The 288358-nt window shown below is 43.5% G+C and overlaps 1 protein-coding gene across 2 annotated transcripts; it reads left to right on the plus strand.

Moving 5' to 3' along the window:
* Positions 1 to 57725: 57725 nt before the first annotated feature.
* Positions 57726 to 195161, plus strand: LOC137333785 (rifampicin phosphotransferase-like). 2 transcript variants are annotated; one of them, XM_067998124.1, is made up of 37 exons: positions 57726 to 58200; positions 70396 to 70530; positions 80084 to 80208; positions 82972 to 83040; positions 86364 to 86477; positions 92450 to 92565; positions 96767 to 96822; positions 100533 to 100585; positions 101046 to 101173; positions 102310 to 102466; positions 102554 to 102740; positions 106143 to 106249; positions 106454 to 106492; positions 107885 to 108080; positions 112164 to 112299; positions 114229 to 114305; positions 125827 to 125892; positions 126623 to 126740; positions 126921 to 127021; positions 127287 to 127358; positions 130344 to 130450; positions 134031 to 134103; positions 134829 to 134924; positions 147771 to 147845; positions 153137 to 153229; positions 163688 to 163816; positions 164036 to 164120; positions 164633 to 164721; positions 172654 to 172716; positions 176471 to 176566; positions 178848 to 179005; positions 179247 to 179382; positions 182798 to 182889; positions 183073 to 183200; positions 185948 to 186127; positions 189265 to 189339; positions 193639 to 195161. In XM_067998124.1, the coding sequence occupies exons 1-37, from the start codon at positions 57859 to 57861 to the stop codon at positions 193695 to 193697; spliced, it is 4128 nt and encodes a 1375-aa protein (XP_067854225.1). In that variant the 5' UTR covers positions 57726 to 57858; the 3' UTR covers positions 193698 to 195161. The 2 variants fall into 2 exon arrangements, with proteins under 2 accessions (XP_067854225.1, XP_067854226.1); XM_067998125.1 differs by lacking the exon at positions 125827 to 125892.
* The last annotated feature ends 93197 nt before the right edge of the window (positions 195162 to 288358 follow it).

The following is a 288358-nucleotide window of genomic DNA, read 5'->3' on the forward strand; positions in this document are numbered from 1 at the left end:
ACCTGAAGTCCATATTCAATAGCACCTACAAAAGTGCTCAGGCTTAGAGCTTGCGGCAACATTTGATAAGAACATAAGATAAGAAATAGGAGCAGGAGTAGGCCATACGGCCCCTCGAGCCTGCTCCGCCATTCAATACGAACATGGCTGATCTTCAACCTCAACTCCAATTTCCTGCCTGATCCCCATATTCTTCGATTCCCTTAGAGTCCAAAAATCTATCGATCTCAATCTTTTTATTGCAACATCTAAAACGTTCACACACTACTCTGAAATTTTTCTTCTGTTAAACATCAGAACTGTATTTTACACTTTTAAAGCATTTATTTTCTAGGTGCAGCTGTTATATATTTCAACCTCAATATAACAATATACAATATTATCAATAATTGATCTTTTGTGGTGTTGCTTTTGGGCAGTATAGGCCTGGATGCACAGTTACAGGCCCTGAAAATCCACAGGCCTGCAGTCTGTCCCACTAACCCAGCCAAAGTGTGTAGGCTCAGGTGGAGGGGCCACGAGTAATGGGCCTTTGGCCATTTGAGGACGCATGTAGAGTGCCAGCACCCCCCTCCGCTGAAGAGGCCAGAAACTTTGGCTGAAGCATGCCAGACTTGAGGGGAATGTAAAATCTCCCATGGAAAAGGGAACTGGCTGTCCCCATTAGCTCTTTGTGTCAGGGAACCATTTGTGATACATATATATATTATATTTAAAAAGAAGTTCAACCCCACCTTGGGGGAACCTAAGCCCTGGTCCCAGCCTGGACTCCCAAGCAGACCTATATTGACCCAATGCTGCGTCCCAGCTGAAGGCTGGGACATGGGACCTCCCGACGTATCGCGTTCTTGGCCTTTCCTCTTGACACGTCGATGACCTGGTAAAGGCATGCGGAAACTCCACCCCCACAAGGCCATCCTAGAAACTTTCACTCCGCAGCTGAGACTTGGCATCTCCAGGCACCCGTCAAATGTTCAGCCGTTTGAGTGGACTCCCACCGATGTTATGGCAGGAGTCCACTTCCTGAGAACCTTGCTGGTCAGTAGCTGAACCACACTGTCACAAAGACGGCATCAGGTAACTGAAACAAAGTTCAATAATACGCAGAAACAATAGCCAGCGATTCCTGTTAATTTATTTCTGATTCCAATTCGTATTTGTATTTTAAAGCAGATATCTACAATAGCTACAGTGGCTGAATATCTAGACTGGGATTTTCCACTTTGATATTGAGTCTGCAGATTAACACAACAGCCATTAATTAACATGAATTAAACAATGGCGAATGGTTTAGTGAACAAACAATAAAATGAAAAACAGGTACATACTTCACATTGGAGGCAGTCATCCATGTGGAGTCTGTGGTCAAAGCAGAATCAAACTCATGCATCAGCTCAAACTCGAACTCAATGTCAAGAGTTGTCACTGGCTTGGCCTGATTAAAAAAATAATAATATGACGAGAGATTTTAGTGACTATAATAATCACTCCACAAAAGCAACCTCCTCTTATATTCAAGCATTAAAAACATTGTTATTGTCAACAGATTTCATAGATTGGTGATTAATGTTGCAATAATTGGGAAAGAATTTCCATGTCAGAGGGAACCGTGTGCTTGTGTGTTGGTAATTGTTTGGGAGGTAGGAGACAGAGAATAGGGATAAGGGGAATATTCTCTGATTAGCAGGATGTGACAAGTGATGTTTCTCAGGTATTTGAGAAAGACAAAGTGGAATATTTTCTTAATGGTGAGAGATTAGGAGCTGTGGAGAGGCAAACGGATTTAGGTGTCTATGTTCACAAATCACTAAAAACTAGTGCACAGATACAAAAAGTAATCAAGACTAACGGAGTGATAGCTTTTGTGAGAGATGAATTTGGTACTTTTATCCAGCATGCTTTGGGAAATAGGCTCACTGAGGGCAGCAAAGACTCATGTGTGTGTTTACAACTTAAAGCTGCAAGAACAGCTTTTGAAAAACTCCAAGCTTTTAATTTCCGAGGAAAGGGATATGTTATCAGCTTTAAGCTTCAAGGTCTGCTAAAAGGCAGCCTTGTGTGTGTTGTGAATATCCATTGTCTGTGGAATGAGATCGTATCTCCAGACCCAGTACATATCCAAAATAAGAACTCAACATCCCTATACTAAGAATGATGGTGTCGTGCAGGCGCACCAAATAGGATGAAGGTGGGGGGGAGGGGATTTGTAAGACATTCACACAAACCCAATACAAGAATAGCCAAAGATCCCAGTTAGTTAGAATTCTCGAGACGATCCGTGACGTCGGTGCTGACCGGGGGAAGACTGGACAACTTCTCCTGGCACAGCTGTAAAAGTAAGTTGTATGTTTAGGCAAACTAATGTATGTCTTATATCATTGCTTATAATTGGTAGTATATTTATGTTTAAGTAGTTGAGCAAAACTATCTCTTTTGAGTTCAGTGGCCTGGACTATTTTATTTAATCAATACCGAGTGGACAAGTAAGAATAACAGCCTTTATCTCAAGGGGGTTAGAATTCAAAAGTGAGGAAGTGATGCTTCAGTGGTTCAGCTTGAGCTGAGCTTTGGTCAGATCCCATCTGGAATATTGTGTTCAGTTTTGGGCATTGAACCTTGTCTGTGCTCAAACTTAAAATATTTGAGCCTGAGGAATTGCTGCAGGCTTCATGGAATGTGCGTTCCAAGAAGTGGTCACCACGGAGACAGAGCACGCTAGTGAGGAAGGGAAATGCATGACCATCCATCAGGGTATGATTTTTTAAGTTTAGCCTTATCTCTTTGCTTTTGTACGCAGCACCCCTATTTATAAAAACTATTGCCTCATGTGCATATTTTATAGCTTGATCAACTTGTCCTTCCACTTTCAAAGATGTGTTAATCTGAATCCTTATGTCTCTCTGCTCCTTTACTCCCTCTAATGTTTTATCATTTAGTGCATATATCCTCTCTTATTTTTCCTCAAAAAGTGTATCAGTTCACATTGCTTCACATTGAATTTCATCTGACATCTACCTCTCCAATCTATTAATCTGTTAATATTTTCCTGGCGTCACGTATAGTCCACTTCACCTTTAGTCACACTCTCTATTTTTCTGTCATTTGCAAATTGATTACCATATTCTTGTGTGTAAACTGAGGCAAAGTACTCATTTAGTATTTTTTTAAAGGAACCTTGGATGACTCGGGAGATTGAGGCCCTAGTCAAAAAGAAGAAGGAGGCATATGACATGCATAGGCAGCTGGGATCAAGTGGATCCCTTGAAGAGTATAGAGATTGCCGGAGTAGAGTTAAGAGAGAAATCAGGAGGGCAAAAAGGGGACATGAGATTGCTTTGGCAGATAAGGCAAAGGAGAATCCAAAGAGCTTCTACAAATATATAAAGGGCAAAAGAGTAACTAGGGAGAGAGTAGGGCCTCTTAAGGATCAACAAGGTCATCTATGTGCGGAACCACAAGAGATGGGTGAGATCCTGAATGAATATTTCACATCGGTATTTACGGTTGAGAAAGGCATGGATGTTAGGGAACTTGGGGAAATAAATAGTGATGTCTTGAGGAGTGTACATATTACAGAGAGGGAGGTGCTGGAAGTCTTAACGCGCATCAAGGTAGATAAATCTCCGGGACCTGATGAAATGTATCCCAGGACGTTATGGGAAGTTAGGGAGGAAATTGCGGGTCCCCGAGCAGAAATATTTGAATCATCCACCGCTACAGGTGAGGTGCCTGAAGATTGGAGGGTAGCAAATGTTGTGCCTTTGTTTAAGAAGGGAGGCAGGGAAAAGCCTGGGAACTACAGACCAGTGAGCCTGACATCTGTAGTGGGTAAGTTGTTAGAGGGTATTCTGAGGGACAGGATCTACAGGCATTTGGAGAGGCAGGGACTAATTAGGAACAGTCAGCATGCTTTTGTGAGAGGAAAATCATGTCTCACGAATTTGATTGAGTTTTTTGAAGGGGTAACCAAGAAGATAGATGAGGGCTGTGCAGTAGACGTGGTCTACATGGACTTCAGCAAAGCCTTTGACAAGGTACCGCATGGTAGGTTGTTACATAAGGTTAAATCTCATGGGATCCAAGGTGAGGTAGCCAATTGGATACAAAATTGGCTTGACGACAGAAGACAGAGGGTGATTGTAGAGGGTTGTTTTTCAAACTGGATGCCTGTGTCCAGCGGTGTGCCTCAGGGATCGGTGCTGGGTCCGTTGTTATTTGTTATTTATATTAATGATTTGGATGAGAATTTAGGAGGCATGGTTAGTAAGTTTGCAGATGACACCAAGATTGGTGGCATTGTGGACAGTGAAGAAGGTTATCTAGGATTGCAACGGGATTTTGATAAATTGGGCCAGTGGGCCGATGAATGGCAGATGGAGTTTAATTTAGATAAATGTGAGGTGATGCATTTTGGTAGATCGAATCGGGCCAGGACCTACTCCGTTAATGGTAGGGCATTGGGGAGAGTTATAGAACAAAGAGATCTAGGAGTACAGGTTCATAGCTCCTTGAAAGTGGAGTCACAGGTGGATAGGGTGGTGAAGAAGGCATTCGGCATGCTTGGTTTCATTGGTCAGAACATTGAATGCAGGAGTTGGGATGTCTTGTTGAAGTTGTACAGGGCATTGGTGAGACCACACTTGGAGTACTGTGTACAGTTCTGGTCACCCTATTATAGAAAGGATATTATTAAACTAGAAAGAGTGCAAAAAAGATTTACTAGGATGCTACCGGGACTTGATGGTTTGACTTATAGGGAGAGGTTAGACAGACTGGGACTTTTTTCCCTGGAGAGTAGGAGGTTAAGGGGTGATCTTATAGAAGTCTATAAAATAATGAGGGGCATAGATAAGGTAGATCGTCAAAATCTTTTCCCAAAGGTAGGGGAGTCTATAACGAGGGGACATAGATTTAAGGTGAGAGGGGAGAGATACAAAAGGGTCCAGAGGGGCAATTTTTTCACTCAAAGGGTGGTGAGTGTCTGGAACGAGCTGCCAGAGGCAGTAGTAGAGGCGGGTACAATTTTGTCTTTTAAAAAGCATTTGGACAGTTACATGGGTAAGATGGGTATAGAGGGATATAGGCCAAGTGCAGGAAATTGGGACTAGCTTAGTGGTATAAACTGGGTGACATGGACATGTTGGGCCGAAGGGCCTGTTTCCATGTTGTAACTTCTATGATTCTATGATTCTATCTGTTTTGAACCAACGTAATTCCAGGAAATTCTTTAGCATGGGGGTGGAACTATTATAATGGGCCGAGATGCGTGCAGGTGCAACGATTGATAGGCTGGTGTAGAAGATCAAGGAAATTTGAGCATAGCACCTGCGCCCAAGTTTTCTCGATCTTTTCCGCTGGGTATTTGCTTTATGCCTCGATTACACTGTGTCTCTGAGTGCAAATACTCAGAAAATTCTACCCTGCTGATCTTTGCCATTCATGTTACTTTTGCTCCAGCCTATCTTTGGATAATAACACTTTGCATTATTATGGCCCTGTTGTCCCTGCATTTTTATGTAATTTGTCTACATATCTCTTCTATCTCCTTTTCACAGTTTGGCAGTGTACAGTATACTTCCATCATTGTAACAGTTCCTTTGTTATTCCTTGACTATTCCGCTTTTGCACCATTGCCAGTGTCATCCTTATTTTCCGGTGCTGTAATGGAATCTGGGATTAACACTGCCACCCCTCCTCCCCTTTTCCCTACTTAATCTTTCCTGAATATTTTCTAACCAGGAATATTCAGCTCCCAGTCCTGCCACATCTCTGCTAATGCTATTTTCTCATACCTTGATGGATGGTCATGTATTTCCCTTCCTCACTTACGTGCTCTGTCTGTGAGGTGAGCACTCCTTGGAACACACATTCCATGAAGCCTGCAGCTATTCCTCAGACTCAAATACCTTAAGTTTGAGCACAGACTATTGGAGACACTCCTTGTATGGTCATCGCAGGCACGTGAATCATCCTGGACCTTCTACACTGACAGATATTTCACATTGCAATCTTCGCCATTAGTACTTGCACTTCTAAGAACTTTGTGTTTGTATTGTTATAAGAACTTTATATTTATATTGTTTCATGATATTCTAATTATAATTAGAGTGTGAATTATCTGAATATTTATCTTTTTCTGTAAGATCATAAAAAAGAATTGTTTTGGAATCTAAATGGAACAAAATACAAATCTGAAGAGCCACTTGTCCTAATCTCAGAATAACAGCCTCACTGATACAGCACTGTGCAGCTTGTGATGTTAAAATATCTTGATACACAACTCCATCTTCAACTGAAAGTAAAGCAAATTAATCCCGTCAATTTTCACAACAAATTTAAATGGCACAGATTTTATACTTCACATATTGAAAGCAACACTACAAAGATACAATCAACGTTTGTCTCAACAGGGTTCAGATTCGCAGCTCTTGAAAGTCATCAATTGGTGCTCTAATTCTACTACCCACCTGCTTGCACTATCTGCTGCTTCTTTGTTCCCATTTCTTTCCTGATGATCTGGCACTGCTCTTTAGGACTGTGAGAGAGGGTGATGGTGTCTGGCATTACGTTGCCACTTACCACAGACTGGAATAGGATAAGGAAAAGACAATCAAAATTTAACTGGAAAGATCACTCTTCAACTCACGGTTGCTTAAGATAAATACACTTGTAACTTCTTTTGCTCCCCCTCCAGCTAAAAGGACTAATAGTCAAACAGAGATGTTTATGTGGTGAGGTGGTAGGACAATGTTGAAGTGTGATCTGAGGTAGGACTGTCATCAAAGCACCATTCTCTGCTCCTATCTGAACCTGGCAATATAGCCAGAATTAGTAATTCACCATCTGGGGTAAACCTGTGTGGAAATTTCAGGTGAGCTGGGATTCTAAAACGGGTCCTCCAGGCACAGTAGGGTGTATTGCAACATGCTATTCTTGGGGCAATCTAAGGTGGCTCTTCGTTCAAGCATAATCCCTGGACTGAACTGTTCAGATCAAGAGATTACTTTCTACTCACCATACGGTATATGAATAGCACATTTGGATTACAATCTGACAGCTTTCAGAGGCCTCTCCCAATTTACCAAATTCTTTCTGATACACATCCCTTCTGATATCAAATGATTTAGCAAAACAGTAATCTTCTTGAAATGGTTTTAAGTTTCAGGAATGTTCCGTTGAATTATGAAGGTTTCGGATGAGTGCTTATCATTGCCACGGAAGTGGACCATGAACTTCTGGATTACAGCCTGCAGTCCAGTAAGTTGTAAAAATGTAGCTAAGTTATTCGTTCAGGAGTGAATCACTGAAGGTAAATTGATACTTTGTAGACTTTAATTACGCAAACTTGTGGCATTATTAACCGTTGCAGGCAGTTTTGGCTATGCAAAAAAATTCAGACTAGCTCCAAGATCTGGCTATAGTAAGGTTCTCATTAAATGTTGAATCTGACTATCTGCATATTCATGTGGTACATGCACCTTCCATAGAAGGGACTGACTGCTCAATCCTGATGAATGCATCTGATGATAACATTCGTTAATTTATATTTACCATACGAAATTATTTTTAAAGATGAAACAAAGTATTAAATTACTTAAGGAACTCTGCAATTTAGTTAAATTTGAAGTTGCGTCAGGAGTATCTTTAATCCTTTCAGTACTCAGCTCGCAAGGGATTATGTTTCAGTGCTAAGATTCAGCTAATGTGGCAGGTTGGCTCAGTTGGCAACTCTCACCTCGAGATCGAAAGGTTGTGGTTCAAAGCCCCAGTCCAGAGCATGTAATCTAAGCTTATATTTCAGAACAGTACGAAGATTTCCTGGAAGAGAAGGGAGTTCTCTTGGTTTCTTGGCAAGTATTCTTCCCACCAAAAGCAGACTAAAATCATTTATCTCATTACTGTTGGTGCACCTCAAAGTAATTCATTGTATGTGAATGCTTCAATTAATTAACGCGGCGTGACATCGGCCGTCTCAATTTCTCTACTCCCCTCACTCACTCTAACCTACCTCCTCTGAACTTGCAGCACTCCATTCTCTCAGATCCAACCCTGACATTGTCATTAAACCTGCTGACAAGGTCGGCGCTGTTGTTATGTGGCGGACAGACCTCTTCCTACCTCCCCCTGGACCATGACCCCACCGCTGAACATCAAGCTATAGTTTCCCAGACTGTCACTGACCTCACCTCTTTTGGAGATCTTCCCCCCCGCCATGGCCTCCAGCTTCATAGACCCCTAACCCCGCTTCTACCTCCTTCCCAAGATCCACAAACAGGACTGCACTGGGAGACCCATCTTTTCAGCTTGTTCTTGCCCCACGGAATTTATTTCCTCCTATCTCAACTCTATTTTTTCTCCCCTTGTCCAGTCTCTTCCAACCTACATCCGCGACTCTTCTGACCCCTCCGCCACTTTAACACTTTCCAGTTCCACGGCCCTAACCGTCTCCTTTTCACCATGGTCGTCCAGTCCCTCTACACCTCCATCCCCTACAAGGTCCACATGCAGGCCCTCTGCTTTTTCCTTGAACGGACGCCCAACCAGTCCCTATCCACCACCACCCTCCTCCGCCTGGCTGAACTTGTTCTAACATTGAACAACTTCTCCTTTGACTCCACTCACTTCCTCCAAATAAAAGATGTCGCAATGGGAACCCGTATGGGTCCCAGCTATGCCTGCCTTTTTGTGGAATATGTGGAACATTCCTTGTTCCAGTCCTACTCACGTCTCCACCCTCACCTCTTTTTCCGGTACATTGTTGACTATATCGGTGCCGTTTCCGACACTCGCCCCGAACTGGAAAATTTCATCAACTTTACTTCCAATTTCCACCCTTCTCTTGCCTTCACATGGTCCATCTCCGACTCTTCCCTTCCTCGACTTCTCTATCTTCATTTCTGGGGATAGGCTGTCAATGAATATCTATTAAAAACCTACCAAATGAATTCTAAACCATCATTAAGGCCTATTTATTATTCATTTGCACAAAGATGTGGTATATAGGGCCTACTGGTAATTTGCACTACTCTCTGTGACTAATCTTTCTTTTATTCATTCATGGGATGTGGGCGTCGCTGGCAAGGCCAGCATTTATTGCCCATCCCTAATTGCCCTAATCTGACCCGTTTGTGCAATTTAGATAACCAGATGATTATCTTTTTGGCTTTGATCTAACTTTTACAGGACAAGTCCTGGGAATACCTGACTGCTGCTCCCTAGCCTATATTGGGAATGTAAGGAATCTTACAACACCAGGTTATAGTCCAACAGTTTTATTTGAAAATCACAAACTTTCGGAGGCTTTCTCCTTCGTCAGGTGAAGTGTGGGATTCCTTGAACGTTACAGCATTTATAGTCAGAGAACAATGCCTGGTGATTACAGATAATCTTTCCAACTGCCTGTTGTCAAGGCAATCAAAGTGTTCAGACAGAGCGACATTACATACAGGACCACCGAATATACAAACGGCCAGAACAAAAGACAGAGAGAGAGAGAGAGAGAGAGAGAAACATCTGAAAGGAAGAGAAAGAGAGAGAATGACCCGTTGTATTAAAAACAGATAACTTTTTTTCGCTGGTGGGGTTACGTGTTACATGAGGCCGTCCTCATGGGTGCGGAACTTAGCTATCAATTTCTGCTCGACAATTTTGCGTTGTCGTGTGTCTCGAAGGCCGCCTTGGAGAACGCTTACCCGAGGATCGGTGGCTGAATGTCCTTGACTGCTGAAGTGTTCCCCGACTGGGAGGGAACCCTACTGTCTGGCGATTGTTGCGCGGTGTCCGTTCATCCGTTGTCGCAGTGTCTGCATGGTCTCGCCAATGTACCATGCTCCGGGGCATCCTTTCCTGCAACGTATGAGGTAGACAATGTTGGCCGAGTCACAGGAGTATGAACCATGTACCAGGTGGGTGGTGTCCTCTCGTGTGATGGTGATATCTGTGTCGATGATCTGGCATGTCTCGCAGAGGTTGCAAGATATACGCTCTACATGACCCTTAGGGAGCCCCTGCTCCGCTACTCACTTCCCAGTTCCGATAGTTTTGAGTCGACCCCAATTGGTTACGGTGGCACGTTCTTTATTACGAAGAACAGTTTAATACACTCAGTATTCAAGCAGCAGTTTACAGAATGGAAACTGGAGATATATTCCCCGCTTCCACTGTGGGTAGAGCTCGCACCTTGGCCTCTCGCCTCTCGTGGTCCTCATGGCCCCCACCCTCTAGGATCCCGCGGATCCTACCTTCTGCAGACTTCTTTCCTTCTTCCGACCCGGGCGTGGGCTCCTGCCAGCACATCTGCCTTAACAAGTCTAGTCTGCTGCTCCTGAGGGATCCTCTCTGGTAAACTTTTGTTTGAGCTGTGTCTTTATATACTGTTTAGCAGGAAATCTTGTGGTAAGCTAACTAACCATCCTCAGCATAGATGGTGATGCCAGTCGTGGCCCATCAGCTTGACAAAATGGATCCCGGCTGGGCGACACCTGACCTGACATCATCGACTTGCTGAGTCAATGGCAAGACATTTAACCTCATCAAGAGGAGATGAGCTAACGATGCTACCTTGCTCAAGACAACGGCAAGGCACTTAATCTCTCTGGGAGAAGGCGGCCCGCCCGTTCCCAGTCGTCTCAAACAAAGAACGAGCTGTGTCTTTAGAATACACATCTCCCCTGCTGACCACCTTAACATACTGAGTGTCTGTGGCTACCTCCAGTAAAAGTCCCTGATACAGACTTATAATTTGTACAAGATGTGTGGTTACATATTCATTTTTTTAAATATTCGTTCATGGGATGTGGGCGTCGCTGGCGAGGTCGGCATTTATTGCCCATCCCTAATTGCCCTTGAGAAGGTGGTGGTGAGCCGCCTTCTTGAACCGCTGCAGTCCGTGTGGTGAAGGTTCTCACACAGTGCTGTTAGGAAGGGAGTTCCAGGATTTTGACCCAGCGACGATGAAGAAACGGCGATATATTTCCAAGTCGGGATGGTGTGTGACTTGGAGGGGAATGTGCAGGTGGTGTTGTTCCCATGTGCCTGCTGCTTTTGACCTTCTAGGTGGTAGAGGTCGCAGGTCTGGGAGGTGCTGGGAAAGAAGCCTTGGCGAGTTGCTGCAGTGCATTCTGTGGATGGTACACACCGTAGCCACTGTGCGCCGGTGGTGAAGGGAGTGAATGTTTAGAAAGGTATGATTCTGTGAGTATGGCTATGTCAGGCTGTTGCTTGACTAGTCTGTGGGACAACTATCCCAATTTTGGCACAAGTCCCCAGTTGTTAGTGAGGAGGACTTTGCAGGGTCGACTGGGCTTGGTTTGCCTTTGTCGTGTCCGGTGCCTAGTGGTCCGATGCCGGGTGGTCCGTCCGGTTTTATTCTTATGACTTTTTTTAGCGAGATTGTACAACTGAGTGGCTTGCTAGGCCATTTCAGAGGGCAATTAAGAATCAACCACATTGCTGTGGGTCTGGAGTCACATATAGGCCAGACCGGGTAAGGACAGCAGGTTTCCTTCCCTAAAGGACATTAGTGAACCAGATGGGTTTTTACAACAATCCGGTAGTTTCATGGCCACCATTACTGATACTAATATTTTAATTCCAGATTTTGATAGGAGAGGCACAGCAAATTTACTGACGTTCCATTCTGCGGAGTAAAAAAGGACGGATTTTTTTACTGTTGAGATTCCTAGGTGAAGGACTACAGACCATAGTGCAGGACACCATGAGGGTTACAAAGAACAGGTGAGAAGACAAGACAAATCAAAGAGCAGTAGTTAAGCGATGCCAAAGCAGGGTTTTATAAGTGTGTCGGAGAAAAGGGAGACAGAGAGGCCCACAGTTTTGAAAAGAATATTAAACATTTGGAATTAAGTACTGTGATAGTAAAGGTAAAATTTCATATGTGCTTCAAAAACTGGGCTTTTTTTGGTAGTGTTTGGGTCTTGGATTTAAGTTGTGAGAAGATTAGCGTAATGCATTCATATGCATCTCCTTTGTCCAATATTTAAATGTAGATATTAACCTGTTTATTTTAAACAGTTAAACATCTTTATTAAAGACAAATGGATTGTATATGAATATGTTAAGTAAGGTAATCTCCACACAGCTTAACTTCAAAAGCTTAATGTTGAGTTTAATACTTCAATATATCAATTTATAACATGTAGAAAAACGATCTTAAGTGCTTCGCAGAGGCATAATCAGGCAAAAATGGACGCCATGCCAAAGAAGGAGGTATTTGGAAAGTTGACCTAAAGATTGGTCAAAGAGATGAGTTTTAAGGAGGCTCTTATAAAGAGCAGACAGAGGTAGAGAGGTAGAAGGGTTTTGGAAGGAATTCCAAAGCATAGGGCCTAGGTGACTGAAGGCACATCCGCCAATGGTGCAGCGAAGGGAGAGAGGAATGCACAAAGTCAGCAAGAGAGGAGAATGGGATAGTTGGTGTTGCTGCTTGTAATGAGGCAGCAACAAGTGCCTTGATGGGCCCTTTGAAGAATTCTAAGAGAAGCTTATCCAAGAGGGAATTCAAGCCTAAGATGCTGGCAGTAGAATATGAAGGCAGAGGAGTAGTGATGGGTTGGACTAGGGATTGGGGGCACAAAGTACTTAAGAGGGGACAAATGGAAAGTTGTATGACTGGGTGACAAGAAGGGACAGGAGCGAAGGGCCTGAAAGGGGCCAGGAGACAGTTGTGGAGAGGGAGTGAATCTAGGAGCTGTTCAAGGAGCAGAGTATCAGAGGACGGGTTGCTGGAGGTTGTCAAGTGGAAACAAAGCCGAGGAGGAGTGGAGAATTGCCCGTGAGCCAGCAGAGCTTGATCCAAGGGTCCAGCGGAGGCGTGTAGTAGCCTCAGGTATTAGCAGTGCACACCAGTGGATCCAGTGTATTAGTGGAGGAGTGAGGAGGCAGGGAGGGTGAAAGGTAAATCCATGGCATCAGTGAAGGTGAGTGAGCTGATCAGAGCAACAGCTGTAGAGGGGTGAGAAGCACACAAGATTGGGAGCAGCTGTAGGAGCCTGAGAAGCCAGTCTAACCAGTTAGTGAAAGGTGACAGAGGGTTTCTCAACGATGAATGGAGCCAGCAACCATCAGAAGCAAGCGAAAAGCAGCATAGCAGAGAACACACAAATTCTGACACACACTACCTTGCAACTTCAGCTAAACGGTATGAGATCCTGTGGTTAACCGAGATGTGAAAACTGTTCATATTTCCCATGCCTGTCACCTAAGTCTATAGTAGGTAGGCAAAGTAACTGAATTAGTTTCTTCAACGTAGGAGCAGAGTTAATTTTTAAATGAAGCCAAGGTTATTACTGCTACATTATCATTTTGTTCCTGTTAATAATTATGGGTTAATTATATCATTAATGTCGCTATGCTGCATTAATCTCATGAGATTAGTTTCACTGCTTAAGTGAGAATGATGGTTTTGGGCAGGTTTAACACTGCAATTCCTAGCAGGAATAATAATCTCAGAGAAATCCAGAGTAAGCACTGTAATTTTAATATAGTTGTTAACCTGCTTACTTAAAATGAGTCAATGACTATGTTTACATTGTGCAGACAAGAGTTTAACATGAATGTGTTGAGCAGTGCACTAATAATATTAATAGGGAATTAAACCCCTCACAGTCATTCCACAAGAGCAGAAATCAAACTCAACATGGAGATGAGAACCAGCAATCTAAATGATCTCTATAAGCCATTAGAAAATTATGATCTCCTACTCAAAGTACACAATAAATGCAGCATAGCAACAGATATCAGCCCAATTGCAGATACCTAAGAGGTACTGAAAACAATTTTGATTTAAAGTGTAAAAATGTTGAAACAGAAAGCATTTTCTCAGGTCTATATGAGAAAATCAGAATATCTAGACATAGCTTCCAGACCAAATTTTGGCCCGATATAACTGATCCAAATGCAATATTTGTGTGATAATAGAAAATATGTTCAGTGAAGGTTTGTAAATTTCTAAAGAAAACATTTATTTGAAGTGATTTGCCAATAAAATTGCAGAAAAATCTGATGTAATTCAGCAGATTGTAATCAATCGGTGGTATCTATTAAAATGTAGAAGCTCAAGCTATAATTCAGATAAGTTAACATTTTATTTTTGTTACCAGAAGAATAGCTCCTCAATCCCCTCAGCAGAAGCTCCTTCTTCTTATATCCCTCAATTTATAGTTCCCCCACAAACTGATCCCACTGTTCGTAATTTGCAGCACCTAAAAGCACAGGAAGTTACACATAATCATAGAATTTACAACACTGCCATTTAGTCTATCACACCAGTGTTGGTGCTGGCTTTTCAACCCTTCCAATCCCATTTCCTGGCCCCTTCTCCAAGTCCTTGCATCATACAAAACTTGAGAGATCATTACAAGTGCATGTGGCTAAAAAATGTGAAATCTGGTTTAGAAATGACTGGGTGGCTTTAGAAGTCTGATTGGAGAGGAAAGAAATAAACAGGATACTGTAATTCCCCCTTATCATTGAGCAAGGGAAAAAACACCCCTAGATGCTTCACACAGGCATAAGGAAAATGAATGCCAAGCACTGGACAAATTAGGAGGGGTGACTTTGGTTAAAGAGATGGATATGAAGGAGCATCTTAAAGGAGAAGTGGGAAGTGGAGAAGTGGAGGGGTTTAGGGATGGAATTTCAAAGAGTAGAAGCTAGGCATGGCTGCCAATTGTGGGGCAAAGGGAAGGGGGGATGCATAAGAAGTCCAAGTTAATGAAACAAATTATGGAAGACTGAGGGATTTGTAGAGTTGGAGGATGTTTCAGAACTGGGGAGGGATAAAGCCATGGAGGGGTTTATACACAAGGATGAATATTCTAAAGTTGAAGCTTTGGGGGACGGGGAGCCAATATAATTCAGTGAAGACAGATGCAATGAATGAGCATGACTTAATGTGGAATAAGATGCAAGCATCAAAATTTTGGATGGGCTGAAGTTTATGGAGGATGAGCATTAGAATAATTGAATCTGGAAGTGACAAAGACATGAATAAGGGCTAGGGTGGCAACTGTGCTGAGGCAGGGACGGAAGCGCACATTGTTAAGGAGTGGAATTGTAATGGAAAGGATGCAAGATTGGAAGCTTAGCTTGTGGCCACATAGGACACCAAGGTTACAGTTTGGTTCAGCCTGAGACAGTGAGAAGGGAGGAGGATGGAGTCAGTGATGATATTACAGAGTTTATACTGAGGTGTGAAGACAATGGCTTTGGTCAAGAAGGATGAGGAGGGATAATGCATCATGGGAACAGTCAATGTAGCAAAATATAGTGCAGTACAGTACATTACTGTAAAAACATAAAAGGAGTTTAAAAAGTCCTTGTTACATAAAATGGTATCCATTATGCTTAAGTGTCCAATACCCTGAGGCTGCGCTATATTTTATAGAGATTTCATAAAAGTTCCCAATAGATTTTGCTTATACAGTCATATTTTGGTACAGATTTCCCCTGACCATGATAATGAGACCAACATACAGAGGAAATTGTCCCACACAGACCAGGTTCTAGGCTTTTAAGTCTTTCAGCCTTATAACTTCTGTTTATAAAAGCAGAAATTGCTGAAAATACACAGCATGTCCATCAGCATCTGAAAAGAGATGATAGGTGAGCACATCAGGTGTAGACCATTTGTCATTTCAAAGCCTAAACCTGACACCTGAATTTGTTTTTTCTGTTTTCAGATGCTGACATACCTGCTGAATACTTCCAGTATTTTCCATTTTTATGGATTTTACCTTTGAAAATTGAATCTAAATATTGTGTATTGTGAGCTAAAATAACTAACATCTAATCTGGCACAGCAGACAAACTTTAGGTAACGTTGCACATTCAGGGATTTCATCAACCAACAAAGCTCTTTGTTATAAAATCCCACTAGAGTTTAGAAGAATGAGAGAGGATCTCATTGAAACGTATAAAATTCTGACTGGGCTAGACAGACTGGATGCAGGGAGGATGTTTCCCCTGGCTGGAGGGTCCAGAACGAGGGGTCACAGTCTCAGGATACAGGGTAGGACATTTAGGACTGAGATGAGGAGAAATTTCTTCACTCAGAGGGTGGTGAACCTGTGGAATTCTCTACCACAGAAGGCTGTGGAGGCCAAGTCACTGAATATATTTAAGAAGGAGCTAGATAGATTTCTAGACACAGAAGGCATCAAAGGGTATGGGGAGAGAGCGGGAATATGGTATTGAGATAGAGGATCAGCCATGATCATAGTGAATGGCGGAGCAGGCTCGAATGGCCGAAAGGCCAATTCTTGCTCCTATTTTCTATGTTTCTATGTGACAGAAAGATGAACTTTCAAATTGAACACACTATTTCACCAACTAAAATTCTGTGATAACACTCATTTACTAAGTACTGGTGAGTGCAGCACTGAAAGATTAATCACAAGACATCTGCAAATCATAGATAAAATTAGAATGTGAAAATAGCAATTGACGTATATAGAGAGCTTGTCACACTTCATGCTTGCCAGACTGACAATGTCTGTTGAATTCTGAACAATTTTACAACACCAAGTTATAGTCCAACAATTTTATTTTAAAATTCACAAGCTTTCGGAGGCTTCCTCCTTCCTCAGGTGAATGTCAAGAAATCCTCGAACCTCTCGCATTTATAAATCACAGAACAATACCTGCTGATTACAGATAGTCTTTTCAACTGCCCGTTGCCAAGGCAACCAAAGTGTTCAGACAGATAGGTGTTACCTACAGGGCCACCGAATATACAAACGGCCAGAACAAAATAAACAGAGAGAGAGAGGCAGAAACATAGAAACATCCGGAAGGAAAAGACAGCAATTGACCCGTTATATTAAAAACAGTTAACTTTTGTTCGCTGGTGGGGTTACGTGTAGCGTGACATGAACCCAAGATCCCGGTTGAGGCCGTCCTCATGGGTGCGGAACTTGGCTATCAATTTCTGCTCGACGATTTTGCGTTGTCGTGTGTTTTCACCTGAGGAAGGAGGAAGCCTCCGAAAGCTTGTGAATTTTAAAATAAAATTGTTGGACTATAACTTGGTGTTGTAAAATTGTTTACAATTGTCAACCCCAGTCCATCACCGGCATCTCCACATCATGTTGAATTCTGAGGAGAGAGGATTGCTGGGATCACTATGTGTAGTAATGTTGTAAATGCTTTTGAAAGGAATGTGCTTACAATGTTACATGGCATGACCAGAGAAACTCTTTCCCTTAGTTTATGTTTAACACAAAGCACTGAAGTCACAGTCATCCAAAGCTACCTTCAGAGACCCTACAATGTATGTGATATTTGGCAACAACCTGCAGAAACCTGATGCAGATAATTCATTTCCTCTTTAACGACACAGCATTGTCCCTTATCTGTGGCTACTCACAAAGTTGAATTATTATCAGCAAGATAATGATAATACTCGAACTGTTTTCAAATGTAAGAATGAACTGCTTTCACTTGTAGGAATTAACTCATTCGCAGGGGTAACCTCCAAACAATTAAACCATTCTCTCTTTCCAATAGTCACAAGATTCACTGTTTTAGCAGCACTACACAAATGAGGTATCCATTCATTTTCAGTCTGTGGGTACTTCCATACCTTTAACATATTAACACCTATAAGTTCAAGCCAGCCACTCCTAATTAGGACAGCAGAGAGATAATCTTACGCACTTGTGAGAAGTGAAATGAATGGAACGGCCCATGAAATAACTAAATAGTTTCCAGTTGGGTTCTGCAGGGCTCACTACGAGGTCTGTTGCTTTTTGTGATATATATTAATGATTTGGACTTAAATGTAGGGGGCATGATTAAGAAGTTTGCAGATGATACAAAAATTGGCAGTGTGATTGATAGCAAGAAGGAAAGCTGTAGACTGCAGGAAGATATCAATGGACTGATCAGGTGGGCAGAAAAGTGGCAAATGGAATTCAATCCGGAGAAGTGTGAGGTAATGCATTTGAGAAGGGCAAACAAGGCAAGAGGGTACACAATAAATGGGAGGATACCGAGGAAACATTTTTTCACCCAGCGAGGGTGAACCCAGGTAGGGGTCTGGAACTGACTGCCTGAAAGGGTGGTAGAGACAGAAATCCTCAACTCATTTAAAAAGTATCTGGATGTGCACCTGAAGTGCCATGACCTACAAGGCTATGGACCAAGTGCTGGAAAGTGGGATTAGGTTGGGTGGCTCATTTTTGGCCGGCGCGGACACCATGGGCCAAATGGCCTCCTGCTGTGGTGTAAATTTTCTATGATTCTATGAGGACTATGAAAAGTGAACAGCTATAATTTTTACATAACATTAATTGTTATAATGTCTTTCTCCTGTATATTGTGGAAGCATGTAATGGCAATATTTGCCCAATCGTTTGACTTCTCCAAACAGCCACTGATTTTTCTGGTTGAACAGCTTGTTTAGCTGCTTGAAAAAGTGTGAAACAAAGGCCCCGATATTTACGGGGAGGCGGGGAGGGAGCGGGGGCACCTGTCAGCGACCGGAAATACCGGGAAGGCGGAAGTCCTGCCGAATTTAACTCATTAGAATTTTTTTTACTTCGCTTCCGGCCAGGCAGACAGCTAGATTGTGAGGCTGGCTGACTGTGGGCGGAAAAGCCTGCAGTAAACACAGCAGCTGCGAACTGTTGCGGATAGTCCCCGGCAATCGAGAAGATCGGGGGTTGTGGTGGAGGGGGGGCTTGGAGCACGACAGAGGGGAGGGAGAGAGAGATCGCGGAGGGGGGCACGAGAGATCGCAGAGGGGGGCGCGAGAGATCGCAGAGGGGGGCGCGAGAGATTACTGCCTCATTTACACCTAAAAACGGGGAAGTAGCCGGACCAAAATCACAAGGGGGTTAACTCGCCAACTTACTGTGGGAGGTCTGCCTGTTCCGATTTTCGGGTGGAACTCGATTTAGGCGGCGAGAACACCCTCTGGAAACAGGCAAGGGCCTCATTAATACCTGCAACAAGAGACAACTACTGTGCGACATCACAGGGACTTATCTCCTGGACCGAAGATAAATAAGAAGCAAAAAGTGATCCAAGTGGGACGTCACCAAGGAAGAGGTAAGTGATTGGCTGGTGAGTATTTTCCTGCTGAATTTGTCTAAGGTTTGAGTTTGTGGATTCTCTGGTCTCTGTTGTGTAGTGGGGGACTGCTGTTCAGCAAGGGCCCTTGAGTATACCTTTTTAATTGAAGTGAAATTGGTGGGATTCATTTAATTTGAGGGAGCGTCCGATAAAAGGCGGGATTTCAGAGCGCTGAGAACAGCTGAGAGGAGCCGAGCTGCGACCGAGTTCGAAGTGACGTCAGGAATCAGATCGGGACGCGACACAGGGGAGGCACCTGATTGGTGAGTAGGTTCAGGTGAGTATTTCTACTTATCGACAGTAACTGAAGTAAAAGGAAAGGGAAGGTCTGCTGGTCTTATAGGAAGTAGCGTTTATTTTTTAGTGAATCAAGGTCCCTAGTGTAGTTAACATTCTCTAAATTGAGAACAATTTAAAGGAGTAAACTCCTTAAAGGGAGTGGTAAGTCGTTTTTCTTTCCTTTTTTTTCTCTTGACATTGCAGTTGTTGTTAAGCTAACTTAAGGGTTAAGTCATGGCAGGAGATCCCAGGGCCGTGTCATGTTCCTCTTGTGAGATGTGGGAATTCAGGGCTCCTTCCTGTATCCCTGATTCCTTCACCTGCGGGAAGTGTGTCCAGCTGCAGCTATTGTTTGACCGCTTGACGGCTCTGGAGCTGCGGATGGACTCACTTTGGAGCATCCGCGATGCTGAGAAAGTCGTGGATAGCACGTTCAGTGAGTTGGTCACACCGCAGATAAAAATTACTGAGGGAGATAGTGAATGGGTGACCAACAGACAGAGGAAGAGTAGGAAGGCAGTGCAGGGGTCCCCTGCGGTCATCTCCCTCCAAAACAGGTATACCGTTTTGGATACTGTTGGGGGAGATGGCTCACCAGGGGAAGGTGGCAGTGGCCAGGTTCATGGCACCGTGGCTGGCTCTGCTGCACAGGAGGGCAGGAAAAAGAGTGGCAGAGCTATAGTGATAGGGGACTCGATTGTAAGGGGAATAGACAAGCGTTTCTGCGGACGCAACCGAGACTCCAGGATGGTATGTTGCCTCCCTGGTGCAAGGGTCAAGGATGTCTCGGAGCGGCTGCAGGACATTCTGGAGGGGGAGGGTGAACAGCCAGTTGTCGTGGTGCATATAGGCACCAACGATATAGGTAAAAAACAGGATGAGGTCCTACAAGCTGAATTTAGGGAGTTAGGAGTTAAACTAAAGAGTAGGACCTCAAAGGTAGTAATCTCAGGATTGCTACCAGTGCCACGGGCAAGTCAGAGTAGGAATGACAGGATAGCTAAGATGAATACGTGGCTTGAGAGATGGTGCAAGAGGGAGGGATTCAAATTCCTGGGCCATTGGAACCGGTTCTGGGACCAGTACAAATTGGACGGTCTGCATCTGGGCAGGACTGGAACCAATGTCCTAGGGGGAGTGTTTGCCAGTGCTGTTGGGGAGGGTTTAAACTAATGTGGCAGGGGGATGGGAACCGATGCAGGAAGTCAGTGGGAAATAAAATGGTGACAGAAACAAAAGGCAGTAAGGGAGAGTGTACAGAACATGACCGGACAGATGGTCTGAGAAAGCAGGGCAAAGACCAAGGGAAGTCTAGATTAAACTGCATTTATTTCAATGCAAGAAGTCTGATGGGCAAGGCAGATGAACTCAGGGCATGGATGGGTACATGGGACTGGGATGTTATAGCTATTACTGAAACATGGATAAGGGAGGGGCAGGACTGGCAGCTCAATGTTCCAGGGTACAGATGCTATAGGAAAGATAGAGCAGGAGGTAAGAGAGGAGGGGGAGTTGCGTTCTTGATTAGGGAGAACATCACGGCAGTAGTGAGAGGGGATATATCCGAGGGTTCGTCCACTGAGTCTATATGGGTAGAACTGAAAAATAAGAAGGGAGAGATCACTTTGATAGGATTGTACTACAGACCCCCAAATAGTCAACGGGAAATTGAGGAGCAAATATGTAAGGAGATTACAGACAGCTGCAAGAAAAATAGGGTGGTAATAGTAGGGGACTTTAACTTTCCCAACATTGACTGGGACAGCCATAGCATTAGGGGCTTGGATGGAGAGAAATTTGTTGAGTGTATTCAGGAGGAATTTCTCATTCAGTATGTGGATGGCCCGACTAGAGAGGGGGCAAAACTTGACCTCCTCTTGGGAAATAAGGAAGGGCAGGTGACAGAAGTGTTGGTGAGGGATCACTTTGGGACAAGTGATCATAATTCCATTAGTTTTAAGATAGCTATGGAGAAGGATAGGTCTGGCCCAAAAGTTAAAATTCTAAATTGGGGAAAGGCCAATTTTGATGGTATTAGACAGGAACTTTCAGAAGTTGATTGGGAGAGTCTGTTGGCAGGCAAAGGGACGTCTGGTAAGTGGGAGGCTTTCAAAAGTGTGTTAACCAGGGTTCAGGATAAGCACATTCCTTATAAAGTGAAGGGCAAGGCTGGTAGAAGTAGGGAACCTTGGATGACTCGGGAGATTGAGGCCCTAGTCAAAAAGAAGAAGGAGGCATATGACATGCATAGGCAGCTGGGATCAAGTGGATCCCTTGAAGAGTATAGAGATTGCCGGAGTAGAGTTAAGAGAGAAATCAGGAGGGCAAAAAGGGGATATGAGATTGCTTTGGCAGATCAGGCAAAGGTGAATCCAAAGAGATTCTACAAATACATAAAGGGCAAAAGGGTAACTAGGGAGAGAGTAGGGCCTCTTAAGGATCAACAAGGTCATCTATGTGCGGAACCACAAGAGATGGGTGAGATCCTGAATGAATATTTCACATCGGTATTTACGGTTGAGAAAGGCATGGATGTTAGGGAACTTGGGGAAATAAATAGTGATGTCTTGAGGAGTGTACATATTACAGAGAGGGAGGTGCTGGAAGTCTTAACGCGCATCAAGGTAGATAAATCTCCGGGACCTGATGAAATGTATCCCAGGACGTTATGGGACGTTAGGGAGGAAATTGCGGGTCCCCTAGCAGAGATATTTGAATCATCGACAGCTACAGGTGAGGTGCCTGAAGATTGGAGGGTAGCAAATGTTGTGCCTTTGTTTAAGAAGGGCGGCAGGGAAAAGCCTGGGAACTACAGACCAGTGAGCCTGACATCTGTAGTGGGTAAGTTGTTAGAGGGTATTCTGAGAGACAGGATCTACAGGCATTTGGAGAGGCAGGGACTGATTAGGAACAGTCAGCATGGTTTTGTGAGAGGAAAATCATGTCTCACGAATTTGATTGAGTTTTTTGAAGGGGTAACCAAGAAGATAGATGAGGGCTGTGCAGTAGACGTGGTCTACATGGACTTCAGCAAAGCATTTGACAAGGTACCGCATGGTAGGTTGTTACATAAGGTTAAATCTCATGGGATCCAAGGTGAGGTAGCCAATTGGATACAAAATTGGCTTGACGACAGAAGACAGAGGGTGGTTGTAGAGGGTTGTTTTTCAAACTGGATGCCTGTGTCCAGCGGTGTGCCTCAGGGATCGGTGCTGGGTCCGCTGATATTTGTTATTTATATTAATGATTTGGATGAGAATTTAGGAGGCATGGTTAGTAAGTTTGCAGATGACACCAAGATTGGTGGCATTGTGGACAGTGAAGAAGGTTATCTGGGATTGCAACGGGATCTTGATCAATTGGGCCAGTGGGCCGATGAATGGCAGATGGAGTTTAATTTAGATAAATGTGAGGTGATGCATTTTGGTAGATCGAATCGGGCCAGGACCTACTCCGTTAATGGTAGGGCATTGGGGAGAGTTATAGAACAAAGAGATCTAGGAGTACAGGTTCATAGCTCCTTGAAAGTGGAGTCACAGGTGGATAGGGTGGTGAAGAAGGCATTCGGCATGCTTGGTTTCATTGGTCAGAACAGTGAATGCAGGAGTTGGGATGTCTTGTTGAAGTTGTACAGGGCATTGGTGAGGCCACACTTGGAGTACTGTGTACAGTTCTGGTCACCCTATTATAGAAAGGATATTATTAAACTAGAAAGAGTGCAGAAAAGATTTACTAGGATGCTACCGGGACTTGATGGTTTGACTTACAGGGAGAGGTTAGACAGACTGGGACTTTTTTCCCTGGAGAGTAGGAGGTTAAGGGGTGATCTTATAGAAGTCTATAAAATAATGAGGGGCATAGATAAGGTCGATAGTCAAAATCTTTTCCCAAAGGTAGGGGAGTCTATAACGAGGGGGCATAGATTTAAGGTGAGAGGGGAGAGATACAAAAGGGTCCAGAGGGGCAATTTTTTCACTCAAAGGGTGGTGAGTGTCTGGAACGAGCTGCCAGAGGCAGTAGTAGAGGCGGGTACAATTTTGTCTTTTAAAAAGCATTTGGACAGTTACATGGGTAAGATGGGTATAGAGGGATATGGGCCAAGTGCAGGCAATTGGGACTAGCTTCGTGGTATAAACTGGGCGACATGGACATGTTGGGCCGAAGGGCCTGTTTCCATGTTGTAACTTCTATGATTCTATGATTCTATGAAAATCAAATGGCATTGTCAAGGCCCGGACACCATTTTCTTCTCTACCCGTGTTGGTATTGCCAGTTCCTCAACCCGCCCACAAACCACGGGTGGTACAAGTCGGGAGGCAGTCATTTCTAGCAGTATTTAAAGGGATACTCAGCTGATTTCTGCGAACATATTGCAAAGTTTTGGGAGTCATCTTGCCTCTATTACATTGGGCCGGATTTTGCTGTAAAAATAACGGTGAGGCTAACTGCGCAGTTAAACCTGGAAATTTAGAAGTTGCTGTACAAGATGCAGTCCTTCTCCGTAAGTTCCACAAAAACAGCATCTCGCCGGCTGGCTCCCCATTCAAATGAATGGAACAACGTGGAGTTCCTACACTGTCATCGTGCTGTTTAGAGGAAGTTGCCATGTAAAAGCTCATAGACAGTCTATTGGCAAGTGCAAATCTAACAAGCAGTACCGTTCATTCATCATTCACAGCTGAATCCGTCCCAATGTGTTTATTTGCTACTTTGACTATTTCAAAGTGTTTGTAGGGGTTGTACAATGGTCTGAACACTTAAGGGGCTTCTAGCAATATATGTATTTCTTCATGGGGGTCCTTCTGGCAATTCCACTCTGGCTAAGGAATGGGGAGGAGGGGCAGCAGCTACAGGAAGAAGGAGCACAGACAGCTGCAGCTGCAGAGAGAGCAAATAGAAGGAGGCGTGCTCGGTAGAATCCTTACCCTCCAAACAGAGTATGTAGGCCCAAGAAAACGTACCAGTGGTTCTCTGAGGAGCAGTGCATAAGGAGGCTGTCACAGAGTTATTGCTCCTCCTGCAACAAGACCTGAAACCAACCACCGCACCTAGCACAGCATTGCCTGTTACAGTCAAGGTCAATGCAGCCCTCAACTTCTTTACCTCCGGCTGCTTCAAGGCGACCACAGGGGAACTCAGCAACATCAGTAAGTCTGCAGTTTATGCTTGCAGTAAGGAGGTGACTGATGCCATGGTTGTTCCCAATTCTTCTCTCCTTTTAATATTTTTTTCAGTATGAAATTCTTCACCTTTGCAAGCCTACACCATTTTCTACTCTCCAGATCAGTTAAGGTATAATGAACAGCTCCTTATCTCGACTCAATCCTCCTAAAGGAAATCTGAATCGCTGAAATGATACTGCGTGATTATTACATGCAATAGAGTAATAATCTACAGTAAAACCAGAGATAAAAACAATTGTAAGCCCGACTCTTGTTGGTAGTCTTATTTTGACATTTCATATCGTGAGGAATACATTTAATAACTCCATTCACACAGCAATCATTCTACTAACATCCCTGGGTAAAAGGGAAGTTTTACTATGCAATCAGTGCACAAGAATGTACACGTCTTACGAATGAATGCAAACCATTTGAGTGTATCAGTAATTGCTTTGTGAGGAGGGCTAATAAATTTTACATATTTTTGAAGGAACTCCAACCAAAACCAGCAGAAGTTGAAAAGCATATCATGGTTTCCTCTGCCTGGGCTCTGGAGTTAAAGTATACCTCATATAACACTAGTCTCAGCATGATTAATACTGCAATAAACCACTTCCAACATCATAAATACAAGACTTCCTTCCTTCCTATAAGAACACAAGAAGATCCTAACAAAATTCAAAGTGGGAAAAGGCCATGCAGCCTATTAAGCATGTTCCATCCAGACTTCATGTCTGATTATTCTATCACCTATCTCCCTATCACATCACCTCTTGAGTCCCTATTTTAAGGAACACTAATTTCCTTCCCGACCTCACATAGTCCTGTAAATAATTTCTATAACCCTCAATTCCACTTCTCAACATTCTTCTCAAAAAGGACATCTTGTATCATATTGGTTGAGGTGTTCTACAATTCATGCACTATAAATCATTGATTGAAACTTTTATCAGGTAAATCTGTTTAGTTTGTGGCTGCCATATGCTAATTAGGGCCAATGGTTGTTCACAAATATGCCAACTAAATGTATAAGAACAAAAGAAGAAATAGGAGCAGGAGTAGGCCATACGGCCCCTCGAGCCTGCTCTGCCATTCAATCAGATCATGGCTGATCATCGACCTCAACTCCACTTTCCCACCCGCTCCGCATATCCCTTGATTTCCCTAGAGTCCAAAAATTTATCTATCTCAGCCTTGAATATATTCAATGACTCAGCATCCATAGCCCTCTGGGGTAGAGAATTCCAAAGATTCATAACTGTCTGCATGAAGAAATTCCTCCTTATCTCAGTCTTTAATGGTCAACCCCTTATCCTGCGACAATGCCCCCTAGTTCTAGGCTCTCTAGCCAGGGGAAACAATCTCTTTACCCCAAAAAGCTGAGGAGGCTGAGTCATTGAATACATTCAAGGCTGAGTTAGACAAATTTTTGATCAGCAAGGGAGTCAAAGGATATGGGGAAAAGGCGGGAAAGTGGAGTTGAGGTAAAAATCAGATCAGCCATGGTCTCATTGAATGGCGGAGCAGGCTCGAGGGGCTGAATGGCCTACTCCTGCTCCTATCTCTTATGGTCTTATGGTCTCAGCATCTACCCTGTCAAGCACCCTCATAATCTTATATATTTCAATGAGATCACCTCTCATTCTTCTAAACACCAGAGAAAATAGGCCCATTCTACTCAACCTCTCTTCATAGGACAACCCTCTCATCCCAGCACTTAATCGAGAGAACCTTCGTTGCACAGCCTCCAAGGCAAGCACATCTTTCCTTAGATAAGGAGATCAAAACTGTACGTAGTACTCCAGGTGAGGTCTCACTAAAGCCCTATAAAACTGTAGCAAGACCTTAGTCTTGTACTCCAACCCCCTTGCAATAAAGGCCAACATTCCATTTGCTTTCCTAACTTTTTGTGTTTCTTGTACGAGACACCCAAGTCTCTCTGAACACCAACATTTAATAGTTTCTCATCATTTAAAAAATATTCTGGTTTTCTATTCTTCCTACCAAAGTGACTATCTCACATTTCCCACATTATACTCTTGCCCACTCACTTAACCTGTCTATATCCCTTTGCAGACTCTTTGGCCCCGATTTTCAAATGGCGGCGGGATGGCAGCAGGGGCGGGGTTCAATGGGCGCAAGGGAAATCCGGATAATAAAATCTTACCGTTCCCCACGCGATCGCGAGTTAACTGGTGGCCCTTAATGTGGCTTCCGGGTTTGCCACCCAAAAGCTGTGCAGTGGGCGGACTACGCTCCTGCATGACAGGCTGTCAGCTGGAGCATGTCTATTTAAAGGGCCATTGCTTCAATGGCTTTTGCTAGAGCAAAGACCAAAACAACACAATGGAGCAGCAGAGGGGCAAGGCTGCTCCAAGATTTAATGATGCCTCACTTCAGGTGCTACTGGCCGTGGTGAGGAGGAGGAGGGAACTGTTATACCTGGCTGATAGGAGGAAGTGCCCTCCTCTGCTACCAAGAAGGCCTGGCTCGAGGTAGCAGAGGAGGTCAACAGCAGGAGCAACATCTGCCGCACTTGGGTCCAGTGCAGGAAACATTTCAATGACCTAAGTAGGTCAGCAAAAGTGAGTACACTTACTGATTCTCCTGTGTTCGGTGTTCCACATCACCGCACCCCTCCCCTCACCCAACTCATTCTGCATTGCCAAGACTACTCCATCACATCACTCCTCACACCCATTTAAGGCTCATCCTCAACTTACTTCACTTCCTGAGCACTTCCTCACCTCCCCATTTGTGACCCCACAATTACCACTCAACCCAATCCTCATCCAATGTGATATCTCTGTCTCATACTCACCATCTGATGCACCTCTTTCATGATCAGCCTCACCCAAACCAATGCATTCATCGGTTGGCCACATGTCCTCCAAACTGCTGTCCATCAGGGTGGCAGGAGTGATGTGGGCCTGGCCCAGGAGAGGGATGATGGTGAAAGGGGACATGGAAGTGGGGACGCCACTCAAATGCTCCCATGTCTCACCCGTTGCCCCCCTCTCAACCAGTACCCGCAATGATGCCTCCTCTCCAGGTGGCCGAGTCAGCCCCTGCACAGGTGCAGGTGCAGCAGTCTTTGGAGGAGCCCTCATGGGCTCCAAAACCCAGAGGGCGTAGGCCGAAAGCATCTAAGCAGTCAAGGCATGAACATAAGCAACCTGCCACTACCTCTGCTGCAGCTATGGGGGTGCACCACGTAGCAGTTGACGGAAGAGAAAGGCTAAGTTTTTGTGATCACGAAGGGTATGCGCAAGGATGTCTGACAGACTGTCATATTTTTCATTTATATTTGATTATTGTTAAAGTCACATTAAATATTATCATTCTCATCATTACTGCCACGTCTTGCCCATTCTTGACTGGCTTTTGTGATAGCGCCCTTTCATGTGCTTCACCATGAATGGCTACACTTGATGCCACCCAATGGGTCACTTTACAATGGGTGTATGTGTAGTTGCAGGACTGTTTTGTTCAGGGAGTGGGGGGGGGGGGGGGCTGTTGTTGGCGCTGGTCTTTCCAGGCAATGTGAGGACTGGACTCTTCTCACTTTCTGATCTTATGAGAACCGTTCACAAATGAGTGACTCCCTGGACTCACGAGCAGCCAGGGGAGCCGTTGCTCTGCCCATGGGTTCCGCCTCCTCCTTCTCCTCCTCCTCTTCAATGGGTACCCCTGTCTGTAGCGCCATGTTGTGCAGGACACAACTTACTACTATAATGCGACCCACTCTTAATCCCCCAGAACGATTGAGGCACCTAAATCGCATCTTGAGCAGCCCTATTGCATGTTCAACTATAGACCTGGTGGCGATGTGGCTGTCCTTGTATCGACGCTGTTGCTCGCTGATGGGGTTCCTTAGAGGTATCAAGAGCCACGTGTGCAGGGGTATCCCTTATCCCCGAGGAGCCAGCCCTTAAGGGTGTTTGGAGCGTGGAAGAGGCCCGGGATGTTGGATTCCCTCAGAATGAAGAATTGTGGCAACTGCCAGGGAATCTGGCGCACATGTGAAGGAATCTTTTGCGATGGTCACAAATGAGTTGACTGTTGATGAAGTGATACCCCTTTCCATTGATGAACAGTCCTGGCTCATGTGACGGTGCTCAAATTGCTATATGGGTGCAATCAATTGCACCCTACACCCGCTCTCAGCTACAGAGGGGAATCCCACTGCCCTCTCCGTCTGGCTGAGAGCGCCCATGGGGAAGTTGACGTATTGCGAGGCTCTGCGAAACAAGCTGTCGGTGACCTGCCTTATGCACTTGTGGGAAGACGACTGAGAGAACCCACGATGTGACCGGAGGCAAAGAAGTTGAGGGCAGTGGTGACTTTAATAGCAACGGTAACGAGAAGCAGCTCGGCATGAAGGAGGCTGCAGATGTCTGCGACCACCTGGCAACTCACTCTCAGCCTCTGTGTGCACTGTTCCTCAGAGAGGTCCAGGAAGCTGAGCCTCTGATGAGGCTAGTGCCTCCTGCGACATCGCTCCCTCTGTGCTCTTGTGCAGGTCTCTGTGGTGCAGCACTGTGTTGTGGAGCTCCAAGTGGCAGAAGTGCATGCCGTGCCTGGCAAGGCTGGTGATGTTGCTCGTCCTCGGATGTACTAGTGAATGCAGCCATCGCGCCCCCCATTCTGATGGTGTCAGTTTGAGGGGGCCCGAAAAGTTGGTAAATATACATAAACAGAAGAATTCTGAGAGGAAACCAAGAATTTTCAGTCTAGACACAAAGATCTCCCAGCCAAAAGTTTGTCTGAGAGAACTGAGTGCCCTGCTGCAATAACTCAACTTTTATCCCCGTCTGTCAAACAGGCATTTAAATGTCCAAATGGCTGCCGGCTGAAACACGTCTCCTACAACATGGAGTGTTTCCCACAGTACGGGAAACATGCTGAGGCTGAATGAAAATCATTCCCCTGCCTCAATCAACATGAAATTAACAACTTCAATAAGTTCAATGATATTAATAAGTGCTTTAAATATTAGCCCGCTGGCTTTAATTGCTGGCGGGACTTCGGCATTCCAGAAGCGCGCCCACACAGATGTGTCTGTATGAGACGCGGAAGTCGGCGGGTTGGAGCCGGCTTCCTTACCCGCTCGGGATGTTCCCGATTTTCCCAGTCACCCCCGCCCCCAACACACCCACACTTTGATTTGAAAATTGAGCCGTTTGTGTCCTCCTCACGGCTTACTTTCCCACCTAGCTTTGTATCGTCAGCAAACTTGGATACATTACACTTGGTCCCTTCATCTAAGTCATTAATATAAATTGTAAATAGCTGAGGCCCAAGCACTGATCCTTGCGGCACCCCACTAGTTATAGTCTGCCAACCTGAAAATGACCCGTATATTCCTACTCTCTGTTTTCTGTCCTTTAACCAATCCTCTATCCATGCTAATATATTACCCCCAACCCATGAGCCCTTACCTTGTGTAACAACCTTTTATGTGGCACCTCATCGAATGCCTTTTGAAAATCCAAATATACTACATCCACTGGTCCCCCATTACCTACCCTATCATCTCTAGAGAAGAAGCTATAATAATTTTAGACTATGAGTATCTTTTTAGTTTGTTGTTGGCAAGGTTATTTTTATAGTTGTTATACATCATAAACTATTGTGAAGATAACTTCATGCAAGGTATGATATTCAATCTAACAAAAGCACTCTGGTCACCGTGAAGATTCCTAATCTCATTGGGCTACTTTGGTTAAATGGATATAAATATCTATTATACATTAAAAATAACGAGTGGTTCACAACAGTGTGATGGTATTGTACTTGGAGGTTGCGCTGTGAGCTGAACCAAAGGAAAACGTTGGCTTTCGGCCTTCAGCCGCCATCTTAGTAAAGGCATTTGCGCATACGCAGGTAACGAACGCTGGCATTAGTTAAGTAAGGAGAATACGCGTTAGATCAGTGTGCAACGCTGATTTCAAGGGATAGACACCATTTTGGCACTCAACGCTCTAGCCAACGAACTTTCTTAACCACGAACAGCTGAACATGTCTTAGACAGCCTGGGGGACTCCCCCACCAGCGCTATTTAAAGGGGTCATGCAGGTGTTGCAGGTTAGTGGTTGGATTACTGCTTCTGGCTGCTGGTGCAATTGTACGTGTTTGTTGATACTTCCTATACTTGGATAGAGTTGCTATAGTCTATAAAGAATGATTTAGCAGGTCCTGCATTACTTTTGGTGTCATTTACAACAGTGTGCTGAACAAGATTCTTGACAACCATGGCTGGCCTGCTAGGGAACCCGCTGGGCATAGAACACGAGTGGGGGCATGCAGAGAGGTCACGCAGCGAGGGTTACACTGCGAGGAGAGGGGGGAGGAGGAGGAGGTGGTGCAGGGTACTGAGCAGGAGGCCTTATACCATGAGGGCCTTCAGGGACCAATTCTCTTATTTGAACATGAGTGAAGATCAGTGCATCCGATGGCTGCGGTTCACCAAAGAGGTTGTGACAGAGATACGTCATCTGCTGCAGCCACAACTGCAGCCTCAAAGTAGGGCAAGGACAGCATTGCCTGTGGCTGTCAAAGTAACCATGGCGCTGAACTTTTACGGCTCTGGATCCTTTCAGGCCTCTGCTAGTGATAGGTGCAACATCTCGCAGTTTGCAATGCACTGCTGCTTAAAGAAGGTCATAGAGACACTATACGAGCTGCGCAACAGGTTCGTCGTGTTCCCTCTTGACAGAGAGAAGCAGAACGAGCGAGCACGAGGGTTTGATCGCATTGCAGGCATCTCCATAGTGCAGGGTGCCATTGGCTGCACGCGTAAAGCCATCTCAACTTGGCCATCTTTATGAACAGAAAGGAGTTCCGCTCCCTCAATGTGCAACTGATGTGCGACCACATGCAGCGCATCATGGAGGTCAATGCCCGCTTCCCTGGCACTAGTTACGTGCCTTCATTATGTGGCAGTCCAATGTCCCAACTATCTTTGCACTGGCTCAGCAAGTCAAAGGCTGGCTACTGGGTGACAAGGGTTATCCCCTCATGAGGTGGCTCATGACTCCGGTCAGACATGCACGCACAGGAGCAGAGCAGGCCTACAACGAGAGCCATGCAGCCACATGGAATGCCATCAAGCACACCAAAGGCCTCCTAAGGCAACGCTTCTGCTGCCTGGACCGTTCTGGAAGAGCACCGCAGTATTCCACTGAGCGGGTGTCAAGATTCGTCATTGTAGGCTGCGTACACAATGTCGCCCTTATGAGGGAACAGCCCTTGCCACCGCCTATCCAGCAAGACCCTGAGCCAAAAGCAGAGGAAGAGGAGGAAGAGGATGAGGAGAAAGAGGCTAAGGAGGAGGGGGAGGAGACAGAGGAGGAAGTGATGGAAGACACAAGGAGACAACAAGGTGCACAGGCCCTGTCTGCCAGAGCTGTGCATACTCACCTAATTCATGGCCAATATCACTAACCTCAACGACATTTCCCAAGTCAACAACAGTCCCACATGACCATCAAATCACCCTCCAGATGATTACACATTGCTTCCTCCAGCACACCATTGCATAAATAAGAACCACCACCAACTGCGACTTCAAATACAAATTTATAACGTACCACATGTACTCAAGTATTGAACATTAGACTATTCACCGTTGTGCATTCCCTCAGTGGCTGTCGTTCATGTGCCTTTACCTTTCCTAGTGCTCCTACAAGGTGCATCCCCAATGGCTGTAGCATGGGTGGTGGAAGGCTGCTGGCCTTCAATTGAGGAGCATGCAGATGGCCTTGGAGGTTGACCTAGAGCAGCTCTAGGCTGGGAGGTCCCGGCTTCAGACAGCACCATCTCGGTATGGGCTGCAGCAGTCTGGCCTGGCTGGCTGACAGGCAACAGCAAGGGCACTGGAGGAGTAGCAGGGGTGGGAGCAGGAATGCTGTCGTCCGGAGAAAGGACAGCAGGTCTGACTGCCATGGCGCCACTGCCACTCACATGGGACGGCGCCTCAACACTCCTGGTGATCATCTGGAGAACGGATTGCTGGAGCGCTGTGATGCCCTGGAAGCCCCGTTACACAGTGGTACCCGGAGCCATGATAGCAGCAGTCTGCACTTCCAAACCAGCTGTCTGAGCTTCAACTGTGGCATGCAGACCTTTGATGACATCTGTCTGTGCTGCAATGGAAGCAGCGACATCGGCCATCAGACCCTGCATCATGATGGGATCCACGGGTGTGCTAATGGAGGTGACCACAAATTCCATGTGGGTACGGATGGGCTCCAAGCTTTGCGCAAAGCCCTGTGCCATATTGGAGCTGGACTCCTCCATGCCTCTTGACAATGTGCGCAGGCTTTCCAGTGCCTCGAGCATTTGGTGGTATATGCCCATCAGCATTCTTCTGCAGCCTGGCCCCATCGAGGTCATCATCTGACCCCTTGGCAGCAGAACCATTGTGCAACCTTGACCTCCGGCGAGCTGGTACCTGCGGTATCCATTCCCCCTGCCCCGGCTCCTGTGCACTTGTGCCGGGTGTCTCACCATGTGCAGATCCCTCCTCTAACCTAGCCTCTACACTATGTGTAGTGTCAGTCTCTGAGCTGGTGGATGCGAGTGTCAGATCAAGTGACAGTGTAGCTTCGTTAACGGTGTCCTCCACCTCCTCCACCACCTCGGACAGTACCAGCTCCAGTTCATGGATATCTGCAACGACAAAGGGAAACAGGTTGAGTTGTGGAGCGGGGATAGGAGCGAGTAGGACGTGCATGCTGCAACCATCTGCAACACGTGCGTCAAAAAAGATTGCGGGATGAGGGAGATGTGGGAAATGAGAAGGAGGATTAGGTATGCAGATACCCTCTTCGTCTGGACCTCCAGTGGCCACGGCCACAATGATGACCCGCCCAATGATCCCCAGCACAGTATTCTCCAGGTGGGGTGAGGACGTGTGGGAGTGCCTGTCCTCCTCGGTATTTCAGTCTGCCGGCTGTTATGCGCCACCGTTACATACAAGACTGGGGGAAGTGTGTCAGTGCGTGTCCTGCAATGTGTTTGGGTAATGTGCCTCTCATGGTTGAATAGCTGCCAATGTGTGTGACCTGTGAGTGGTAGGTGTGTGGATTGCAAGTGTGCTACTATGTGAGGGTGAGATGCAGCATCTGAAGTGAAGCATTGCGTACGGATGGGCAGTGTTTGTTGGTGGGTGATGAGGGGGATGCAGTGCATGGAGAAGTGCTGTGATTGGTAGGATGTGCCACACGACCCTTTCATTCACTCACCTTGACCACTCGAGTCAAATCATTGAACTTTTTGAGGCACTATATCCATGTGCATGGTACTACACTCCCACCATTCACCTCCATGGCCCCTGCCTCCACAGTTGGTGTCTGGAGGGTCTCCTGCCACCCTGCGGGTACACGATGGCTCTCCGTTGCTGCACTCCCTCCACTATGCCCTTCAGTGCGCTGTTGGAGAACCTCGGGGCACATTCCCTTGCCGCTCCAGCCATTCTGCCTGCCATCCTGCACTGCTTCCATTGATAGTGCACCTCCCCTTTAAGAGGTGCAGGCTGCCTTTACCTAGTGCAGGCCACGCCCCATATCAGGCCTCCCGCTGGTGTGTTCAGCCACTCAACAGCGGGTAGTGGCTGCACATGGAAATCATGGAGATGAGGTTGCAGCACGAATCTCTCGTGCTGCCTGCATCAGTAACACCGGGCATGGGTTAACCGTACATCGTGACCCCCGCACCTGGTGTCGGGCCTTAACCAATTTAACCACTATTGTCTTCAATGGGGCAGGGCAGAAAAAGAAAATTGAAAAAAAAAATGGTTGTGAAGGCGGGGGAGAAATGGTTGTTAATCAACATTCAGTAGTTAGAACTGGAAGCTCCATAATGAGGCTGGGCTGGATGGGCTTCACTGCACTCAGATTTAGTTGCCAACTTGTTGCATTTTCACAATCTTATAAGATTGATGAAATCCTATATGACAATTTTTCAGCGTTAAAGGAAAGTTTCTCCTTTGCTTTTTTGCTTCACTTTCTTCCCAACGCTTCTGAAGCTCATCAGAGAGATACAGATGAGGGAGGCCATTTTCCTCCATCTTAGCTCTTCCATCCAGAATAAAAGAAAATTTGCATCCCTCCATCATGTGTGTCTCTTGAATGGATTGAAGGGTTTACCTCCACTAACCCATCCTGAAGACCACTAAAAATGTTGATCAGTCTTCTTGTGAAGAACATCTTTCGAACTAGTCAACAATTATCTCTCAACCAACACCACCAAAATAGATTAATTGGCCATTTATCTCATTTGCTGTCTGTGGGACTGTGCTCTGCACAATTTGGCTGCAGTGTTTGCCTACAGAACAACAGTGAGTACACTTCTTAAAGTAATTCGCTAGCTATGAAGCACTTTGGGATATCCTGAAGACATGAAAGGCATTTACACAAATATAAGCTCTTTCTTTCTTGACACGGTGTTGATTCATGTCTGGGTTATTTTCTCATGGATACGTGCAGCCCTACAAAGCCTCACTCAAGTTCAATCACTAAACTCATACATAACTTAAATAAGTTCATTGTGCTGCAAGTTTTGGCTTGCCACATCCATCAATTGTTACTGAGTCGATTAATAACACAGCAACTGTATTTGAATTTCTTCCTGCGTTTGCGAAATGCTGAATCATAGGTGAGTACATTAATAGTGAAACTGAAAATAGCAAAAAAGTTTATTATTTAAGAAGGGAGGAAGAGTGAAAACAAGCAACTATAGACCTGATAGCCTAACGTCAGTTGTGGGAAAGTTACTGGAATATATCAGGGACTGAGTGACTGACCTTTGGTCAAGTATGAGCTGATCAAAGTCAGCATGGATTTGTGATGGGTAAATCATGTCTGACTAAACTAGTTGAAATTTTTGAGGAAGTTACTAACATGTTGGATAAGGGTGTGTCTATGATTGTTATTTAAATGGACTTCCAGAAGGCATTTAGAAACATAGAAAATTTATGGCACAGAAGGGGGCCATTCAGCCCATCATGTCCGTGCCAGTTGAAATAGAGCTACCCAGCCTAATCCCACTTTCCAGCACTTGGTCCATAGCCTTGTAGGTTATGGCACTTCAAGAGCATATCCAAGTACTTTTTAAATGCGATGAGGGTTTCTGCCTCTACCACCCTTTCAGGTAGTGAGTTCCAGACCACTACCACCCTCTGGGTAAAATTTTTTTTCCTCAGCTCTCCTCTAATCCTTCTACCAATTACTTTAAATCTATGCCCTCTGGTTATTGACCTTTCTGCTAAGGGAAATAGGCCCTTCCTGTCCATTCTATCTAGGCCCTTCATAATTTTATACACCTCAATTAAATCACCCCTCAGCCTCTTCTGTTCCAAAGAAAACAACCCCAGCCTATCCAATCTTTCCTCATAGCTAAAATTCTCCACTCCTGGCAACATCCCCGTAAATCTCCTCTGCACCCTCTCTAGTGCAATCACATCTTTCCTGTAATGTGGTGACCAGAACTACACGCAGTACTCAAGCTGTGGCCTAACTAATGTTTTATTCAGTTCTAGGATAACCTCCCTGCTCTTATATTCTATGCCTCGGCTAATAAAGGAAAGTATCCCGTATGCCTTCTTAACCACCTTATCCACCTGTTCTGCTACCTTCAAGAATCTGTGAACATGCATGCCAAAGTCCCTCTCTTCCTCTGCACCTCTCAGTATCATCCCATTTATTGTGTATCCCCTCCCCAAATGTGGAATTCCCTTCACCAGGTGGACCAGATAGTCCCACTCTGAAGGCAAACGTCTTCCCTCAATTCAGACACTCCCGCTCCCTCTGATTTGACCTCTCCAAATGTATTGCCTCACACTTCTCAGGAATGAATTCTATTTGCCACTTTTCTGCCCACCTGACCAGTCCATTGATATCTTCCTGCAGTCTACAGCTTTCCTCCTCACGAAAAAACCACACGACCATTTTTTGTATCATCTGCAAACTTCTTAATCAAGCCCCCTACATTTAAATCTAAATCATTAATATACCACAATAAACCACAACAAGCAAGGGACTTGTACTGAACCCTATGGAGCCCCACTGGAAACAGCCTGCCAGTAACAAAAACACCCCTTGACCATTACCCTTTGCTTCCTGCCACTGAGCCAATTTTGCATCCAATTTGCCACTTTCCCTTGGATCCCATGGGCTTTTACTTTTTTGACCAGTCTGCCATGTGGAACCTTGTCAAAAGCATTGCTAAAATCCATGTAGACTACATCAAACGCATGACCCTCATCGACCCTACTTGTTACCTCCTCTAAAAATTCAATCAAGTTAGTCAGATAAGACCTTCCCTTGACAAATCCATGTTGACTGTCCTTGATTAATCCGTGACTTTCTAAATGACGGTTTATACTGTCCCTCAGAATTGATTCCAATAATTTGCCCTCACCGAGTATAGACTGACTAGCCTGTAATTACTAGGTCTATCCTTATCTCCCTTTTTAAACAATGGTACAACGTTAGCAATCTTCCAATTCTCTGGCACCACGCCTGTAGCCAGGGAGGATAGGAAAATGATGGGCAGAGCCTCCGCTATTTCCTCCCTTGCTTCTTTTAACAGCCTGGGATATATTTCATCCGGGCCTGGCGATTTATCTCCTTTCAAAGATGCTAAACCCCTTAATACTTCCTCTCTCACTAGGTTTATCCCATCCAATATTTCACACTCCTCCTCCTTAACTACAATCTACATTTGATAAGGTTCTGCACAAGAGATTATTAGCAAAAATGAGAGCGCATGGAATTGGAGGCAAACTTGCAACATGGGTTGGAAATTGGTTGGGAGACAGAGTAGGGATAAAGTACTCTAATTGGTGATATATCACAAGTGGTGCTCTCCAGTGATTTGTACTAAGGCCTTGACTTTTCACCATATTTATCAATGACTTGGGTGAAGGAATAGTGAGTTGTATATCCAAATTTGTAGATGACACTAAGTTGGGAGGTACAGTAAATTGTGCAGATGAGGGCATGAAGTTACTAAGGGACATAGACAGATTAAGTGAGTGGGCAAAAGCGTGCAAATGGAATTTAACGTGGGGGAAGTGTGAGGTCATCCACTTTGGATCCAAGCAAGACAAATGAGAATATTGTCTTAATGGCGAGAAACTCGGAATGGTGGAGAAGAAAGAGATTTGGGTGTCCATGTATACAGATCATTAAAGGCCAATGGACAGGTACAAAAAGTAATCAAAAGGCTAATGGAATGTTGGCTTTTATCTCAAGGGGGCTGGAATACAAAGGGGAAGAAGTTATGCTTCAATTGTATAGAGCCTTCGTTAAACCTCATCTGGAGTCTGCATTCAGTTCTGGGCACCGCACCATATTGGCCGCAGATTCAGTAGAATGGTTCAGGGGCTTAAAGGGTTAATTTATGAACCCAGATTGCATAAACTTGGCTTGTATTCCCTTGAGTATAGAAGGTTGAGGGGAGATCTAATCGAGATGTTCAAAATGATAAAAGGATTTAATATAGTAGATACATAGGGCTTAATATTAGCAGGGCGGCGGGTTCGCGGCGGGGGGTCGATTGGGCGCGTGGGTAACGCGCCCGGTGAAATCAGTCTGCCCCGCGCGCGATCGCAGCCTAATTGGATCCACTTACCTGGTCTTCCGGGTTCCCCGCTGCAGAGTAAGGTCTGTCAGCTGGAGGAGCTCTATTTAAAGGGGCAGTCCTCCACTGACTGATGCTGCAAGAAATAGGAAAAATTACAGCATGGAGCAGCCCAGGGGGAAGGCTGCTCCCAGGTTTAATGATGCCTCACTCCGGGTATCATTGGATGGGGTGAGGAGGAGGGGGAGGACAGAGATCTTCCCCCCGGCGGGCGGGAGGAAGCGGCCTGCCTCTGCCAACAAGAAGGCCTGGCTCGAGGTGGCAGAGGAGGTCACCTGCACCACCAACATATCGCCCACCTGCATTCAGTGCAGGACGTGCTGCAATGACCTAAGTAGGTCAGCCAAAGTGAGTACACTTACTCATTCCCCTACACTCCGTCTGCCACATCACCGCCCCCACCCCACATCTCCTTCTGCACTGCCAACACTACTCTGTCACATCACCCCTCACACCCACTCAAACCTGAAGGGATTCGCAAAATTTCACGTGTTCCCCCCACCCCGAAGATTTATTGGAGTTATTAAAGAAACCCTGGTGTGACTGTTTTAAAAAATCCAAGGTCTCTCAAAATGGCTGCAGTCAGACACATGGCCAAGGACCGGCAGATTTGAAATTGCATTTTTCAACAACTTGGCAGGTTTCGTGTCTAGACAGGTTTCTTTAAACAATGCAGCTGCTTTCTAGCCCTGAGGCAAGCTATCAACATGGCCGGTCAACACATCAAAATTCGAGCAGGAAGTGATCGCAGGACAAAAGGTGAACCATCAAGGTACATTCGGAACAATGGTAAAGCAGTTAGCATACAGATCGATACAGGAAACGGCCATAATGTAAATGGGCCAGAGATGGGGGTCCTTTGTCTTACGTTTCGTGCTTAAATCAAACAATGAAGCAAGCTGATAAGGTATGAAAAAACCTGTTACCAGGAGGGTATAACTGAAGCTGCCCAGTATATTTCTGGCTGGTAGGAGTAGCTGCTCTCTTCGCCTCTTGGCCCTGTCCTGTCTGTCTGCTAGCAACTAAGAAGGAAGCCATCCAGTAAACCTCGCAACCACATGTCGACGGCAGCAGCAGGCACAGGGGCCAGGCCTTTTCATCTGTTTTCACCGGTGAGCATTAATTTTCTGGCTGCCACAAGACAACCTAGCATAAGTGTAAGGTTGGGGGTTAAAGGGGATATTGCTAAACTTGTGATTTTAGAATTTTCCCTCGATGTGTCTGTTTCTTTCAACCCGATAAGTGTAAGACTGTATTACATCCATAGCGATTTCTTTATCTTCTGTATTATACTGTTTACCTTGTAGTTTTAGTTTTCTTATTAATAAACATTGGTTTTCCTTGTACCAATCCACTGGTCTGTTTGTCTGTCTTTGTTACCACTCGATAAGTCCTCAGCTCAGAATCAGGAAGGGGTAAGCGATTCGCAACCGCACTGCGGGCAGGGCAGCTCAGGAAAAACATAACTGGCTGACCTATTATAAGCCCGAGAAACAGTAAAAAAAGAAGCCCCTTACAGAAATGGCGAGTCAGGCAGGAGCTGAGGCGAAAGTGTGTAACAAGACAGACAGTGGTGCGGAGGAGGAATCCGCAATGGAGATAAGGTTGTCTGCCTATGTGTGCGGCAAGGTAAATATCGCGAAAAAGTGGGTCGAGGCCTTCCCCTGTAGAAAAGCCACAGCATTAGGGACTGCAAAGATCTTGGTACGGGAGGTGTTCTCGCGGTGGGGACTACCCCAGTTTGTGGAGTCCGACCAGGGAAGCCACTTCACCGGCCAGGTCATGCAGAACACACTTATGCTGCTCGGTATTCAGGGGAAGTGGCACGTAGCCCACAATCCACAGTCCTCAGGGATTGTGGAACGCATGAACCGCACCGTCAAAGAAAGGCTGAGGAAGGAGACAGCGGACTCACCCCGAAAATGGGCAGAGGTCCTGCCTCTAGTCCTCATGGGGATCCGGGCCAGTCAGTCAAAGAGTACGGGGTATTCCCCGCACGAGCTCATGACCGGTAGGGTCATGAGAACCCCCACCCATGTCCTAGCCCCAGTTCTTACTGAAGGGCAGCTTCGGGAGGTAAACCGGGATAAATTCGCCCGAACACTCCTCGAGCGCCTGAAGCAGATTTACGAACAGGCAGCAGGTAGTCTGGGGAAGCAGCATCGGAATAACCGATTGCTTCTCGAGCCTAACAAAAGTCATCAGTGGGAGATAGGGGACCAGGTAATGGTGAGGAACTACGCCCGAGTGGGGAGTTTGGAGCCACTGTACATGGGACCCTATAGCATAGTAGATAAAGCCAGCCCCATGGTTTACGCTGTAAAATTGCCCCGGCGGACGAAATGGTTTCATATAAACCAATGTAAGCTGTTTAGATCGGAGGCGAAAAAGCAGGCAGCTGGGATCCAACCCGAGGTTAGAAATCCCCAGCTCCCAGCAGGTCACAGCTCACAGGCAGTACCTGCAGGGGCAGTCGCATGTATCAGGGGAGGAGTCACCCAGACCCCTGTCCAAACCAATCCCCCTCTCTTCTGGGACTCAGGTGGGGAGGAGGAGGAGCTCGAGGCAGGTAGTCCCGCCCCCGACCCAGGTTTTGAACCTGGAGAGGAAGACTCTCAGCCACTGGCAGCAGGCAGCGAGGGGTTGCCTGTCCCCAGCTCAGACTTGGGAAGGGAGGAGCCACAGGGGAAAAGTCCCCAGCCAGCGAGGGCTGTGAACCACAGCAAGGGTCCGTTCTCCAGGGTAGCCCCACCAACAGCACTTCCTAGGAGGTCCCCTCGGACACCCCAGCCTAGGAAGGCATGGTCGCCGGCTCCCCAGTTTAAAAGGGCTACCTCCCGTGCTAAAGTTAAGTCGAAAGACAAAGGTCCTCAGCCAGCAGTCGCGGGCTGTGAGGGACCGGAAGTAAAGCTCAGTACAGCCACGCCGCAGGAAGCAGCCTGCAGCAGTCCTGACAGAATTTGAGCTGGCCGCTCGGAGACGGGCGGCGGATGTATATAACTTTAGCAGTTAAGTTTGTAGTTTTAAGTTAAGATGTATAGGTTTATTATAAGGTGTGGAACCGTAATGTAATTTTAAGATGGAACCGTTCCAGTGTTGTCTACGTGAGCCGAGGTCCAGGGACCCGCTCACACTTCACCCAAGCCAGGCAGCCTATAGGGAGCCCGGCTAGATGTTCTTTATCTTTTACAGGGAATGTTCGGAGGAGTGATCCTGCTCGCCCTGTCTGGGCTGAGCCTCGCGAGAAGGGGCGATACCGAGGACCACCACATCTTCGGATGCTCCGGAAAAACGGCACCCCTCGCCCACGATGGGAGTGGCCTACGCGAGGCGGATGAAATCGCCTTGTACACTCACGAGGGGAGCTGGCCCGGATGGCTGGGGTCAAATTCGACCCAGTACTCGAGCCAGGCCGGTTTTTCATACAGGGAGACCTCCCTCCAGTGCCCGAGGATACGAATTGTCACCCCAAGGATTAGCGTCACCGTGGGAAAAGGAATATGTTTGTCATGTAAAGGCAATGTTCCCCTGGATAGGTGGTGGTGGCTTAGGAAATTAAGTAAGGATATGGGGAACCCCAGGGTAGAGTGGGAAAGGTTAGGGAATAACACCCACAGGACCATCACAGGGACCCAGGGAGGGTTAAGTGTGTGCTGGGACAAATGGTGGGAACCGGATCAGGGGATCTATGTCTGTATGTGGGGTTCAGATAAAGTCTGCCCCACAGGCATTTCCATCATTTTCCACAGCCAGTGGCAAGATAACGGGAGGGGGATTGACTGGAAATCGCGCCTGAGCGCATGCGTGATCCCATACTCCCCAATCTCGGTTAATGCCACTGAATTAGTAACCCGCCCCCGACAGCCCTTGCCCACGACTGTGACGTCACGTATGATAGTAGAGGGATGCCCCGCCACCACCAAGGGACCAGGGAACGGCTTGGTGCTAGTACCTACAGACCAGGCACTGTATCAAGGGGTGCACTACGCGGTAGCCTCCGTGATTTTGAACCTCACCGAGGTACACCTACCCGCGTGGTGCCCCACACAGACCGCACAGTTGTATCAAGCCCTCTTAAAAGAGATGTTCCGTAAATTTTATCAGTTTGATTTTTCAAACGTTGACAGAACCAGACTATACACCCACGAGCTTTTGGACGGGATTGGGAGACAAAGAAGGGGTGTTTTTAACGATGTCTTAACTGGTTTTAACACGGGGTCTCCTGTCATCAACAGCTTAGATGACATCGAGCTGCAGACCCAGATTAATGGTTTAAAAATGCAATTTAAGCCGGTGTACAGGGTGGAGAACATTGGTGTCATTCAGGGGGGTGCACACGTTCGTTTCACAGCGGTCCCGCCCTACGTCATAAAGTGGGAGCATGGTATGACGGGTACTGACCTCTCGGGGTGCCAGAGCCGGGGATCACACATAATCCTGTGTCCCCAGCACTTGAACGCCTATTCAAAACCGCAGTGCAGGTTCAGAGCTGCTGACGCGAAGCCTATAAACTGCACCATGGAAGCCATGGCACAAGACCATGTTCCCCCACAAGTGGCGTATATAGGAGGTGGGACATATTGCATCACCACAGCAGCGTCTCACTACCAGCATGGTCAGCACAGCTGGTGCGCGGTGAGTGACAGCAGTTTCTGCTTTAAACCCCAGGCAGAAGTTCAAGTGGCACAGACACGAATTGTCCCCATCCCTGAACCATCCACTGTTCACCTCACTGTGAAAGAGAATTTCACCAACCTCCAAAAGTATGTAGCCCACTTTGGCTACCAGATCCCCCCTCTCCCAGAACACCTCGTTAAATTATTAAAAGCAGTAGGGGTGTCCCAAAAACACTTTTACACGCTGGAACAGAAGACTGTCCAGATAGGGGCCGATATTCTGAGTATTACGACCCCACCCTGGTGGGACATCTTTGAGAATATAGAGGTCCCCTCCTGGATTCGTCTGGCATCACACGTGCTAGTAATCTGTCAGCTCGGGATCGTCCTCTACCTGGTTTGCGTCCAGTGTAGGAATAGGGGTCTCGAGGTAGTAGTTAGAACACAAAGGGTATGGAAGGACCAGTATGCTCGGGTAGACGAAACACCCGTGTGAGTTCGGGGACGCATCCCTTGCGAGTGATGGCAGCCTGTTTCATTATTTTAATAAAGATGGTCCCTTCCGTTTATTGTTTTCAATAAAGTAATGTTTACGTTTTGATGTTATTTTGAATAAAGATTGTTCATTGTTGTGTTGTATAGTATGCGAAATACTGTTTCATCCCAAGTGGTGCAGGGGTATTTGGACCCCTCCGTGCTGGGATTGTTGTAATTCAACCTTGTTTTCTATCCGAATGCCTGCCATACACTGGGGTTCTCTCCAAGTAAGGGAATGTATGTGTCGAGGGATTAGGGATAGGTAAATAAAGGGGAAGGTTGTTTGCGACAGTCAGAAATCTTTGCTCACCTTGCATGGACACTTCAAGCAAGTTTAAGTATCCACAGGGGGGAGTGAAGGGATTCGCAAAATTTCACGTGTTCCCCCCACCCCGAAGATCTATTGGAGTTATTAAAGAAACCCTGGTGTGACTGTTTTAAAAAATCCAAGGTCTCTCAAAATGGCTGCAGTCAGACACATGGCCAAGGACCGGCAGATTTGAAATTGCATTTTTCAACAACTCGGCAGGTTTCGTGTCTAGACAGGTTTCTTTAAACAATGCAGCTGCTTTCTAGCCCTGAGGCAAGCTATCAACATGGCCGGTCAACACATCAAAATTCGAGCAGGAAGTGATCGCAGGACAAAAGGTGAACCATCAAGGTACATTCGGAACAATGGTAAAGCAGTTAGCATACAGATCGATACAGGAAACGGCCATAATGTAAATGGGCCAGAGATGGGGGTCCTTTGTCTTACGTTTCGTGCTTAAATCAAACAATGAAGCAAGCTGATAAGGTATGAAAAAACCTGTTACCAGGAGGGTATAACTGAAGCTGCCCAGTATATTTCTGGCTGGTAGGAGTAGCTGCTCTCTTCGCCTCTTGGCCCTGTCCTGTCTGTCTGCTAGCAACTAAGAAGGAAGCCATCCAGTAAACCTCGCAACCACATGTCGACGGCAGCAGCAGGCACAGGGGCCAGGCCTTTTCATCTGTTTTCACCGGTGAGCATTAATTTTCTGGCTGCCACAAGACAACCTAGCATAAGTGTAAGGTTGGGGGTTAAAGGGGATATTGCTAAACTTGTGATTTTAGAATTTTCCCTCGATGTGTCTGTTTCTTCCAACCCGTTAAGCGTAAGACTGTATTACATCCATAGCGATTTCTTTATCTTCTGTATTATACTGTTTACCTTGTAGTTTTAGTTTTCTTATTAATAAACATTGGTTTTCCTTGTACCAATCCACTGGTCTGTTTGTCTGTCTTTGTTACCACTCGATAAGTCCTCAGCTCAGAATCAGGAAGGGGTAAGCGATTCGCAACCGCACTGCGGGCAGGGCAGCTCAGGAAAAACATAACTGGCTGACCTATTATAAGCCCGAGAAACAGTAAAAAAAGAAACCCCTTACAAACCTCATCCTCATCTTACCTGCAATTACTCACCTCGCCAGTACTCATCCCGCCACTACCACTCAACCCAATCCTCATACAATCTCATGGCTCTATCTCATACTCACCCTCTCATGCATCTCTTTCACGGTCAGCCTCATTCAACCTGCCACTACCTGTGCTGCAGCCACAGGGCATGCATCACATATGTGCAGTAGGCAGCGTAAGGCAAACGTGTTGTGAGCATGAAGGGGATGCACAAGGGTGTTTGAGGGTTTGTCAAGGTTTTTACTTATATTTGATTTCTGATCAACTCACATCACATATTATATTGGCACCACTACTGCCACGTCATTGCGAATTTTGTCTGGTTTGTGCAAATAATGCCCTTTCCTGAGGATCACAATGAAGACCCACACCTGATGCCACCCATTGTGTCACTGCAGAGTTGGGGTAGGTGTTTTTGCAGGGCTCTTTTGTGAAGACGACTGAGAGACGTCAGCGATGTCCCTGGTGGCACCCTGGAAGGATGCGGAGGAGAAGTTGATGAGGGCAGTGGTGACTTTGACAGCGACAGGTAAGAAGATGGTGCTCGGGCCAGCCGGGAGCAACTTGGCATGAAGGAGGCTGCAGATGTTCACGACTACATGTCGGGTGACTCTGAGCCTCCGTGCGCACTGCTGCTCAGAGAGGTGCAGGAAGCTGAGCCTCGGTTTGTGGACCCTGTGGCGAGGGTAATGCCCTCTGCGACGCATCTCTCTCTGCCTTTGCCCTCCCTCCTGCTGTGCAGGTGGATGTGTCACAGCACTCTGTTGTGGAGCTCCACGAGTCAGAGGTGGACGGCATGGCCGGCAAGGCTGGTGATGCTGTTCGCCCTCCGAGGAGGTCATGACTGCAGCTACGGTGGCCCCCATCCGGAACATGTCCATCTGAGGGGGTCCGCAAGGTAGGTACATGTCTCTGGACCCCGGGGTAAGTGTGCAAGTTGGTGAATTTGATTGTTAGGAGGAGGGTGGTGGAGGCCAAACTTTGTCCAAAGTGACAGAGTGGCCTCCTGCAATGAGTGAGGGTCTCCCCCCACCACCTGTCAAATGGACCTTTGCAGCTGCCACAGGCTGATAGCTGCAACACGTCCATTTCAACTGGGAGTGTTTCCCCCAGTACGGGAAACAGTCCCAGTTGTTTGTAAAATCCCACCCCTCCTGAAATATTCCCTTAATCAGGTCTGTTAACGACCTGAAATACCACAATAAATACTGTTAAGTGGCACCCCGCCGGCTTTAATTGCCTGCGGGAGTCCCACATGCGGGGGCTGCGCGCGCACGTCAGCGCGTCTGTGGGGAACCCGGAAGTGGGCGGGTTGAAGCCGGGCTCCCCACCCTCTCCAGGATTCCCCGATTTTCGGAGCCCCCCCCGTCAGGAACGCACCCGATAGCGGGTGCTAATATCGAGCCCATAGAAACTATTTCCTCTGGTGGGGGAATCCAGACAAAGAAAGACTTGAATTTGTATAGCGCCTTTCACAACCTCAGGTCGTCCCAAAGTGGTTTACAGTCAATTAAGTGCTTTTGAAGTGTAGTCACTGTTGTAATGTAGGAAACGCGGTAGTAAATTTACACAGCTCCTACAAACAGCATTGAAATAAATTGTTGAGGGATAAATGTTGGCCTGGACACCGGGGAGAACCCCCTTGCTCTTTTTTGAATAGTGCTGTGGGATTTTTTATGTTCACCTGAGAGGACAGATGGGGCCTCAGTTTAACGCCTCACCCAAAAGACATGTGGGGTTCAAAACCCCTTTAACAAAAGATATTTGAAGGAAAGGGTTAACTGTGCCCCTTTTAAATAAAGACATTTGACAACCTGCAAACACAGTAATGTGGTAAACTGTATTTTCACAAATCCTGTTTTTGCCTCAGTGACGCTGATGGCATTGGAGAAGTATGGGGTTTGGGATCGAGGACATTGTACTATGGATAGATATCTAGATTATTAAATAAGTAAGCTAGATGGATCATATTGAGCTTTAAGTGTTGTCAGGCTTTCAAAACGCATAGGCTTTTGGAAATACAAGCTTTTCAACACAGCGGGGGTAATGTAAGAAAAGGCATACATCAAAGGCTTTGAATCGTGAAAGCAATGATAGGTGTGAAAAGGAATTGGCCCTTTCATTCCTATCTGGTAATGTGTTCAAGGAACTGGGATTTGTAAAATATCAAATAGTATTGCAACCAGCATATGATCAAATGGTATAAAGAATGGATTTGAAGCCACTGAAGCAATCAAAATTGGAGATGTCAGGAAATTAAGAATGTTTGTGCCAAGAAATGAAAGGGGCTATCTCTAAATGGACGGCCATAAACAGGGATAGTAAAGGGGCCTTTTACAATCCATGGTTCGAGCAATGGTCTTTTCGACATCAAAAGGGTCTCCAGTCACATAATCAAAGCCTAAACTGTCAATCATTGAGGTTAAAGATTGAGGCATAACAACAGGGAGCAATTGGACAAAAAGAATGACCCTCCCCAATCCTATGTCCTATTGGTAAAAAAATAATCAAAAAAAGACTTTGAGAGAACAGCATCTTCACGAGCTGGCAGTCACAAGGAACACACACTGTAGTTGAACATCACGCAAGAAGACGACCTTGAGGACTGAAGAGCTGATCAACCTTCAGGCCCGATGAGCAAAAGCCTTGGTTTAAAGGTTGTATATATATTAATGATTTGCCTGATGTCCGTATGAATTGTTAAGTCATTACATAATAATGTTGCAACATTATTAAGTATAAAATGGGGTTTTATAGAGGAAAATCATATGTATGGTTTGATTTTGCTTCATGAATGCTTGTATGAATGATAGCATCATTAAATAATTACTTTTGATTAACAAAACTATTGTGAGTGAGGGTGACTTTCTTTGCTATTCATCCAGTGTCCAAGAACCATGGGAAATAAGGAATATCCTACAGACGGCATCTCAGACAGTTCAGCATTCCCTCAGTACTGCACTGAAGTGTCAGCCTAAATTATGTGATCAAGCCTCTGGAGTACCTCCACACTATTCCCACTAGTTAGTCCCGTTGTAGACCAAAGGTCAGATTGTGGGAAAGCTATATTCCATACATGGCTTATGGGTTTCCAAATGTTTACATCAAATAATTGTTAACATTTTGCAGTCTACTCCTCTTGATTCAAAATCGCTTTTCAAATTACGTGATAATTCAAACTCTTTAGCAATAAATTTCTATTTAGCTGTTATGTGTTGCTTAATTCAAATTATTGGATAATTCAATTTTTTAATAGTACTAATAAAGATTGAATTACCAGGCTATATCGGGAGTGTTTTGATTAAAGTTACTCTGAATTGCCTAATTCTGTCACTTGTTGGCTACCGTTTTGATTTCAAGAATTAATTTGTTAAGAACAAAATGATATAATGGAAATGGATGATTAATTCAAAAACTGCAATCCAGAATTTGTTATGATTTAGAAATAAAGTTCCTTACTTGGTGAACAAATTCTCAGAAGTAAACATCCAATTATTCCTACAGTTTTGACAAATCCTCGGAACTAGTCACTAAACTCAATGACACATTTTGGTTGCAGCAACCATTGGTTGTGGGGATTTCTTGCTTCCTGTAATTGCTGGATCTCGGGACATGACAGAATTTATTAATAACTTTTGTATTAGCTCAGTAGGTTATTTCTACATCTCTTTTGACTATTTTATCAACCAATTCAACCCAGAAATCAATCTCATATAAGTAACTCAATTGAGAGAGGATGATAACTTCTGACTGCTCACAGGCTTTGAAGTCACTATTTCTTTATCATTCAGTTTTAATGTGTATATATATGTTGCTTTACCAAAGGCAAAGGTAATACTCTAGGTTTCTTCAATTTTGGCCTCTTATGCATTCCCCCTTCACTTCTGCCCACCATTGGCTGCCGTGCCATCAGCCACCTAAGCTCTAAACTCTTGAGTTGCCTTCCTGAATCCCTGTGCTTCTCCACCACCCTCTCCTCTTTTAAGACCATCCTTAAATCCCACCTCCATGACCGTCACCGCAGTTAATACCGCCTTCTTTGTCTCGACGTCCACTTGTCTGATTATGCCTCTAGGAAGTTTTTCTCCGTTAAAGGCAGTATATAAATGCAAGTTGTTGTTGTTGAACAAGAATGTTGGAAATCCTGATGTTGGAAGTCCCCACTATAAGAATATTGGAAATAGGGAAAAATTGGCATCTTTTTCTTAATGCTACTAACCATCAAGCTCTGTAGGCTGTGCTGCGTATTTTGCTGAATTGTAAACTGTTAAACTTTGACCAGTGACTGAACCTTGCCACCCTCCTTGCTAGACAAGGCAGCTACTTGATAAAAGAGGAACAATGACCCAAAAAGCGAAACAATAATCCAAAGATAGCCATAAGACCAGGAGCTTGACCAGATAGCTAGACAATGCTGTCAAACAAACTGGCGACCTTGAAAAGGGTCTTGTGATTAAATGAGTAATGTTAAAACAAGCTGACCATTTGAATTCTTTGAAAAACAATTTCCTTAACCTATAAGGGTCTTATGAGTGTTGTTCCATATATGGGGTGTGTTTCCTGCCGGGGGTGGGGGTCATAAAAAAACAATGTCTTTTGAGCTCAGGGCAGAGGAATCAGCAAAGACCATCCAACTGTTGAAAGAACACCTAACTGTCTGAAGAACACCTGTCAGAAGACTACCTCACTGTCAGAAAACTTGAAAGGACCATGTCGCCAACTTAATTACGACCTTTGCCCAGAGATCCAAAGGGATAATATTGTTTTGATCTTTGTTGTCTAGATATGATACCTTTACATGTTTCATTTGACTATTAATAAATGTTACTCCACCCAGGCCCTCATCCTGTCTCATGCCACTGGCCTACCACATTCCTGTGCCTGAGCAATGCAGATATCCTGGATTGCCCAAGAATAAATGGCACATGGCCATTCCCTGGATAGCATGTATTGACATGCATAATGAAGTAGCCAGCATCACTTACTATCTGGGCATGAAGTTGATGGGGCTTTCAAACAGGGGCTTTATAGCCACATGGGTGGCATCAACGGCGCCGTGCATTTGTGGGAATCCAGACATTTTGAAGATGGTTCTTTCTCTCTCTGCTCTCCTGGGTCCGTGTGGAACTGAATGAACTCAGAGCTTCCCTGAACAAGGCAGCGATGGACTGCTGACTGATGTGACTAATGCTATCAAAGGTTACCTCGAAACATGAAGACTGCATAAAAGTTAAGCGCACAGTCACAGACAAGGTAGTGTCCATGGTGGAAAGAAACTGCAGGTCATATTCCAACAACTGGTATATCCCCATCAGGGAAATAAAACAGCCTTTTCGACTGAAATCATTCTCACTTTTCTTAACTCTACTCACTTCCTCCAGAGTAAAAGATGTCGCAATGGAAACCCATATGGCTCCCAGCTATGCTGTCTTTTTGTAGGGTATGTTAAACACTTTTTTGTTACAGCCCCACTCAGGCCCCCTCCCAGACCTCCCCTTCTACCACACTGATGACTGTGTGGGTGCTGCTTCTTGCTCTCGCTTTGATCTTGAAAATGTTTTAAATTATGTTTCCAACTATCCCTCACCTTCACATGGACCATCTGATTCCTTCCTCTCCTTTCTAGGCTTCTCTATTTCCGCTGACTGCATTCCAATGACATCTACTACAAGCCCACTGACTTCCTCCAGTATGCTTCTTCCCACCCACATCCTGTAAAGACTCCATTCCTTTAATTTCTCTACCTTTGTGGAATCTGCTCCGACGACTCTGACTTTTGCACCAGAGTTTCTGAAATGGTCTCTTTTTTCCCCCCTTAGTCGAGGATGCCTTTCTGCAGTGGTCAACAGGGCCTTTGACTGGGTCTGTCCCAATTCTCCTGCTTCTGCCCTGACCCCCCTTCCTCCTCCTCCCACAATTGTGGATTGTTAAGATTCACGCAAGATCTTATTACCAAGTATTGCACTTAACAAATGCAATTTTCTTTTACAACACCAAGCCTTCTGCACCTGTCTCTATTTTAGTGACAAAGGCAACTGGCTTTTGATGTAGAAAACTAATCTTGTAGTTAGTGCACATTCATATCATTGGCAATGATGGCTCTTTCTTTGGACAAAATGGACGTTCTTCCATACTGCGTTTGTAGGTCAGAAAAGCCTTCATTGTGTGGTACAAGGAACTCCAAATACTGATTCCTGTACTCAATATGGTTCTTAGAATCATAGAAAGTTATGGCACAGGAGGAGGCCATTTGGCCCAGCGTGTCCGTGCCAGCCGAAAAAGAGCTATACAGTTTAATTCCACTTTCCAGCACTTGGTCAATAACCTTGTAGGTTACGGCACTTCAAATGCACATCCAAGTACTTTTTAAATGAGTTGAAGGGTTTCTGTCTCTACCACCCTTTCAGGCAGTGAGTTCCAGACCCCCACCACCTTCTGAGTGAAAAAAATTCTCCTCAGCTCCCCTCTAATCCTTCTACTAATTACTTTAAATCTATGCCCCCTGGTCACCGACCCCTCTGCTAAGGGAAATAGGTCCTCCCTATCCACTCCATCTAGTCCTGTCATAATTTTATATACCTCAATTAAATCTCCCTTCAGCGTCCTTTGTTCCAAAGAAAACAACCCCAGCCGATCCAATCTTTTCTCTTAGCTAAAATTCTCCAGCCCTGGCAACATCCTCATAAATCTTCTCTGTACCCTCTCTAGTGCAATCACATCTATCCTGTAATGTGGTGACCAGAATTGTACACAGTACTCAAGTTGTGGCCTAACCAGTGTGATTTATACAATTCTAGCATAACCTCCCTGCTCTTATATTCTATGCCTCGGCTAATATTTTTTTTTATTCGTTCATGGGATGTGGGCGTCGCAGGCGAGGCCAGCATTTATTGCCCATCCCTAATTCCCTTGAGAAGGTGGTGGTGAGCCGCCTTCTTGAACCGCTGCAGTCCGTGTGGTGAAGATTCTCCCACAGTGCTGTTAGGTAGGGAGTTCCAGGATTTTGACCCAGTGACGATGAAGGAACAGCGATATATTTCCAAATCGGGATGGTGTGTGACTTGGGGGGGGGGGAACGTGCAGGTGGTGTTGTTCCCATGTGCCTGCTGCCCTTGTCCTTCTAGGTGGTACAGGTCGCGGGTTTGGGAGGTGCTGTCGAAGAAGCCTTGGCGAGTTGATGCAGTGCATTCTGTGGATGGTACACACTGCAGCCACAGTGCACCGGTGTTGAAGGGAGTGAATGTTTAGGGTGGTGGATGGGGTGCCAATCAAGCAGGCTGCTTTGTCCTGGATGCTGTCGAGCTTCTTGAGTGTTGTTGGAGCTGCACTCATCCAGGCAAGTGGAGAGTATTCCATCACAGTCCTGTGATGCTGTATGCCTTTTTAATCACCTTATCTACCTGTCCTGCTACCTTCAGGGACCTGTGGATATGCACTCCAAAGTTCCTTTATTCCTTTACACCTCTCAGTATCCTCCCATTTATTGTGTACCCCCTTGCCTTGTTTGCCCTCCAAAATGCATTACTTTACACTTCTCTGGATTGAATTCCATTTGCCACTTTTCTGCCCACCTGACCAGTACTTTGATATCTTCCTGCAGTCTGCAGCTTTCCTCCTCACTATCAGCCACACCGCCAATTTTTATATCATCTGCAAACTTCTTGATCAAGCCCCCCACATTCAAGTCCAAATCATTACTATACACCACAACAATCAAGGGACCTAGTACTGAGCCTTAACAAACCCCACTGGAAACCGCCTTCCAGTCGCAAAAACACCCGTCAACCATTACCCTTTGCTTCCTGCCACTGAGCCAATTTTGGATCCAACTAGCCACTTTCCCTTGGATCCCATGGGCTTTACTTTTTTGACCAGTCTGCCAGTGGGACATTGTCTTAAGCGTGAACGGCTGAAAATATCTTGGCTGCACGTTTATAATTCAACTAATTTGAGTACATCATCATCAGAAATTTACTTGGGTCTTCTCCTGCTCCGCTGCCATAACTTTGGCGTAAATGGGAGTTTTTGCTGAACTTCTGACTATGTCACTGCGGCAATGGGAGAAACCCCAAGGGAATTCCTGGCGCAATATGCCAGGTGTACTTTATTTAAAATTGCGAATACAAAAATACAGAAAAACAAAGTACGATAACCATTATGGACAGAATATTTTTCAGGATTAACAATTACCTTTTCCTGAGATATTTTTCAATGAAAGTCACATGGGTTGCCCACATAAACTCATCTTCTGTCAAATAGGTGAAAAATATACCACGCTGTCAGACCAAAAGGCTGAAACGACAAGTCAAATTAATTACAAGCATTAACTATGCACAGAAGCAAAAGACTCCACTGGTTCGAATAAAAGTAACAAGGATTTCAAAAATAACAAAGATTTTTGCAGGGCCAGTGCTGGCATAAGTTTGCCAGGAGTACAGTTTAGCCTGAGGGAAATTGGTCAGGACCTGGAGGACCCACAGGAATTTAAAAGCGTCTTCTCCAGAACTGTGTTTCTTGCACAGTCCACATGCAAGACTTCCAGATGAGGCGTTTGTATCTGGCCTTCATTACATTCTGGCTTAGCCACAACCATAACTGCTGAAGTGGATAACAGACTATAGACTAGATCCCAGTCTGAGAGGCCTCTTGAGCAGAGAGAGGTCAGTCAAGCTGGACCAAAGTAGACCATTCATGGTTGGCATGCTTCGTTAAAGAAGCCCTCAGGGCAATTTCTCAACAAGCTTGTTAATTAATCTAAATAAGGAAATTATGAAAGTATGAGGTGTGAGTTGGCTAGGATAGATTGGGGAACTTTACTAAAAGGGATGACGGTGGATAGGCAATGGCTAATATTTAAAGAATGTGTGCAGGAATTACAACAATTATTCATTCCTGTCTGGCACAAAAATAAAACAGGAAAGGTGGCTCAACCGTGGCTTACAAAATAAATTAGGGATAGTATTAGATCCAAAGAGGAGACATATAAAATTGCCAGAAAAAACAGCAAGCCTGAGGATTGGGAGCAGTTTAGAAGTCAGCAAAGGGGCACAAAGAGATTGACTAAGAGGGGAACAATGGAGTATGAGAGTAAACTAGCAGGGAACATAAAAACTGACTGTAAAAGCTTCTATAAATATGTCAAGAGAAAAAGATTAGTGAAGACAAATGTAGGTCCCTTACAGTCAGAAATGGGGGAAATTATAATGGGGAACAAAGAAATGGCAGAACAATTAAACACATACTTTGGTTCTGTCTTCACAAAGGAGGACACAAATAACCTCCCGGAAACGTTAGGGAACTAAGGGTCTAGTGAGAGGGAGGAACTGAAGGAAATCAGTATTAGTAAAAAAAAAATAGTGCTAGGGAAATTAATGGGGCTAAAGGCTGACAAATCCCCAGGGCCTGATAATCTACATCCCAGAGTACTAAAGGAAGTGGCCCTGGAAATAGTGGATACATTGGTGATCATCTTCCAAAATTCTATAGACTCTGGAACAGTTCCTACAGATTGGAGGGTGGCAAATGTAACCCCGCTATTTAAAAAAGGAGGGAGAGAAAAAACAGGGAATTACAGACCAGTTAGCCTAACATCAGTAGTGGGGAAAATGCTAGAGTCTATTATAAAGGATGTGATAACAGAACACTTGGAGGGCTTTAATGGGATTGGACAAAGTCAGCATGGGTTTATGAAAGGAAAATCATGCTTAACAAATCTACTGGAGTTTTTTGAGGATGTACCTAGTAGAATAGACAGGGGAGAACCAGTGGATGTGGTTTTGATAAGGTCCCACACAAGAGGTTAGTGTGCAAAATTAAAGCACGTGGGATTGGGGGGAATATATTGGCGTGGATTGAGAATTGGTTGACAGACAGGAAACAGAGAGCAGGAATAAATGGGTCTTTTTCCGGGTGGCAGGCAGAAACTAGTGGGTATCGCAGGGATCAGTGCTTGGGCCCCAGCTATTCACAATATATATCAATGATTTGGATGAGGGAACTAAATGTAACATTTCCAAGTTTGCAGACGACACAAAGCTGGGGTGGAATGTGAGCTGTGAGGAGGAAGCAAAGAGGCTCCAATGTGATTTAGACAAGTTGGGTGAGTGGGCAAGAACATGGCAGATGCAGTATAACGTGGATAAATGTGAGGTTATCCACTTTGGTTGTAAAAACAGAAAGGCAGATTATTATCTGAATGGTGATAGATTGGGAAAAGGGGAGGTGCAACGAGACCTGGGTGTCCTTGCACACCAGTCGCTGAAAGTGAGCACAGGTACAGCAAGCAGTTAGGAAGGCGAATGTTATGTTGGCCTTCATTGCAAGAGGATTTGAGTACAGGAACAGGGATGTCTTGGTGAGACCACATTTGGAGTATTGTATGCAGTTTTGGTCTCCTTTTCTGAGGAAGGATGTCCTTGCCATGGAGGAAGTGCAACGAAGGTTTACCAGATTGATTCCTGGGAAGGCAGGACTTACTAGGGTCGACTAGGCCTATATTCACTAGAGTTTAGAAGAATGTGAGGTGATCTCATCAAAACACATAAAATTCTAACAGGACTAGACAGACTAGATGCAGGGAGGATGTTCCCGATGGATGGGGAATCCATAACCGGGGGTCACAGTCTCAGGATACGGGGTATGCCATTTAGAACAGAGATGAGGAGAAATTTCTTCACTCAGAGGGCGGTGAACCTGTGGAATTCTCTACCACAGAAGGCAGTGGAGGCCAAGTCATTAAATATATTCAATAGGGGGATAGATATATTTCTTAATGCTAAAGGGATCAAGGGATATGGGGAAAAAGCAGGAACAGGGTACTGAGTTAGACGATCAGCCATGATCATTTTGAACGGCGGAGCAGGCCCGAAGGGCCGACTGGCCTGCTCTTGCTCCTATTTTCTATGATTCTATAATTATTACATCGCCAAAATGGATGAGAAGGACACGAGCGACTGCATCGACTGAAGAGATGTTTAAGTCAGAGTGAATAAAAGCCTTTTGGAATATTAACAATATTCTACTAGGTACATCCTCAAAAAACTCCAGTAGATTTGTTAATATTCCAAAAGTCATTTCTTTTATTGTTTCATGCAATTAACCACATCTATCTTATGTCTAAATGCCCAACAACAAACTTATGCACACTACCGTTTCAACAATCTGCTGTGTTAGTCAAAAAAGCTTGACCTGATTCAGTTCTGCTTACAGAAATTGAAACTAATTACTAACTCCAGACAGTGTCAATGTTGCTTAATCTCAGTCCCTCAAGTCTAAAGAGTTCCTTTCATGATTGAGGAAGAGTTCCATTTAAATTCGCAATAATAGACCTACCTAAAAAAATTAAAATAAAAAAAGGGCCCCAAAGTTTTGCAGGGCTAGTCATAGTATCGTAGTAGGTACAGCACAAGAGGAGGCCATTTGGCCCATCATGCCTATGCCGGCTCTTTGAAAGAGCTATCCAATTATTCCCATTCCTCTGCTCTTTCCCTATAGCCCTGTAAATGTTTTCGCTTCAAGCATTTATCCAATTCCCTTTTGAAAGTTACTATTGAATCTGCTTCCACCACCGTTTCAGGCGGTGCATTTCAGATCATTACAACTCGCTGCGTAAAAAGGTTTCCTCATGTCGCCTGACTCTTTTGCCGAGCACTTTAAATCTGTATCCTCTGGTTACCGACCCTTCTGCGAGTGGAAAAAGTTTCTCCTTATTTACTGTCAAAACCGTTCATGATTTTGAACATCTCTAACAAATCTCCCCTTAACCTTCTCTGTTCTGAGAACAACCCCAGCTTCTCCTGTCTCTCCACATAACTGAAGTCCCGTAACCTTGGTACCATTCGAGTAAATCTCTTCTGCACCCTCTCTAAGGCCTTGACATCTTTGCTAAAGTGTGGTGTCCAAAACTGAACACAATACTCCAGCTGCGGCCTAACCAGTGTAGCATAAGTTTGCTAGGAGAGGGAAATTGGTCAGGGCTCAAGATTCACCCAGGCGGCATGTTTTTCAGGTCCTGCTCGGGGTGGCTATTGTGGATGAAACTGGATGTTGGGAATTCCCACTCTGGGGATTTCTTTGGTTTTGGCATCCCCAACACCAAGCGACCTGGCCACTAGCGTACAGGTCTGCTCAGTGGTGTAAATGTGCGGCTGCAGGCCAGGGCCCAAGCCTGGACCCCACCATCAAAATGTGACCTCCGTTATTCTTTTCAACCCCTTGTAAAAGGGGACAATTGGGCTACAATCAAAATAAAATGTCCTGGCACCAGCTTCTGAGGGAGTGGCTGGCCGGCACCACGTTTTCTGCCCATCTTCCTCTGGCAAACGTTCACAATGTACCCAAATTGATATCGGTGCCTGCTGCTGGCATGCTAATTAAGTGACCTCCCTGAACCCTGGAAACTCTGGCAGTATTAGCCTCCTCCATTTCTGCTGTCGGCATGGAGCTGAGAATTTTCAGCCCCATAATATAGTATTTTACATTTTGAAGTGAGATGAGCTTCCCTGACATAACAGCTGAATCATCAGTTTTCACCTAGAATTTAACCTCATCAGAAAAAAGTAACATATTATTTATGGTCTAAGGGCTGGTTCAGCTATCAGAAAGTTTATGTTCCCAAAGTGAGTGAAAAATACAACAAATTAAAAGGTTTGTTTCGTACCATTCCTCACATTGTAAATAAGTAAAACCATAGCAGCAGTTATTTTTCAAGTTCCAGCCCAGATCTTGTTCCCATCTAAAAAAAAATCAAGCATAAACTCCAACTGGCAAATGCTGACAATTATAAACCAAGAAAAAGCGGAATTAGAAAAAGACTCAAATGATTAACATGCGTCATATACATTACGCACACACACAGACACTATTTTACATATAGATGTTTACACACAGTTGATTTTCTTCCCTATGGTTTTTTTTAAAAAGGGGTGGGACACTTGCTACGATTCTGTTGTTCATTGGGAATAGCCTAGTATCTAAATGAAACTCCTCCAACGCAGTGCACCAAAACCACATTGTTGTTTGTGTCGCTGCTAATATTGTACTTAGTGTCAGCTTTCTTAGAGAGAAAGAGCAGTGAGAAACTCGCCGATATGATCTATGTGGTATCGATCATTGTAGCTTTCCTTTGCATTTATATTGTGAAAAATCTGCTGCAAGCGGACCCCGAGCCACTGAATGGGAGGTATTCCGTTCCAGGTAAATTTTACCCACTGAAAAAGTTACTGGTTGTTTACTTTTATCGATTCTACAGAGCGAAGAATAAATGGAGCAGCAAGAGTGAGCGAGAGAGGCAGAAGATGGGGTTGGGTCGCAGAAAAGAAGACCTTCAGACTGAACGCGGTGACATTGAAGGTGGAGGAGGACTGGATAAAAGCTCACAGTCTTCTGTGGAAGAAATGGAATGTGTACAAAAGTTAATAAACCACCCGCATGTAAGTTACTGATTTTCATTCTGGAAAATTTTGCCGGTATGTTACACGCTGTTTAAGCGAAATTACTTACTCCTCCTGTTTCATAATTCTGTCTTCTAATCTGTATATATATATCTCTGTCTGCCTATCCCTCTCAACCTCTGGACTGTGCTGCCTCTCTCGCCTATCTGTCCGCCCACGCCTGTCAGAATCTCTGGCATGAATGTGCGTCTGCCTCCCCCTCTGTCTGGTGTAATCTGTCTGGCTCTTTCCTCGGTGTGTGTGTCCTCTCTTCGCCATGATGTGGAGATGCCGGTGATGGACTGGGGTTGACAATTGTAAACAATTTTACAACACCAAGTTATAGTCCAACAATTTTATTTTAAAATCCACAAGCTTTCGGAGGCTTCCTCCTTCCTCAGGTGAATGTGGAACTCTCTTCGCGCCTGCCTTCCTTTCCTGTGTGCGTGTGTTCCTTCTGTCTATCAATCTTTGGAATTTAAAAAACATATACGCAACATTAATATTTCAAATTTAAAAAAATACCATGTGGGATAGGAGGGAACAGACAATGTGTAGGTGGCATAATGTAAAAAAAACTGTATTGATGGTTACAAGCACAATTTTAACAGCCAACTTTTTTTTAAAGCAATGATTAAGAAATCTAGATATTGAGGCCAGTAAATGAAGCAGCCAGCTCTCTAATCTGGCTCATGGAAGCACTCACTATTTTAAAAATGCAGAGCAGTGAACTATATGGGGCAGAAGAGCCAGGGTATGATGGCAAGCACTAACTTTCAGAGAGCCCTGGGGAGCAACTGATCCCTCAGTGGTAATTTTGTCCCCAATCTGAGGTCTATCAGCAGGTTGTAGACCTGTCCTCTGGTTGTCTTGGATTTGTTGCTGGCTGCCTAGGGTGCTTCGCAGTCCAGTCTCTCCGGTCTCCAGGTTGGTACAGTGGAGTTCTCAAAGTGGAAGTTCAGGAGCAAAGTGCCTTGTTTGCATACAGTTGCCTGGGGCCAGGGCTGCAAGGCATTTTTAGCTGGCACGTGACAGCTGCCATGCTGAAATGGCTGGGTGACAAGTGGGTAGGTCAAGTGAGAGTCAGGGCAGCAGTATCTCTACACACCTGTGCCTAGGCATTGGCTGGTGGGTTAGGGGTAGGGGTGAAGGGAAAAACTAGGAATCACCTGCTTTGTTTCCAAATTTGGAGCTCCTCCTTCACTGATGGACCCTTTGGCACTAGTGCTAGGTGGAAAGGTATCTCACCACAAGCTTAGCTTGGTGGACAGCAGAATGACTAAATTCCCATCATACCCAAAAGGCCATAAAATGGTCACATATTGTGCAATAAGAGCCCAAAAAAATCTAAACAAATTACAATACGGAAACAGCTCATTCGGCCCAACCAGTCCATGTTGATCCACCAAACAAGTAGTAGCCCTAATCCCATATGTCTGTTCTGTTCCCAAATTCTTTCCCTCCCACTTTCTTCAATCTCCTCTCTAACCTATTGGCATGGCCTCTGCTTCAATCATGAACTCCAGTAGTGCATTCCACAACCCTCTGTGCAAGTAAAAACGTAAGTTTCTCCTGCTCTCTGACCTAAATCTCAAATTTATTCTTGTATTGATGTCCTGTCATTGTAGACTTCTCAACCACTGGAAACAGTCTGTTTCTATCTTCTCTGCACAATCCATTCATAATTTTAAACACTATCAAATCCACCCTTAATCTCAGAAAATGCTGGATGCACTCAGCAGGTCAGGTACCTTTAATCACCTCTGTTCTAATTAAAACAGTCCCATGTTTTTCTTCATTTGTTTTTCCTCATACCAGTAAATCTGCACTATATCCTCAATATCATTCCTGTAACATGGAGCCAAAAACTGCACACAGTAGTCCAACTGTAGTCTTACTGAGGTTTTATATTGATTCACAATTACATCTCGATTTTTATATTTTATACCCCTTATCATCAAACCCAGTATTCCTCTTGCTATAAAACCCATTATCTCATTAGTATATTTTTTAGGGCCTTATCCAATTGAGGTACTGCTGTATTTTTTTTTTAAAAAAACAAAAATGTACCATCTCACGTTTACAGACATAGAATTCTATCTGCCACCACCTTATCAAAATCCCCTTGCATCTTCCTTTGGTAATCAGAATTATTTACTGTACCTTCTATTTTAGTATTGTCTGCAAATTTGGACAACACTCCCTCTAGCCTTATATCCAAATCATTGATGTACACTATGAACAAGTGGTCCCAGAATAGAACTCTATGGGACACCACTACCTTCTCCCAACCTCTGAGGAACTGCTCTTAACCTCTACTGTTTGTAGCCATCTAACCAGTTTTTAAATCCAATTTGCCATCTCCTCCTACTTCCATATCCCTTAATCTTCTCCCATAGTCCCTTATGTGGTACCTTGTCAACAGTTTTCTGAAAGTTTTCATAGAACTCCAGCAGATTTGTCAAGCATGACCCTCCTTTCTGAAATCTGAGTTGGCTGCTTCTAATTATTTTCTCTTCATTTAGATATTTAGTAATTTCATCTTTAAAGATTCCAAAATTTTCCTTACCATTGATGTTAAGCTAACTGGTCTGCAATTACCCAGGTTAGCTTTGTCTATGGGTATTACATTGGCTATTCACCAATCTTTTGGCACACTGCCATTCAATAGAACACTGAAATTCCACTCCTATATTTCAGGGGCGGTTCCTCAATCTCCCACAATAACTTCGGCAGAAACCCAGGAGAAACAACGTAAGTGATGGTTTACATCATTTCTCCGTGTTTCTGCTGATCTATTGCTGAAGTTCCTTTCCTTATTTTCTTGTACTCTGTCCTTTTTTAAAAAAATTATTCCTATAGGTCCCATATATTCCCTCTTCAAATTATATTTGTTTCTAACTTCTTTATTTATCCACAGCATCCTGAAACTTGGTATATATATTTATTATGCAACTTTGCTATCTTTTTAAAAAATATCCTATTATTGATCTACAATTTTGTGCACCAATTTCCCATTTCACCCCGCCTCCGCTAACTCCCTCATCATTCTAAAATCTGCTCGATGCCAATCTGGTGTCCTTATTTTGTGCCCTTTTCACTTTCTATTTGGACCTTAAAACTTATCATGTGATCATTACTCACAAGATGCTCACTTACATTTTACTTATCTATTTCATTACACATAGATCTAGCGATGCCTTGCCCCTTGTAGGTATGTAAACATACTGCTGGACTTAGGTGGCCTCCACACATTTAGGAATTCTACTTTTTTTCTGTTGCAAGCAATGAATTGGTAATTAAAATCCCCTAGAACAATAATTTTGTTAGTACTGCTCATCTCCCTGGTCGGTCTACAGCTATCCTCTTCTATTTCCCCCTGTCAACTAATAAAATCCCACTAATGTAACATTCCTTTTTTAATCTATGATCAATCAAACTGGTTCTCTCTGAAAAACATTCTTAGCTCTTCTGCCCCACCAAAAAATATTATTGCCTGATATGTTTACATTCTACTCCTGTCTGCAGCTAAGTTTCTATTAGTGTTATTAAAACTATGTCTTCCTGTGACATAATTGCATCTAATTTCCCCCAGTTTATATCCTACACTGAGCTTTAAAATACATGCACTTGACTTTTTTCATTTGTATTTAAATGTTAATCCTTTATCCTCCCATTTTTTGTTTCAAGCTAACATCTCAGTCTTTTCTTATAAATAGTTGATTTGATTTTCCTCCTCCACTCCCTTTAATTCTTCTTTGATAAATCCTTCATCGATTTCCTCTTTTTGATTGTTGATTTTCTCACCCTCCTCTTCCTTCTGAGTTTAAATGACTCTTCACTGTTTATCTGCATTGCCAGTTTATTAGCTTGCTTCCTGTTCAGATACAGCTCATCTTTACAGAATAACTCCCATCCTCCCCATAGAAAAAAGCCTTGTCCTGATACTGCCCCTTTAACCACGTATTGAACTCCCTAATTTTATCATCCTTCCTTTTGTAACACATGGCTGAAGTAGTAATCTGGAGCTAACCACCCTTGAAGGCCAGCTCCTAAACCTGCTCCCTAAACTCCTTTGCAAGATTTTAGCTCTTATACCATTGAGTCCCACATGGTCCATGATAACTAGCTGCTCACCCTCCCCTACCATAATATTTTCCAGTCTTTCCAAAATCTCCTAGCACCTGGGAGGCAACAAAGCATCTGTGACTCTCAGTCTGGACTGCAAAAGATAGTGTCTACCCCTCTAACTATCAAGCCTCTTATTTTAATGCATTGCTAACTGAATCACTAATCTACACCCCCAAGAGGCATTGCATGTTTTTTGGTGCCACTATAATTCATTTAATGTTTCTACCTACAGTTCTCATCCTCATCAAAGGAAACCAGTGCTTCAAACTTGTTGGATAGGGTCATTTGTTCTGGGCATTCCTGCTCTAGCCTGACCCTTCATGCTGTTCTGACCTGTGGATAGTCACCACTTCTTCCTCTCCCACTGCTAGAACCTCTAAAACTCTTGCTCCAGAAACCTCTCTCCCTCCCCAATGCATTGGGCAGTCTCAAACTCCACATCAAGTTCTGAGGTCTTGAGCTCAAACTATTTCCCGCAGGCGTTTGTTCAAGTTCACATCTGCTACACAGAACATACACTGCAGGAACCAACCCTTCATCTGCTGGCATTCTTGCTATAAATCATAACATTATAGTTAAGTTTATATTCTTTATCAACTTGAATTTAAGTTAAACTACTCTGCTCATCTTTCCCCCCTCTGCTCCAAATTCCCATGCCAGCTAAATTCCTGTTTTGAAAGTTTTGCTTTTACTCTGTTCCTCTCTCACTTCATTACCAGATCACACCATGGCTTGCTTTCTGCTCAAACTGGTGTGTTCTCACTAATACCTCTCTTTACACTGTGCTCCCATTTCAGCTGCTCCAAGAGTCCATTTACACGGTAGACTAAGTAACCCCTAACCAATGATCACCTGCTACCTGTTAACTGCCAATTGCTATCTTTTGTATAAATTCAAATTTAAAGTTCAGATCAGTTAAAGAGGGGATAAACACAAGCAGCTTGAACCTACTTACCCCCACTCACTACTGAATGCCCACTCTTTCCAAATTTCTGTTTGGAAGTGGCAGCATTTGTGTAGAGAAGAAGATATGGTTAACGAAAAGATATCGATATGGAAACGTTAACCCGACCTTCCTCTCTCCACAGATGTCTTTTTTCAAACAATCCATTAGTATGACACTACGTTACCTCAGTTTCATCAGCAGAAAAAAAAATTACACATGCCCCTTTTAAGGGGCATAACTAATAAAGGAACTCAAATATAAAATGTACTTTCAACAAAAGGAACATTATAAAATTAAATCACAATTTTAATGTTTGTTTCGATAAGACACTCCATTCCTCGCGGTGCCCACTGGTCGCGGAAGGCCTCAAGTGTCCCTCCACAGATGCTGCGTGAACTGCTGAGTGTTTCCAACATTTCCTGTTTTTATTTCAGATTTCCAGTATCTTCAGTATTTTGCTTCCTATTTGAAAGTACTATTTTTACTCCTTTCCTGCCTCATCCTATTACCACCTCACTTCATGGTATGCTCTCCGCTCGAACGTTTGATGCTGTAAAGGAAAGAAAATTTGTTCAAATCATAGGAAGAGTTAATTTGTATCAGGCCTTTATATCACAGGATGCAGCAGGACAAATCCAACCCAGCCAATCACTGCCCCATCAGCCTTCTCCCAACCACCAGCAAAGTGATGGAAGAAGTTGTCGACAGTGCAATCAAGCAGCACTTACTTAACAATAACTTGCTCACCGATGCTCAGTTTAGGTTCTGCCAGGACCACTTGGCTCCAGACCTCATTACAGCCTTGGTTCAAACATGGACACAGGACCTGAATTCCAGAGGTGAGGTGAGAGTCACTGCTCTTGGCATCAAAGCAGTCCGAGTAAAACTGGCACCAAGGAGCCCGAGCAAAATGGAAGTCAGTTGGGATCGGGGGAAAATTCTCCAGTGGCTGAGGTCACACCTGGCACAAAGGAAGATGGTAGCGGTTGTTGGAGGCTAATCATCTCAGCCCCAGGACATTGCTGCAGGAGTTCCTCAGGGCAGTGTTTTAGACCCAACCATCTTCAGCTGCTTCGTCAATGACCTTCCCACCATCACAAGGTCAGAAGTGGGGCTGTTCGCTGATGACTGCACAGTGTTCAGCTCCATTCACAATTCCTAAGATAATGAAGTAGCCCATGCCCGCATACAGCATGACCTGGACAACATCCAGGCTTGGGCTGACAATGCCAAGTAACATTCACGCCACACAAGTGCCAGGCAATGACTATCTCCATCAAGAGAGAACCTAACCACCTCCCTATGATATTCAATGGCATTACCATTGCCGAGTTTTCTACCATCAACATCCTGGGGGTCACCAGTGACCAGAAACTCAACTGGATCAGCCACAAATATGCTGTGGCTACTAGGAGCTTGGTATTCTGCAGTGAGTGGCTCACCTCTTGACTCCCCAAACCCTCTCCACCAACTACAAGGCACAGGTCAAGAGTGTGATGAAATACTTTCCACTTGGCTGGATGGATGTAGCTGCAACAATACTCAAGAAGCTCGACACCATGCAGAGCAAAGCAGCACCTTGATTGGCACCTAATCCACTAGCCTAAACATCCACCCCCTACATCACTGGCGTACTGTGGCTGCAGTGTGTACTATCTACAGATGTACTGCAGCAAGATGCCAAATCTTCTCCGACAGTACCTTCTAAACCCATAACTCCACCATCTAGAAGGAGAAGGGCACCAAGTTCCCGGGACACCATGGCCTCCAAGTTCCCCTCCAAGTCACACACCATCCTGATGAACTTAAGGCCTTATCTTCATTGTTGCTGGGTCAAAATCCTGGAACTCCCTACCTAACATCATCACACGGACTGCTGTGGTTCAAGAAGAAGGCCCACCGCTACCTTCTCAAGAGCAATTAGGGATGGGCAGTAAATATCAGCCTTGCCAGTTACGCTCACATCCTGAGAAAGAATGGAAAAAAAATTAGCTGAGAGAGATCCCATGAGGGTGCCAATGCGGGGCGGTGGACCCTAGCTTTGAGGTGATTATGGATACTGCTTTGAATATGTTACACAGAGGGAAAAAGGATTAACTTACTGCTCGCTCAGACTGTCCAGAAAATTGAACACTTATTAACTTGCTGTTGGCAGCATCTGGTCTGACAGCATCACATGACCGCTCCCTTCTAATATTGTAGGCAAGACAGTACCTTTGGGACCAACTATCACCAGGTATCTGAGGAGGACGGGATAAACAGCGATGAGGTCTATTGCAGTAAGGATTTTCAAAGCAGCGAACAATAGAAAAATGTGTGTACAACAGTCAAATGATTCCTTCAAAAAGAATCAGTTGATCAATGCATTTGATATTGTCTCATCATCTAGTGCAGGGTCAACCCTTTGTAGCTCAACAGCCTGGAAAACCAACTGTATCCGAAAAAATACCACAGATGTTCAAGCCCTTTTTCGCTAAAGCTCAGGTCTGGAGCAAGTGATGCCAAAAGTGGGCGTTTGCTGCGTCACACACTTGGGAGTTGAATTCTATAGAGGAGGAGCTTCAGCTCAGTGCCCACATTTTTAAAATTGTGACGTGGCACACATGTGGCCTTGGACTCCATTAAAGGAGAGACTTCAGTTCTGTGTTAACATTTTAAAAGCTGTCAAGTAATACCTGCTGTTTGATTCCACTCTAATTATCTTCCCTCACCCCCACTCTAAGAACATCATTGGGTGTCTTGTCTACTGGGTGTGCATGTCAGGAAATGGCTGGCAGTGTCCTGATAAGCAAGGCCAATGGGCGAGGCTCCCTTCTGGCTGTATGTACTTGGAAAATGTGGCCTCATATATCAACAGAAAGATAGCAGTCCATGCTGTGCAAAAATTTACATTTTTTTAAAATTAAAAAAATATTATTGCACAGGTAACAATCCCCTCCCTCAAACTCCAAATAGAATCCAGTTAAAAAGCAGAAACTTCAGCAGTTAGGGTTATTGAATGAAAAATTATATATGTATTTTGGGAATATAAATGACTAGAAGTTTCCATATAACAATTCTTGCTGGTACTTCAGTTCTCCCCACCCCATGAGCTTTCTTTATTGCACAACTGTTTCTATAGGCAGCTGATGTTCCTCATCTATTCATCCTGTCCTGTCTGAAATAAAAACAGAAAATGCTGGAGAAGCTCAGCAAGTCAGGCAGCATCTGTGGAGAAAGAAACAGAGTTAACGTTTCGGGTCGAAGACCTTTTGTCAGACCTGGTCCCTGTCTGGGGTAAAATCCTTTGACTATCGCACAGAATCGCTATCTCATGCCTTGTTCATGGACATAAAATGTTGTGCATATTTTTAATATCTCACCTTTTCAAAGTCATTTAATCAGGCTCCAATTTGGCTCATAAAGGTATCATAAAGGAAGATACAGTTGAGATACTGGATGGGTGGAAAATTGATAAAGAAGAGGTATTAGAAAGGCTAGCTATACTTAAAATAGATAAGTCATCTGGTCCGGATGGGATGCATCCTCGGTTGTTGAGGGAAGTAAGGGTGGAAATTACGGATGTACTGGCCATAATCTTCCAAACGTCCTTAGATACGGGGGTGGTGCCAGAGGACTGGAGAATTGCAAATGTTACACCCTTGTTCAAAAAAGGGTGTCAGGATAAACCCAGCAACTATAGGCCAGTCAGCTTAACCTCATTGGTGGGGGAACTTTTAGAAACGATAATCCAGGACAGAATTAACAGTCACTTGGACAAGTGTGGATTGATTAGGGAAAGCCAGCATGGATTTGTTAAAGGCAAATCATGTTTAACAAACGTGATAGAGTTTTTTGATGAGGTAACAGAAAGGGTAGATGAGGGCAATGCAGTTGATATGGTGTATATGGACTTTCAAAAGGCATTTGATAAAGTACCGCATGGTAGGTTTGCCATCTAGATTGCGGCCCATGGAATAAAGGGGGCAGTAGCAAAATGGATACAGAATTGGCTACGTGACAGGAAAAAGAGAGTAGTGGTGAACAGTTGTTTTTCGGACTGGAGGGAGGTGTGCAGTGGTGTTCCCCAGGGGTCGGTGCTGGGACCACTGCTTTTCTTGATATATATCAATGACTTGGACTTGGGTGTACAGGCACAATTTCAACATTTGCAGATGACACGAAACTTGGAAGGGTAGTGAACAGTGAGGAGGATAGTGATAGACTTCAAGAGCATATGGACAGGCTGGTGGCATGGGTGGACACGTGACAGATGAAATTTAATGCAGAAAAATGCGAAGTGATATATTTTGGTAGGAAGAACGAGGAGAGGCAATATAAACTAGAGGGCACAGCTCTAAAAGTGGTACAGGACAGAGAGATCTGGGGGTATATGTGCACAAATGGCTGAAGGTGGCAGGGCAGGTTGAGAAAGTGGTTAAAAAAACATACGGGATCCTGGGCTTCATAAATAGAGGCATAGAGTACAAAAGTATGGAAGTCATGATGAACCTTTATAAAACACTGGTTTGCCACAACTGGAGTATTGTGTCCACTTCTGGGCACCGCACTTTAGGAAAGATGTGACCGCCTTAGAGAGGGTGCAGAAGAGATTTACTAGAATGATTCCAGGAATGAAGGACTTTAGTTACGTGGATAGACTGGAGAAGCTGGGGTTGTTCTCCTTTGACAGAGATGGTTGCGAGGAGATTTGATAGAGATATTCAAAATCATGAGGGGTTTAGGCAGAGTAGATAGAGAGAAACTGTTCCCATTAGCAGAAGGGTCAAAAAACAGAGGGCATAGATTTAAGGTGATTGGCAAAAGAACCAAAGATGACATGAGGAAAAACTTTTTTACATAGCGAGTGGTTAGGATCTGGAATGCACTGCCTGAGGGGGTGGTGGGGGCAGATTCAATCATGACCCTCAAAAAGGAGCTGGATAAGTACTTGAAAGAAAAAAAATTGTGGGGATAGGGCGGGGGTGTGGGACTAGTTGGATTGCTCTTCCATAGAGCAGGCGCGGACTCGATAGGCCGAATGGCCTCCTTCCGTGCTATGACCTTTCTATGATTCTGTCACCTTATTTAGATACATTTGTAAATGACTGTACGTGGTTTAACTTTCTATTAGCTGGGCTTTTTGATAAATGCTATGGGCCAGTTTATACATGCTGAGCTCCTGGAATCCAAATTGAAAGATCAAAATGAAAGCAGCTATTGACAAATGTTCCCAGCCAGCCTTCAAGTATGAGCATCACAACTTGAACATTCATTTAGCATACGCTGCAACACGTTACATAATTATCCCACTTATGTCCACTTACGCATGGCTCACACCACTCTGCAAACATGTACTTTACTGTTTAACTGTTATCTAAATACAACAGGAGACATTTCGAGCCGCGTATCCAAAAATTTGTCGGAAAATTTACCGTGCACTACAATAACTTAAAATATTCAGTTGCATTTATTTAGACTTGGCATAACATTATTTCATATACTGGTAAAAATCTTAATTGCATATGTTTATATTTTTTTTTATTCGTTCACGGGATGTGGGCGTCGCTGGTGAGGACAGCATTTATTGCCCATCCCTAATTGCCCTCGAGAAGGTGGTGGTGAGCCGCCTTCTTGAACCGCTGCAGTCCGTGTGGTGACGGTTCTCCCACAGTGCTGTTAGGAAGGGAGTTCCAGGATTTTGACCCAGCGACGATGAAGGAACGGCGATATATTTCCAAGTCGGGATGGTGTGTGACTCGGAGGGGAACGTGCAGGTGGTGTTGTTCCCATGTGCCTGCTGCTCTTGTCCTTCTAGGCGGTAGAGGTCGCGGGTTTGGGAGGTGCTGTCGAAGAAGCCTTGGCGAGTTGCTGCAGTGCATTCTGTGGATGGTACACACTGCAGCCACAGTGCGCCGGTGGTGAAGGGAGTGAATGTTTAGGGTGATGGATGGGGTGCCAATCAAGCGGGCTGCTTTATCTTGGATGGTGTCGAGCTTCTTGAGTGTTGTTGGAGCTGCACTCATCCAGGCAAGTGGAGAGTATTCCATCACACTCCTGACTTGTGCCTTGTAGATGGTGGAAAGGCTTTGGGGAGTCAGGAGGTGAGTCACTCGCCGCAGAACACCCAGCCTCTGACCTGCTCTCGTAGCCACAGTATTTATATGGCTGGTCCAGTTCAGTTTCTGGTCAATGGTGACCCCCAGGATGTTGATGGTGGGGGATTCGGCGATGGTAATGCCGTTGAATGTCAAGGGGAGGTGGTTAGACTTTCTCTTGTTGGAGATGGTCATTGCCTGGCACTTATCTGGCGCGAATGTTACTTGCCACTTATGAGCCCAAGCCTGGATGTTGTCCAGGTCTTGCTGCATGCGGGCTCGGACTGCTTCATTATCTGAGGGGTTGTGAATGGAACTGAACACTGTGCAGTCATCAGCGAACATCCCCATTTCTGACCTTATGATGGAGGGAAGGTCATTGATGAAGCAGCTGAAGATGGTTGGGCCTAGGACACTGCAGTCATCATTTTCTGTGGTTTGAAACTCGGAATGTGGGCCTAATGTAAAGCTGTCAACAGCAATTGAGAGTTGTTGAGTGTTGGCTGAGGAGCTCTCCCTTTTGTCTTTTAATCTCCTGAATACAATGTTACAATATTTGGAGAATATACTGCAATGCAATATAAACAAGACAGTATGGCTCCCAGCTTACAAGATGATCTAACTCATTTGCCTTTTGGAGGTGAAGTACCATCAGCAGCAAATGAGAAGGGTGCAATTCATTGGGGGTAGCATTTATGTTCTACCTGCAACTTTACCTCAACATCAGGGATGATCTGCAGCCAGAAGCATATAGGTTTGTTTCAGTGTCTCCCATTCTGCCTGCAACGTAAACCAAAGAATTTCAGACCACACCATGTTATTGATGACACTTTACTGAAGGTCCAATTTGAACACCATTTTTTTGAAACATTGCATATCTTACAATATTAAAATTTACAACATTGTATCTAAACCATTACACATAAGCATATGATAGCATTTCACTGTATGTGGGCTCCACTATGTTTTGATAAAGTTCTCAATTTTTACAGTATTAACAGGATCATTGATTAAACCTTATCTGCTTCTACATTTATGCAGGCTATCGACTCCGTTTATTTTATGGGATTCACGGAGACAGATAAAACCTTCTTTGCTCTTCGTGTTTGCCGGAAGTCAAATGGCTTGTGTGAAATGTGGGTGTTGCTTCGAGTTGAAGGAGTTGGAAATTTTGAGGTAAGTCGTGATGATTCTAGGACATGCACAACTGTTGAGAACTATCGTTTGTTATTTTTCTAGAACTTTGTTCATCCTTCCCTTCCCCAATAACGATTATGAAGAGTGGACTCTACACAAAAGCAGTTAAAGTTGTGCTGATTTTTTTTAACAAAGAGTTAAATAAATATCGCATGAAGAACAGGGCTGCAGAAACTGCCCTGATGGCTCAGTTGTTAAAGGCAGCATGCAGCAGAGTTGTATGAATCCACTGGGTCTTAAGATCAATTCCAACCTGTGTTGAGTTAGCTGATCTCAGCCAGAGTGATTGTGAGGGCTTCAGTACTTGTGAGGAAGGGATGGGGGAGAAAAAAATCAGCCTGGATTCCCTCTGCGGATTGCCGACCAGTAATTCCTGCTAAGAAAACATGCATTCAATTTGGAAAGGATAAATTCAGGGTCAGACAAACCCAAACAATTTAAAAATAAAACTCACTACCTAATGCACACATTGAAGAGTTTGCGAAAATATCTAAAAATAATGTGGCAGACAATGAAATAAATATAAATGGAGAAAGAGAGGGAGGCAGAGGAAATACAAAGGGGCTTACCGAAACTATGGTTTAATTCTACATTTTACTGAACTCTAGGAATTTAGTTTTACTTGAGAAGATGAAAAGAAACAGTTAATTGGTCACAATGACTTTTTCAATTATAGAAAGTTTAAAAGCTGGAGTTGGTATTTTAAATTTCTGAACAGCAACCCATCAGCAGATCTTTGGCACATGTAGTATTTAAATCTGTAATTAATTGCAGTGCAACTGAAAGCCAGGTGTGGGAGGATGGTCATCCAGCCTTTAAATGGGCTATAACTTTGGAAAAATTTAAGCAAGGAATTTTGAATCATACCAAAGTTTAGGATTAAAAGTGTAATGGTTTTAAACATGATCGGATTCTATGCAGGAATTTGTAATGGCTGGTCCTTCCACAGTGTTAATACACCATTTAATTCCAGGCTGAATCTGGAAAATGTTTAAGCCAGAAACTGCAGCAACAATTAAACAAGTACTACCATGTTGAAACCAAATAATTATGAAAAGATGGGATCGACCATTTCCCTTTTAATCTTGATTCTAAAAATTAAAAAGCATCCGAATCATGACAGGTTCTCAAAAGATTTTCTCAACCAAGCATCCCACTAAATATGCTGGTATGATCATCTGAGACAATGAGCTGACGGAATGTGAGCTGTTCGGAGTAGGCTGAGCCAGGGAGCTGCTTCTCTGCACAAAGCTACTGAGGCTTCAGAATATTACTTTAATATTACTGTATCCAACGCTGACACAGATTATCAGGTTCACTACATTTGAGCTATACTATCAACGAGATTGACTGCAACTTGTGAAAACGTGTGCTTCAGATATCTTCCAGCAGGAGGCATTGCGTCCAATTTATGACTTGACCCACCTTGTTGCTATGTTTGTCACTGAGGTGTTAAAAAAATTACACACACTATACTGTTTGGATTCTAACTCAGGTGGTTCCTGGTGACTTACGTTGAAAGCCCTTGTTCTCTATTCTGTTCCTTTACTTCTGAAATGAAGGGCTCACTGGCTTAGTCAGCTAGAAAGTGTGCAGTCAGAGCCTCAAAAAATCACAACAGCGTCGTGTATTGCTCAAACTTGCTCTCCTTAGCTTCTCTTAGATTAATTCTGTGGTCTTACTACTTATATTTTAAAATAAATATACATAAATGCACAGTTCACACTGGGTTTTAAATTGCAATTTCTCTGGGGTATTTGCATTCAGAAAGCTTGCAATTTGATTTTTTTTTGTAATGTGACAGGAAAGGAAAGGTCAGTGAAACATGAGAAACTTGCTGGAAATGGGATAACTCTAAGTTATGGAAACATCAATCAGAATACTTCATGGACGGTTGAGAATTCTCAGGCTCATATGTAAATTGATTTTACTCCCCACCCCCCCCCCCTTTTTCTCACCGTTTGCTGTCCCCCACCTCATCAGATCGGCTAGCCTCACAGGTTGAGAACCACTGGTCTAGAATTCTGCAGCTTGCTTGTTGCAGAAAATGAGGAGACTCACATAACATTTTTTTTAACAAGCGCAATCTGTCTAAATATACAAAGATGAAGGATACCAGGAACTCATTGCACGGTCCTGTGTGTTTTCCATGTGTGTGCAGAGATTTAGCTAAATAAACAACTGACAGAGAGAAAAATACAAAGGCTGTGGAGTCTTCAAAGAGACATCAGGCTGTTATCAGATGGAAAAATATAACTGAAATAATTGCAATTCATGCTACATATATTAAAATATATTTGGACAACATAAGGGTACATTGTATAAAGGTTTTGTCCTGGAAACACCTGTTTCCTAATTCACTCATGTAGGTCATTATGGGTCATTCCTGTCAACTCTAATAAATGTGTTCATTGTTTACACACCATAACTGAGGGTCAACTATTTAAGATAAAAACAGAAAATGCTGGAAAGGCTCAGCAAGTGAGGCAGCATCTGTGGAGAAAGAAACAGAGTTAACGTTTCAGGTTGAAGACCTTTCACTATCTAAGGGTAGGGAAGGTGGAAGCCTTGGTGCTGGCAGTGGACAAGAGGAGGGAAATCCTTTTCTCCCAAGGGGCAGGAAACCCTTCAGGCATCTGATGAGGAGACAGTGGGAGGAGATTGCTCACAATATCAACGTCAGGAGTACTGCTCTAAAAACATAGAATTATAGAATCATAGAAATAGTGTCTGTGCTGACCGAAAAAGAGTTATTGAGCCGAGTCCCACTTTCCAGCTCTTGGTCCATAGCCTTGTAGGTTACAGACCTTTGAGTGCATATCCAAGTACTTTTTAAATGCGATGAGGGCTTCTGCCTCTACCACCCTTTAGGCAGTGAGTTCCAAACCCCACCACCCTCTGGGTGAAAAAAATTCTCCTCAGCTCCCCTCTAATTCTTCTACCAATTACTTTAAATCTATGCCCCCTGTGTAGACTGCAGGAAGATATCAATGGACTGGTCAGGTGGGCAGAAAAGTGGCAAATGGAATTCAATCTGGAGAAGTGTGATGTAATGCATTTGGGAAGGGCAAACAAGGCAAGGGAGTACACACTAAATGGTAGGATACTGAGAAGTGTAGAGGAACAGGGGGACCTTGGAGTGCATGTCCCCAGATCCCTGAAGGTAGCAGGACCTCTGCTAAGAGGTCAAAAAACACTCTATCTAGGCCCCTCATAATTTTATACACCTCAATTAAATCACCCCTCAGCCTTCTCTGTTCCAAGGAAAACAACCTCAGCCGATCAAATCTTTCCTCATAGCTAAAATTCTCCAGTCTTGGCAATATCCTCATAAATCTTCTCTATACCCTCACTAGTGCAATCTTTCCTGTGGTGTAGTGACCAGAACTGTACGCAGTACTCTAGCTGTGGCCTAACTAGTGTTTTATACAGTTCTCGGATAATCTCCCTGCTCTTATTTTCTATGCCTCAGTTAATAAAGGAAAGTATCCCATATGCCTTCTTAACCATCTTATTTACCTGTCCTGCTACCTTCAGGGATCTGGGGACATGCACTCCAAGGTCCCCCTGTTCCTCTACACTTCTCAGTATCCTACCATTTAGTGTGTACTCCCTTGCCTTGTTTGCCCTTCCCAAATGCATTACATCACACTTCTCCAGATTGAATTCCATTTGCCATTTTTCTGCCCACCTGACCAGTCCATTGATATCTTCCTGCAGTCTACAGCTTTCCTCCTCACTATCAATCACACGGCCAATTTTTGTATCATCTGCAAACTTCTTAATCATGTCCCCTACATTTAAGTCTAAATCGTTGATATATACCACAAAAAGTAAGGTACTTAGTACTGAGTCCATTGGAAACAGCCTTCCAGCCTCAAAAACACCCGTCGACCATTACCCTTTGCTTCCTGCCACTGAGCCAACTTTGGATCCAACTTGCCACTTTCCCTTGGATCCCATGGGCTTTTATTTTTCTGACCAGTCTGCCATATGGGGCCTTGTCAAAAGCCTTACTAAAATCCATGTAGACTACATCAAAAGCGCTGCCCACATCGACCCTTCTTGTTACCTCCTCAAAAAATTCAATCAAGTTAGTCAGAAACGACTTTCCCTTAACAAATCTTTGCTGACTGTTCTTGATTAATCAGTGCCTTTCTAAATGACGATTGATACTGTCCCTCAGAATTGTTTCCAATAATTTGCCCCACCACCGAGGTTATGCTGACTGGCCTGTAATTACTCGGTCTATCTCTTTCTCACTTTTTAAACAATGGTACAACGTTAGCAGTCCTCCAGTCCTCCGACACCATGCCTGTAGCCAGGCAAGGATTGGAAAATGATGGTCAGAGCCTCTGCTATTTCCTCCCTTGCTTCTCTTAACAGCCTGGGATACATTTCATCTGGGTCTGCAATTTATCTACTTTCAAAGATACTAATCCCCTTAGTATTTCCTCTCTCACTATGTTTATCCCATCCAATATTTCACACTCCACCACCTTAACTACAATGTCTGCATCATCCCCCTCTTTAGTGAAGATAGACGCAAAATATTCATTATGGACCATACTTATGTCTTCTGCCTCCACACACAGGTAACCTTTTTGGTCTCTAATAGGCCCTACTCTTTCCTTAGTTATGCTATTGCTCTTTATGTATTTCTTAAACATTTTAGTGTTTTCCTTGATTTTACTTGCCAATATTTTTTCATGCCCTCTCTTTGCTTTCCTAATTTCCTTTTTAATTTCATCCCTGCACTTTCTATACTCCTCTAGGCTTTCTGCAGTATTGAGCTCTTGGTATCTGACATTAGTTTCCCTTTTTTGCCTTATCCTACCCTGTATGCTCCTTGACATCCAGGGGGCTCTAGATTTGGGAGCCCACCCTTTTTCTTTGTGGGAACATATTTTCTCTGAACTCTCACTATCTCCTTCTTGAATGCTTTCATTGCTCTGACACTGATTTACCTTCAAGTAGCTGATTCCAGTCCACTTTTGCTAAATCACATCTCAGCATTGGCCTTTCCCCAACTGAGAACGTTAACTCCTGGTCTATCTTTGTCCTTTTCCATATCTACCCTAAATCTAACTGAATTATGATCACTACCACCAAAATGCTCTCCCACTGATACTCCTTCCACCTGCCCAGCTTCATTCCCTAAAACTAAGTCCAGAACTGCCCCCTCTCTTGTTGGGTTTGCCACGTACTGACTAAAAAAGTTCAACTGAATGCATTTTAAGAATTCTGTGCCCTCTCTACCTTTTGCACTGATTCTATCCCATTTAATATTAGGGTAGTTGAAATCCCCTGCTATCACTGCCCCATTGTTTTTGCACTTCTCAGAAATTTGCCTATATATTTGCTGTTCTATCTCCCTCTGACTCTTTGGGGGTCTATAGTACACTACCAGCAGTGTGATTGCCCCTTTTTTGTTCTTCAGTTCAATCCAAATAGTCTCATTTGATGATCGATCTAACATATCAAACCTCCTCACGGCTGTAATTGTTTCTTTAACCAATATTGTGACCCCCCCACACCCCCGTCTCCTTCTTTATTCCCCTCTCTATCTCATCTGAAAACCCTGTAACCAGAAATGTTGAGCTGCCATTCCTGCCCTTTAGGCCATGTTTCAGTAATAGCTATGATATCATACTTCCACGTGTCTACCTGTGCCCTCATCTCATTTGCCTTATTCACTATACTCCTTGCATTGAGGTATATACCATTAAGCACCGCCACACTCCTTTGTTGTCTATTTTCTAGTTTTTGTTTCCTCTGCCTTCCAAACTCGCTTACTAATTTCCAGCCTTCCATTTCCAGCTCTGCCTCTCTCCCTTCTGAATCTACGCTCACATTCCCATCCCCCCTGTTAAGCTCATTCATACCCTCCCTAATAACACTAGTAATCCTCCCCGCGATGATATTGGTCCCGGCCCTGTTGAGGTGCAACCCGTCCGGTTTGTACAGGTCCCACCTCCCCCAGAACTGGTCCCAATGCCTCAGGAATCTAAAGCCCTCCCTCCTCTACCATCTCTCCAGCCACTCATTCATCTGCACTATCCTCCGATTTCTGTATTGACTAGCGCATGGCACTGGGAGTAATCCGGAGATTACTACCTTTGAGGACCTGCTTATTAATCCCTTTCCTAGCTCCCTAAGTTTTGCCTGCAAGACTTCATCCCTCCTTTTACTTATGTCATTGGTACTGATATGGACCACGACCTCTCCCCCCTCAGAATGTTATGCAGCCGCTCAGTGACATCCTTGACCCTGGCACCAGAGAGGCAACATATGCCGCAGAAACTTCCGTCTGTTCCCCAACTATTGAATCCCCTTTCATTATTTCTTTCCTGCCTTTTCTCCTCCCTCCTTGTACAGCTGAGTCACTCATGGTGCCTTGGACTTGGCTCTGGCTGTACTCCCCAGAGGAACAACTGCCCTCACCAGTTCCGGTTAGAGAGCGAGATGCACTCAGGGGACTCCTACACTACCTGCTTGGTCCTCCTTGTCTGTCTGGCGGTCACCCATTCCCGCTCTGCCTGCACACTCTTAAGCTGCGGGGTGACCACCCCCTGAAACGTGCTATCCACGTAGCTCTTAGCTTCGCGTCTGCACTAGAGTGATGCCAGCCACAGCTCCAGCTCCGAAATCTGGAGCTTGAGCTCCTCCAGCTGATGACACGTCCTGCACATGTGGTTGTCCAGGACACGGAAAGCGTCCTGGACTTCTGTAGGGTGCTTTGAGGGTGTTCTCACCCTATTGATCGGTGCCGATATCGGGTCCCCGGTCTAGTCCAGGAACACCTATACCTCACGGATCGGGGTCCGGGAAAAACGGGACTTATGCTAATGCACCCGATGATGGATCACGTAGCCGAATAGCACAGAGAACACACAAACTCGGTGTTTGATTTTTGAATTGGAAGGTTGGTTTTATTGTACCGCCCATGCGAAGAAAATGACGATTAAAATGGTTCTACGCGGTACATTGGGTTACACACACACTAGAGTACACTACCCCACTAAACTAAGAGGTTGGTGGGGACCCTGGAGACACCTATCGCACACACACACACACACATGGTCGAGGCTTGCGCACTTGCAGGTCTGGCTGACCTGTTCTCTCACGTAGGGTTCGTTGGTTTCCCTGGAAACCGCTCTCCTCTCTGGAGAGCTCGGGTGGCGGAGGAATCAGCCCAAAAGACAGGGCTGAGTTGCATGAGTGAGGAATCCGAGAGATAAAAGAGCAAAAAAAGGGGGTTTCGGGCTTTCACTTTTACACCCCTCCCTTACAATAGTTTTTAACGTTAACAAGGTTGATTCAATGTTCGTTTAAAAGTTCTTTCAAAGCCTCTTAAAAGTCCTTGATGGGTTTCGATGGCCCCTCGTCTTGCTGCAGTTGCCTCTCTCGATGGGCTATTGTTCTTCGAATTAATGCTGATTGTTGATCACCTGCTATACAGGGCTCCTTTTGTATCCAACATCCTATGTGTTGATCAGTTTTGCTTTAAAACAAAGACATGGCCCCACCACATCTGGAGATGTGATTCACTGGGTGGTGGCTGTTTAATTCAACCTTGTTTTTTTTCCCACATTCCACTGTGTTTAGTTGATTCGTTTGGTGACCTTTTAACTGCACCTACCATCTTAGAATTTTGGTCAATGGCCAAATTTTACAGACTCAGGGAAAAGGTGAAATTCACTGAATTCTACACTTCCCACATGACACAAGATGTACATTCGAAGGGTCTGAGGTGTCCTGCCACTATTAGATTACTAACTAAACTTACCAGAAATAAACTTAAGACTTCTCCCTGATCTGGACAAAATAAAATAAAACACTCAGCAGCTACTCACCAAGCAGCTCCTTCCCTTGTGCTGACATCACTTAAGGTGTGTTTTTACCTCTCTCTCTGCTGCTCTCACCTCTGGTCCTGCTCTCGCCTCTGGTCTCGGGCCTCTGGCCCCGCTCTCGCCTCTGGTCTCGGGCCTCTGGCCCCGCTCTCGCCTCTGGTCTCGGGCCTCTGGTCCTGCTCTCGCCACTGGTCACAGGCCTCTGGTCCTGCTCTCGCCTCTGGTCTCGGGCCTTTGGTCCTGCTCTCGCCACTGGTCACAGGCCTCTGGTCCCACTCTCGCCTCTGGTCACAGGCCTCTGGTCCCGCTCTCGCCTCTGGTCACAGGCCTCTGGTCCTGCTCTCGCCTCTGGTCTCGGGCCTCAGGTCCCGCTCTTGCCACTGGTCACAGGCCTCTGGTCCTGCTCTCGCCTCTGGTCACAGGCCTCTGGTCCTGCTCTCGCCTCTGGTCACAGGCCTCTGGTCCTGCTCTCACCTCTGGTCACAGGCCTCTGGTCCTGCTCTCGCCTCTGGTCACAGGCCTCTGGTCCTGCTCTCGCCTCTGGTCTCGGGCCTCTGGTCCTGCACTCGCCTCTGGTCACAGGCCTCTGGTCCTGCTCTCACCTCTGGTCACAGGCCTCTGGTCCCGCTCTCGCCTCTGGTCTTGGGCCTCTGGCCCTGCTCTCGCCACTGGTCACAGGCCTCTGGTCCTGCTCTTGCCTCTGGTCACAGGCCTCTGGTCCTGCTCTCGCCTCTGGTCACAGGCCTCTGGCCCTGCTCTCGCCACTGGTCACAGGCCTCTGGCCCTGCTCTCGCCACTGGTCACAGGCCTCTGGCCCTGCTCTCGCCACTGGTCACAGGCCTCTGGTCCTGCTCTCGCCACTGGTCACAGGCCTCTGGTCCTGCTCTCGCCTCTGGTCACAGGCCTCTGGTCCTGCTCTCGCCTCTGGTCCCGCTCTCACCGTTGGTCTTGGGCCTCGGTTCGCTGCTCCTTTTATCCTTTTATATTTGTTCATGGGATGTGGGCGTCGCTGGCGAGGCCAGCATTTATTGCCCATCCCTAATTGCCCTTGAGAAGGTGGTGGTGAGCCGCCTTCTTGAACCGCTGCAGTCCATGTGGTGAAGATTCTCTCACAATGCTGTTAGGGAGGGAGTTCCAGGATTTTGACCCAGCGACGATGAAGGAACGGCGATATATTTCCAAGTCGGGATGATGTGTGACTTGGAGGGGAACGTGCAGGTGGTGTTGTTCCCATGTACCTGCTGCCCTTCTCCTCCTAGGCTTTCGCCTCTGATCCCGCTCTCGCCACTGGATACAATGCAGGAAAAAATTCAATGATTTGACTAGAGTTGGCCAGGTAAGAATATGATTGAAATACCTTCTCATCACAGCTGCACCACTCATTAATTGCAACACTCACAACACTCCCCCTACCACATTGCACTGTGCAGGGTCCAATATATAAGGATAGTGGAGTTAATAGAAGGGTTGTTATTCACTCACCTAGCATCTCGTGAATATCTTCTACACAAATGGTATCTAAATAGCATAATGCACCCATGCGTTTTATATTTTTTGGTGTCACCTTTTATAAAGTGTGGACTACCACCTGTCGGGAAGGTAAGTGAACCTTGTTCCTATATTTAAACCAGTTTGCTTAAGCAACCTTGTCAACATCATGGCAAAACTGCTTCTTTCAGCATCCAATCCATCCTGATACAATCACTTCCGTGGACAGTAAGAACTCCTGGAGTGGAGGTGGTCTAAAACTGGAATGTCTCGAACCACATCAGCGATGGCGAATTTTCTTTAATGGACTTCTGAGGTCAGTAATAAAGATGTCACTGATGGACTTGACATTTCACATTGGTGTGTGATATTGCTTATATTATGAAAGCAATTGCTCCTTGCTTCAATGGCATTAAACAATACCCCTTAACATATAGTTCATTGCAATATTGTATAGTGAAACATAGTTATCATACATGAGAAAGATGCATACCCTGCATACTTAATTGAATACACTATTATTAAGTAGTTCTCCTGTTACAGAGCTTTGCATGAGGAGAGTGCATGTCAAGAATTAGGGCACAGATATCAGCATACCCATGTGATTTTCTGTCCATTTAAACATTTTGCTGGATGTGCTAACTTGTAAAATCTACCCATAAGAATTTTTAGGAAATGGAAACAACTGTTAGGCCCAACACACCCTTCTCTTTGATTTCAGTGCCAAAAACACATTTAATTGCCTCTTAAATCCAACTTTTCTCATTAATAGCCTTTCCTGGCTTAGTTTACAAGACCGCCTACTTCCACCTCCGTAACATCGCTGTCTCCGCTCCTGCCTCAGCTCATCTGCTGCTGAAACCCTCACCCATGTCTTTATTATCTCTAGATTCGAATATTCCAATGCTCTCCTGTCCGGCCTCCCACCTTTCGCCCTCCATAAACTTGAGCTCATCCAAAACTCTGCTGCCCGTATCCTAACTCTGCCAATTTTGTTCACCCATCACCCCTGTGCTCCCTGACCTACATTGACCCCCGGTCCGGCAACGCTTTGATTTTAAAATTCTCATCCTTGTTTTCAAATCCCTCCATGACCTTGCAACTCCCTATCTCTGTGACCTCCTCCAGCCCTACAACCTTCCGAGATCTCTGCACTCCTCCAATTTGGCCTCTTGCACATCCCCGAATTTCATCGCTCCACCATTGGTGGTCGTGCCTTCAGCTGCCTATGCCCTAAGCTCTAGAATTCTTTCCATAAACCTCTATAACTGTCTACCTCTCTCTCCTCCTTTAAGACACTCCCTAAAACCTACCTCATCACCTGTCCTAATATCTCCTTATGTGGCTTGGTGTCAAATTTTGTTTGATAACGCTCCTGTGAAGCGCCTTGGGATGTTTTACTACGTTAAAGGTGCTATATAAATGTAAGTTGTTATTATTATAATTTGTGTAAAATAGTTTGTGTGATTTGCCTTCTTACTGTTAAATCCTTCATTTTAATTTGCGTGTCAATATTTAAACCATTCACTAGAGTTGGCAATTCACCTGCATTGTGTCAATCTGTTTCACAAACAATTAGAAGCAAAATACTGCGGATGCTGGAAATCTGAAATAAAAACAGAAAATGCTGGAAAAGCTCCGCAAGTCAGGCAGCATCTGTGGAGAAAGAAACAGAGTTAACGTTTCAGGTCGAAGATCTTTCGTCAGAACTGGAAGACATTAAAGAGTTCAAGTTTACCCTATCACAGACCTTCCCTTTTGTTCTTTCCTCCCTTTCCCTTTCCCTGTCTCTGTACTTGCTTAAAAACTTTAACTCTTTAACATCCTCCAGTTCTGAAGAAAGGTCTGCGACCTGAAACGTTAACTCTGTTTCTATCTCCACAGATGCTGCCTCACTTGCTGAGCCTTTCCAGTTTTGATTTCACAAACAATTAGGTCACCTTAAAGTCTCCTATCTTTTCAAAGAAAACAACCTCAACTTCCTTAATATTTCCTATACTTTAAGATTCCTGATACCCAGAATCATCTGGATTACTCGGCATGCTATCCTCTCAAATAATGTGGTGTGCTTCTTATGATTAGGACCGCATATGGTATCCATGATTGTGCTGTACTATTACATAATGCAGTCAGTCTTTCTAATATCACAATAACAAGATTATGGACATTGGAAAAAATAAATGTGTTCTCCAAAAGGAATGTTGGTTTCATTTGGGTGTGATTGAACAGTCTTCAAATCACAAACGCCTATATGACTCATTATCTAAATCGGAAAAAATGTTTCCTTCAGGTTGTGAAATGCTGTGCTTTTAGGATTAACTTTAAAAAATAATCCTGTCAGGTTAAATCTTGCTTGAAATGATTGTTCTTAAAGCAAGCAAAGACTTCCTATGGAAGTGGAGCCAACTACCATTCACATAGCTAATTTCCCAAGCTATTCTCACAGTCTAATAACCAGTGTCAACCAATGTTAACAGTAATAACATGTCCGCACCCCCTCACCCCAGCCTTATTAATTCACAGTGTAGTTCTCGGGGAAATAAACACTATTTTGATTTAGGTCATTGGTGTAATGAGTCGTTGGATTTGGAAACTTTCTCAAAAACGAGAAATTCCTCTGAAAGCTCAATGTAATCAACATCTATTTCCAATGATTAAGCTATCTATATACTACATGTACAACCCTGGAATTTAAAACATGGCGCGTAGTTCATGCACTTTCTCTGTGTAATCGGTGTATCTTTTTCCAAATAAAGCCTTGCGCTGTTTTCTCAATTCCCAGCCTATAAATACCCCTAGCAGATTTGTTGGAAGAATGGAAATCCATTGTGTGTGTGTGTGTGTGTGTGTGTGTGTGTGAGAGAGAGAGAGAGAGAGAGAATATGAAGGAGCAGACTTGAATGGTTTGCAATGAAGGGTCTCTGACATTGCAACTTTTTTTCTCCTTCGTAATTTTCATTAGTCCCTTACCGAAAGTAGGTCACATTGTAACCTCTCCACCAGTTACGCTTGTGAAACAATTATAAATCACAAGTAATTTATAATTCTACTTGCTTTATTTTGTATTTTTGTTCTATAGAAAGGGACCATACAGAGATAAATGGACTGAAGAGGAAGGGGAGCTTCTGCATGTCAAGCTTACTTTTATGTGAGTAGAGTAATTTAAAAGCAGCTTTAAAAGAACATGTTTGATTTTTGTGGAACAACTTACAAATGTGCAACACCTTCAATGCATAGGGCCTGAACCCTATGAAAATTTTGCAAAGGGTTTCCCCCAGTCGCTCAGTTAGTTTATGCAGTGAGTAGCTGAGGAATCCTGATCCAGAAGGCTCCACATTTGATTCTTGGTGTGTGCTGAGTTAACTAAATCACATCCAGGCCAGTGGTGAAAATGCTACAATTGCTTTGGACTAGGGAGGGAAAAGTCCAGGGTCCTGCTCCTGATGGCTAGCCAAAGATTCTGAACGGAAATGCTTGCATGAGGACTTTTGAGTAAGAGCAGCTGTGATGCCCCACCACCCTGCCAGCATTCACCAGTAAGGTTCACCTATGCGCAATCCCTAATTAGGAGGGCAGACTGTTGCCTATAAAACCATTCCCCAGCAATGAGTCAGTGCCTTTTGGAGAGGAGGGGACAAGAGCTGGTAGAAAATGTTGACAAGGAAGAAAAACAAGGTTTTATTTACTTTCCAGATTTTTGAGAGTCGCATCTTTTTTTATTGAGAGAATGGAAACAACAAAGCATATTCTGTATGGACCACAGTAAACTGCTGCAGATTGTGGATCTCATTCAAACCAAATAATGAAAACAGCTGTTGCTCACCAGCTGCCAATTTATTACAGCACAAGAGGCACTCTGTCAGCCCATCAGGGATCCTGGAACAATGCAATTTCTCTGGAACTCTGCAAATTTGGAGAAACTTCCTGAATATTCCATTCCAAGTGATTAGAAACAGAAACTGATCCAAGCAGCTAGGGAAAGGGATAGCACACTTCCTCCTCTTCTTTGGAATCTTTGGAATTCTCAACTCCAGAGGGCTGTGGATGTTCAGTATATACAAGACTGAGATCAATGGATATTTGGACACTAAGGAAATGAAACGATATGGGGATAGGGCGGGAAAGTGGAATTGAGGTAGAAGGTCAGCCATGGTCTTACTGAATGGCAGAGCAGGCTCGAGGGGCCGTATGGCCTACTCCTGCTCCTATTTCTTACGTTCTTATGTAGGGTGTTTTGGGGTTGTTCTCACCCTATTGATCAGTGCAGATATCTGGTCCCTGGTCTAGCCAAGGAACACTTATACCTCACAGATCGGGCGTTCAGGAAAACGGGACTTATGCTAATGCGTCCGGTGATGGATCACATTGCCGAATAGCACAGAGAACACACAAACTCTGTGTTTGAATTGAATTGGAATGTTGGTTTTATTATACCGTCAACACGAAGAAAATAACGATAAAAACGGTCCTACACAGTACATTGAGTAACACACACCCGCTACAGTATTGTATCCCGCTAAACTAAGAGGTTGGTGGGGATCCTGGAGACACCTGTCACACACACACACACGTATGGTCGAGGCTCACCAATCCTTTGCACTTGCAGGTCTGGCTGACCGGTTCTCTCACGTAGGGTTCATTGGTTTCGCTGGAAGCTGCTCTCCTCCCTGGAGAGCTCGGGTGAAAAAAAAAGAAAGAAGGGCAGGAACTAAGAGGAAGAGAGAGAAAGAGAGAGAGAGAGAGCTGGAAAAGAGATAAGAGCTAAGAGCAAGAACCAAAGACAGCAAACAAGAGCAAGAGAGCAAAACAAGAGAGAGGGGGGTTTCGAGCTTTCACTTATATACCCCTCTCTTACAATGATCTTCGTCGTTAAATGAGGCACTTCTTCTCTGTTTAAACAGTTCTTACAAAGTCCTTAATAATCTTTGATGGCTTTTGATGGTCTCTCATCATGTTGCAATTACTTCTCTCGATGGGCCATTGTTCCATGAATTCATTCCGATTGTTGAACACTTGCTACACAAGGCGTCCTCTTCATCCTACGTCCTAGGTGTCGATTGGTTTTGCATCAGACCCGAGGCATGGCCCTGCCATGTCTGGAGCAGTTGCCTCTCTCAATGGCCGACTGCCTCTCGAATTAGTGCTGATTGTTGACCACCTGCTGTAGTTTTTGCATTAAAACACAGACATGTCTGAAGCAGTAATTCTCCCACATTCCACTGTGTGATGTTGATTCGTCTGGTGACCTCTCACCTATCCTTCCATCTTAGGATTTTGGTCAATGGCCAAAGTTTTACATATTCAGGGAAAAGGTGGAATTCCCAGAATTCTTACACTTATGAACTGGGAAATGTTCTTATGAACTGGGAAATGGTTGCATGACAACTACTATCTCAAAGATTTAAAAAAAACATCACATTTTAAATCTCATACATCAGAATTCATTTCAAAGTATTGGCCATAGGTTTCACATTAATCTTGATTCCAATTACTGCCTTTGGAGGCTACCCTTGAAGATCTCCCTGGGTTTTTGCATATGGAAAAGCTGCCAATTGAAATTTTCATATAGTTTTGACTGGTGACTCGGCCCTTCCTGAACACAATGGTGTAATAAAGTTCAACAAACCTCAGTGTTATTTGTGAGAAATGCCCTCTAATGATCTCATAATATCTTGTAAAATCCTCTGACTGGAATTAAGGCTCATTATCATCAAATATTTCATGTCCAATTTTCTCCCTGTTAAATTCTGTTGAAAGACAGATGTACATTTATCACATCTTTTAGAAATGGCACAACGAGTGACCTTTTCTGGAGCGCAGTGACAGTTACACAGGCATATGTGCCAGCCATTTTGTATCTAGTAAGATCCCACGAGAGGAATAATGGGTTAATCTAGTTTTTGGGGGCGTTGACTGGGGGAGTAATGTTCTTCGAGTGATGCCAGGTGATCTTTCATGTCCACGTGAACCAGTGGAACAGGCAGGTGGTGTTAATTGTACGCTATGTATCAATTGGGGTTAATTCTACTTAAGTGGTGAGTATCGATTGGGGACTCTCTTGGATACTTTTTATAGGAGAGCTTAGCTAGAGTGTGGGGTGTGCAAGAGGAAACTGTGAATAAAGGCTTGGAAGCAACTAAAGACCAGGCTCTAGTGTTCATTCCTTCACCACATGGCTATCCAGTTTTAACAGGTGGGACCTTGGTTTAAGGCCTGATCTGAATGACGGACATCTCCAAGTATACATCATTCCCTCAGTACCAGACTGGAGTGTCAGCATAGACTATGCTCAAGTCCTGGAGTGGGCCTTGAGCCCAAAGCTTGTGACTCAGGGGTAATAACTCAAACAAGCTATTGAAAGATGTAGATATAATTATTTTTATAACCTTGCAGCAGTCCATGAACTCATGAAACCAAACACTCTTATGTAATTGACCAAATTATTCTTTCCTTGTTCTTTTCCCCCTTTAGCTGGACAGCCTTTTCCACTGTGTTTGACTTTGACACTGACATTCACCCCAGTGCTATGGCTCAGGGCATTGCCAAGGAGAAGTGGAGTAAAAAGTTCTTTGAAAACCTGAAAAAGTGAGTAGAGCTGGTTTCACGTTTAGGAAGATCTTTACATGCATAAATCAGCGCAGCTCTTTGCAAAGTATACAAGAACCTGCGATATGGTAAATAGCAAAATGCTAACCTCATTTTCCAGAATTTCCGCCACTATTCCAAAGTGTACAGTTAGATCTAGGAAAAGATTTTAACTATCCAGTGGATGGTTGAGAAAGCGAGCTTCACAAAGTACATCTGCTACCCATCACCCAGTGCTTTTTAATGTATAATCAGTGTTTTGAGACCGATTGAACGCTGCCATTTTAAAGCAATCGCTGCCAGGCATCCTGAAACTGAGTGGGGGGGGGGGGTGCAGTTTTAACCCACCAGGATGGACGGGAGAGGGCTGGGTTAAAATTTCAAAATTCTGAAATCCACCTCCAACGCGCCCACTTCTGGTTTTAATGGAGGAGGGTTGGCGGACGGGCGGCTAACCTTCTTTCTAGAGGTGGGTCCCTCATTTAAATATTTTAATGAGGCTGCTTTCCTCAAATATTAGCACAGTTTTAAATGTAATGGCTGCGGGCCTGGTTTCCCAGGGCTCAGGAAACCCGACAGCTGAAAGGAGGCGAGGGCTTCTGGATCCAGCAGGTAAGTGCTTTTCCAGCACTGCTTGCGGACCAGGAGGAGCAGGAGTGCTTCCCCCCCCCCACACACCCCAGGCCCACCAAGTAAACCTGCTCCACCGACAGCCCCCACCGCGATCGGTCGACAGCCCCCCCGCGACCGGCCGACCCGGCCCCGCAATGGGCCGACCCCCCCCCCCCCCACCGCAATGGGCCGCCCCCCCCGCCGTGATTGGCCGCCCCCCCCCCTGCCCCAGCAATCGACCAACCTCCCTCTCCCCACAATTGGCCGACCCCACCCCCCCCCCCCCCAGCAATTGGCCGCCCCACCCCCCCCCCACCCGCAATTGGCCGCCCCACGCCAATCTCCATCCCCCACCCCCCCCCCCCCAAACCAACTCGCAATCTCTCCCTCCTACCCTCCTCTCCACTCCCTGGCTGCGGCCTGGTGCCGCAGGCCTTCCCATACAGCAGCCAGCTCGCCAGTCTCTCAATCTGGCTGGCTGCCGGCTTGGAAACAGAAACAAAACTTTGAATGATGTTCTGCCATTACATTCGGCAGGATCGCTGGGTCACCCGTATTTCCAGGTTTCCCGTCCGCTACACCCTCTCCACCCACTTATTTGGTATGGGTGCCTAAATGGACTACTGGTTTCAAGAGCCCTAGATCTAAGAGTGCTTGGCAGCGATTGCTTGCAAAAGAGAACACTCAGTCAGTCTCTAAACATTCAAACTATATAGCACTGAGTTAAAAACAGAAAATGGTGGAAATGCACAGCCAATCAGTCAGCATCTGCATCGAGAAAGGACAATTTAATGGTCTGGTTGGAGACCTTTCATCAGGTGCTGGCTGGCCTGCTACGTATTTCCAGCATTTGCAGTTTTTTTTAAATGTATACAATGCTGAGTGACGGTGTAGTTTGTGAGGACCTCTTTGCCAGACATCAAGTGGAGTGCATCCATTGCAGTAAAATTATTGAACTCTGTGAAGGAGCACTTCAACTAATGACCATTCCTCAAAGGTAGGAGTTTCTTAAGAAAGTAAATGCTGGGTGATGTAAAACAGGATAAAGTACTTTAGATAGTACTTCCTCCCACAATACTGTAATAGTAGAAACAAGAGGTTCAATGACTGTGAAATATTACAAATGTTTTACCAGTTAGTATGGCTGATAATGCAAGTGGAGTTATTAGTTAAGATGCCTAAACATTACAGGTGATAAAAGTTGTTATATGGATTGTAGCTCCTGATTGTAATATTAAATGGCTCAATGATGTTTTCTGATTTCTATAGAAGTAACTATTGGACAATCCAGCTATTACAGAAACGTTCATGTTTACTCAACTGAGAAGGTTGGGTGAACGATTGAGTTGCAGGATACCACATAATTATAAAGAGAAAAAGATGAGACAAATGAGGTAGTAGAAGTGATTAGGTTTTAATGATAAGTTGTAAGAGGAAAGCATTTCCATAGCTTCGAGGTGCTGGGAATGAATGAGTTAAGAGTAGGAGACAGTACAACGCATCCTGATTTCAATACTGTGAGTATAGAGAGAGTAGGAAGAGTGTGTAGGATGGTTTATTTGTCGCTTGGGATAACAAGAGAGGAAAAAGGGAAGCTTATATCAGATACCAAGAGCTCAATACTGCAGGAAGCCTGGAGGAGATTAGAAAGTGCAGGGGTGAAATTAAAAAGGAAATTAGGAAAGCAAAGAGAGGGCATGAAAAAATATTGGCAAGTAAAATCAAGGAAAACCCTAGGATGTTTAATAAATGCATCGATTTGTTAAGGTAAGGTTGTGCCTGACTAACTTGATTGATTTTTAGGAGGTAACAAGGAGGGTTGTTGAGGGTAGCACATTTGATGTCGTCTACATGGATTTTAGCAAGACTTTTGACAAGGTCCTACATGGCAGACTGGTCAGAAAAATAAAAGCCCATGGGATCCAAGGGAAAGTGGCAAGTTGAATCCAAAATTGGCTCAGTGGCAGGATGCAAAGAGTAATGGTCGATAGGTGTTTTTGTGACTGGAAGACTGTTTCCGGTGGGGTTCTGCAGGGCTCAGCACTAGGTGCCTTGCTTTTTGTGGTATATATCGATGGTTTAGATTTAAATTCATTAATAACCATACCCACATCTTTCGCCTCCACACAAAGGTTAGCTTTTTGGTCTCCAATAGGTCCTACCCTTAGTTATCCTCCTGCTCTTCATGTATTTATTAAGCATCTTAGGGTTTTCCTTGTTTTTACTTTTGCTAAATCACATCTCATCTTAGTAAAATTGGCCTTTCCCCAACTGAGAACATTTACTCCTGGTCTATCTTTGTCCTTTTCCATATCTACCCTAAATCTAACTGATTTATGATCACTACCACCAAAATGCTCTCCCACTGATACTCCTACCACCTGCCCAGCTTCATTCCCTGAAACTAAGTCCAGATCTACCCCTTCTCTTGTTGGGCTTGCCAGTACTGGCTATAAAAGTTCTCCTGAATGCATTTTAGAAATCTGTGCCCTCTATACCTTGTACATTGATTCTATTCAAGTTAATATTAGAGTAGTTGAAATCCCCTACTATTACTGCCCCATTGTCTTTGCATTTCTGGGAAATTTGCCTATATTTGCTCTTCTATCTCCCTCTGACTCTTTGGGGGTCTATAGTACACTCCCAGAAGTGTGATTGCCCCTTTTTTGTTCTTCAGTTCAACCCATATGGCCTCATTTGATGATCCTTCTAACGTATAACCATAAGACCATAAGAGATAGGAGCAGGAGTAGGCCATTCGGCCCCTTGAGCTTGCTCTGCCATTCAATGAGATTGTGGCTGATATCATCCCTCCTCACGGCTGTAATTATTCCTTTAACCAATATTGCCACCCCCTCTCCTTTTTTATCCCCTTCTCTATCTCGTCTGAAATCCTTGTAACCAGGAATTTTGAGCTGCCATTCCTGCCCTTCTTTAAGCCATATTTCAGGAATAGCTATGATATCATACTTCCACATGTCTATCTGTGTCCTCAGCTCATCTGCCTTATTCACTAGACCCCTTGCTTAAGTATTTACCATTAAGCACTGTTAAACTCCTTTTGATGCCTATTTTCTACCCTTTGTTTCCTCTGCCTTCCAAACTTGCTTACTAATTTTCTGCCTTCCATTTCCAGCTCTGCTTCTCTCCCTTCTCAGGTTCCCATCCCCCTGCCAAGCTAGTTTAAACCCTCCCCAACAGCACTAGCAAACCTCCCCACGACGATATTGGTCCCGGCCCTGTTGAGAGGTGCAACCTGTCAGGCTTGTACAGGTTCCACCTCCCCCGGAACCAGTCCCAATGCCCCAGGAATCTAAAGCCCACCCACCTGCACCATCTCTCCAGCCACACATTCATCTGCTGTATCCTCCTATTTCTGTATTCACTAGCGCGTGGCACCTGGACTAATCCGGAGATTACTACCTTTGCGGACCTGTTTGTTAATCTCTTTCCTAGCTCCCTAAAATCTGCCTGCAAGACCTCATCCCACTTTCTGCCTATGTCATTGGTACTGATATGGACCACGACCTCTGGCTGTTCACCCTCCCCCCTCAGAATGTTCTGCAGCCACTCAGTGATACCCCTGACTCTGGCACCTGGGAGGCAATATACCATCCTGGAATCACATCTGCAGCCACAGAAACGCCTATCTGTCATCCTTGGTACCATTCTAGTAAATCTCTTCTGCACCCACCACGGCCTTGACATCCTTCCTAAAGTGTGGTGTCCAGAATTGAACACAATATTCCAGCTGCGGCCTAACTAGTGTTTTATAAAGGGAGCAGTATTCAAGTCATGGGCAGACATGAGTTTTATGAATAATTGAGAACATGCAGGATAAGAAGAATGTACTCAGTTCCCGTTTAAGATTTCTGTTGAGCTTTTTTCTTCTGTTTGCTCAGCACTGGGTCTGAAACAAATTTAACTTTGTTGTTGACAGTTGCAGACTGTAATTCATACTGTGCTTAACATTTATAATTCAGTAAATATGAATAAACAAAAGGCTCATACTTTCACTCTGGCCCTGAGTGTCAATGTAGCTTATATTGGCTGAAATAATATTTTTAAATCAGTTACTGCCAAATCAGTCCTTCACTGCAGTTTGCTTAATTTCTAAGATAGGTGACGACCTTGCAGATTGTGTTAACCATCTGATATCTGTTCAACAACTACTTACATTTATATATCACCTTTTAATATAACAAAACATCCCAAGGTTCACATTAGTGGTCAGACCAGTGGGCAAAGCATAGTTGAAGAGGTAGGTCCTTTTTGCATCATAGGACCCAGACTTTTCCATACTTCTGAAGTCCATGGGAGAGGGTTGGAGTTCGTGTTTAGGGAACAAAGTTTGTGGCAGGGACTGAAGACAATGGCTTCCCAATATTTAGTTGGAGGAAATTTTTGCTCATCCAGTACTGAATGTCAGACAAGCAGTGTGACAAATCAGGCAGTGAAGGGACCGAGAGAGAGATGGTGGTGAGGTCCTAGCCAACAAGTCCCTCAACCAACACCAATAATAAAGACTGGCTCTGAAATTCTGTGGGGTTACCCTTGGTGACGCATAGTAACTCCTCAGGAAACTGGCAGAAACCTCAAACAGTGGGGACGAAATTTGCCTTGGGCACAGCGCAAATTGGGCGATAGGGAATCGGCAGCCAATTTTACACTCCACCTGATTTTCTTTTCCATTGAAGTCAATGCTAAAACTTGTACGTATTTTGGCATACAAGTTCTTTCCTTCTTCAGATGTGACGAAAACTTTCTTGTCTGCATTTGTTGAAGCCAAACTACTTGCTTGCTTGATAATTCTGTCTGCAATTATTCCCTATTTTCAATAAATATGCCAATATCTAAACATAATGTAGCGATTTATTTTTCATGCCGGTGTCTGGAATTACATTTTTGGTTATATAATGGAAAGGCATCAAGAATATTAACAGCTGCTAATGGAACTAGTTTTTTTTCTCTCTCAGGCCAAATCATTCTGAGCTTCAGAGTCTTTCTCTTTGTCTATTTTTTCCCCCTTTCTCCTCTAACCTCACGCACATACACACGTACACATATACACTCTTTTTGCACACACACACACACACACACACAGTGTTACATACACATGTATCCTCCCTCTGCTACTGGAAACAGTTTATTTTACATTTCCAATATTCGTGGTTTTCCTTTCTATTTCTACCATATAATATTGCCTTTGGAAACAATAGTGGAGAAATTCAAGTGGAGTTTAGAAGAGTGTTAAAACTGAGGGAGAAGCCCTGCCAATGAGACCAAGATCTTCCCAAGCACCAAGATTACTTTTATTGCTGTATCTTTTACAATCCTCAGTTATTTGTTCTGTTTCTTAGGTCCAATCAACAACAGACACACTATGAGCAGTGGGGTCAGTATGTTGGGCAAATTGAAATTGAGGGATATGAAAGAAAGGAACTTCTTCTTCGTGGAGTAAGAGACCATTCATATGGTAACCAAAAATAGCATCTTTTTAACACTGTTGCTGAATATGTACATTTTGCCCACCTTTGTACAATTCCGATTTTGAATATACTTTCCCACTTTTGTGTCTAATTTTCAACAATTTTCAATGACTGTTTGCTGTCAGCCTGAAAAGCATGTGCACATTTCTCTCCTTTTTATTCTGGCGTTGCTGACTGCCTGACAGCACAAGTTAGATTTCTTTTGAGCTGGCAGACTATTGCCAGTAAGTGGATTCAACATGTGTGTGGTTGGAAGAAGTGGCCTGAACACATTGACAACTCCAATTGTCTCTGAGATTAAGGGCCCGATATTAGGAGGGAGGCGGGTTGGCAGCGGGGAGTCGACTGGGCGCGTGGGTAACGCGCCCAGCGAAATCGGTGGGTTTGGCACGCAATCGTAAATAAATCGAAGCCACTTATCTTGGCTTGTGGGTTTCGTGCTGGAAAGCTGTGCAGTGGGCGGACTGCGCACCTGTTTCATAGGCTGTCAGCTGGAGGAGCCCTATTTAAAGGGGCAGTCCTCCACTGACTGACGCTGCAGAAAACAGGCAAAATTACAGCATGGAGCAGCCCAGGGGGGAGGCTGCTCCTAGGTTTAATAATACCTCACTCCAGGTCTTACTGGATGGGGTGAGGAGGAGGAGGAGGAGGAGGAGGGAAATCTTCCACCTGACAGACGGGAGGAAGTGGCCTGCCTCTGCCACCACTAAGGCCTGGCTCGAGGTGGCAGAGGAGGTCACCAGCACCACCAACATATCACGCACCTGCATACAGTGCAGGAGGCGCTTCAATGACCTAACCAGATCAGCCGAAGTGAGTACTCTTACTCATTCCCCTACACTCCGTCTGCCACATCACCGCCCCCCACCCCACATCTCCTTCTGCACTGCCAACACCACTATCACATCACTCCTCACACCCACTGAACCCTCCTCCTCATCTTACCTGCACTTCCTCACCTCCCCATTACTCATCCCACCACTACCACTCAACCCAATCCTCATACAATCTCATGGCTCTGTCTCATACTCACCCTCTCATGCATCTCTTTCACGGTCAGCCTCACTCAACCTGCCACTACCTGTGCTGCAGCCACAGGGCATGCATCACATATGTGTAGTAGGAAGCATAAGGCAAACATGTCGTGAGCATGAAGGGGATGCACAAGGGTGTTTGAGGGTTTGTCATGGTTTTTACTTCTTTTTGATTTCTGATCAACTCACATTAAATATTATATTGTCACCACTTGAGGTTCTCCATGAACACCCTTGATGCCACCCATTGGGTCACCCTATGGTGGGTGTATGTGTAGTTGCACGACTACTTTGTGCAGGTGCCTGTTGCGCAGCACTGTGTTGTGTAACTCCACGTGGCAGAGATGGACGGCGTGCCTGGTGAGGCTGGTGATGTTGCTTGTCCTCCATTGGAGTGATGAATGCAGCTATGGACCCCCCCCCCAAAACCCATCCTGACGGTGTGAGTGTGAGGGGGTAAATGTGTTTGGACAGCAGAGTTTAGGGTATGATGTAATAATTTTGAGTGTGGAGACAACTGTGTGGCAGGCAAAACTTTGTCTGAGGTGACAGAGTGCCCTGCTGCAATGAATGAGGTATTCCCCCCAACTGTCAAGGAATCCTCTGCATCTCCCAATGACTGTTGACTGAAACATGTCTGCAACAACAGGGAGTGTTTCCCACAGCATGGGAAACACGCTGAGGAGAGTCCAAAATCACATCCCTGCTAAAATCTCTTCCCAATGAGGTCTGTCAACGACCTCAAGTACCTCCCTAACTATCTTAACTGTCATCCCGCCGGCTTTAATTGCGTCATTGGGGAACCCAGAAGTAGGCGGGTTGGAGCCGGGCTCTGGACCTGCTCCTGGATTCCCCAATTTTAGGAACCCCCCCCGCCACGAATGCACCCGCTCGGCCATCCTAAAATTGACCCCTAGATCTCTACTTTGCCTGTGCAGGCCATTACGCATGACACAAGATCAGCAGGCATACATGCCTGTGCATGGAGACTGAAACACCATTGTTTGCAGGGAGTTTTTTTTTATTCGTTCATGGGATGTGGGTGTCGCTGGCAAGGCCAGCATTTATTATCCGTCCCTAATTGCCCTTGAGAAAGTGGTGGTGAGCCGCCTTCTTGAACCGCTGCAGTACATGTGGTGAAGGTTCTCCTGGTAGGCTCCATGTACAATAGGGCCATACTGTCCAGATTGAAAGATAGATTAAATACATTTACATGTAAAGGCTCCCCAGTGCTGCAGACAGTTTACCGCAATAATGAGGGGAAAATGTTTCTTAAAGAAAACATACAAATATGATTCACCTGGTAAAGTTATAGTAAACTTAAATATGCATTAAATGTTTTAAGCAACTTCATGTTTTGCTGTTTCTAATGTGAGTGTCATCCACCCTTCTGCTCTGTGTCCTTTTCTAGACTACTAAAGGCAGAAATCTAATGAGGCAGTTTTACTGTGTATTTTGTGTCACTGTGAAGTGGTCCTAGCTTCAGAGTGATGCAAAGTGTACAGAGTAACAGTAGGCAAACAGGTGTGATCTGTACTTTTTCAGATGTGAAACAATCTCTAGGTGGTACAATCAATTTAAAGTTGTGTTTTGCTTGAAAAAAAATCAAATTATCCAGTGGTATGAATTAAGCAATTCTAATAGTAGAACAGGGGTCTCTTTTCACGATTTCAATTCTAATTAAAAGATAATTTAAAATTGCTTACTTTGAATTAAGAATAGATTGTAGTCTCCATTGCACTCTACAACTGAGAGCAGCCTTTAACAAATTTTAAAATCTAAAGTTGTGAAAGTTCCTCAATGGTATATGCAGGAGCGACTATATGGGGGTAATTTTGTGGGGCAGGTGGGGGGCGAGGGGGGTGGTGGCAGGTGGGGGGTTAAAAATAAAAAAGAAGGGGGCAACCCGATCCCAACCGGCCCACTTCTGGTTTTAATGGAGGCGGATTGGGGGCGGGCGACCGGCCCGCTCACTAAAATATTTTAAGGAGCTGCATACTTCCAAATTAACTTAACTTTTAGCTTTAACGCTGGCCAGCCGTGCTTCCCAGGGCTCGGGAAGCTGAAGGGAGGCGTGAAAGGCTCGATCCATTCGCAGATAAGTGCCTTTACAGCACTACATGCGGGACAGGAGGAGCAGGAGTGCTTCTCCCCCCAGCCCACCAAGCTTACCTCCACATGATCGGACCTCTGCGATCGGCCAACTCCAATTTGGGAAACCTGTTGGAAAAGCCGTTAAATTCGGCAGGATCTGCTGGAAATCCGCGCCCCCCCTTATTATCGGGGCCATATGTCTTTGACGTTATTAAAGGATCAGCAGGATAATTGCTCTCTTACGATATTCAGACCAGTTATGTTTGTAAGCACAGAGCTCTGCTTTTTCCTGGTAAAGAACAGTAGGAATGAGTCTTTATAATTCAGTGCTGCCCACTCACTCTGCTCTCAAATGTTATCTGTAATATAACTGCGGCGTAAATAATAAGACAAAATTGGAGCTGGTCCTTTCTTCATCCCAGTAATTTAACTGCTTAAGGTCTGACATGCTTTGCTTCACATTTTAATGAGCTAGTCAAAGTCTGGCCTGGATTTATTCCTGCACTGTAGTTCACTCTCCGTTTAACTAAATCTTCTATTGTTAACATGACCATCTGGCTGTGAGCATTTTCACAGCAAAAATGTAGAAGCATGCAGAATGACAGGCTGTAGTACAGGAAGGATTGAACTTTTTCCTAAGATTGAACACTTTTTTAAATTTCAGGAGTGGAAGAAACATTCTTTCTAACGTAAATAAGGAGAAAGCTTTGCTTGAGGCATCACAGATTTTTATAAACTTACAATTATTTGACTTTCTGCATTTGTGATACGAAGATATGAAGAAATGATGGACAGGGAAAGACTCACTGGTCCATCCAGTCTGTCCCATATAATTGTGATGTCTTACATATCACAATGCACACACACCCCACCCTACTCCAGTCATGTAATCTCCTGGGAGAGGTGAGAAAACAGATAAAAACCCAGGCACTATTGATATGCTCAGTAAAACATTTGTGGGATAGTTGATGGGGTATCATAATGCTTAAACATGATATTATGTAAACTGCAAGATTGTAAAATGAATTATAATCCTGATAAAGTTATTATCTATCCATAGGTATCAGGAATTGGGCTCATATATATCGCTATGTTTTGATTTTTGCACACTTTGAGGTAATTCATCACAATTTTTTAATGGGTGCTGATACAATTAGTTTAAAGTGTCAGTACTCATGTATTCTAATATAGCTCTTCAGATGCCGTAAGATTTGCATGCTAGTTTTCATCACCATGACTTGCTTAACTAGGAGACATTTCTTATAATGCACTTCTTCCATAACGTTTTCCAATGCAATGCTTCATTTCCATAGACGTCTACCATGTATTATGTAGATAATTAATAGAGCCTCCTAGTGCAAAGAAATGTTCCATATGTATTACCAATGTCATATGGATGTCTAAGTGAATCAGAGAATTCTTTCATGGAGTATAACATGTTAAATTATTTGATATTGTTTGATATTCTAAGCTAATTTTAAGCATATAAGATTCATTCCCGGTAAAGTGGTCCCAAAAATGTCAAATTATTATCTTCTAATGCTTGCCATTGTGATACAAAGATTGGTTCAGAAAGGAGAAACTAAACAGTCTATATCAAAGACTTAGGGCCTGATTTTACCAGGCCTGCGGGTTTCCGGCGGGTTGGGTTTCGGGTGCGTGGCCTCCGCGCCCGGTGAAATTAGTGGGTTGCCCGCGCGATCGTAGCAGGCAATGCACTAATTGGAATCGCTTACCTGCTCCTCCGGGCTCCGCGCTGCTGGTCTGCGCGTCGGGCGGGCTGCGCATGCGCAGTACGATCTGTCAGCTGGAGGCTCTCTACTTAAAGGGGCAGTCCTCCACTGACAGATGCTGCAACCAATGGAACAAATTACAGCATGGAGCAGCCCAGGGGGAAGGCTGCTCCCAGTTTAATGATGCCTCACCCCAGGTATCATCAGATGGGGTGAGGAGGAGGGGGAGGACAGAGATCTTCCACCCGGCGGGCGGGAGGAAGCGGCCTGCCTCTGCCACCAAGAAGGCCTGGCTCGAGGTGGCAGAGGGGGTCACCTGCACCACCAACATATCGCCCACCTGCATACAGTGCAGGAGGCGTTGCAATGACCGCAGTAGGTCAGCCACAATGAGAACACTTACTCTTTCCCCTACACTCCGTCTGCCACAACACTGCCCCCACCCCACATCTCCTTCAGCACCGCCAACACTACTCTGTCACATCACCCCTCATACCCACTCAAACCCCATCCTCATCTTACCTGCACCTACTCACCTCGCCAGTACTCACCCGCCACTAACACACAACCCAATCCTCATACAATCTCATGGCTCTATCCCATACTCACCCTCTCGTGCATCTCTCTCACGGCCAGCCTCACTCAACCTGCCACTACCTGTGCTGCAGCCATAGGGCATGCATCGCATATGTGCAGTAGGCAGCGTACGGCAAACGTGTCGTGAGCATGAAGGGGATGCACAAGGGTGTCTGAGGGTTTGCCATGGGTGTTACCTATATTGAATTTCAGAGCAACAAACATCACACATTATATTGGCACCACCACTGCCATGTCTCCGCGAATCCTGTCTGTTGTGTCCAATAATGCCCGCTCCTGGGTATCACTATGAGGACCCACCACTGATGCCACCCATTGTGTTACTGCAGAGTAGGTGCAGGTGTATTTGCAGGGCTCTTCCGCGCAGACGACTGAGAGACATCGGCGGTGTACCCGGCTGCACCCTGGAAGGATGCGGAGGAGAAGTTGTGGAGGGCAGTGGTGACTTTGGCAGCGACAGGTAAGCAGATGGTGCTGGAGCCAGCCAGGAGCAGCTCGGCATGAACGAGCCTGCAGATGTCCACGACTACATGTCGAGTGAATCTGCGCCTCCGTGTGCACTGCTGCTCAGAGAGGTCGGGGGAGCTGCGCCTCGGTCTGTGGACCCTGTGCGGAGGGTAGTGCCCTCTGCGACGCGTCTCTCTCTGCGGTAGCCCTCCCTCCTGCTGTACAGGTGGATGTGTCACAGCACTCTGTTGTGGAGCTCCACGTGTCAGAGGTGGACGGCGTGGACTGCGAGGCTGCTGGGGCTGGTCATGCTGTTCGTCCTCCGAGGATGTCAACGCACCACCCATCTGGCAGGTGTTGGTCTGAGGGGTTGTGCAGGGTAGGTAGGTGGTTCCTCGCACTGGGGCTGCGGTTTCACGTCGGTCTGTCCTCTGGCTTGGCGGGGGGTGGTGGAGGGCAGGGGTTGCCCTACGTGACGCGGTGGCCTCCTGCGTGGGTGAGGGCTCTCCCACCCGCTGTGGAGTGCACCTTGGCAGCTGCCAAAGGCTGCTGGCTGGAACACGACCGGTTGAAGGGAGACTGTTTCCCCCAGTGTGTGAAACTCACTGCCTTGAAGCTAAAATCCCACACTTCCTGTTTTGACAGCTGCTTCAGCTCATTTAATGACCTCAACAAGCAAAGTAAGTACACTCAAGTGGAACCCCGCTGGCTTTAATTGCCTGCGGGATTCCCACCAGCGGGGCCTGCGCACGCAGCCCCGCACGTCAGCGCGGCACCCGGAAGTGGCCGGGATCTCGGCGCGATCCGGTCACGTGACTGGATATCGGGATTTTCGGGGCCCCCCCCGCTGGAAACCCGCAGGAAACCCGACGCTAAAATCGAGCCCTTAGTATTAAAATATTGACTGACTCACTGCTTTTAAAAAGAAAATCAAGCGAAACACCAGAATACCTAGCTAATTTTGCATCCCACATAATTAATTCCTTACAATTTGCTTAGCTCGATTTGACTTTTCCAAATTGCAGCAGTTTGTTATCCAAATCGCTTTCATCATCACTATCTGGATGTATCCTTATAACCATCAGTCCCATGCCTAAACAAATAGTCATTAAAGCTGTCAATCGGTGCAGCATTAACAGCTTCAGCTGAAAGCCTTTTCCACATGCTGTCAAGAAGAATCCTCCTAATTTAAAGTCTTACTTGGGGCTTGTTAATTTTGGACTTGTATCCATGTGAACAGTCCGAGTTAAATGATCCGCTTCTATTTACAACAGCTATTTCTCTCACTTGGTTATATTTTCTGTAATGAAAACAAGTTCATTTCTGCAAATCACTCACTACTGTTTAATTCTTGGAAGCATCTTATGCAATGAATCGATTACCCTTTAGAAGGGAGGAATCCCAAAACTGCATACAGTGGGGATAAACCTTCATCTTTCGAACTCCCAGCACAGAGTGTCACGTGCCATGAGTGCATATCAGGAATTCAGATGTGTACCTGATTCGCAGGCTCAGAAATTTCTATTCATTATAATTAATCAATGGAAAGTGATGGATTCAAAAATTGGGCACATGTCCAAATTCTCAATATGCTCTCCTAACAGTCTGTGCTCTAAGCACTGAAGAGGAAAATTTACCACAATATTTCAAATGTGTCCTATATTTATACCAGATTAGGATATGTTGTTTTGATTTGCAATCAAATGCCCTTGAGATCTAGATCAGTACGTTATTAATCTTCTTGATAACAGCTGCATTTTGATTTGGATTTCTCAGCAAATGAATTCTCAAATTCATTTTCCGTATTGGAGATCACCTTATCATGCATACATTTCATACTTCCACATCCAAAGCACCTCCTTTAACAACATTAAAATCCATCTGCTTGTCCTTTAATTTTTAAAAATTCATTCTGGGGACATGGGCGTCGCTTGCAAGGCCGGCATTTATTTCCCAACCCTAGTTGTCCTCGAGAAGGTGGTGATGGGTTGTTTAATGCTGCTTGGGTTATAGGCCAATGGTTTACTGTCTTTTTTTAATTTCCCCTAGAATGGATTATCGGTGAATTTAATAACGCTGTCCATGTCTGCAACCATCACAAAGTAAGTAGTGTGTGCTGGCATGCTCTAGTGCGGTTGTATTGAAAACCTGTGTGGGTGCTTTCAAAGTTTTAGCTAGTTGTGTGAAGAGAGGAGAGACTATGTCCATTTAATCCAATGTGGATTATTAAAGTACTCTCCATGCTCATAATAATCCTCATAAAAATATTTTAAAAATTGAATTGTTGTAAACAAAATGTTATCCACTCCTGTTGGATAAAATGACTATACAATGGGAAAAGTGAAATATGCAGTTTATTCTGCAAAAATGGAAAATTTTGACAACTCATTGTGAGATATCAGTAATCAATGTGTTAATACAGTCATGAAATCCCTCTCTTTTTTAACTATGCAGAAATCTGTGTAAACAGCGACTTGCGTTTATATAATGCCTTTAATGTAGAAAAACATCAAAGGGGCTTAAAACTGTTCACTTCACAAATATCTAATAATGTTCTTCCAGCCTCAGTATAGGTTATGTGATGTTTCCGAATGGGAGGATGGTTGCGATTGACTGGTCAGATGTCTCTTTAGCAGACATTGCTGATGACGGGGTCATTGCTGACATGTACAGAGTCAGTTTTTCAGCAGGTGAGATGAAAGGAGCGAGAGAATATATCAGCTAGTGAATTCACTTGTGCTTTTAAATAATGGAATAATATGACTTTGAATGTAGTAACTGAATTTTGAAGAAAACCATTATCAGAATATCATTTTTTTCTCAAAGCACATTTTCATATCATACTTCCAGTTGATGCATTTTTATTGAATTACAATACTTTAAGGTTAATTTCAATTTTATAATTTACCATGCTAGGATTTGTACTCACAACCATCTGGGTTTCTAGTCCAGTACTATAAACACTGGACTACTATATGTATACACTACACAGCTAGCACAGTTGTACTAGGTTAATACTGCATTTGTACTGATTTACAAGGTTACAAGTGAATTCTGTGAAAGGACTCTTTGATGCTGAGAGGCTGTTTCCCCTGGCTGGAGAGTCTAGAACTAGGGGCCATAGTCTCAGGATAAGGGGTCAACCATTTAGGACTGAGATAAGGAGGAATTTCTTCACTCAGAGGGTTGTGAATCTTTGGAATTCTCTACTCCAGAGGGCTGTGGATGCTGAGTTGTTGAGTATGTTCAAGGCTGAGATTGATAGATTTTTGGACTCATGGGGAATCAAGGGATATGGGGATCGGGTGGGAAAGTGGAGTTGAGGTTGAAGATCAGCCATGATCTTATTGAATGGCGGAGCAGGCTCAAAGGACCATATGGCCTACTCCTGCTCCTATTTCTTATGTTCTTATGATTCTTTGTGAATCGAGGGATTAAAATATCAGACAGGTGTCTTAGTGAGAAGAGAGAACACTAGAGTGACCATGCATCATTTCTTCATTTGTGAAGTGGTCACACAGTGCAAATACACTTTTCTGAAGCAGTGACACACTTAGATCTGAATAGCATCTTTATATTGCCGTATTGGGCAGACACAGAGAAAAGGCTAGGCAAACACTTTTTTGTAAAATGATTGCTGTGTCAAATCTTGACTATAAGAAATGCAAACAACAGATGATGACTTATGTGGAATCAGTTTGATATCACCATATATAAATGTGTGTGTATGTGTATATATATATATATATATATATATATCGGGTATCATCTTATTTAAAAATTTTACTTTTTTTTTCAATAATATACCATTTTTTTCCTGCTATAGAGGGCCAGTTGTTTCACCTACAAGTGTCAATTGATAAAAATGCTTCCCCAGTGGTGTATGGGGGAATAACCTGGGAGAGTAGAATCCACGTGTGTGTGGCCAATTATCGTTTGGATTTAACAGTTCGCGGCTGGGGCATAACTGAATTTCACTACAGGTAAGTTATTTGTGTAAAGTTAATCAATGTAGTCACCAGACATTTTTAAAGCTGAGAAAATCATTGATTCTTTTTTTCTTTGGTTAGAAATGAAAGCGGGCGACAGGCCCCAGACATCATATCAGCTGACAAGTTCCAGGAACCTGTGGTGCCAGCATGCTCCAAGTTGGTGTTGGCATTCTCCGATGAGGCGTGCCAGTGTGTTGCTGTAGTGGGTGGTAAAGGGGCTCAGCTGGCTCAGCTAACGGAAATGCAGAAACGCTTTGGGAATCAGGTTGGCAAAAATCAAATATTTTGTGTTGCATCTTGAATAATGCAAGGAGTTTTTGTTGGAGGGGGGGAAAAATAACAGTTGAGCACAAATAGAAGAACAGTTTAAGCAGGTCTAAAAAAATCAGCAGCTGAGACTTTGCCCCTTGCCAAATGAGTTTTCTGGTAAATATTTTCTTGTGAACTTTTAAAGCTGTGATCCGAATCAAATCATTCAAAAATTGTGAGAGATTTCATGGGCTGTAATTGTGCTGATATTTTGAATGATCCGTTAGTGGACAGGGATTTTGACCCTCTTTAGCAGACATTGCTAATAATGACACACCTTTTAAGCATAACTTCTAATTGGATGTTAAAAGTGGAAGTTCTGCAAAATAATGGGTCAAATCTTGCTGGGAAAATAATAGCATGTTAACGACATACGCCATTATTAATGCACAAATCAGCCAGCAAGTTCAGGGGATTAAAAGATACACCTTGAGTTGCGAATTTCTAGAACTTGCTGGTCGATTTACACCGCTCCGCTGTTTGCTTCATACAAACTGCATCTCACCCTTAGCCTCCCTGTTATTTTTTTAAGAACTTGCTGGATTTGCACATTAGTTGCCCATTAAACTTGCCCAGAAAGTTAGGGCTGGAAATAAACAGCGAGGGTACCTTTTTAACAATGTGATAATTGTGAATACAATGTCAATCAACCTCTCTGGCCAGAAAGGGAACAATTCAAACTGTTCAATGTCATTCATGCATGTAGTAAATTGTTGTTAGGGATTTTCAAAATATCAAACTTTTAATTTTTTTCTTACTTTTCCTTTCTGTCTTTTTTTTCTCTCTCTTAATTCAGTCTTTCTTTCCCACTCTTTATTTCTCTTTCTGTACCTGATTTGACTCTAATTCACCCTCCTGCTCTGTCGTTCCTCTGTTTCTTTCTCAATCTTTAAATTTCCTTGATTAAGGAGATACACTATTAGTCCTGCCATACACCAAGGTCAATTTAAGGTCAGAAGGCAAACAAGGCAAGGAAATACACGATAAATGGGAGGATACTGAGAGGTGTAGAGGAAATGAGGGACCTGGAGTGCATGTCCACAGATCCCTGAAGATAGCAGGACAGGTAGATAAGGTGGTTAAGAAGGCATATGGAATACTTTCCTTTATTAGCCGATGCATAGAATATAAGATCAGGGAGGTTATGCTAGAACTGTATAAAACACTGGTTAGGCCACAGCTTGAATACTGTGTACAGTTCTGGTCACCACATTAGAGGAAGGATGTAATTGCACTAGACAGGGTACAGAGAAGATTTACGAGGATGCCGCCAGGACTGGAGAATTTTAGCTATGAGGAAAGATTGGATAGGCTGGGGTTGTTTTCTTTGGAACAGAGGAAGCTGAGGGGTGAATTAATTGAGGTGTACAAAATTATGAGGGGCCAAGATAGAGTGGAGAGGAAGGACCTACTTCCCTCAGCAGAGAGGTCAATAACCAGGGGGCATAGATTTAAAGTGATAGGTTGAAGGATTAGAGGGAAGCTGAGGAAAATTCTTTTCACCCAGAGGGTGGTGGGGGTCTGGAACTCACTGCCTGAACGGGTGGTAGAGGCAGGAACCCTCAACTCATTTAAAAAATACCTAGATATGCACCTGAAGTGCCATGACCTACAAGGCTATGGACCAAGTGCTGGGAAGTGGGATTAGGCTGGGTGGCTCATTTTCAGCCGGCGTGGACACGATGGGCCAAATGGCCTCCTCCTATGGTGTAAATTTTCTACGATTCTAAGATTCTAGGTCCCAGATACCCCGTTGCCCTCGCCACACTGTTATAAGCTCGCACTTCTAGCAAGTTACAGCGCAAAAGGATTTCGAGCTGAAGAGTGCAGGAAAAAGTCTAACTAACAGCATATGCTACAAGATGCCACAATCCAGCAAGGCCAATAATTTATACAGAAGATGTGGTCATTAATCAGTGTCCACATATTATCCAATATTATCTGTTACAGACATCCTGTCTGAAAAACTCAAAGGGCCAATTTTCTGAGATAGACTGCTCAAATCGGGAAATCACTGGCATACTGCCTATGGTTTTCCGCCCATTACTTTAAATAGATGGAAGATCCTGGCCAGAGGTACCTATGATTGCCCTGTGTGCTGGCTACCACACAAGGCTCCCTGTTGGCATCGGAAAATCGGCTCTCAAGTGTTGTCTTTCGTATAGGTAGGGAACAACACATATGCCACAAATATGATTTTCTTGATTTAATTTCCATTTGTGCTGTTCACTCTGGTCATCTGGAAGCCTAATACAGATTGCTGCAATTCATTTTATTTTCTGATCTTCAACAGCTACCAGATACAGTTGAGAACTTAATCAAATCTGTATTTTGGAATTAAAGCAGCACTCAGAAATGAAAGAAGTGTTCAAGCACATTGTTACCTATTTCTGTTACTCACTACTTAACTCCTGCATAGGGTTCCTAATAATAGGGTTCCTAATATTTTTACTGTTAACACTATTCTTATTCTTGTGTGTATTTATAGATTAGATCTATGGTACTTTCTGCCTGAAGCATTTTATCACCAGTGAGGGGATGATCTGGCTGATAAAAATCCAGTACCTTGATACTGGATCAGCATTTGCCTTATTTAACCTCATTATAAGTTCGGCAACTCTAAATACAAATGTAGTACTGATTAATGAAACAACTCTAGATGTCAACATTTTATAAAAACAAGGTGGAATAATATGGCTTAGTTTTTATACTAGTTAATCCAATTCTGAAACAATACATGAAAATGTGAAAATAATTATATAAATGACTTGTTCGGTCAAGCTATTATGTGGTGATAGTGGTAGTCCTTTGTAGTCGAAGATGACTGTTAGTTAGAGAGATAAGCAGTCTTGATGAAAACTACATGGAATAAATTGGAGTAAACATGGTTGGTGTTGAGCCATTTCCACCCTCTCATCTCTCGCTTTGTGCCCTAATGGCAAATTGAGGCAAGACAGTTGGTGAACTTTAGAAAATCTCTAGGCACTATTCACCTTGTGGTGCAGGACACTGCTGTAGTTAGGGTCCTTCAGATTGCTACTCCCACCACTCCAAATTAGAATCCCTATGTGGGTTAGGCAGACCTCTCCCAAACATGACTGCTGTTCAGCTTCTGCCATTTCGATCCACCTGGCATGATTAGATCTAGTATAGCTTTTCAGGTCTTGGAGGCTCTCCAGCTACTTCGCCTGCTTAGGCTGCAGACAAGAAATAAAAAACAAATATATTCTTGTACCTGTGAGCTAACAGTTGCAGGCCATTCACTAGACACTGTTCCTTAATGTTGTAATTGAGTTAAAGTGATAAATGATACTAGCTCAGTAAGAATAAAATTATATCTTATTTGTTTGTCTGCCAGTTTTCTGTACCCGAAGGCTTCTGTGTCACCATTGCAGCCCTGGAACACCAAATAGAAATGAACAGCAGTCTCCAGGAAGCTGTGGCAGAGCTGGACAATGTGGCCTGGTATTGTCATTCTCTTAATTTCGGCAATATAACCTGATCAAAACTTCTGACTTCAGCCTTAATGTCAGATTTATGCAATTTCAGTTACACTTTAGAATTGACACTGCACTGAATTGAAGTTCAAACAACATGTTAGAATTCTAGGTGTGTGTCAACTCTGATCACTTTCTCATTTTTAATGATGGTATTTCTGTATTTCAACAGCACACATAAAAATGGAAACCTTCAGGAACTGTGCAAAAGGTAAATTCAATCAAAAATAATTTTCTCTGACGGCATTTATTATAGACCAGCACATTTCCTGTGATGTTGCTCTTAGTGAGTTAAACATTTCCTAAGAACAGGGCTGTTGTGCCAAATAGTATTAAAAGTGACACTAATTTATCAGCATGGAGGCAATCCCAAGGCCCAAGAACACTGGGAAAGAGGCCAGGGTTCCGACAGTATTGAGAGGGTCTGAGTCAGAGGTTTGTAGGTTAGCGATTGGAAGAGGCCATAAAGATATTTAAAATGCAAGGATAAGAATTTTAAATTTGAGACGTTGGGGGACTGGGAGCCAATGTAGGTTATTACGCAGAGGCATGATGGGTGATTGGGATTTGGTGCAAGTTAGGGGCAGCAGAGTTTTGGATGAGCTGAAGTTTAATAAGGGTGGAGGATGGGAGGTCAGCCAGAAGAGCATTGGAATAATCGAGTCCAGAGGTGACAAAGCATGGATAAGGCTTTCAGCAATGGAAGAGGGGGTGGGAAATGTTACGGATGTGGAAGTAAGTGGTCCTTGTGATGGAGAGGATATGGAGTCGGAAGCTCAGCTCAGGGTCAAACAGGACGTGGAGGTTGCGTAGAGATTGGTTCAACCTGACCAATGGCTGGTGAAGGGGATGGAAACCATTCATTCTATCCTTAATTTCATATTTTCATTATAAGTTCCTACATCCACATTTATAATAGAAATTACCTATGTAAACTTTTCACACTGTAATTACACCTATCTGAAAGAGGTGACGTTGCAGTGCTTCTACTGGTAGGAGATGTAATTATAGCATGACAAGTTTACGTAGGCAGTTTCCGTTATAAATAAAGACATTCGTATTTATAATGGAGATAGTTGACAAATTGCATGCTCATGCAAGATTTTTTAATCTATCATTAGTTGATCGTCCATGGCGTTACACACAGGGATCAAGACCTGTAGACTTCAGATGAAGTAGGGTCAGAGGCTGGGAGATATTTGGCTCAGTTCACATTTAAAGTCCTACAATCTGCCCTTATTTTTATAAACTTCCATAATAAATTCCTATGTAAACTAGTCCAGTTGCAATGACACCCATTCGTCATGATGGCTCTGCAATGCCTCAAAATTACACGTGGTTATGTAGACCCAATCCACTGGTTTATTTTTAGTAAACCTCTTAAAAATGACCCACCCATCAGAGCAATTACGCAAAAAATAAAAATAAGTAGAGAATACAGAAAGGAAAACAAACTTGCAAAGTTATGCAAGGAAAAGTGATTATTGATAGGGGCCTCTTTTTATTAAAAAAAAATCTACCACCCTTTCCTTTAAATATCTGAACAACACATTGTAAATTGCTATTGGAATTGGCACATGAACTGGCTTTTAATGTTCCCCAGATGCGCTGAATTGTTCCGAAGCACCAAACTAGCTCCAGGGATAGAAAGTGCCATTCACGATCAACTTGCTGAGCTGAAGCTGTTGGGAGTAGAGGAACGATTGGCCGTCAGGTCCAGTGCAGTCAGGGAGGACGCAGAGGACACGTCAACTGCTGGGCAACTCAGCACGGAACTGGGATTGAAAGGCTTTGAACAGGTGAGATGAAAAGAACATGAAGAGTGAATCAATAACTATGTAATAGAGAGGGCGAGGCAGAAATAAAGGCGGAAAATTCTGTACGGTCTACTAATAATTCAAAGTTGCTTTGTTCAAAAAATATTGAATTAGACAATAATTTGAATTAAGCAAAGTAAGTGATGCAGTAAAGTGGGAATTTGGCGTAAAATTGATATCAGATAATTTGAATTCAGCAACTTTGAACTAAGGATTAGACTGTATGTGGATAAAACTAATTTTTAACAGGAATATGCTCTGATTAGATTGATTCTTATGGGGTAGCCTTAATTAGGAACATAGGACGCTAAATTGGGCCATGTAGCGCCCGTTGTTTCGGCGCTACACAGCCTCTCTGACATCCAAGATGGCGTTTTGGATGCGCACGCACGTTTCCTGCGTGACATGCGCAGACGCCATCTTGGAATAGGAGTTTGCGCAGGCGCAGATAATGAACGCTGGAATCATGTAAAGTAGGGAGAAAATGGCTTCAATCAGTGTGCAACGCTGATTTAAAGTGATAGACACCATTTTGGGACCTATCGCTCAACTTGAGCACAGTCTTAACCCCGACCATCTGAACGTGTCTTAGAGTGCTTGGAGGACCCCCCACCGGCGCTATTTAAAGAGACCATGCAGGATTTACAGGTTAGTGGCTGGATTATTGCTTCTGGCTGCCGAGACATTTGTAACTGTTTTTGGAGGTCACCCAGACTTCAATACTAGGACGTGGAGACATGGCCTAACATTTAGAAACGCTCTAACATTAGAAACGCTGTTCTGCAGACGGCAGTTGATGCTAGCTCAATTGTGAATGTTAAATCTGAGATTGATAGATTTCTCTGAACCAAGGGTATTAAGGGAGATGGGGCTAAGACGGATATATGGAGTTAGGTCACAGGTCCACCATGATCTCATTGAATGGTGAAACAGGCTCGAGGGGCTAAATGCCATGGCCACTTGCTGCCTCTTAATGTGCGCCACCTTCTCCTGCTAGAAAGCGGGACGTGTGCCTGGGTGATGTGCCTCAAATGGTTGAATAGCTGCCAGTGTGTGTGGCCTGTGAGTTGTGGGTGGGCGGCTTGCAACAGTGGTATTGTGTAAGGGTGAGAGGAAGCATCTGATTGGAAGAGTTGAGTACTGATGGGAAGAGTTTGTTGGTATGTGGGTGATGGGGGTGTAGTACGTGGTGCAGTTGGTAGGAGACGTCACTTGACAGTTGACCTCACTCACCTTGACCACTCATGTCAAAGCATTGAACTTCTTCCTGCACTGCATCCATGTTCATGATGCAGTGGGCCTGGCATTGACTTCGTCCCCCGCTGCCTCCCACTGCCTTTTGAGTATATGTCTGGAGGACCTCTCCCCTGGTGGATATAGGATGTCCCTCCTTCTGTCCACCCCTTGCACCCAAGGTCTTCAGTGCGTCAGCAGAAAACCCTGGTGCATGCACTCTCGCAGGTCCGGTACCATCTCACATATCTCATCAGTGTGTAAACATAGGGATGGGATCTGCATCTGTGTTTTACGTGTGCGATGTCTGATCTCTGTTCACACTCCATGCAGACGGTAGACTGTTATTTTCAGTAAAAGCAGGTACCAGCTACCTTTAAGAGATTTCTAAGAAACATCCTCCCTTTAAGAGATTGAGCTCCCTCTGGTGTTGGAAAGTGCAAATTGCATTGATTCCACATGCAGGGCCTGGAAAGGAACGCTGATTGCAGGTAAGTGCTCCCTTGGGTCCAAATTTACATCTTGCCTGCCCAGGATCTGTTGGGCGTGGGGTGTTAGTGCATTGTGTGACCACCACCAAAACGGACCCTTATCGAATTTTTCCCCCATAGGAACAGGAGAAGGCCATTCAGCCCCTCAAGTCTGTTCCTCCATTCAATTAGATCATGGCTGATCTGTATCTTAACTCCATCTACCTGCCTTGGTTCTGTAACCGTTAATATCCTTGCCAACAAAAATCTATCAATCTCAGTTTTGAAATTTTCAATTGACCTAGCCTCAACAACTTTTTAGGGAGTGTCCCAGATTTCCACTACCCTTTGTGTGAAGAAGTGCTTCCTGACGTCACCCTGAATGGCCTAGCTCTAATTTTAAGGTTATGCCCCCTTGTTCTGAACTCCCCCACCAGAGGAAATAGTTTCTCTCTATCTACTCTGAATTACAATGTTATCAAGTATATTGCTATCATTTGTTCTGTGTTTTAGTAATATAATTTGTTTATGCACCAAATTACTTTTAAAGTCTCAAGCATATGTGTCCTAGTCCATTAGCATCTCCATAACTGATCCGACATTGATTGACTGGCCAAAGTGCAATTCAAATAATACCGTCTGGCCAGTGATAATTTCCTGTTCCGGAGGTAAGACAAAACATTGCAGGGCAGGCTCCATATTGAGTGCCGAATATGAACTAGGAATCTAGACTGAGCCGCAGTCTTCTCGGATTAATTTGAGGAAAAATAATTTAGACCAACTTGAAGACTGGTGCCCCTTTGGAATAAAATGGTGGTGGATATGCCAGTTGGTAATGCTGATTCTTCTTATCCATTATGAGTAAAGACTATTACTGACTTGTTTTTTCTGGTTTGATCCCTTCTTCTTAAGGTTGTGAGGATAAGCAGTGTAAGGCTCAGCCTCTTAACCAGGTTCTTTAATGTAGGTAGAAAAGCTCAGTGAAATTGGTTGGCCTTATTCAAAGGTGCACACAGAACGCATGCCCAAGCGGCAGACATTTATTAACCACAATCTTGAGTACAAACGAAACAGCTTTACAGCAATTTCATCCACACTGAAGACCATGGTAAGAATTTCTGCAAACACAGTATGATTGTTAGTCCCCGGTGGGATAGCTAAAGCTCTTTTCCATGTGACCACAATATTCCAAATCTGACGTCTAATGCTACATTTATACTGCAGCTACCTGTCTCAGAATGAAAGCTGCATTATAGGTTCCAGCCAGCTAATACCCTATTTACACTACTTGGTTGGACTTCCAATTTTCCAGCCCAGGAGATAGCTCTTTGCATGTGTGGTTATATGCATGCAGAGTTCTTCTCTCAACACTTAAAACGTAAATATTTATAGAGGTATACTTTAAACATTCAAGTTAGTTTATAAACCATATAACACCACATGGCAGTTATATTCTCTGCGGTATCAAACCAATGGTGAGAGCAAGATTGTTTCCTCTAGCGAGCCTCACACTGCTTCTCTCTGCATTTAAATCAGATCTTTACTCCGGGTTTATATTGCAACTTTCGCTTGCTGCAAAGCAGAAACTACTTCACAACAATGTTAAAGCAGCAGGGTAAATACACCTAAATTTATCTGAATGTTAATTTGTAGTGTTCCATTTAGGGGCCTGATTGAGGACTGACTTATCCAACTTTGGAAGGCAGACCATCCTTTTCTACATCATTTTCGCAATCTATTTCATCCAAGTGTTAGCATGACCCAGTCGATAGCATTCTTGCCTCTGAGCCAGAAGGTTGTGGGTTCAAATCCCTGAGGACATAATCTAGGCTGACACTAGTGCAGTACTGGAGTGCTGCATTGTCAGAGGTAGTCATTAGGCTGAGACATTAAACTGAGGCTCTGTTTGCCTGTTCAGGTGAATGCAAGAGATTATGTGACACTACTTGAAGAAAAGTAGAGGGTTTTCCCAGCATCCTGGCCAACATTCCTTCCGCAACCATTATCACCAAAAATAGATTAGTCAATCATCTCACTTACTATGGGCGGGACCTTGCTAAATTAGCAGCAGTCTTTGCCAACATCAGTGACTGCATTTCAAAGTAATCCATTGGTTTTAAAGCACAGACTTTTTGAGGAAGGGTGAGGTGCTATATAAACCAAGTTCTTTCTATCCACAGGATTTTAAAACACTTCTCTCCTCTTTCCTACCTTATTGGTGACCCATGGTATGGGATCTTGGCTCTTCACTTAGATTTCTCAGTTTTAAAAGAGGTACCTTACATTTCAAAACAATGACAAAGGAGAGTATATATTTGTACTCATTTTTTATGATTTACACAATGAATTTTTATTTCCCCAGGTGTGTGTTGCTGTGCAGGAATGCTGGGCCTCTCTCTACTCATTCCAAGCAGTGCAATATTGCTGCCAAAGGGGGCAACCAGTGCCATATAGCATGGGTGTTGTTATCCAGAGGATGGTATCAGCCCAGGCAGCAGGTAAGGATTGTCATTTCTATTCAGGAAAATAAACTTCACACTAAGTTCACGCAAGGGCTAAAGCCATTTTATATCGTACCTTGCATTCATTAGATGCTATATAGCTAGGAAGAGAAAGAAACTTGCATTTATATAGCACCTTTTATAACCTCAGTGCATCCCAAACCACTTTACAGCCACTGAAGTAAAGTCAATGTTGTAATCTAGGGAAACAACAGCCAATTTGCACACAGCAAGGTTCCACAAACAGTAATAAGATAATTGATCAGACAAATGCTTTTTTCAAAAAGTGACGTTGGTTCAGGGATAAATGTTGGGCAGGACACTGGCAAAACTTTCTTGTTCTTCTTTTATACCCATAAGAGGGCAGATGGGACCTTAGTTTAACATCAGATCCAAAAGATGGCACCTGTGATAATATAGCGCTAGAGTTGCCAACCCTCCCGCATGACCTGGAAGTCACTCTGAATTAAAGATTAATCTGCTGAACACTTCTATGAGCAATCTGGGAGAAAAATCAAAGTTTCATTTAATTCTGAAATAATGTAATGTAAACTCAAGCATAATGCTAATTCGAGCCTAGAATTTATTTTAAACCAAATATTTTCCCATTCAATCCTATCACATGAAGATCTAAACATGAATGTTTCCCCAGGCACTGTATTCACGCTGTTTCAGCGCTTTGAGCAATGATTCTCAGTCCAATACAGCTCATTTTGCTGTTTACACAGCAACATCTCATACAAGATATTATTTTCTGTAATTAAGTATCTTACCATAGATACACAGTAATTAAATGTGCTGAACACTAAAGTAGAATTTTAAAGAAGATGTCAGTTTGTCTGACTCAGAACCCATGCTCTTCTGACTTAGACAAACTGATATCTTATATAAAATACTACTCAGAGTTCAGACCATTTAATCACTGAATCAGGACTGGACAATGTAATCTAAGCTGACACTCTAGTATAGCACTAGGGATTTCCTGCAATGTCAAAGGTGCTGTCTTCTGGATGAGAGATTAAACAGAATTCCCCTCTGCCTATTTAAGGGTATATAATACCTCCTATGGCACCATTTGAAAAAGAGCAGAGTTCTTTTGGGGTCCTGGCCAACATTCTTCCTTCATCCTGCACGACCAAAAAATATTAACTGGCCATTTATCTTACTCGCTGTTTGGAGGACTTTGTGCACAGGTTGGTTTTCGCAAACAGTGACGGCATTTTAAAAGTTTTAATAGGATGTCGTAAAGAATTTTATAACCAGAGAACATGAAAGAAACTAGGTACTATATTAATGCAAGATTTTTTAATAATTAACTATGGACATCTTGATACAAGCATAACATTTACCAGTGGGAGACTAGTGTTGTAGAAATCAAAAATCATCAGAAATAAAATGAAAACGGGTGAATTGCAAGCAACCATTTGATCACCTGAGAAAAAAAACATTTACCTAAAATATATTTTGATCCATTCTTCTTGATGTAAAATTTCATAGTAAAGTTTCAGTAATACAAATTAATGATAGCTATGGAAGGCGAGAGGTTCTCAGGACACTATTCATTAGTGATATTGTACACTTAATGGGAAGATTTCATCTACTCAGTGTTCTTTTGGAATGCTTTTTACCATTTCACTAGAAATAGCAAACAGGAAATCTTCTCACTGTTTGCAATGACACTAACAAAGCAACCAGTGAAAATCTTCCCTTATTGAGTATTCCATGTATTAAATGTAGAAATTAGCAAGTTTTGCTTTAGCTACAGAGGGGACTAAATTTGCACTTAGTTGGTCTTGTGGTTTATATTCCACAGAACACAGAGGTGTGAAGCTTTAAAATTGGCAAGGGAAGAACCTAAAAAGGCAGGACAGAGCTGAACAAGAGCAATATTTGGGTCTAATGGTGTATCTGTTAACAATGTTACAGGTGTATTGTTTACATGTGATCCTGTCACAGGACATTCGGGCAGAATGATTATCAATGCCAACTATGGTCTAGGAGAGGTGAGATTCTGCAACTTCTCCCCTGAAATGTGTATCTGGCTATTTATTATTCTCTGCTGGCCTGTTTTGTGCTCTATACCACTAATATGTCTTCCACAAACATGCTCAGGCATAAATATATATAAATACACACACACACACAGGCAATTTTGCACAAACATACATGCACTAATTCCTGTATATTCTTACACACATGCACAGACAACTATTTACACATGATTTTTCATAGAATTACAAATGATAACAGAAAAACAATCCATTTGGTCCAACCAGTCGGCGTGGGCATTTATCCTCCACGTGAGTAGTAGTTTTAATCCTATATGCCTGCCAAGCTCCCCCATCTATTCCCTTTTCCTTTATCCATCAATCTAACCTACTCTTAAATGTAGACATGAGCCCCAATATTTACGGGGAGGCAGAGAGGGAGCTTGTTTGCGGAGGGAAGACCCGGAAATGCCAGCAATGCACAGGTCCTGCCAAATTTAACGGCAGGCCCTCATTAGCATTAACAGGCTGGCCGTCTCGGGCGGGAAAGCCAGCATTAGAAGGCCGGGGACCGTTGGAGACAGTCCGCAGTAGCCAGGAAACATCCCGCGTTGGGGGGCGGTGGTGGGAGGCGGGGGGGGGTGAGTCGGACCGGCAATCGGGTACAGAAAGAGAAACAGAGAGGGAAAGAAAGATTGGATTAAGAAAGAGAGAAAAAAAGAGACAAAGAAAAAGTACGAAAATTTTTTTCAAAATCTCTACCTCTCTGACCCAGAACAACAATTTAAACTGTGGAGTCTCATTCCAGCAGGTTGTAAATTGTAGAGTGGCATTGCCAGAATATAAATCTCATCATTAAGAAGGTACTTACACTGTTATGTACTAGCCTTAATTTTCTGTAGAGAGTTTAATTGGCAATTAATGCGCATATGCAGCAATTTCATGAAACTCACAAGGAGGTTCAGAGCAATCTGCCGTGTTCATGATGCTAACATCGTAAATTGCTCAGGAATTTGTGGAAATTCACAATTCACGGGGTAGCTCTTCCTTGCCACAAGTTACTGGACGAATTTATACATCAGTAACAGCAAGACCATTAAACTAGTCATTATTTTGGCAGCAAAATCTGGACCATTATAACCCAATACATTTATTTTTCACTCTTGCCCAGTTTGCAACCAAGTTTCTGTTTGGAAGATATAGATTTAATTGCTTCTAATTCCCAGAGCTGAGTATTACAACACATTCCATTTACCTATTTTTTGTTTGTATTTAGCACAACTATTTTGACCCTTGACTACCAGCTTGGACAAAAACACTCAGTCTGTTTTCTGCTTAAACTCAAGTTGATTTTCCTCCTCTACTCTTTTTATTCCTTCTGCATGCTACCTTTTTTTCTTAATTTGTATATTTATCTCATTTTGACCTCCTCTACTTGCTCCACTTCCTTCCTAGTTTAAATGACTCTTCACTTTGTCAGACAGTCTCCAACGTAACCTCAAGTTCTGAGAACTTGTGCTCAAGTAATCTCAGTTGGAGACACTTCCCGCAGATGTGTTTGTTCAAGTTAACATCTGCTATTCAAAACACTCATGCTGCAGGAAGCACACATCAATTTTGTATGTTCGTTTAGCTGTCCCTTCTTGTGCTGGCATTCTTGCTATAAATGTAAATTGAATTTATATTCTTATCTACTTCAATTTAAATTAAACTACTACAGTTGTGCCTTCCTCCTCTGCTCCAAATACCCATTCCAGACAAATTCCTATTTTGGAAGTATTTTTCTCACTCAGCCCGCACCTCATTCCATTACCAGCGATGATTGCCGATCGACTTGACATCTCCATGAATTAATGATTATTTTCCTGGATGCTGCTGCAAGCAACTCAGGACTAAAATCATAGGGGCATTAAAAAAAGTTGTGTTTTTCTCATTGAACATTTTTGTTTATTAGTTATAGTGGAGATGGGGAATAAAAGCCTTTTGGCTGGGCGGGATGCTTGGAGGTCAGCGGGGGGGGCGGGGTGAGGTCATGTTATGAAACCTCCAGGAATATGTCGAACCAGAGCTGTCAATCCTATTACCAGCTCACTCCATGGTGTGCTCTCTGCTTTACCATACTCACACAAACACATGCAAACTCTGACACGTGAGCACACACACACACAAAACAACTTTTATTTATACAATATCTTCAAAGTTAAAGTCACAAGGCAATTCACAGATAGGCATAAGAAAAACAAACAAAGCTAGGAAAAGAGCGATTAGGTGTGATGGCCGATTGGTTAAAAGACATCTTTGCTCACTCAAACAAATGCACGTGCCCACACACCAGCTGGCTTGTTTCATGTGGTGAAGGTCTCTAAGGACAAGCATGCAGTCAGATTAATCAAAAAGAGAGTTGGTACCATGCCAAGAGAAAGAGAAGGGGCTTGATTTTGGAATCCAAGTGCGGGTGCGTTGGGGGCGGAGGGCTCCGAAAATCGGGGAATTCCCGAACGGGTAAGGAAGCTGGCTCCAACCCGCAGACTTCCAGGTTCCCCACTGACGCGTCTGGGTGCGCGTGCGCCGCCCGAATGCGGAAGTCCCACCAGCGATTAAAGCCAGCGGGATGATAGTTAAGACTGTTAGTTAGATAGTTGAAGTACTTAATTTTGTGCACATTGAGGCAGGGGTGCGATTTTGAAGCATCCTCAGCGTGTTTCCTGTGCTGTGAGAAACACTCCATGTTGCAGGTGACATGTTTCAGCCAGCAGCCAGCTGGACATTCACATGCTTGTTTAACAGAAGGGGATAAAAGGTGAGTTATTGCAGCAGGGCATTCAGTTCTTTCAGCAATCTTTCGGCTGGGAAATCTTTGTTTTCACTGAAAATTCTTACTTTCCACTCAGAATTCTTCTGTTGACACATATTTACCAACTTTTCGGACCCCCCTCAAACTGACATCATCAGGATGGGGGTGGGGGGCGCAATGGCTGCATTCACCACTACATCTGAGGACGAGCAATATCACCAGCCTCGCCAGGCACGGTATGCACTTCTACCACGTGGAGCTCCACAACACAGTGCTGCGCCACAGGCACCTGCACAAAAGCACAGAGAGCAACAACAGAGAGCGCGATGTCGCAGGAGACACTACCCTCGCCACAGGGTCTACAGACCAAGGCTCAGCTTCCTGGACCTCTCTGAGGAACAGTGCATACGGAAGCTGAGAGTGAGTCGCCAGGTGGTCGCAGACATCAGCAGCCTCCTTCATGCCGAGCTGCTCCCAGCTGGGCCGAGCGGCATCTAAATACCCGTCTCAGTTAAAGTCACCACTGCCCTCAACTTCTTCGCCTCCGGATCATTCTAGGGTGCCACCAGTGACATCACCGGGGTCTCTCAGTCATCTGCCCACAAGTGCATAAGGCAGGTCACCGACTGCTTGTTTCGCAGGGCCTTGTAATATGTCAACTTCCCCATGAACGACCTCAGCCAGACAGAGAGGGCAGTGAGATTCCATCCTATGGCTGGCTTCCCACGGGTGCAGGGTGCAATCGATTGCACCCATATAGCAATACGAGCACCTCCACATGAGCCAGGACTGTTCATCAACAGAAAAGGGTATCACTCCATCAACGCTCAGCTCATTTGTGACCACCGCAAAAGATTCCTTCACATGTGTACCAGATTCCCAGGCAACTGCCATGATTCCTTCATTCTGAGGGAATCCAATATCCCTCCCCTCTTCCACGCACTGAACACCCTTAAGGGCTGGCTCCTTGGGGACAAGGGATACCCCCTGCACACGTGGCTCATGACACCTCTGAGGAACCCCATCACCGAGCAACAGTGTCGATATAACGACAACCACATCGCCACCAGGTCTATAATTGAACATGCGATAGGGCTGCTCAAGATGCAATTTAGGTGCCTTGATCATTCTGGGGGAGAGCTTCAATACGCACCAGACAGAGTGGGACGCATTATAGTAGTGTGTTGTGTCCTGCACAACTTGGCGCAACAGAGAGGGGTGCCGCTTGAGGAGGCCCCATCCACATCTGCCATCCGCATTGAGAAGGAGGAGGAGGACGAGGCAGAGGAGGAGGAGGAGGAGGAATCCATGGGCAGAGCAGCGGCTCACCTGGCTGCTCGTGAGGCCAGGGAGTCACTGATATGTGAACGGTTCTCCTAACATCAGAAAGTGTGAAGAGTCCAGTTCTCGGACCACCTGGAAAGAGCAGCGCCAACACCATCCCCCAACCCCTGCACAAAATAGTCCTGCAACTACACATACACCCACTGTAAAGTGACCCACTGGGTGGCATCAAGTGTCGCCGTTCATGGTGAACCTCATGAAAGGGCCCTATCACAAAAGCCAGTCAAGAATGGACAAGATGTGGCAGTAGTGGTGATAATCATAACATTTAATATGAGTTTAACAAAAAAAAATATAAATGAAAAACATGACAGTCTGTCAAACACCCTTGTGTATACCCTTTGTGCTCACAAAACCTTTGCCTTTCTCTTCCTACTACTTCTACGTGGTGTATCCCCCGTGGCTGCAGCAGAGGTAGTGGCAGGTTGCTCATATTCATGCCCTGACCGATTAGATGCTTTGGGCCTACGCCCTCTGGGTTTTGGAGCCCGTGAGGGGCCCTCCAAAGACTGCTCCACCTGCACCTGTGCAGGGGCAGACTCGGCCACCTGGAGAGGAGGCAGCATTGTGGGTACAAGTTGAGAGGGGGGCAACAGGTGAGACGTGGGAGCGCTTTGAGTGGCGTCCCCACTTCCATGTCCCCTTTCACCATCATCCCTCCCCTGGGCCAGGCCCACATCACTCCTACCACCCTATTTGTTGTGGCCCCCCTCCAGTCCTCGCCCTCTCGTGTGTATTTTGCGCTCTCTTCTAGAAGGGGAGAAAGAACAGATGTGTGAGTGAGTGATGGTGAAGTGGCCAACCGATGAATGCGTTGGTTTGGGTGAGGCTGATCATGAAAGAGGTGCATCAGAGGGTGAGTATGAGACAGAGACATCACATTGTATGAGGATTGGGGTGAGTGGTAGTGGTGTGGTCACAAATTGGGAGGTGAGAAAATGCTGAGGAAGTGAAGGTAAGTTGTGGATGAGCCTTAAGCGGGTGCGAGGAGTGATGTGATGGAGTAGTCTTGGCAGTGCAGAATGAGTTGACGGGGGGGGGGCGTGGTGATGTGCAACACGAAATGCAGGAGAATCAGTAAGTGTACTTACTTTTGCTGACCTAGTTAGGTCATTGAAGCGCTTCCTGCACTGGATTCAGATGCGGGAGATGCTGCTGCTGTTGGTGACCTTGTCTGCTGCCTCGAGCCAGGCCTTCTTGGTGACAGAGGCAGGGCATTTCTCCCGTCTGCGGGGTAAAAGACTTCCCTCCACCTCACACTGTCCAGTAGCTTCTGCAGTGAGGCGTCACTGAACCTTGGAGCAGCCTTGCCCCTGTGCTGCTCCATTGCGATTTCTGGGTCTTTGCTCCAGCAAAAGCCTTTGGAGCAATGGCCTTTTAAATAGAGCTCCTCCAGCTGACAGCCTGTGATGCGGGTGCACAGTCTGTCCGCTGCGCAACTTTCCGACGGCAAACCCGGAAGCCATGTTAAGTGGCACCAATTCACTTGCGATCATGTGGGAAATGGACATATTTTATTGGTCAGGTTACCCACGCGCCCATTCACCCCCCGCTGCCATCCCATCTCCATTCTAAAATCGGGGCCAAGAGCTCTGCAATGTGCTGGCAGCAATGAGAAAGGCGGCTGTGGAGAAGGACTAAACAAAGTCGATTAGTAACTTGCCTGGCTCTGATAGCCATGAGGGAGCTATTCAGGTGGGTACTTAAGTACCTGGTACCTGAACCTCACCACCCTCAAGGCTGGCATGTTTTAATATGTGAGGAATGGAAAGTTTTGGTGATAAGTATTTACTAGGCAAGGGATTATTAAAAGGATGAATTGGTATAATACAGCATCATGATTGGACAGTTTGGACAGTTACATGGGTAAGATGGGTATAGAGGGATATGGGCCAAGTGCAGGCAATTGGGACTAGCTTTGTGGTATAAACTGGGCGACATGGACATGTTGGGCCGAAGGGCCTGTTTCTATGTTGTAAACTTCTATAATTCTATGGTTCTATTCTATGATTCTATGATAGCTATACTGCAGAGGAGCAGGAAACCAATGGGAGGAAGGGAGAGTAGAGGGAATGGATAGCAGGCAAAACCGAAGAGAAAAGGCAATAAACAGAACTGTGCACATTAGGAGAGAGTAGCTGAAATTGAACACAAAGCACACACTCAAAAGAACATTGCTAATTCAGAAATCCAAATGATTGAAAATAAGAGAAAGAGCACAATAGGATGAATGGGATAACATCTGGAAAAGGAGCAAAGTTAGAATGGACCTCTGAGGAGAGGAGGAAGATAGGGTGAAGATTGATGGGGCTAAATGATCAGTGGAACGGTGATGAATCCTAATCATGGGGGAATGAAGCAATAACTCGTGACTCAAGGCAGAAGTGTAAAGGAATTCAAAATAGTGGGCCTGACAAATGAAACAGTAGTTCATCAGAGAGGGAAAAAGAGGACAAGGTGAAGAATTGAGCAGAGCTGTCTTGGAAGATGGAAGCAGTGATTTGGAGTTAATTATAAAAGTAAACTAGAATACAGAAATAAGGGAGATCAGGAAGCACTTTCTCACACAAAGGTTAGTGGGAATCTGGAATTTCTGCAGATGTTGGGTCAATGGAAATTTTCCAAGACTGCGATTGATAGATTTATGTTAAGTAAGGATATCAAGGTGGGCAAATGGAGTTGAGGTATTGATCAGCCATGAAGTTATAGAATGGTGGAACAACCTTGAGGAGCTGAATGGCCTAATCCTGTTCCAATAGAGGTTATTTTAACCTAAACTGCCTGGTGGGAAACCGAAGGGATTGGGTGGAACGCTGGATTTACACCCCACCCGATATTACTCTCCACTGAGTTCAAGGGAGAGTAAAATCGGGTGGGGTGTAAACCCAGTGTTGCACTCAGTGTCATCTGCTTCCCGACTGGTGGGTTAGGTTAAAATTGCCCCCGTGTTCTTATGAGATGGGCAAAAAGGGGATTGAGGCCATAAGATAGTGAATGAGTGACGGATTACTTTGGTGAAGTGAATGGAAATAACTACTTACCGTTAAGAAACTAATTTACTAGGACACTAATGTGTTAACTGGTCCTGGTAGTGGTAGTTTAATTAATGTCTTTTCAGGAACCTATTAGCAAAATCAAATTTCCTTATTGAATCCCCATTAGTGATTGGAAATTATTTAACAAATTAATGATGTTGATTTATTGACTTGTATTTGGAGAGGGAAGTAACCTATGTACCTACCTATCTATTCAGTTCAGTGATGGGTGGTTAAACATTTATTGCATTGAACTGTGGAAAATAATTGAGGTAACTGGGTGTGATAGAGCTCATAAGAACATAGGAAATAGGAGCAGGAGTAGGCCATACAGCCCCTCGAGCCTGCTCCACCACTCAATAAGATCATGGCTGATCTTCAACCTCAACTCCACTTTCACGCCCGATCCTCATATCCCTCATATCCAAAAATCTAACGATCTCAGCCTTGAATATGCTCAATGACTGAGCTTCCACAGCCCTCTGGGATAGAGAATTTCAAAGATTCGCAACCCTCTGAGTGAAGAAATTTCTCCTCATCTCAGTCCTAAATGGCTGACCCCTTATCCGGGGACTATGCCCCCTAGTTCTAGATTCCCCAGCCAGGGAAAATATCCTCTCAGTATCTACCCTGTCAAGTCCTCTAAGAATCTTATATACTTCAATGAGATGACTTCTCATTCTTCTAAACGCTAGAGAATATAGGCCAATTCTACTCAATCTATCCTCATAGGACAACCCTCTCCTCCCAGGAATCAATCTAGTGAACATTTGTTGCACTGCCTCTAAGGCAAGTATATCCTTCCTTAAGTATGGAGACCAAAACTGTACACAATACTCCAGGTGAGGTCTCACCCCGAAGCCCTGTACAATTGCAGCAAGAATGGAGTACTCTTGTACTCCAATCCCTATGCAATAAAGGCCAACATACATTTCCCTTCCTAATTGCTTGCTGCACCTGCATGTTAACTTTCTGTGATTCGTGTAGAAGGACACCCAAATCTCTCTGGACACCAACATTTAAGTTTCTCACCATTTAAAAAATATTCTGTTTTTCTATTCTTCCTCCCAAAGTGAATAACCTCACATTTCCCCATATTATACTCCATCTGCCACCTTCATGCCCACTCACTTAATCTGTCTATATCCCTTTGCAGACTCTGTGTTCTCCTCACAGCTTACTTTCCCACCTAGCTTTACGTCATCAGCAAACTTGGATATATTACCCCCTGGTCCCTTCACCTAGGTCATTAATATAGGAGGTTAAATTCCATAACCCCCGAATCGGGGCGCAGGGATCACGCCCAGTCGTTGAGATGCAGGCAGCACATGAGATTCATGCCGCCTGGTCATTTACCTGATTCCGGCTAGCAGCCACTGTTGAGCGGCTGTTCACCAGCAGGGGTGGCCCGATATCGTGAGTGGCTTAATGGCAGCCTGCACCTCTTACATGCAAAATATAAGATTCGGGTCCGCATGGAGTCTGAATGGAGATCAGACATCGCCCATGTAAAACACAGATGCAGGTCCCGTCCCTATGTTTACAAACTGATGAGTTATGTTAAAACATTGAATAAAGGTTGCGCACTACTAAATCCCACATCCTCCAATCTACACACCAGACCTCACCAATCTGCCGATCTGAGACTGTACCAGGCCTGCGAGAGCACGTGCACCAGGGTTTTCTGATGATGCACTAGAGGCCTTGGTGCAAGAGGTGGACAGAAGGAGGGGCATCCTATCTCCACAGGCGGGCAAGAGGCCCTCCAGACATAGGCTCCCGAGGCAGTGGGAGGCAGTAGGGGATGAAGTCAATGCCAGGCGCATAGCACCACGAACATTGATGCAGTACAGGAAGAAGTTCAATGCTTTGGTATGAGTGGTCAAGGCGAGTGAGGTCAACTGTCAAGTGGTACCTCCTACCAACTGCACCACTAGCCTCATCCATTGCTCCATGCACTACACCCCCCATCACCCACATACCAACAAACTCTTTCAATCAGTACTCACCTCTTCCAATCAGATGCTTCCTATCACCCTCACACATTACCAGTATTGCAAGCCACACACCCACAACTCACAGGTCACACACACTGGCAACTATTCAACCATGACAGGCACATCACCCAAACATCTTGCAGGACACTCACAGATACATGTCCCACTTTCTTGCAGGAGAAGGTGGCACATGACAGGAGGCAGCAAGTGGCAGTGGCTCCATGGAACATAAACCTGCTGTCCTTTCTCAGGATGACAGCTTTCCTGTCCCATTCCTGCCACTCTGCCAGTGCCCTTGCTGTTGCCTGTCAGCTAGCCAGCCCACTCTCTGTAGAGTATTGAAACTTCATTATAGGAACATAAGAAGATAGGAACAGGAATAGGCCATTCAGCCCATCGAGTCTGTTCTGCCATTCAATGAGATCATGGCTGATCTGTGACTTAATTCCATATACCCATCTTAGTGTCATAACCCTTAATACCTTTGGTTAACCAAAAATTATCAATTTCAGATTTAAGATTAACAATTGAGCTAGCATCAACTACCATTTGCAGAAGAGCGTTCCAAACTTCTCCCACCCTTTGCCTGTAGAAGCATTTCCTAACTTCACTCCTGCAAGTCCTGGCTCTGAATTTTAGGCTATGTCCCCTAGTCCTGGTATTCAAGTATAGGAGACCTCCAAAAACAGTTACAAATGCATCAGCAGCCAGAAGCAATAATCCAGCAACTAACCTGTAAATCCTGCATGGCCCCCATAAATAGCGCTGGTGGGGGGTCCTCCAGGCCATCTACGACCTGTTCAGCTGTGCATGGTTAAGACAGTGCGTTGGCTGGAGTATTGAGTTCCAAAATCGTATCTATCCCTTTAAATCAGCGTTACACTCTGATTTAATGCATATTCTCCTTACATTACATACTGCCGCTGTTCGTTATTTGTGCGGATGCCTTTGCCAAGATGGCGTCCAGCACACGTCACATTAGAAGCGGGCGCGTGCATTCCAGACGCCATTTTGGGTCCTTAGGAGGCCGTATCGTGCCTACAAACAGGTGCTACGTGGCCCAATTTATAGCCCACAGATTGTAAATAGCTGAGGCCCAAGCACTGATCCTTGCAGCACCCCACTAGTTACAGCCTGCCAACCTGAAAATGACCCATTTATTCCTATTCTCTATTTTCTGTCTGTTAACCAATCCTCTATCCACGCTAATATATTACCCGCTACCCCATTATCTTATGTAACAATCTTATGTGGCACCTTATCGAATGCCTTTTGAAATCCAAATATACTACATCCACTGGTTCCCCTTTATCTACCCTGCTAATTACATCCTCAAAAAACTTTAATAAATTTGTCAAACACAATTTCCTTTTCATAAAACTAAGTTGACTCTGCCTAATCATATTATGATTATCTAAGTGTCCTGTTACCATGTCCTTATAATGGATTCCAGCATTTTCCCGATGACTGATGTCAGGCTTACTGGCCTGTAGTTCCATGTTTTCTGTCTTCCTCCTTTCTTGAATAGCGGGGTTACATTTGCTACCTTCCAATCCAATGAGACAGTTTTAGAATCTAGGGATTTTTGGAAGATCACAACCAATGCATCCACTATCTGTGTGGCCACCCCTTTTAGAACCCTAGGATGTAGGCCATCAGGTCCAGGGGATTTGTCGGCTTTTAGTCATATTAATTTCTCCAGTGCTTTTTCTTTACTAATATTAATAACTAAGTTCCTCACTCTCATTTGCCCTTGGTTCCCCATTATTTCTGGTATGTTTTTTGTGTTCTCTACTGTGAAGTCAGATACAAAATATTTGTGAAACATCTCTGCCATTTCCTTATTCCCCATTATAATTTCTCCTGTCTCAGCCTCTAAGGGACCCATGTTTACTTTCACTAATCTTTTCCTTTTTACATACATGTAGAAGCTTTTACAATCTTTTTATATTTCTTTCTAGTTTACTCATATTCAAATTTTCTCCCTCTTTATCAATTTTTTGGCCATCCTTTGCTGGTTTCTAAAACTCTCCCAATTTTCAGGCTAACTACTCTTCTTGGCAACATATTTGTTGAGAATTACAAAATATTTCTTTAAATGTTCACCATTGCTTATCTACTGTCATATCTTTTAAACTAATTTCCCAATCAACCTTAGCCAACTCGCCCCTCATACCTACATAACGTTTGTCTGCCCATCTTCTCAGCTAGAGTCCAGAACACATTGTGGGCATGATTTTAGCCCGGTAGCGGGGGTTTGGAATTTCTGACGGGAAACCCGGAAGAGTACGGGTTTCCCAGATGTCCTTACGATTTTGACGTAAGGATGTTTTTTTTGTCTTTGTTGCCGGTTTCCCACTTAACAGGCCGGCCTGATTGACAGGCTGGCTCTGAGTCAGACGGGAGAAGAGCCAGGAACAGGACGTGATCAGGTAAGTATTAAATTGGGGAGGGGGGGGCGCAGGGTGTCGGGGTCACGGGGGAGGCTGTCAGTCATCGTGGGGGGGGGGATCAGTCATTGGGGGGAGGTCAGGGTCGGGGTTCATCGTGAGGTGAGGGATCTTGGGGAGGTCAGAGATCGTGGGGGGATGGAAATTGTAGGGAGGGGTCGGAGATTGCATTCGTAGGGTCACTGCAGGTAGGCTTGTTGGGCCTGAGGGAAGCACTCCTGCTCCTCCAGGCCCACAAGCTGTACTATAAATGCACTTACCTGCAGTTTCAGGCCTTCTCACCTCCTCTCACGTGGGGTGAAGGAGAAGGCCCGGGAATCCCGACCCTCAGGGGCTAAAATCAAAAAAGCTTTGAAAATGGAGGTCCATAGCCTCCTTAAAAGCTTTTAATGCCCGACCCGTCTCCTGAGAGTGGGTTGGTCGCCCGCCCCTCGTCCCGCCTCTCTGAAAACCGGAAATGGGGCGGGTTGGGGGCGGGTTTTAGATGTTTGCAATTGTCACTTCCCCCTGCCCCCAACCCACTAATTTTTCCAGGGTAAAATCATGCCCCATGAGATTATGAAGGGGAAGAAAAGGAGCCACAGCTGTCTTAAAGCAATCACCTCTATTAAATACCACACTATGTCATGTCTCTTGAACAGCCAGCCTATTTAGATTGCAGGAAGGACTTTTACAGATAGATTTTTACAGTATTTTCCTTATTTTATTCCAGTCTGTGTTGAGTGGCCATGCAGAGCCTGACACTATCACCCTCTCGTGCGGTCTGAAAGAGCAATTTCAGATCATCAAGAAGGAAATTGGAGCAAAACACCAGAAGCTGCTACAAGCAGGTGGGTAGTGGAGACAGGCCGTCACCTATTGACTTTCAGAAGCTGTGAGTCTGAACCCAGTTTGAATGGGGAAAGCTCTAATTACGTCTCAGTCATTTTATTTCAGCTGTGGAAAGGTAAAATCAGCGCCAGTGAGCTTTTGTTCAGAAAATTTGCCAGAATCTTTCTTTTTAATTGCAGACGAAGGTGGAGTCGTGTTTGAAGTTACTTTAATTTCAGAAGCTGCAAAATGCTGCATCTCTGAGGACATAATTCTGAGATTAGGACAAGTGGCCTTTCAGGTTTGGGTTATTTTATTTATTTTATTTCATAAATAACTGGTTAGCTTGAGTGAATTTGATTTCTCCATATGCACCAACAGTAAAAACACGTCCTGTATATATTTTTATATTGTGTTTGCATGGGTAGGAATTTAACAATAGTAAACATGAAAGTAAGCAGATGACAAGATTTTATCATCAGCACTTGACTTCATATCAATAACAGTGATCGATCTGGTGAGAAATGCATGAATTCATTAATATTTTGTATGTTTCTGTACACCAGGTAGAAAAAGCTTACGGAAAGGCAAGAGATATTGAGTGGGCAGTACACGGCACAAAGATTTATTTACTGCAGGTGAGACTGTTTATTCTAAACTAAAACTGCAGAAAGTGCTCCATCTCTTATTGTTCAAACTGAAAGGGTTAAATCTTTCATGCTGTCGGTGCAGAGCTTCATGCACCAAGAGCGGAGATCAGGAATTTGGATGTGCCCCTAATTTGTGGGCCCATGACTTTCCGATAGTTTTCCCTGTGTGTTTTGCTGATTGACAATGAACAGCTTGTTTTTCTGCCAGGTAATTGAAACAATGTAACTCTACCTTGAAATTAAATCTCTGTTGAGTGACAGTGAACTCTGCAATCACCTCATGGAAATGATCATTAAATGTTTGTTATCTTTGATGGTATTCACTAAGAAAAATTGTTAACATAGCTTTGATCACTAGGCTCATTATTATTCAGTAGGAGACACAGATATAGGAATTCATTGCTTTACTGGGTGTTACACCAGACTCCCCATCACTGAGCTGCTTCTCAGTAGTTCAGTGTTGATCTAGAAATAGAACATGATGTGGAGATGCCGGTGATGGACTGGGGTGGACAAATGTAAGGAATCTTACAACACCAGGTTATAGTCCAACAGTTTTATTTTCAAATAAAACTGTTGGACTATAACCTGGTGTTGTAAGATTCCTTACATTAGAAATAGAACAGACTAGGAGAATACATTTTTAAATAAGTTTGACACCAAAAGCTAATTGTGGAAGGAGAAGATGTAGACCAGCCAATCTTAAGCCTAAATATTTCATTTGGCAGTAGATTAATACCAAATTTTGCAATTGCTTTATCTGATCTTTGCCAAGCTGTTTTGCATTAAGGGTTCAATACTGGTAGCTCTGGACGGAATAAATTGATTGGGTGCGGAAATTCCACCTGCTTCCAATTTTCCCCATTTCAAAAATTGCAGGGCAAGCCAGTACTTGCACAGGAATTACACAAAATGTTGCATACAGACCAAGAAGGACCCTGGTTCGATTCCTGGATGGTGCTGATGTAACTGATCACAACCATAATGGCACGAGTGGTGGTACAATTGGCCTCAGTGCCCATGGGTTATAGTGGGTAATCAGCCTGGATTACCACTCATGATCACTATCCAGTTATTCCAGCTGGATGATTGGGCAAGATACCAGAAGTGCATGGAACTGTATCCAAGCACGAGTCAATGTCTTCAGAAGAGGGGGGGGGGGAAATGATTGATTAGAAAATTGGCAAGAACTCTAAATGTCACCAAGAAATTGAGGAGAGAGGTTAGGAGAAACTTCTTTATGCACAGCTGTTAGAGCAGGAAATGCTTTGCCCCAGGGAGTAATTGACCGACAACTATTGCATCTTTTCAGGGACGAGGAAATAAACATTTGAAGAGCTTACTGGGCTATAGGAAGAGGGTAGGACAGGGGAATAGTTTGTGATTGCTTTAACAAAAGAATGACACAGACACAGTGAGCCGAATTGCCTCTTTCTCTACCATAAACGTCTATGGTTCTAAGGTTAATCACAGTAATGGGGTGGGAGGTGAATGAACACTTATTATCGGACGTTTTTTGGGGGGAAAGAAGCCATTGTTGACATGGCTACAATTGTTTCCTCAGCAAGGTGGGTTCTAGCCGGATGTGGTTGCAAAGCAATCAGGGATATTTTCTTTTACGTTACTTTGTTGGGTGAGATGTCACTTTCTACCCTATCTACATATTAAAATACGGATGACAAGAACGCTTTAGATTTAGAACAATGGTTTACCTATCTGAAGGCCAGAATAGCAGCTGTGGGTTGTAACTGTTTTCAATGAGTCAGTCCATATTGCCTGCAGAGAGCATAATCATGATGTCATACATTTTAGTTCTGACAAACGCTACCTTTTTTGGTCAAGCAATGTTGTTTTGTCATTCAGCAAATCACCATTTGTTTATATACTGGGATTTCTAGTACAAAAATTTCTAACTTTTTTTTTTACACAATATGTGAGTTAATATGAGCAGAGTACTGGAATAAAGGGTTAGATGCAAAAGTTTCCAATTGAGAGTAGCAACAGCCAGAATTTTTTTTTAACATTTGTGTATATATAAAACCTCATAAATCAAGATTCCACTATGGTAGCCAAACACTGGCACTGCAAGATAAAGTAGTTTTGTTCTGCAAGTTATGAATAAAACATGAAATGAAACATGTTTACTTAGTTACTCTAAACACAGAATTGATCATGGAAAAGTTGGAGCATGTTACAGAGCAGTAACACATTAAGGGGATCAGAGAGCTCATGTTTCTTTTTATTCATTCTCAGGCTGTGGGTGTCACTAGCAAGGCTGGCATTTATTGCCCATCCCCAGTTGCCCTGAGTTTGATACAATTGAATGGTTTGCTAGGTCACTTCAGAGGACACTGTCAACCATGTTGGTGTGGGACTGGAGTCACATATAGGTCAGACTGGGTAGGGTGGCAGGCTTCCTGCCCTAAAGGACATTAGTGAACCAGTTGGGTTTTTACAACAATCCAGTAGCTTCATTGTCACTTTTACAGGTAGCAGCCTTTTATTTCCAGATTCAAATTCTCAAACTGCCATGGTGAGATTTGAACTCACATTCTCTGGATTACTAGTTCAGTAACATAACCTCCAAACTACCCGTATATACTGCAAGAGTGAAACTTGAGCAATTTATCAATATCTCTGAAACTCAAGATATTTTATCCAAAAAAAAAACACAGTTCATTCTTTATTATTCTTTATAAACTAACTTGCAGAGCAATTTTATTCAGTTTATGATGGGAAGCTCCCACGATTAAACAGAAGAACTGCTTACCACACGATTTAAACTGCAGGGATATTGGATTTTGGAAGGCAATGTATAATGTTCAACTCATTCTTAGTAGGTACATTATAGTCTCGGAGTAGAGTTACATTAGATACAGGATGATATAATCAGGAAAAAAATCATTTTAGCACAATTCAAATAGCCAATTCCTTTAAGCAGTATATTCGTAATTATGATCTTTAATTTTTCAGGCCAGGCCAATAACGACATTTAACACTGTGTCTGAGTTTGAGCTGATGCACGAGTTTGACTCCGCCTTGTCCACAGATTACGAATGGATGACAACCTCAAACATTGGGTGTGTTATTTATTTCTTGTCTGCTTCCTGGTAAAGTTGCCAATGTGTTAAAATAGACCAATTATAAATTGCTTTAATTAACAAGTTTTGGCTGAAATATTATCATTCCAGCATTTGCAGAAGGGATATCATAACGTGCACAATTAGATCTAAATATTTAACATTCAAACTATTGAGCCTTCTCTTTTTAATTGTCATGCAAACCATGTTACAGGGATTTTATGCTTAAATATGCTCAAGGAATGGCACTGGTGCACAGAGACACTGGGGATAATTTTCCTGACTGTCACCTCTCCCAACCCCACCCAGCATAAGACTGTGTGCCTTTGAAATCCACCTGATTTAAATGTACTTGAACCCAGCTGAATTTATGGGTTCAGGTCATTTGCATGTGCTGGTCTTGACCTGGGTGGGAATACTGACTGAATGGGCTCGATGTTACCAGGGCTGCGGGTTCGCGGCAGGGGGGGCTATTGGGTGCGTGGGTAACGCGCCCGGTGAAATCAGTCTGCCCCCCGCGCGATCGCAGCCTATTTGGAGCCACTTACCTGGTCTTCCGGGTTCCCCACTGCTGATCTGCGCGTCGGGCGGGCTGCGCATGCGCAGTAAGGTCTGTCAGCTGGAGGAGCTCTATTTAAAGGGGCAGTCCTCCACTGACAGATGCTGCAACAAATAGAAAAAATTACAGCATGGAGCAGCCCAGGGGGAAGGCTGCTCCCAGTTTAATGATGCCTCACTCCAGGTATCATTAGATGGGGTGAGGAGGAGGGGGAGGACAGAGATCTTCCCCCCGGCGGGCAGGAGGAAGCGGCCTGCCTCTGCCACCAGTAAGGCCTGGCTCGAGGTGGCAGAGGAGGTCATCTGCACCACCAACATATCGCCCACCTGCATACAGTGCAGGAGGCGCTCCAATGACCTAAGTAGGTCAGCCAAAGTGAGTACACTTACTCATTCCCCTACACTCCGTCTGCCACATCACTGCCCCCACCCCACATCTCCTTCTGCACTGCCAACACTACTCTGTCACATCACCCCTCATACCCACTCAAAGCTCATCCTCATCTTACCTGCACTTATTCACCTCGCCAGTACTCATCCCGCCACTACCACTCAACCCAATCATCATACAATCTCATGGCTCTATCTCATACTCACCCTCTCGTGCATCTCTTTCACAGTCAGCCTCACTCAACCTGCCACTACCTGTGCTGCAGCCACAGGGCATGCATCACATGTGTGCAGTAGGCAGCGGTTGCCCTCTGCAGTTGCCCTCCCTCCTGCTGTGCAGGTGGATGTGTCACAGCACTGTGTTGTGGAGCTCCACGTGTCAGAGGTGGACGGCGAGGCTGGTGATGCTGTTCGCCCTCCGAGGAGGTCATGACTGCAGCTACAGCGGCCCCCACCCGGAAGATGTACATCTGAGGGGGTCCGCAAGGTAGGTACATGTCTCTGGACCCCGGGGTAAGTGTGCAAGTTGGTGAATTTTCTTGTCAGGAGGAGGGTGGTGGAGGCCAAACTTTGTCCCAAGTGACAGAGTGGCCTCCTGCAATGAGTGAGGGTCTCCCCCCCCACCTGTCAAATGGACCTTTGCAGCTGCCACAGGCTGACAGCTGCAACACATCCATTTCAACTGGGAGTGTTTCCCCCAGTATGGGAAATAGTCCCAGTTGTTTGTAAAATCCCACCCCTCCTGACATAATCCCTTAATCAGGTCTGTTAATGACCTGAAATACCTAGATAAATATTGTCAAGTGGCATCCCGCTGGCTTTAATTGCCTGCGGGATTCCCACCTGCGGGGGCTGCGCGCACATGCCTACACGTCTGTGGGGAACCCGGAAGTGGGCGGGTTGGAGCCGGGCTCCGGACCCGCTCCGAGATTCCCCGATTTTTGGAGCCCCCCCCCCGCCAGGAACGCACCCGATAGCGGGTGCTAAAATGAAGCCCTATGGGTGAGCTTCCCAAATTGGGGGAGGGAAGCTGTACACTGCTGGAAGCCCCAGAGGCCTGTCCCAGTGCACCTTCCTGTCAGGTTCTGGGCCTTTGGTTGGTGTCAAGAACTGCAGTCACATGGCCTCTGGCCCTTGTAGTCCTTCCTGCTAGCCTTTCTGGAGATCTGAAGAGGTCGCTGGTTATCCCTTGTCACATCCTCTGATCTGAAGGGGCCACTGGCAACCTCTAACACCTGCCTTCTCTAGGCAATTCTCTTCTTGGGTGTTGACCCAGCACAATCCTAGGAAATTTATGTGCAAAGGTATTTTGACATCACTTCCATGTCATTTACATAAAATTTAAATATCCTCACCTGTTTCAGGAGAGAGCTTCCTGCTAACATCAGGAATGCCTCTGGAAATGTGTGCTATGAGTAAATGGGGCAAGAAATCTGACAAAAATAGTCTCCACTACAATTTCCTCTGCCTAATGCTCCAGAACCAGGGACACAAAGGGCAGTAAGTAGAGGAAAACCAGCCTCATTGTGTGACCAGTTCAGTACAGTAGAATTTCTAATGGTTTTTAATTTCTAAAAAGATTTGACAAAATGGATACAATTATTAAAGGAATGTTGTTGCTGTGGTAATATGTCTTACACAATATTATATTGTCATTATTTACATAGTTGTACATCATGATAAGATAATTAATGTGTTAATGCTATTGTATTACTGACTGCATCTAGAAGTTGAAATGTTTATATTATATTGTTTGAATAAAAACTATGGTTAAACATCCAAAAAATAGCATGACAAAACTTTTCACTACTGCAAATAATGTGTCAGCTGTAGTCACAGTGTTCTCCAGCTACCAGCTTGACAGAGTTTTGATGGGGTTTTCAGAGTAGGATACCTATTCCTAGGATAGTAGCTGGCCAAATATTCCCCACTATGGCATTATAGTAATATCTTTTAAAAAGAAAAACACTGAATAGTTTGAACTGAAGTAGATATTCTGTTTGAGCCCAATTCATTTCCAGCTGTAGGAAACTAATGTCTCATTCCTGGATTCAGTTCAGTCTAAAAAGATCACAGAATATGATGAGGATAGTCTACTCCATGCCACAGTCTAATCTCTCAGATGAAAACAGTTTTACCCGGGCTGTCATTTCCCTGCTTTATTATAATAGGAGCAACAGAGTTCCTAACACTTAAATTAGACCTCAATATTTATGTCACAAACAGAAAAACTGCTGCAGCTGTATCTCAGTTTTCAGCATCAGTCCAACAATCCACACTGTCACTGCACTTTCATGTGTGTGGAATTCTTTCCCAAACATTTTTGTGGCTTGGAATTCTGTCCTTGTATGGCAGTTCAAATGCAGATTATATCATTATGATTATTATCATTTTGAACCAAATATGCTAACTTATATATATCTGGAAGTCTTTCTGTGTGTGGACTGCGGCCACTGTGCTCGTACTTGTGAGATATGTTACCTCCGTTTAAGCTGTCTCCAGTTGTTCCCTGTTATTATGCTATCTTACACAGGAAGACATATCTCCCATTGTCAAACTCAGCAACTCCAGTGAAGCTATTATAGACTGTTGCTTTTAAAGCACATATTGAGTTATATATTGGATGTTGCAGTGAAATGATGCCTGGAGCTGTTACACCTCTAACATCAAGCGTCTTTGTGAGAGCCGTTGAATATGCATTACAGGTGAGTTAGAGTGATATGGTTGCATTCGGTGAGGGATTTCATTTCACTGTTACAATATTACACTCCCACCACAGTGTTCTAGAAGGTATATTAGTACTGACTCAGGAACTGACTTGACCATCACTTTTACAAGCATAGCATCATTATGAGGAGTGAGAGGGCCTCTTAATAACATACAGTATTCATTGCCCTGAAGTCACCAATGCCCTGATGGCATTTTCAAGTATCCCCTCTAGAACTTTTTGCAATCATAACTTTTGAGATTAGTTTTGATCACATCCCAGTCGTTAGAGTTCTTAAATTCCTTAGTAAGCAGCAGGGATATGACTCTGGATGACTTTGTGTCTTAGAGGACTCAGTAGTTCAGAACTACCTCTTTTCTTCGTTACCACTTCCTCCGAAGTTGAATGCTGCTGGATGTCCTGGTTCAGCAGTAGCCCTCTTAGCATGTCTCATGGCTTCTCCAACAAGAATATCCAAATTATCTTCTCCTTTGTTGCAGGACCATATCAGGTTAATATGTGCAGCTGTTCAGCCACAGGTGACCAAACAAGATGTTTCCTGATTAAGCACAAATTCCAGCCCTTTACGCCCTAATAATTTCTTCCTTCTCCAAAATAGAGATTTGGGAATGTTTTTATTTTGCTCATGCAGATATTTAAATGCCATACTTTTTATTTGTAATTGAATAATGTTTACATATTTCATCAATGTCATTTAACTAGGAATTGTCCATGAAAGCTGGAGGAAATCCCTGCTTTTTACCCTATAACTACAAGTACCTGGGCATCTGCTGTTCTCATTTGTTCATGAATCTAATGGTAATTTTTAAATATTTTTTTTAAGGTAAAAGTCTTTGCTGTATATTATTACTATATGTAAATTTGCTGTGACAGAGTTAACAATCCTATGGAGTATGAATGCATGTATTTTGACTCAAAGTCCCTGAAATTGCTTGATGGAGGGAGTGCAGTTTCACGGCGAACTTACAGCGGAGAGGGCCAAAATTTGGGTTAGACCCTGGATTCACCATGGTTCTGCTCCTTTTTGACCCTGTCAAAATTTCCAGCACTCTCAGGGACAGCTTCGTAATGTAGCTTATAAATGGTGTCAGCCTTGACTCAGTGGTAGCACACTCGCCTCTGAGTCTGAAGGTCCATAGATTCAAGCCCCACACTAGAGACTTAAGCACATAATCTTGGTTGACACTTCAGTGCAGTGAGTATATCATTGTCAGAGGTGGTGTCTTTCTGATGAGTTGTTAAACTGAGGCTCTATCTGCCCTCTCAGGTGAACATAATAGCTCCTATGGCACTATTCAATGAAGAGAAGTGGGGTCCATCAACTAACACCACTAAAACAGATTATCTGGAACAAAGAAATTAAAGATAGTATTAAATCAAAGGAAGAGGCATATAAAGTTGCCAGAAGAAGCAGTAAGCCTGAGGATTGGGAGCGTTTTAGAATTCAGCAAAGGAGGACCAAGAAATTGATAAAGAAAGGGAAAATAGAATATGAGAGTAAACTAGCAAGGAACATAAAAACGGATTGTAAAAGCTTCTATAGGTATGTAAAAAGGAAAAGACTGGCGAAGGCAAATGTGGATCTCTTAGAGACAGAGACGGGAGAATTTATAATGGGGAATAAGGAAATAGCAGAGAAATTAAACAAATACTTTGTGTCTGTCTTCACGGAAGAAGACATAAAATCCTCCCAGAAATACTAGAGAACCAAGGGGCTGGTGAGAATAAGGAACTAAAAGAAATTAGTATTAGTAAAAAAATAGTACTAGAGAAATTAATGGGACTGAAAGTGAATAAATCCCAAGGACCTGATGATCTACATCCCAGGGTTTTAAAATGGCTATAGAGATGGTAGATGCATTGGTTGTCATCTTCCAAAATTCTATAGATTCTGGAATGTTTCCTGCAGATTGGAGGGTAGCAAATGTAACCCCACTATTTAAGATAGGAGGGAGAGAGAAAACAGGGAATTACAGACCTGTTAGCCTAACATCAGTAATAGAGAAAGTGCTAGAATCTATTATAAAGGATGTGATAACAGGACACTTAGAAAATCATAATAGGATTTGGCAGAGTCAACATGGACTTATGAAGGGGAAATCATGTTTGACAAACCTATTGGAGTTCTTTGAGGATGTAACTCGTAGAATAGATAAGGGAGAACCAGTGGATGTGGTGTATTTGGATTTTCAGAAGGCTTTCGATAAGGTCCCAAACAGGAGGTTGGTGAACAAAGTTAGAGCACATGGAATTGGGGGTAATATACTGGCATGGATTGAGAATTGGTTAACAGACAGAAAACAGAGAGTAGGAATAAACTGGTCTTTTTCAGGTTGGCAGACTGTGACTTGTGACTAGATTGAGTAGACTAGGCCTGTATTTTCTAGAGTTTAGAAGAATGAGAGGTGATCTCATTGAAACATACAAAATTCTTACAGGGCTTAACAGGGTACAGGATCTTTCCCCTGGCTGGGGTGTCTAGAACCAGGGGTCACAGTCTCAGAATAAGGGGTAGGCCATTTAGGACTGAGATAAGGAGAAATTTCTTCACTCAGAGGGTGGTGAATCTTCGGAATTCTCTACCCCAGAGGGCTGTGGAGGCTCATTCATTGAGTACATTCAAAACAGAGATCGATAGATTTCTAGACATTAAAGGCATCAAGGGATATGGGGATAGAGCAGGAAAATGACATTGAGGTAGAAGATCAGCCATGATCTTGTTGAATGGCGGGGCAGGCTCGAGAGGCCGGATGGCCTACTCCTGCTTCTATTTCTTATGTTCTTTTGTAGCCAATTACTGTTTGTGGCTGTTTGCTGTATGCAAATTGGCTACTGCATTTGCATACATTACAATAGTGACTACACTACAAAAGCACTTCATTGGCTGTAAAGCTCTTTCGGACATCCTGAAGTCATGAAAGGCTCTATAAAATTCCAAGTTCTTTCTTTTTCTATAAAGTAATGTGCTACCATAGCAACGCTTGACATGAGGGATAAAGATTTTTAACATTCTTGCTGTGTCTCCCTGAATCCCACGTGCTCGCTAGCGCTGCAGCAAAGCACTCTGTGAAATTCACCCCCCCCCCCCCCCATCAAAAGCTTGGACAGAGACAGGTGCCGCAGTTGTACCAAGATAGGGTGGGTGATAATATTTAAAATAGCCTGACGCCAGGACGTTAGTGAACGGGGAAAAGTTCTGTTCCATCCCAGATCCACTCCCTCCCTCCCTCGGCCTCCCAGGAACTTCAAGCCCAAAATACTTAAAACTGAGAAAGATCATTTATTTTTTAAAATGCTATCACAACAAGAACAGCACCAATTATAATTTCTACCCTTGTGTCCCAGATACTGTGCTTCATTGTTCAGACTTTGACAGAACATATGTTAGAAATAAAAGGTCAGAAGAGAGAGAGGCCCCTTCTCAGTTTGGTGGAATATTAAAAGGATGCAAAAGTATTGTAATCAAAATCTGTAATGGATCGGCCTCGATTTCATGGAGTGGATGGCAGTGATTCAAATAGTGTGACACGATCTGACTGCTCGAACTGCAGTACAAGATCTTCTACTGCAGAAAGATGTATGAAGGACAGCTTTTGGAGTAAACAGATAAGCATGAAAAGAAGATTTGAAATAGCAATTTTTGTCAAAGGAATTCAGGAATATGCAAACACTATAAAATATAATTTCTCTTAATTCTACTATTTTAATTGTCAAATATACAAAGCCACAAATGTAATGTTCAAACTAAATTGACTTACTGTACTAATAAATTGACATGAAATGCCACTCCATTACTAGCTAGGTATGAAAGGTCTTATTACTTAGGCATACTTCACACAACCATACCAGTTTAGCCGAGGTTGATTGGTTCTGGGATAACCATTTACTAAGCATTCCCAATTATTTTTGTCATGCTGGGCAGAGTGACACATGGCAGTAGATTTTCAGCTCGCCACTTAGGCATAAAACTGGCATCGCTGATTGGCTGCCTTTTATAGAAACTGCACGATTTTTATTTCCATTGATTTCAATGGAAACAAAAATCTGGCGGATTCTATAATGGGGGATGGATCTGCAATGTCAGTCTTACGTCCGGCTGGTAAGTTGAAAACCTGCCTCATCATCTCTTACTCCAACATGATTTGAAACCCCAGTATTTATGGAAGAGTACCAGTTCAGTTTCTTTAGTAGGTTCTGCCATCACATTTTCCCAATTTCTACAACAAAGCCCTGCAGCTTCCATTTGCATTTTAGGAAGGATAAATATGCCTTTATTGTATTTTATTTGTTTTCATTTCAGCCACTGGGCTCCTCACATGGAATTTGGCATGGGCTGAACTGAATTAGCCAAAAGCTAGATAAGACCCAACAACCTTTATTAAGGGAAAAGCAGCACAGAACGGGCAACATTTTGTACAAATTGGGGAAGTGCTCAGTGCTCTAGCAGACATCAAGTAAATAAAACATTTTGGAGTGCCAAAAATATCCGAAATACTCAGGCAAAAAAAAATTCCCTCCAAAATAAAAATATTGGTGGGTGACCCGCAAAATGAAACAGAGTCTGGCCCCTCAGCAGAGACCTTGGACCCTGACTCAAAATAAAGTGGACCATGTTAGCTTGACTGTGTCCAGCAAAGACAGTACATGCATATCTAGAATTCAGTCACTATCTGGGTGTGGTCTCTGGTATATCCAGGCAGGTTCAGGCCCATCAAATAGAACAATAAGTATATAACCTACAGAGAGGGAGACCTATTCCAGGCACCCAGCCACCTCTGCTTGGCCAGTGGATCTATAAAAGCATTCCAGTCACCCAGCATCCGCGGTTAGCTGGCGGGTGTCAAAAGAAATTCACTGGGACTGATCACCGGAATTAGACTAAGTGGCTTATCTGGAGAAAAATACATGCACAAACTTGATGAGCTGATTACGTTCTATCATTTCCTGTAAACCCATGGTGATCCAAGCACAGTGCATAGATCTATAAGTAAGGAACTTACAGAAAATGGGCTTGTCTATCTGCTATCAAAAGCTTTAAATATATAGTAAAAGTACAATTGTCTATCCTTTATTGTAAAAATGCATGAAAATTGCTCAAATTATGTTTTTCTAATGCATGGTCCAGCTATTTGGCAATTGAAATTACAGGAAAATCCCTCCCCACATTCCCCACTAATTTGCCTTGGGCGTCCAAGTGAAAGAAGGCAGTTTAAACTTAAAAAAACAGCCAACATAAATCAAAACAGAACCTCCAAAAAGCAGCCTCCAAAACCTAAGAAAACCAGAGCTCTACTGACCATGATGCACTTAACCTCTTCAAAAGGAGATGAGGCAAGGACATAGGGCCCGATTTTAGCACCCGCTATCGGGTGCGTGCTCTGCGGGGGGGCCTTGAAAATTGCGAAATCCAGGATCCCGACCGGATCCCGCCTCGATCCCGCCCACTTCCGGGTTACCCGCTGACGCGCCGGTGTGCGCGCGCAGCCCCCGCTGGTGGGAATCCCGCAGGCAATTAAAGCCAGCGGGATGCCACTTGACAGTATTTATTTCGCTTGTTCAGGTCATTAACTGACCTGATTAAGGGACTGTGTGTGATTTTGGATCAACATGGGACTGTTTCACACACTGGGGGAAACACTCCCAGATCGAATGGACGTGTTGCAGCTGTCAGCCTGTGGCAGCTGCAAAGGTCCATTTGACAGGGGTTGGGGGAGACCCTCACCCATTGCAGGAGGCCACTCTGTCACTTGGGACAAAGTTTGGCTTCCACCACCCTCCTCCTGACGGTCAAAGTCACCAACCTGCACACTCACCCCGGGGTCCGGAGACATGTACCTACCTTGCGGACCCCCTCAGAAGTACATCTTGCGGATGGGAGCCGCCGTAGCTGCAGTCATGACCTCCTCGGAGGGCGAACAGCATCACCAGCCTCGCCATCCACGCCGTCCACCTCTGACACATGGAGCTCCACAACAGAGTGCTGTGACACATCCACCTGTACAGCAGGAGGGAGGGCTACCGCAGCGAGAGATGCATCACAGAGGGCACTACCCTCACCACAGGGTCCACACACCAAGACTCAGCTTCCTGGACCTCTCTGAGCAGCAGTGCACACGGAGGCTCAGAGTCACTCGACATGTAGCCGTGGACATCTGCAGCCTCTTTCATGCCGAACTGCTCCTGGCTGGCCCCAGCACCATCTTCCTACTTGTCGCTGTCAAAGTCACCACTGCCCTCCCTAACTTCTCCTCCACAGCCTTCCAGGGTGCAACCGGGGACATCGCCGATGTCTCTCAGTCGTCTGCGCAGAAGAGCCCTGCAAATACACCTACACCCACTCTGCAGTGACACAATGGGTGGCATCAGTGGTGGGTCCTCATAGTGATACCCAGGAACGGGCATTATTGCACAAAACAGACAGGATTCGCGGAGACATGGCAGTAGTGGTGCCAATATAATGTGTGATGTGAATTGTTCTGAAATTCAATAGAAGTAACAACCATGACAAACCCTCAAACACCCTTGCGCATCCCCTTCATGCTCACGACACGTTTGCCTTACGCTGCCTACTGCACATATGTGATGCATGCCCTGTGGCTGCAGCACAGGTGGTGGCAGGTTGAGTGAGGCTGGCCGTGCGAGAGATGCACAAGAGGGTGAGTATGGGATAGAGCCATGAGATTGTATGAGGATTGGGTTGTGTGGTAGTGGCGGGGTGAGTACTGGCGAGGTGAGTAGGTGCAGGTAAGATGAGGATGGGGTTTGAGTGGTTATGAGGGGTGATGTGACAGAGTAGTGTTGGCAGTGCAGAAGGAGATGTGATGTGGCAGACGGAATGTAGGGGAAAGACTACGTGTACTCACTTTGGCTGACCTACTGAGGTCATTGGACCGCCTCCTGCACTGTGTGCAGGTGGGCGATATGTTGATGGCGCAGGTGACCCCCTCTGCCACCTCGAGCCAGGCCTTCCTGGTGGCGGAGGCGGGCCGCTTCCTCCCGCCCGCCGGGTGGAAGATCTCTGTCCTCCCCCTCCTTCTCACCCCATGTATTGATACCTGGGGTGAGGCATCATAAAACTGGGAGCAGCCTTCCCCCTGGGCTGCTCCATGCTGTAATGTGTTCTATTGGTTGCAGCATCTGTCAGTGGAGGACTGCCCCTTTAAATAGAGCGCCTCCAGCTGACAGATCGTACTGCGCATGCGCAGCCCGCCCGACGTGCAGATCAGCAGCGGGGAACCCGGAGGAGCAGGTAAGTGGATCCAATTAGTGGGTTGCCTGCTGCGATTGCACGGGAAACCCACTAATTTCACCAGGCGCGTTACCAACGCGCCCGCTAGCCCATCCGCCGGGAACCCGCACCCCTGGTAAAATCGGGCCCATAGTCATAGCTATCAATTCAGAACGTGAAGAGTGCTGCAGACCTATTCCTATAACTACCTACAAGGTTTGTAGAAGACATGGGGCTCGATTTTACCGTCGGGTTTCCTGTGCCTTTCCAGTGGGGGGGCCCCGAAAATCCCGATCTCCAGGCACGTGACCGGATCGCGCCACGATCCCGCCCACTTCCGGGTTCCCCGATGACGTGCGGGGGTGCGTGCGTAGCCCCCGCTGGTGGGAATCCCGCAGGCAATGGGATGCCACTTGACAGTATTTATTTCGCTTGTTCAGGTCATTAACTGACCTGATTAAGGGACTGTGTGTGATTTTGGAGAAACATGGGACTGTTTCACACACTGGGGGAAACAGTCCTAGTTGAACTGGACGTGTTGCAGCCATCAGCCTGTGGCAGCTGCAAAGGTCCATTTGACAGGTGGGGGGGTGCGGAGACCCTCAGCCATTGCAGGAGGCCGCTCTGGCACTTGGGACAAAGTGTGGCCTCCACCCCCCCCCTCCTGACGGTCAAAGTCACCAACCTGCACACTCACCCCGGGGTCCGGAGACATGTGCCTACCTTGCGGACCCCCTCAGATGTACATATTGCGGATGGGGGCCGTCGTAGCTGTCGTCATGACCCCCTCGGAGGGCGAACAGCATCACCAGCCTCGCCATCCACGCCGTCCACCTCTGACACGTGGAGCTCCACAACAGAGTGCTGTGACACATCCACCTGTACAGCAGGAGGGAGGGCTACCGCAGAGAGAGACGCATCGCAGAGGGCACTACCCTCGCCACAGGGTCCACAGACCGAGGCGCAGCTCCCCGGACCTCTCTGAGCAGCAGTGCATACGGAGGCGCAGATTCACTCGACATGTAGTCGTGGACATCTGCAGCCTCTTTCATGCCGAACTGCTCCTGGCTGGCCCCAGCACCATCTGCTTACCTGTCGCTACCAAAGTCACCACTGCCCTCCACAACTTCTCCTCCGCATCCTTCCAGGGTGCAGCCGGGTACACTGCCGATGTCTCTCAGTCGTCTGCGCGGAAGAGCCCTGCAAATACACCTGCACCTACTCTGCAGTGACACAATGGGTGGCATCAGTGGTGGGTCCTCATAGTGATACCCAGGAGCGGGCATTATTGCACAAAACAGACAGGATTCGCGGAGACATGGCAGTGGTGGTGCCAATATAATGTGTGATGTGAGTTGTTCTGAATTTCAATATAGGTAACACCCATGACAAACCCTCAGACACCCTTGTGCATCCCCTTCATGCTCACGACACGTTTGCCTTACGCTGCCTACTGCACATATGTGATGCATGCCCTGTGGCTGCAGCACAGGTGGTGGCAGGTTGAGTGAGGCTGGCCGTGCGAGAGATGCACAAGAGGGTGAGTATGGGATAGAGCCATGAGATTGTATGAGGATTGGGTTGTGTGGTAGTGGCGGGGTGAGTACTGGCGAGGTGAGTAGGTGCAGGTAAGATGAGGATGGGGTTTGAGTGGTTATGAGGGGTGATGTGACAGAGTAGTGTTGGCAGTGCAGAAGGAGATGTGATGTGGCAGACGGAATGTAGGGGAAAGACTACGTGTACTCACTTTGGCTGACCTACTGAGGTCATTGGACCGCCTCCTGCACTGTGTGCAGGTGGGCGATATGTTGATGGCGCAGGTGACCCCCTCTGCCACCTCGAGCCAGGCCTTCCTGGTGGCGGAGGCGGGCCGCTTCCTCCCGCCCGCCGGGTGGAAGATCTCTGTCCTCCCCCTCCTTCTCACCCCATGTATTGATACCTGGGGTGAGGCATCATAAAACTGGGAGCAGCCTTCCCCCTGGGCTGCTCCATGCTGTAATGTGTTCTATTGGTTGCAGCATCTGTCAGTGGAGGACTGCCCCTTTAAATAGAGCGCCTCCAGCTGACAGATCGTACTGCGCATGCGCAGCCCGCCCGACGTGCAGATCAGCAGCGGGGAACCCGGAGGAGCAGGTAAGTGGATCCAATTAGTGGGTTGCCTGCTGCGATTGCACGGGAAACCCACTAATTTCACCAGGCGCGTTACCAACGCGCCCGCTAGCCCATCCGCCGGGAACCCGCACCCCTGGTAAAATCGGGCCCATAGTCATAGCTATCAATTCAGAACGTGAAGAGTGCTGCAGACCTATTCCTATAACTACCTACAAGGTTTGTAGAAGACATGGGGCTCGATTTTACCGTCGGGTTTCCTGTGCCTTTCCAGTGGGGGGGCCCCGAAAATCCCGATCTCCAGGCACGTGACCGGATCGCGCCACGATCCCGCCCACTTCCGGGTTCCCCGATGACGTGCGGGGGTGCGTGCGTAGCCCCCGCTGGTGGGAATCCCGCAGGCAATGGGATGCCACTTGACAGTATTTATTTCGCTTGTTCAGGTCATTAACTGACCTGATTAAGGGACTGTGTGTGATTTTGGAGAAACATGGGACTGTTTCACACACTGGGGGAAACAGTCCTAGTTGAACTGGACGTGTTGCAGCCATCAGCCTGTGGCAGCTGCAAAGGTCCATTTGACAGGTGGGGGGGTGCGGAGACCCTCAGCCATTGCAGGAGGCCGCTCTGGCACTTGGGACAAAGTGTGGCCTCCACCCCCCCCCTCCTGACGGTCAAAGTCACCAACCTGCACACTCACCCCGGGGTCCGGAGACATGTGCCTACCTTGCGGACCCCCTCAGATGTACATATTGCGGATGGGGGCCGTCGTAGCTGTCGTCATGACCCCCTCGGAGGGCGAACAGCATCACCAGCCTCGCCATCCACGCCGTCCACCTCTGACACGTGGAGCTCCACAACAGAGTGCTGTGACACATCCACCTGTACAGCAGGAGGGAGGGCTACCGCAGAGAGAGACGCATCGCAGAGGGCACTACCCTCGCCACAGGGTCCACAGACCGAGGCGCAGCTCCCCGGACCTCTCTGAGCAGCAGTGCATACGGAGGCGCAGATTCACTCGACATGTAGTCGTGGACATCTGCAGCCTCTTTCATGCCGAACTGCTCCTGGCTGGCCCCAGCACCATCTGCTTACCTGTCGCTACCAAAGTCACCACTGCCCTCCACAACTTCTCCTCCGCATCCTTCCAGGGTGCAGCCGGGTACACTGCCGATGTCTCTCAGTCGTCTGCGCGGAAGAGCCCTGCAAATACACCTGCACCTACTCTGCAGTGACACAATGGGTGGCATCAGTGGTGGGTCCTCATAGTGATACCCAGGAGCGGGCATTATTGCACAAAACAGACAGGATTCGCGGAGACATGGCAGTGGTGGTGCCAATATAATGTGTGATGTGAGTTGTTCTGAATTTCAATATAGGTAACACCCATGACAAACCCTCAGACACCCTTGTGCATCCCCTTCATGCTCACGACACGTTTGCCTTACGCTGCCTACTGCACATATGCGATGCATGCCCTATGGCTGCAGCACAGGTGGTGGCAGGTTGAGTGAGGCTGGCCGTGAGGGAGATGCACGAGAGGGTGAGTATGGGATAGAGCAATGAGATTGTATGAGGATTGGGTTGCGTGTTAGTGGCGGGATGAGTACTCGCGAGGTGAGTAGGTGCAGGTAAGATGAGGATGGAGTTTGAGTGGGTATGAGGGGTGATGTGACAGAGTAGTGTTGGCAGTGCCTAAGGAGATGTGGGGTGGGGGCAGTGTTGTGGCAGACGGAGTGTAGGGGAAAGACTACGTGTTCTCACTGTGGCTGACCTACTGCGGTCATTGGAGCGCCTCCTGCACTGTATGCAGGTGGGCGATATGTTGGTGGTGCAGGTGACCTCCTCTGCCACCTCGAGCCAGGCCTTCTTGGTGGCAGAGGCAGGCCGCTTCCTCCCGCCCGCCGGGTGGAAGATCTCTGTCCTCCCCCTCCTCCTCACCCCATCTGGTGATACCTGGGGTGAGGCATCATTAAACTGGGAGCAGCCTTCCCCCTGGGCTGCTCCATGCTGTAATGTGTTCTATTGGTTGCAGCATCTGTCAGTGCAGGACTGCCCCTTTAACTAGAGAGCCTCCAGCTGACAGATCGTACTGCGCATGCGCAGCCCGCCCGATGCGCAGACCAGCAGCGCGGAGCCCGGAGGAGCAGGTAATTGGATCCCATTAGTGGTTTGCCTGCTACGATCGCGCGGGCAACCCACTAATTTCACCGAGCGTGTTGACCACGCTCCCGAAACCCAACCCGCCGGAAACCCGCAGGCCTGCTAAAATCAGGCCCATGATTACCTGTCTGGGCCTATAACACTTGCAGGGATCTGAAATTAGACTCTGGGTTACCTTTGTGATTAGCTATTCAACAGGAAAGTCCCTCCTTGCAGTTTTACCAGGCAAGAGCTCAAATGACAGACCACAAGTTTAGCAAGTGAAACAAAAATCCAGAATCAGTCTCACCAGCTTTGGCAACAGACCACTTCTGAGCTACCATGTAGTTCCTGAGACTTCAAATGATATTAGAACTGAAGGCCATGTACAAAAGCTGAGTTTGACGTCATGAAAGTTTATATATATTTTGGACCCACTTGGCACGCGATTTCCCCAGAACTAATCAAGTTTTTTAAAATTTGTTCATGGGATGTGGGCTTCGCTGGCGAGGCCAGCATTTATTGCCCCATCCTTAATTGCCCTTGAGAAGGTGGTGATGAGCCGCCTTCTTGAACCGCTGTGGTGAAGGTTCTCCCACAGTGCTGTTGGGTAGGAAGTTCCAGGATTTTGACCCAGCGACGATAAAGGATTGGCGATATATTTCCAAGTCGGGATGGTGTGTGACTTGGAGGGGAACGTGCAGGTGGTGATGTTCCCATGTGCCTGCTGTCCTTGTCCTTCTAGGTGGTAGAGGTCACGGGTTTGGAAGGTGCTGTTGAAGAAGCCTTGACGAGTTGCTGCAGTGCATCCTGTGGATGGTATGCACTGCAGCCACAGTGCGCCGGTGGTGAAGGGAGTGAATGTTTAGGGTGGTGGATGGGGTGCCAATCAAGCGGGCTGGTTTGTCCTGGATGGTATCAAGCTTCTTGAGTGTTGTTGGAGCTGCACTCATCCAGGCAAGTGGAGAGTATTCCATCACACTCCTGACTTATGCCTTGTAGATGGTGGAAAGGCTTTGGGGAATCAGGAGGTATGTCACTCACTGCAGAATACCCAGCCTCTGACCTGCTTTTGTAGCCACAGTATTTATATGGCTGGTCCAGTTAAGTTTTTGGTCAATGGTGACCCCATGTTGATGGTGGGGGATTCGGCGATGGTAATGCCGTTGAATGTCAAGGGGAGGTGGTTAGACTCTCTCTTGTTGGAGATGGTCATTGCCTGGCATTTGTCTGGCATGAATGCTACTTGCCACTTATCAGCCCAAGCCTGGATGTTGTCCAGGTCTTGCTGCATGCGGGCACGGACTGCTTCATTACGGGAGGGGTTGCGAATGGAACTGAACACTGTGCAGTCATCAGCGAACTTCCCTAACTTTTCCTAACTTCATTCCTGCAAGTCCTGGCTCTAAATGTTAGGCTATGTCCCTGCATCCTAGTGTTCAAGTATAGGCGACTCCAAAAACAGTTAGAAATGTATCAGCAGCCAGAAGCAATAATCCAGCCACTAACCTGTAAATCCTGCATTGTCCCTTTAAATAGCACTGGTGGGGGTCCTCCAGGCACTCTAAGACACGTTCAGATGGTCGTGGTTAAGACTGTGAGTTGAACATTCAGTGCCAAAATGGTGATTATCACTTTAAATCAGCTTTACACACTGATTGTATCCATTTTCTCCTTACTTTACATGCTTCCGGCGTTCGGTATTTGCGCATGCACTAATTCCTATGCCAAGATGGCGTCTGGTTCATGTCATGCTGGAAACATGCGTGCGTAGCCAAGACGGCATCTTGGATCTTCGAGAGGCGGCGTAGCGCCAAAACAATGGGCACTACGTGCCCCTAGTGTTTGAAAGATACTGATGGTTCCAAAGAGTGTTAATGGTCCTACAAGGTAAATAATCTTTCTTATCTAGCAACATAATTGCAATGAAGATTGAGAAATGGTGCTTGGCACTGATGGTACGCTTTTTGGAACTATAGTAGTGTATATAGATTATAACCCTTTGAGGTAATGACTGGAACTTCTACTGTGTATAGGGTGAACTTTTTACAAGCATTCACACGGTGTTTGTTTCATTAGTAGGGGTTACAATAGACTTTGTTTTAAAAGAAAATGGTCTGGAGATATTTCAAAATCAAACATTTGATTAATCTTTTTTCTTCCAGAGCTTAAATTCTAACATGGAACAGAATAACATCATTACCCAGAAGAAGATGTTTGAATTTGAACTGCTGGGAAGGGTACATTTTTACATTTATTTACAGTGCAAATAGCTTCCTCTGTACAATACATTATTTCCTGAATCTGAAGGTTATTGGTTCAAGCCCCACTCTCGAACTTGTGCATATAATCTAAACTGCCACTTCAATGCAGTACTGAGGGAATGCTACATTGTTGGAGGTGCCTTCTTTCAGATGAGATGTTAAACCAAGGCCCTGTCTGCCTGTTTAAATGAACCTAAAGGATCCATGGCACTATTTGAAGAAGAGCAGGAGTTCTCCTGCTGTCTTGGCCAACATTCTCACCTCAACCAACACCACCAAAATCAATTTAATGGTCATTCATCTCATTTACTCTTTGTTGGACTTCTATGTGGGCACATTGAGTGCTGTATTTGCCCTACATAGATGAAATGCCCAAGATCCTCCAAATTTTCCTCATAATTCAGGCCTCTAATACCATTGACCAACCTTGTAGCTCTTCCCTGAAATGGCTCCAGAGCTTAAATCTCTTGGTGACTAGAATTGGACAGAGTACACAAGGTGCGGTTTACCAGAGTACTATACAGTTTGATCATATCTCCCTCTGACTTGTATTCTACTGATTTGTCTGTGTAGTCATTGATGTAAATTAGAAACAGTACTGGTCCCAACACCAATCCCTGAGGCACCCTATGAATTACTCCCCTCTCCCAGGTGGAACTCCATTGTTTGCTATTCTTCAGCCAATTTCTTACTCTTACTGAAGGTTTACCTAAAGTCGTAGAATAGAATAGAGTCATAGAATGGTTACAGTACAGAAGGAGGTCATTTGGCCCATCGAGCCCATGCCGGCTCTTTGCAAGAGTAATCCAGTTAGTCCGATTCCCCCACTCTTTCCCCGTAGCCCTGTAAATTTTTTCCTTTCAAGTATTTATCCAATTCCTTTTTGAAAGCCATGATTAAGTCTGCTTCCACAACCCTTTCAGGCAACACATTCCAGATCATAACTACTCGCTGCATAAAAAAGTTTTTCCTCATGTCGCATTTGGTTCTTTTGCCAATCACCTTAAATCTGTGTCCTCTGGTTCTCGTCCCGTCCGCCAATGGGAACAGTTCTTTTTATTTACTTTATCTAAACCCTTCATGATTTTGAACATTTCTATCAAATCTCCTCTCAACCTTCTCTGCTGTAAGAACAATTCCAGCTTCTCCAGTCTATCCACGTAACTGAAGTCCCTCATCCCTGGAACCATTCTAGTAAATCTTTTCTGCACCCTCTCTAAGGCCTTCACATCCTTCCTAAAGTGCGGTGCTCAGACATACAATCATAGAAAGGTTACAGCACAGAAGGAGGCCATTCAGCCCATCAAGTCCGTGCCGGCTCTATGCAAGAGAAATCCAGCTAGTCCCACTCCCCCACCCTATTCCCGTAGCCCTGCAAATTCTTTCCTTTCAAGTACTTATCCAGTTCCCTTTTGAAGGCCATGATTGAATCTGCCTCCCCACCTGCTCAGGTAGTGCATTCCAGATCCTAACCACTTGCAGTGTAAAAATGTTTTTCCTCATGTCGCCCTTGGATCTTTTGCCAATCACCTTAAATCTATGTCCTCTGGTTCTTGACCCTTCTGCCAATGGGATCAGTTTCTTTCTATCTACTCTGTCTACACCCTTCATGATTTTGTACACCTTTATCAAATCTCTTCTCAACCTTCTCTGCTCTAGGGAGAACAACCCCAGCTTCTCCAGTCTATCCATGTAACTAAAGTCCCTCATCCCTGGAATCATTCTAGTAAATTTCTTCTGCGCCCTCTCTAAGGCCTTCATATCTTTCCTAAAGTGCGGTGCCCAGAACTGGTCACAATACTCCAGTTATAGCTGAACTAGTGTTTTATAAAGGTTCATCATGACTTCCATACTTTTGTACTCTATGCCTCTATTTATAAAGCCCAGGATCCCATATGCTTTTTTAACCACTTTCTCAACCTGACCTGCCACCTTCAATGATTTGTGTACATATACCCCAAAATCTTTCTGTTCCTGTACCCCCTTTTAGAATTGTGCCCTTTAGTTTATATTGTCTCTCCTCATTCTTCCTACCTAAGTGTATCACCTCGCATTTTTCTGCCTTAAATTTCATCTGCCATGTGTCTGCTCATGCCACCAACCTGTCTATATCTTCTTGAAGTCTGTCAATATCCTCTTCACTGTTCACTACACTTCCAAGTTTTGTGTCATCCGCAGATTTGGAAATTGTGCCCTGTACACCCAAGTCTAAGTCATTGATATATATCAAGAAAAGCAGTGATCCCAGTACCAACTCCTGAAGAACACCACTGTACACCTCCCTCCAGTCCGAAAAACAACTGTTCAGCACTACTCTATGTTTCCTGTTACTTAGCCAATTCTGTGTCCATGTTGCTACTGACCCATTTATTTCATGGGCTTCAACCTTGATGACAAGCCTATTATGCGGCACTTTTTCAAACGCCTTTTGAAAGTCCATATACACCACATCAACTGCATTGCCCTCATCAAACCTCTCTGTTACCTCATCAAAAAACCCTTTCAATTTAGTTAAACATGATTTGCCTTTAACGAATCCATGCTGGCTTTCCCTAATTAATCCACGCTTGTCCAAGTGACTATTAATTTTGTCCCGGATTATTGTTTCTAAAAGTTTCCACACCACCGAGTTTAAGCTGACTGGCCTGTAGTTGCCCGGTTTATCCTTGCACCCTTTTTTGAACAAGGGTGTAACATTTGCAATTCTCCAGTCCTCTGGCACCACCCCCATATCTAAGGAGGATTGGAAGATTATGGCCAGAAATTCTGCAATTTCCACTCTTACTTCCCTCAGCAACCCAGGATGCATCCCATCCGGACCGGGTGACTTATCGACATTAAGTACAGCCAGCCTTTCTAATACCTCCTCTTTACCAATTTTTAGCCCATCCAGTATCTCAACTACCTCCCCATTTTACTGTGACTTTGGCAGCATCTTCTTCCTTGGTAAAGACAGATGCAAAGTACCCATTTAGTACCTCAGCCATGCCCTCTGCCTGAATGCGTAAATCTCTTTGGTCCCTAATCGGCCCTGCCACTCCTCTTACTACCTGTTTACTGTTTATATGCCTATAGAAGACTTTTCAATTCCCTTTTATGTTAGCTGCCAGTCTATTCTCATACTCTCTCTTTGACCCTCTTATTTGCTTTTTCACTTTTCCTCTGTACTTTCTATATTCAGCCTGGTTCTCACTTGTATTATCAACCTGACATCTGTCATACGCCCCCTTTTCCTGCTTCATCTTACTCTCTATCTCTTTCATCATCCAGGGAGCTCTGGCTTTGGTTGCCCTACCTAGACTGTACCCAAACCATCTCCTCTTTAAAGGCCGCCCATTGTTCGATTATAGTTTTGCCTGCCAATCTTTGATTCCAAATTACCTGGGCCGGATCCGTTCTCAGCCCACTGAAATGGGACCTCCCTCCAGCACTGCAATATTCTCCTCAAACAACAGTGCCACCCCCCCCCCCCCTTTATTTCCTTCCCTGAACACCATGTATCCAGGAATATTCAGTACCCAATCCTGCCCTCTTTTGAGCCAGGTCTCTGTAATCGCCACTACATCATATTCCCGTGTAGCTATTTGCGCCTGCAGCTCACCAACCTTATTTACTACGCTTCGTGCGTTTACACACTTGCACTCTAAACCTATCCTCGACCTTCTTGTATTCTCTCTTAGTCTGATCCCACCTAATACCATACTATTTCTTACTCTGGTGTTATCTGTCTCTCCCAATCCTTTGTACAGCTTGTTTCTCCTTTGTAATGCTCCATCCTGATGCCTGCCCGCCCTGCCAAATTAGTTTACACCCTCCCCCACCGCACTAGTGAACCTACCCGCGAGTACATTGGTCCCAGCTCTGTTGAAGTGCAACCCATCTGTCTTGACCATGTCCCTCCTGCCCCAGAACTAATCCCAATGCCCCAAGAATCTGAAGCCCTCCCTCTTGCACCATGTCTCTAGCCACGCATTAACCTGCCTTATCTTCCTATTTCTGTACTCACTAGCATGTGGCACTGGGAGTAATCCAGAGACTACTACCCAGAGGTCCTGCTTTTTAACTTCCTCCCTAGCTCCTGGAACTCTAGCACCCTCACTGGTATTCATTGCTGAAATGTTTGACAGTGGCACACACCCAGAAGATTCCTGCTTTGCCTGCCTCTTCCTAAAGCTTTGAGTCCCCACAGCTTTGAGCTTAACGAATAGACACACCTGTGGAACTTTGCCAGCTGCCTTCTAGAAGACTAAACGCAACATGTCATAGCACTTCCTCAGAAAAGTGACATCCTAAGTGAACTGTGGTAAGCCGTACGACCTCTGAGGGCACAAAAGCTGCAAATTGTTGAGACTGTCCCCCCCCAACTAAAGAAAGAAGAAAGGACTTGCATTTATATAGCGCCTTTCACAACCTTAGGACGTCCCAAAGTGCTTTACAGCCAATGAAGTACTTTTTGAAATGTAGTCACTGTTGTAATGTACAGCAACCAATTTGTGCACAGCAAGGTCCCAAAAACAGTAATTCACAAACTGCCAATCATCAGAAGTGATATAAAGTAAACAAGTCAGTTAAGATCCACATAAGTAGCCGACATCAAATTGAAATTAATAAGTATCATTATAATTCATTGTAAAGTTTATATAAATACCATTATTTTTACCCTTTCGCTCTAGAGTAGTGGGAGTAGCAATGCATTATAAGCCCATTTTTATGCTTAATTATGTGTTCCAAATTTATACCACACCCCTGGGGTGGGAAAAGTGACAGTGCGTGCCTGAGGCCGACAACATACCCACGGTGCTTAATGCACCCTGAAGCGTGTGACAAGCATAAAGGTGGCTAGCAACCTGCATACAAGTTGTGTGCTACGCACATTAGCTCCCTGAGTTCTCTTTATATGATGCAGCCACTCCCTTATGTGACAGACAGCCTAAGCAGAACTTAAGCTTTAAAAAAAATTTTGGGCACCATGGCCCTTTGCTCCCCTGGTATCCCTAGCCATCCAGCTTCCTTTCATAGTGGTCCCCCATCTCCATCCTGTCCCTTATGCCACCACCAGAAAATGCAGTCCTGGCACACCAGCATATTGCAAGAGATGTGCCCAGTGCACCAGTAAATTTGCTGACCTCATGATGTGTGAAGATCCACGTTGTGGCAGTGCCGATATGTCACATGTGTTTGCTTTTTCAACAAATAAAACAAATGCAATAATTTATACATGTGATTATTAATTGATGTTGAATATAATGTATTATTTTATTGACTAGGCGATTAATGAATTATCATTGCATGATGTTGTTTTAATCCATGGAAAATCACCCTTATGGAAGAGAATTATCAATGGAATCAGATACCTACAGGTGAGGTTTATTGTATATTACTGTCTTTATCATGTTTACAATAATTTCTATATTGGTGTTGAAGTGAGAATGCTGCTGCTAAAAATCAAGTCGACTCAGAGGTATATCTTTTTTTTCATTCGTTCATGGGATGTGGGCGTCGCTGGCGAGGCCAGCATTTATTGCCCATCCCTAATTGCCCTTGAGAAGGTGGTGGTGAGCTGCCTTCTTGAACCGCTGCAGTCGGTGTGGTGAAGATTCTCCCACAGTGCTGTTAGGAAGGGAGTTCCAGGATTTTGACCCTTCTGAATGGTTCTGTTCCTTTAAAAAAATACTTAACGTGCTTCTACCAAAATTCATTGAATGCACTTTAACTTGGGCTTTAACCCACTTATTTTACTTTATTTTAAATGGATTAATGCCGCTGTTTAAAAAAAAATGAGTACAAGTTTGTTAAGTATTTGTACAGTTTACAGTGCTGATTGGAAAATAGACTCCTTTGTCTCCATCTCTGCACGCTTAGCTGATAACTCGTTGAATTCTTGTGAAACAGATCTTTTTTTTATTATTTATAATCAAGAATGTTTGGTAACAGTCATAACTTTTAATGGTTGATAATTTGGTAGATTATCCAATTATTCTATCCAGATTAAAGATTAAACCTGCTTCGTGTTATAAGCACTAAACCTGAACCTCTGATGGTTTGGAAGCAGTGAATTCCATTAAGATCTTGATGCCCTACTAGTCCTCAGGTATTCATGTAAGAAGTTTAACAAAACAAGAATTGTCCAAAAACAGCAGTCAGAAGGCCTCCATCCTGCTGCACCTGAAAAAGAAGCAAAGTATCTTCGAGCTGGCTCCCAGTCCCTCCTCCAATCTAAACAGTGGGCACCCCTACTTTTGGGCCTCTGTCAAGTGGAGACACCAAGAAAAACAAAGTGGGAGATATTGTGACATCACCCCTGCCTCACAAGCATGGGATTATCACGTTTGTGCCTGCTCTGGGTGCAAGTCTCCCCAGGAACCCCTGGAAGTATCCAGGCAACACGAAGGAGGCAGAGAATTAGCATCCAGGAAATAAGTGTTCCCTGGGTATAAAACAGGAAAATCAGCCTTGATGACTTTAGACCAGGAATGCGACAGCCAAATCTCCAGAAAAACTGAGTCAATGTCAAGGCAAATTTTAAGGGATGTGGTTGGGACATATTTGTATTCTGTTTGACAGAAAACTCTTCTGGCTGCAGAGCAGGTTTGTTCCTCTTCATTAATTCTCTTCCTCTTCAATAGGTCGGTGCTGCTTAGAGAGATACACAATATAATATTGAGATGGAAAAGTAAGGCCTTATGTATTGACAGTAATGAGGTGGGGGGGGGTCAACAGAGTAAATCGTGTTCAGTGAAGCCATATTCTTATGCAAGATTTTGATCATATGGTGAGCAACAGATAGGCTCTTGAGATTGACAGTGATGGTAACTAGGCTGAGAGTTAGTAGCAATGGATAGGAGCTTGCGCAGAGGACGGGATTTACAGCGACTGTTTTTTGCAGCCCACATTTTTCCCACACCTGCTACCAAAAATTATGACTTACAGTCCACACTGACTCCTTTCCTCACCATACCATGCCAGCCACCGACTGCCGTTCAACAGGAAAGAAGATAAAACAAAAACAAAAAAAAATCACAGAATAGAGAGATGAGCAGCAAGAAATATACACTAGGAGAAACCGAAGAGAAGATAAAGACACAGAAGCACAACAGGACGGAAGGAAACAGAGAAACAGCAACACTAAGCTGGCTGAAAAAATCATCCAAGAAGTTTTGGCTGCTGTAAATTTGGGACTTAATCAGGGTTCACGCCTGCTCTCAGCCGGTGTGAGTTTGCCTGAGGCCTGCATATTGTGTGGAATTGTCTCTTCCCGCCCCCCAAAATTGGAATTTAGCTGACCTTGTTTTCTGTGTTTTTCAGTTTAATGTGCTTTATAGAGCACAAAACAAAAAACTACCCGCACATGCATAACCTCTGTGACCAAGGTTGGGAACTAAATATTCCAGGTTACTTGACGTTTTGAAAAGATGGACAAAATGGAAAAGGAGGGGGTGTAGCCCTGATAATAAAGGAGTGAGGAAGGATCTTGGCTCGGAAGATCAGGAAGTAGAATCAGTATGGGTGAAGATAAGAAATAACATGGGGCAGAAAAAACTAGTGGGAGTAGTTTATAAGCCCCCTAACAGTAGCTATACTTTTGGACAGAGTATTAATCAAGAAAAAATAGGAGCTTGTGACAAAGGTAACGCAATAATCATGGGCGACTTTAATCTTCATTTGGACTGGACAAATCAAATTGCCAAAGGTAGTTTGAAGGACGAGTTCATGGAATGCATTTGAAACAGTTTCCTAGCACAACACGTCATGGGACCAACCAGGGAACGGGCTATTTTACATCTTGTCTTGTGTAATGAGACAGGGTTAATTAGTAATCTCATAGTAAGGGATCCCCTGGGGAAAAGTGATCATAATATGATAGAATTTCACATTAAGTTCGAGAGTGACGTACTTAAGTCCAAAACTAGAGTCTTAAACTTAAATAAAGGCCTTAGAGAGGGTACAGAAAAGATTTACTAGAATGGTACCAGGGATGAGGGATTTCAGTTACATGGATAGACTGGAGAAGCTGGGGTTGTTCTCCCTAGAGCAGAGATGGTTGAGAAGAGATTTGATGAAGGTGTACAAAATCATGAGGGATCTAGACAGAGTAGATAGAGAGAAACTCTTTGCATTGGTGGAAGGGTTGAGAACCAGAGGACATAGATTTAAGATGATTGGCAAAAGAACCAAAGGCGACATGAGGAAGAACTTTTATATGCAGCGAGTGGTTATGATCTGCAGTGCTGCCTCAAAAGGTGGTGGAGGCAGATTCAATCATGGCTTTCAAAAGGGAATTGGATACGTACTTGAAGGGAAAAATTCTGCAGGGCTACAGGGAAAGGGCGGAGGTGTGGGACTAACTGGATTGCACTTGCAGAGAGCCGGCACAGGCTCGACGAGCTGAATGGCCTCCTTCTGCACTGTGACCATTCCATGATTCTAAAGCCAATTACATAGGTATGAGGGGCGAGTTGGCTACAGTAGATTGGGAAATTCGATTAAAAGGTATGACAGTAGGTATGCAATGGCAAACATTTAAAGAAATATTTTGTAATTCTCAACGAGCATACATTCCATTGAGAAATAAAAACTCCAGGGGAAAAGTGATCTATTTGTGGCTAATTAAAGAAGTTAAGGATAGTATTAGATTAAAAGAAGAGGCTTACAATGTTGCCAAGAAGAGTAGTAAGCCTGAGGATTGGGAGAGTTTTAGAAACTAGCAAAGGATGACCAAAAAGTTGATAAAATTGGAGAAAATAGAATATGAAAGTAAACTAGCAAGAAATATAAAAACAGATTGTAAGAGCTTCTACAAGTATGTAAAAAGGAAGAGAGTGGTGAAAGTAAACATGGGTCCCTTAGAGGCTGAGACAGGAGAAATTATAATGGGGAATAAGAAAATGGCAGAGACATTCCACAAATATTTTGTATCTGTCTTCACAGTAGAAGACAAAAAAAACATACCAGAAATAGTGGGGAACCAAGGGCCTAATGAGAGTGAGGAACTTAAAGTAATTAATATTAGTAAAGAAAAAGTACTGGCCTACTCCTACTCCTATTTCTTATGTTCATAAAGCACAAAATAGCATTTTTGTGTATGAGTAATTGAGACATGACATGTGGTAAGTGTAGCATGCATGGGAAGAAAAAGGTGACTTTGGACCTGTGATTCCCAAAGCTCTCCACCACTGGGGTTTTCCTCACGTCATTTCTGGGTCTGCTGTAGACTAATTGATATAGATTGATTACCATGATTAGTCAACAACTCCATTATCGTTGTATCATGCGACTACCAGGAAGGTAGAAGATGAACTAGATGGACCTTGGTATTTTTTCGTCTAGCAATTCTTATGTTCCACAATTGGATCTCCTCTGGCAATGCTTATGGGCAGTCAGAGGAAACATCTTACCTGTCTCTGTGTTGCAGATTTTTTCATTATCTGCTCTTCTGATTCTCTCTTTTCTGGTTTGATCTCCCTTTCTTTTCCCCTTTTCTCTGTTCCTTCTGGCTCTTTCTCTGACTTCGTACTGTTCCTTCTGTCTTCTTCAATTTCCCTGTCTCTCTCATCTTATTTCAGGTGGTAGGTGGTGAATGGTATGGCAGGGTTGGGAGTATAATGTGGTGATGGCTGTAGAGTGTTGTTGGGGAGGCATCTAGACATGAGTAGGAGGTGATAAGAGAGAGAAGCAAAAGGGAAAGGCAGAAAAGGAAGGGATGCTTAGGGTGGAAGGATAGAGAAGGGAGACACAAAGGCTAGGTGTAGGAAATAATGGGTGCTCAGTATGGGCGGCGTTAGAAGGGAAAGGGTGCATGGTGGCATTGTGATCCAGGCAATACTTTAGTCCAGCAGTTATGGGTTCAATTTGGGCTACAGGTCTTAGCTAGCAGGGTGGGGGAGTGTTGTGGACCACAGGTCATATTTTCTGGTGGCTCAGGATCTAAATAGTCAGGGGCAGGATTGTTGTAGGAGGGAGAAGGATAATGTAAGGTCAGGAAGGAAGGTGCCCAGGTTACTTGGGGCAGGAGGCTGTTGGAGGGAGAGGAAAAAGATGAGGGGCAGGTATTTCAGAAAGAATGGAGGATGAAAGAGTAAGGAATAAGTGGGAAGGAGAGAGAATGTTGGACTCTGCTTCCAGCTGCATTTTTGACAAAAGCCCTGTTATTTAAAGCATTTCCAGTTTAAATAACAGGATCTTCCCTAATTTGTAGGGAAGCCTAAAAGAGAATTCCCATCCTGTATTTCAAAAGCTAGTTCCGGGCCTTGGCGAGGACAGGCTTTTGGACTAGATGGAGGGAATTTTCTAAAGGGCTTCCCCTTAACTAGGGGAAGGCTGTTATTTAAACTGGAAATGCTTTAGCGAATCCTGGCTCTCCCACTTCAGAAGCACGTTTCCGGTGAAGACCAGGAATGGGCTTTTAAAATGGAGCCTAACGGAAAAAGGGGACCTGAGGGTCACAGAGGCTGAAGTGGGAGTAAAACTCCCACGAAACTACAGTAGGGCTATGGCTGGCTGGAAGAAGCAAGCCTGGGAGCTGTGGAGCTGGTAATGGCCATTGAGAAGTCGGTTAGGAGACAGGGTGCCAGACATTAGGCCAGGTTGGCCATAACAGAGGCCTAGGCCAGGCACAACCAGTGGGACAGGAGATATCGGGCTGACAGAGGCGACGGTAAATTTTAAAAAAATTGAAAGGGCAGCCATTTTGGGCTGCATTTGGGGCCAGTGCAGATTTAGTTTAAAATTTTAAATCAAATATTATTATAAGAAACTAAAATTTTCTGGCAAAGGTGGTTAATTTCAAAAGTTTAAAAATTTACACCAAAAGAAACATTAAAGTACTCAACTCTGGAGGCCACAGCTTTGGAGAGCAAGTTGTGACGAGGGCTCAGCAGGCCCTATAGCACCATCTAGTGTGTAACGGAGCTGTGACAAGTAAATCATGAGATTGATATTGTAATTTCTATTAGAGTGTCACCTACTGGTGTTATGGGGAAATGCCATTGTTATGTGTAACAGGTTAGTATGGACATTTTAGCTTTGGAACTCCCACAGGAAATGTTTACATTGGACTGTCCATGGAGGGCACAACCTACGTAAAAACTTTAGTACATTACTAATAGCTTTCCTGTCACATTGCTGATGGGAATTCGGAGGATTTGAGCCATGTTGCAAAAATGGTGTGTCCAGCAGTGTTATAATGACCAGATAATCTGTGTTTAGTGATGTTGATTGAATGATAAATATTAGCCGGGGCAATGCGTCCTGTGACAGCCTGGAAGGGTGTGGAGCTGTAAAAGTTGGGGGCTATTGTCACTTTAGTTGCCACGGACAGAGCAGTTGTGGCAGTGGAGCGAGTCTGCAAATTTTTGTGAAGAAGTTGGCAGGTGGCCAGTGGCATTCTTGGAGAGGCATAGCTCCTCGGAGAGGTCCTTCTAGGACCAGTGTGGTATTTACTCACATTGGTGAGGTAGCACCTGGTGGCCTGCTGTCCTCTGCTATGCTGTCTGATTTAACCGCTTTCTCAACCTGTCCTCCCACCTTCAAAGATTGGTGCACATATACCCCCAGGTGTCTCTGTTCCTGCAGCCCCTTTAAAATACTCCTTTGATTGCTGTGATTATCTCTCTACTGAGGTGTGATAAAGGGCAGTTAGAGAGATTATCTGTAATCACCAGGCATTGTTCTCTGACTATATATGTTGTACCTATATGCATCTCTTCACTTCACCTGACGAAGGAGCCAAGCTCCGAAAGCTTGTGATTTCAAATAAAGCTGTTGGACTATGACCTGGTGTTGTGCGACTCCTTACATTTGTCCAGCCCCAGTCCATCACCGGCATCTCCACATCATGTCTATTTATAAATCCCAGGATCCAATATGCTTTTTTAACCGCTTTCTCAACCTGTCCTCCCACCTTCAAAGATTTGTGCACATATACCCCCAGGTGTCTCTGTTCCTGCAGCCCCTTTAAAATTGTACCATTTAGTTTATTTTGCCTCTCCTCATTCTTCCTGCCAAAATGTATCAATTCGCACTGCTCTGCGCTAAATTACATCGGCCGTGTGTCCGCTCATTCCATCAGTCTATCTATGTCCTCTTGAAGTCTGTTACTATCCTCTTCACTGTTTACTACACTTCCAAGTTTTGTGTCATCTGCAAATTTTGAAATTGTGCCCTGTACACCCAAATCCAAGTCATTAATGTACATTAGAAAAAGCAGTGGTCTTAGTACAGACCCCTGGGGAACACCACTGTATACCTTCCTCCAGTCCGAAAAACAACCGTTCGCCACTACTCTCTGTTTCCTGTCACTTAGCCAATTTCATATCCATGCTGCCACAGCCCCTTTTATTCCATGGGCTTCAATTTTGCTGACAAGCCTATGATGTGGCACTTTACCAAACACCTTTTGAAAGTCCATACATACATCAACCGCACTGCCCTCATCAACCGTCTCTGTTACCTCATCAAAAAACTCAATCAAGTTAGTTAAACACGATTTGCCTTTATCAAATCTTTGCTGGCTTTCTTTTATTAATCCATACTTGTCCAAGTGACTATAAATTTTGTCACGGATTATCGTTTCTAAAAGCTTCCCCACCACCGAGATTAAACTGACTGGCCTATAGTTGCCAGGTTTATCCTTACCCACTTTTTTGAACAAGGGTGTAACATGTGCAATTCTTCAGTCCTTTGGCACCACCTCCATATCTAAGGAGGATTGGAAGATTACGGCCAGAAATTCTGCAATTTCCACCCTTACTTCCCTCAGCAACCTAGGATGCATCCCATCCGGACCGGGTGACTTATCTACTTTAAGTATAGCCAGCCTTTCTAGTACCTCCTCTTTACCAATTTTTAGCCCATCCAGTATATGAACTACCTCCCCATTTTACTGTGACTTTGGCAGCATCTTCTTCCTTGGTAAAGACAGATGCAAAGTATCCATTTAGTACCTCAGCCATGCCCTCAGCCTCCATGCGTAGATCTCCTTTTTGGTCCCTAATCAGCCCCACCCCGCTTACTACCCGTTTACTATTTAAATGCCTATAGAAGACTTTTCAATTCTCTTTTATGTTAGCCGCCAGTCTATTTTCATACTCTCTCTTTGTCCCTCTTATTTCCTTTTTCACTTCTTCTCTGTACTTTCTGTATTCGGCCTGCTTCTCACTTGTATTATCAACCTGACATCTGTCATACGCCCCCTTTTTTCTGCTTCATCTTACTCTCTATCTTTTCATCATCCGGGGAGCTCTGGATTTGATTGGCCTAGCTTTCCCCCTCATGGGAATGTACCTAGACTGTACCCGAACCATCTCCTCTTTAAAGGCTGCCCATTGTTCGATTACAGTTTTGCCTGCCAATCTTTGATTCCAATTTACCCGGTCCAGATCTGTTCTCAACCCATTGAAATTAGCCCTCTTCCAATTAAGTATTTTTACTCTAGATACGAATAATGTATCCGTATGAGACTCTTTGATAACTGTACTCATGGAGGCTTTAACCTGATTATTTTAAATGGATTAACACTTCAATTTAAAATAGAGGACAAAAAAATTTGATACGAATGTGTTAATATCCATGCTGATATCATACAGCACCATTTTACCCCACTGATTTTCAAGGGTACTGCAATGAAAAAGTAATAACTTTTTGTAACATTTGCTAACCTTTGTTCAGGCTTTCAAAACACATAAGAACATAGGAATTGCTAGACGAAAAAAGACCAAGGTGCATCTAGCTCACCTTCTACCATCCTAGGGAAATGGATGCCCTTGCAAAGTTATGACTTAAGTAGAGAGAAGCCATCTGATACCTCCTGCCTTTAGAATATAGGAGGCACCTAACGGATAAAAATTTATTCCTGTTAAACAAATCAAATCCCAACCACATATCTGCTCCATCATCAAGACCACCTACTTCCACCTCCGTAACATCGCTTGTCTCTGCCCCTGCCTCAGCTCATCTGCTGCTGAAACCCTCATCTATGCCTTTGTTACCTCCAGACTTGACTATTCCAATGCTCTCCTGGCCAGCCTCCAATTTTCCACCCTCCATAAACTTGAGCTCATCCAAAACTCTGTTGCCCGTATCCTAACTCGCACCAAGTCCAGTTCACCCATCATCTCTGTGCTTGCTGACCTACATTGGCTCACAATCCGGCAACGCCTCGGTTTTAAAATTCTTATCTGTGTTTTCAAATCCCTCCATGGCCTCGCCCCTCTCTATCTCTGTGACCTCCTCCAGCCCTACAACCCTCCGATATCTCTGCGCTCCTCCAATTCTGGCCTCTTGCGCATCCCCGATTTTAATCGCTTCACCATTGGCGGCCATGGCTTCAGCTGCCCAGGCCCTAAGCTCTGGAATTCTCTCCCTAAACCTCTCTGCCTCTCTCTCCTCCTTTAAGACGTTCATTAAAACCTATCTCTTTGACCAAGCGGTCATCTGTCCTAATATCTCCTTTTGTAGCTCGGTTTCAAATTTTGTTTGCTAACGCCCCTGTGAAGCACCTTGGGACGTTTTACTATGTTAAAGCGCTATATAAATGCAAGTTTTAGAATATAAAAACAGGGAGGTATTGCTGCAGTTATATAAGGTATTGGTGAGACCGCACCTGGAATACTGCATACAGTTTTGGTCTCTCCTCAAGAAAAGACATACTTGCTCTCGAGGCAGTACAAAGAAGGTTCACTCGGTTAATCCCGGGGATGAGGGGGCGGACATATGAGGAGAGGTTGAGTAGATTGGGACTCTACTCATTGGAGTTCAGAAGAGTGAGAGGCGATCTTATTGAAACATATAAGATTGTGAAGGGGCTTGATCGGGTGGATGCGGTAAGGATGTTCCCAAGGATGGGTGAAACTAGAACTAGGGGGCATAATCTTAGAATAAGGGGCTGCTCTTTCAAAACTGAGATGAGGAGAAACTTCTTCACTCAGAGGGTGGTGGGTCTGTGGAATTTGCTGCCCCAGGAAGCTGTGGAAGCTACATCATTAAATAAATTTAAAACAGAAATAGACAGTTTCCTAGAAGTAAAGGGAATTAGGGGTTACGGGGAGCGGGCAGAAAATTGGACATGAATTTAGATTTGAGGTTAGGATCAGATCAGCCATGATCTTATTGAATGGCGGAGCAGGTTCGAGGGGCCGATTGGCCTACTCCTGCTCCTATTTCTTATGTTCTTATGTTCTTAACTGAAATAATATTTTCAGGCCTGATGAATTCTGACTAAAGGATTGCCTGTGAGGGTAAGATAGTCCTTAATTTGATTTGTAATGACCAGATGATGAGTGGAATTTGTTCAATTTGGAAGGATGGAATGGAAGACTTGGTTTATTGCCTGCTGTATTGAGATTTTTCACGGTGCCAGGGGCTGTTAGCTTGTGAATATAAAAAGTGGCAAGGTTCACCTGGACTTTGTAATTTAACACAGTTAAGTTACCCTTTTGTTCCTAACCAACACAAAATAGCACAACCAATTAATATTTTTTTTAGAAAGCATTATTATTGCAATGTTTTTGAGCGTGCATCATCCTGTAACCAGGGATATATTAAACCATATTTGGGTTGCTCCCTAATTCAATTCGATTAATAGCAGTTCAATTAGGACCTAATTTATCTGGTCACATGGAACAAAAAAAAATAGGTCAGGTTGGTATAATTTGTTCTGCATTATTAAACACCTTACTAGTCAAATATTGAGGAAATATATTGAACCTCTTTAAATATTATAACTAAAAGATCATTGTGTTACATGATTTAGCCTGTCACATGCATCAATTGCTACTGAATGTCTAAGTACCATATAGTGACTGTGTTTGAATCACTTCCAGTATATGCTAACTGCTGAGTCAAGAGTAAATAGATTAATGAAGAAAATGAAGACTTATACGATTCTACCTGCAAACAAAGCAAAAGGATTTTACTTCAACATAGATCGGCAGCTACCTGAGTATTTCGAGGTGGGTGACCATTTTAAATATGGCTGCTTGATATGGAAGTCAGTGATGTGATGTGACATTTTGAAATGATGCTGAAGATTTAACTAGGTGAAATTAAGAAAGACGGAATTAGCAAATAGAACTGTTGAAACACAAGGACCTTTCCTGGAATGTGAATCTTTCTCAAGTGCGTACAATGTACTAATCGGTGATATAAACTCTTTTTTTAATTACTTTTAGACATGGTGTACATCACTTTCAAAATCATGCAGCTCTGGAATGTGGAATGCAGTTCTCATGTCAATTTTGTTAAAAGGAAAAACAAGTATGTGTCAAGCATTTGCGAGTATTACTTTTGCATTTAGTTGAGTGTAGGTCACAAAACATTCTGTTATGACAAACATCCAATCCCAGGGTTCAATAATTGCTAGGTGATGGATGAAAACGTTATTATTGAGCAGCCAACTGACCTACTTCGATGCTAAATTTAGATAATAATAGCCTTGAGTTACAAAATGGTGTGTTACCCAAATCCTGCAGCAGCGGAGATGAGCCTTGTCATCAGTTTGGAGATTAGTTGTAACGATGCATCTTGTAAGAATAGACTCTTCCACTTTAGAGGTGGGAAAGGATTGTGATTGTTCATTTGCCCCCTGGACAGTATCATAGGAAAGATTCTGGCTTGGATTACTTCCCTCTTGTAATTGTAGATTGGTGGGCCATAAAATTGGGAAGATTTGCTAAAAATAAAATAAGATGATGATGCTAAAACATAGACATTCCTTTGCTTAAGTAATCTATAGATTCCCTAAATCAATCAAAACATTTATTTTACAGAGTGGACCTCTGAACTATTGGCTGATGTTGCTGTGTTGTACAGCACATGTTCAGGTGCTGTGTCTGCTGAAATTCCAGTATACCTGGAGGTAAGAAGAATCTTTAATCTTTTCTTGTTACTAAAAAATAACTATAAAAATAAAATCAAAGATCAAAGAATGTGTATGGAGGTGGAGGTTAGGGTTGAAGTAAAGAGATGTGAGTGAATTTTTTTTGCAGCTCATTAAAATAAGAAATCATTGAAAAATAACAAATGTTCCTATTGCTATTGCTCCTATGTAGGGGGTTTTAGACCTATCATAAAATCATAGAATGGTTATAGTACAAAAGGGGGCCATTTGGCCCATCGAGTCCTTGCCGGCTCTTTGTAGGAGCAATCCAGTTAGTCCCATTCCCCCACACTTTCCCCATAGCGCTGCAATTTTTTTTCCCTTCAAGTATTTATCCAATTCCTTTTGAAAGCCACGATTGAATCTGCTTCCACCACCCTTTCAGGCAGCACAGGGGTGCCGCAGGGTTCAGTGCTGGGGCCTCAACTATTTACAATATATATCAATGACTTGGATGAAGGAACAGAGTGTTTTGTGGCCAAATTTGCTGATGATACAAAGATAGGTGGAAAAGCAAGTTGCGATGAGGACACAAAGTGTCTGCAAAGGGATATTGACAGGTTAAGCAAATGGGCAAAAATTTGGCAGATGGAATATAATGTGGGAAAATGTGATGTCATCCACTTTGGGAGGAAAAATAACAAAGCAAAATATTATTTGAATGGAGAAATACTACAAAATGCTGCGGTACAGAGGGACCTGGGTGTCCTCGTACATGAAACACAAAAAGTCAACATACAGGTGCAGCAGGTAATCCGGAAGGCAAACGGAATATTGGCCTTTATTTCTAAGGGGATGGAGTATGAAAGCAGGGAAGTCTTGCTACAACTGTACAGGGTGCTGGTGAGACCACACCTGGAGTACTGCGTACAGTTCTGGTGCCCTTATTTAAGGAAGGACATACTTGCATTGGAGGCAGTTCAGAGAAGGTTCACTGGGTTGATTCCAGGTATGGAAGGGTTGTCTTATGAGGAAAGATTGAACAGGTTGGGTCTATACTCATTGGAGTTTAGAAGAATGAAAGGAGATCTTATTGAAACATACAAGATTCTGAGGGGACTCGATAGGGTAAATGCTGAGAGGATGTTACCCCTCATGGGGAAATCTAAAACTAGGGGCATAGTCTCAGAATAAGGGGTCGCCCGTTTAAGACAGAAATGAGGAGGAATTTCTTCTCCCAGAGGGTCGTGAATCTTTGGAATTCTTTACTCCGAAAAGCTGTGGAGGCTGAGTCATTGAATACATTCAAGGCTGAGTTAGACAAGTTGTTGATCAGCAATGGAGTCAAAGGATATGGGGAAAAGGCGGGAAAGTGGAGTTGAGGTAAAAATCAGATCAGCCATGATCTCATTGAATGGCAGAGCAGGCTTGAGGGGCCAAATGGCCTATTCCTGCTCTATCTCTTATGGTCTTATGGTCCTTATGGTCACATTCCAGATCATAACTACTCACTGCGTAAAAAAGTTTTTCCTCACTTTGCCTTTGGTTCTTTTGCCAATGACCTTAAATCTGTGTCCTCTGGTTCTTCTCCCCTCCACCAATGGGAACAGTTTCTCTTTATTTACTTTATCTAAACCCTTCATTATTTTGAACACTTCTATCAAATCTCCTCTAAACCTTCTCTGTTCCAAGGAGAATAACACCAGCTTCTCCAGTCTATCCACATAACTGAAGTCACTCATCTCTGGAACCATCCTAGTAAATCTTTTCTGCACCATCTCTAAGGCCTTCACAACCTTCCTAAAGTACGGTGCCCAGAATTGGACACAATACTCCAGTTGTGGCCGAACCAGTGTTTTATAAAGGTTCACCATGACTTCCATACTCCAGAGAATATAAGCCCATTCTACTCAACCTCTCTTCATAGGACAAACCTCTCATCCCAGGAATTAATCTGTTGAACCTTCGTTGCACCGCCTCCAAGGCAAGTATATCCTTCCTTAGATAAGGAGACCAAAACTGTACGCCGCACTCCAGGTGAGGTCTCAATAAAGCCCTGTACAATTGTAGTAAGACTTCCTTACTCTTGTACTCCAACCCCCTTGCAATAAAGGGCAACATGCTATTTGCTTTCCTAATTGCCTGCTGTACCTGCATACTAATTTTTTGTACGAGGACACCCAAGTCTCTCTAAACACCAACATTTAATAGTTTCTTACCATTTAAAAAATATTCTGTTTTTCTATTCTTCTTACCAAAGTGAATTACTCACATTTCCCCACATTATATTACATCTGCCACCTCCATGCCCACTCACTTAATCTGTCCATATCCCTTTGCAGACTCTTTGTGTCCTCCTCACAGCTTGCTTTGCCAGCTAGCTTTGTATCATCAGCAAACTTGGATACATTACACTCGGTCCCTTCATCTAAGTCATTAATATATTATTGGAAATAGCTGAGGCCCGAGCATCGATCTTTGCGGCACCCCACTAGTTAAAGGCTGCCAATCTGAGAATGACTGGTTTATCCCTATTCTCTGTTTTCTGTCCTTTAACCAATCCTCTATCCATGTTAATATATCACCCCCAATCCCATGAGCCCTTACCTTGTATAACAACCTTTTATGTGGCATCGAACGTCTTTTTGAAAATCCAAATATACTACATCCACTCGTTCCTCTTTATCTACCCTGCTAGTTACATCCTCAAAAAACACTAATAAATTTGTCAAACATGATTTCTCTTTCATAAAACCATGTTGACTCTGCCTAATCATGTTATGATTTTCTAAGTGCTCTGTTACCACTTCCTTAATAATGATTCCACTCTCTCTTTGCCCCTCTTATTTCCTTTTTCACTTCTCTGTACTTTCTATATTCAGCCTGGTTCTCACTGGTATTATCAACCTGGCATCTGTCGTACGCCCCCTTTTTCTGCATCATCTTACTCTCTATCTCTTTCGTCATCCAGGGAGCTCTGGCTTTGGTTGCCCTACCTTTCCCCCATGTGGGAATGTACCCAGACTGTACCCGAACCATCTCCTCTTTAAAGGCCGCCCATTGTTCGATTACAGTTTTCCCTACCAATCTTTGATTCCAGTTTCCCCGAATAGATCCGTTGTCAACCCATTGAAATTGGCCCTCCTCCAATTAAGTATTTTTACTCTAGATTGCTCCTTGTTCTTTTCCATAACTAATCTAAACCCTATGACACTATGATCACCAATCCTTTAATGTTCCCCCACTGACACTTGCTCCACTTGACCTGCCACATTCCCCAGAACCAGTTCCAGCAATGCCTCCTTCATCGTTGGGTTGGAAACATATTGATCAAGAAAGTCCTCCTGATCACAGTTCAGAAATTCCTCCCCCTCTTTGCCCTTTACACTATTATGATCCCAGTCTACATTAGGATAGTTGAAGTCCCCCATTATCACTACTCTATATTTCTTGCACCTTTCTGTAATTTCCTGCAAATTTTCTCCTCTATATCCTCCCCACTAGTTGGTGGCCTATAGAATACACCCAGTAGTGTAATGGCGCCTATACTGTTTCTTAACTCTAACCAAATAGATTCTGTCTTTGACCCCTCAAGGACACCCACTCAAGCACTGCAATATTCTCCTTAATTAATACTGCCACCCCCCTCCCCTCGTCCTTTTATTCCTTCCCTATCTTTCCTGAACACCTTATATCCAGGAATATTTAATACCCAATCCTACCCTTTTTTGAGCCAGGTCTTTGTTATCGCCACTACATCATTTTCGCATTTGGCTATTTGCGCCTGCAGCTCACCAACCTTATTTACCACACTTCGTGTGTTTACACACATGGGGGGGTTAAATTGGTTAATCCTCGAATCCGGGCGCGGGCATTGTAGTGCGCGATTAGCCCATGCCCGCTGGTGCCAATGCAGCCAGCATGTTAGATTGATCCTGCAACTTCATTTGCCTGATTGATGCACAGTGTGGAGCCCTAGCTGCGTACGTCTCTCCATTTTCTCCGTTCTCTCCACGTTTCACCAGCGAGGGTGGGGGAGCCCAAATTTCGGGTGAGTTACTCGCACCTCTTAAAGGCAGGCTGCATCTCTTAAAGGCAGGCTGCACCTCTTTTTGCAAAAAGTAAGATACGGGTCCACACAGAGTCTGAACGGAGATCAGACTTCGCACACGTAAAACACAGATGCAGGTCCTGTCCCTATGTTTACAAACTGTTGAGTTATGTTAAAACATTTGATAAAGTTTGCACACTACTAAATCCCACATCCTCCAATCTTCAAGCCAGACCTCACCAACCTGCCGATCTGAGTTTGTACCAGGCCTGCGAGAGAGCGTGCACAAGGTTCTCTGCTGATGCACTAGAGGCCTTGGTGCAAGAGATAGACAGCAGGAGGGCAAGAGATCCCGAGATTTATGCTTTCGAGGCAGTGGGAGGCAGTAGGGGAGGAAGTACCACTGCTTTTCTTGATATATATTAATGACTTGGACTTGGGTGTACAGGGCACAATTTCAAAATTTGCAGATGACACAAAACTTGGAAGTGTAGTGAGCAGTGATGAGGATAATGATAGACTTCAAGAGGATATAGACAGGCTGGTGGAATGGGTGAATGAAATTTAACGCAGAAAATGCAAAGTGATACATTTTGTTAGGAAGAACGAGGATAGGCAATATAAACTAGAGGGCACAATTCTAAAAGGGGTACAGAAACAGAGAGATCTGGGGGTATATGTGCACAAAGCGTTGAAAGTGGCAGGGCAGATTGAGAAAGCAGTGAAAAAAGCATACGGGATCCTGGGCTTTATAAATGGAAGCATAGAGTACAAAAGTATGGAAATCATGATGAACCTTTATAAAACACTGGTTCGACCACAACTGGAGTATTGTGTCCAGTTCTGGGCACCGCACTTTATGAAAGATGTGAAGGCCTTAGAGAGGGTGCAGAAAAGATTTACTGGAATGATTACAGGGATGAGGGATTTTAGTTATATGGACAGATTGGAGAAGCTGGGATTGTTCTCCTTGGAACAGAGAAGCAGAGATTTGATAGAGGTATTTAAAATCATGAATGGTCCAGACAGAATAGATAGAGAGAAATTGTTCCCATTGGAGGAAGGGTCAAGAACCAGAGGACATAGATTTAAGGTGATAGGCAAAACAACTGAAGGTGACATGAGGAAAAACATTTTTAAACAGCGAGAGGTTAGAATCTGGAATGCCCTGCAAGGAGGGGGCTGGTGGAGGCAGATTCAATGGTGGCTTTCAAAAGGAGAACTGGGCTAGTGGGATAGGGCAAGGGAGTGGGACTAGCTGGATTGCTCTTGCATAGAGCTGGCACGGACTCGATGGGCTGAATGGCCTCCTTCCCTGCTGTAACCTTTCTATGACTCTATGATTCTAAGTCAATGCCAGGCGCATAGCACCACAAACATGCATGCAGTGTAGGAAGAAGTTCAGTGCTTTGACATGAGTGGTCAAGGTGAGTGAGGTCAACTGTCAAGTGGCATCTCCTACCAACTGCACCACTAGCTGCATCCACTGCTCCACTCCCCATCACCCACATACCAACAATCTCTTTCAATCAATACTCAACTCTTCCAATCAAATGTTTCATTTCACCCTCACATATTACCACTGTTGCAAGCCGCACGCTCACAAGTCACAGTCACACACACTGGCAGCTATTCAACCAGGACAGGCACATCACCCAATCAGCCTGCAGGACAGTCACTGACACACTTCCTGCTTTCTTGCAGGAGAAAGTGGCGCATAACAGGAGGCAGCAAGTGGCAGTGGCATTTAGCCCTTTGGGCTTGTTCCGCTATTCAATAAGATCATGGCTGATCTATGACTTAACTCCATATACCTACCTTAGCCCCATATCCCTTAATACCTTTGGTTAACAAACATTTATCAATCTCAGACATAAAAATTAACAGTTGAGCTCGCATCACCTACCATTTGCGGAAGATTGTTCCAACCTTCTCCCACCCTTTGCCTGTAGAAGCGTTTCCTAACTTCGCTCCTGCAAGTCCTGGCTCTAAATTTTTAGGTTATGTCCCCTAGTCCTAGTATTCAAGTATAGGAGACCTCCAAAAACAGGTATAAATGCATCAGCAGCCAGAAGCAATAATCCAACAACTAACCTGTAAATCCTGCATGGCCCTCCAGTCGTGTTGGACATGTTTAGCTGGCCGTGGTTAAGAGAGTTCTTTGGCTGCAGCGTTAAGTGACAAAATGGTGTCTGTGCCTTTAAATCAGTGTTGCACACTGGTCTAACGCATATACTCCTTACTTTACATGCTGCCGGCGTTCGTTATCTGCGCTTGCGCAAACCCCTTTACCAAGGTGGTGTCTGGCGCAAGTCGCACTCATCACATACGCCATTTTGGAACTTAAGGAGGCCGCATAGTGCCGAAATAACGGGTGCTACACGGTCAAATTTCTAGCCCACCCACTCTAAATCTATCTTAGACCTTCTCTTATTCTCTCTTAGTCTGATCCCACCTAATACTGTACTATTTCTTACTATTTCTTACTCTAGTGCTACCTATCTCTCTCAATCCGTTGTGTACCTTGTTTCTCCTTTCAATGCTGCATTCTACACTCCATCTCCCTGCCAAATTAGTTTAAACCCTCCCCGACAGCACGAGTGAATCTCCCCGTGAGGACATTGGTCCCAGCTCTGTTGAGGTCCAATCCATCCATCTTGAACAGGTCCCTCCTGCCCCAAAACTGGTCCCAATGCCCTCCCTCCTGCACCATGTCTCTAGCCACACATTAACCTGCCTTATCTTCCTGTTTTTGTACCCACTAGCATGTGGCACTGGGGGTAATCCAGAGATTACTACCTTTGGAGATCCTGCTTTTTAACTTCCTCCCTAGCTCCTGAAACTCTAGCCGCAGGACCTCATCCCTTTTCTTGCCGATGTCATTGGTATCCACATGGACCACAACTTCTGGCTGTTCTCCTTCCCCCCCGCAGAATGTTCTGTATCCTCTCTGTGATGTCCTTTACCTGGCACCAGGGAGGCAACACACCATGCGGGACTCACATCAACAGTCACAGAAATGCCTGTCTGTCCCCTAATCGCAGGGAAAAGTCCACGGTCTACTAAAAAGTAAGGAATTCAAATCAATTTAGCAAGGCTCAAAGGAATAATTTCAAACCACATGGTTTATAAAGGGTATATCATAGCTAATAGATTTATTGGAATTCTTTTATGTAACATAATTGATGCTTATCCGATTGATACTTCGCAGATGAATTTGGACATCGGTGTGCCCTTTTATTGGCAAAAAATTAAGGTTGAGAACACCAATTTAGGGTAGCGATCTCTCGTGCCCGGTCACCCCTGGAAGTGTACCAGCTGCCAGACTGGAAGCTGGCTCCCACCTGAAACAGGCACTAGGAGCCTTGAATATGCAAATAGAGGTCCTAACACTGGATTTAGGACTCCAATGCAAAATTGTTCATCAACTGATGCAAGAGCATGCTCCGCCCTGTAGTTCCAGGTCCTCAGCGGCTTAACTAGCGGTCCTTAGAGGGACCGCTCGAGACTGTGCAAAAAAAAGGCACCAAAACTTTTTCATAGTTTCATTTTGATGGATCCAGGAGGAGCAGGACTGCTTCTCTCGGCTCTACAAAAAATACTGCGGGCCACTACCAGCTTGGGGCCTCCCCCTCTGCATTGCCCCCCCCTCCACCGCGTGGTCCAGGACCTACCTGTTAGAGATAGAAGGGGTCATTTTCACCTTCACTGCTTGGGTGATAAACTGGCGAAGTGGATAGCCTACACTTTATAGAACCCATAAATTTTCATTTCCATTGGACGTGCGATCTGCCATGCCAGTTTACCACCTAAGGGGTGAAGGTAAAAATTACCCCGAGTGAGTTTGTCTTTTGACAGGTTTGATTTTTTTTCTTTCTTGTGATTTTTTTTTCAATACGTGCCTTATAATTTTATTTTAGACAATCACTGAAGCAATTCGAACCCAAGGCAAGAGTGCTGAGTTTCTGAGGCTGGATGCTGAGGTAAAGAACAATGAAATAGCTCTGGGTACCAGATAACATGCCAGTCACATTGGATGGTTCGTAGTTTTGACAATGGCTAGAGCTTGCTATGCTGATTGCTGTTCTGACAGAGGAGTCATGAAGTTAATGGAAAGAAAAATCGGGTGGGTTGTATAACGGGCGGCCGATCCGCTTCTGTCTGTTTTGCACCCCTGCCGATGTGGAATTTTACTGCCGCATTGTCTTAAAGGTGTAAAACCTCCTTTTCCGGGTGAGAGGGGAGATCCTAAAACAAACACAATGGCCCCGATATTACCAGGGAGGCGGGATGGCAGCCAGCTGTGGGGGGGCGACTGGGCACGTGGGTAACCCGTCCAGTGAAATCCGTCCGTTTCCCACATGATCGTGGGTAAATTGATGCCACTTAATGTGGCTTCCGGGTTTCCCGTCAGAAACCTGCGCAGCGGGCGGACTGCGCACCCGCATCACGGGCTGTCAGCTGGAGGAGCCCTATTTAAAGGGGCAGTCCTCCAATGCTGCTCCTGCAGCAAAGAACCAAAATTATAGAATGGAGCAGCCCAGGGGAAAGGCTGCTCCCAGATTTACTGATGCCCTCACTCTAGGTCTTACTTGATGGGGTGAGGAGGAGGGATATTTTCTACCCGGCGGACGGGAGGAAGTGGCCTGTCTCTACCACCAAAAAGGCCTGGCTCGAGGTGGCAGAGGAGGTCACCAGCAGCAGCAACGTCTCCCGCACCTGGATACAGTGAAGGAAGCGCTTCAATGACCTAACTAGGTCAGTCAAAGTGAGTACACTTACTCATTCTCCTACACTCCGTCTTCCACATCACCGCCCCCACCCCACAACTCATTCTGTACATGCCAACATTACTCTAGCACATCACTCCTCACACCCACTCAAAGCTCATCCTCAACTTTCCTGCACTTATTCACCTCCCCAGTACTCATCCCACCACTACCACTCAACCCAATCCTCATTCAATGTCATGGCTCTGTCTCATACTCATTCTGTTTCAGGGTCAGCCTCACCCAAACTAATGCATTCAGTGGTTGGCCACATGACCATCCATCCCTCACGCCTCTCTACTTTCCCCTTATAGGAGAAGAGAGCCCAGAATGCACGGGAGAGGGTGAAGACCGGAGGGGGGCCGCAACATCAGGTCGTCCTCACGGACGCGGAGCAGGAGGCTCTTGAAGTGAGCCGCACCCTCAAGTGCCGTCGGGGACGCTGAGACTGCCACCCGACAAACGACTGGTGACAGAACTTTAACATTCAGCACTCACAATAGCAAATGATGTTAACATGCCTTGCCATCTTCCTCACCTCAACATCTGTCATCATGCTTAATATTGCCTTCCGTTCTCTTACGGGCCTTCAGCAACCGCGGTGACGGCAGAGGGCGATTCCTCAGAGGACCTGCCAGCCTCTGAGGGGGCACTGTCACATCTGAGCGAGTCATCCACCAGCGCAGATACACACACCTCGGTGGGTCCCCGTGCTCACTCAGTTGGGGTCGCACATGGTGAGTCACCACACACATGTGAGCACAAGCAGACACTGGTGGCAGGGACAGCTGTGGAGAGTCCGCGTCGGTGGGGGCACTCTTCTCCAGGCTCTGCTCAGCTGGACACAGATGCTGAATCCTGGGAGCCATCCTTTAAAAGGAGAATGATTGAGGGGCAGCAGCACATTTGCGAGGTGCTGGAACAGGTGCCACGCGCACTCTCCACAATTGCTCAGAGGATGGAGGAGTCCAACTCCTGCATGAGTGGAATGGTGGCACAGGTACAGGAGGGAATCTCTGAGATACTGTCACAGGGAGGTGAGGGCATCTCTGAGATAATGTCGCGGATAAGTGCGGGAATGTCTGCGATGGAGGGAAGGCTAGCCTCTATCGAGCTTCAAGCACAGCTCACCAATGAGTCCATTGAGGCCATGACAACGGCCCTTCGGACTCAGGGTGAGCAACTTTCTGCTGCCTTAAACAGGCAGGCAGATACTCTGGCACTGACCTTACAAGGCTTCACACATGTCCTCCAAACTGTCGTCCAGCAGGGTGGTAGGAGTGATGTGGGCCTGGTCCAGGAGAGGGGTGATGGTGAAAGGGGACATGGAAGTGGAGACGCCACTCAAAGTGCTCCCACGTCTCACCTGTTGCCCCCCTCTCAACCAGTACCCGCAATGCTGCCTCCTCTCCAGGTGACCGAGTCTGCCTCTGCACAGGTGCAGGTGGAGCAGTCTTTGGAGGGCCCTCACAGGCACCGAAACCCAGAGGGCATAGGCCCAAAGCATCTAATCGGTCAGGGCATGAACAAGAGCAACCTGCCAACTATCTCTGCTGCAGCCACAGGGGAAGCACCCCGTCGGAGTAGTTGAAAGCATAAGGCAAATGTTTTGTGAGCACAAAGGGGATGGACAAGGGTGTTTGACAGTTTGTTATGTTTTTTATTTATATTTGATTTTTGTTAATGGCACGTTAAATATTATTATTGTCACCACTACTGCCATGTCTTGGCCATTCTTGACTGGCTTGTGTAATAAGTCCCTTTCATGAGGTTCACCATGAACACCCACACTTGATGCCACCCATTGGGTCACCGGATTGTTCCACCTGCCTCCCCCTAGTTGTAAACAAGTAAGGCCCGGTCCTTTAAGTGTCTCCGTCCTTCCGCCAAGAATATCAGGTGGGCGGCACGATTTCACCGCTTGATCTCCACACGGTGAAAATTGCCCACCCCTCCCACCCCTGTCTGTATTGAGTTCGATTGACCTTGTCCCTTTTTTAAAAAATCTGGCATTGAACAAATGCAGGTGGACAAAATGTCTCTTCCTGTTTAAAAATCACCATTTCCGTCTCTGGCCATAAGTTTCTCTCCACGACAGGTCTTGGCACACAACATCTGGTGTCCATGCGTAGAGCCCCAGCATTAGACTGAGTGCCGATCTATGCTCCTTCTCACGGGAAGGGGGAGGGGGGCGGTGGGGGGAAGAGGAAGGAAAAATCTAACAATTCACTCAAGCACATCTCCTGTCAGATGACCGCACTTGTTATTGATAGTGGTCTAGTCAAGCACGCAAAGGAGACCCTGACCACTATGCGAATACCACTTAAAGGAACTGCGCGGTAATTAACAATTCTTAGGTCAACAAGAGGGAGAATATAATAAAAAGCAAACACACAGCAAGAAGCGATTGTTTAAAGCCTCATTTTTAAGATTCAGTTGTCGTGAAGAGAACTCCTGTAACAATTCTGTACAGTTAGTCCTTAATATTTTCAATTAATTTGTTGAGTGATGAGTACATGTCAGAGCAATCAAACTATAGTCTGCACGTGTTTTCTATCAAATCGCAACTGTGAAGATCATTTCCTTTCTCATTTAAAATATCGTAAGGTAGAAACAGATAATGCATGGGACATTTTATATTGTACAACGTTTTTTTAAAACTTTTTATTTTGGTGTCAAAATGTTACTGCAGTGCTGAAAGTATTAAATTGTTCAATTGCTATGCAATTCTGAGAATTCTGTCTGCTTTTCTACAAAGCAGCTTTATCCAGAGTATAATCTTGGCATTAATTTCCTCAGATCCTTTCAAAGTACCGCACCACTGCAGTTGGACAGTGAGTGTATTTGGGACGATTGTCAGAAAACTTATTCCAATGCTCTGTTGCTATGTACAACAATTAAGGATTTAAAACATTAATTATGTTGAAAAAAAAATTATGTCAAATTGTTGTAACCTCTCTTTAACTAGACTGCAATATCTTGGCTACTGTCTCAGGAGAGTGGAGAAGCCGGCCAGAAATTTCAAAACTTCCTGCAGAAACATGGCTTCCGCTGCCTCAGAGAAGTAAGTGTATGGTTACCAAACAGACAGTGTAATCGTTTTGAATCTGGGTGTTGGATTCAAGAGAGTTTGCAAATACATTACGTTACAAGTGCAGAAAAGTAAATGTTTTACTTTCTTTTCTTGTGTCTAACTTTGTATTTTGGGCAATTTAAAAAAAGAAGGCAAGGGTCGTTTAGCTCCAAGTTTACACTGACCCAAATCTTCTCCGGGTGGGAGGAGTCTCGTGTGGAGCATAAAGACCTGCATAGACCAGTTGGGCCAAAAGGCCTCTCTGTGCTGCAAATTCTATGTAATTCTATGTAAATCTTCTCAGTGAGTTAACTGCTGGATGAAAAGTTACAATTTGTACAAAGAGCATGTTAGAATTTGAGAATGCCCACCTGAATTGGTCAAGATTGGAAATTGGCAGTGTCTGAGTCCAGAGCTTCTGGTATATGTTAACTTTATAAATGATCTGCATTCCATTTGTTATAATACACTGGCGCACACTTATACAGATGACACAATTTTGTACAACTTCACAAAAACTCCTGGGCCGAACACTGGGGGGATGAAATGGTCAGCGCGCTCTAATGAAGCGCCTGTACACATGGACTAGGGGAATGCATTAAATTGGTCCCCGTGCCTGCTTAGCATGGAATAAGCCAACTGCCAGCGCTGTCCGAGCTCTTCATTGGCAGCTCGCCTAACGGGGAAAGGGGGGAGCAGGATATCGGACATCACTGGCTACCAGGGTCGTCTAAAAAATATCTCATAACCCACTGAAGGCAAGTCTAACTGAATGAATGCGCATAATATTCGGCATGAAAACATCTACTGTTCTAAATAAAAAATACATGAGCCCGTAAATTGCTCCAAGCGGCGAACGATCGGCGCACACCGCTCCATAGATTTATACTCACCCACTAACTTACCGTGATCTTCACCGCGGGCACATCCTCTAATAGGAAATGGAGAAGAGCCCAGCGTTAACTCCAGCGAAGCTAGGACCCATGGGAGAAGCGAGAGGATCGCTCCCTCCCCTCAACCAATCAGATTGCAGAATTCTTGAAACGCCACGAAGGGTCAGAAGCTTGAAGTACAAGCTGCCACGTAAAAACCAGGAAGTGAAAGGTACAACATTAAAATCAGTTATAAAAACAGTTATAGACAGTAAATAAAAAGAGAGAGTAAGAAATATCAAATTAAATAAATGAGAGAAGGAAAAAGTAAAAAAAGATTTAACATTTTTTAAACTTTAAAAAAAAGTTTAATGACCAAAATCTATTAAAATAAGGAGTAATGAGACTCCACATTTTAAAAGTTAATTTTTGGTTGTTTGGCAGTCATTAAGACTTACTGCACTGTTAAAACTCATTAAGACTTAGTTAAAACTTAGTTTAGACCTGGTATATTTAAGCGTACCTATTTTGAGGCAATATTAGTTAGTTTCCAGCTGGGCCGAAGAGCAAGTTGGCGCTGGTCCATTGATTCTGTTGATTGCAGCCGACGATATCCCTTTAAGGCGAAGCTAACAGATCGCCGGCGAACCAGGAAGAGCAAGTTCTGGATTTCGGATTTGTCTGTGCATGTGTGAATGCCGGAACTTGCTCTTTCATTTGACCACTAACAACAGTGAGCGCTGTTGAGCTCACCATTCTTTTTAAAGCAATTTCTGGCCCATTATACACATGTAGTCACTTTACATTTTCAAAAATTGGTCAGTACATGAATCAGAAACATTTGACCATGTGTGGACATCTGAGGTGTCTTAATTGAGATTAGCACTTCGGAGCTGCCATTTATTGTTATATCTGTGAGCAGCTTCCTTAACTGATCCAAGTGCAAGTGAGAAGACTCAGATCATAGATTGGACTGAGAAAGTAAAAACTCACTTCAGTAATAACAGATTACAGGAAATCCACTATTTCATCTGTGCTGGCTTGATTAAACTTTGGGTTCCTTTGATAAAATGATTATTACATAGAATTTTACAGCATAGAAACAGGTCATTTGGCCCATCAGGTCTATGCCAGTGTTCATGCTCCAAACAAGCCTCTTCCTACCTTACAAAGTCTCATCCTTTCAAAATATCCTTCTATTCCTTTTTCCCTCACGTACTTATCTAGCTTCCCCTTAAATGCATCTATGCTAATCCCCTCAATCGTTCCATGTGGTAGTGAGTTCCACATTCTAACCACTATCTGTTGATTATATTTCAACAGATCATGAAATACACTCTAAAACGTGCTCATCAATAAATATGCATCTGACTTTTATTTTTATGTAAACTTTTTTACAGGCTGAATTGCGTGAAAAGTCATGGGCAAATGATCCAAAAAAGCTACTCCCAGCAATCCAGAGAGCTTTGCAGAGCAGCAGATCTGTTGTTAAAAAAGTAGCAACGTCTCCGGAGCAAGCTATTGATTCCATAAAGTCATCAGTTACATGGATTATAAAGTATGTGAAATTATTACGGAGATCTCACAACAACATAACACGGCTGGAACATAATGACAGCCCTTTCTTTCTAATGTAACGCTGCTTGAAACCTACCTCTTTGGCTAAGCTTTTTGGTCACCTGTCCTAATGTCTGCTTATGTGGCTCGGTGTCAAATTTTGTTTGATAATGCTCCTGTGAAGTGCTTTGGAATATTTTACTATGTTAAAGGCACTATATAAATGCAAGTTGTTGTTGTAGGTTTATCCTGCGCTTGGTGTTACCAAAGGCAAGAAAAGCTGTTGCCAACAGAGAATTATTAAAAGCTGAGGCAATCAGGATGAATGATATTTTTAAGGTAGCCTATTGGAAACTGGCTAAACTTATGGTACTGGAGGTGAGCATTATTACTCATTTGTACTTTTGTATTCCAGAACTGTGCACTATGCAAACCATAACATTTTTTTATTCCATATCCACTGATTTTGAGCTCTGGATAAGCGAACAGTGCCACATGTGCGCGCATCAAATCCTGCTCTGATCAATAAATAGCAATTCAGCAACTGAGTCACGTGACACAGATCCATTCAATGAATACATCTGCTTATCATATTAAAGTTCATCCTGATCGGTGTGGTGGCACAATGAATTAGCCTTTCAGATGAGACACAAAACCGAGGCCCCGTCTGCCCTCTTGGGTGGACGTAAAAGATTCCATGGCACCATTTAGGAGAACAGAGGAGTTCTCCCTGGTGTCCTGGCCAATGTTTATCCTTCAACCAACATCATAAAAACAGATTATCTGGTCATTTTCACATTGCTGTTTGTGGGACCTTGCTGTGCGCATGGCTTCGAGTTTCCTATATTACAACAGTGACTAAACTTCTAAAGTACTCATTGGCTGTAAAGCGCTTTGGGACGACCTGAGGTTGTGAAAGGCGCTGTATAAATGCAAGTCTTCTCTCAGAACATTCTCTCACTGAATAATAGCAATGGGTTCACCCCTAGGACACGTTATTAGTTTCAGCCGTACCATTGGGGTTGGTATATATGAAAGCCAGACAATATTTTCATCATGAAAAGAGAAATCAGAGGGTGAATTAACATGATAATGTTTTTGCACATCTGATAACCGATTGAAGAATGGAATTTGTCATCTTTGGACATTGGTCTGCATTATGGAAAAGCACAAAAGAAGGGCATAAAACAAAGTCTAGCAAAAATGGAGGAAAATGCTATGGAATAAGTATTTTGTTTTGATGACACTCTTTCTGTTAATATTGATCTTGAATTGCTCGTAAAATACCTTGGGTAGATTTTCATTTTGGGCGTGCGGTGGGTGGAGGGCTTGGGCTGTCCGCCCAAAGTCCTTGCCTCAAGGCTCGAGCCATTTTGAGGGCTGGGGGTCATTTTGTTAACGACCCCCAGCAGGCTGAGAGCATTGGTACCAGTGCTGACAGGCAGCTGTCTGGTAGGGGAGGGGACAGGAATTCCAGTGACTACCCTGCAAAGCCGAGTTCCAAGTTGTATCTTAAAGGAGGGGAAGGGGGTGGTAGGGCGTGCGAATGGACCAGCAATGGACCGGAAGATTTTTGTGGGGCCAGGAGGATTATTGCTGCTCCTCCAGGCCTTGCAAAAATCCTTAAAAAGAAATTACCTGGGCTGTTTTCTGCAGGGATCCTTTTAAAGGCTGATGGTCAAGCCTCTCAATGCCAGGTACTAATGGGCAGAGTATGTACGGCAGATGGTCCGCCTATTAGTACTCCAAAATTGTATCAGGGTCCTACGCATATTACTGAAACAGGCAGGTCCCTGGGCTGCCTATGCAAAGGCCCCAACGAAAATGGCAGGGGCCGTACCAGGAATGGGGTATTAAGTGGTGAACTGCCATTTTTCGGCCTGATACCGCCCCATTCCTGTCGGACAGAGGCTGTGAAATTCAGCCTCTTTATCAGCCTTGGTTGCTTTCAATAGAAATATAAGTGTGGACAATTAAATAACACACAAGCAGGGGAGTAGAGGACAGTTCAACATAACATCAGTGATCGCAGTTCAAAGGTAACTCTTGACTGCATTTCAGAAGTAGTTCATTGGTTGTGCAACCCTATGGGACATCTACACTGTGCTTAGAACCCCGACGCAATTTTGGAGTGAACTGTCTGCGGCACACACTTTGCTTATTGGTACCAGGCACTGAGCGGCCTAACCAGCAGCTTTTAAAGGGACCGCTACAGGCCGTTCAGCCCAAGTAATTATTGTTAAAGATTTTTGTGGGGCCAGGAGGAGGTGCTTGATAAATGCTAGTTCTTTTCTTTTCAAGCGGAGGCTTCTTTGTCCTAAATAAAAATGGCAAAGAAACTCCTGGCATATTCATTCACACTCCTCCTAAATTTAGAAAGCCAGTAATAGGAAAATGGAGAGGATATTAAAAAGTTATCTTCTTGAGAGAGCAGGAATATTACTGGGATGGTATTACAGAGTGAGAATTGCTCATTTTGGTAAGTGTAAGGTACAAACCCCAATCAGCCACACCGCCAGCACCAGTGATATGCAGTTCAGTTGAGAATGGACAAAATGAATGACAGCATGACTAATGGGCCAGTGTAAGACTGAATGAATAAAGGATTTTTGACCGCACAGCCAGGAAAAATTGTTCAACCGTATTGACCAATTTGTACTCGCTAAAGCCGATATTTCAAATTGTGCATGTAATTGTGAGAAACTTGTGAAAGAAAACGAACAAGTGACTGACAATGGTTACTGAATAGTTTTATTCTTTACTGGAAAGACATCCTTCAAAAAAAAAACGTGAACAGCTTGTTTTAAGTAAATAAAGTCAGCAGGAACTAATGGCCAGACTAGTTTTACCAGGTTGTCCATTACAAATGATGATGGCCGTCAGAGTTGCTCATCTGTGCTGCTGCACGTGGCGGTTGCTTGTTGAATGACACTGCTTGTTGCAATATAGACAGGGAAACACACCACTGGTTTGACCCACAGACAGCATTTTTCTTCCATCACTAGGCATCATCCTTTGTCTTACTGGTCTCAATGTGGCTGTGACTGTGTTCTGCCATCTTGGACGATCTGTTTCTAATGGTAGTATGGAGATCTTCAGGGTTGCCATCAGAACATATCTGTAGTACTTTTGTTGATTAGCAGGGTTGCTCACACAATCACACTGTTGAGAACAAAAGCACTGTTGGACAACCTTGTGTTGTCCATCTGAATGGCATGTGCTGACCAACAAAGCTGCACCAACTGCCCATATACTTGTCATGCTAGGTCTAGTTAGCTGTTTCAATCATGTTGTAGCTCTGCTTGCTCAAGAGTTGTTTCCACTTTTGAAACCACATCTAGAAAGATTTCATTCTGAATACTTGCTTCAGTGTATTATAATTGGCAACTTGTATGTACAATATTACAGGAATTAAGGTCTGGTGAATATGGAAGCCAGATGTGCTGTAGGTACTATTCTCCTAGGGCACACTTATAAAAACTGTGCTGCACATAAAGTAAACATGTTTTAGTCATGCCTGGAGTGCACGTTTTTAATTCATAAACAAGTTGCGGGTGAAGGCAGAAAGTTCATTATTGCTTTAGGAACAGGAGTAGGCCATTGAGCCCCTTGGGCCTGTTCGGCCATTCAGTTAGGTCATGGCTGATCTGCACCTCAACTCCATTTACCCACCTTAACTTCATATCCCTTGATACCCTTACCCAACAAAAATCTATCCATTTCAGTCTTGTAAGCTCCAATTGTCCCAGCATCCACAGCCTTTTGGGTATTAACCATTTCCTTAATATTTCAGGGTTATTTACCTGATGAGGACTTACTGTTCTTCCTAACCCATTCAGAAATTGGACAAGTTCTCCTACACGAATCACCAGCCATGATCACCAGGTAAGAAGTATATTGATTAGAACTGTCTTATTTAGAAAATTAACTAAAATATTTTTATGCATACTTAGCTGCATTTGGTTTTTTGTGTAGCTCTTTAAATACTGTTTTGTTCCGAGCAAGAAAGCTTGTAAATGCCTTTTTTTTAAGTCATCTAACACAGATCTTATCATCACATTAATGCAGAGCCCAGCGTCGGAGGAGGCTACTGGGAAATCAAATGGATCTACAGTTTAAGGAAATGAACATTGGTAAACCTGTACCAATTGACCATTATCAGATTGAGACAAAAGTAACAAAGATAACTCTGAGAGGTAAGCAAGTTAGGATTGATGTAGTGCAACGTTATTTAGGGAAGAAGGTGAATTTAATATGATTTACCTTTTGGTTTTGATATAGATTTGCAATTAAATATTAGGATTTGGCCTGCTTGGCATAGAGCTTTGCGTGACTAGAGTGCATATTGAGAATTTGGAAACTAAGGTTGGCCACATGTTTTTTAATCCATTAATTTAGGCAGTGGATGGAAAGTTGCGTAGGCCACAATTGGGTATGCTGGTCTTGGCACCCGAACTTCTGACATGCATTCCTGTTATGCGAATCTGAAGCAATAAATCATAAAATTTATGCCTCAATCTTTTTGCTTGTTTTTTTTAAACTAAAGCAACACTTTTTTCTACAGCAAGGCTGTTTCACTTGATGTTGAGCTCAGTTTTCACTACTTTTATTATGCTGCGAACTTCACTGTAATTGTTATTGATGCCATCACATTATACACATATGTGATTAGATATCATAATTTATCAGGGGAATGGGACTAGCTGGACGGCTCTTACAAAGAGCCGGCACGGGCTCGATGGGCCGAATGGCCTCCTTCTGTGCTGTAACCATTCTATGATTCTATTATCTGTAGTGGGGCAATGTCGGATGTTCCATTGTGCTGCTGCCGAAGTCATTTCAAAGGCTGGGTTTGGCACCATGTCAGCTGAGACCCAACTCATCCAGCTGTTACTTAGACTTGAGCCTGTGACCAACTGGTTAAGAAGCTTCCAGAGCACCCTTTGCAGTTTATATTTAACAATGTTTTCATATGGATATTTATGACTGTATTCTCCTCTGAATTGGGTAGATTTGGGGCATAAAATGTGGGTTCTTATAAGCTACTGCACCAAACCACCACTAAAAAACTGCACAAGAATTGTCTTCCCCCTGCAGTCATGGCTTATAATTCCAGTAAGATCTCCACAAATAGAGGGGAACAACAAATATATTGAGGCCCATGCCTCAATGTGATAAGAACAGTCTACTGACATTCTCAAGTCTTGTTTTAAGTGCTCAGATAAATCTGCTGGAGCTCTGCAGGACATCCAGTTAAAGTCTCAAAAATCATTGTGATGAAATAAGACGTAATGTGAAACACAGGAGGAGCCTGTTTTGCTATGTACACTGACATTTCCCATTGAAGAAATAGTTGCAGAGTGTAAAAGCACTGCAATACTTTGACAAAGCACATGAAGCTAAGACTATTAAATGAGGCTTGCCCAGCCTTTACCAACCTTCTGTTGGCCATCTCGCCTCCAAACTCGCCATGTCCTTCAGCTTCTCCTGTCTGTCTGCCTATGGTGTATTTAACTTCCTCTTCCTGCGGACTCAGAGTTTTGAGACTTGGTGCTCCTTTCCTGGTTGCATTCCTTATGCAATGGTTTTGGGCAAGTTTTTTCTATTGGAGGGAGAGAAGGCAATGTAAAGGCATCTGAGTGGCATGAACATTTGCCCCATTCGGTCGCATACATCCCATGATGAAAGGAGCCGATGCATTATCCCTTTAAATGAAGCGTCCTTGAAGACTAACAGAAGCCCTTGTAGCAGGTAATGAGTTGACAGAGTGGTTGTTTGTTAAAATGGTGCTTGAATATTTTGAGAGGTGTCCCTTTGCATAGCTGAGTTTTCCTGACACCCACATGCTGAGAAAGAAAGAACTTGATAGGTAAGAAGGTGAGTGAAGACAGTATGAGTGGTGGAAGATGTGTATTTTTATTATATTAACAATCAAATCTTAGATCTTGAAATTCTGATCAGATCCAAGGTGCAGTAATTCGGGGCAAGTTCCAGTTCCTCACCCCTTTTATAAATGTTGTAAAATTCTGATTGTGAGGGCTCTTCTTGCACCCAGCCCTTTCTGTCCTGATGTCATTGAAAGAAGTAATGACTGGTGGGATGATGTCCTTCACCAGAAATCCCACCAGTTCCACTTTGACTAGGGTCAATTTTAAGCCTGAATGAAGCTGGCATACTTACTGCACCAATCTGGTGGTGGGAGTAGGGTTGCCAACTCAGGTCGAACATATTCCTGGTGATTTCATCACATCACCTCCTCCCTCTATCTGCCCCGTCCCCACACACCTGCTATTGGTGGTCCAACATGTCCATCCTCACAGTGCACCGCCTTCCCACTCCAATTGCAAAGCAAAAAGACTCTTCATTACCCAATTGGATGATTTGTTACTGTTGGTCAAACAGCCCTTTTTCCCATCTCCAATATTTTTATAACTAATAAACAGAACTGTTCAAAGTAAAAGAAAAAAACACAATTTCTTTTTAAGGTCCCTATGATTTTTCTCCTCGGTTTCTTGAAGCAGTGTCCTGGAGATTAATCTTCAATTCCTGGAGACTCCAGGCCAATCCTGGGGGGTTAGCAACCCTAGTTGGGGGCGAAATGCAGTTTCCAAAGAAGTGATTAATTGTCATTAGGAAAGCGGCAATGGAACATTTCGAGGGGAATTTAATTTAAAAATGATCTTCGTGCAGCAAAACAAAAGGCACAGGCAACCATCTCCATTATGCAAACGACCGTATCTCTGGGAATTGAGATGGGGTCCGGGCCGGAGCAGACTGGCAGCCAGATGTTCCATCCCACCACACTTCCAAAGGTGGAGGGGGTCTCTAGGTCTTACAGGCTCAAGGAGTCAATTTCAGTGAAGGATCCTGTGTTCTTTTAGTTGTTTCTGCCTAAACCAGGAGTATCAGCAGATATGAAAGTCTTAAATATCCTTTATTACAGGTATGACAGTGAGCCAAGGGATTGTGAAAGGAGCAGCACGTGTTGTGAAAAGTATTCTGGAGGCTGACAGCATCCAGCAGGGCGATATTTTATTTGTGACAAGCACAGACATTGGCTGGAGCCCATACTTCTCCCTGTTAGGAGGATTGGTCACGGAGATTGGAGGATTGCTTTCACATGGTAAGAAGTGTAAACAAAACTTTTTAAAAAAATGTCCCAAATATTTATAGAGAAGAGTTGCCATAGTGATGAGATGAGGTAAAAAAGAGAATGTTGTTGAGGCAATCTTTCTTTCATTAGATTAAAACAAGCAGTGTTGGAAGTAAGGCTATCTAAAAACGAGTCTGGTGTTGTTTAGTCAGCACTAATAGGTTGTATCAATGATCATTGTAAAACTTTTGCTTACTTTCATTAGAATAACAATACCCAGTGCAGCCCACGCCTTAAGAATAACAATACCACTACCAATGTAGCCCACGCCTTAGAACTATGTTTTATAAATACATAAAGAGCAAAAGGACAACTAAGGAAAGAGTAGGACCTATTAGCGACCAAAAAGGTAACCTATGTGTGGAGACGATTCTTAATGAATACTTTGCGTTTGTCTTCACAAAAGAGGGGGAAGATGCAAAGATTGTAGTTAAGGAGGAAGAGTGTGAAATATTGGATGGGATAAACATAATGAGAGAGGAAGTATTAAGGGGTTCAGCATCTTTGAAAGTAGATAAATCGCCAGGCCCGGATAAAATGTATCCCAGGCTGTTAAAAGAAGCAATGGAAGAAATAGCGGAGGCTCTGACCATCATTTTCCGATCCTCCCTGGCTACAGGCGTGGTGCCAGAGGATTTGAAGACTGCTAATATTGTTCTGTTGTTTAAAAAGGGAGAAAAGGATAGACCTAGTAATTACAGGCCAGTGCATCTAACCTCGGTTATGGGCAAATTATTGGAATTAATTCTGAGGGACAGTATAAACCGTCATTTAGAAAGGCACGGATTAATCAAGGACAGTCAGCATGGATTTGTTAAGGGAAGATCGTGTCTGACTAACTTGATTGAATTTTTTTGAGGAGGTAACAAGAAGGGTCGATGAGGGTAGTACATATGATGTAGACTACATGGATTTTAGCAATGCTTTTGACAAGGTCCCACATGGCTGACTGGTCAAAAAGGTAAAAGCCCATGGGAATCCAAGGGAAAGTGGCAAATTGGATCCAAAATTGGCTCAGTGGCAGGAAGCAAAGGGTAATGGTCGACAGATGTTTTTGTGACTGGAAGACTGTTTCCAGTGGGGTTCGGCAGGGCTCAGTACTAGGTCCCTTGCTTTTTGTGGTATATATTAATGATTTAGACTTAAAAAAGGGAGCACGATTAAGAAGTTTGCAGATGATATAAAAATTGGCCGTGTGGTTGATAATGAGGAGGAAAGCTGTAGACTGCTGGAAGATATCAATGGACTGGTCAGGTGGGCAGAAAAGTGGCAAATGGAATTCAATCCAGAGAAGCGTGAGGTAATGCATTTGGGGAGGTCAAACAAGGCAAGGGAATATACAATAAATGGGAGGATACTGAGAAGTGTAGAGGAGCTGAAGGATCTTGGAGTGCATGTTCACAAATCGCTGAAGGTAGCAGGACAGGTAGATAAGGTGGTTAAGAAGGCATACGGGATACTTTCCTTTATTAGCCGAGGCATAGAATATAAGAGCAGGGAATTTATGCTAGAACTGTATAAAACACTGGTTAGGCCACAGCTTGAGTACTGTGTACAGTTCTGGTCACCACATTACAGGAAAGATGTGATTGTACTAGAGAGGGTGCAGAGGAGATTTACGAAGATGTTGCCAGGACTGGAGAATGTTATCTATGAGGAAAGATTGGATAGGCTGGGGTTGTTTTCTTTGGAACAGAGGAGGATGAGGGTGATTTAATTGAGGTGTATGAAATTATGAGGGGCCTGGATCGAGTGGATAGGAAGGACCTATTTCCCTTAGGAGATAGGTCAATAACCAGGGAGCATAGATTTAAAGTATTTGGTAGAAGGATTAGAGAGGAGCTAAGGAAAAAAATTTCACCCAGAGGGTGGTAGTGGTCTGGAACTCACTACCTGAAAGGGTGGTAGAGGCAGAAACCCTCATCGCATTTAAAAGGTACTTGGATATGCTCTTAAAGTGCCATAACCTACAAGGCTATGGACCAAGTGCTGGAAAGTGGGATTAGGCTGGGTAGCTCTATTTCGACCGGCACGGACATGATGGGCTGAATGGCCTCCTTCTGAGCTGTTAAATTTCTATGTTTCTTTATCACTATGTTGCCCTAAACTTTTCAATTTATTGCAGTATATTTTCCAAACTCATGAATACTAATTATTAGTGGACTAGTACCCTCCGTTTCTCGCTCTGTGTTTCTGATCTCAACTGTGCTACCATGAGAGATGCCAATCAAAGAGCAAATGCTGCTTCCTTGTTGGGCAGGAGGGAAGGAAGGAAAGTCAGAGGATCAATCACTTTGTCCTTCCTTGTCTTTCCTAGCAGATAGCCAGATAGCAACAATAAGTGCAGCTTTTGGTGGAGGTATCTACTCCTGGTCCTCTAAGCTAGGCAAGACTTTTGGCACAGGGATGCTGTCGGAAGGTAAAATGTGAAAAGAAAACAAAACAGCACTGTACATTTAGCATGGAAATAAATAAAGCTGTGTATTACATGGCTAGTATTGTGACCTCGTGATTATAGTACTGGACTAGTAACTCAGAGATTGAGAATTCAGATCCCACCTTGGCAAGCTGTGGAATTGAATTCAATAAAGAGAACTGACCATGAAAGTTGCTGAATTGCTGTAAAACCCCAGCTGGTTCAACAAACTAGTCTACATGTGTCACACAAATAGTTCATTCTTAATGCCCTTGGGGTCCCTCGGGATGAACAATAAATGCTGCCTTGCCAAATACTAAGAACATTTTTTAAAAAAACATGCTTTGATAATCTGACGCGTCATTCCTGGCTTCAATTACAGTCTGGACATCAGTCCTATTTACTTGGAAGTCTTAGGAAGCAAAGTTTTAGTAGTTTAGTAGACAGTGGTCTTTGAAGCTGTGCTCATAGTGCATTCATTGTCAGTTGTGTTTTTTTAGCACTGGAATGGAAGTATACTACATCTGATCTGGGAGTTTCTCATTTTTCAGTATTGAACATCTAACTGACGAGCACACACAGAAAGTTCATAACAATTAGAAGCAGTTACTTTACAATGATGACTTAGAGCTAAAGCATATATTAAGCTATTTCCATTTCTGACCATTTACTTGCCTTCTGTTCTCAACAGGTGCTGTAGTTGCACGAGAATATGGGTTACCTTGTATTGTGAGTTGCAGAAATGCCACAAGCCTGTTCCAATCAGGTATGCATAATGTAAGAGGCAGTTTTAAAATCTGTTCTTCCCACTACTTCAGCTGCAAGAAATCCCCCCGGAAGTCCCCTTAAATCCCGGGCGGTGTTAAAGGGCCAAAAACTCATCAATTCAGGTCACTGCTCCTTTTCTCTGTTCTTGTGCCCGGAGAAGGCTCAGTTCTCCAGGCACAAAGTCCAGGAAAATTGGCTCTATTACGTTCTCAAGAAGAAATGTGTATGCTTATACAACCATTGAAGTTGAAGTGTACTTTGAAGAATTTGTGCATTTGCACTGCTCAACCCACCTCACCTCCCCACATTCTGTAAATTGATATAGTCAAACTTGGTGTCACATAATCACTAATTCCTGATTTACCTCCTCTTCTCTCTTGGTCTTTTCAACCCATCTTTCTCAAAAAAAATAAGTGTACAGAAATGCACGACCAACTGTGGACCCTTCAACTGTACATAGGAACATAGGAACAGGAGTAGGCCATTCAGCCCCTCGTGCCTGCTCCGCCATTTGATAAGATCATGGCTGATCTGTGATCTGCCTTTGGCCCATATCCCTTTATACCTTTGGTTGCCAAAAAGCTATCTATCTCAGATTTAAATTTAGCAATTGAGCTAGTATCAATTGCCATTTGTGGAGGAGAGTTCCAAACTTCTACAACCCTTTGTGTGTAGAAATGTTTTCTAATCTCGCTCCTGAAAGGTCTGGCTCTAATTTTTAGACTGTGCTCCCTACTTCTAAAACCCCCAACCAGCGGAAATAGTTTCTCTCTATCCACCCTATCTGTTCCCCTTAATATCTTATAAACTTCGATTAGATCACCCCTTAACCTTCGAAACTCCAGAGAATACAACCTCAATTTGTGTAATCTCTCTTCGTAACTTAACCCTTGAAGTCCGGGTATCATTCTAGTAAACCTACGCTGCACTCCCTCCAAGGCCAATATGTCCTTCTGAAGGTGCGGTGCCCAGAACTGCTCACAGTACTCCAGGTGTGGTCTAACCAGGGTTTTGTATAGCTGCAACATAACTTCTGCCTCCTTGTACTCTAGTCCTCGAGATATAAAGGCCAACATTCCATTAGCCTTCTTGATTATTTTCTGCACCTGTTCATGACACTTCAATGATCAATGTACCTGAACCCCTAAGTCCCTTTGGACATCCACTGTTTTTAACTTTTTACCATTTAGAAAGTACCCTGTTCTATCCTTTTTTGATCCAAAGTGGATGACCTCACATTTGTCTACATTGAATTCCATTTGCCACAGTTTTGCCCATTCACCTAATCTATCAATATCGCTTTGTAATTTTATGTTTTCATCTACACTGCTTACAATGCCACCAATCTTTGTGTCATCGACAAACTTAGATATGAGGCTTTCTATGCCTTCATCTAAGTCATTAATAAATATTGTGAATAATTGAGGCCCCAAGACAGATCCCTGCGGGACTCCACTAGTCACATCCTGCCAATGTGAGTACCTTCCCATTATCCCTACTCTCTGTCGCCTTTCGCTCAGCCAACTTCCTAACCAAGTCCGTACTTTTCCCTCCATTCCATGGGCTTCTATCTTAGCTAACAGTCTCTTATGTGGGACCTTATCAAATGCCTTCTGGAAGTCCATATAAATAACATCCATTGACATTCCCCTGGCCACTACTTTAGTCACCTCTTCAAAAAATTCAGTCAGGTTTGTCTGGCACGACCTACCTTTCACAAATCCATGCTGACTCTCTCTGATTAACTGAAATTCTCGAGGTGTTCAGTCACCCTATCCTTAATTATAGACTCCAGCATTTTCCCCACAACAGATGTTAGGCTAACTGGTCTATAATTCCCCGGTTTCCCTCTCTCTCCTTTCTTAAAAAGCGGAGTGACATGTGCAATTTTCCAATCTCGAGGGACAGTTCCTGAATCTAGAGAACTTTGAAAGATTATAGTTAGGGCATCCGTAATATGCTCACCTACTTCCTTTAAAACTCTGGGATGGAAACCATCTGGTCCTGGGGATTTGTCACTCTTTAGTGCTATTATTTTCTTCATTACTGTTGCTTTACTTATATTAATTTTATCGAGTCCCTGTCCCCGATTCAATATAAGTTTTCTTGGGATTTCCGGCATGCTATCCTCTTTTTCGAGTGTAAATACTGACGCAAAGTAATTGTTCAACATGTCTGCCATTTCCCCATTGTCAATGATAATATCCCCACTTTCAGTTTTTAAGGAGCCAACACTGCTCCTGACCACCCACTTTTTCCTAATATAACTATAAAAGTTCTTCGTATTGGTTTTGATATCCCTTGCGAGTTTCTTTTCATACTCTCTTTTTGTAGCCCTTACTATCTGTTCTATGATCCTTTGTTGCTCTTTGTATCTTTCCCATTCGTCAGGATCTGTGCCATTTTTTGCCTTTTTGTATGCCCTTTCCTTATGTCTTATAATGTCCCTTACCTCTTTAGTTGTCCATGGCTGTTTTTTTTGGCAAGTAGAGTTCTTGCCCCTCAGGGGTATAAACCGATTCTGTATCACGTTAAATGTTTCTTTAATCATTTCCCACTGATCATCAGTCGTTTTACCCATTAACAGATTTGCCCAGTTTACTGTGGACAGTCTCTGTCTCATCCCATTGAAGTCGGCCTTGCCCAAGTCTAGAATGTTAGCAGCTGATTCACTTTTTTCCCTTTCAAACACTACATTGAACTCGATCATGTTATGATCATTATTGGATAGATGTTCACGCACAGTTAAGCCGTTAACTAAATCTGGTTCATTACTCATTACTAAATCTAGTATGGCTTGCCCCCTTGTTGCCTCTAGGACATACTGCTGCAGAAAACTATCCCGGACACACTCAAGAAATTCACTACCTTTCTGACAGTTGCTAGTCTGCTTTTCCCAATCTATGTGAAGGTTAAAGTCCCCCATTAAGACCACTATGCCTTTCTTACACGCTTGTCTAATCTCTGCATTTATACAATCTAGCAATTCAGAGCTGCTGCCAGTGCTCCTATATACAATTCCCACTATAGTCTTAGATCCTTTCCTATTTCTCAATTCAACCCATAAGGTCTCTGTTGGCTGCTTACCTCTCGTTATATCCCCCTTTATCATTGAAGTGATTTCATCGCTAATCATTATGGCTACTCCTCCCCCTCTTCCATTTTCCCTATCTCTCCTGTAGACCTTATAACCCGGTATATTTAGTTCCCAATCCTGACCATCCTGCAGCCAAGTCTCAGTAATAGCTATCATGTCATACCCTCCAATTTGAATTTGAACCTGTAGTTCATTTAATTTATTCCTTATACTCCGTGCATTTGTATATAGAACTTTTAGTTGGGCCACACACCCTAGCCTGACCTTCAGCTTTGATACTGGGTTAATCGCCTTACGCCTTCTAGTTTTTATTTTATCTGTCGTGCCTAAAGTACACAATACTTTACACAATCCCTATTACTATGCACTACTCAGGGCACAAAAGTAGATCAGGTATGTCATGGGTTAGATGCATTAGAGTTCCCTCTGCACTGTTATAACATTCAGATTTAACTTCAGCCTCAGAGAAATATATCCCAATTTTGCAATTTGTGTAGTATAAAAGGAAAGTGTGGTGGGATGAGACTTCCAACCTCCGCATGTCCCAAAGCACTTTACAGCCATGAAGTACTTTTGAAGTGTAGTCACTAATGTAGGGAAACACAACAGCCAATTTGCACATAGTAAGGTTCCACAAACTGTAATCTGTTTTCGTGATGTTGGTTGAGTGATAAATATTGCGAGGACACCGGGAGAACTCCCCTGCTCTTCATCGAATAGTGTCATGGGATCTTCGGAACCCATTTGAGAGGGCAGACCGCTTGGTTTAACACCTCATCCGAAAGACGGTACCTCTGACAGTGTACATTCCCTCCGTATTGCATTGAAATGTCAGCCTGGATCAAGTCTCTGGAGTGGGGCTTGAACCCACAAACTTCTGAATCAGAGGTGAGAGTGCATCACTGAGTCAAAGTTAACACCTTATATGACCATCAAACTCACTCTGTAAAGTATTTTGAAATGTTTCGATAGTGTTGTAAGGTGCTATATAAATGCAAATATTTCCACTGGCGGAGCAAGCCCCCAGGAATTTCAGGTCCTATTGAACTTATGCATTTTGACAGATAGAAATAAAGTTATTTACAAAATGATTGCAGTTCAAATGTGCTGATGTCTATTACAGTGTAAAGATAACCTCACATCTATAACAGCTGTAAGGATATATTGTTCCAGTAAACAGTCATTTTTTACTGTTCACAGGTGATACAGTGATTCTCAATGGGGAAAAAGGATTTGTGCAGAAAGTTGAAGAAAACTGAAAATTTGAATGTATTCATAAGGCAAAGTTTAACCTCTTCCAGGTTCCTAATGCTCCAGTTTTAAGTTAAATATGAATAATGGCATAACTTTGCTTCTAAATTGTGAAAAATACTGAAGATGCTCTATATATTTAGTGTATTTTCACATATATATATATATATAGATCTAGAGATATATATACATACACAAATAAATACGTAATAGATATAGACTACAATACTTCTTTTAAAAAAGAGACCTCACTACATATTCGCATTATGAAACTGATCAGGGATTATGGCTTTTGTAAATCAAATGAAATGGAGGTTGAGTTGGGGATGGATAATTCTACAAGATTTGGATTTTGGCCAAATAAGGGCTTCAATCTGTCACTCAATAGCAAAATAGTGCTCCAACACACTGTGCTTCTTTTCACCACTTTCTGAGCTTTCTTCAGGACTGGATAGGAACAGGGGAAATTACAAGACCAGAGAAAACTATTGCACTTACTTCTTCTTTAATAACTGGACTGCAAATATCAGCCCTACAGCTGACAAATACAACATTCTTAATATGGAGAGGCTTGAAATATATGACATATGAAGTTCGAAGCTTTTTTTTTAGTTGAAATTGAAACAAATTATTTTTTTCATTCATTCCAGTGAAAAAACAAGTCAGCAACAATATATATCTTTCATGTATGTCGAACCTCTCCATATTAGCAGTCACACCCTTTAGCTATAAGCTCATCCAATTGAGCTGTCATTAGTAGTTGGGTCAGGCCAGAAGTGGGAGTTGGGTCAGGTTGCAGATTTGCAAAGTCTTGGTTGAGCTATTTCCACTGAGTTTAATCTGGTTGTGAAGACAGCAAAACTTAGTGGAAATAGTTGATGCTTGTAACTTTGTAACTTTGCATGCAGGAGAAACTTCTTTACACAGAGCAGCGAGCCTGTAGAATTCACTTCCAGCATTAGTGGTTGAGGCAGAAACTATGACAACATTAGATAGGCAGATGAAGAAAAAGGGGTTGAAAGAATAGGGGAACAGGGTGAGTAAATGTGATTAGAACTATTTGCTCCCATGTAAGGGAAACACATGGCCTGTTTCCCTGCTGTAATTTCTATGTATCAAAATAATTATGCAAGCTAACTGCTTGCAAAAGAGCAAAAGAGACCTGAAAATCACAGTGCTGCCCAATCTACAATTTGAAAGCAAGAATAAGATGTATTGGTGCAAAGTTCAGTTTAGGATCTTTTTTGGTATCTTATGTATTACAAAATTATGTATTAAATTAAGCTCAAGTCAGCAAAATCATAATCTTTATGTTAAAATTATTCAGCAGGCAGGGGTCTAAAATTCTTAAGCATTCCCACAATTGTCGTGCCATCGTTTCCCAGTTCTATCTCTATATTTAATTGTAACAGATTATTGCACTATTATCTTCATTTTTTATTTTATTTTAATAAAGTTATGTACATAAATCACTAGCAATTGTATGATTTATGCTTTGTTTACTAGCGTATTTCACAGTTAGGACATATCAACAGTGGTATTAAACTGAACCTGACAAACATCGGTGACCTCTCACAGCCAATGAAGTACTTTTGAAATATAGTCACTGTTGTAATGTAGGAGATGCACCAGCCAATTTTTACACAGCAAGGTCCTACAAACAGCAATAAGTGACCGAATATTCTGTTAATTAAATAGAAACTGAAAATGCTGGAAACATTCAGGCAGTATTAGAAAGAAAAGTTTATAATGTCAGTTTAAGTTCCCTTCAACCCGCTCTACCCGTACTCAATTGAAGACACTTTTACTGCTGTAAGCCTGACAATATCGCTGTCAGAATATATCACTTCCATGTTGTGCTCCATCTCGTTTAACTGAGGTGGACAGATTTGAGCCGTCAAGCAACATTCGGACTCGGAGCCGTGTTTCCAACTGATCAGAAAGTAATTACTCTTCCGTATACACAACAGAGCTTCAAAATGGCTTTAGATTATTAGTAAATAAATATATGTACAAATTAAATGGAGCTCCCCAATAATCACAGTTAATAGTGTTTTAAATACTTATGTAACCACAACGTGCTGATGAAGCAGTTAAATACATTTGGATGACATTTATGAGGAAGGTCACGTAATGTTCTGATAATAATATTCTTTGAATAAAACGGACATGTATTGCAGCCACATGTTGATCCAAGAGCTGAATTATTTTTCGCTCTAAATTATAACTGATAACTTTACTGGTTGAACCCATCTGAAATGGTTACAGCTGTCAAAACAAATTTGGGCAATATTGTAATAAATAAAACCTGCACCAATAAATTAATTTTACTCATTTTCCCCAGCTGGTCAGCTTTTACCTGCGTGTTTGATTTTGATACTGATATCCATCCCAGTGCAATTGCTCAGAGCATTGCAAAGGAGAAGTGGAACAGAAGATTCATTGTAAACATAGATATGTAAGTGCAGCTCATTTCCATTTGGAAGCATTTTTATACCAATGGATCAACCCTGTTACACAGGATATACTAAGGACATAACACAGTCTTAAGTGTAGAACTGATTTCCTGCAATTTTTAACCATAAAACCAGGAGTATAAAGGAAGCTGTATTACTTAAAAAGTAATTAACTTGGAAAAATAAAAATTGTTTTACACAGTAAAAATGTTTGAAACTCCTTAATATGCCTGGAACTAGTGCAGCAATGAGCATTTAAATGATTAAACTGCAAATTAGATGCTTAGCGGATACTGTCCATGAAAAGTCCAGACAAAGCGAATTTCCCTTCAATTGCAGCCAACAACGCTGCAAAACGTATTATGATGGCCGGTAATCGCCTCGGAGCTGCCACTGCTCCGCCAGCGCTCCGCCACCGTAACTTTGCCGGAAGTGCGGCGGAAACCTTTTGTACATGTGTAAAATGGGTTTTCAGCGAGGTTACGGTGGTGGATCGACAGTAGGTCCGAGGGAATTGCCGGATCTCATGGCAGAAGAACCATTTTTGGAAGCACTCAGTTGGTTGAGGGCCTGCTAGAGGCACAACTTGGGCTGGGGAGGAAGGGCGGGAACACTACGGAGACTGAGGCTGGGAACAACTCTGCACAAGTTATAAACATCATTTCATAACAGAAGAATCATTTTCGGAGGCACTCAAGAGGTTGGAGGGGACCCCAGAGGGGTTTCTTGGAAAAGGCCAAACAGGGAAAAGGGAGTCTGGAAAAATTACCAAAATATTTTCTTTCAACACTGGAAGGTGGAAAATTTAAACTAGAGAAGAAGAAATGGGAGTAATTGCTCCAAACTTATTTTTATCCAGGAGAGATTAGGAACACATGAAGGTAGTGAACCTGTCTGGATAAAGGTGTCTGGTATGTGGGATCTGCAGCTCCATCTAATGAATCATAGAATCATGGAAAGGTTGCGGCACGGAAGGAGGCCATTCAGCCCATCGAGTCCGCGCCGGGTATATGCAAGAGCAATCCAGCTAGTCCCATGCCCCCGCCCTATTGCTGTAGCCCTGCAAATTTTTTACTTTCAAGTACTCATCCAGTTCCCTTTTGAAGGCCATGATTGAATCTGCCTTCACCATCCCCTCGGGCAGTGCATTCCAGATCCTAATCACTCGCTGTGTAAAAAAGTTTTTCCTCATCAACTTTGGTTCTTTTGCCAATCACATTAAATCTATGTCCTCTGGTTCTTGACCCTTCTACCAATGGAAACATTTTCTCTCTATCTATTCTGTGATTTTCAATACCTCTATCAAATCTCCTTGCAACCGTCTCTGTTCCAAGTAGAACAACCCCAGCTTCTCCAGTCTATCCACGTAACTAAAGCCCCTCATCCCTGGAATCATTTTAGTAAATCTCTTCTGCGCCCTCTCTAAGGCCTTCACATCTTTCCTGAAGTGTGGTGCCCAGAACTGGACACAATACTCCAGTTGTGGCTGAACCAGTGTTCTATAAAGGTTCATCATGACTTCCATACTTTTGTACTCTATGCCTCTATTTATAAATGTAATGAATCTTACAACACCAGGTTATAGTCCAACAGTTTTATTTGAAAATCACAAGCTTTTGGAGGCTTTCTCCTTCGCATTTTTCACTCACCTGACGAAGGAGAAAGCTTCCGAAAGCTTGTGATTTTCAAATAAGACTGTTGGACTATAACCTGGTGTTGTAAGATTCCTTACATTTGTCCACCCCAGTCCATCACCGGCATCTCCACATCATGGCTTCTATTTATAAAGCCCAGGATCCCGTATGTTTTTTAACCACTTTCTCAACCTGCCCTGCCAACTTCAACAATTTGTGCTCATGTACCCCCAGATCTCTCCGTTCTTGTCCTCCTTTTAGAGTTGTGTCCTCTAGTTTATATTGCCTCTCCTCGTTCTTCCTACCGAAATGTATTACTTCGCATTTTTCTGCGTTAAATTTCATCCGCCCATTTCACCAGTCTGTCTATATCCTCTCAAAGTCTATCGCTATCCTCCTCACTGTTTACTACCTTTCCACGTTTTGTGTCATCTGCAAATTTTAGTAGAAATTTGCAGGTGTGACTATGTGACTAAATAAGCAGGTGCCCACTTATTTATGGAAATTCCTAAGTAGATGCCACCTAGAGACATGACAGAATTGGTGACACCCAAATAAGGAGTAGCAAATTTAATACATTACTGGCCGATCTCCTGTGACATTGTAAAGAGGGGAGTGAAGACCAAGTGTAGTCTTCAGGAAAAGCGGGAATAGAGGGTGGGACCAGCTGTGAAGATATAATTGAGGTCCTATTTTAATGTTGTATGTCTGTCCTTATTTTTAAATAATAATTTGATTTGATATTATTACCAGTTTATCTCGTGGTTTTGCACACAGGCCATGGACTATAAATTTGGCCGCATATCACCCATTTTGTAGGCACTATGTGGCCTCTTAAGGTCCCATATTGGTGTTCGGAATGCATGCGCATGACGTGCGCCGAATGCCATCTTGATAAAGGCATTTGCACACATGCAGATAATGCATGTAAAGTAAGAAGAATGTGCATTCAATCAGTGTGCAAAGCTGACTTAAAGGGATAGATCCCATTTTGGCACTCAATGCTCCAGCCAATGCACTGTCTTAACCACGAACAGCTGAACATGTCATAGACAGCCTGGAGGACGTCCCATCAGTGCTATTTAAAGGGATCATGCAGGATTTACAGGTTAGTTGCTGGATTATTGCTTCTGACTGCTGATGCATTTGTACCTGTTTTTGGAGGACTCCTGTACATGAATACTAGGAGAATGGGACATAACCTAAAATTTAGAGCCAGGACTTGCAGGAGTGAAGTTAGGAAACGCTTCTACACACAAAGTGTGGGAGAAGTTTGGAAGGCTCTTTTGCAAATGGCAGTTGATACTAGCTCAATTGTTAATTTTAAATCTGAGATTGATAGATTTTTGTTAACCAAGGGTATTAAGGGATATGGGGCTAAGGCGGGTATATGGAGTTAGGTCACAGATCAACCATAATCTCATTGAATGACGGAACAGGCTTGAGGGGCTAAATGCCACTGCTACTTGCTGCCTCCTGTTATGCACCACCTTCTCCTGCAAGAAATCGGGATGTGTGGGTGATATGTCTGTCATGGTTAAATAGCTGCCAGTGTGTGTGACCTTTGAGTTGTGGGTGTGCGGCTTGCAGCAGTGTTAATGTATGAGGGTGAGAGAAAGCATCTGATTGGAAGAGTTGAGTACTGATTGAAAGAGTTTGTTGGTATGTGGGTGATGGGGAGTGGAGCAGTGTATGCAGCTAGTGGTGCAGTTGGTAGGAGATGCTACTTGACAGTTGACCTCACTCACCTTGACCACTTGTGTCAAAGCATTGAACTTCTTCCTGCACTGCATCCATGTTTGTGGTGCTATGCGCCTGGCATTGACTTTGTCCCCTACTGTCTCCCACTGCCTCTAGATCATATGTCTGGAGGGCCTCTTGCCCCCCCTGCAGATATAGGATGCTCCTCCTTCTGTCCAACTCTTGCACCGAGGCCGCTAGTGTATCATCAGAGAACCTTGGTGCGCTCTCTCTCCCAGACCTGGTACAAACTCAGATCAGCAGATTGGTGAGGTCTGGCGTGCAGATTGGAGGATGTGGGATTTAGTAGTGCGCCTCCTTTATTCAATATTTTAACATAACTCATCAGTTTGTAAACATAGGGATGGGACCTGCATCTGTGTTTTACACGTGCGATGTGTGATCTCCGTTCAGCCTCCATGCAGACCCGTATCTTATATTTTGCAAACGAGAGGTGCAGGCTGCCTTTAAGAATTTACCCCCCCATGTGTCGTCATGTGAAATGGTGTTAGAGGCTGGGATTTAATTGGACCAGACCACATTGATGTAATTCAGTCCCAACATTGATGACACAAATTCTGTCCTTATTTTTATATCTCCATTATAAATTCCTAGGTCCATATTTATAAATTAAAATGCCTGTGTAAACTTGTTGCTCTGTAATTATATCTTACAATCAGTCCTGGTCCTGGGGGCAGGGGACAGGGAGCAGTGGCACATGAAATGGGGATAGACTGGAGGGGGGGTCGGATGCAAGAGAAGAGGGTGAGATGGGGAGGGGACAGATGGGGGAGAGGTGAGATGAGGAAGGGGAGGTAGAATTAGAGAGGGGAAAAGGAGTAGGGCCAGGGAGACGGGAACAAGTAAGAGAGGGAAGGAGAGATATGAGAGGGCAGAGAGATGGAGAAGGTGTGATGGAGATGGGACAAGAGTGGGAGGGGAGATGGGGAGGAAGCAAAGGGGAGATGTGATGAGGAAGATGTTGGGGCAAGGAGGTGATGTGGAGGAGTTAGACCTGGGACAACGAAGGGGGCACCTGTGGGACAAGAGGGCAGAGTGAGGTGAATGGGGCGAGAGGATGGAGGTTGGGAATTGAAAAGGCAGAAGGAGACAACAATTTTATTGATTAGCAAGTTTGCTTTTAATACATATTTGGTTCTCTCCTTCCATCAATCTGTCTCTTTCTCTGTTCGACTTATTTTATTTCTCTTTCCTCACATTTTATAAATAATGTTTTTTGCTGGTTTTAATCTTCTTTGCACCATTGCACATGCACTTGGCAAAGAAGACAGGCTGACTACCTATGTCACTTTGTCACTTGGCGCAAGTTGCTTCTCCTTCAAGTTTTTACTTCTTTTCTCAGATTGCCTGCCTGGGATGAGGTGCTCACCCTAAGGGAAACTGTCCTAACATCCCATAGTGTAGAGTGTTGGACTACCAATCACTGAGTCTTATCTTCTTTTTCTTTTCGCTCTCCCTTTTCTGGCCAGTTATACAATATATTTTACATCAAAGAGAAATGGTTTCAGCTTCACATCAATGAAAACTGGACAGTGGTGCCAGTTTGAGACTGGTCCCATGCCACTTGTCTAAAAATGATTCAGGTGCCCAAGTTACACTGTGGTGTTATCCATTTGACCCTACCCTCAATCTCTTTCTCCATAGGCTAGAAATTACTGTTTGCAATAATGGCTTAACAATATGGATGTACATGCCATGTAGAGGAACTGATAACATAATGGCCACTGGTTCACAGTGACTGAATAAGTTTTGTTCCATTTTTACTGGTGCTTTGAGGATTGAATTTCACAACTTAACTACTGCTTGATTTATCTTCTCTTCTCTCCTACTCTTCATAACCTTCATGGTGCCATGCACTATGGGCTATGGCTCTCCACTTAGGTTTCTCAACACAAAAATCTTGCCTTTTTTCCCCCAGCAGGATGGGACATCAGTAAATTTGCTGTGTCTTTCCTTTCAAAACTCTATCATACGATAAGTATTAAACATGATCTACCAGGTGACTTGTATTACTCCTCAAAGATCTGCCTTTGCCATGAAATGGGAACGGCCGGTGGCATTCTAATATCCTGTTAACACTGCAATTATATGACATTTTCCTTCAGTGCAACTTATCTTAAGGAAAATGAGATGTGTTATCGGGTGGATATAGAATATTAAAAGAATATTAACAGATCAGTACATTGCGTAACTAGATATCAGATAAAATTTAATATGAAGAAATGTGAGGTGATACTTTTAGGAAGAAAATAAGGAGATATATATATATATATATATACTGCATGATAAAAGTTTAAAAAGAGTAGAAGAGCAGAGAGACTTAGGGGTTCAGATAGACAAATCTTTAAACGTGGGAGGACAAGTTGGTAATGCTATAAAAAAAAAGCATATTGGATCCTAGGTCTTACAAATAGTGGTAGAGTACAAAAGCGAAAAGGTAATGCTAATCCTATAAAATCATTGGTTAGGCTGTGGTTAGAATATTAGAGGTGATTTTGGAGTGAAGTGCATGTCAAGCTGGGCATGGCCTACCAGAAAAAGTAGTGAAAGCTGAATCTCTAATAGTTCATCAGTGCAGCATTCTTGGCCCAACCATCTTCAGCTGCTTCATTAATGATCTTTCCTATGTCATAAAGTCAAGAGTGGGGTTGTTTGATGATAAATCCACAGTGTTCAACTCCATTCATAACTCCTTCAATAATGAAGCAGTCCATGCCAGCCTACAACAGGATTTGGACAACATCCAAACTTGGTCCTGACAAATGGCAAGTAACATTTGCCCCACTTAAGTACCAGGCAATAACTATCTGCAACACAAAAAGGCCCCAGTACCTCCCCCTGACCTTCAGTAGCATCACCGTTGTCAAGTCCACCACAATCAATATCCCGGGGGTCACATCGGACCAGAATGTTAACTAGACCGGCCATATCAACACTGTGGCTAAAAGAGCAGGGCCGAGGCTGGGTATTCTGTGACAAGTAACTCGCCTCCTGACCCTTAATGCCTCTCCACCATCTATAAGACTCGAGTCAAGAGAGTGATGGAATACTCATCAGTTGCCTGGAAGAGTGCAGCCACAACAGTACTCAAGGGCCTCGCCACCATCCAGGACAGAGCGGTTTGCTTGATCTGCGACCCTGCCTCTGAACTCTATCTAGCCTCTCCATCATCGATGCATTGTGGCTGCAATATGGACTATCTAAAGGATGCACTGCAGCAGCTCAGTAATATTACTTCGACAGCACCTCCCAGCCTTGCAACCTCTACCAAAAAGGACAAAAGCAGTAACAACATGGGAACACCATCATCTACAAAATTCCCCTCCAAGTCACACACCATCTTGACTTGGAAATATACTGCCATTCTTTCATCATCACTGGGTTAAAATCCTGAAATTCCCTATCTAACACCGTCACCACAAGGACTGCAGAAGTTCACAGAGGTGGTTCACCATCACCTTTTCATAGCAACTAGGGATGGGCAATAATGTGCCAGTGTCACCCACATCCAAGAACAAATTTAAACAAGTTTTGGAAAGGAAGTTGGACAAATTTTTGAAAAATGAAAATTTGAAAAGGAAAGGGAAATGGGTCTATGCGGGTAGCACTTTAACAGAGCCAGCACAGACATAATGGTCTGAATGGCCTCTTCCTGTGCTGTAAATTCTATGATGAACAGTTATTCAGTAGTGTATAGGTTATCCCACTTCACTACTAATCCAGAGGCTGGACTAAAATCCAAAGATTGTGAGTTCAGATCCCACCACGGTAGCTTGAGAATTTGAATTCAGTTTAGAAAAGCTGGTATCAGTAAAAGTGACCATGAAGCTGCTGGATTGTTCATAAAAACCCAACTGGATCACTAATCTCCTTTATGAAAGGAAACCTGCCATCCTTACCTGATTTGGCCTTTATGTGACTCCGGTCTCACACCAACACGATTGATTCTTAACTGCCTTTTAAATGGCAACTAGGGATGAGCAATAAATGCTGGCCTTGCGAATGAATATATAAACCTCATTTATAGTTTCACAGTGTATTCAAATAGGCAGTCAGAATAAAAAACCACAGGCCTCCCATTTGTGACTCTTTCATCTTTCAGTCACCATTGATCTATAATCAGAATAAAGACCAGAGTATACTTCATGTTCTATATCTATTAAATGTGGAGCCTCTGCCACTCTACATGTTGGTGGATTTTGACTGCCAAAACTAAAATGGAATTGTTTTTAGGTTTTCTAGGAATATAACTGGTAGTCTAGTTGAGTTCTAGCTAAATGCTGCAAAGGACAGACAATCCTTGCGACATTTTTAGTCACCTTGATGAAATAGCTGATTTTTAAAAAAAGATGCAGAATATTGTGCCCTCCTTTCATTTTGCTTTTACAGGCTCTGTAGGTCCATTGAAATCCTGATGGGGGTGCTGCTGATCTGCTGAAAAGCTCTATGCTCAGCAATGCAAGGACTTGGCATTACTGTAGCCCTGAATATTCGCATAGATGCAAAACCATGGCCCTGAATTTCTGTGTGGGTTTTCTTTATCCCCTCGAAAATTCCGTCAGGAGATCGCCAGAATCCCCTGGACAAATTTGTAAATAGCTGTTTTTAGCCATTCACATTGTTTCTCTGATGGTTCCACCCATCTCTCACCAAAGTTACGGAAGGACATCAGGCCCATGAAAATTGAGGGCCCATTTCTTGTGCATTCCTCTGGCCTGCATCATGCCCGCACATTTTATACAATCTGGTATAGAGCATGTCACTATATCAATATCATAAAGTGCCTTAACCCGGACAAAGAAAAAAATTCCACCTGTCCAGTGGCTTCACATGTTTTTGGGATATTCCAAAGCGTTTTATAGTCAACGGTTTACTTTTGAAGTATAGCCACTGTTGTTATAGGGATAAATGCAGCAGCCACATTATGCACAGAAAGGCCCCACAAACAAAAAGAATGAATGACCAGATGATCTGTTTTTTGGTGGTGTTGGTTGAGGAAGGAATGTTGGACAGGGCACCTGGAGTACTCTGCTTTTCTTCAAATAGGGCCATGAAATCTTTTACACCTACCTGAATAGACATGTGGGACCTCAGTTTAATACATTGTCCAAAAGATGGCACCCCCAATGATGTAGCACTCCACTAGTGTCAGCCTAGATTACCTGTTGAAGTCCATAGTGGGGCTTGAATCCACAACCTTTGCCTCCGAGGTGAGAGTGTTAACAACTGAGCCAAAGTACTTTAACAACTCAAAGAGCTTCTCAGGGAATAAACAAAGGTGGATTAGTAGAAGAGTTGGGAGAGGTGACAGAATGCATGGTTGAAAAGATGTTTTGAGGAGGATTTTAAAGATGAAGAGAGAAGTAGCAAGACAGAAGGGTTTAAGGAGGGGGTTCCATAGAGTATGTCACATTTCTGCATCACACCCCTGCCATTATACTTAGTGTCAGTGAATTATGTGCAAATTTAGATTAAATTTCATGTTTGTAAATGTGAGATAAATCAATACTCAGTATCTAAGAGGTCAGAAAAAAAGCACAAAAGCTGAACCAATTAAATAATTCAAATTGTTTTCCTAAACATTTTCAATCACAATGGTTTACAACTCAGCACCTATGATAACTGAGGAAAATACACCAATATAAAAAACAATACTAAACCAGATTGCTCAAAATTTTCTTTGAAAAATCTTTCGTCTGCCATAAAACGGGCTGCCAGTTTTGTGTTACTAGCATAGACCAGTTTCACACCCATGAATGTTTAGGATGGGAAAAGACCATGGTGGTCCATTTCTCCAATCTAGAAAGTATTATGTTCCACCCATACTTCTCATACCCTCACCAATTTTTTTTGCAGATACTTATCCAACTCTCTTTTAAATTCGCTGATGCAATGAGTCCCCATTGCCTCCGTGGGCTTTCCATTCCATACATCCACTGGCCTCTCTAAAGTAATTCAATCAGAGTAGATTTGTGTTTATCAATATTTCCACAGTCTATTCACCCTGCCATTTCCCCCACCAAACAACCACTGGAGAGGGTTTCTTTAGAGATCTTCACTAATCATTCTGAAATACTAGTTCAAATTTATTCTATGTATCATCCTCTACACCTATTACTGAAGACCTTTTTTATATAATTTATTATTATCATACTTCCCACCTCAATGGGTTCTGATCATTTCCATATAACACTCTTTACTCAATCTCCACAACACTGTAAATTGTGAATTAATTAACTGTTAATTCTACTCCACACTCTAACCCCGCCCCCCACAAGAGAAAAGACTGATTGCAACGTGGCACACGATGGGGGAAGAGGTCCATCATTGACTCAAGCAACACAGTACTTATTTCACCAGCTTATCTCAAAACAGAAACATTCATAAGGCCTTACACTGAATATATTCAGATCCACCCAGATCAGAATAAAACATACGTCTTTGAAAATCTGTGGGCCTTCCAGTGCACTCCCTCTATAAGTCAGACGAGGGTGCAGCAAACGACCCATTCATTGGTCAGAATGCTGAGTCCTGGCCTGTGCTCCTAATTTCCATGGGGTAGAACTTCCGTCTATCTCACAAATGGTCCCCAAGTCGTGTAGCTAGGGAGAGGAGGTTTCAAGGAGTTTCATCAGCTTCATCCTGGGATCAGCTGGGCAGCCAGTCTGCCGGGTGAAAGGAGGAGTACTGGTGCGTGCCTGGCATCCACCTAAAGGTCCAGACCTGATTCCTCTCCTGGACCCTGAAGAAGAAGTGACACATTAATGGGAGACTTGGCTGCCTTGCACAGGTGCCAAAAGTGCCCAAGAATTTTTTTGCATAATGGTATCACCGGCACAGACAGGTATCTGCCGGCCAAATATAAACTAAGGCAACCTTCTTTGACCTTGGATACTCTGGAGGGATCAGCAGTTGAAATTCCCAACAGGCGAATCCCAACAGATAAATGGCAGCACTTACAGTGGGATCGAAGGCCTGTAAATTTTCAGGGCATATATGTTTATTAATAGAACACAAATTAGTGCAATAAGGACAATGGTTCCCCCAGGTGCTCGTAGCTAATAATTCCTGAAATCCCTTCTGGCGTTTTTTATTGTTCTAATTCAAAGTTCACAATTAACAGAGGTCACTCTGGGGGTAATTCATCAACAGCTTCTGATGAAACTTGCCAAATATCTTTCAACTGCATGTCCTTCCCTTGAAGAATATTTTCTCTGGCATTGTTCCAGTTGCTTTCCTCAGTGACTTTCACAATCCTCAACTTCATCTGCTGCTCGCAGAGATCTCTGAAGTTATTAAAGCTCAAAATGTAGAACTCTAAAATCTGACCTTGCTTAGGTGTCAAAACCAGCCTAAACCCTAACTTTTTTATATAAGAACATTCGTCCTACTAGTACTCCAACTAGCTCAGCCTAGCATCCAGCTACATTGTGAACTTCTCGAATGTCTTTGTCGTCACCTGGAAGAATATTCTAAATGTTTAGTGTTTATCACCTTTTGAGTATAGACATTGGGTCAGATTTTCCTCTTCAGAGCTTGGACATAAAAGCTTGCCACGGCAGACATGCTTATTGCAAATTTGGGCACAAGCTATTCATTATTCTCCATCATTAATTTTAATGGACAGAAAATTGTGAACTGCTTCTGTCTTAATTTGCAATTAGGGTTTTCAGCCACCAAGCTCATACCTGGGAAGCTGAAAAGAAAAATCTGACTTTTTTTAAGATCAGTTTTCAATTTATTTTTCACTCATTTTAATTTATGCCCTTTTATCTCACTGGCCTGACTCACCTGAAGTAATATTCTAGGTTCACCTTATCTATAATCATTCAATATTTTATAAAGGTCACAGAAACCAGCAAAACATCTTCACGGCGAGTGCAATGCTCACTGGTTTCTAGCAGGGTTCTGTATTCTGTGATTTCCTGGGGTCACATAAGCCCCCCGGGATTTCATGGGACTTTTAATGCATGTCTTCAAATGGAGGCCCAAAGAAGGGAGCACAGCATTGGAATGTGACAGAAAAGAAGAGCTCATTATAATACTGCGAGTGATCGACAGACTTTCTTTCTCTTAATTTCAGAGTATGAACAGTATGCTCATGCTCATAATGGTCAAAGAAGAAAAGGAAAGGTGGGTGGCCTGTTACCTGGCCCGCCCTTGTTAGGTCATTGAACTTTTTCTGGCATTTGTCTGCAGTCCAAGGGGTGAGAGAGGTGGCACTGCCACTGCCATCTCCCTCCACATGGCACTCGAGACACAACTGGACAAAATGCTGCAAAGAGAGAGACTGCTGAGCGCCCATTAGAGGAAGCCTCAGAAAATTGTCTCACGTGCCACATGGAGGGAGGGGATGATGAGAACCAGGCCATGTAGGAGTCCCTGGAGCGAAATCTTTCCCCGTGTTCCCCTGCCCCAACCCCCTCAATCTCACTTCCTGCATCACCTGCTTTCTCACTCCCACTCACCTGCTCAGGCACCCTGATACAGTGGGGTATTTATCTATTGGATTTATTGATTTATCAATTATCTTTATCTAATATATATTAAGTATAATACCCTGGGGAATTAGATTGTTTAAGTGAAGATATGGCAACAGGTGATTCACAGAGCATTAGGAAGCTGGAGGAATGGGAGTGAGTGAGGAAGTGCCATCTTCCCAGCACAGGCCAAGGGAAACCATCCCCTTGGCTGCAGTCACGTGACTCATATCTCATGGTTATTCGACTGAAAAGAAGGATGTTAAAGGCACATCACACCTGTTGAGGCTCTGAGGTCAGTCTCTGAAGATGTGTGGCAACTGACAGGTTAAAATTGACCCCAATATTACAATGGACTACTAACTCCAGAATCAGGGTTAGTTGTGTTACCCTGTGCTACCAAAATAAAAATAAAAATAGAAGCTTTTAAAAATAGGCCCTGAATTGTTGGCATGAGAATGCTATAATCTGGGCAGATGGGAGTGGAGTTTGATACCAGACCCGGTTGTGCCAAGTCCTTACCGCTTTCCCAATTTCCACCAAAATTTCTTCTGCATTTGGCTATTAAATAGTGTACTGTATTTTACCCTTTCTATTCCCCTATTTTCTGTTTCGTTTGAGTTTATTTCTTACCTTTTATTCCTGAGCCTCAAGTGGCAATCTGGAAATGAGACCCACATTATCCAAAAAATTGGCCTCCAGTTGAAAACATTTTCCAAAGCCTGGTTTGTTAGTCAAATGAGGCTTCAGATGTTTAATTCAGTCACATCTAAGACACGAACCGGCTGATTTTTGACAAGTGTTTGAAGGGTTGAAGTGAAAGTGCTACCGCTCAATGAGTTATCTCGTCGGCAGGTCCAACAGCTTGATTGCACCCTGACAACATAATTTGTAGGTGGCCTCTATGGGTCACTCTCTCATAATTACCAACAGACTTAATTTTTAAACTTGTTGAACCATTCAGACATTATAATTTAGACCTTTAATTCACCAAATGTAACATAATATCAATAGTCACTGCTTTGAGTCCAGAATTTAATCAGAATGGCAGTGATTTATTGGCTTGTATTTTCATGAAAACAGAAATTATTACATGAATAACTGAAGTGTTTAGAAATGTTAACTGTTTCATCAGCAGAAATACAGGTTCGGACAAAATGTTTCAACAGCTCCATGAACTAAGATTAAAGGTTTCAATCTAATTGTCCTTTTGGTGGATGTAGTTTGTACAGTACTAGCTAAACTAGAGTTTTGTGTAATTAGTAGTACTTGAAAGTTAATATGGTTTTACATCTGAGTTTAATAAAGGCCTTTAAAAAAAAAATCAATGATAATGAATCACAAAAGTTGTCGTAGGCAATTCTATACTGATCCAAAATGGCAGAAAATGTGGAAAAGAGCTTGGTGAAAAGGCAGAGGGAATAAGGCACTAGATTTTGAATAGTGACTTCATTTAGCTCAATCTGGTATAAGCCAAGTCTATCAGGCTGTGAATTAGTCTGAGCCAAAAACAGGTTAATGGTAAATGAAAACTTGATTGAATGCCAATTTGAATTTCATTCCCTATTTCTGGATTATAATATGAAGGAGAGATCTAACTCCCTCCACACAGCTGAAGCCAGGAAGTGCTTGGGATTTGTTCAATCTGATCACACTGACCAAGTCCAGGGGAAGGTTTAATTTTCCATCCCAGCAAATGTCAGTGTCAATTGTCAGTGATGTAATCTGGAAATCTGTGACTTGAATGTTAGCTGAGAAGTGATATTACACTGTCTCGAACACGCAATAGGGTAGATTTTCAACTAGCCATTTGAGTGTAAAACTGGCCGCCCATTGATTTCAAAGGAAATGAAAGTCAGGCAGTTTCCATAACGGGCGGCCGATCCACGATACCAGCTTCACACTCGGGCGGCAAGTTGACAATCTACCCCAATGTCCTTCAAACATGTAACCTCCTCTGTCTCTTGACTTGGCTGTTGCCTTTGGTTCCATACAGAACACAAAGTTATGTTTTGATTGACATGCACACAATTGTGGTCAATAGGTGATTCATGAGATGTAGTTCATCGTGCAGCCTTGTGACCTGATAGTTTTATTTCCATTCATATGGTTTCAGATTGGAGATTCAGGCTGTCACACCACTTGTTATGATGAAAATCATAGACATTAACATCCACCCCCTCCACCACCAGCGTACCGTGGCTGCAAGTATGTTTTATCTACAGAAAGCACTGCAGCAACTTTCCAAGGCTTCTTCGGCAGCACCTCCCAAACTCACAACCTCCACCACCTAGCAGGCTAAGGCAGCAGGTGAATGGGAACACAATTACCTCCAAGTTGCAGACCATCCTGACTTGAACATATATCGCCGTTCCTTCATCGTCGCTGGGTCAAAATCCTGGAATCCGCTACCTAACAGCACTGTAGGACTATCTTCACCACATCTTCACCACATTCTATGGTTCTATGGACTGCAGCAGTTCAAGAAGAAGGCTCACCACCACTTTCTTAAGGGCATCTAGGGATGGGCAATAAATGCCAGCCTTGCCATCAACACCCACTTCCTGAGAATGAATAATAAAAAAACAATGAGTTTTGTCAGTTCTATCTTGATTCTTAACTGTGGGACCTGGCTTCAGCACATAATTTTAGGTCAGCCTTTTTTTAGTGATAATTACACAGGAAGACTTTGTTCAAATTCCAGGGATTCCAGGATTCCAGAGGTTGGATAGACTGAGTAGGAGGTTTAGGGGTGATCTTATAGAAGTCTATAAAATAATGAGGGGCATTGATAAGGTAGATAGTCAAAATCTTTTCCCAAAGGTAGAGGAGTCTATAACGAGGGGGCATAGATTTAAGGTGAGAGGGGAGAGATACAAAAGGGTCCAGAGGGGCAGTTTTTTCACTCAAAGGGTGGTGAGTGTCTGGAACGAGCTGCCAGAGGCAGTAGTAGAGGCGGGTACAATTTTGTCTTTTAAAAAGCATTTGGACAGTTACATGGGTAAGATGGGTATAGAGGGATATGGGCCAAGTGCAGGCAATTGGGACTAGCTTAGTGGTATAAACTGGGCGACATGGACATGTTGGGCCGAAGGGCCTGTTTCCATGTTGTAAACTTCTATGATTCTATGATTCTAAATCTTTACTGCACATCTATGTTTCAGTATTTGAAAGTCTTAATTACAGAGCAGCTGTCATTGTCTGCTTAATGACGGCCTGTCTACACTGGCCATGTAAATTCTCTAATAAAATGGATTTTAACTGCCAGTGGGTTTCCAGCGGGAATCCGCTGGTTTCAGTTAGATTTCAGCCTGCGGTAGAATAAGGTGAGGGCGATTTTAACCGCAGAGCCTCATTAACATGCTGCCGGTCTTTGGAAATGCGGGAGGTCCTTGGATGCCCACTGACACTCAGGTAAGTCTTGGAACTTGGGCTCCGGGAGGATCTTGTGGGACGGAAAGGGATGGGGGTGTCCTGGGTAGGGGAAGCCTAAGGTTTCCTTGTGGAACCCGGAGATGCACTGCTGCTCCTCCTGGCCCCGCAAAAGAAAGTGTAAAAATTTACCTCTTCTGCTTCCGATCCTTTTCTGACTTGAGTTCACCTGAAGGGAAAGGTGCAGCGACCTCCCCGTTCAGATCAGGGGCCATTGATGTCATTGGACCTCGAGCCACATATTTACATTAGGACCCCACTGACTTCAGGCGGGTGTCTTTGCAGTTTGCTCAGAAGAGCAGGTTGAAATTGAAAATAGCGGAATCCAGGCAGGACATCGATGGGTGAGTCACCCAGTTGATTTTAATTGCCCGCCCGCCAGGTTTCCGCCCAAGACTGTGAACTCTGGTTTGACATATTCCTTGGAGGTGTCATCACATGACCCTCTGCATCCAGCCGCCCCGCCCCCACACTCCTGCTATTGGTCGCCCAACATGTCCATACACGCGATGCACCGCCTTCCCACACCAATTGGAAAGCGAATAGACTCTTCATTACCCGATTGGATGATTCTTGACTGTCAGACAGACAAACAGCCTTTTTTCCCATGTACAATATTTTATAACTAGTAAATAAAACTGTTCAAACAACATTTTTTGAAAAATGCTTTTTTTTAATGCCCCTATGACTTTCCTCCCGGGTTGCTCGCAGCAGTGTCCTGGAGATTAGTCTTTAATTCCTGGAGACTCCAGGGCAACCCTGGAGGGTTGGCAACCTTATTTCTGCCGGGGTTCAAATTATTTCCTTTAAAAGTTCAGAACAACATTTATAATATTGCAGTGGGGGTTATGGTTAAATATGCTGGCTCTGAAAATTCTTGGTTTCCGATCCCGGAAATTACCCCAGGACCGTGCGCACCAATGACCTCTGCATGGCCCCAGTGGAATACATGCGTCGGAGGTCATGTCATTTGAATGGCCATGGCAGATGCCCAGGCCACTAAGGCCGCATCTTGGGTATGTGCCTGTCCCCACCGGATGGTGGAGTGTGCCAGTTCTAGAGGGCTGTTAGCCTCCCTCCCACCCTGGAAAGATGTCCACATTTGCCCCCTTTATAAATGGACCCAACCTCCTGCAAGGCCAAACTGAAGGGGACTCCAAACATGACCTCCACGTCATTGGCTTTGTAATAGGCAGGTGGAGGCTCCTTACTTAAAAGACTTCACAGGAACTCACAGCAGGACCCACCGTTTCTGGCCCTGCTGCCATAGTTATGATGGGAGTGTGCCAGAAGGGCAGAGGATTTCATGTCCCATCTCAAGATTCCCTTACAACAAATGTGACTGATGTCAGTTTATCTGGATCAATTTGGCAGTAGTTGTGATACATCTACAGCTTTGACTGCCCAACCCTACTAGCTAAGAAGCCATGAAGAGACAATAGGCTTCATAGGTTAGAAAGAAAAAAAGCTATGAAAAGATTGGTAAAAACCATTGTATGTAATGAAAACTTTACATAGAAAATGCATTCATATTAACATTAATTCCCAAGTAATGTACTTTCACAGTATACACATAGGAACATAGGAACATAGAAACAGGAGTAGGCCATTCAGCCCCTCGTGCCTGCTCCGTCATTTGATAAGATCTAACTCCATATACCCGCCTTTGGCTCATATCCCTTAATACCTTTGGTTGCCAAAAAGCTATCTATCTCAGATTTAAATTTAGCAATTGAGCTAGTATCAATTGCCGTTTGCGGAAGAGAGTTCCAAACTTCTACCACCCTTTGTGTGTAGAAATGTTTTCTAATCTCGCTCATGAAAGGTCTGGCTCTAATTTTTAGACCGTGCCCCCTACTCCTAAAATCCCCAACCAGCGGAAATAGTTTCTCTCTATCCACCCTATCTGTTCCCCTTAATATCTTATAAACTTCGATCAGATCACCCCTTAACACCCCTGAAACATTGTCTGACCTTGCTGTGTTCTACAGCACATGCCCAGATGTTTTGTCCGTTGACACGCAAACACCTCTGTAGACAAGAAGAATCTCTATAAATAAAAGCAATTATATTAAGAGAAGCAAAAGTTTACTGAAAGCGTAAGACTGCTACTTATCTGCAAACAACTATGGGACTCAATTTCCTCGGAGCTTTTCCCACACAAAACGCGATCTCTGCTGAAGGTACACTGGCAGAGCAGGAGAAGCTCTGAGGAAGTTCACCCCCAGAAACTCAGCTGTAGAGGTGGGTTGATTCTAGTGGTGTTATGAGATAAAAAGAAAAACTTTTAATGCTGGAAATCTTAAATGAGAAAAGAAAATGCAAGAAATACACAGTGTGTGTCAGCATCAGAAGGAGAAAAGATATTTAATGGGGCGGAAATTGCTCGGAGTGGCGAACCAACAGTGCTCGCCGCTCCATAGATTTATACTATCCCACTAACTTACCGTTGTCTTTTCTGCGGGCACTTCCTCGAATAGGAAGCGGAGGAGAGCCCAGCGTCAGTTCAAGTGACGCTAGGATCCTGGGAGAAGCGAGAGGATCACACTTCCCCCTCAACCAATCAGATTGCCACATTTTTGACAAGTTGTGTAACTCTGTCGGCCTCCAATGTTAAAACCAGGAAGTGAAATGTACCACTTTAAAATCATTATAAAACAGTTGTATACAGTGAAAAAAGAGAGGGTAAGAAATAATTGAATTAAATAAAAGAGATAGAAGGGAAAATTAAAAGAACATTTTTAACTTTTAAAAACTTTTTTTTTAAATGACCAAAAACTATTAAAATAAGGAGTAATGAGACCCCATGTTTTTAAAAGTTAATTTGTAGTTTTTTGGCAGTCATTAAGACTGAAACTTAGTTTAGACCTGGTAAATTTAAGCGTACCTGTTTAGTGGTGATATTATTACTTTCCAGCTGGGCAGCTGAGCGAGTTGGCACTTTTGTAATGATTTTCCTGATTGCAGCGGGTGATATACCTTTAATTTGAAGCTGTCTTATTGCTGGAGAACCAGTAGGTGCAAGTTGTGGATTTCCACATCTCACTGCGCATGTGCGAACGCTGGAACTTGCTCCTCGATTTCACCACTAACAATGGTGAGTGCTGTTGGGCTCATCGTTATTTTGCAAGCGATTTCTGGCCCAAGATCATTTTTGGAGCTGTTTGTGTGTTCACACATTCTTCACATTATATGATAAATAATATTGTTAGACGATATCCAAATACTCACTTGGCCAGCTGATCTCTACATTGATCTGCCTTTGATCTTCTGCCTGTTTTGCTTCCTTGCATTTTATTTTAGGGAGTGCATTTTATTTTAAGGAGTGCAAATATTGCTGGCCTCCTGGCCAGAACTTCATTTGCAATCAAACTTTGTTCAGCATCAGTAAACATATCTTTCTTACAGCTTTCCCAGGCATTACTCAGAAACTTTTGATCAGCACATCTGTACTGGTAAATTTTAGGAGTTAGGGCTCCCGTCACAGAGCTGTGCTTGACAGGATTGCATATCACATTTGCGGCCTGCACAATTTTCCATCCATTAATTTTAATGGATGCTAAAGTGTAATAGCCACAGATCTGCTGGAAGTTCACTGAACTTCACAGTTGGACAGCTTCTACATTCCTCACATAGAAGGACACCACTATATGTGCTAATGGGTGACAACTAGAAACTCACCTAACCTGCTGACCCCATTCAGTCATCCTGGCTGTTGTAGGCAAGTGCCCATAATCGTGACACTCATATTATTAGAATAATCCAGGAGAGAAGGTCCAGATTCTACATCATTAAGACTGCCTACTTCCACCTCCATAACATCGCCCATCGCCACACCTGTTTCAGCCTATCTGCTGTTGAAACCCTCATCCATACCTTTTGCACCTCCAGACTTGATTATTCCAATGCTCTCCTGGCTGGCCTCCCGTTCTTCACTCCCTTAAGTTTAAGCTCATCCTAAACTCTGCTGCTCATATCCTAGCCTGCAATAATTCAGGCTCACCTTCACTCCTTTGCTCACATCAACAGTGCCATCAAGCGACACCTACTCCCCAATAGCCTGCTCGCTGACAATCAGTTCAGGTTCCACTAGAACCACTAGGTTTCAGACCTCATCATAGCTTTGATCCAGACATGGATGCAAGAGCTGAATGCCAGAGGAGAGGTGAGAGTAACTTTCCTTGACATCAAGGCAACATTCAACCGAATATGGCACCCAGGAGCCCTAGCAAAACTGAGGTCAAGGGGGTGAAGGGGAAGACTTTCCAGTGGCTGAAGGCATACCTGATACAAAGGAAGATGGTCATGGTTGTTGGAGGTAATTGATTGCAGCCCCAGGACATCACTGGAAGAGTTTCTCAGGGGATTGTACTCTGCTTCAATCAACTTCAGCTGCTCCATCAGAGAACTTTTCTCCATCGTAAGGTCAAAAGCGGGCCTGTTTGTTCACAATTCTACCGTATTCAGCTCCATTCACAACTTCTTTGATAATAAAGCTGACAACCTACAACAGGACCTGGACCAAACCAAGTCTCAGGCTGACCAATGACAGTTAACATTTGTGCCACATGAGTACCAGGTAATGACTCACAAGAAAAGACTCAATCACACACTCTGGACCTTCAATAGCAGCACCATAACCAAGTCCCTACCAGCAATCTCCTGGGTGTCAACACTGACCAGAATTTTAACTGGTCCAGCTATAGCAACAGTCTAGAACCAGGGGGCATAGTCTCAGGATAAGGGGTCGGCCATTTAAGACACAGATGAGGAGGCATTTCTTCACTCAGAGGGTTGTGAATCTTTGGAATTCTCTACCCCAGAGGGCTGTGGATGCTGAGTTATTGAATATATTCAAGGCTGAGATAGATGGATTTTTGTCTCTAGGAGAAAGAAGGGATATGGGGATCAGGCAGGAAAGTGGAGTTGAGATTGAAGATCAGCCATGGTCTGATAGAATATCAGAGCAGGCTTGAGGGGTCGTATGGCCTACTCCTGCTCCTATCACTTATGTTATTGTGTTCTTTAGTGTGGCTGCAAGAGCAAGGCAGAGACTAGGTACTCTGCAATGAGTGGCTGTCCTCCTGACCCCAAACGTCTCTCCATTATCGACAAGTTAGGAGTGTTTTGGACTACTCACCAATAGCCTGGATGGGTGCAGCCACAAACATTAAAAAGCTTGACACCAACCAGGACATAGCAGTTTGCTTGATAGGTGCCCCTGCCACTGAACTCAAATCCATCATCAGCACACTGTGTCTGCAGCATATATGATATACAGGATGCACATCAGCACCTCTCCCCGCTGTGATCTCTACAATCAAGAAGGGCCAGAGCAACAATGTTGTAGGAACATCAAAATCTCCAAGTTCCCCTCGAAGTCACACACCATCTTAACTTGGACATATACAGTCTTCATCGTTGCTGTGGCAAAATCCTTGCAATTTCTACCTGACACTATTGTGGCAGCAACATCAGCACAAAAACTGCAGCAGTTCAAGAAGGCCCACCACTTCTCAGGGCAATAAAAATCCAGCTGTGTTAGAATAAATATGTAAAAAAATTACGAAAATAGGCCACTTTGTATTTTGACAGGAATTTATTTTTTACACTATATGAAATGTCTCCAACAGATTATTATTTTCCTGTTTGCTTGATAATTAGCCATTAATATCTTAGGCCAATTATAAAGGTAGAGAGAAGGACAGTTAGGATTGTTCTTGGCCACCTAACTCAGAAGACCCTTGGTCCTTGAGAATAAAGACCACGGTACATGGTTAGAAATTGTCCACGCTGTTTCTTCTACCACCTTCTGAGTCATTAGATGTCCTGTGTCATGTAAGTTAGGGAAATCTATGACTGAGATAGGTGTCAAGCTGCTTTTAATGAAGTGCACAGCAATAGAATATACTCATGTAAGAAATTGCTAACACACCATTGCTAAGCATGTTTAATGATCCTGTGGGTAAGCTGGTTTGATCAGCAAGTATACAAGTTATAACAGTTCACATTTTGCGTGATTAGTTTAGATGATATAAATTTGTGATGTATGTTCATGTTAGCTTGACATATTCATATGTAAAACCCAATGGATTCCTTTCCTATGTGCCTGGGAGAGGAAAATGGGTACTGGCCCATGATGCTAGGTCTCTGCACCTTTACATTGCCCCATGATTTCTGGGGCATCCCTGAGGGGAGGGTTGAAGTGCGAAGTGCCTATGCCTACAACAGATGCAGGTATTTTAATCTCATGGACATGAAGAGAAGGGCTCCTCATTTTATCCTGGGAATATCATTTGGACATCCAATTTGAAGAAACTGTTGCAAACCCTTCCACATGACCCTCTCCCTTTCCTCTCAGATCGGAGGGTCTGAAAGGCCCTGGCAGCAAAGCCAAGACAGCCTACGAAGGTAAGTGGCTTTTTTTTGCCACAGGGACACATTTAATCGTTGGGGCTGGAGGCCTTCTGGCTGCTATTTTTTGACCACCTAGAAGGCCCTGCAGTCAGCGTGCATTACCACCGTTGCAGGAACAATGGCTTGCTGCCTGTGATTCTGGGTAGAAGGCCCTCCGAGGGCCAGACCAACGGGCACATTGGAGCCATGCTAATGATCTGAACCTTCAAATTCACGTGAATTCAGGTGCACTGCCCTGACCCGACTAGTGCCCTGATGCAGGGGGGAGAAAAGTATTGGGCCCATTGTGTGTGTGTGTGTGTGTGTGGTTGTGCATGTGTGGTGAGAGAGAGAGAGAATTGATATTCAGAAATAGTGACAGAAAACTTTAATGATAACTACGGCTGTTTTTAATCAGTGGCAACTGTTACTATTTTATATCTGTGACCGAGTTCACAATATACAACTCTTACCTTGGTTATACTACTTCATCTTTAATGCAGTTGATGTTCCCACACTCCTCGGGAGGAATCACACAGTTTGAATTTTAAAATATGCATTTAACACTCAATTCAAATCATAGTTCAATAATTTTAGAAATCATGATTGCTTTCTGAACTGGTGGAAATAAGGGGGTTTTAAGCTATGCTAATGGTCTGTGTTGCTGGAATGTCAACTTACTGTCCCTTGATAATATTTTTCTGAAAAGAAACAGAGGCCAAAACAGAGGCCATTAATCTTTTACAACAGTTTTGTTGTTACGTGTATCGCTATTTCACTCGCAGCCCAATACACTAATCTTATCAATTCATTTTTTTTAGGCGTCTAGGATTTGATTTATTCGACAACACATGGAATTACTGCCAACCATAATTTGGCCATAACTCAAATCACTCTGGGTAATCTAATTGGGCATTTTTTATTTTGCTTCCAATTTTATGGGGCAGAAAACCATAGTCCGAACAGCAGGATACCTTCCTGTTGTGAACGGCAATCTCAGGGAAACAGTCTCCCACTGAGCATTTAAAGTGGATAAGATTTGTAATTATAATTAATCAAGAGTCAGCCTTTTAGAATGATTGATATCAGATACTTGCATCATCAGGTCCACTTGACCATTCCAATGCTGCAATTAACAGTTTATTTTTGAGATATACAACAGCTAAGCTCCCTAGTTATTATGAAACCATACATTTTTCTATAGGTTCATTATACTTTCCAGTTTGCATTGATGCAAAGTGGTTTCACCTTAATATAGCTCAGGTCCGTTAGCTCTTGTCAGCAGCAGCAGACATTGGTCTCATACTGCTACCTAGTATCACAGTATCATAGTAGTACGGCACAGGAGGACCCCATTCAGCCCATCGAGCCTCTGCCGGCTCTTTGAAAGAGCTATCCAATTAGTCCCACTTTCCTGCTCTTTCCCCATATCCCTCTAATTTTTTCCCTTCAAGTATTTATCCAATTCCCTTTTGAAAGTTACTATTGAATCTGCCTCCACCACCCTTCCAGGCAGCGCATTACAGATCATTCCAACTCGCTGCATAAAAAAATGTTTCCTCATGTTGCCTTTGGCTCTTTTGCCGATCACCTTAGATCTGTGTCCTCTGGTTACTGACCCTTCTGCCACTGAAAACAGTTTCTCTTTATTTACTCTGTCAAAACCATTTATGATTTTGAACACCTCTATCAAATCTCCTCGCAACCGTCTCTGTTCTAAGGAGAACAACCCCAGCTTCTCCAGTCTATCCACGTAACTAAAGTCCCTCATCCCTAGAATAATTCAAGTAAATCTCTTCTGCACCCTCTCTAAGGCCTTCATATCTTTGCGGTGCGGTTCCCAGAACTAGACACAATACTCCAGTTGTGGCCGAAACAGTGTTTCATAAAGGTTCATCATGACTTCCATACTTTTGTACTCTATGCCTCTATTTATAAAGCCCAGGATCCTGAATGCTTTTACAATTGCTTTCTCAACCTGCCCTGCCACCTTCAACGATTTGTGCACATATACCCCCAGATCTCTCTGTTCCTGTACCCCTTTTAGAGTTGTGCCCTCTTGTTTATATTGCTTCTCCTCATTCTTCCTACCGAAATGTATCATTTCACATTTTTCTGCGTTAAATTTCATCCACCCATTCCACCAGCCTGTCTATATCCTCTTGAAGTCTATCACTATCCTCTTCACTGCTCACTACACTTCCAAGTTTATGTCATCTGCAAATTTTGAAATTGTGCCCTGTACACCCAAGTCCAAGTCATTAATATATATCAAGAAAAGCAGTGGTCCCAGCACTGACTCCTGGGGAACACCACTGTACACCTCCCTCCAGTCCGAAAAACAACTGTTCACCACTACTCTCTGTTTCCTGTCCCTAAGCCAATTCTGTATCCATGTTGCTACTGCCTCCTTTATTCCAGGGCTCTCCTTTCTGTCCCTTAGCCAATTTTGAATCCATGCTGCCACTGTCCCTTTAATCTCATGGGATTTAATTTTGCTAACAAGTCTATTATGTGGTACTTTATCAAATGTCTTTTGAAAGTCCACATACACATCAACCGCACTGCCCTCATCAACCCTCTCCGTTACTTCATCAAAGAACTCAATCAAGTTAGTCAAACACAATCTTCCTTTAACAAATCGTGCTGACTTTTATTTATTAGCTCATTCTTTTCCAAGTGCCAGTTAATTTTGTCCCGGATTATTGTCTCTAAATGTTTCCTCACCACCGACGTTAGGCTGACTGGCCTGTAATTGCCGGGTTTACCCCTCTCCACTTTTTTGAATAGGGGTGTAACATTTGCAATCCTCCAGTTTCCCAGCACCATCCCCATATCTAAGGAGGATTGGAAAATTGTAGCCAGAGCCTCCGCAATTTCCACTCTTACTTCCCTCAGTAACCTAGGATGCATCATGGAGCACTGGGTACAGTTTTGGTCTCCTTACCTAAGGATGGATATACTTGCCTTAGAGGGGGTGCAACAAAGGGTTCACTAGATTGATTCCTGGGATGAGACAGTTGTCTTATGAGGAGAGATTGAGTAGAATGGGCTTATATTCTCTGGAGTTTAGAAGAATGAGAGGTGATCTCATTGGAACATATAAAATTCTTAGAAGGATTGACAGGGTAGATGCTGAGAGGCTGTTTCCCCTGGCTGGAAAGTCTAGAACTAGGGGGTCATACTCTCAGGATAAGAGGTCGGCCATTTAGGACTGAGACGGGGAAAAATTCTTCACTCGGAGGGTTGTGAATCTTTGGAATTCTCTACCCCAGAGGGCTGTGGATGCTCAGTAGTTGAGTCTTTACAATACTGAGATCAATAGATTTTTGGACACTAAAGGAATCAAGGGATATGGGAATAGGGCGCGAAAGTTGAGTTGAGGCAGAAGATCAGCCATGATCGTATTGAATGGCGGAGCAGGCCCCAGGGCCAGTATGGCCTACTCTTGCTTCTATTTCTTATGTTCTTTTATCCCATCTGGGCAGGGTGACTTTTCTACTTTGAGCACTGCCAATCTTTTAAATACCTTCTCTTTATCTATTTTTATCCTATCCATTATCGCTACTATCTCCTTTACTGCTACAATGGCAGCATCCTCTTCTCTAGGGAAAACTGATACGAAGTATTCATTTAGTACCTCAGCCATACCCTCTGCCTCTACAAGAAGATTTTGGTCCCACCCTTCCTTTGACTACCCTTTTACTATTTATATGTTTATAATAGACATTTGGGTTCCCTTTTATGTTAGCTGCTAATTTATACTCATGCTCTCTCTTTGCCCCTCTTATTTCCTTTTTTGGATTTCCTCTGTACTTTCGGTATTCAGCTTGGTTCTCTACTGTATTTTGAACCTTACATTTGTCATAAGCCTCCTTTTACTGTTTCATTTTAATCTCTTTGTCTTTAGTCATCCGGGGAGCTCTAGCTTTGGATGCCCTTCCTTACCCCCTCATAGGGATGTGTCTACTCTCTACCCGAACCATCTCCTCCTTGAAGGCCTCACATTGTTCAATTACTGTTTTGCCTACCAATTTTTGATTCCAATCCACTTGGGCAAGATCCCTTTTTAACTCAGTGAAATTAGCCCTCCTCCAGTTAAGTATTTTCACATTTGATTGTTCCTTGCTTTTTTCCATAACTATTCTAAACCCAGTGATATTATGATCACTGTTCCCCAAATGCTCCCCCAATGAAACATGCTCCACTTGCCCCACTTCATTCCCCAGAACTAGATCCAGCACTGCTTCCTTCCTCATTGGGCTGGTAACACACTGTTCAAGAAAGTTCTCTTGTACGCATTTTAGGAATTCTTCCCCCTCTTTGCCCATGTTACTGTCCCAGTCTATATTTGGATAATTGAAATCCCCCATTATCACTACTCTACATTTCTTGCATCTTTCTATAATTTGCCTGCAAATTTGCTTCTCTATCTCCTTGTACATACCTGTAGTTTATGAAGAAGTCCTTTAAATGCAGTTTTTCTAACTAAGTAGATAACATCAATTAAACACTTAAAATATAATGGTCTTCCATTTTTATCTAATAGATGCCCTCACACCTCCATTCAGTAAATTATTTTATTGCAGTTGTAGCCATATTGAGATGGTGAACAGAGAAGTCTGCAGTGGATTGTAGAAAATGGCTTCAGGGCCTTAAATATGTGAGGAGCCAGGGTGAAGATAGCTCAGAATAATGGTCTGTGAACCAGGGGCAAGGATTGGTGCTTCCACACAAGATGATATGTAGCTTCAATTTTCTCCAGTTTCCCCTTCCTTGTTTAAAGGCAGTGAACACAGGTGAGCCACACAGTGAGCAGAGCACTGACAGATTGGGAGTAGGGCACAGACAGGCAGGAGAGTGGCGAGCAATTTGCCTGCGTTGTGTGTTTTTCTGTAATTGTTTCCCCACATCTGTGCTGATCACATGACTAGTTTATTCTAACCATGTGGTATTATCAGTCAGCAACACAGCAAGCACTCGACAACCATATGCCGTCTACAACCGTACAACATCTACAACCATATGCCGTCTACAACCGTACAACATCTACAACCATATGCAGTCTACAACTGTACAACATCTACAACCATATGCAGTCTACGACTGTACAACATCTACAACATATGCCCTCAACAACCGTACAACATCTACAACATATGCCCTCAACAACCGTACAACGTCTACAACCATATGCCGTCTACAACCGTACAACGTCTACAACCATATGCCCTCAACAACCGTACAACACCTACAACTATATGCCGTCTACAACCGTACAACATCTACAACCATATGCAGTCTACAACCGTACAACATCTACAACCATATGCAGTCTACGACTGTACAACGTCTACAATCATATGCCCTCAACAACCGTACAACATCTACAACCATATGCAGTCTACAACTGTACAACGTCTACAACCATACGCCCTCTACAACCATACATTGTTACAAACAGAAGACTTTTAAGAGTATAGATGGAAAATCAATCGAATCCTCAGAAGAGTCAATATTTGAAGATAAATATGAATGTGTCAGTGTTGAATTTGGTGGTGAGTTTGTACGGTTATTTTTCTAATTTTTGTTTGTTATCCCCTGCACCGTGCAATGTCTTCTTGTTAGACAAGGGGTCGAATGCCCTCGTTCTCCTTACCAGCCTGGCTGAAGGGGATGAATTTCATCCACTTAACAGAGCAAAGGGTTTGAATGAAAAGCAGCCTGCGAACTAGAGCTTCTGACCTGGTAAGAAATGGAACACTCCGCTCCATCAACGAACAGCTACCCATTTCTAACTGTAGAGTGGATACAATATTTGGTTTAAAGTATAGTTGCTTGCATTTCTTTAAATACAATCCACCAGTGGAAGATTAGTGATTTCAACAATGCAAGCTCATATACACCGAGACAAATAAATCTGGTTCATTTTGTAAGAGTTTATCTGGAAAGCCTTCAACATAGACACACAAAGGTGGGACAGAGCTTTATTTCCTGTCCTCTTGTTTTGCTGAAGAGGAGGATTCCTCTCATCTATTAGACAAAAACAATAAAATTCATGCATAACAATTTTTTTTTGATTGAAGCGGTTTCAATGGAGGCAGACAGCAGCTACTCTGTTAAGATTGTAGCAAATGTTATTTTTCAAAATATATTCGTACAATCCACAGTGCTGATTTTTGCAGTTCTAAAAACACCTATTTTGGAACAGGCAACATCTGGATAATTGTTTCCCCCTCACTCGATACTCATGGCCAATTGTGTTGCCAACATTGCGGAATGGAAGAAAATATACCCCATAGGGTAGGTTTTAGCAATTTGCGTTGCCATGGAGCTCCATGTGCCAGGAACACGTATTGGGAATTTGGGGGAGGAGGTCAGCAGGACCCACAGGAGTCACATAATGGAGGAAAAATGCTGCAGAACACACTGACCTCCATGTCCAAGTCCCAATTTGCACTCCCCACAAACAAAGCTCAACAGATGTGTGAATTTACATGTCCTGCACAATTCTAATTCTTTACTGTGTAGATTATATGTATAATTCTTTATATTTTTGTTATTATTTGTAGGTTTGTTTCTGGCATAACAACAAATCTGACTAGATGCCAAAGCAGTATATCAAGTATATTCACATTTCAATGCCACACTTTGTTACAGATGAAAAGCAGTCTTAAAGTATTGGGTGCTTCTGACCTGCAGCCTGAAATTTAACCTATCCCATTAACAGAAAATATATTCTAATTGACTTCTGGAGTGACACTTAAAATCTATTTACAAAAAGGATACCCATTTGATCTCCAATTGAATCTAAAGATCGGCCCAAGAATTTTCCCAGGAAGACACAACAATTGGCCTTAAAGGGACACATTAAGCTGCATTTTAACAGGAGAATAATGGGCGATAATTTGCTGTGGCAGGGCACCTAATGTTGTCTGCCGTTAGTTAGACCTGCCCTTGCCCGTTTAGGTTTTTAAATTTTTTTGCGTGGCAAGTTGCTGAAAGTGTGAGCTGGTAACAGCACAGTGAGAGAAACTGGGCATCTGGGACCTGAGTGAACAGGGCAAGCAACTGGGTATCTCCTTAACCAATCAGATTGAAGGATTGTGAAATTAACAGTGCAAGGACTGAGAAGGAAGTATAAACTAGAATGGGTGAATTCAATGTCAAATCAGGTACAGAAAGAGAAATAAAACAAGGGAAAGAAAGATTGGATTACAAGAGAGAGAAAAAAAGAGACAGAAAGGAAAAGGATTTTTTTTAAATTATTTAAATTTTACATTTTTAAAATCTCCAACAGCAATTGAAGCCTGAAGGAATGAGACTCCACACTTGTAATAGTTAATTTTCAGTTCCAGAGAGGTTGACTGGCAGTAATGAACACTTATCACATCGTTAAGAGTACTTAGACTGAAAAGGATGAGATTTAACTTTCTGTGGCCAGTTTAATTCATAACCACCACGAAAATGCAGCAACTTCACGCCATTCAATGCATTTGAACGGTGAGGCAGACAGCGAGATGCCGTTTTCACAAAGCTTATGGCGGAACGGCGCATCTTGGATGGCAACTTTTGGATTTCCGCATTTAACCTCGCATCTGCCCCTCGCCTGAAGTTGCTGTAGCATTCGCGCATAAATAACGGTGAGCGCCATTAGCTTCACTGTTATTTGGACAGCAAATTCTTACCCATTGCATGGTATAATGTTCCTGTCCTTATAAAACAGCATAACCTCCAACCTATCATGAGCAGCGCCAAGGGATATCAGTCAGTATGTAATGAAATATTACACAGGTGGTAGTGAGTTACTGAGTTTATGTCACACATAACAAGGAGGCTATAGTCACCCCTGCCTCAATAACACTTGTGAACTGAACTCAGTCATACACTATTTCTTGTGCAATGTTTCTTTATATTAATATTAATTGTAATAAAGGCTTTATGATGATCAACAGCAGAAATACTTTTCAAAATTACATTGAACATCAAAAATATCATCTAGACAATTGATAAAAATTATTGGGTTAAAAAAATTGCAAATGCTGCAAAATGCACAGCAGGTAAGTCAGTATCTGAAAGGTAAAAGTAGGTTAATGTGCCCTTTTGTCAGGCTTCTGATGAAGGGTCACACTCACAATGTCAACCTATCTTTCTCTTTCTCACACTGACTGAGCTGCTGTGTGTTTTCTGTGGTGATAATAGTCATGCCTAGGTTAAGTGGAGTCTATGTACCAATGGTGATAAGGAAGATTTGGTGTGATCTATCCTGAAATGGGGGGCCTTGAGGTGATTAAAAGAATGGACTGTCAACTGTCCCCAATGCTCTGATCATCTTTCAGTTCCCTTCTCTAACATTAAACAGCCTGAAATATCCATTATTACTATATTAGTACATGGTTGAGAGGTTTTATTAATTCCTGATCAGGGCATTTGAATTAAAGAATAAATTCTGAGTTCTGAAAGGACGAATGAACAAACACTGTAAATGCAAAGCTCGACATTCTTAATGTCCGCATGGGGAAGATAAAAAAAGAATATTTATCGAAAGTAAATGTAAATGGCTTGCAGTGTTTTATACTAGAATATGGGAGCGGAATATGGGACCGGGTCTCTTCATATGCTTCAATACATTCTCTATTCCCTTTTCAGCATGAAACCTGCTAGATCATTCAGTGTACTTTTATTGATATCATAACAAACCTTTTCAGTCACACCCCTATTTAGTCATACCACATGCAGTCATTTTGTTTCAGGCTATGTATTAATTCCTTGAAATTGTTTAAGAACAACTCATTTCTATAATGAATGTATTGCTTGTGGTGACATTTACCAAGTTCTATTTTACTGCACTTAGTAATGACATTTTGCTAAAGAAATAAATCAGCAATTTTGTGTAAGCCAGTACATTGTAACACATTGGATTGACTGTATTCTATCTTTGAATAGGTGCAGTGTCAGCCAGTCAGACTAATGACAAGAAAACAAAAGGCTTGAAGCTTGTTTTTAGCTTAACGTCTATCAACACTCGACATTCTGCATTGCTCTTTCTGTGCAGTTTAGTGAGATTATACAGAAGTAGCCACAAAGGTTGCTGATCTTACCTTCAAGAAATGATGAAAGAATCTTTCAGTTAACTTAACAAAACAAATGACAAACACTCCAGACAGTGATTGTTGCAAAATATGCACACTCTCTGTGGGGTTTTTTTAACCAATAGGGTAGAAGCTGCCGTTAGTGATTTTATTGTACAAATGTTTAATACACTTCCCAAATTCTCCTCTGCTATTTTAGTAAAGGTGTTTTAATCTACTAAAATAGTGGAGGAAAAAAATTGGGACAATTGTATTTCACTCATTCGCTGACAATGATTTCTACCCTCATGTCCTATTTTAAAATGTATTGTCTGTTTCAAAATCTAAACCCATTAAGAACTATGAAAGATCAGGCATCATCTTATGCAAAGTTGAAAAAAACCTCTTTTTTTAAACGGTCATAAATCTCTTCAGTTTAGTAAAAGAACTGTATACACAGGCAAAAATATAAACCCATCTTTGCATATCATGCAGCAAACCAACCAAATAGATTTATCAGAAAACAGATGATCTTCATCATATAGCCACTGGGTGGCAGTATATGACCCCCATTTTTATAACCCTCCAAACAGTGATCTCACCCTTTCACTTGAACTCTTGTACATGCAGCACTAACAACAGCGAATTCTTCTTTTCCACAGACTATGAAATATTTTTTTTCATTTGTGAGGAAACGAAGAGCTGGATTTTATTCAGAAAATGTAATACATTGCGAGAAGTGACAGGGAGAACTGGAGAAAAGATTTGAAGTTTTCGTATACTGGGGTGTCATTTGGGAGGGGTACCTGCTTTAGGATTGGCGCAGGCTGGCAGAACTGGGTTGTGCTTAATGCTTGTGCAGAGCTCTTGCTAGCTGGCACCCAAATGAAGGTAAAAAGATCATCATGTTAGGTAAGCACCGACTGCTCAGTTTAAAGTTTAAATACTTTACTTTGTACTTGTTATGCTGCAGCCATTGTGAAGCTGCAGTGAAAGATAGAAATACATAGAACTTACAACACGGAAACAGGCCATTTGGCCCAGTCTGTGTTGACGTTTACCCTCCACATGAGCAAATAGTTCTAATCACATTCCCCACCCTGTTCCGATATCTCTTCAATCCCTTTTCCTTCATCCACCTATCCAATCTAATCTCGAATGTTGACATAACCCTGAAACTGAATTTAACAGCCTCTCAACTCTCTGCAAAAAGAGGTTTCTCCTGCCCCCTGTTCTAAATGTTTCAGAACAGATCTTGTATCTGTGGCCCCTGTTCCTGACCCCGCAACTACTGGAAGCAGAATGCTTCTATCTATCCTGTCGTATTCTTTCATAATTTTAAACATTCCCATCATATCGCCCCATAATCTGCATTGTTGGAATGAAAATAGACTCCGTTTTTCAAATCATTCTTTGTATTTGCATTGCCTCCTTTGATGTGAGATTACACCTTCTCAAGCCGTCTTGTACACAAATCCATATCCTGAACATGTGTCAGTTTGTTTACCATTATACTGTGTCACATTAAACTGTTTGAAACTCCTTGAACCTATATCTAAACAATGTCATTGTGAGAAATTATATTTTAGAATATATGTAAATTATTTTATATGGAAACATTAAAAATTGGATTGACTATTAAATCAGCAGAAGGCAGAGACAAACGTGTCAGAAGTGAAGAGAAAATGGCTTGCAAGGATTCTGAATGAAGCACTAAACGACTGAATAAATGGCTGATTGGCCATTTCTAATGCCCACATTTTTGTGCATTAGTAACACAGAGCATATTACTTGTCAATACGACACTTTCTTCCTGTTGCTGATGCTTGTACTAGGGAGATCTAGCGTAGAAAAATTGTAAAATTCTGCCTTCTTGTCACGTGGCACAAATAAACTGCTTTCAGCTTGAATGTCACTTACACCACAAAGAATAACGTCTTGGAGTTACTTTTATTAGAAAACCTAGGTTAGCCTTCGTTTCTTGAGCAACAAAAGAAACTGCATTTATCTCCATTTTGTTTCAAACAATAAGCCAACTTTGGAAGAAAATGCTCCATAGCAGAAATTCCCAATAATTGTCACATAATAACAGTTACAACACAACAAAATAACAGTGGTAACAAAATAGCCTTTTTAATGTACCAACTACTGCAGTTAGGAACGAAATGTCCCCACTTTTTTTCACTGGGACTAAGCTCTGTTAAGAGCAAACTATTCCTTTTATGGGTACGATTTTGCTTCAGTTTCAGTATGCAAACCATGACGTCAAGAAAACTTGATTTACCTGGGATAACAAACAGCTAATTATCTAGTAAGATAAAGAAAAGGAAGAAAGAACTTGCATTTATATTGTGCTTTTCACAACCTCAGGAAGTCCCAAAGCGCTTTACAGCCAATTGAGCACTTTTGAACGTAGGAAATGTGGCATAGCTATTTGCAAAGAGCTTTTTTCAAAATTAAAATTTCCCTACGTTTAATTCAGAAGCAGTTTTTGGGATAAATTGGCCACAGAAATAAAAATCAGAAAATGCTGGAAGATTATTTGGCTTTTTAGGCATGAAGCCTTTGTCAGAACTGAAAGCTGGGAGATAGAGTCCCTTTATAAGCTGAACAAAATGAAGCTGATGAGGGAAGGACCAGAGTCACGAATACTAACTCCTTTCAATTTGCAGTATTTTTTCTTTTTATCAGGAACAGTGGAAAGATGATTTCCCTGCCAGCAATTCTTGATAACGGCAAGTTGTTTCTTGGCAAGCTGAATGGATGGAATTTGACTACGTTATAAAACGACCAGGGTTACGGAACCAAGGCGGGTAGATGGAGTTAAGATACGGATCAGCCATGATCTAATTGAATGGCGGAACAGGCTCGAGGGGCTGAATGGCCTACTCCGGTTCCTATATTCCTCTAACCGTATGGTCAATTTTCACGTGTTCCATCGCATCGGGCAGGAGGTGGATGTTGTGAGCCAACCGGCCGCCTGATGGTACTGGCACCAGGCCCTTATCTGAATAACTTTATCGAGCTGCTTGCTGCTGGACGGAGGAAGGGGCGGAGCCGAGCCGAGCCAAGCCAGAAGTCACAACTTAAAGGGTGGGGGCGGGGCATACAGGGACAGGGAATGAGTGGGCAGATTTGTGTCATGAATGCTCCACCTGGCCCCACAAAAAATCAATGTCACAGCAATTTATGTTGCATTTTCTGGGCTGCCTGCAGCGGTCCCTTTAAGGATCGCTGGATTCAGGTGCTGAACGCTCATTTCCACTGGATGGAGTGTGCACTCTGACCACTGGAATACCAATCACATTAGCCTTTAGGGATTAGGTTGTAATTTCTCAATGAAATACAAAGGCCTTGAAATGACACTGTGTGATATTAGTGAATGAGTTTAATGCATTTAAATGAAATTCCTTTACCCACCATTTTAATGGAGGCACCAACTGGTTTTAAATTAGTTACCACCTCCGGTAAGATAGTAGACAATAGAATTTCATGCAAATGTTTACACTTTAATATCACATACCGTACTCTCAAGACAAAATATATAGAACATTAATTATTCCTCACACGAGGTGCAGAACTTTAGATGAAAAGGATGGCATTTTTCAAAGCAAAGTTTGTAATTTTGCTGTAATGGAAAACTTTTGCTCGCATGAAAACTAGTCACGAGAAAGCCGGAATCAAAACTACAGGACTGTGTTGTAGGTTTGGGGGTCCTACAGACAGCGTAGGACCTCGATTTGCATGCGTATACAGACCCCTGTCTGGGCTAGGCGATGGTGGGAGTGGGGCAGTAAGGTTAGTGCTGTGAACATCGCCCTATTACCGTGCATTCCTGCCTGAAAACAAGGACCGAAATCGGCCCCATGAGCGGAACACAGTCCTGTAGTTTTGATTCCAGAGCTTTCTCGTGACCAGTTTTCATGTCATTCCATGCGAGCAAAAGTTTTCCATTACAGCAAAATCACAAACTTTGCTTTGAAAAATGCCTTCCTTTTCATCTAAAGTTCTGCACCTCGTGTGAGGAATAATTAATGTTTTATATATTTTGTCTTGAGCGTACATTGTATGATATTAGCTCGTAAACGTTTGCATGAAATTCTATTGTCTACTATCTTACCGGAGGTGGTAACTAATTTAAAACCAGTTGGTGCCTCCATTAAAATGGTGGGTAAAGGAATTTCATTTAAATGCATTAAACTCATTCACTAATATCACACAGTGTCATTTCAAGGCCGTTGTCTTTCATTGAGAAATTACAACCTAATCCCTAAAGGCTAACGTGATTGGCTTCTGGTAAAGGTACACAATAGATTCCAACTTTAGTTTACTAAGTGAGCACTTTTGTAATTTGAGGACAAGCAGTGGAATTTATTTTGCTTGCGTTAGATCCAGTTATTATGAAAATCAATCACGTAAAAAGCCTATGTTTTACTTTCAAACAATTGGCTTTAGAGGATATGATGGTTGCCTTGCACTATATTAAATGAGTTCCAGCAGTCTCAATACCATTCCCAAAGGGCACGAGTGCACAGCACTAAACTGCTCATAAATTTGACACTAATTGGTGCAAATTCAACAATTTCACTCAATGAGGCCACCAGGATTGAAAGTGTAGGATAAGCAAATGTCGCACTGAGTCCAATGGGATGGGCTGGTGATTTCTGAACCTTGAGGCTGAGTCACATTGTCAGGGCAACATGAAGGAGCCTTTGACGTGTCATTCCTGACCTGGGCCTGGTCAATTTTGTAACTGGAGACAAAAATGAAAGCATTTTCAGTCTCTCAGCCCTGTCAGCGTTCGTCAGGAAGAGCACATTAATTATTGCTGCCAGCCTAGACCGTCATTCTTTAATGGCCCTGGTCCTTTGATGAACTATTTGGAAGTTATGACTTATATCAACAATTAATCCCTCAGCTTTAGCTGAATTGCTGGACCTCAGACTCAGAAGGGTGAAGGGTCACTTCAGAAACAATAGCTTCTCTTTCTCACTCAGATGCTGGCTAACCTGATGTGTAATTTTAGCACTTTCTGCTTTTGTTATTTTTTTAACTGGGGGAATCGGAAGAAGATTTTTTTAAAAACAGCAATTAAAAAAATCTGTACAACTTTTCCTTTCTGCTTCATACTATATGCCATAAAATGACAGGGAAGTAGAATGTAAGCAACTTGTAAGGTTACACGGTAAATTCAGTACTCAGAGGGTTAAATGTTGCTCTGTGTGAAGACTGGAATCATTGCAGTGCACACTGTAGTGTATTGTCACTTTAATTTAACACAAGGCACTTTCCTGTTTAGTCTGGCACTACTTTGCAATTAATTTACTTTGAGCTGAAATGCACTTTGGGAATTGTAGTTTTGTTCTACCTGGGCCATGTGGGTTTTGTAGTTTAGTGTCACAGTGGTTAGCAATTTCCTGCTGTTAAAATGTTTAATTGTGGTATTAGGATTGCATTATACTGTGTACATGGCCCTGCATATTTCTGTGACTTGATGAAAAGCTTCACCTTTTCTTCCTGTCCTGCCCCATTACAGTGGCAGGTGCAGAAGATTCAACTCTAGAAGAAATTAACCCATGGAAAAATAAAATCAAAGGACACGTATGTTATAAATAAGAATGAAAATTTCTTTCAGGAATGTGCTTTGAATTCAGCTTTGGGAGTCCAGAATTCAACAGCTGGAAGTATGCACATCCTATGAAGTCAAGATTGCATGCGATGCATCTGAGGCCAAATAGCCTCTTGAAATTTAATGTCAAGACTCACACCTGAATAATGGCCCTTGTGACAAGTTACCAGAGAGAGGGTGACTGGTGCTCGTGGAACTGTACTGCAGCAAAGAATCAAAGACGTCACGATAGGGGTTAAGGGGAGAAAAGTGCCAGGGAAAAGGAGGGAGTAATAAGCCCACAATTCTGTTATTTGTGAAATTCAGTTCTAATTCCAGTATTAATGACTGATGTGAAAAGTCTGACTAAAATCTCAATCACTCCGACCATGGGCCAATTAGTCTTCAAAATCCAGGAAAAATGGATATATGCTAACCCCTCCATCACCAGGGATTACTAACTAGAGTACACTACCCCAAGAGAAATAGGTGCCTGCTGTATTACTAGACCAGTAGAACTCAATCCTCTCCCCTGACTAAATCGCTCTAAAAGACAGATGCATACTGCATGACTAGACCACATGGGATTGGGCACCCCTTTGCATTAGTATACTTGGTAGTCCCTCTATATCTACCTATATATAATATATATATGTATTTCCACATATGTACATTAAAGACACAGCTCATTGGAAAATGTAATAAGAAAAGAAAAGTCTTAATCAATACTGTGTAATAACAGTCAAATACGACTTAAAGAGTCAGAGGGAATGCAGGTTAGATTTCTTTTGACATTCAAATTCAACTTTACACACAAACAACACAATGGAACCCGGGGTTGCTGGGGCACGGAAAAAATAAATGTATTTTTGAAAAGCTAATTGTTTTCAGGCATTGCTGCCAGAACAGGAAATCCAATTAACAGCAGCTGTTTTGGTGAGTTGGAAGGTAAAATGACACTACACATTACATAGGAAGTGTCCACTGTGCATTTACAGAACAGGAACACAAATGCAAAGTTATCTCAATTAAATATTTGCATATTTCTCTAAATTCGTGTATACTAAATTTTGGCAGACATTTTATTTTAATATTGTTACCTTAAAATTATTTTGCATGTATTTTCTTCTCCCATTTTCAACCCTTGTGAGCGATTGACTTCCTCGTATTCACTGAAGGAACATGTGCTTTTCAGCCTTGAAAGGTGGTGACTGAGCGGTGACCTTATGGAGACATAAAACAGTAAACAGTATAGAAAAAATATATCCAGAACACTACTTCAAATTAAGCTGTTACACTAGGGCAAAAGGGGCACACATTCAAACTAGTGAAAGGCAAACTTAGCAATGATGTTAGGAAGTCGTACTTCACACAAAGAATGAGCAGCACATGGAATGGAATTCTGGGTAGGGTAACAGAGGCTGTGAGGTGGAGGAGGGGCTCTTTCTGGATGGTTGAGATAAAATGGCCAAATGGCTATCCTCCTCTGATCTTGTGAGGTAAACCATGGACGTCCCATTTCAGTGGCATTCCTTGATCAATTTAACAGCAGATGAAATTCAAGTGGGAAGAGTTGAGTTATGATGAGTGTATTCCTCCCCAGACGGTGAAACACTTCACTGTTACATTCACTTTATCTAGAAAATTCAACTTTCAGGACTTCAATTGCTGACCTTCTGATTGGAACTCACTGGGTACAATTTTAAAATGAAAGTGTGGGTGCGATGGGGGCAAAGAAAATCGGAATTTTCTGGAGCGGGAAGGAATCCCAGCTCCAACCCGCCAAAAAACGCGCACGACCCAAAGTCATCTGGGCGCACACACCTCGTTCCCAAACCCGGAAGTCCCATCGGCTACGATATTTAAAGCAGCAATTCAAGTACTTAATGTGCATAAATGCAATTAAGAATGATGGCAAGTGATTTCAGCGTTGCCTCAAGGTGCCGTGTGAAGCATGCCATGGGAAAGTAGTCGGGTTTCAGCCAGCAGCCATTTAGACATTTAAATCCCTGTTTGACAGATGGGGATAAAAAGTGAGTTATTTCAGCAGGGCACTCAGTTCTCTCAGACAAACATTTGTCTGGGAGATCTTTGTGTTTAGACTGAAAATTCTTGGTTCACACTCAGAATTGTTCTGTTTACACATATTTACCAACTTTTCAGACCGCTTCAAGCTGACACCATCAGGATGGGGGGGGGGGGGGCACGATGGCTGCATTCACCTCTACATCCGAGGAGGAGGAACATCCTCGCCAGGCACGGCGTGCACTTCCGCCATTTGCAGCTCCACAACTCAGTGGTGTGCCACAGGCACCTGCACAAGAGCAGAGAGGGGAACAACAGAGGGACTAACGTCACGGGGGCACTACCCTCGTGAGAGGGTCTACAGACCGAGGCTGAACTTCCTGGACCTCTCTGAGAAGCAGTGCCTACAGAGGCTGAGAGTGAGTCACCTGGTGGTCGCAGACATCTGCAGCCTCCTTCATGCCGAGCTGCTCCCGGCTGGGCCTGGTGGCTTCTCATTGCCCCGTCATAGTTAAAGTGACCGCTGTCCTCAACAACTTCGCCTCCAGATCATTCCAGGGTGCCACCGGGGACATCGTCAGGGTCTCTTAGTCGTCTGCCCACAAGTGCATAAGACAGGTCACCGACGGTTTGTTTCGCAGGATGTCGCTATACATCAACTTTCCCAAGGACGACCTCAGCCAGACGGAGAGGGCAGTGGGATTCCACTCTGTGGCTGGCTTCCCATGGGTACAGGGTGCAATCGATTGCACCCATATAGCAATACGAGCACCTCCACACAAGCCAGGACTGTTCATTAACAGAAAGGGGTATCACTCCATCAACACTCAGCTCGTTTGTGACCACCGCAAGAGATTCCTTCACGTGTGCGCCAGATTCCCTGGCAGCTGCCACAATTCCTTCATTCTGAGGGAATCCAACATCCCGGGCCTCTTCCACGCACCAAACAGCCCAAAAAGCCTCGGGGACAAGGGATACCCCCTGCACACGTGGCTCATGACACCTCTGAGGAACCCCATCAGCAAGGAACAGCGTCGATACAACGACAGTCACATCGCCACCAGATCTATAATTGCACATGTGATAGGACTGCTCAAGATGCGATTTCAGTGCCTGGATTGGTCTGGGGGAGCACTTCAATACGCACCAGCGAGAGTGGGTAGTGTATTGTGTCCTGCACAACATGGCGCATCAGAGAGGGTTACCGGTTGATGAGGCCCCATGCCCTCATCCAACATCCACATCTGCCATCAACATTGAGGAGGAGCAGGAGGGGGAGGAACCCATTGGCAAAGCAGCGGCTAACCTGGCTGCTCATGAGGCCAGGGAGTCACTAATATTTGAACGCTTCTCATAAGGAGATCACAAAGTGAGAATAGTCCAGTCCTTATACCACCTGGAAAGAGCAGCGTCAACACCATCCCCCACCCCCTGCACAAAACAGTCCTGCAACTACACATACACCCACTGTAAAGTCACCCACTGGGTGGTATCAAGACTCATGATGAAGCACATGAAAGGGCGCTATCACAAAAGGGACTCAAGAATGGGCAAGACGTGGCAGTCATGGTGAGAATGATAACATTTAATGTGACTTTAACAAAAAAACAAATATAAATTAAAAATATGACAGTCTGTCAGACACCCTTGTGCATACCCTTCGTGATCACAAAACCTTAGCCTTTCTCTTCCTACTACTTCTACGTGGTGCATCCCCCGTGGCTGCAGCAGAGGTAGTGGCAGGTTGCTCATGTTCATGCCCTGACTGCTTAGATGCTTTCAGCCTATGCCCTCTGAGTTTTGGAGCCCATGAGAGCATTGCCAAAGACTGCTCCACCTCCACCTCTGCAGGAGCAGATTTGGCCATCTGGAGAGGAGGCAGCATTGCGGGTACTGGTTGAGAGGGGGCAACGGGTGAGACATAGGAGTGGTGTCCCCATTTCCCTGTCCCCATCGCCATCATCCCTCTCCTGGGCCAGGCCCACATCACTTCTACCATCCTGCTAGAGAATAGTTTGGAGTACATGTATGATGCCTTGTAAGCCCAGTTGTAAAGTTTCAGTCTGCCTGTTTATCCTGAGTCTGAACGCCATTGTTAGGGTCTGAATGGACTCATTTGTGAGCCGTGCTTGAATCTTAATGGAGGCTAGCCTTCTCTCCATCACAGACATTCCCGTACTTACCTGCGACACTCCCGAGATACCTGTACCACTATCTCAGAGATTCCCTCCCGTACCTGTGCCACCATTCCACTAATGCAGGAGTTGGACTCCTCCCTCCTCTGCGCTATTGTGGAGAGTGTGCGTGGCACCTGTTCCAGTACTTCGTAAATGTGCTGCTGTCCCTCGATCGTTCTCCTTTTAAACGATGGCCCCCATGGTTCAGCATCTGTGTCCAGCTGAGCAGAGCCTGGAGAGGAGTGCGCCCACCGACGCAGACTCTCCACAGCTGCCCCTGCCACCAGTGTCTGCTCGTGCTCACTTGTGTGTGGTGACTCACCAGGTGCCAACCCAACTAACTGACTACTAGGACCCACCGAGGTGTGAGTATCTGCGCTGGTGGATGGCTCACTAAGATGTGACGGTGCACCCTCAGAGTCCAGGGTTCCGCTGAGGAATCGCCCTCTCCCGTCACTGTGGTCGTTGAAGGGCCTGGAAGAGAACAGAAGGCAATATTAAACATCATCACAGATGTGTCATGTTGCGATGAGCATAATGAGGTGTTGAACATGCCAAGCATTGTTAACATCAATTCATGTTGTGTGTGATGAATGTTAAAGTTGTGTCACCAGATGTTTGTGGGGTGCCAGTCTCGGCGTCCCCGACAGACAGGCACTCGAGGGTACGGCTGATCTCCAGGGCTGCCTCCTCTGCGTCTGTGAGGACCACTGCTTGTTGTGGCCCTCCCCCCTTCCCAAGTCCTCGCCCTCTCCCGTGCATTTTGCGCTCTCTTCTCCTACAAGGGGAGAAAGAACAAACGTGTGAGTGAGTGATGGCGAAGTGGTCAACCGATGAATGCATTGCTTTGGGTGAGGCTGACCATGAAAGAGATGCATCAGAGGGTGAGTATCAGACAGAGACATCACATTGGATCAGGATTGGGTTGAGTTGTAGTAGTGGGGTGATAAATAGGGAGGTGAGGAAGTGCTCAGGAAGTGAAGGTAAGTTGAGGATGAGCCTTAAGTGGGTGTGAGGAGTGATGTGATGGAGTAGTCTTGGCAGTGCAGAGTGAGTTGGGTGGGGGAGGCAGGGGGGGGTGCGGGGTGGGTGATGTGGAACACGGAATGCAGGAGAATCAATAAGTGTACTCACTTTTGCTGACCTAGTTAGGTCATTGAAACATTTCCTGCACTGGATCCAAGTGTGGGATATGTTGCTCCTGCTGGTGACCTCCTCTGCCACCTCGAGCCAGGCCTTCTTGGTGCCAGAGGCAGGGCACATCCTCCTGTCGGCCAGGTTAAATAGTTCCCTCCTCCTCCTCACCCCGGACAGCAGCACCTCAAGTGAGGTGTCACTGAATCTTGGAGCTGCCTTGTCCCTTTGCTGCTCCAATCTGTCTCCTTGCTTCTTGCTTCAGCAAAAGCCATTGGAGCAATGGCCCTTTAAATCCAGACGCTCCAACTGACAGCAGGTCATGCGGATGCACAGTCCGCCCAATGCGCAGCTTTCGGACGGCAAAGCTGGAAACAAGGTTCATGGCCACCAATTAAGTCGCTATTGTGTGGGGAACTGTAGGTTTTTATTATTCAGGTTACCCGCGTGCCCACTCACCCCCTCTGCAGCTTTCCCACCGCCCTTTTAAAATCGTGCTCATTGAGTTACTTGATGTACAGGACCACAGATTCAGGCCTAAGTTATAAATAGTTTTACTGTATTTGAGTATGATACCATGGGAGAAATAACTGTAAAATGAATTCACTGTACATTGGCCCAGAAATTACATTGTGGGACATTAGCTTGCCAACGTTTAATGCATTCGGCAGAAATTTCTTCTTCAGTATCTCAGCATTTAAAATAAATTAATTAATGCGTTTGCTAAAACAGCAGAGGAAGGAATTTTAGATGAACGTGTTAGACATTCATTCAGTAGGATCCCAGGGCATAATTTCAGGGCTGTGTTTTATAGCTCTTACCTGTCCATACAATTCAAGTGTACAGACACTAAATCCCCAATTTTAACCAGGAGCGGGAATTATGCAGTGTTGGGGGGGGAGGACAAACAAGCGCAAATCATCCCTAACCTCGGCAGCGTGAGGCCTGAGGGATTTTAACTCCCGAGCCTCATCTGTATGCCACCAGTCAGCTGCCCACCCAGAATGAGCGGGAAGTGGCAGCTGGCTGGCAGATGGGAGTGGAATTGGGTGGCAGGAGGCCATTGGCCGGCACCAAAGGAACTGTTGCCAGCTACAAGGTAAGAGGGGATTTTGGGAGGGTCTCACGAGAGGGAAGGAGGGATTTTAAATTTTTTTTTATTCATTCATGGGATGTGGGCGTCGCTGGCGAGGCCGGCATTTATTGCCCATCCCTAATTGCCCTCGAGAAGGTGGTGGTGAGCCGCCTTCTTGAACCGCTGCAGTCCGTGTGGTGAAGGTTCTCCCACAGTGCTGTTAGGAAGGGAGTTCCAGGATTTTGACCCAGCGACGATGAAGGAACGACGATATATTTCCAAGTCGGGATGGTGTGTGACTTGGAGGGGAACGTGCAGGTGGTGTTGTTCCCATGTGCCTGCTGCTCTTGTCCTTCTAGGTGGTAGAGGTCGCGGGTTTGGGAGGTGCTGTCGAAGAAGCCTTGGTGAGTTGCTGCAGTGCATCCTGTGAATGGTACACACTGCAGCCACTGTGCGCCGGTGGTGAAGGGAGTGAATGTTTAGGGTGGTGGATGGGGTGCCAATCAAGCGGGCTGCTTTATCTTGGATGGTGTCGAGCTTCTTGAGTGTTGTTGGAGCTGCACTCATCCAAGCAAGTGGAGAGTATTCCATCACACTCCTGACCTGTGCCTTGTAGATGGTGGAAAGGCTTTGGGGAGTCAGGAGGTGAGTCACTCGCCGCAGGATACCCAGCCTCTGACCTGCTCTCGTAGCCACAGTATTTATATGGCTGGTCCAGTTAAGTTTCTGGTCAATGGTGACCCCCAGGATGTTGATGGTGGGGGATTCGGCGATGGTAATGCCGTTGAATGTCAAGGGGAGGTGGTTAGACTCTCTCTTGTTGGATATGGTCATTGCCTGGCACTTATCTGGCGCGAATGTTACTTGCCACTTATGAGCCCAAGCCTGGATGTTATCCAGGTCTTGCTGCATGCGGGCTCGGACTGCTTCATTATTTGAGGGGTTGCGAATGGAACTGAACACTGTGCGGTCATCAGCGAACATCCCCATTTCTGACCTTATGTTGGAGGGAAGGTCATTGATGAAGCAGCTGAAGATGGTTGGGCCTAGGACACTGCCCTGAGGAACTCCTGCAGCAATGTCGTGGGGCTGAGATGATTGGCCTCCAACAACCACTACCATCTTCCTTTGTGCTAGGTATGACTCCAGCCACTGGAGAGTTTTCCCCCTGATTCCCATTGACTTCAATTTTACTAGGGCTCCTTGGTGCCACACTCGGTCAAATGCTGCCTTGATGTCAAGGGCAGTCACTCTCACCTCATCTCTGGAATTCAGCTCTTTTGTCCATGTTTGGACCAAGGCTGTAATGAGGTCTGGAGCCGAGTGGTCCTGGCGGAACCCAAACTGAGCATCGGTGAGCAGGTTATTGGTGAGTAAGCCGCTTGATAGCACTGTCGACGGCACCTTCCATCACTTTGCTGATGATTGAGAGTAGACTGATGGGGCGGTAATTGGCCGGATTGGATTTGTCCTGCTTTTTGTGGACAGGACATACCTGGGCAATTTTCCACATTGTCGGGTAGATGCCAGTGTTGTAGCTGTACTGGAACAGCTTGGCTAGAGGCGCAGCTAGTTCTGGAGCACAAGACTTCAGCACTACAGCTGGGATGTTGTCAGGGCCCATAGCCTTTGCTGTATCCAGTGCACTCAGCCATTTCTTGATATCACGTGGAGTGAATCGAATTGGCTGAAGACTGGCTTCCGTGATGGTGGGGATATCGGGAGGAGGCCGAGATGGATTATCCACTCGACATTTCTGGCTGAAGATGGTTGCAAACACTTCAGCCTTGTCTTTTGCACTCACATGCTGGACTCTGCCATCATTGATGATGGGGATGATTGCAGTGCCTCCTCCTCCCGTTAGTTGTTTAATTGTCCACCACCATTCACGACTGGATGTGGCAGGACTGCAGAGCTTTGATCTGATCCGTTGGTTGTGGAATTGCTTAGCTCTGTCTATAGCATGTTGCTTCCGGTGTTTAGCATGCATGTAGTCCTGAGTTGTAGCTTCACCAGGTTGGCACCTCATTTTTAGGTACGCCTGGTGCTGCTCCTGGCATGCTCTTCTACACTCCTCATTGAACCAGGGTTGATCCCCTGGCTTGTTGGTAATGGATACCTAGACTTTTCCTCCAGAGAAACACTTCTGCTCCTTCTGGCCTTAGAAGGTAAATTTTTTTTTAAATGTAATAGAGGAATTAGCTTTCAGGCTATCTCTTGTGCATCCCTGATCTCTTCTGGTCCTGGATCTACTTCCCATTGTCTTCATCTGACAGGAAGTCACAACGGCTTCCCCGCTCAGGCCACGGTTAAAATTGCTGTCAGGGCCCGATGACATCATCGGTCCCCGATCTGCACATTTAAAGAAGGACCCCACTGGCTTCAAGCGGGCGTCCTTGCCGCCTGCTCAGAAGAGCACTTTAAAATAGAAGACAGCGGGATTGGTGTGGGATATCGGCAGGTGAGTCACCCGGCCGACTTTAACCGCCCAATTGGGCGGTTAGGGTTTAAATTTATACCTCAAGTTTTTCAATATTAAAACTATAGAAACAAGCTCCTTTTCTTATCAGCACTTTCATTTGTTTACAGTTAACGTTGTTCAGCATCTGGACTGTGTTGACTATAAAACTTGACCTCTCAATCCACAGTAAGTTTCATGGAATCCATGCTAACATCCTCTTGTAAGAGCAACTTGAATTTATATACTGCCTTTAATGTAATAAAAAGTCCCAAGGCGCTTCACAGAAACGTAATCAGATAAAACTTGACACCGAGCCAAAGTAGGAGATATTAGGACAGGTGATTAAAAGCTTAGTCAAAGAAGTAGGTTTTAAGGAAGGTCTTTAAAAAAGAAAGAGAAGCGGAGGGGTTTAGGGAGGAAATTCCAGAGCTTAGGACCTAGACGGCTGAAGGCACGGCCGCCAATGGTGGGGTGAAGGGAGTCAGGGATGCACAAGAGATAGCCTGAAAGCTAATTCCCCAAAAGCTATTTGCAATGGTTTATTTGAGGCATGGTTGCTTCATGTTTCCCTTTGGCACACACTTGATGAAGAAGAGTATTTGTGTTCCAACCCCACTTGTATTTCAACACTTTGAGTGGTACCCACCCAGTTAATCCGTGCTTCCATACATGACTCATGAAATGACGCACCTTCATTCTGACACTGTCCTTAACATCAGTAATAATGATGAAAGATACCTCAGTTCTTGTCAGTTCACACCCGGATAGCATGTACTTTGTCTTGTCTTGTGTTTTGCTTGGTTGTTACTCAGGCATAAGCAGTGCCTTAAAAGAAATTTTCTCACAAGCACAGTAAATGAGCAAATTTCTGCCCCATTTGCCACAGGGCTGCCATTTCTTCTTCATTCCAAATTAACATTGAAAATTAACAGAATCCAGCATTCAAATTAAAGCTGCCTGTTTCACCCTCCTAATTGCTCTAATTTAGCTGCATTTAATTTAACCCTTTTTTTGTTTAAGTGGGGCTGATGTCAAATCCCAATCATTTCTGGTGGCCCAGAAGCTCAAGCAGTTAAAGACTTGGCTCCCAACTGGAAGGTTAAGAGTTCTCCGTCCCAAGGCTGCGCTGTGTTCAAATGTGCTTATTTTAGCTTTGCCAGGTCCTTGGCTGCTTTCTTGATGGGGAACCATGTAGAAACAAGCTGATCACCCACCAGGAGAGCAAAAGGAAAACCCGTATTTTGTGGGTCACCCCAGGAACATGGCAACATTACAATTTTCTATTTACTTCAAGAATATTTTGAAATGTTTCAATATTCTTTTTGATTCTTGTAATCCTACTTTATAATTGTAAGGAGTCTTACAACACCAGGTTATAGTCCAACAGCTTTATTTGGAATCACAAGCTTTCGGAGCTTTCCTCCTTCGACGAAGCTCCGAAAGCTTGTGATTCCAAATAAAGCTGTTGGACTATAACCTGGTGTTGTAAGACTCCTTACATTTGTCCACCCCAGTCCATCACCGGCATCTCCACATCATGGGTACTTTATAATTGGCATTGGATTTCTTTTTCTTTTTAGAAATAATAGACAACAGAAGAAATGTACCTAATTTGGTGGACTGAAAGAAACCTCAAGCTTAATGTGACATTAGCTCTTTGTATGCAGTGGGAGAATCATCCTTCTGCGTACAATCTCAACAGTTTATTGCAACACCACATGGCGGACATGGCAATCACTGGTCTCGCTTTTGCACAGTGTTTCTGCCACACTGAGGAAGATTTAATGTTCTTCACTTATTCTATCATGCGATGTGAGTTATCACACATAGATGTAGATGGGCAATCGCTATGGCAAATTGTTTTATCCTACATGAACTAGAGAGGTGGCGTCCAACATATGGCACAACACAGCCCAAATCTGTTGTTCTGATGGAGCACGCTGAACACATCACAACTGGGTGTGAAATGAACTTAATGCAGCAAACAACACTTCATTAGGTTCAAGTGTTGGTGCAATTAAATGCAATTGATTTCATCACAGAAGCTGACTGAAGTAAATACTTCACCTTAATTAACAGCTCTTTTCATTCATTAAAGGAGTATTCTCAGTGCCATTGGTAGGCTGCAGAGTTTGAGGAGGCATCCAAACAGAACTCTTAGCTGTGGGAATCAACTTTGTTTGCATACCAGTTAAACAGCTGACTAAAATGTTAGGTGAGGCCTCCTGGAGATGGCATGGGGGGGAAGACCTGGGCAATGGATTGGTTAGTACGTGTACAAATTGTTCGCGAGCTACATGGCTGGTACCATATATTGGTTATTATTAATAAATCAGGTGATGCCTCGACCATTAGGAGTTCTGATTAATATTTCCTACATTACAACGGTGACTATGGGGGTGATTTTAAACCCCAAGAACGGGTGGGTTGGGGGGCGGGTGGGAGTTGAAAATAGTTGTTTTTTTGGGTCACAACCGCAAAATTTTCAGACTTTGCATTCCCAGTGGGAAGCCTGTACTTTTACATGCTGACGTTAAACCCGGAAATAAAATCGAGTTGCAGTCGCAAAAAAGCAATTGATAAAACAATTATTTTCAACTCCCACCCGCCCCCAACCCAGCCCTTCTTGGGGTTTAAAATCACCCCCATATATACCTCAAAAGTACTTTATTGGCTCTAAAGCGCTTTGGGAAGTCCTGAGACTGTGAAAGGCGCTATATAAGTGCAAGACTTTCTTTTGTTCATGCTTTCTTTCTTTTGATGGTTTTGAAGCTTTGATCGAGTTATAGTTTTCATTTTGTTTGCAGATTTCATACACATGCATTAGAAAAGGATTGTATTCCATATTGATGTTTTCCCAAAAAGTCTAGCTTTTTCCTTTTGTTGATACGTTTTGCACCTCTGAGATACAATTAGTATAAAACATGTAATCTAGACAGGTAGCCTGATATCTGACCTACTAGGGGTTCATCCTAACACTTGCTGCTACACATGGTTTAATGAAGTGGGCGGGCAGGAGGGAGAAGGAGGGGGAAGGATCACTTTTTTTTTAAGTATCACTCTATCCAGGGAGGAGGAAATAATGCAAACCTGCTGTCAATCTAAGGGTTAAGGTGCGGATTTTAAAGTAAGTGCAAATAAGAATGCTGAAGAGTAAATTTGAGGGAAAAACAATAATTGTATCTTCTGGAGTTATGGCAGATAATATTTTGCCATAATTTACCAAATCCGTTTTAACTAAATCTTTAAACCAGCAAAATCAGATGTGAATAAATCCAGTTTAAATCATGTAACTTCAAATTAATCTGTTATATTCATGTGAGATAGTAATTCTATTGCCAAAAGATGATGCAGTAGAAATTACAATCAGCACTATTTTCATATATATGCTGTTTTAATCCAGGCATTAACACCTGTGTTAAAATAATGCGGAGAGAATTTGGTACAAGCATTTTAAATATTTCTACCTGGACAGCGCAGGTTATAAGTCCCACCTTACTATTTTTTTCTGAAATGTACAACAGTAACGGTGCATATTTTCTCTAGGTTATATCACTTGGGAAATTCTGATTACCTGTGTCCACCCACCCCACCTTAACTCTGGAATTATTATCCAAAACCTCTTTGCTCTTCCTCGACATTCAAAACTTACCTCACTACCTGTACCTTTGGTCACCATTTCCCCTCCCTCCTGCTCAGTGTCCTGTTGGGATCTTTTGTTCTGTCAAAAGCACCTCTACAAATCTAAGTTTTTTTGTTGTAAATCACTGGTTAAAATAACAGTCCTCAATTGTTTCAGCAGAAAAACTGTGAAATGTTCTTAAGTGGCATTTGCTTGCCAGCTGTCTGGGTAGTTTGCCTGATGATGTCTTCATTCATGAAATAAATACTTTTTACTTCCACCATTCCATCGGAAAAACACACACATACACACGCAGTGTGCAGGTACAATCAGCTGAATCAGGACACTGTTCATAAGTCCTTATTTTGCTTCCCTGCCCTTTCACTTTAGTCTAATTATCTTTAAAATTCTTTTAAAAAAGCAGAATGAACTTATCATCGCCCCCTAAATAATTTTCCTTTCGGGTTTTCATTCTGCTTTGGGCTGGATTTTTGTGCTTTTGGATTAGGGGGGTCTGTTTTCACTTAGATATTTTTACCAAGTGATAACCACAGGAATTAGTATCAGGTTGTGTTTACATTTTGAAGACTGGCTCCTATACTCATGGCAATTTAGTAGAATTTGCCAGTGTAATTTTGATCCACTAAAGAAAGCTGATAATTCCCCAACAGTGGAAAGTGAAGGAAAACCTAGAAAAAATCTCTCATTTCAAAGTAAGAAAGGGAAAGTTTGAGAAGTAAAAGTTTGATTTGGCTAGCAAAAGCCATCAAAAATCTTGACGATTACCATGGAAACATTGGCCCGGAAATGCGGCGAACCAACGGTGCTGGTCGCTCCTTAGATTTGAATTCACCCACCAAATCACCATGGTCTTTTTGACAGCAACTTACTTAAAACGCGAGTTCAAAAAACTGCAACGTTCTTTCCCGGGCTGTGAGAGCGGGGAAAGGATCGCTCTGTCCTCTCCAACAATCAGCTTGAAGCAAGCCACGCTGTGAGAACCAGGAAACGAATCTCATTCACAAACTGCGCAGAGTAAGAACCAGGAATTGACAGATAAGATTAGTAAATGTACTATAAAATCAGATAGAGAAAGCGAAACAAAGAGAGGGTAAGATTAAAAGACTGAGATAAAAGTGACGGAAAGAAAAAGTTAAAAAATTAAAATTTAAAATTTTTTAATTATAATTTTTTTTTAAATGTCCAAAAACTATTAAAATCGGGAGTAATCAGACGCAACCTTTTTAAAAGTTAATTTTCAGTGCCAGAGAGGTTGTTTGGCAGTCATTAATACTTACCACACCATCAAAAGTTATTTTAGACCTGATATAACTCAGTGTATTTTTTTTCTGATGAGATTAGTTATGTTTACAGCTGGGCAGGAGAGAAAATTCGCACTGGTCCATTGATTCCTACCTGTGATATCCCTTTATCGCGAAGGGAATCAGGATCAGCAAGTTCGGGATTTCCGTGTTTGACTGTGCATGTGCGGTTGCCAGAGCTTGCCATTAATAACAGTGAGCGCTGTTAGGCTCACCTTTACTTTACGAGCAATTTCCCGCCCCATTATATTCCAAGGTATTCCCTTCCAAAGCTCAATATGCTTGCTAGTTAAGTGTGTTACCTTTAAATTATGCTTGCTATCCTTTATTTCTGGCTTGCCACAGCTTGCCGTATCTGCAGCAAAGAACTACCTAACTTTTACCAAACTTTTACCTATCATGGAGAAAACGGCATTGAAATTATTGTATCATTGAATTCTCCTTATCCCAGTCAATCTTAAAAGAGCTTCACTATATTTTCAAATCATCTGATTGTGGGGTGCTCTTGATATTCTACCATAAGATATTTCAAAGTGTCACAGAACATCAGAACATTAACCAATTAGATGGGGGATTTTTTGTTACCAGAGAAAACTTATTTTTATAATTTTATAGATTTTATAATTCTGCTGTCTAACAAATGTTAAGAGTCACTAGCTATTGCTTAAAGGGAAGGAAAGTATTTGCATTTATATAGAGCCTTTCCATATCACAAAGCACTTCACAGCCATTTAATTGCTATAGTCACTGTTGTTATTCATGGCAACCAATTTTCATAAAGTGAGGTCCCACATACAAAACATGAGATGACTGGCCAGTTAATCTGTTTTTGGTGGAGTTGGTTGAGGAAGGGATGTTGTCTAGGATACCAGGAGAATTTCCTACTGTTTTTCAAATAGTACCATGGGATCTTTATATCCATCTGAACCATTAGAACAGAGCATTGGTTAAACATCTCATCTGAAAGACAGTACCTCTCAAAATGTAACAGTATCAGCGTGGCTCAGTTGGTAACACTCTCGCCTCTGAGTCAGAAGGTTGTGGGTTCAACCTTTCTTCACTCGGAGGGTAGTGAATCTTTGGGATTCTCTACCCCAGAGGACTGCGGATGCAGAGTCGTTGAGCATATTCTAGGTTGAGATAGATAGATTTTTGGACTCTAGGGGAATCAAGGGATATGGGGATCGGGCAGGAAAGTGAAGTTGAGGTTAAAGATCAACCATGATTTGATTGAATGGCGGAGCAGGCTCAAGGGGCCGTATGGCCTACTCCTGCTCCTATTTCTTATGTTCTTATGTCCCACTCCAGAGACTTGAGCACAAAATCCAGGCTGATACTCCAATTCAGTACTGATGGAGTGCTGCACTGTTGGAGGTGCTGTCTTTTGGATGGTTAAACCAAAGCCCCGTCTGTCCTCTCAGGTAGACATAAAAGATCCCATGGCATTATTTTGAAGAAGAGCAGGGGAGTTATTCCTGGTCTCCTGGCCAACTTTTATCCCTCAACCAACACCACTAAAACAGGTTATCTGGTCATTATCACATTGCTATTTGTGGGATCTTGCTGTGCGCAAATTGGCTGCCGCATTTCCTACATTACAACAGTGACTACACTTCAAAAAAAGTACTTCATTGATTGTAAAGCGCTTTGGGATGTCCTGAGGTCATGAAAGGTGCTATATAACTGCAAGTCTTTCTTTTTTTTCTTTCCCTCATTACTGCACTACAGTGTCAACCTTCTGAATCAGAGGCAAGAATGCCACCGATTGAACCAAGCTGAAACTAGAAGACTCTGTTGTTCCCAATCACTTAGGATTGTAAAGTGCTCCATTTCAGAAAAGTGATTAACAACATACCATACTTTGCCCTGTGAACCGTTGTAGGTTGGCCTGTTTGTAAGAGTTTACAGCCACATAATTTATTTTCTAGATGTGCTCTTTGTTGAAGGCTCTAGGACAGGCATTGAATGTTTTTCTTTCAAAGTTAATGGTATAATTTTTTTTAAAGTTTGAAGTGCAAAATTTCCTCTCAAGCCTGGAGCTGCTTATTGGGCCTCTAAGATTGGGTGGGGCCTTTTCCCTGCTGATGGAGACTGGCAGCCAGAAAGTGCCAATTTCCATAAACATGCTGGGTAAGTTAAAAATTAAAGAAGGAGCACTCACCTTCCTGCCCTTGACCTGCCCCAAGACCCGTGCTGACTTTTTGGTTGGTGGGGTCCAGGAGCAGGCCACGTTTCACTCGGCAACCCTGCACTAGGGCGTCCAGTGAGTTATCCTCCAGGAACATGGGGTGGAACGTTCGGAACACCCCCTCCCACCTCATTAGCATGGCTTTGTTGGGCCTGCACCTACCGCAGGCACAGGCCCAGCTCTGTCCCCTCCTCCACGGAAGCCCCAGAAATCCAAGAGCAACATAAAAGGGGTGGAGGCCCAGTAACATGAGTCACTGTCCTGATCTTTCTGACCTTTGCACCCAGGAAAATTAGCATTCTCTGGGGGGGGTGCGCAAGGATAAGTTAAAAGTTCTCATGCAATTTTATGGTCTTTCTCCCTCCTCTGCAGAACTCAAAGGAACTCAGAAGATGGAGGGGAAAAAAACAAAATATCCAACAACAATTTAAAACAGTTCTTTTTTATATAGATAGGAATTAAAATTGCTGTAAGGAGGCTTTTAACCTTCTGTTTCAAAATCCTAGTGAATAGCCAAGTCAGATGTCAACTATAATTTGCTTTAATTTCTGCATTAATTCAAACCTGAAATTAGTGATAATTTCCTACATAGACGGTAACTATATACTCTCTAACCACAGGGCTATTATCTATATACTTTAGGGCTTCAATTTCCTCTGGCAGTGCATTGCTTAACACATTTATATAAAATTCCTTTGTGCATTATTATAACACAGTCATTTAAAATAAATGTGACTATGTTAAGTAGTGCACCGCCAGAGAAAAGGAAACCCCTTAATGATAAATCAATTTTTCAAAGTTTTCCCAGATTGAATAAAACAAATTCTACTATTCAGATTGAAATCCATGAAATCCACACACGTGTCTTTGTTCCTTGTAGTTCAGATGTTTGCTGATGTACCCCTGAGAGTGGGAGGAAGTGCAGCAAAGAACCAAACCGGCTGTACTTTATTATAACAATAAGCAAAACAGAAGAAATGAAACCTGCTGCAGAATATATGGAGTGCAGCATTGTCAGAAGTGCCATATTTCAGATGAGATGCTAAACTGTTTGCCGTTCAGGTGGGCATAAAAAGTCCCATGGCATTATTCAAAGAAGAACGGGGAGTTCTTCTGGTGCCTTGGCCAACATTCCTCCCTCAACCACCACCACCAAAACACTGGTCATTCATCTCATTTGCTATTTGTGGGACCTTGCTGTGCCGAAATTGCATTGTTTTCCTATATATAAAGCTTGATTACACTTCAAAATTCGTTGGCTATGAAGTGCTTTGGGATGTCCTGAGGATGGAAGTTCTTTCGATGTACACTTTTAAGTTACGGAAAAGATAATCTGTTTTTGGTGATGTTGATTGAGGGATAAATGTTGGCCAGGACACTGGGAGAACTCCCCTGCTCTTCTTCGAATAGTGCCATGAGAACTTTTACAACTACCTGAGAGGGCAGACGGGGCCTTGGCTTAACGCCTCTCTTAGTTCTTCAGTGAAGTGCCAACCTAGATTATGTGCTCAAATCTCTGGAGTGGGACTTGACCCCATGACCTTCTGACTCAGAGGCGAGAGTGCTGCCACTGACCTCAAGATATTTAAAAGACCAGTGTCACGATGGTAAAATAGGGCTTGACCAAGTTTGTACTCAAGAGCACTTGTAGCTAACGGTAAAATATATTAGTTTTATCTGTTAAAAAATAAGTTTAAAGTGTGAAAAACACATTGAAAAAAATGATACAGTGACAGATATTGGGGGGAATTTTAACTCCCCCATGATGGGCAGGAAAGGGTTTTTCAGGAATTTTCAGAACAAGCACTTCCAGAAACAGCCTGGTGAAACTCTTCCCTATACAAGGATATTAACTTAAAAAATAATTAAAATTACAGTCTTGAAAATTCCTCCTCTTTCAAGTGAATTGATTTAATTGTCAGACATCAATTAAGTTGCTATTTGATTGAGTACCATTAGAAGGTTTATTAAAGCAGTTGAGCATAATCCTCTCATCACCAAAAGGCTACACACTCATGTATGTACGTAGACACACACATACTTTCTAGCACAGGCCATGAGATAGCTATTAGGAATAGGAAGCAAGACAAATTTTCTCCGTCCCTAATGCTGTGTCAATTAACACTTTTAAAACACTTTGAATATCTAATGAGTAATGGGATTGCCTGTTATAAGGATAAGCTAGTGGTAGTGGAAATGACCATTGGGTAGATTCTCAGCTTGCTGACCAGGTATAAAACTGGCCTTGTGGATCAGCCACCTGTTCTAGAAACCAGTCAATGAAATCGATGGAAATGAAAATCGGACGGTTTTTATAATAGGCGGCCAATCTGCAACGCTAATTTTACCTCCAAGCAACAAGTTGAAAGTCTACCCCATTCTTCATCCAGTTAGATTAGTATTCAATCAAGGTTCAGAAACCGTTTAATGGTACATTTAATACATAGAACTAACCTTTACTGTTTAATCACTGGCACTGCTTTTTAAAAATTATATCAATATATTGAAAACAAGGTTTTAGATCAACATTTTTAGTCACAGTATCAGACCCTTGTCATTAACTGTTGTGGATTTCTTGTCTGTAGCATTTACTTGTGTTAAGTTAACATTGTATTATTCCAACTGGTGGAGTTTATGTGCAATTGTAATGATAAATTAACAGCAGTGATTATAAACAGTACATCACTAGGATATGTATTAAATACACCATGAATTGTGATGTGTTTTTGTAGCATTCATTCTATCATGGATTCTGTTTCTGACACATGCAGTATATATTAAAGATATCGTTCACAAAAGTGAAAGTAATAGCAAAAAAAGTTTACAAAAACAACACCATTCAGTGGAATAATAAATGAAGCACAACACTGATGGTTCAGATGGATGTTAAAGTTCCCATGTTACATTTCAAAGAAGAACAGGGAGTTTCCCTGTTGCTCTGGTCAGCATTCTTCACTCAGTCTACACCAAAAAACAGATTAACTATTCATTCATCTCATTCCTGCTAGTGAGACATTGCTGTGTGCAAAATGGTTCCCCGTTTACCTACATATCAACAGTGAATGTGCTTCAAAGTGATTTTTTGTATGTGAAGTGCCTTGGGATGTTTATGAGATGTGATAAGGTGCTATATAAATGCAAGTTCTTTCTTAATTTTATTGAATGGAGAATTTGTGGACATGTGAATTAGGCACATGAAAATGCATGAAATTCCTTCTTGGTTGTGAAGCCAGGAGCACTAAAGATGAAAGTTTATCCTTCTTCTTTCTTGATCAATTGGTATCCATGGTACTCATATCCAATGGTGTCAACTGCTCAAGATCCATTGGGGGTAGATTTCCAACTTGCTGCCATCTGATTATAATTTCCAATGAAATCAACTGAAATGAAGATCGGCAGTTTCTCTAACAGACCGCTGATCCACAATGCCAGTTTTACACCCAAGTAGCAAATTGAAAATCTACCCAATTGTGTCCCTTGCCTCAGGAAATTAAATAGGTTTGGTACAATCTATTGACAGAAGAGATTATGTGTGGTCTATTCAAGGAATAGGCCGGATGGGCTCAACTGGCTTTGCTTATTCTATGCTTTTTATGTTATATTTTTGTATTCTGAAACCACATCTTCTAGTCTAGTTCTGTTCAGTAGACAGGAAGAAGGTTTAAAAGTGAAAGCTCTTTCCCCAGTGACTCAGTTGGTAAATGTCCCACCCACTGTGAAACTGAGTCATATAGACCAGGAAGGCTCCAGATTCAATCCTTTGACACATGATTTGCTAAGTTAGCTGATCTCAGCCAAGGTAGCAGTGGAGGTGTTGCATTTGGCCACAGCACATTTGGGATAGCGAGTGGAAAAAATGTGTCTTGATTCCCAGCCCTAATAGCTATCTAGTGGCCTGAGCTGAAAAGTGCCTGTGTGTGGCCTTCGTGTGAGGATAAGATTGGCTCAGCTGTGATCACTTTACAGTCAAACAGCCTGTTTTTTCTGACTCTCTAGTCTCACACATGAAGAATGGTTACTTGGGGAAGACAGCAAAGGCTGGACAATGCCTGTGGAACCGTGCCCCTGCATGGTTCAATATCTTCAAGAGAGGATGGCAGGTACATTTAGAGAGGGCATTTTGTTTCCATAGACTTCCTGAGTTTTTAGCAATGCATCCTTAAGACTACAACTTTGGAGAAAGGTGGTAAACTGTGGATATCCACATGATCTCTACAACAACAACAAATTGCGTTTATATAGTACCTTTAATGTAGAAAATCATCCGAAGGCATTTCACAAAGCCATGAGGAAAAATGGATGTCAGGCCAAAGAAGGAGAGATTAGAAGGGGGTGACCAAAAATTTAGTCAGGATGGTTTTAAAGAGAATCTTAAAAGAGGATATGGAGGTATAGAGGCAGAAGGGTCTAAGGAGGCAATTCCAGAGAATGGAACCTAGGCGGCTGAAGGCATGGCCGCCAATGGTGGGACGAAGGAAAGGAGAGATTCACAAGAGGAATGAAGATTTGTGGGGTGGATTTAGGGATGGAGGAGGTTACAGAATTAGGGAGAGGCAAGACCGTGGAGACATTTAAACACAAGGAGGAGAATTTTAAATTTGAGGAATTATGGTACTAAATTATTAGTAAGATATAAATTTTACTGCATGGCCAGCCAGTAGGGGGTACTGAAGTGTAACATGCATTGTGACTAGTAATGATGTTTCATCCGTCCTATTATCTGGGCACCTCCCTTTCCTTTTCCATTCAGTACTCTACCCAAGGAACCCACCAAGACTGATGACTTACTATTTGGGGAACCTGAGGACACATTGTCAGTTGAGGTTAGAGTTTATACCTGGGTTTGCCACTTCCATGGCACAAGTCAATACCATAGGGAAATGTATGAACATTTCATAAGTCAAATATTAATGATATACTTCAGCTTCATGAGTTATTAAAAATATTCCTGCAATTTTATAAACAACTGAAATTTTGGAGGCAATTTTAATCTAACCCACCTATCGTGAAACTGACTGGATTGGGTGCAGCACTGGTTTTACTCTCCATTGAAATCACTAGAGAGTAATACTGGGCGGGGTGTAAAACTGGCACTCCACCTGATCCCATGGGTTTCCCCTCCGGGCAAGTTAGGTTAAAATTTACTCTCAATTCTAATTCCTAGTTAACATAATAGTGATCTTCCTTGGCCATGTGAAGTTGTATAGATTGGAATTTTTTCTGATGGGAATATACTTCATGCTAGAAAAGGCAAAAATATCTTTACAGCCAATCCAAATTGTTGCAAACATCGAAATTCAAATGGTATTAGAATCATCCAACTTTTGTATAGATTCAGACTTTGTGTTTCAAAATATCTATCCCTAACTCCGGGCATCCCCTCTTAATGTGTACTATCTCAGATTGGGTCTAATGTACTGCATTGTGTCTATACCCAGCTTTCGAGATGAGCATTCTGTTTTTAACTGGAGTGCTCGCTGAACTATAAATGTGTGTATGTTCTGCATATTAAGAACTAAATGAATAAAATCAATAAACTGTTGCATTTAGTTTTGGCACTAGGTGGTGTCCTTGTACATAGACATGTTGGCCCATACCTCCCATACAAATATCTCTTTAAATCGCCTTTTGCTACACTACAATTATTTTTAAGTACATATAATATATCTATTTCTACATGACCTATGTGTTGAATTCAGAGACTGATTACAAACTTTAAGACAAGTTGAAATTGTCCCTCACAGGTGGCCAACAAGTCCATTGTGGCAGCTGTCTCTTCAGGCAGACGCATTTTTCCCCTTCAGATTCCTTGGCATTTCCTGCGCATTCTTTCTGAGGTAGGTGAAGTAGAACTGCTGCTACGAAACTGATGGCTGCATCTTTCTTTCTTAGCACACACCAGTGCATATCAATGAACTGCTTGGAAGGTGTAATCAGGACCTTTCCCCTCATTGTTCAGTACACCCAGACAGCAAACACGCTGAAAAGGTTACATGGCAATCAGTGTTGTTACTGGGGTTTGAAGAAAATGATGTGGTGCTTCCAGGATTGTTTGAGGCAGTGTGCAATGAGTCTGTTGACATTTAAAACGTTGACTAGATTTCTGCCTTTCACCCCTGTCAGAATCTCTGATGGATTTTAGTCCAAAGGAAATGATTCATCAGCAGTATGGTGAGATCACAAAAAAAGATGAGAAAAGACTATTTTTGTACAGGATTACTGTCAGTCTCCCCCTTTTTTTAGAAAAATGATTTGAATACATTGGCGAGAAAATGTAAATGGATTGATGTTCATGTACAGTCACACCATTTTTGGATACCCTCGGGCTATGAGCACTTTGTGTACTGAAAGTCGAGGTGACTGTGTTATTAAAAGTATTATTTCAACCCAAAATTCACTTTGCATTAATGTCTTGTTTTAGTTGGCTGATTGGATTAATTGGTTGAATTAAATTGGCCTATTTTTGGAATGTTAAAAAATAATAAAATATAATCGCCTCTCATTAGTTCAAACGATCGTGTCTTTAAGCTGCAGTATATTTTTCTTTCGCAGGTCAGTGTCAGATTTTTTAAGTTTAACTATCGGTGATCTCTGTACACTTGGCTAAATTTGAAAGTAGGATCACCAGTTAATGAACTGCAGCATTACAATAAATATTGTAAAAGCTTTTCAAAGGGAACGAAAACCTGAATTAAATAATGATTTTTAAAAAAGAATTAAATAATCGTCAACATATGGGAAAGGGAACATATGTGGAATTATAAGGTGTCTGAAAAATTAAGTCCCCATTTCCAAAATTAATCCCAACTGATTAAACATATTTCATATGATTCACATATTATCTTATATTTCCTGGTGCGGGTTTAGATGTATTATCTTGTACGTATGTTAGTGCTTCATTTTAATTTAAGCAGTATGTCTGGTTGATGGTAAGTTAGAAATTGATATTAGATATAATGAGGATTTATCACTGGCTTCATAAAAAAGAAAGGGGGGAATTTTGACTGGCGGGTAGTGTAAAGCAAGTGATATTGAATTAGTCGCCCAAAAATCGGGAGAAATGTATAATGAGCAGGTGATTTAATATAGTCTACCTTATACTGTCACCCAATGTCAAAATTACCCTCAAAGACTTGCATTTATGTAGTGCTTTATCATGTCCCTCATAAATGTTTCAACATGCTTTAAAAGTCACAGGACAAAAGGAGGCCATTTAACCAACTGTGTTTGTGCTGGTGCTGGTGCTAGCTGTTCATTGTACATAAGAACATAAGAAATAGGAGCAGGGTAGGCCATACGGCCCGTCAAGCCTGCTCCACCATTCAATAAGGTCATGACTGATCTTCTAGCTCAACTCCACTTTCTCGCCCGATCCCCATACCCTTTGATTCCCTTAGTGTCCAAATGTCCATCGATCTCAGTCTTGAATATACTCAACGACAAAGCATCCACAGCACTCTGGGATAGAGAATTCCAAAGATACACAGCCCTCTGAGTGAAGAAATTTTTCCTCATCTCGGTCTTAAATGGCCGACCCCTCATCTTGAGACTATGACCTCTAGTTCTAGACTCTCCAGCCAGTGGAAACAGCTCTAAGAATTTTATACATGTCAATGAGATCACCTCTTGTTCTTCTAAACTCCAGAGAAGATAGGCCCATTCTACTCAATCTCTCCTCATAGAGATTATCACACAGATATATTTCTTAAATGAGTTCCTTTTGTAATGAAACCTTGGTGATCTCTTTCTGATATCTCAAGTACAGATCAGAGACAAACCTAAATTAAAATATATGCACACAGGCTGTCAAAATGTAACATTATCATTTAGCTCATTGGAGCTGTTTCTCCTACTCCGTTTCTCTAACCTTTCCCAACATAACTTTATATTAATATTTTTCAAGTACTTAAGCAATTCCCTTTTGAATTATGTTATATTCTCTGACTCAATAGCCAATTGTGGTAAAGCAGTCTGTGTTTTAATAACATGGACTGCACATTTGTAATTTACTTGCAATGAATTACTTTGAACTTCAACGACTGTTGTTATGTAGGCAAATGTAGCAGTCATTTTGGACAATGAAATGAATGGATAAAGAGCAATGAGCTCAATGACCTGTTAATTTGTGCTTTGGTGGTGTTAGATTAGGGAAGAATGTTGGCCAAGACCCTGTGAAAACTCCCTGTTCCTCAAATAGTACCAGGGATCTTTTAATGACCCCTGAACCAGAAGAGGCAGATATTTAATGTTTCATTTGAAGTAGGGCATATCTGACAATGCTACCATGATTGTGTACTAAAGTTCTGAAATGGGGCTTGAATCATACCAATGATTACAATTATCAGTAAGAAAATAAAATGGTCAATTTTCTATCATACAGATATATTTCTTAAATAAATCCCTTTTGTAATGAAACCTTGGTGATCTCTTTCTGATATATCAAGTACAGATCAGAGACAAACCTAAATTAAAATATACGTACACAGGCTGTCAAAATGTAGTACAATCATTTAAAACCAGATTGACAATGCTCTTTACTAGGGTACAAAGATCCCATGAAATCTACAACTAGAACTACATTTTTAAAATAAGTTTCACACTTATTTTATCAAGTGATTTCCGTTACATTCATACTAAGTTTGTAATGTAAAGAAGCAAACCCTGAGGAAAACACCACTGATATATGTAAGGATATACTTTGGAGAACAGAGAGGCAAATATATGCAAACTGCAAGACAATCCAGTGTAGTGTGTTTCTGCCAAATATTCTCGAAGTTGAAGCAACAGGAGAGATGGTTTAAATAGCTGGTGATGTTGAAATGGAATACAGATTTTGTAGAACCAATTTTCTTGACTTCTGAACAGTGCTCTTTATATACACTGAAGCAAATTCTAATGAGTAAAATGGTCAGATTTAGTTACAAAATGACTCTGACCATATGTGACACTATTCTGGATTACTGTAATTACTAAACCCCATTTTAAAAAAAAGGATTTTCCCTAGAATGACCAAGAATGGCGGCAACCCATTTCCGAATAAATCCACCCACTTAACAACATTCAAGAGAGCTTGCCAACTGGTATAATATTTCCAATATGTATGTATATAAGATCTTTGAATGGCAGCAATGCCAAACACAGAGGTGAGCTTTCTGTCATCCATATGACCTTCCTTAATAATCAAAAAATGTCTTGTGGTGGTGTGAGAGAAAGAAACCTTATTATATTTAAGCAGAAAATATTTAATTGCAATCTTAAGTGAAGAATTCCTATGATATTAAAAATGATTTTTCCTTTTGTCACAGTCTTCCACCACTTGCCAGAAAATCCGACTCTGTGATCCCAAACACTGTTCCACAAATTAAAGAAACCGTGTACCTTTTCTGACGAGGTGTTTCAACAATAGTTCACAATAAATATAACTGTGAAACAATATCAGCAAAGAAGTAGCAGACCTGACAAAGAATATTAAAAGCTTACAACTTACACCCTGGAGCTGAAGAAATCTGTTTGCTAATGCAAAAGAAGTCCCATCTAGTAAATCTTGGTGAACTATCAGCATCTTACTGACAATACCCTCTTTCAGTGCAATGCTCCTTATGCCGTTTCATAATACATATTTAATCTTATTTTTGATAAATCGGCATGTGAGTTTGAGCTGGTGCACTTGCTGCTTTTGTACAGCCCTAAAAAAAACATAGCTGTTCAGCATTCTGGGACGGGAGAACATGTATACACCATTCCTGTTCAAAAATACTTTAGCTGAATTATTTGAAATATTCAGTCAATATAATAAACAAACGGCAACTTCAAAGATAACTTCACATCAGCCAAATGTCACATTGAGTGCTTTCCAGGAAACACAGTGTCAGGGATGGGGGAGGGACGGGTAAGCTAATACAAAAGTCAAACTGAGACAAATGTTCTTTATTTGTTTTGATTCCTTATTTTATCAGAAAGTTCCCAACAGTGTAATAATTAGAAGGATGATCTGAGGTAATAATGGAGCCAAGGGATTCAGGTGATATAAACTCTAGGGACAATGTTCAAATGGGGTTACATGTCCCATCTGCATTGTTTTTAAGGTCCTGCCTGTTTGTCAATTTGTGAAGTATTTCCTTTAAGTGCGCACTGAGCACTGTTTTAAAAATAATGAAAATTAGCTGGACACATAAAGGAGTTCATGCTGCTGGTAATGGAAATCCCACAACATCTTAGAGGAGACAGAAATGAAAAAATCAGACATGGCTCTTACAGCCCCTGTGCCTGGTGCCAGAGAAAACTTTTTGGTTTATTTGAAGATTCTCTAGCTAAAGCTACACGATTATAAATTGTTTCTTTTTTCACTCCTCATTTCTCCTGTGATTTTTGGAGCTTACTCAACCAGGCTTCTTTCACTGATGAGTTTACCTAGTGCACCTCTACTGGAAGATTGTCAGAAGATGCTAAAAAAGTTATTAATGTGGGGATTTTTTTTTTGCGCGGCCATTATGGCCTTTTGGAAGGGACGGGAAGGATAATGATGTTGGAAGATAGTATATAATGACTATAACTACAAAACGTACCATAGTAACCGCCTCTTTGTGATGTCAATCTAAGTATTAGGTATAGAATAAGGGAAGAAAATAAAATATATATCCACAGACTGAGCTACATTAATAATTTCTTTGGAACTTGGGATGAGTGCAATGCTCCATTACTGCAAAAGCTTTTATACGAAGATTATAATTTTGCTGGACTTTTGAAACAGGCCTTATGGAATGTTGTTAAGAAAAACAATAGTAAGCTTGTGTTTACACGGCATCTTTGATTCTATCAAACCGATTGAGCAATTACGATGGCCATGCCGTTTTTATCAATATGCTGGCTTGCTGGACAGAAATTTCTGACCCTATTTCTCATAGTACTGCAATAGAATTTTCTTTTTGCTTTGAAACTGCAGAAGACATTTTAAGGTAAATTTTCCAATTCCAGATTTGCAGTGTAAATTGCAAGCAGTACAGTCTGGGCTCACGATGGCCTACGTCCCTCGCCATGGCTGGGAACTCATAAAATCTACCCATAAAATAGATTTTTAGATGAGATATTAAACTGAGGCCCCATCAGGAAGATGTAAAAGGTCCCATGGCACTATTCAAAGATCAGGGAGTTTTATACATTGAATTACATAGAAAGTATAGCACAGAAACAGGCCGTTCAGCCCAACAGGTTCAATCCGGTGTTTATGCTCCACACGAGCCTCCTCCCACTCTTCTCCCAGTCTTCTGGCCAACACTTATCCTTCAACCAACACCAACAAAAACACCATCACTTGTTATTTGTTGTTTTTGGGAACTCACTGTGTTGCAAATTGGCTGCCACATTTGCTCACTTAACAGCAGTGACTGCACTTCATAAGTAATTTATTGGCGATGAAGTATTTTGGGATGTCCTGAGGAAATGAAAGGTGCTATATAGATGCAAGTTCTTTCGTTCTTTAGTCTGAAATTTCTCTTCAATATGTAAATATGATTTTGTTACAAAATAACTGAGCAAGAAAAAATTCACAAACACAAACAAAATGCTTTTGTCATTAATTGTATGTAAGTGGGTTAAAAAGGAGATCCAGTGAAATCGTTAATGTTTTCAAAAAGTACGCACATACCCTTTTGCCACAAATACTAACAGAGGAAACCTTCATGAATGCATTGACGATGTCGCTACATGTAGTGACCAAAGCTATTCTTTCCCCACTGTGTCTATAAATGGTGGATTGGTGACGGGGGGGTGCAGAGGGGGAGATTTATTGCTTGGTTGTTTCGCTGATAGGCTAAGTATAATCAGGCCATATGGTTAATGCGTAAGGATAGGACTTTGATGTAATGAGGAGTGAGTTGTTTGTTAGAAGTAGGAATTGTTTTCTTTTCTCAATCTAATTACTGCTGCATGCTTTTGTTGAATTCTCCCATGAAAGTACATGATCTCATAGTTTATGGTTGGCAGTTTTTCTCTAACACCTTGATGGTCAGCACTTGGTTTGACTGCTGAATATTAATGAATCCCAAGAGGATCATCGATTTCTGGTAAAGTCCTGTTTGTCTCGACCTGTGCAATATAATAGCTCAGGTAACAGAATACATTAACAAAAGGTATCATTGGACTAGGAAAGATGGTAAATACCTTCTGTTCCACAACTTTTGTTGAATTGAATTGTACATCTTGAGCACATAGTGAAATTGAGGAATATATCTCTTTAGCAAATTTTAAGAATAATTAAATCAACAACAACTTGCATTTATATAGCACCTTTAGCATAGGAAAACTTCCCAAACCATCATTTTACAATGGCAGCCGAACACATTGCTGATACTGTATTTCAAAACACAAGCTTACAATGTTTAGGGCACAGTTCTGAGCAAATTAACCCTTTCCTCACCTCTTTGTTTTTGCGGCTGCTGTGTTCATTTGAAATTTTTTAATCCTGTGATTTGCCAACGTGCATCAGTAATGAAATTTCTAGAAATCTACCACACAGGCTGCTTAATTGATTGATCGAATCCCTCGCACTTTTTTTTTGCTTTGCGTATGAAATTGTTGCATTTTATTTAGTGAAGGCAGTTTAAAGTGACAGTGCAAAAGGTGAATCCAGGAAACATACCCTCTGGGTCGATCAGGAGTCCATTCTATAATTGAAAGCACATGGCCTTGCAATATGACCTGCCCTCCCCCCTACCCCAACTGGGAAGGTCCCATAGGCAGTCTCTCTTAGTGTTGCATATTATCATAGATGATCAATCTTCAGTGAAGTGTTCGGTTATACAGTTAACCCTTTCCTACCTCAGGGGTGTTTAGAGTCTCTGTTATCTTTGAGTTCAATAAAATACAATAGCTGACTGCTGCCGCCTTTAGCAATCTCTGGCTGAGTACAGCTTCCTCTTTTTACTACATAATTCCAATATGATTAGGGTCAGTTCCCTCAAAACAAAATCACTCATTTGCCAGACACTTTTATTTACTTACCAGGAATGTCCATATTTAGGCCAAAAAACATTAAATAAATTCTGAGATCAAGCTGATATTTTCAGCTTAATGGGCTATGTTTAGGGCTGGTGACAGAAAACATTGTTGAAATGTAATGTCGGGTTTATTTTTTGTATTTGTTCCACTGTGTACACAGAGCAGTTATGAGGGAGGAGCAGGGAGAGAAAAAGTGCCCTAGTGGGTAGTTATGTGAAACAAGATAGACAGTGTTTGTTTTGGGTTTTTTGACACTGGGGTCACTGAAGCCACGGATTTATAAAATTGCCGCTCTCTTTGTGAATTTTCTCTTTCTCTGTGAAAAGAAAACATACACACAGCAAAGATGTTATAGTCCAAAAGTGTGAGCCACAGCTGATTTAAATCTAAACAGAGACCAAACCCAATAAGTTGTTTTATTTTAAATTTCGCTTCATTTTGAGCTTACTGCAGTTCAGTAAAAAACCACAAACACTTTGATTGCCTTAAAGGGCACGATGCAGAACCTGATTCCCGTTTGTAGCGCTGCAATGATAAAACCTAATCGGGAAGAGGGGAGGATACTTAAAACTACATGTGTGGTCTGAGAACTGTGGAAATACATTTCATATCACCACACTTATGGGGTCATAAAAACAAAAAAAAAGTTTCAAAAATACAGTTTAACATGTGTTATAAATAGAATGTGCCCCAGCCAGCAAAGAGAGATGATGGATCTCTTCACTCGCAGGGCTGACCATACCTCCCTCGTAAAGCATTTTGTCTGCTTGTCTTCATTGTGGAGATACTTATCAGATCCTCTGTTTAATTTTCAACAAAAAAATTCAGATAGCACCAAAGAATGTTATGAAAGTAGAACAAAAATGTTTTAGTCAGATTGCACTCAGTTATCATGTAACTCATCCAATAAATGCTATTGATGGTTTACCATGTACACCACTTTATGGTGGATGGAGTGTTATATTCTAAGACTATAATGATACTACTTCACCTGAGGTAAAGCTTTGAGGTCCCATTGATGGGCCAGAAACTGACATACCATGGCTCTCTAATACATCACAACAACAATTGGATCCAAAATTGTCTCAGTAATAGGAAACAAAGGGTAAAAGTCGATGGATGTCTTTGCAAATGGAAATCCGTTCCAATGGTGTGCCACAGGGCTCAGTGTTGGGTCCCTTGCTGTTTGAGGTATATATTAATGATTTGGACTTCAATGTAGGGGGCATGATTGGCAAATTTGCAGACCACACAAAAATTGGCCATGTAGTTGATAGTGAAGAGGATAGCTGTAGACTCCAAGAATATATCCATGGGTTGGTGGAGTGGGCAGAAAAGTAACAAATGGAGTTCAACCCGGAGAAGTGTGAGGTAATGCACTTAGGGAGGGCAAACAGTAAAAGGGAATACGCAGTAAATGGGAATATATTGAGAGGGGTAGAGGAAGTGAGAGACCTTGGAGTGCATGTGCACAGGTCCCTGAAGGTGGCAGTACAGGTAGATAAGGTTGTGAAGAAGGCATACGGAATACTCTCTGTTATTAGTCAAGGTATAGAATACAAAAGCAGGGATGTAATGATGGAACTGTCTAAAACGCTGGTAAGGCCACAGCTGGAGTATTATGCGCAGTTCTGGTCACCACATCACAGGAAGGACGTGATTGCCCTGGAGAGAGTGCAGAGAAGATTTACAACAATGTTGCCAGGGCTTGAAAATTGCAGCTATGAGCAGAGATTGGATAGGCTGGGGTTGTTTTCCTTGGAGCAGAGGAGGCTGAAGGGTTACTTGATTGAGGTGTACAAAATTATGAGGGGCCCAGATAGAGTTGACAGGAAATACCTGTTTCCCCTAGCAGAGAGTTCAAGAACTATAGGACATAGATTTAAGCTGATTGGCGGAAGGATTAGAGGGGACAGGAGGAAAAACATTTTTACCCAGAGGGTGGTGGGTGTATGGAATTCACTGCCCGAATTGGTGGTAGAGGCACGGACCCTCAACTCTTTAAAAAAAGTACCTGGACCTGCACCTAAAGTGCTGTCAGCTGCAGGGCTATGGACCGGGTGCTGGAAGGTGGGATTAGAATGGGCACCTGGTTGTTCTTTGAGCCGGCGTGGACATGATGGGCCGAATGGCCCCCTTCTGTGCTTTATCTTTTCTATGGTTCTATGGTTCTAACAACTTCCATTTATATGGCGCCTTTAATGTAGAAAAAACATTTCAAGGCGCTTCACAGAGGCGTAAGGAAAAAATGAATACTGAGCTAAAGCAAAAAATATTAGGAGGGGTGACCAAAAGCATGGTTGAAGAGATGGGTTTTGAATAGGGTCTTAAAGGAGCAGAGAGAGGTGGAAAGATTTAGAGAGGGAATTCCAGACTGTAGGTCTTAGGAGGCTGAAGGAATGACCAACAATGGTGGGGTGAAGGGAGGGAAGGATACACAAGAAGCCAGAGTCAGAGGAACAGAGCTTTTAGGGGGCCGGCAGGGTGAGTTATTTTCGATCTGGAGGAGATATTTGGTGAGTACAATCTCAAAATATTCTTTCACTAAAGCTCCTGTCCAATTATTTTATTTAAAGGAAGAACTGTCCTTTTCGTGTGCTGGGAATTGCTGGGCTAGTCATCTTAAGCATCAGTTTGGCTCAGTGGTAGTAATACTCTCTCCTCTTGAGTTAGAAGGTCATGAGTTCAAGCCCCACTCCAGTATTTTGAACATGTGATCATGGCTGACAAGTGCAAAACTGCGGAGATGCTGCATCTTTGAGGTGGGATATTAAATGGAGGCTTGTTCAGGTGGTAGTAAAACATCCCATGGCACCATTTAAAGGAGAGCATGGAAGTTCTTCAGGTGTCCTGGCCAACATTTACCCCTTAAACAGCACCACCAAAACAGATTTACCAGTCATTTACTTCATTTGCTGTTTGGTACCTGGCTGTGAGCAAATTGACTTGGGTGTTTGCCTACATAACAGTGACTGCAATTCATTGGCTGTGAGGTGTTTTGGGACATCCTGAGGATATGAAAGGCACTTTATAAATGCAATTCTTCATTTCACCAACCTGTTTACCCACTGTACCTCTCATACCAGAAAGCATAAGTCCAGAAGATGTTACATTATACACAAGTAACAAAATGGTGTTTTAGTGATGCTGCAATATCTGCGTTATCCAAATTTTTTTGTGCTCCTTTTCAAAAATGCAATGCCCTTTTAATTTACTTTCATTCACATTTTTTTTTAACCGACTGACAGAGTATATTTGCATGAAGAAGCAGCAGGATGTTTACAAGTGATTGATCTGTTCCATTGAAAACTATGGGGAATTGCTTTGTGAATGAAGGTTTATCATCAAAAGCTCTACGCATAATATTAACTAACCAGTACTTCATTCTGACTGTTTTCATATCAGTCCAAAAACATATTTGTGTTTAACATAAAAAAAAGATAAAAGAATGAACTTGCATTTATATAGCGCCTTTCAGGACCTCAGAATGTCCCAAAGCGCTTTACAGCCAATTAAGTACTTTAAGTCACTATTCTAATGTAGGAAATGCAGCAGCCAATTTGCACACAGCAAGCTCCCACAAACAGCAATGTGATTATGACCATATAATCTGTTATAGCGATGTTGATTGAACGATGACTATTGACCAGGACACCGGGAAGAAGTCCCTTGCTCTTCTTCGAAATAATGCCGTGGGATCTTTTGCATCCACCTGAGAGGGCAGACAGGGCCTCAGTTTAATGTTTCAACCGAAAGATATACTTTATATTTTAGGATTTTTTAAATGCAGAGAAATGATGTCTTGAGAAATGGAACACTTTCTACTTTTGCATCCAGCGGGGTAGAAATTGGTATGCGTTGCACCTGTTTTTTAGACATTATGCCTCTTAAATATGTAAATTAAAGGCCTAACACCTCTGAAGGACGCCATTGAGAAATTAGTTGTGATGAGTGGAGCAAGAGTCGGGCCAGCCCTGCTCAGGATTCTTCAATGGCCCCCGTGGCCGCCAGGTAAGTTAAATTTTTGTTCACTTAAAAAAAATGTTTCTGTGGCGCCAAAGGAGTAGGAGTGCTTCTCGGACTCCACAGGAATCATAATTGAATTCCCTTCCCCTCTTCCTGGGACTTAGCAGGCGGCCCAAAATTAAAGTCTTCGCTCGAGCGAGTTGCCTGTGGAGGCATGACTAGCCTGAGGACTAATTTCCATCGAAAACGAGCTCAGACCAAAATCTGCCCCATATGAATCGGAGAATTTTCCAAAATATTTTTTCCCTTATTGGCTCTGGGTTTCTCTCTTTTTTTTGCCTCTTCCAGGAAACTACATGGCCGTAGGGGCTAGGAAGTGTCTGGTCATGTTACAGCCATTGAGTGTTGGGCAGGCTTGATGGACCAGCTGGTCTTTTTCTGCCCGTCATTTTTGTATGTTTGTAAGTCTGCAACAATCACTCTTTGATCTTGTACAGCAAGCATCAGATGCAGGATAAAGCTCACTCTACACCGCCTCTGTGTCTTAACCCCAGTCTACCGTACAATCGTAGCATTTCCATTTCCCACATCAACGATCCTTATGACCTCTCAGTGAGGTTCTCTAATTACAGCAAATTACTTTAGAATTATGGCCAGGTTTACACTGTGATTTCACATCCGCTGGGAACTGGTTGAAAATGCCCAAATTAATTTCACTTAAGATCATTAATAGAAATCTCTGGACTCCAAACGACTTGTATGTAATGTCTTCCAATGTCTAGTTAAGAGCAATAATTCAGTATTATTTCATCTACTCAGAAAACAAAGTTCTCTGGTCAACAAATGGTGGCTGTTAACTGATCTAAAGAAACTGGTAGCCTTTGTTATCACATATCACATGACTTGCTAGAAACACATAGGAAATGAGATGTGTTAACATTCAGGGCTCTTTTTATAATAAAGTAATTTGATAAAAAAATAAGTTTCTATTTATGTTCTAATAGAATTTTTCTGAATGCCAAGTCTCCTGTGCCAGAGATGTGGACGAAAGGAACCAACAGACTCCCTCATAACGCACCAATAAAAAAGGACACTTATGACCGGTCAGGGAATAAGTATAAAGACTACAGAAGATAGAAAGTGTTGCTGGTTCTCTATTCAGGAGTAAACTGTGGGCTAATAATTTTTTGGCAGTAATAAAGCCTGCAGGTCAATTCTCAATTTTGCTGTTTTCAGTCTGAGTGAGCTAAAACGTGGGTTGATCTCCCACACAGCAGGCCAGTCGACAAACAGGAAGAAGCACTGATCCTCTTAAATAGTTTTAAACCACAATTAAAAGCCAGTTAAGTACCTGAAATAGGACTGGGAGGATACAGCCAGATGTTTACCTTGCAAAATTGCTGAAGAATTGGCTAGTTTGGAGTGAGGAAAGCCATTTTTATAGCCTTGTGCTGCAAATTCTCCTCCAAGAAGTCTGAGAGAGGACGTACACATTTATGGGACTGATGGCTCCCTTACTCCTGAAGCATCTAGCACCAGGCATGGGAAGAGGTGGCTGAAAGCACTGGTCAGTCACCACAGTCCCAGATGTGACTGACTCACATGCTGGGACCTTGCAAAGTGGTCTAGGGCCTTCAGTATCCCAGCAGACTGTTAGAGACACTTTCAGCCAACCAGAACACATACTCCTTCTACCGAGGAATCATTCAGAATAAATTGTAGGTTAGGTATTAGAGACCACATGCAAACAACCAGCATGAAAGGAAAGCACCCTGGGCAAAACATACTGAAATTATTTACACATCACGCAATTTATTCAATAAATTTGATGCACTGATCCATACATTGTACTGAGAATGTCTTTATAACAATGTGGCATCACAGCAAAAGATGGGCATTAACAGTAGTGGAGGAAGGGCTGAGGACAGTGTCACTGAAGGTGTTTTGGACCAGTTTTTTTGGTATATGTGGACAGGATGTTTGTTTAAAAAGAAGCCCTGGTGGTTAGCGACATTTACCTTGTATTAGCGGCTGACACACTAGTATTCCAGGCTGCACTTTCGTTGCTGGAGCTACTTCCTTATTTTTGCTGCCTTCCTCCTGTGCTGGCATGCCTTTTGGATTTTGCCTATATTACAACAGTGACAACACATCAAAAATACTTTATTGGCTGTGAAGCACATTGGGACACCTTGAGGACGTGCAAAACACTATATAATTGCACAACTTTTTTTTATTCGTTCATGGGATGTGGGCGTCGCCGGCAAGGCCAGCATTTATTGCCCATCCCTAATTGCCCTTGAGAAGGTGGTGGTGAGCCACCTTCTTGAACCGCTGCAGTCCATGTGGTGAAGGTTCTCCCACAGTGCTGTTCGGAAGGGAGTTCCAGAATTTTGACCCAGCAACGATCAAGGAACGGCGATATATTTCCAAGTCGGGATGGTGTGTGACTTGAAGGGGAATGTAAAGGTGGTGTTGTTCCCATGTACCTGCTGCCCTTGTCCTTCTAGGTGGTAGAGGTCACGGGTTTGGGAGGTGTTGTTGAAGAAGCCTTGGCGAGTTGCTGCAGTGCATCCTGTGGATGGTACACACTGCAGCCACAGTGCCTCGGTGGTGAAGGGAGTGAATGTTTAGGGTGGTGGATGGGGTGCCAATCAAGCGAGCTGCTTTGTCCTGGATGGTGTCGAGCTTCTTGAGTGTTGTTGGAGCTGCATTCATCCAGGCAAGTGGAGAGTATTCCATCATACTCCTGACTTGTGCCTTGGAGATGGTGGAAAGGCTTTGGGGAGTCAGGAGGTGAGTCACTCGCCGCAGAATACCCAGCCTCTGACCTCCTCTTGTAGCCAGAGTGTTTATATGGCTGGTCCAGTTAAGTTTCTGGTCAATGGTGACCCCCAGGCTGTTGATGGTGGGGGATTTGGTGATGGTAATGCCGTTGAATGTCAAGGGGAGGTGGTTAGACTCTCTCTTGTTGGAGATGGTCATTGCCTGGCACTTGTCTGGCCCGAATGTTACTTGCCACTTATGAGCCCAAGCCTGGATGTTGTCCAGGTCTTGCTGCATGCGGGCTCGGACTGCTTCATTATTTGAGGGGTTGCGAATGGAACTGAACACTGTGCAATCATCAGCGAACATCCCCATTTCTAAACTTATGATGGAGGGAAGATCATTGATGAAGCAGCTGAAGATGGTTGGGCCTAGGACACTGCCTTGAGGAACTCCTGCAGCAATGTCCTGGGGCTGAGATGATTGGCCTCCAACAACCACTACCATCTTCCTTTGTGCTAGGTATGACTCCAGCCACTGGAGAGTTTTCCCCCTGATTCCCATGGACTTCAATTTTACTAGGGCTCGTTGGTGCTACACTCGGTCAAATGCTGCCTTGATGTCAAGGCAGTCACTCTCACCTCACCTCTGGAATTCAGCTCTTTTGTCCATGTTTGGACCAAGGCTGTAATGAGGTCTGGAGCCGAGTGGTCCTGGCGGAACCCAAACTGAGCATTGGTGAGCAGGACATAGCTGGGCAATTTTCCACATTGTCGGGTAGATGCCAGTGTTGTAGCTGTACTGAAACAGTTTGGCTAGAGGCGCGGCTAGTTCTGGAGCACAAGTCTTCAGCACTACAGCTGGGATGTTGTCGGGGCCCATAGCCTTTGCTGTATCCAGTGCACTCAGCCATTTCTTGATATCATGTGGAGTGAATTGAATTGGCTGAAGACTGGCTTCTGTGATGGTGGGGATATCGGGAAGAGGCCAAGATGGATCATCCACTCGGCACTTCTGGCTGAAGATGGTTACAAACGCTTCGGCCTTGTCTTTTGCACTCATGTGCTGGACTCTGCCATCATTGTGGATGGGGATGTTTACAGAGCCTCTTCCTCCCGTTAGTTGTTTAATTGTCCACCACCATTCACGACTGGATGTGGCAGGACTGCAGAGCTTTGATCTGATCCATTGGTTGTCCATTTCTTAGCTCTGTCTATAGCATGTTGTTTCCGCTGTTTAGCATGCATGTAGTCCTGAGTTGTACTTCACCAGGTTGGCACCTCATTTTTAGGTACACCTGGTGCTGCTCCTGTACACTCCTCATTGAACCAGGGTTGATCCCCTGGCTTGTTGGTAATGGTAAAGTGAGGAATATGCCGGGCCATGAGGTTACAGATTGTGCTGGAATACAATTCTGCTGCTGCTGATGGCGGCCCACAGATGCCCAGTTTTGAGCTGCTAGATCTGTTCTGAATCTATCCCATTGAGCACGGTGGTAGTGCCACACAACACGTTGGATGGTGTCCTCATTGCGAAGACGGGACTTCATCTCCACGAGGACTGTGCGGTGGTCACTCCTACCAATACTGTCATGGACAGATACATCTGCGACAGGTGGATTGGTGAGGACGAGGTCAATGTCGGTTTCTCCCTCATGTCAGTTCCCTCACCACCATGCCTCAGGCCCGGTCTGGCAGCTATGTCCTTCAGGACTCGGCCAGTAGTGGTGCCACCGAGCAAACCACTCTTGGTGATGGATATTGCAGTCCCCCAGAGTACATTCTCCGGTGCCCTTGCTACCTTCAGGACTGATTCATCAGCTGAGGGAGGACAGTATGTGGTATATCAGCAGGAGGTTTCCTTGCCCATGTTTGACCTGATGCTATGAGATTTCATGGGGTCCAGAGTCAATGTTGAGGACTCCCAGGGCCACTCCCTCCTGACTGTATATCACTTTACCACCGCCTCTGGTCAGTCTGACTGTCCTGCCCATGGAACAGGACATACACAGGCGATGGTGATGGAGGAGTCCGGGATGTTGGCTGAAAGGTATGATTCTATGAGTATGGCTATGTCAGGCTGTTGCTTGACTTGTCTGTGGGACAGCTCTCCCAATTTTGGCACAAGTCCCCAGGGTTGACTGGGCTTGGTTTGCCTTTGTCATGTCCGATGCATTGTGGTCCATCCAGTTTTATCCTTATTATGACTTTTTTTAAGTAAGATTTTACTACTGAGTGGCTTGCTAGACCATTTCAGAATCAACCATATTGCTGTGGGTCTGGAGTCACATATAGGCCAGACCGGGTAAGGACAGCAGGTTGTCTTCCCTAAAGGGCATTAGTGAACCAGATAGGTTTTTATGACAATCCAGTAGTTTTATGGCCACTATTACTGATGCTAGTTTTTTTCTTTAATTCCAGATTTTATTTAATTAATTGAATTTAAATTCCCCCAGCTACCGGTAGTAGGATTTGAACTCATGACTCTGGATTACTAGTTCAGTAACATAACCACTACGCTACCGTACTCCCTTCCTTTTTTCTTGGTAGGCAGGGAAGGTTATGGAGCATTCAGCACATAATAATGACCTTGAAGACCCTGGGGGAGGGCTCTCCTGTAATGTGCCCCTCAGTCCGGACATCTGAAGTGCTGCATCAAGATGCAAATATTATCCCTCATTGCATTAGTGTCCAGGTTCTGTCTATGGCTGCTACAACGATGTCTTGGTCTACTTACCTAAGGAAGGATATACTTGCTGTAGAGCCGATGTAACATAGGTTCACTAGATTGATTCCTGGGTTGAGAGGGTTGTCCTATGTGGAAAGATTGAGTAGAATGGGCCTATACTGTCTGGACTTTAGAAGAATGAGAGGTGATTGCATTGAAACGCATTGCCATAGAGGGAGTGCAGCGAAGGTTCACCAGACTGATTCCTGGGATGGCAGGACTGTTATATGGGAAGAGATTGGGTCGACTAGGCCTGTATTCACTCGAGTTTAGAAGAATAAGAGGGGGTTTCATTGAAACATATAAAATTCTGACAGGGCTAGATAGACTGGATGCAGGGAGGATGTTTCCCCTGGCTCAGGGGTCTAGAACGAGGGGTCACAGTCTCAGGATACAGGGTAGGGCATTTAGGACTGAGATGAGGAGAAATTTCTTCACTCAGAGGGTGATGAACCTGTGGAATTCTCTACCACAGAAGGCTGTGGAGGGCAAGTCACTGAATATATTTAAGAAGGAGATAGATAGATTTTTAGACACAGAAGGCATCAAGGGGTATGGGGAGAGAGCGGGAATATGGTATTGAGATAGAGGATGAACCTTGATCATATTGAATGGCGGAATAGGCTCGAAGGGCCGAATGGCCTACTCCTGCTCCTATTTTCTATGTTTCTATGAGATTCTAAGAGTGCTTGACAGGGTAGATGCTGAGAGGTGCTTCACCTGCCTGGAGAGTTTAGAACTAGGGGACATAGTATCAGGATAAGGAGTCGGACGTTTAGGACCGAGATGAGGAGGAATTTATTCTCTCGGAGGATTGTAAATATTTGGAATTCTCTACCCCAGAGGGCTGTGGATGCTTAGTTGTTGAGTATATTCAAGACTGAGATCGATAGATTTTTGACTCTAAGGGAATCAAGAGATATGGGGATCCGGTGGGAAAGTGGAGTTGAGGTAGAAGATCAGCCATGATCTTATTGAATGGTGGAGCAGGCTCGAGGGGCCATATGGCCTACTCCTGCTCCTATTTCTTATGTTCTTATGTTCTTATTAGCCAGGCTGAAGAAAGTAGCCTTCATCTCCAAGGTCCATCTTTCTATTCCAGCTTCACCTATAAAAACCTTAAAAGGAGAAGGACAAAGAGACTTAGGGGTTCAGATGCACAAACCTTTATAAGTGGAGGAACAAGTAAATAAAGTCATAAAATAAGCATATGGGACCCTAGGTTTTATAAATAGGGGCACAGTGTACAAAAGCAGAGGTAATGCTAAACCTATACAAATCATTGGTTATGCTGGAGATAGGATTTTTAGGCGTAGCACGCGCCGGACGCCATCTTGGTAAAGGTAGTTGCGCATGCGCAAATTACAGACGCCGGCTGCATGTAAAGTAAGGAGAAAATGCATACAAACAGTCTGCAACGCTGATTTAAAGTGATAGACACCATTTTGGGACTTAACACTCCACTCAACGCACAGTCTTAACTGCGACCATCTGAACATGTCTTAGAGTGCCTGGAGGACCCCCCACTAATGCTATTTAAAGGGACCAAGCAGGATTTACAGGTTAGTTGCTGGATTATTGCTTCTGGCTGCTGATGCATTTGTAATTGTTTTTGGAGGTCTCCTATACTTGAATACAAGGACTAGAGGACATAGCCTAACATTTAGAGCCAGGACTTGCAGGAGTGAAGTTAGGAAATGCTTCTATACGCAAAGGGTGGGAGGAGTTTGGAACGCTGTTCTGCAGGCAGCAGTTGATGCTAGCTCAATTGTTAATTTTAAATCTGAAATTGATAGATTTCTGTGAATCAAGGGTATTAACGGATATGGGACTAAGGCAGGTATATGGAGTTAGGTCACAGGTCAACCATGACCTCATTGAGTGGGGGAACAGGCTCGAGGGGCTAAATGCCACTGCCACTTGCTGCTTCCTGTTATGTGCCACCTTCTCTTGCAGGAAAGCGGGATGTCTGGGTGATGTGCCTGTCACGGTTGAATAGCTGCCAGTATGTGTGGCCTGTGAGTTGTGGGTGGGCGGCTTGCAACAGTGGTACTGTGTAAGGGTGTTAGGAAGCATCTGATTGGCAGAGTTGAGTACTGATGGAAAGAATTTGTTGGTATGTGGGTGATGGGGGGGTGTAGTGGAGCAGTGGATGAGGCTAGTGGTGCAGTTGGTACGAGACGCCACTTGACAGCTGACCTCACTCACCTTGACCACTCGTATCAAAGCACTGAACTTCTTCCTGCACTGCATCCATGTTCCTGGTGCTGTGGGCCTGACATTGACTTCATCCTCTACTGCCTCCCACTGCCTTTTGAGTATATGTCTGAAGGGCCTCTTGCCCCCCTGTAGATATAGGATGTCTCTCCTTCTGTCCACCTCTTGCACCAAGGCCTCTAGTGCATCAGCAGAGAACCTTGGTGCACGCACACTCACAGGCCTGGTACAAACTCAGATCAGCAAATATGTGGTCTTGCATGCAGATTGGAGGATGTGGGATTTAGTAGTGCGCAGCCTTTATTCATTGTTTTAACATAACTCATCAGTGTGTAAACATAGGGACGGGACCTGCATCTGTGTTTTACGTGTGCGATGTCTGATCTCTGTTCAGCCTCCGTGCAGACGGCAGACTGTTATTTTCAGCAAATAACAGATACCGGACACCTTTAAGAGATTTTAAGAGATATGCACCCTGTAAGTGATTTGGGCTTCCCCTGCTGGTGGAAAGTGTGCATATCCTTGAACCCTGGTGTCAGGCCTAGTTTTTAATGCTGCTTGAAGGTAAGTGTTTAGGCAGGATGAATGTCTCGTCCTGCCTGTGCAGGAAGCACCGGGCGCAGGTTAGTCATGGATCACGGTACTCGCACCTGGTTTCCGGAATCGAATATAACCCCCTTTGTGTCTAGTTTTGGATACCCTACTTTAGGAAGAATGTCAAGGCCATGGTGAGAGTGCCGAGGGGATTTACCAAGAAGATATAGGGATGAGAGGCTTTAATTATAAGGGGACATTAGAGAAACTGGGGCGTTATTCACCAATTCACCAGAACAGTAAAGATAAAGATGAAATCTGATAGAGGTGTTCAAAATTATGAGAGGCTTTGATAAATTAAATAGGGAAAAATTATTTCCACCCATCAGTGAGTGGGTAATTGGAGGGCATAAATTTCAGATATCCACCAAAAGAACAATTTTTTTTAATGCAGGGAGTTGTTAGGAGATAGAATGCCCTATCAGAAACAGCGATGGAAGCAGAATCCATGGTAGGTTTTAAAAGGGAAATGAATAAATATTTGATGAAGAAAAATTTTAACATTATGGGGAAAGCGCAGGGGATTGAGACTGTTGCTAGCTTTATCAGAGAGCCATGTAGGCAGGGTGGACCAAATGGCCTCCTTCTGGCTCTAAAATAAGGCTAGCACAGATGATTGGTGGGAAAGAATGCCACTGAGTGCTGAACTACCAGGTATTGGACTTGCATGATTCTGACTAGAGGTCACAGTCCTGCTGTGCATTGAGAGAGTGGAGCGCAGAGCGTCTTTCTTTTCATGATGACCATAGTATTATGAACAGGAGCCTAAAAGGCCATGTGAGGATAGTTAATCACCCCTTACACAGGGGAAAACCAGCAATGCAGTGGAAGGATGCAGCCTTCTCACACAGCTATTGCTGTTTTTTGGTGAACGTTATGGATGTGTTGGCCTTCCTTGATTCACCTGTGGGAAGCAAATTGAGAGATATGTCAGATAGCTCCAGTGCTAGCCTGGAAGAAGCCTGAAATATAAAAATTGAGGGACTCGGTGACCTTGACAGCCATTGGCAGTGCCGCCCAGACTGCAGTAGATGCCTGGAGGGCTTCCTTTAGGAGATAGAACAGTTTGGTCACTGGCTCCACTAAACCTTAGGGTATTGCTCTTCAGTCAAACCCAGACAGATGTGCCTGGGACTGCACCTGTTAAGTAGCCTCATGGCATGTCTAGACAACATACCTTTGGTTCCATTTTATATCTCTGCGAGTCTGCTGCTGTTGACTTTCTTCAGCCACATTTAATGCCAGGGGGCATTCTGAATGCAATCTTTTCATCGTGATTCATGCCATGAAATCTGAAACTAAAAAAACCCAACAATTTGCCCCTCAATCCTCACCACAGAGATGCTGCCTCAGCTGAAACGCCCAGGTTATGTGGGCAAAAGGAACACATTGCACGTGTACTGTGAAATGTCTGGAATATGGTTCATTCCCCAGGTCATCCCGAATTACATTGGCATTATTCATCTTCACTGTACTAATATAACTATTTTGTGCTTCAGCATACTGAAATAATTCTGGAAATATAAAAAAAACAATATCAGTAAAAGGACCATGAAGCTGCCAGATTGTCGTAAAGACCCAACTGGTTAAAATGTCTTTTAGGGAAAGAAACTTGCCGTCCTTACCTGGTCTGGCCTATCTATGACTACAGTCCCACCCCCACATGTGAAGTGATACATTTTGGTAGAAAGAATAAGGAGAGCTAATAAGAGAGGACATAGACAGACTAATGAAATGGGCAGACACATGGCAGATGAAATTTAATGCAGAGAAGTGTGAAGTGATACATTTTGGTAGGAAGAATGAGGAGAAGCAATATAAACTGAATGGTACAATTTTAAAGGAAGTGCAGGAACAGAGAGACCTGAGGGTGTATGTACACAAATCTTTGAAGGTGACAGGACAAATTGAGAAGACTGTTAAAAAAGCATATGGGATCCTGGGCTTTATTAATAGAGGCATAGAGTACAAAAGCAAGAAAGTTAAACTAAACCTTTACAAAACACTGGTTAGTCCTCAGCTGGAGTATTGTGTTCAATTCTGGGCACCACACTTTAGAAAGGATGTCAAGGCCTTAGAGGGGATGCAGAAGAGATGCACTAGAATGGTACCAGGGATGAGGAACTGCTGTTATGTGGAGAGATTGGAGAAGCTGGGACTGTTCTCCTTAGAACAGAGAAGGTTAAGGGGAGATTTGGTAGAGGTGTTCAAAATCATGAATGGTTTTGATAGAGTAAATAAGGAGAAACTGTTTCCAGTGGCAGAAGGTTCAGCAACCAGAGGTCATAGATTTAAGGTGATCGGCAAAAGAACCAGAGGCGAAATGAGGAAACATTTTTTTAAGCAGCGAGCTGTTATGATCTAGAATGCACTGCCTGAAAGGGTGGTGGAAGCAGATTCAATACTAACTTTCAAAAGAGAATTGGATAAATACTCGAAAGGAAAACATTTACAGGGCTATGGGAAAAGAGCAGGGGAATGGGACTAATTGGATAGCTCTTTCAAAGAGCTGGCACAGGCATGATGGACCGAATGGCCACCTCCTGTGCTATACTTATTATGATACTATGACTATGATACTGTGGGAGCTAAATTGGGCAGTGTAGCGCCTGTTGTTTTGGCGCTACACGGCCTTTCCAACATCCAGGATGGCGTCTTGGATGTGCACGCACGTTTCCTGCGTGATGTGCGCCAGACGTCATCTTGGTATAGGAGTTAGCGCAGGCGCAGATAACGAACGCTGGAATCATGTAAAGTAGGGCGAAAATGGCTTCAATCAGTGTGCAACGCTGATTTAAAGTGATAGACACCATTTTGGGACTTAACGCTCAACTCAACGCACAGTCTTAACCCCGACCACCTGAACGTGTCTTAGAGTGCCTGGAGGACCCCCCACCAGTGCTATTTAGAGGGACCATGCAGGTTAATGGCTGGATTATTGCTTCCAGCTGCCGAGACATTTGTTTTTGGAAGTCTCCTCGGATGCGGGGACATAGCCTCACATTTAGAGCCAGGACGTGCAGGAGCGAAGTTCGGAAATGCTTCTACATGCAAAGGGTGGGAGATATTTGGAATGGTCTTCTGCAGACGGCAGTTGATGCTAGCTCAATTGTGAATGTTAAATCTGAGATTGATAGATTTCTGTGAACCAAGGATATTAAGGGATATGGGGCTAAGGTGGGTATATGGAGTTAGGTCACAGGTCCACCATGATCTCATTACAGGCTCGAGGGGCCAAATGCCATTTGCTACCTCTTGATATGTGCCACCTTCTCCTGCAAGAAAGTGGGACGTGTGTCTGGGTGATGTGCCTGTCATGGTTGAATAGCTGCCAGTGTGTGTGGCCTGTGAGTTGTGGATGGGCGGCTTGAAACAGTGGTAATGTGTAAGGGTGAGAGGAAGCATCTGATTGGAAGAGTTGAGTACTGATGGAAAGAGTTTGTTGGTATGTGGGGGATGTAGAGCGTGATTCGGTTGGTAGGAGACACCACTTGACAGTTGACCTCACTCACCTTGACCACTCATGTCAAAGCATTAAACTTCTTCCTGCACTGCATCCATGTTCATGATGCTGTGCTCCTGGCATTGACTTCGTCCCCCGCTGCCTCCCACTGCCTTTTGAGTATATGTCTGGAGGGCCCCTGCGGATATAGGATGTCCCTCCTTCTGTCCACCTCTTGCACCCAAGGTCTCTAGTGCATGAGCAGAGAACCTTGGTGCATGCACTCCCGCAGGCTTGGTACAAACTCAGATCAGCAGATTGGTGAGATCTGGCGTGCAGATTAGAGGATGTGGGATTTAGTAGTGCTCAACCTTTATTCAATGTTTTAACATAACTCATCAGTGTGTAAACATAGGGATGGGACCTGCATATGTGTTTTATGTGTGCGATGTCTGATCTCCGTTCAGACTCCGTGCAGACAGTAGACTGTTATTTTCAGCAAATAACAGGTACCAGCTACCTTTAAGAGGTTTCTTAAGAAACATCCTCCCTTTAAGAGATTGAGCTCCCTCTGGTGGTGGAAAGTGCAGATTGCATTAATTCCACGTGCAAGGCCTGGAAAATTAGGCCGATTGCAGGTAAGTGCTCCGGTGGGTCCAAACTTGCGTTCTGCCTGCATAGGGGCCATTGGATGCGGGGTACTAGCGCATCGCGCTATCCGCGTCCAAAAACAGCCCCTATCGAATTTTTCCTCCTGTGACTCTTAATTGTCCTCTGAAGTGGCCTAGCAAGTCACTCAGTCAGGTTAACTAGGGATGGGCAATAAATGCCAGCCTTGCCAGTGATGCCCACATCCTTAGGATTAGTTAAAAAAAAGCATCCACTTATATCAGCAACATGAAATGATTAGCAAACGTGTGGCAGGTCACACACTCAATGTTATTGCTCTGGATCACTGCTAGTGTAAACAATGGCACTGACAGTAATTTCTATACTGATAGGGCTGGATTTTCCTTTGGGCAGTATTGGCACTTGAAATGGTCCAGGGCAGATCTTCCTCTTGCCACCCCAACGCCGCCATGACCCCGACCCATTTTTCTGGGTCAGAGTCAATCATGTATGAAGGGCGGTCTCCCAGCATTGTCTCTGCTCTACAGAGAGAGCCCACTACTTGCATAGCTGGAATATCCAGAGGTGGGACAGTCGCTGCAGAACCAGAAGGAGAAAGAGCTTCTGTTCAAAGGGGGCAGAAGGCCCTTGATAATCAAATGGCTCAGCATGTGTCAGCATCACTGCAGCCAACCTTACGGGGAGCATAGGAAAGGGAGAGATGAGTAGATCAGGCCGTCTTCTCTTTCCTTGCTTCAGCAATCTTCCCATCACTGCTCTGTCAACACTGCCACCGCTGGTCTCTTCTTACTGTGGATCGCCGATGCTGCGGCAGGAAGGCAGAGAAATAGATTTCTCAGGGCCCTTCCCTGCGGTGCTGTGGTCAAATTGCAGGTGGCCGAAATCCTTGTCAAGGGAAGGGGTAGGAAGGTTTCCAATTGCTGATAAAAGTGGTGGGGATTTCAGCGGTAGCCTTCCCACCATCTTCATTTCTGCACTCCGCTATACCACCCAATTTTATAGTGGAGGAACATCCCGTCCATAGAAGAAAACACTTACATTTATATTACTTTCAGGACATCTCAAAGTGCTTTACAGTCAATGAATTACTTTTGAAATGTCGTCATTGTTGTTACGTAGCCAAATGCAGCAGTCAATTTGCACGCAACTAGGTCCCACCAATAGTGATGAGATAAACGACCAGTTGATCTGTTTTTGTTGGTGTTATTTTGAGGGATAAACTTTGGGCGGGACAGCTCATTTTTTGAATAGTGTTATTGAATCTTTTACATCGACGAGAAGAACCAGATAGTACCTCGGTTTAACATCTCATCCAAAAGACCACACCTCCTACAGTGCAGTCTTCCACTGAGATGTCGGCCTAGATTATCAGGAAGTGGGGCTTGAACCCAGAGCTTTCTGGCTTAGAGGCAAGAGTGCTACCACTGAGCCAAGGCTAACACCTATTCCCAGGCTGCCTGGAAAGTGCTGTCAATTTATGTTATTCGTTTCTCTCCACAAAACGTGTGGTTCAGTGAGAACTGAAACATTCATTACATATGACTGTAGTTTGAACTTGGCCTGCAGTGAGATTCTATAATGGTATTTGCCTGTCACATACCTCCAACATTTTGTTTTTTTTTCTTAACGTTGTTTTAAATAACTATACTTTGACCACAAGCAAGAATCATGGATTGTCAGCACGTCGGCAGCAATATTTTTTACATTCGAGTGATTTTAAGTGTAGACAGCCTTGTTGTTTAACCAGTGTTGTGTGAATGTAATGTTTTAATATATTGCCAAAGACTGGATAGAAAAAGAATGAGTGTTTCTGACATTGCTCTTCTGAAGACAGCTAATATCATTCTAAAACATTTCACCGTGACCCTATGAATGTAAATTCAGTCTAACATTTTAACTTTGGGTTAGCAAAAACAAACCATCATGCTGTAAATTCTGTGCTTATCTGCAACAAATATCCCATTGTTGGTTAGGACAACAAAGTCATAAAAATATGCATGAACATTCATTTTCTTTCTCTTAAAAAGACCAGGAACACTTTGTTCTCATTAGCTCCCTGCAGGTTGTTTTACATCTGGGCCCCTTCCCAATATTTTTCAGCCAGCTTCCTGAACTCGTTGACAGAACTGTCTGGACACCATTGGCTTACATTCCAGGGAATCTTTGCTCTTATTTGAGTTATTGAGCTGAATTTCAAACAAACACAGACGGACCACCAGAATTCTGAACTCGACATGGGACTGGCTCCATACACCTTGGAGATATTCCCATAATTCTGTTTTGGATATTACAGCAGATGTAGCACTAGGAGATTTGTCAATCATGTTTTCCATCCGCACTCCCATGACACTCCGGGTCATACCCACTGGTGCTGCCACATTTCAAAATCTATGTGGATCAGTAATAAAATCCTTACTGTGAACCAGCCCTTCACAAAAAGCTACATAGGATTTAGGCCAAAGAATAATAGAAGTACATGTTCATTATCCAAAGTATCCATATGGTGCTGGCGCCTGTGCTTGCACTATGTAAGTCTTGATGCTGTGAACTGTGACTCAAAACGTGTATATGAGGTTCTCCCTGCATCCCCCACCCACCACACCCTATGCTTGTTACAAGCTAATTATGACACCAACCACTTTCCACATTCTCCTCCAGGGCTAGAATTTTGCTATTTATTTCTGTCTGAAACTAAAAGCGAAAGATATCTACTTTTATTCACTTGCTTATGAGAAACAATAGTCACAGTTCATAAAGCATCTAATCAGTATCAAAGTGCCTCAGAGCATTTCACGTAATGAATTATTTTTGGAATGCAGTGACTGATATGTAGGTTAGCACAGCAGTAATTAGAGCCAGAAATATCCCAAACAGAAATGCAACAAATGATCAGATGTTTTTGATTGGAGGGAGGAATGGTGGCCAGGACACCGGAAAAAATTTCCTGCTCTTCTTCAGGTAGTGCTCCGGGATTTTTAACGTCCAGCTGATTAGCCAGACATATGCCAGTTTAATAGCTCATCCAAGAGGACTGCGCCTCTAACAATGCAATGCTCACTTAGTACCACACTGGAGTATCAGTCTAGCTTAGGTGTTAAGCACTTTTGTGAGGTTTGAACTCACAACCTTGTCCTAAGGAATGCAGAGGACACTCTGAATGTGGTCAGTTTGTGAGATGCTTTGGAAGTGGAATGTTCTGTTCCATAAGTCAGATAAAAAAACACCCCATTACCAAAGCAAGTTTTCACTTGTACCATTGACCCTAACAGTGACTTCACTGGTTTGGTTCTGGCTTTGAGTTCAATAGATTGGGATCAGTTTAGGCCAAATCAAATAGTATTTTAGGGCCTAAATTCAACATTGTTGGGCTGGTTTTACAGGCAATATAGAAATGAGGGTCCTGCTCCCATTTTTGGATTGATTTGCTAATTTTATTTAATCTAGTTGGATATTGCATTGCACAATCTCCGACTACTTTCTCAGCCTCTGCAGCAGCCTAACCAGCAGTCCTTAAAGGGAACGCGGAGGCCATGGGAGAAGCCTGCAAGTAAGATTTTTTTTTAACTTATCATAATGTGGAGCCAGGACGAGCAGGAGTGCCTCCACATTAAGACTGTGGCTGCTGCCAGCCTGCTCTTGCCCCTTTCCCAATCGTCTCCCCTCCTGTCCGGACTCAGCTGTGGGCCTTGGCTGGTGTCAGAGTTGGCCAAAGTTGGTTAGGCCCCAACCAGCAAGCTGTGTCAGAGCGTCCAATTGGCACCTTCAGCTCGCCACAATTAAGATGATGAAGCGCAAGGCCCAATTTAAGACGATCATTGGGCCTCTCTGTCCTGACATGCCTAATGCAAGCGCTAATGAATTTAGGCCCCTTCATGTCTAAATGAAGATAGTTTTTCTTTCTTTCCTAATTCCAATATTCCGCTCGAGTGAAACGAGAATTAATTCAACAAGGTGAAAGTTCAAACCGAATCTCTCTTTTTTCTCAGTACAAGTTACTTGCACAAATGTTAAGAACATAAGAAATAGGAGCAGGAGTAGGCCATACGGCCCCCTGAGCCTGTTCTGCCATTCAATCAGACCATGGCTGATCTTCGACTTCAACTCCACTTTCCCGCCTGATCTCCATATCCCTTGATTCCCTTGTTCTTAACATGTCGATATTATTTCTCTAAAACCTCTCATACACTATTTTTAATAAAGAGCCACAATTATGTGCTATTTAAAAAGGCCCATGAAAGATTATTATTTCCCCTGATCACACAGTGGCTCCCCGTGTGGTGTGGTTCTGAGCTTTCAGACTACTTTTGATCAGTACTGAATTGACTGATCCCAGCTAGGGCAGTGCTTGGGACATTACAATTTTCTTCGGTGTCCCAGAGTTAGGGATGGGGAGAGGGGGAATCAGCCACAGTTCCTGCTCCTAAATGCTATATAGTGTTTCTGCTGGAAAGTGCATGCACGTGTATATTGAGTGAGAACAGGACCTAGTTCAGTTATGATGCTCTCCATTGCTGAACAGCTTGCCGAACCTTACCGTCTATGCTCACATATGAAGACTAACTACTTGACATGATGTGGAGATGCCGGTGATGGACTGGGGTTGACAATTGTAAACAATTTTACAACACCAAGTTATAGTCCAGCAATTTTATTTTAAATTCACAAGCTTTCGGAGATTTTCTCCTTCCTGAGGAAGGAGAAAATCTCCGAAAGCTTGTGAATTTAAAATAAAATTGCTGGACTATAACTTGGTGTTGTAAAATTGTTTATACTTGACATGAGGCCTTGGAATGCTTCTGGAAGACTTGGAACTGTACACCCAGCAGGGCTCAACGCCTTTGAGAGAGCAGGACAGAATATTGAAAGGGTGAGGGGAATACTCTTTAGAGTGTAAATGAAGTACATTTTCTTCAAACAGTATTTACAGGAGGGCACATTGACAAAATTGTTGATATTAGTACAGTAGCTGTACACTTGTCAGAGTCAGAGCAGCCACAGACAAATACTTGGATATGCAGAGGCTATCCTATCTTCTCTGGGGCATTATTCGGTTGGGTCACTTTTCTTGTGAAGTTAGGAGCAGATGCTGTTGTGCTCCCATTTTTCTGTCTGGCAAATATATTTGCACCTTGACTGTCAATTGTTAAATAATTGATTCCTGTTTGTATTTGTAACGAATGGCTTCATAAAGTAACATTTTTACAAAGTAAGTGGAATGCAATGTGATACTCTTTGGACACTCATATCTTGCCCTGTCCTACCCCCATCAGCCATCTTGGATTAGTGCTGGGTTTTGCCTTTTTCTTGTTCTTGGTGGAATGAACCTTCAAAATCTCATTAGCTTAATTCTGTGGGTGCCATTGGAGCATGATGTCTCCTTTAATAAAGGTTAAATATTTAAAATAATTACAAATGATTGAATGGTGCATATTGCACTGCAATTCAAAAGTTGAAAATTAAAAAGTAAAACACGACTGAAAGAAAATGAAAGCAAAAGGCAGTCCATGAGTTAATAACGTCGACAGTTTAGCAAGGACTAATTGTTGAGCAGAAAGCCTCCACAAGAATCACAAGTATCTTGTTAAAATGTTATTTTGGCTGAATTGTTCTGTTCTGACCTAGATCTTCCAAACAGATAAAACGTGGATCTGTCAGGACTAAGAATTCTGTATTGATTTGGTTTTTGAAGGTTACTGTGTTATCGACACTGCTAAGTTGTTTTGCCTGGCGCTGCAGCAGATGCACATTCCACAATGGGACGCTGTCCTTTGCCCCGCTGTAAAAGCACTTTCTTTCAGCTAACCATTGGCCTGCATTGATAGCAATCATGGACAGATTCATGAAAAACAAGAAGAAACCTGCTCCCTCCCTTCCAGTAATTCTAAGCTTTGCCTAGCCTAAACCAACTTGTAGCTGTTATTTAAAGAAACTTTTGCGGGATTGGCAGTTAGGTCCTTTGGGGAGTTAAAAGAGAAAATGTATGTAAAAACAAAGCAGCATTAGGCACAGACCTTAGTGAAGCCTGTACACTACAGCTGCAGGCAGCACCGTCGCACAACTTGTGTGTGCTTTGTTCACATATAGATCGGCTTGCCTTATAGCCTTTCATATTTCAGTGCTAATATATAATTCAGTCTTTCTGATTTTGTTTAAATTCAGCATAACATTAACCTCCATCACTAAATGTTATTTATGTGATGTAAAATCTGGTATATGTCATGCAACAACTTATAACGCCTGTAACACGGAAAAACATCCCAATGTGCTTCACAGAGGCGTAATCAAAAGAAATGGGCACCAAGCAAAAAAAGGGAGATAGTAAAGATGTCAAGGCTTTGGAGAGGGTGCAGAGTAGATTTACTAGAATGGTACCAGGGATGACTTGGAACTGTACACCCAGCAGGGCTCAACGCCTTTGAGAGAGCAGGACAGAATATTGAAAGGGTGAGGGGAATACTCTTTAGAGTGTAAATGAAGTACATTTTCTTCAAACAGTATTTACAGGAGGGCACATTGACAAAATTGTTGATATAAGCTGGGGCAATATCCCCCCCAAGTACGCAATTTTTGAGATAGTAATTGAACGCTCTCCAGTTATGTGGAGAGACTAGAGAAGCTAGGAATTTTCTCCTTAGAGCAGAGAAAGTTAAGCGGAGATTTAATTGAGGTGTTCAAAATTATGAGGGGCTTTAATAGAATAAATAAGGAGAAACTTTCCACTGGCAGGAGGGTCAGTAACCAAAGGACACAGATTTAAGGTAATTGACAAAAGAATCAGGGTGGGGGGATGAAGAGAGAATTTTTTTACCCAGCGAGTTGTAATGATCTGGAATGCACTGCCTGAAAGGGTGGTGGAAGCAGGTTCAATAGTAACTTTCAAAAGGGAATTGGATAAATACTTGAAAGGAAAAAATTGCAGGGCTATGGGGAAAGAGCAGAGGAGTGGCACTAATTGGATAGCTCTTTCAAAGAGCCGGTACAGGCACGATGGACCGAATGACCTCCTTCAGGTCATTCTATGATTCTATGATTAGGAGGCTGTGACCAAAACCTTGGTCAATGAGGTGGGTTTAAGCAGGATCATAAAAGAGGAGATGGAAGTGGAAAGAAAGGCAGAGGGGTTTAAGGAGAGAGTTTCATAGCATGGAGTCTAGATGGCTAAAGGCACGGCTGTCAATGGTAGGGCAAAGGGAGGGAGAGTTCTGAAGGGGGGATGGCAGTTGTTGGGCTAGAGGAAGTTACAGAGATAGGGTGGGGCAAGGCCTTGAAGGGATTTAAACACAAGGAAGAGAATTTTAAATTGGAGGCATTAGAGGATCAGAAGACAATGTAGATCAGCAAGGAGAGGGGTAATGGGTGAGCAGGACAATGGTGTGGGATTGGATAAAGGTAGCAGAGTTTTGGATGAGTTGAAGTTTACAGAGCTTGGAGGATGGGAAGCCAACCTGGAGAGCATTGAAATTAGCTGGTCTGGAGCTGACAAAGGCATGGATGAGAGTTTCAGCAGTAGATGGGCTGAGGCAGGGGTGGAGGAGGGCAATGATACAGAGGTGGAAGTAGCCGGTCTTTATGATGGAAAAGACATGAGTCGAATAGGACACTGAGGTTGTGAACAGTCAGTTCAATCTGAGACAGTGGCTGGGGGAGGGGATGGAATCAGTGACAAGGGTACGAAGTTTGTGGTGGGGAGCAAAGATGATGGCTTCAGTCTGCACAAAGTTTAACTGGTGGAAATTGAGGCTCATTCAAAATTGGATTCTGGACAAGCAGTCTGACAACACAGAGGCAGGCAGGGGAGGGGTTGAGAGTTGTGGTGAAGAGGTAGAGATAGGTGACATCAGTATACATGTGGAGGCTAATCCCATGTTTTTGGATGATGTTGCCAAGGAGCAGCATATAAATGAGAAAGAGGATGGGGACCAAGAATAGATCCTCGGGGGACTCTAGAAGTAACAGCGCATTATTCCCATATTTTATGGTTACTATTTTGGTAAACCCTAGAGCCATGTCATACAGGCTTCACTAAGGTGTGTGCCTAAACCATCTTTGTTGTTACATAAATTTGTTCTTTTAATTCTCCACAAGGCCAAGGTGATGAATCCTTCTTCAATCAGCAGAACAAACTGATCCAGCTCAGACAAAACTTTAAAATACTGGAAGGAATGAACAAGTTTTAATAGAGGCTTTACCAAAATAACAACCACAAAGTATGGCAGCAATTCATACATATGAGGGGTACCAATGTATAAATACTTCTTTATATTTAGACAAAATAAACATGTGTATGAAGGTGCAGCTTCTTATGATGCCTCAGGCTACATGCTGTGAACTTTTGAAGTCCAGAAGCAGGAAAATGCTGTGTAAGGCAAATCACGTTACACAGCTTATCCAGCATATTTACATACAGTGAAATATTCTACCTGCTATCAGACTTAGCTGTAAATGCATACACAAAGATGACCAAAGGCATTGGAGATTCTGCCAAAAACTAGCTGTCCTAACCCACTGCAATTACTTAGAAGATTACAAGTAAAAGGATAGTTTTTAAGTCTGTAAAGGTACAAATGGAGACTTTTGATTGTAAAGTTCAAATATTAGTTTTGCCATAGTTTTTTTTAGTCTTTCTGCAGCTGCTCCATGAGTACACCTCAAGGAGATTTTTGTCGAGTATAATTTTTGAAATAAACCATCCAGTCTGATTGAAAGCATATGATTCGCATTTGAAGAGTTGATCTGGGAATCTGATTGTTTTAAATAATCCGTAGTGCTCCTAAAGCTGTTTTCTTTGTCAGCTTAGTTTTCTTAATTGATTTTTTTAGGTATCAGGGGGAAAGGTATATCCAGGCTTCGCAGTCAAATTATTCTAACCATCCCCCTCCCCCCTTCCCCCCACAAAAAAAACATGTGGGATTTTGAAATGCTTGTGACTTGCATTCTTTTCAGAACTCCTTGAACGGCGGAGTGTGCTGGGGCTGAAAACTGGCAATCGTCAGGACACGCATGAAACCTTGCAAAAGCACTGATTGCTGTAGCCCATAGGAACGTCTGCTGCTGATTAATGTTTTGAAGTTTGAAAGTGCAGCGGATGCTGAAACCCTTTATTAGGCCTGATTTGTCATTGTGGCCATTGGCTGGAGCCCGACCGTCCTTCCATGGTCATTGCTCCCATAAGCATGAAGCCATCTGCGACCGTGACCCACAAAGAACTAATGGGACTCGTGCTGTCAGTCAGCGATTCGCACCTCATTGCCGCAGTTGATTTCAGGTAGTCAGCGACCTGCCCCTCTCCACCACCACCATTGTGAAGCCAGTCCGAAGACAATAGCAACACGACAAGAAAAATTGTCACTCAAAACCTTTGGAGATCATGGGACACAAAAGGTGTTTGGTCGTTAAGAAGGTATTGATGTTTGAATAAATATGTTTGGGTAGTACTGTGTCAACTCAGATACTGAATACCTGTTTGTCCTGTGCAAAATTCAGCAGTTTTTCAGCTTAAAGTGTAGCAAAATGGAAGAAGAGTCCTTTGTGACCTCTTAAGTTTGTTCAGTTATACCCAAGTAATTACAGCCCAACTAGTTGTTAATGTGTTTAATTTTTTTTATAAAATAAAGTATATTAACCTCACTTACCTTCTAAGTTCCTTTTACATTCAGATGTATACTTGAATATGGGGCATAACAATGATTTGGAACACATTCTGTGGTCATCTGTTAAAGTACAAATTTATCTGATAGAAATTGGATTCTCCCAGTGGTAACAAAATAACTTCCTTCAATAATTTTGAATGTGTGGTTAGGAATGAATCTTATTAAATGAGGTATTTATGTATCGCCCCTACTTTAAATGTGTCTCCGTATCTAGTCTGTTGGAGAGCGTTCAATTACTATCTCAAAAATTGCGTACTTGGGAGGGATATTGCCCCAGCTTATTTTAATGTTTAATTGCTTCTATCCAGTTTCTTCATTATAAAAACAGAACATAAATAGAGGCTTTTTAATCCATAAGGTAGAAAAAGCACCCTACAAATAATTCAGTCTGAAAATCTACGACCAACATAGTTGGGAGGAGGAGGTAGGTTAAACAGATCACAATGTGGAGATGCCGGTGATGGACTGGGGTGTACAAATGTAAGGAGTCTTACAACACCAGGTTATAGTCCAACAGTTTTATTTGAAATCACAAGCTTTCGGAGGCTTCCTCCTTCGTCAGGTGAGTGACCCGACGAAGGAGGAAGCCTCCGAAAGCTTGTGATTTCAAATATAACTGTTGGACTATAACCTGATGTTGTAAGACTCCAAACAGATCATATACATGGTATTTGCTGTACGTCAAACAGAAGAACATGTGGTATTCTGTGTATGCCATAGAAATGTGGGCAAATACCATCAATGAATTTGAAAAAAGAACTTTTGCTTTGTGGCCATGCACTTTGGCAGTGTAGGAACAATATCTGACAGGCCCAGTCAGAGATTTGCTGCTGTTGAGG

The sequence above is a fragment of the Heptranchias perlo genome, chromosome 16 (genome assembly GCF_035084215.1).
Source record: "Heptranchias perlo isolate sHepPer1 chromosome 16, sHepPer1.hap1, whole genome shotgun sequence".
NCBI classification, from domain to species: Eukaryota; Metazoa; Chordata; class Chondrichthyes; order Hexanchiformes; family Hexanchidae; genus Heptranchias; species Heptranchias perlo.

Bases quoted from the DNA above. Each gene is read 5' to 3' on its own strand.
- LOC137333785 (XM_067998124.1), top strand. From the start codon at position 57,859: ATGATCTATGTGGTATCGATCATTGTAGCTTTCCTTTGCATTTATATT. The intron at 182,890-183,072 runs GTAAGAAGTATA...ACATTAATGCAG, and splicing joins TCACCAGCCATGATCACCAG to AGCCCAGCGTCGGAGGAGGC. The intron at 183,201-185,947 runs GTAAGCAAGTTA...CCTTTATTACAG, and splicing joins AACAAAGATAACTCTGAGAG to GTATGACAGTGAGCCAAGGG.